The sequence below is a fragment of the Equus asinus genome, chromosome 28 (assembly GCF_041296235.1).
Source record: "Equus asinus isolate D_3611 breed Donkey chromosome 28, EquAss-T2T_v2, whole genome shotgun sequence".
NCBI lineage: Eukaryota > Metazoa > Chordata > Mammalia > Perissodactyla > Equidae > Equus > Equus asinus.
Window position 1 is genome coordinate 16,272,780 of NC_091817.1, and position 288,358 is coordinate 16,561,137.

At 42.5% G+C, this 288,358-nt stretch overlaps 3 protein-coding genes and 1 long non-coding RNA gene across 8 annotated transcripts; 2 read left to right on the top strand and 2 right to left on the bottom strand.

Annotated features, from left to right (window-relative positions):
- Positions 1-4,996: 4,996 nt before the first annotated feature.
- Positions 4,997-68,387, bottom strand: ABCC11 (ATP binding cassette subfamily C member 11). 2 transcript variants are annotated; one of them, XM_014857521.3, is made up of 28 exons: positions 68,048-68,387; positions 66,600-66,736; positions 64,704-64,862; positions 60,696-60,843; positions 59,002-59,235; positions 55,058-55,231; positions 53,834-53,981; positions 53,528-53,676; positions 52,073-52,180; positions 49,776-50,036; positions 47,712-47,783; positions 45,441-45,565; positions 43,400-43,472; positions 41,555-41,758; positions 39,952-40,261; positions 38,328-38,417; positions 36,449-36,552; positions 33,401-33,598; positions 31,737-31,963; positions 31,475-31,612; positions 30,004-30,190; positions 18,580-18,669; positions 16,958-17,147; positions 15,032-15,191; positions 7,956-8,034; positions 7,159-7,272; positions 5,593-5,757; positions 4,997-5,471 (listed from the first exon to the last, which is right to left on the bottom strand). In XM_014857521.3, exons 1-28 carry the CDS (start codon positions 68,144-68,146, stop codon positions 5,307-5,309), a joined length of 4,308 nt encoding a protein of 1,435 aa, XP_014713007.3. In that variant the 5' UTR covers positions 68,147-68,387; the 3' UTR covers positions 4,997-5,306. The 2 variants fall into 2 exon arrangements, with proteins under 2 accessions (XP_014713007.3, XP_070356721.1); XM_070500620.1 differs by lacking the exons at positions 30,004-30,190; positions 31,475-31,612; positions 31,737-31,963; ... (16 more) ...; positions 66,600-66,736; positions 68,048-68,387 and adding an exon at positions 28,003-28,135 and having other exon boundaries at positions 5,022-5,471.
- Positions 68,388-75,063: 6,676 nt separating this feature from the next.
- LONP2 (lon peptidase 2, peroxisomal) lies at positions 75,064-181,030 on the top strand. Its single transcript, XM_014857523.3, has 15 exons — positions 75,064-75,457; positions 81,695-81,929; positions 91,022-91,153; positions 92,378-92,500; positions 95,197-95,360; positions 96,679-96,773; positions 102,247-102,505; positions 111,127-111,268; positions 141,486-141,636; positions 143,376-143,502; positions 146,043-146,176; positions 165,921-166,063; positions 175,144-175,351; positions 175,774-175,964; positions 178,915-181,030. Exons 1-15 carry the CDS (start codon positions 75,225-75,227, stop codon positions 179,134-179,136), a joined length of 2,559 nt encoding a protein of 852 aa, XP_014713009.3. The 5' UTR covers positions 75,064-75,224; the 3' UTR covers positions 179,137-181,030.
- A 4,944-nt stretch (positions 181,031-185,974) lies between these two features.
- Positions 185,975-216,799, bottom strand: SIAH1 (siah E3 ubiquitin protein ligase 1). 4 transcript variants are annotated; one of them, XM_044760850.2, is made up of 2 exons: positions 216,659-216,799; positions 185,975-187,931 (listed from the first exon to the last, which is right to left on the bottom strand). In XM_044760850.2, the coding sequence occupies exon 2, from the start codon at positions 187,927-187,929 to the stop codon at positions 187,081-187,083; it is 849 nt and encodes a 282-aa protein (XP_044616785.1). In that variant the 5' UTR covers positions 187,930-187,931; positions 216,659-216,799; the 3' UTR covers positions 185,975-187,080. The 4 variants fall into 4 exon arrangements, with proteins under 4 accessions (XP_044616785.1, XP_070356722.1, XP_044616784.1 ...); XM_070500621.1 differs by lacking the exon at positions 216,659-216,799 and adding an exon at positions 216,346-216,434; XM_044760849.2 differs by lacking the exon at positions 216,659-216,799 and adding an exon at positions 191,931-192,113.
- Positions 216,800-238,394: 21,595 nt separating this feature from the next.
- On the top strand, positions 238,395-265,973 carry LOC123281626 (uncharacterized). Its single transcript, XR_011499073.1, has 3 exons — positions 238,395-238,660; positions 263,288-263,943; positions 265,164-265,973. It is a non-coding gene; the product is annotated as an uncharacterized lncRNA (long non-coding RNA).
- The last annotated feature ends 22,385 nt before the right edge of the window (positions 265,974-288,358 follow it).

The window sequence follows — 288,358 nt, forward strand, 5'->3', positions numbered from 1 at the left end:
TCTTTGAAAAGATAAACAAAATTGAAAAACCCTTAGCTAGACGCATTAAGAAAAAAAGAGAGAAGGCTCAGATAAATAAAATCAGAAATGAAAGAGAAGAAATTACAGCAGATACTAAAGAAATACAAAGGATTAAAAGAGAATACTTTAAAAAGCTATATGCCAACACATTGGATAACCTAGAAGAAGTAGACAAATTCTTAGAATCATACACTCTCCCAAAACTGAATCAAGAAGAAATACAGAATTTGAAAAGATCAATCACAAGTAAAGACATTGAAACAGTAATCAAAACCCTCCAGAAAAGAAAAGCCCAGGACCAGACAGCTTCTCTGATGGATTCTACCCAACACTCAAAAAGATTTAATACCTATCCTTCTCAAACTTTTCCAAAAAATTGAAGAAATGAGACACTTCCTAAATGATTTTACGAGGCCAACATTACCCTGATTCCAAAACCAGAATAAAAGCCATATTGCTGATGAACATAGATGCAAAAATCCACAACAAAATATTAGTAAATTGAATACAACAATATATTAGAAGGACTATACACCATGATCATCTCAATAGATGCAGAGAAAGCAATTGACAAGATCCAACGTCCGTTTATGATAAAAAAAATAACTCTCAATAAAATGGGTATAGAAGGAAAGTACCTCAACATAATAAATGCCATATATGACAAACCCACAGCCAACATTATACTCAACAGTAAAAAACTAGAAGGTATTCCTCTAACAACGGGAAGAAGATAAGGATGTCCACTCTTGCCTCTTTAACTCAACATAGTATTGGAAGTCCTACCTAGAGCAATTAGGCAAGAAAAAGAAATAAAAGTTAGCAAAATTAGAAAGGAAGAGGTAAAACCATCACTATTTGCAGACAATATAGAAAATCCTAAAGAATCCATCAGAAAACTATTAGAAATAATCAACAACTACAGCAAAGTTGCAGGGTACAAAATCAACATACAAAAATCAGTCATAGTTCTATACATTAACAACCAACCAGCAGAAAGAGAAATCAAGAATACAGTCCCATTTACCATCACAACAAAAAGAATAAAATACCTAGGAATAAATTTAACCAAGGAGGTGAAAGACCTGGACACTGAAAACTGTAAGACATTGTTGAAAGAACTGAAGAAGACATAAAGAAATGGAAAGACATTCCAGGCTCATGGATTGGAAGAATAAATTTAGTTAAAATGTCCCTATTACCTAAAGCAATCTACAGATTCAGTGCAATCCCAATCAGAATCCCACCAACATTTTTCATGGAAATAGAACAAAGAATTCTAAAATTTATATGGAACAAAAAAAGACCCCGAATAGCCAAAGAAATCCTGAGAAAAAAGAACAAAGCTGGAGGCATCACAATCTCTGATCTCGAAATATACTACAAAGCTACAGTAATCAAAACAGCATAGTACTGGCAGAAAAAAAGACACACAGATAAATGGAACTGAAATAAGAGCTAAGAATTAAAACCACACATCTACAGACAGCTAACCTTTGGGGTGAAACTTTACCTTCTGAACAGCAGAGTGTATCATATGGAGGAACCCATTTTTGTTCAGAGAACTGCCTTGATACGTCTCTTGGGGTAGACCGTGAGACCCCGCTGATTTGTTTGACCGGAAAAGGTGTCTAAAGCAAGAACTGAACTGCTCTGCATGACACACGTCCAGGAACTGGGAAGTCGGGGCAGGGAGAACCCAGAGGGTAATGGCACACAGCACAGGAGAGCCTGGAGCCCGAAGGAGGGGAAATGGAGACTCCATTTCCAAAAGAAGGTGGGTGCTTGGTATTCAATTGGAAGTTGCTGAGTTCCTAGGGTGGAAAGCCCTCCTTCGGCCCAAATCTTCACTGAAGTTGTCTACATTACAGGAAATAAGAGAAAGTGCTGGTTTCTCCTTCTCCAATGTAATGGAGAAAAGGAAAGTCTGTATGGCTTCGTGAGATGCTCAGGAGGTCTGAACGAAAAGAGGTCATAAAAGTAAAAGTGCCCTGGAAATGCCCAGAAACTTTGGGGATCACATTAGAATGAGGGTTTGAACCCTTCCTGTCTAGATCGTGTGGGATACAGCGATTTTGGCCAACCTTTGGGATCTTGGAGTGTGCTCTCAAGATCAGCAGCATCAACTCTGGGAACTTGTCAGGCAAATTCTTAAGCCCCACCCCAGACCCAGAGAAACAGAAAGTATGGGCTGGGCCTGGCAAGCTGTGCTTCAGCCCACCAGGCGATGCTGATGCTCATTCAAGCTTAAGGACCCAGGCATGATTATGTTCATAATTGCATGCCAGAGTCACACACCCCCTGGAAGTTATCCAATCCAATTTCCCACACACCAGAATCCCAGCCATCCATCAACCTTGTGGGAGCATTCTCCGAGCCCAGGGCTATCAGCCGTGCCCCTCACCCAGGGAGAGACGTCAGCGTCACAAAAGGCTCCCAGCCATGGGGCGCTCCCCGCCCCCCAAGACAGCCACTCCCTAGTGGGACCTTTCCAATGACCTGAATGTCCATGCCTGCTGGGCCTGGGGCTGCCCGCTGGAAGCCCTTCAGGAAAGTGAAGACTGAATCTGAGCCCTTCCCTTTTCCTTTCTCCTCCTTCTCACGACATGGTTTTCAAGCCCCCCACTGGTTGTCCTTTGAAGAGCCTCTATCTAGCAATGTTTCTCTTAAAATGGAGTGTCCACAGCTGGAGACAAAGGCAGGGCAGGGCCAGAGCCAGTGAGACTGTTGCCTCCTTTGCTCTGTACATCCACCTGCTGTCCCAACGGACCACTTCACACAGCTTGTGTTGAAGTCGTCCCTGCACTTGACCGGAGGAGGGCTAGGGCCTGAGGACAGATCAAGGCCTTTAGACCCCTGGGCACTAAAACGGTAAGATCTTTTCCCACCAGGATGTAATTGAAAACACAAATAATAGCAAACCATTAAATAAATATAAGAAAGTAGAACCAAGTTCTACATTCTCTCATTAAAATTGTTTTTGCATTATTTTTAAAACATCAAATATCAATTTTTTAATTTTATTAGCCAATAGTTCAGATGCCCAAAGACATATAAAGAATTATTTAAAGAAAACAAAGTCATATACTCATCACTCAGCTTAAGGAATAAAATATTACCAACACTGTTAAAAAAACAAATACTATTTTTCAAAAAGTTCTGCTTATCGCTGCTTGGAGCCAATGGTTCTCAAATTTGGCTGCACATTAGATTCGCCTAAAGCTTTAAAACTCCGAGTGCTCAGTCTCCACCCCCAAACCATTGAAGTGAGGAAGTCTAGGAGCGGACATCAGTATTTTCGATTCCTTGGGTGACTTCAGCATGCAGTCAAGGTTGAGAAGTGTTCCGGGAAGAGAAACGGTTTCGAGGAAGGTGTGATGGGGCCCTGAAGACGGTCGGAAATGGCTCGATTTCCCGCCCTCCGGCCCAAGTGCCCACGCTCTCCCGAGCGCATTCTTGGTGAAGCTACATCTGAAACTGGCCCGCCTCCGTGGCATTTTTGGGAAGAGCCTGCCATCTGCTGGCCAACTCGAGGGGCATGTGGCCGCGAAGCTGGGCCCGGGAAGGACCGCGAGTCTGGAATCGCGGGGCGGCGCTCAGCTCACGGCGCGCGGTCTCCCGGGGCACCCGGGGGACACACGCAGCCGCCCCCGCCCCCAGGCACGCCTCCAGCCCCGGGCAGACAGAGGCAGGACTGAGGCGCAGGGTCAACCAGGCGAAAGGGTTTTCCGGAGAGAGAAGACATCCACCTAGGAAACGCCCTAGAAAGAGAAGCGGGTGCTGCCCGAGAACACCCGGGAGGGAGCAGGCGGTGACCTGCACGTGCCACCCCTGGCGGCCTCGGGCTGCCGCTCTGTCTGGTCGAGGGTCGCGCCGGCCTCTGTCCGAGCTCCTGCCCGCGGGGTCTGTGTGCTCTGCTCTCCGCCTGGGACGTTCTTTCTTGCCCCAATCTGCCGTCTGAGCGAATGTTTGCTCACGTCTCAGGCTCAGTAAACCACAACCTCCCTTCCACCGGGAAGCCCGCGCTGACTCCCGCCACCTCCTGCGCCCTGTCCTCACCTCCTGTCCCTCGTTTTCGGAGCCGCGCGTTTCCTCGCTCTTGACCCTGTAAACTCACTCGGGTACAGTCACTCACTCTCGGGAGATCCCGAAATCCGCACGGCTGGGGGCCTTCACACCCCGGGACCTGCTCCACCGCGGGAAACGTTTGCTTCCGGAATTGGTTTTTCTTTTGACAAAATCAGACACCGTAATCGGAAAACAAAAAGAAAATACTTTGAAACATATTTCCCAGCAATAACGAGGTCTCCCTTTTCTATTTATATATCAACAAATGATGGTATTTCCAGTTGGCATATGTTAACGCTTTATTTCACCATCTATGCTCCTAATCAGGAAACAAACATATGGAAGACAGCTAACGTTTGGGCCTGCCCAGCATCCATTGTCCATCCCTCCTTCATGTAGTAAGACCATCCCAATATTCTTTGGAGAAATGACCCCCTCCATTCTCAGTTCGTCAGGGCAGCTGACTCATCCGCGGCCCGGATGTGGGCTTGTGACCGTGGCCTATCCAGTTGCTGGATTCCAGCTGCTTGGCGTGTGGTTGGCTCAGGGGGGAGCGCATGACCCACGTCTGCCGATGAGATTTAGGCCTGGGGCTCTGCTGGAATCGAGGAGGGTGGGAAGAAGACCGGGGATGGTGAGCCGGTAGGAGGCCAGTCCAGAGCTGCTGGCAGCCAGGCTGCCACTGTGAGGAGAGAAGGCCAGGAGTGAAGACAGACAAAGGAGGGTAGAGCTGAGAGAAGAGAGGCAGAGTCCACAAGGCAGACGTGCTGCTGATATTGGCACTCAACCCAGAACTTTTTCTGGATCTTTCTGTTGCATGAGCCTTTTTCTAGAAGCCAGGTTGAGGGAGTTTTTGTTCCCTGTGGCTGAATGAGTACCAGCTAACATCGAAACAGGGCAGAGAATGTGACTTTTTCTTACTTTTATTTCTTGACAGAATCAAACATCATTTGAACACTTTTAACACAGATCAGAAAACTACAATAAGCTTTTACATTATTGTGAAATTAGTCAGCATATCAGTTGAAAAGAGAACGCGATGATTTGACCACATGGTCTCAAACGTGCTGGGGTTCTGAGGTTTGGGGAGCTATGGAGTGGCCTATTCCAGGTTCTGCTCCCTCAGCCTCCTTCTCCACCCCATCGTCAGCACCCTCACCCATTTCAGCCCTGGTGTCAGGAGCCATCTCTGCCCAGAAGGTCACAGATTACAGGCCTTATTGTTGCACTCTGGGTGAACCTTGGGGAACTCGGCCACCAGCCTCCGCCGCTGAAGTCCCCATTTCTCCTTTGCTCGATGAAGAACTGGCTGTTCCCAGCAGGGCTGCAAACATGGACCCAGGCTGCTTCTGCAGGACCTCAGGCCTGTCAAACTCTGCAACCTGGGAGGAGGAGAAAGGACAGGAGGGGACAGGGACACAGCTGAGCTCAGTCTTAAAGATTTGAAGGCCTCCTGTGTCCTGAGCGCACGTCCTGCCACCAGCCCAGCGATGGAACTCTCACCTTCCCGTCCCTCATGACCAGGATGCGGTCGCAGTTGAGGACAGTGGGGATGCGGTGTGCGATGACCAGCACTGTGCAGCCCTGGAAGGCTTCACGGATTGTGCGCTGGATCAGGGTGTCAGTCTGCATGTCAATGGATGCTGTGGCTTCATCAATTAGGATAATCTGGTGGATACAAAACAGGGGTGAAGGCAGCCTCCTTGGGCCTCGACACCTGGGTCTGCCATTAATTCATCAAGTCCCTTAGCTGGAAAATGAGATCCAGACTGAGTTCAAAACCCACCTGGAGCTCTAGTTGTCCCTGACATTATGCAGAGAATGTGAGGTCTCAACCGATGGCTCACTATTTTTTAGAGATCAAAGAACTGACTCCTTCAAAATAAAGATGTCCCAGTGGCAACTTCTTGTTTTATGAACTGCCTTCCCGTTTGCCTGAATTAATACAGAGCAGTCTTCCCCACAGCAGGGCTTGCACAGACCCCAGGTGGCACACGAGATGGTGCAGCCAGTGTATGGATACATGGGTTTTTTTACTTTAACATTTCTGTATCTCTTTCATTAATAATATGCATTAGAAAAATATAACTACACAGAAAGTATGATTTCACAAATGTTACTGTTTAAAATGAGGCTGTTTATAAAAACAGGGGATCGTGAATGAATCATGGGATAGGTGGTATACAGATATGACCAAAATCATAAAGTCATGACTCAAATTTGGGAAACAATATACAGAAAGCAACTTCAGCACCAAGTATCTGAGTAACTGAAAAATAGAGACCTGGGAGGTTAAGAAAGTGTTACATACATATTGCAAATCGCGTCGCTCCTCTCTGTCAAAGAGGGGCAGGTTCCTCCCTCTGAAACCGTCCCCTGCTCCAGGCCCCACTGAGCTCTCCTACTCTTGTCCCAGCTCTGACAGTCCGCACCTATATTTTTTGCATTAATCACTAATTAACAATGTTGTGTGTTGCGTGTGTGCGTGAAAGTATGTAATATACATGTGAGTGTCAAGGTAGATGTACACATGCGTACGTGTGTGTATGTTGCCTCGCTTGTGAAAGGTTTGCTCCTAACTAGTGCAGGTAGTTGAATATCTGAAATTACTGGTGAAATATTTGGAAAACTTAAGAAGCACTGTCATGTGAAACTTTTTAAAAATATGTAATTTTACTCTGGAACAGCTGTCATCTGATTCCCAATTTTATTAAAGACAAGGGAGTGTCCTGCATCCAAGTTTTAAAAAGAATTACACTAGGCAATTTTAAATTAAAAGTTTCTAAGCTTTTAGCTTTTTGTGGGAAAGTGTATTGTGATTTGGTTCTAGAGGCTGAGTGTTTCAGTGCAGGAACAGCATATCAGGGCTGGAGGGAGCCCAGGCTGAGAGCCCCTCACACCACAGGAACATGGAGAATGGCAACCAGTGACAGGAGGATACCTGCGGATATTTGCGGAAAGAACATATAAACAGTGCCACTGTCCTGTGGTGATGGAGGGAGAAGCAGCCGTGTGGCTTCCCATGCCCAGCAGCACCTGTGACTTCTCGTGGCCCCTCAGTGGTCTCACCTTGGAGTTGCGGAGGAGGGCTCGAGCAATGCAGAGTAGCTGCCTCTCCCCGACAGAGAAGTTTTCACCGTTTTCCACAACTTCTGCTTGCAGCCTTTGAGGGAACTTTGAGATCTGTAATGTCGAGGAAGATGAGATGTAGGCCATGTAGGATTGTGGGCATATAGGGTGAGACCTGCCCTGACCTTGTACCACTCCTGTCGCATTTGGTAATACTCTTCACCTCTGCCTACGCTCCAACCACTGGTCTTTCTCTTCCTCACTGCGCCCGTCTCACTTCCATCTCAGGGTCTTTGCATATGCTAGTTCCTGTGCCTGGAATGTTCTCTCAAAGATCTGTGCCTGGCTGTCTCCTTAATATTTGGTCTCAGCTCAAATGTCCCCATCCTTAAAGAGGCCTTGCCAGGCCACCCCCTGTAAAGGAGCTGCTCACCCACCGGGATGTCTGCTGATCTCATTGCTATCTTTACAGCCCTTACCACTCTCTGAAAGTGTCTCGTGAGTTGGGCAGTTTGCTGTCTTTCTCTCCCATTGAATGTAAGCACCAAGAGGACAAAGACCTTCCCTGCCTTGTCTGTGCTGTGTCCCTGAGCCTAGAATGAGCCTGGCTCACTGTTAGCGTCTGAGAGCCATCAGCTTTTATGTAGGAGTCCCACGTCATCTCACCTCATCATGGATTATTTAATCCACTCCCCACAGCAGCAGCATCTAGAACACCATATGAGAGGAGTCCAGATGCTGGCACCCCTGTTGAAGAGGCAGGCTAAGACCAAGAATCAGGCCTTGGAGCTACTTACTGTCTTGCTCAGGAATGTCCTCTCCAAGACATCCCAGATCTGCTTGTCTGTGTAGCAGTCAAAGGGATCCAGGTTGAACCTGCCGTAGGAGAGGAAGAGAAGTGTTCCAGATCCATACTCAACTGTTAAGCAGTCTGCCCTATACAGGTAAATGCCGAGAATGCTTAGAACCGGATTACTGGGTTTAGTGACACCCATGGAACCACCACGAGTGGTCGTTTCTTGTGTCTCTCCAGCACCCATTCCTTCTGCAGGCAGCAGCCTCCAAGTTTTGTTTGGGGGCCACCTCCTGCCCCACCTTGAAGCCCATGTGGTCCAGGTGGGGCTCTACCACCAACTCCCAGGGTGGAGCAAGTGACTCTGGGGTCAGCACATCAGCAGTGGCAACCCCTGGTCTCAGTGGCTTGATGGGGGTGGGAGGGTGACCGATCAGAGTGTATCTCAGGACCTTTAAGTCAATCACCAGAAAAGAGGCTTGCTCTTTCTCATTAACTGGACAGGAGAGGTAGCCACCATCTCCCCTCAGGCGTGGGACACACAGAGCCCCCTAGGGCCGTCACTGGGGGCTGTGAATGAAGCCACGGCAGAGTTGGAGAGATCTGGGTCCTTGAATCAGCCTCGGCCTTCCCAGTACCATGAGCCAATAGAGGCCTTTTTAACTTAAGCCATTTGGGGAGGGGGTGTGTGTTAGAATATACATAATATAATTTATCATTTCAACCATTTGTAAGTATACAATTCAGTGGCATTAAATACATGTACAGTGTTGTATAACAATCCACTAAAATTCATCACCCCCAACAAAAACTCTATGCATTGAACAATCCCCCTCTGCCTCCCCTGCCCCCTGAAGCTGCAGGTAGCCTCTATTCTCCTTTCTGTCACTATGAATTTGCCTGTTCCAGATAACTCTTTTAAGTGAATTATACACTATTTGTCCTTTTCTGTCCGGCTTATTCACTTAGCATAAAGTCTGTGAGGCCCATCCATGTTATGGCACACAGTCGGATTTCATTCCTTTTTATGGTTGACTAATATTCCATTGTGTGTGTATATCACATTTTGTTTATCCATTGATCTGTTAATGGACACATGGGTTGTCTGTTGTGAGTAATGCTACAAACCCTGGTAAAAAATATCAGTTCAAGTCCCTGCTTTCAATGCTTTTGGGTATATACCTGGAAGTGGAATTGCTGGATCGTATAGTAATTCTATATTTAACTTTTTGAGGAACTGCCGAATTGTTTTCCATAGTGGCTGCACCATTTTACATTCCCACCAGCAGGGCACAAGGGTTCCGTTTCTCAACAACCTCGCCAACACTTATGTTTCTTTTTCTTTTCTTTTTTTTATTATAGCCATCCTAGTAGGTGTCAGTGGTATCTCTTTGTTGTGGGGTTGCTTCTTCTGTCTCTTGCAGTGAAAGAAGAAGACAACAACACGAGGCTGGGATCTATCTGGACTTCACTCCCATTCAGGTTGGCACTTGCATTTGGCATAGGCAACACTTCCTGTTATGCAACCACTCAGTCCCAGCTGAAACCTGCTCTTAGCCTCTGCTTTATCTTCCCCCACTTCTGGCAGCCACACCCATTTTGTGTGGGGGCCTAGACTGTATTTAAAAAGCAGAAGGTAGCATGCCTTATTTACATGATATTTGATAGTCTCCACAGCATTGTCATGGACGTGCTCATTGACACTCTCTCCCACATGAGATGGGTATACTCCTTTCATTGATGAGGAAATTTTGGCTTATCAGTGTTAAATGGCTTGTTCAAGGTCACACCACAAGTCAAACTAAGAGACAGGCTGGAATCGAAGACACTCGGTTAGATGGAAGCCTAAAAGGTAGAGAACCCAGATCTCCTGGACCAGTCCACAATCTTCTGCTGCAAGGGGGGACATCCCTGGTTATGGGGTTAGACTACCTGGGGTTATGGCTTATCTTTACCATTTTCTTGAGTGTCTCCTTAAACAAGTCAAGTTTCCTCTCTAAGTTCAGCCTCTTCACCTCTAAAGGGGAGATAACAACAGTGGCTACTTCATAGGGTTGTTGTGACAGTTAAATGAGACAGAATATTAACACATAGGACTACAATATATAAACGCTCAATAAATGTTAATACATATTTTTACTACTCCTATACCAACACAAAATAGATTTGGCCAAGTTCTACCTTAATACAGAACTCTATCACTAAGTGTTCTCTCATTCCCCTCAAACAACACAATCATTTTGAAATCCTTGGTTTCTGCACATATATGCACTCTCCATGGAAAGACTTTCTCCCCATTTTCTGCCAGGCAAGCTCCTGCTTATCCTCCAAGATCCTGTGAAGTCTCTCTGGATTCACCCAGGCAGAGTTATTTGTCCCACTTCAGGGCTCCCTTAGCACTTTGTTCATATCTCTGATTAAATGGCTACCTCCTTATACTATAATTTGTCAGGTCCTACATCTCAAGAAACTCCCCCCGCCCTCACTAAACTGTGAATTCCTCTGGGGAACAGGAGCAGTAATCATTCATCAAAGTGTCCCAAGTACCTAGCACAGTGTCTGGATTGACAGTTACTCAGAAAAAACAAGTTAAATGGATGAAAGGATGGAGGAATGAAAGAATGAATAGAGGTTCAGTTTATTCTCTTCCTTTTAAGAATACCCTTTAACATTCCACCAAGAAGACATAACATTTATTAATATATGTGCATGTAACATAGGAGCACGAAGTGCATAAAACAACTATTAAGAGACATAAAGGGATACATGAACAGCAACACGATAATGCTAGTGGACTTTAATACCCCACTACGTCAATGGATAGATCATCCAGACAGAATGTGAACAAGAAAACAGTGGCCTTAAACACTAGACCAGATGGAGTTAATAGATATATAGAGACATTCTATCCAAGAGCAGCAGAATGCATATTCTTCTCAAGTGCCAGGAAACATTATTAAAGATAGACCAGATAATGGGAAACAAAGCAAACCTAAATATATTTAAGAAGACTGAAATTACATGAAGCTTCTTTTCTGACCACAACAGTATAAAACTAGAAATGAACTGCAAGAAAAACCTGGAAAAGTCACAAATATGTGGAGAAAAACAACATGCTGCTGAACTTCTATTGGATCAATGAACAAGTCAAAGGAGAAATCAAAAAGACATTCTGAGACAAATGGAAACGAAAACACATCATACCCAAACCTATGGGATGCACCAAAAGTGGTACTAAGAGAGATATTTATAGTGGAACACACTTACCTCAAAAAACCAGAAAAATCTCAAACAAACAATCTAATGATACAACTAAAATGACTAGAAAAAGAAGGAATAACAAAGCCCAAAGTCAGTGGAAGGAAGAAAATAATAAGAATCAGACCAGAAATAAATGAAATAGAGACTAAGGAAAAGAGAAAGGATCAATGAACTAAGAGCTGGTCCTTTGAAAAGTTAAACAAAACCAGCAAACCTTTAGCTAGACTCTCGAAGAAAGGGAGAGAGAAAGATCAAACAAATAAAATCAGAAATTAAAGAGGAGAAATTACAATGGATATCACAGAAATACAAAGGATTATAAGAGAATACTATGAAAACCAAACACCAACAAATTGGAAAACCTAGCAGAAATGGATAAATTCTTAGAATCATACAACCTCCCAAAACTGAATCAAGAAGAAATACAGAATCTGAATAGACCCATCACAAGTAAAGACATTGAAACAGTAATCAAAAACCTCCAGAAAACAAAAATCCAGGACCAGGCAGCTTCTCTGGTGAAATCCATCAAACATTCAAATATTTAATACCTATCCTTCTCAAACTCTTCCCCAAAAACTGAAGAGGATGGGAGACTCATCTTACAAGGCCAACGTTACTCTGATACCAAAACGAGACAAGGACAAAATAAAAAACAAAAATTACAGGCCAATGGCACTGATGAACATAGATGCAAAAATCCTCAATAAAATATTAGCAAATCAAATACGACAATACGTCACATGAATCATACACCACCGTCAAGTGGGATTTATTCTGGGGATGCAGGGATGGTTCAACATCCACAAACCAATCAATTTGATACACCACGTTAACAAAATGAGGAATAAAAATCAACGATCATCTCAATAGATGCAGAGAAAGCATTTGACAACATAAACATCAATTTATGATAAACACTCCCAAGAAAATGGAGATAGAAGGAAAGTACATCACCATGATAAAGGCTGTATGTGACAAACCCACAGCCAACATCATACTCAACATTAAAAACCTGAAAGCTGTTCCTCTAAGAATAGGAGCAAGAGAAGCATGCCCACTCCTGCCACTCTTTTTCAACACAGTAGTGGAAGTCCTAGCCAGAGCAATTAGGCAAGAAAAAGAAACAAAAGTTATCCAAATTGGAAAGGAAGAAGTAAAACTGCCACTATCTGTGGATGACATGATTCTATATAGAGAAAACCCTAAAGAATCCACCAAAAAAAACCTATTTGAAATAACTAACAAATCCAGTAAGGTTGCAAGGTACAAAATCAACATAAAAAAATCAGTCACATTTCTATACACTAACTTTGAACTAGCAGAAAGAGAAATCAAGAATATAAACCCATTTACAATCAAAACAAACAGTATAGAATACCGAGAAGTAAATTTACCCAAGGAGGTGAAAGACCTGGACACTGAAAACTGTAAGACATTGTTGAAAGAATTGAAGAAGACGTAAAGAAACAGAAAGGTATTCCACATGGATTGGAAGAATTAACATAGTTAAAATAGCCATATTACCTATATCAATCTATAGATTCAATGCAATCCCAATCAGAATCCCACCAGCATTTTCCATGGACATAGAACAAAGAATCCTAAAATTTGCATGGAACAACAAAAGACCCCGAATAGCCAAAGCAATCCTGGGAAAAAAGAACAAAGCTGGAGATATCACACTCCCTGATTTCAAAATATACTACAAAGCTATAGTAACCAGAAAACATGGCACTGGCAGAAAAACAGACACACAGATCAATGGAACAGAATTGAGGGCCCAGAAATAAACCCACACATCTACGGACAGCTAATTTTCAGCAAAGGAGCCAGGACCATACAATGGAGAAAGGAAAGTCTCTCCAATAGACGGTGTTGGGAAAACTGGACAGCCACATGCAAAAGAATGAAAGTAGACCACTATCTCACACCATGCGCAGAAAGCAACTCAAAATGGATTAAAGACTTGAATGTAAGATATGAAACCCTGAAACTCCTAGAAGAAAACATAAACAGTTAACTTTTTTACATCAGTCTTAGCCATATCTTTTTGAATATCATATCTCTTCAGACAAAGGAAACAAAAGAAAAAATAAACAAATGGAACTACATCAGACTAACAAGCTTCTACAAGGCAAAGGAAACCATCAGCAAAACGAAAAGACAACCCACCAACTGGGAGAACATATTTGCAAATCATATATCCAAATGGGGGTTAATTTCCAAAATATGTAAAGAACTCATATAACTCAGCCACAAAAAAATGAACAACCTGATCAAAAATGGGCAGGGGATATGAACATTTTTTCAAAGAAGATATACAGATGGCCAACAGGCACATAAAAGATGTTTAGCACCACTAATTATCAGGGAAATGCAAATCAAAACAAGAATGAGATAGCACCTCACACCCGTCAGAATGGCTATTCTTAAAAAGACAAGCAATAACAAGTGTTGAAGAAGATGTGGAGAAAAAGGAATCCTCATAGAATGATGGTAGGAATATAAATTGGTGCAGCTGCTATGGAAAATGGCAAGGACATTTCTCAGAAAATTTAAAATAGAAATGCCATATGATCCAACTATTCCACTTCTGGGTATTTATCCAAAGAACATGAGAACACTGATTCAAAATCATATATGTACCCCTATGTTCATCGCAGCATTATTCACAATAGCCAAGACTTGGAAGCAACCCAAGCGCCCATCGACAGATGAATGGATAAAGAAGACGTGGTATATCTATCAATGGAATACTATCAAGTCATTAAAAAAGGACACAATTGTGTCATTTGTGACAATATGGATGGACTTTGAGGGTATTATGCTAAGCGAAATAAGTCAGAGAAAGACAAATACCATATGATCTCACTTACATGTGGAAGATAAACAAAGACATAGGTAAGGAGAACAGATTGGTGGTTACTAGAGGGCAAGGGGGTGGCAGAGGGGCAAAAGGGTCAAAAGGGCACATGAGTATGGCGAGAGATGGCAGGTAGACTTCTTGTGGTGAACATGATACAGTCCATACAGAAGTTGAAATGTAATGATGTACACCTGACATTTATATAATGTTATAAACCAATATGACCTCCATAAAGAAAAAAACTTAAAAAAAAAGAATGCCCCTTACATATGTCTGAAACACGGGGAGACTAGCTTTGTTTTTAATGCATCATCTTCCTCAGTCTCCATGCCTTGGTGTTCCCACACAGCTAACGTGCACTGTCAAGTAGGAGCACTAAGCTGGATGATGTTTGTCCTAAAGTTGATTTCTGAGGAAATAGAAAGTGCGGAGAAGAGGCTGAAAGACCCAGTGCTGTCTGCTTCACTGACCGGACGCCTGGCTTACTTCTCACTTCTCCACTGCCTGGAATACGTAGCCTGTGAAGAAGTGCTTCCTAACGTCCAGCCCAAAACCCCCCACGACTTTACCCAGTGGGTGCAGAGAGGAGAATAAACCACATGAAGACATGAGAGAATATAGTGGCCACAGTGCAAATGCTTAATGGTGAACTGAAATCTGACCAACCCCATCAGGATTTTAAACAATAAAAACTATGCCTTTCTTTTGTTTAGGACATGATATTTACAGAGCTCTTGTGTATATCAGGGCCTTATTCGGTTCTCAAGACACGTCAGCGAGGTGGGCCAGGTGGGCACGAGTGGCCCAGCATGCCAGGGAGTGATCAGAGGCCCAGAAATTGGGGCATTGGCCGCCAGCTACGCAGAGGTAGCCCCGCCTGGCATCCTGGTCCCGGGGTCCTCCCTGGAGCCCCTCCTCTGCACCAGGCTGGCCTCTGGCCCAGCACTCACCTGATGGTTCCTGAGAACAGGACGGGATCTTGAGGGATAATGGAGACCTTGGACCGCAGGTCCTCCAGGCCGATGCTGCAGATGTCCACACCATCGATGAGAATCCGGCCTGCCGCTGGCTCCACCAGGCGGAAGAGAGCCACCCCCAAGGACGACTTCCCTGTTGGGCAAGAAACACGCAGGGCCTCAGTGTCCTGAGTCTGCACTAGGGGCAACACAGGTCACACCTGGTGTTCACACCTGACCCGCTCTCCTCCGTGGCCCATTCTTTGTCGTGGTGAGACCTCAGAGGGCAGAGAAGGGCTGGAGTCTCTGCTCCCAGAGGTGCCCAGAGCCATGAGCAGCTTTCTTACAACCCAGATCAGAGGGCACGAATGGAGCCCCAGCATTAAAATCCAGGCCACAGAGGTGTTTTCTTTCACACACAGTGTTACTGTTATATTTTAAATTCTTTGCCAGCATTAAAAATATCCAAAGATCCTATGTACAGAAATTCAAGGGGCCAGCCTGGAGGCGTAGCAAAGTTTGCACCCTCCACTTCATCGGCCCAGGGTTCGCAGGTTCAGATCGTGGGCGTGAACCCAGCACTGCTTGTCGAGCCGCGCTCTGGCAGCATCTCACATAAAACAGAGGAAGACTGGCACAGGTGTTAGTTCAGCAACAGTCTTCCTCAGGCAAAAAGTGGGAGATTGGCAACAGATGTTAGCTCAGGGCCAATCTTCCTGGCAAAAAAATTTCAAATTGCATGCTTCTCTTGAAACTCAGTAAAACCAGCAACACTGGCCCCATGTCCTCCCATCAATAAGCAGTCAGAGCCGATGGAGCTGCTTCCTTGAGAGAGAACAGTGATCAGTTCAACACACTGCCCCCTCCACCAACCCCCCCACCCCCCCGGCTCCTTTCATCACACGCCAGACCCATTTCACTCATCTCTGTTACTTGCCAGTTCCCAGAGGCATGTGAGTTTTCAACCTCTGCTCTAAAAGATAAGGTCAATGTGGGTAGAAGCTGTGAGTCTTGTTCACCTTTATGTTCCCATTGCCTGGCAGAGAGCAGGTGCTCAGTAAATTACTACTGAATGAATACAGTCAATTAGAGCAGTATCTACTGAGAGCTGGTCTATGTCAGACCCCAGCCCTCTCAGGCCAGTTGCAGGCGAAAAATGGAAAGGGAAGAACACACTCAAGAATACAGGTGGAAGCTCCTCACCCTGCAGCAGCACAAGTCCTACAGGGGCCTAAGGAGGTGGAGACCCAGGAAGATCTAGTCATCCCGGAGGTCTACCTGGAGGTGGCTCCTCTGGGAGCACAAGGTGGGGCAAGAACCAAGTCTGAGTAGTGTTTCTGAACAGTGTCTTTGAACAAAGCAAAAAGTGAGAGGGAGTGACGCTTGGGCCAGACTCTCAAAAGTGATAGGAGAGGAAGGGAAGGAAAGAAGTCTGAAAGCAGAGGGGGAAACGAAGGAGGCTCGTAAGAGAAGTCTAGGAAGGGAGGAGCAGAGGAAGGAAAAGGGGACCCAGATTTCCCTCCTTGGCCTGCTCTCCACCCTCGCAGAGCCCCTGCACTGCCCCTGCTTAAGAGCTCCTCCTGCCACCCTGTTGGCCTCAGAGCCCAGGCTACTGGAGCCCGGAGACCCACTAACCCTGTTCCTCTGTGGAGTTCTTCCCTCTCTTCCTATTCCTTCCATGGCATTCACCACAACCTGTAATCCTCTTATTTCTTTGATGACTTATTTAACATCTGCCTCCTCCACTGGATCCGTGGCAGCAGGGACTCTGCGTTTCAGGCACCAGGTCTGGCAAAGGGCCACCACAAAGTGAGGGCCCACCAATATCTGAGGGGTCACTGAGCAAATGCCTGTGTGAAAATAGGTCCGACACCCAAAGGCCAAAGTTGAGGACATGGGGCGTTGCCCCAGGAGACTCACCAGAGCCGGTTCTGCCCACGATGCCCACCACTTCTTGGCCGTGAATCGTGAGGTTGATGCCATTGAGGACAATGGGTGTGTTGTCTCTGTATTTCATCTGATAATCCTGGAAAGTGATTTCTCCACACTGTGGCCACCCGTGGGGACAGCTCCCGCCTTCTGTGTGTAAAGGAGCCTCAGGGGCACACATCTTGTTTGGCAGAAAGAAAAAGAAATCAATACTTATCATCACTCTCTGCCCAACCCCTGCTGAGCCACTGGTCTCCAGCGTTAGGTGTGTGACCCACGCCAGCCTGCCCTGCACCTTGGTCAAGTCACAGCTGTGTGATCAGAGGAACACCCCAAGAGGAAAATCTCCACCCCCACTCACCTGAAATGTACATCATTTTATCTCCAAAGATCAAGAAACCATAGAGCAAGCTTCCTTGTATTAACATAGAGAACTTTTTCTGATTTACTGTGTGAGGCTCTAAAGAAATCGACTCCAGAAGAATGATGATTAAGAGCAGGAGAGCAGACTGACCCCATGGGGCCTGTTTTACAGCTCAGAGCCCTTGTGCAGATTTATCTTCTCTCTATCCTCATCCTGTTAGCTGGGCAATTTTAGGTGCATTTCACAGGCAAGGAAAGAGAGGCTCAAACAGGTTCAACGACTTGCTGAAGATCACACAGCTGATGAGTGGATGACTGAGGACTCCAACCCAGGGCCGCCTGACTCCAAGCCCATGACTCTGCATCAAGCACAGGTGGGTGTGTGGGGCAGGAAGGATGACGGAGAAGAAGGAAGGCTACCCAGCTCTCCACTTCCGGTACAATGTCACAACACGCTTCATCACTGGTAAAGCTGCACAATTCACAAATTCCGCTCACGTCACAGGGGCAAGAGACCTGGCTTTAGAGGGCTCTGCCAGCCCCTGGCTGTGTAATCTTAAGCAAGTTGCTCAGCCTGGACAAGCCTCAGTTTCCTCTTCCAGAAAATGGGCTAGTAAGTCAATCAACATTATAAAATTCTTTGGTGATTCCATGAGATAATATATATATACTAACATTGAGCACTTACTAGGGGCCAGGCACTGTGCTAAGTGCTACACATATTACATCATTTAATCTGGGCTAACAACCCAGTGAAGTAAGCACTGCAACCGTCCCATTCCTGAGACAGGGAACAGAGCGGCTGTCTAAGTTGCCAGTGGTTAGACAGCTGATTCAAGTGTCAAAGCTTGGACTTAAACCCAGGCAATCTGGCTTCAAAACCTGTGCTCTTAACTATGACATAAATAGAAGCAATAATAACAACAATCATTACTGTCATTGTTATTATCACTATTGTTACACTTGGACAAACCTCTCATTTCCAAAGAGGCCATATTATTCCCTCTCCATCCGGGAAGAGTGTGCAGGATCTGGTCAAAATGAGCCGATGGGTATGGAAAGGCTTCCAAGAGATGATGTACATGGGCATGGGGAAGGTGGGGAGGAAGGGTCCGGGACCCTGGTGGTCTCCTGGGAAAGTCTCAGGGCCTGCAGGTGCTGGAATTTGCAGGGGCCACAGAAGCTGAGCCCCACACTTGGACATGGAGCCTTCCAGAGGTCCCCACACCAAATCCAGACCCACACCCCACCTTCATGTACTGCAGCGACTTCTCCACAGCTGTGAAGCACGACTCTGTCTCTGAACCAACCCGGGTGATGGCCTGGAAGTTGACCGTCAGCTGGAACAAAGCAGAAGTGTAGATCAAGAGGCTCCTGGGGGTGTGCTCAGGTTCTCAATGGTCCTGAAAACCACCAGTTGCCATTCTCCCTGAACGACTCCTCAAACCAAGACAATTTCCCTAGAAGAATGGAGCAGATGCCTCTGGTGCCCCCTGAGCCCACTTCTGAGGCTAGCTGCAGCTGTGGTGGGCAGTTGTGAGTGAGAACCCCACCTATACCATTCCACCTCAAGTGCTTTCTGCGCAAAACCTTCATCCACGCCACAGGAGCCCACTCAGCCCACGAAGGGTGCAGTCCAGAAACACGGGGGAGGTAATGCCCATGGGAGCAACCCTTGACTAATGGAGAAAGGAGCCAGTCAATAAAGGATCCTGTCCCTCGGCCTTTGGGGGACAATCTTAGGAGTGTCCTACATGCTTCTCAGGAGATCTCAGTAAAGTTGAGTGCTGGTGGCCTACAACAGTGACCTCAGTGACACACTCTCAGGATGGTGTTCCTCTTTCTTGTCTCACTCTCCTGCTCCCTCAGTCCTTTTCCTAGGAGCATCTTTCAAATAATCTGCCTACACCCAAGTCCATGACTCATGCTCTGCCTTCAGGGAAACCCCGGCTAGGAGGAGTCTCAGGGACTCTGGGAATGGAAGCACCACAGATGAGGAAACTGAGGCCCAAAAAGAGGAAATGGCATACATAGAATCACCTGGAAGCTGGAGGCAGAGCTGGAACTGAGACCCCACTCTTTACCCTCTCCAGCTCCTGGCCCAAGATGTGGGCAAACAGGTGATGCCGACAGTGCTGGGCAACAACTCATTGTACATTCATTCAACAAATGCTGATGGAGGACTATATGCCAGGGGCTGAGCCAGGCTCCATGTCCCAAAGTGCAACAGACACAGGCCCTGCCCTCAAGGAGCTCCTAGTCAGATGGGGAGACAGACAGGTCAACAGAGAATGGCAGCACAGAGGGATGCACTGCACGATGGAGTCAACGTGGAGTGCCATCGGGGCTCACAGGGCTGTCACCCAGATGAGAGCCCCAGGCAAGGGTTCCTGGAGGAGTTGGCACTGCAGCTACATTTCTAAGGAGAAGTGGGACTTAGCAGGCTAAAAATCGGTGGGTAAGATTGTTCCACATGAAGATGACAAAGTCCTAAAAGTATAAAATAGCAGGGTACACTCAGGGCCCTGCACGCCAATGGGCTATAGCTGAAGTGAAGGGTACCAGAAGGGGAGAGAAAGCCCTATATGAGTCGGAGAAGGTGAACACCATCCTGACATGACACCAAGTTGGGAAAGGATGCCAGGGAGACCCCAATCAGGGTACCAGACACAGCTGGCTGCCTGATCAGTAGCTGGCTCCTGTTTCACCCTTGCCAGCACACCCTCCATCACGCTCAGGGACCTGGCAGCCTGGTGTTCCAGGGAGGCTTTGTTAGTTCAAACTGATCACATTAGTTCCACTCCTCTTGCCAATGATTGGTTTAGGTGTGAGGCATGACACAATTCTGACCAATAAAGCATGAAGACGCGTCAAACAGGAGCATTCTGGGAAACTGCTCCTTGTTCTTAAAAAGAGACACATGAGAAAAGTTATCTTCCCTCTAGCCTTTGGTGGTCTTGGTTGAGGATGCATTGCTTGGTGCTGTAGCAGCCATTTTGTGACCTTGAGTAGACAATCCTGAGGACAAAGCCAGGCTGTAGACGCCAGAACAGAAAAATGAAATGATCATGGGTTCCTGCTAGGCCACTAAATGAGCCAACAGAGAACATACTTACCATAGACTTCCAGTTACATCAGATAATAAGTCCCCACACTGTCAAGGCTCTTTAGAAATGTTTTATGGCTTTCAGCCAGAAGCACCTCTAGTATTTACATCTCTTAGGGCTGCAACGTGACATGGTGTGATTCCTGCCTCCCAAAGCTTGAACATAATTTCCTCAAGAGTGCATGCAGAAGTCAGTGAGATACCAGGTTGACCAGAGGAGAGAGCACATACTGGGGTCAAGGGGCCAGAATTGAGGGACCTGAAAGTAAGTTTCACAGCTTAGGTTTGGTGCATAAGGAGACGGGGAGTCTCTGAAGGTTCTGAACAAGGCAGTGACATGAGGAAACTGAGTTAAAATTCACTCTGCAGTGATGTCGGCATCATGGCAGAGGGAGTCATTCCCTTTGTCTCTCTCCTCTAAGTTACAACCAATCGGACATCCATTGACCAACAAAGGACTCTCTGCACAGCACACCAGGACACCTAAGAGATCCACGCACCCATGCAGCTGAAGGTGGGTGGACCAGACCTCCAGGAGGCAGTGGAACTAGGGGCGCAGCCTCTTCCCCTCCCCCAGCAGCAGCGATCCAACACACAGATCCTCTCATCAGCAAGTACACCTGCTAAGAGAGGCAGGGGCAGACACAACACATGTGGCTTAGGTCTTGCCCCTCCTCAAGCACTGGCAGGTGATGCACATGCTCTGAGAATTCAGGACACAGGGTGGAGTTGGTGACCCAGCCTCCTCTCCCTCCCCCAGCAGTGGTCCAGTCTCTCCAACAGTGGGGACAGTATACAAAACTTGGATTTTCCCAGCTGGGGCAGGATGCCCTGACCAGAGTTTTCAAAACACACTGGCTCACACCAGAGACCAGAGGCTGGATGAGCGAGCAGCAATGACAATCTCTCCCTGCTTAGCACCTGACGCCCCCTTGCCAGCAGAGGCAAGTGGAACCTGTGACAAGAGGCTCCAAGAATCACAGCAGAACTGGTGACACAGCCAACAGTGGTGGCACACCCAACACCATCTCTACCAGCATTGAGGGCTACACACAAGTCCCTGGGTCCACAGGCCCCTGACAGCAACAGTGACACTCATGAACCCAGCACCCCTGGCAGTCGTGCAGCCACCAACCCAAACAACCCAGGAGCAGCAAGGTGTGTACTGGGCAGCAGCAGCTTAGCTCCTGGAGAGCCTGCAGAGAGCCAGTGGGGGAGCATGAGACCCAGGCAACCTGGGAAGCAGCAAAAGTGTTCACAGCTTGGTGACCCTGGTAGCAACACCTCAGCTGCAGTGACATCATAAGAAGCAAGGCATCAGCAACCTCAAAGGCACAAGTGGCACAAGGAGGGCACTGATGACACCTCCAGCAGAGGCAGTGGAGGGTGGAAAGTGCAGGCTCTCAAACACAACCAGAAGCAGCTCAGAACCAAAGTAACCAAAGCCGCGCCCAAATAAGAATGGTGGTTGCCATCACAAAGGCACCAGCAGATGAGCAGCTCTTCAGGTACCACGAAGACACACAGCAGCACTGCAGGACAGAAAGAAAATGACAACTTCCCAGAAAATAAACTTGAAGTCACAGAAGATTACAAGCTAACAGACAGAGAATTCAAAATAGCTGCCATGAAGAAACTCAATGAGTTACAAGAAAACTCAGAAAGACAGTTCAGTGACCTCAGGAGTAAAATTAAGAACACAAGGAGTACTTCACCAAAGAGACTGAAACTCTTAAGAAAAACAACAACAACAGAAATTCTAGAGCAGAAGAACATAATTAATGAGATAAAAAATAAAATAGAAAGCATTAAAGATAGAGCAGACCATGTGGAAGAGAGAACTAGTGCGTTCAAAGATAGAAATCTAGAAATGATTCAGGTGGAAGAGGAGAGAGAACTAAGATTCTTTAAAAATGAAGAAATTCTATGAGAAATATCCAACTCAATTAGGAAAAGTAACATAAGGATAATAGGTATCCTAGTAGGAGAAGAGAGGGAGAAAGGAGCCGACAGCTTATTCAAAGAAATAATAGTGGACAATTTCCCAAACCTAGGGAAGGAACTGGATGGATAAGTACATGAAACCAATAGAATTCATAATTATCTCAATGCAAAAAGACCTTCTCTAAGGCATATATTAAAATTGTCAAAAGTCAATGACAGGAGCCAGTCCCGTGACAAGAGGTTAAGTTCACACGCTCTGCTTTGGCAGCCCAGGATTCGCCAGTTCAGATCCTGGGCATGGACGGATGCTCATCACACCATGCTGAGGTGGCGTCCCACAGAGAGGAACTAGGATCACTTACAACTAGGATACACAACTATGTACTGTGGCTTTGGGGAGAAGAAAAAGAGGAAGATTAGCAACAAATGTTAGCTCAGGGCCAATCGTCCGTACCAAAACAAAAAAAAGTAAATGACAAAGAAAGACTATTAAGGGCAGCCAGAGAGAAGAAAATAACTTACAAAGGAACCGCCACCAGGCTTTCAGCAAATTTCTCAGGAGAAACCCTATAGGCTGGGAGAAAGTGGAATGATGTATTCAAAATACTGAAGACAGAAACTATGAGTCCAAAATACTCTATGCAACAAAAATATCCTTCATATATGAAGGCAAAAGAAATGCTTTCCCAGACAAATAAAAGCTGAGGGAGTTCATCCCCATAGACAGGCCTTACGAGAAAGGTTGAAAGGAGTCCTCCTACCGGAAACAAAAAAGCAAAGGTTTACAAAGCTTAGCACAAGGAGATAAATAGACAGAAAGAATCAGAAAATTGCAGCTCTAAGTCAGAATAGGTTAGTAAACACTTAATTATAAAATACAGGATAAAGGGAAAGAAAGTATCAAAAATGGCTGTAACCACTTAATTTGGTCATATACTCACATCACAAAAAAGAATAATTAGTGACAACAAAAACATAGAAGAGGGGGCTTGCCCTGTGGCCAAGTGGTTAAGTTCACATGCTCTGCCTCAGAGGCCCAGGGTTTTGCCAGTTCAGATCCTGGGCACAGACACGGCACCACTCATCAGGCCACACTGAGGCAGCGTCCCACATAGCACAACCAGAGGCACTCACAACTAGAACATACAACTATGTACTGGGGTGCTTTGGGGAGAAGAATTAAAAAAAAAGAAGATTGGCAACAGTTGTTAGCTCAGGTGCCAATTAAAAAAAACAAACATAGAAGGGGAAGAGGAAAGGATGGAACCTGCATGGGCTAATGGAGATAAGAGGCTGTCAGCAAAAGGACTATCTCATCTGTGAGATATTTTATACAAACCTCATGGTAACCACAAAAGAAAAAAATCAGAGCAGAGTCACAAATCATAAATAAAGAGAAAACTGGGAAAACCATCACAGAAAACCACCAAACTGAAATGGCAAACAAAAACACGAGGAAAGAGAAACAGTGGACATATAGAACAAAGAGAACACAAAAGATAAAATGCCAGTATTAAACCCCCATACACCTATTGTTATACACTCTAAATGTAAATGGATTGAATTCACCAATGAAAAGACACAGAGTGGCTGAATGGATTAAAAAACAGGATCCAACAATATGCTGTCTCCAGAAGACAGATCTCAGCTCTAAAGACAAACACAGGCTCAGAGTGAAGGAATGGAAGATAATAAGCAAATGACAACCAAAAGAAAGTAGATGTAGCCATATTTATATCAGACAAAACAGACTTCAACACAAAAAAGATAAGAGACAAAGAAGGACATTATATCATAATAAAATGGACATTCCACTACAAAGAAAAAATACTTATTAATATATATGCACCTAACACAAGAGCACCAAAGCATGTAAAGCAACAATTAATAGACATAAAGGGAGAAACTGATGGCAACACAATAATACTAGGGGACGTTAACACCCCACCTACATCAATGGATATCATCCAGACAGAAAGTCAACAAGGAAACAGAGGTCTTAATTAAAACACTAGTCTAGACAGACTTAATAGATATATATAGAACATTTGGTCCAAAAGCAGCAGAATACATATTCTTCTCAAGTGCATATGGAAGACTCTCAGAGATAGACCAGATGTTTGGAAACAAAGCAAACCTAAATATATTTAAGAAGACTGAAATCATATGAATCTTCTTTTCTGACCACAACAGTATAAAACTAGAAATGAACTGCAAGAAAAACCTGGAAAAGTCACAAATATGTGGAGAAAAACAACATGCTGCTGAACAACAATTGGATCAATGAACAAGTCAAAGGAGAAATCAAAAAAACATTCTGAGACAAATGGAAACGAAAACACATCATACCCAAACCTATAGGATGCACCAAAAGTGGTACTAAGAGAGATATTTATAGTGGAACACACTTACCTCAAAAAACCAGAAAAATCTCAAACAAACAATCTAACGATACAACTAAAATGACTAGAAAAAGAAGGAATAACAAAGCCCAAAGTCAGTGGAAGGAAGAAAATAATAAGAATCAGACCAGAAATAAATGAAATAGAGACTAAGGAAAAGAGAAAGGATCAATGAACTAAGAGCTGGTCCTTTGAAAAGTTAAACAAAATCAGCAAACCTTTAGCTAGACTCTTGAAGAAAGGGAGAGAGAAAGATCAAACAAATAAAATCAGAAATCAAAGAGGAGAAATTACAATGGATATCACAGAAATACAAAGGATTATAAGAGAATACTATGAAAACCAAACACCAACAAATTGGAAAACCTAGCAGAAATGGATAAATTCTTAGAATCATACAACCTCCCAAAACTGAATCAAGAAGAAATACAGAATCTGAATAGACCCATCACAAGTAAAGACATTGAAATAGTAATCAAAAACCTTCAGAAAACAAAAATCCAGGACCAGGCAGCTTCTCTGGTGAACTCCATCAGACATTCAAATATTTAATACCTATCCTTCTCAAACTCTTCCCCAAAAACTGAAGAGGATGGGAGACTCATCTTACAAGGCCAACGTTACTCTGATACCAAAACGAGACAAGGACAAAATAAAAAACAAAAATTACAGGCCAATGGCACTGATGAACATAGATGCAAAAATCCTCAATAAAATATTAGCAAATCAAATACGACAATACGTCACATGAATCATACACCACCGTCAAGTGGGATTTATTCTGGGGATGCAGGGATGGTTCAACATCCACAAACCAATCAATTTGATACACCACGTTAACAAAATGAGGAATAAAAATCAACGATCATCTCAATAGATGCAGAGAAAGCATTTGACAACATAAACATCAATTTATGATAAACACTCCCAAGAAAATGGAGATAGAAGGAAAGTACATCACCATGATAAAGGCTGTATGTGACAAACCCACAGCCAACATCATACTCAACATTAAAAACCTGAAAGCTGTTCCTCTAAGAATAGGAGCAAGAGAAGCATGCCCACTCCTGCCACTCTTTTTCAACACAGTAGTGGAAGTCCTAGCCAGAGCAATTAGGCAAGAAAAAGAAACAAAAGTTATCCAAATTGGAAAGGAAGAAGTAAAACTGCCACTATCTGTGGATGACATGATTCTATATAGAGAAAACCCTAAAGAATCCACCAAAAAAAACCTATTTGAAATAACTAACAAATCCAGTAAGGTTGCAAGGTACAAAATCAACATAAAAAAATCAGTCACATTTCTATACACTAACTTTGAACTAGCAGAAAGAGAAATCAAGAATATAAACCCATTTACAATCAAAACAAACAGTATAGAATACCGAGAAGTAAATTTACCCAAGGAGGTGAAAGACCTGGACACTGAAAACTGTAAGACATTGTTGAAAGAATTGAAGAAGACGTAAAGAAACAGAAAGGTATTCCACATGGATTGGAAGAATTAACATAGTTAAAATAGCCATATTACCTATATCAATCTATAGATTCAATGCAATCCCAATCAGAATCCCACCAGCATTTTCCATGGACATAGAACAAAGAATCCTAAAATTTGCATGGAACAACAAAAGACCCCGAATAGCCAAAGCAATCCTGGGAAAAAAGAACAAAGCTGGAGATATCACACTCCCTGATTTCAAAATATACTACAAAGCTATAGTAACCAGAAAACATGGCACTGGCAGAAAAACAGACACACAGATCAATGGAACAGAATTGAGGGCCCAGAAATAAACCCACACATCTACGGACAGCTAATTTTCAACAAAGGAGCCAGGACCATACAATGGAGAAAGGAAAGTCTCTCCAATAAACGGTGTTGGGAAAACTGGACAGCCACATGCAAAAGAATGAAAGTAGACCATTATCTTACACCATGCGCAGAAAGCAACTCAAAATGGATTAAAGACTTGAATGTAAGACATGAAACCCTGAAACTCCTAGAAGAAAACATAAGCAGTACACTTTTTGACATCGGTCTTAGCAGCATCCTTTTGAATATCATTTCTCCTCAGGCAAGGAAAACAAAAGAAAAAGTAAACAAATGGAACTACATCAAACTAACAAGCTTCTTCATGGCAAGTGAAACCATCAGCAAAACGAAAAGACAACCCACCAACTGGGAGAACATATTTGCAAATCATATATCCAAACGGGGGTTAATTTCCAAAATATATAAAGAACCCATACAACTCAAGAACAAAAAAACAAACAACCTGATCCAAAATTGGGCAGAGGTAATGAACAGACTTTTCTTCAAAGAAGATATACAGATGGCCAACAGACACATGAGAAGATATCAACATCATTAATTGCTAGGGAAATGAAAATCAAAACTACAGTGAGATATCACCTCACACCAGTGAGAATGGCTCTTATTAAAAAGACAAGAAATAATGTGTTGGAGAGGATGTGGAGAAAAGGGAACGCTTACACACTGCTGGTGTGAATGCCAGCTGGGGCAGCCGCTGTGGAAAACAGTATGGAGATTTCTCAAAAAATTAAAAAGAAATACCATATGATCCAGCTACTCCACTTCTGGGTATTTATCCAAACAACACGAAAACACTAATTCAAAAACATACATGCGCCCTATGTTCATTGCAGCATTATTCACAATAGCCAAGACTTGGAAGCAACCTAGGTGCCCATCGACAGATGAATAGATAAAGAAGATGAGGTATATATATTTATTGGAATACTACTTGGCCATAAAAAAGACAAAATCGTGCCATTTGCGACAACATGGATGGACCTTGAAGGTAGTATGCTAAGCGACATAAGTCAAAGGGAGAAAGACAATTACCATATAACTTCACTCATATGTGGAAGATAAACAAATAAATACACAGATAAGTAGAACAGATTAGTGGTTACCAGAGGGGAAGGGGGTGGAGGGCAGGCGAAAGGGGTAAAGGGGCACATATGTATGGTGACAGATAAAAACTAGACTATTGGTGGCAAACAAGATGTAGTCCATATAGAAGCTGAAATATAATAGTGTACACCTGAAATTTACACAATGTTATAAACCAATGTGACCTTAATAAAATAATTTTTTAAATGAAAAGCAAAATTCACTCTGGTGAGAGTGCAGAAGGTGGATTGGAAGGGGTTCAGGGCTTGGGGGGCAGATGGGGAGGCTGGGAGGTTATTACCCAAAACAGAGATGAGAAGAGGGCAGCAGATGTTGAGAATAAAGAACGGACCCAGGGCCATTTTGAAGCAAAGTCAGGCCTCAGGGCGGAGCTTCTCATGAGTTTCCTTGTGGGGAACAAGCTGGGGAGACCTTTGAACGGGTGCCTGTGGTCCACAGTGCACCCTGGGAGAGATGAGCCTCTGCCTGCACCAGCTCTGGAAGACCTTGACCCACACTTTGCCCGCCCAGCCCACGTGCTGCAACAGCCAGGCGGATTTCCAGCCTGAGTGACTCCAAGTCCCCTGTGACACCAGTTTGGCATCTCTCCCCAGAGTTCTGGAAGGCTTGGAACAACTCTGCCCTGGTGCATGTGTGCATGTGCTCATTCATGTGTGTGTGTGTCCATGGATGGTGCGCGTCAGAGAGAGGGACAAAGAGACAGAGTGAGTGTGGTCCCTGTGGACAAACCTGTCTCGTCCTCGCTGTGGGAATGTGAGCAGTTACTTAACTCCAAAGCCTTGGTTTCCTATCTGTAAGCCAGAAACCACAATAGCTCACAGTGATCCAGCCTTTATCTCAGGCCAAGCACTACTCCAGGGGTTTAATGTGTACTAACCCTCACGTTTACACACATTCCTCACAAGTCCGTGATTTTGGAACCTTCATTATCTCCCTTTTACAGATGAGGAATCCCAGGCACGAGAAGGGCCACAGACCTCCCCAAAGCCCCACGGCTGACAGCAGGCAGAGCCTGCTGTGAAGCTGCACGCCCACACCACACGTTCTCAAGCACTTTGTGGGACCTCGCGGAGCGCAGCGAGCATTCAAGGGAAGAAAGCCCCGCCAGTGCCCAGCACAGTGCCGGCCCAGCACGAGCTCCCAGTGAATCCCACTGTTCCCACACTGGTCAGCTGCTGCCAGCGTGAGCTCTGCCAGCTGTCCGCAAGGCCTGTGCGCCAGTGGAAGTTTCTGCACACACTGGCATGGATCTGCAAGCACAGGACTGTATGTATGTGCAAATGTGTGTGTGCTGCAGGGCTGAACAAGGAGCAAGCTGGAGCCCCTGCACACCCAGAGAACACCTCAGCACTGGGGCACATGAGATCTAAGGCCAGTTAGAGAGAGCCACACAGCCACAGCCGGACAGTTAACAAACACCCCTAGGGGGTGCCCTGGAACTGAGCCCCCAGGGTTCCCTGAGGCGGCTGCTGAGCCAGCCTCTGGCCTCACAGGCCTTCACAGATGGCCCCTGCACAGGACTCTGTGGACAGAGACGTTGACCAGCCAGTCTCTCTCCATTCCCCCAGCATGCCAGGTGTAGAGGAACCCAGGCCATGAGGTACACAGACTGCTACATCAGAGTCCCCTAGAGAACAGGTTTTTAAGATTAGGTTCCAAGCTCCTGCCTGACTAGGACCTGACACTGGACCCTATGGCTGTGATCTGGCGTGTGGGCCTCCCGCGGGCCCAGAGGGGCCCAGGCTGAGTAAGCCTGCGAGGCTGGGAACAAGTGCTCTGTTTCAAGTCTTAGGCACTTTCAAGTCTGAGAAGCCATGCTCCAGGGGAGGGCCTGGAACATCACCTTTGAACACCCTCCCCAGACAACTCAGAAGTGCAACAAGAGAGTCAGGCTATGAACAGTGAAGTGAAGACACCAGCCAGGAAGCCGAGAGGCCAGTGTTCTTGCTCTGGCTCTGCTTCTAACACTGTCTGTTCAGACAACTCCCTCCCCTCTCTGGCCTTCAGTTTCCCCATCTGCACAATAAGATGGTGGGACTCTGTTGCCTGCAGGCTCCTCTTCAATCCCAAGATTCTATGATTCCACTAAACACCTTTAAAGACAGACCTCGGGTTCAGAGGTGACATGGAAACAGAGCAAAGCAGCAGATTCAGGAGGCCAAACACACTGTTCATAAGATCACAAACAGCCAAAAAGCCAGGGAGTAAAGACCCACGGACCCCCTGAGTCTGCCCACAGGCCACAGGCCAAGCCCCAGCTGTCCGAGAGTGCCTGCCTCACCTGCAGGACGAGGCTGAGAGCCATGGCTTTAGAGGAATAGGGGGCAGAGGAAATGCCAAAGGCCACAAACAAGGCCACAGCCAGGGTCATCAGGTTGGTAATGAGCTCCAGCCTCAATGCCGCCCATCGGATGGAAGACAGAAACATCAGCAGGTAGTTGTTGTGCGTATCAGTCAGCCTTTTAAACCTGAGAAAGAAAGAACACCTGAACACCACTTGTGCTTGTCTAGCCCAGGGTTTCCCAAGGGTGGACACTGTTGCTTCCCCCAACATCCAGCTCCCACTCCCACCAACAGAAGCTGACTTCTCTTTGGGGGGTTCCTCCCTACCCCTTTCTCAGCCATGGAGTTGACCCTACCCAGATCTAGGAGAAGACTCTGACCGATGCAGGCCCATCAGGGCATCTTCCCCTGCCCTTGTCGATGGATTCAGAGATGGGTACGTTACCTAACTGGGCCAATGAGAGTGAAGAAATGCCAGGACTTGTGAGTGAGAGAAGGAAGTGATCCCTTCCTGGTCCCCATCCACCTCAGAGTGGAGCTGTATCTGTCCTGCATACTGCTGTATCCCCAGTGGGCTCCAAGCACCTAATAGGCTCTCAGTGTTGACTCAAGGAAGGCATGCTCCAGGATCCCTCAGTCCTGGTGTCCACACAGTCCTTGGGTGCTCTCCAACGCCACTGGAGAGCTGGTGCCCTGGTTCTTCCCATATTCCAGTTAACTGAACACACACCACCTTCCTTGCTCAAACCTTACCAGGCTCCGAGGCCAGCTCAGATGCCTCCTCCTCCCGAAAGCCTTCCCTGATACCCTGAGCTGCAAGGCATCTCTTTCCCCTCTGGACTCATATGGCATTTTATCTGCTACTCTCCGGTGCTGCCTGTCACCTCCAACCCTGTATCATTACAAAAAGGTGTCTGTGCCGCCTGTCTTCCACCCCACTGTGAGCTTCCTGTAGTTCAGTGCTGACCATGTTGGATTCATCTTTACAGGGAGATAAGTTCATATTACACAATTCAGCCTCAGCAACAATCATAGGATTTTTCTTATTTGTTTCAACAAACATTTACAAGGCAAATCTATGAATAGTGAAGGAAATTCTGTTATTCAGAAAGCTATTACTCCTTATTATTTTATCAAAATTAGATACCTGTTTGGAAGCAAAAGAAAAGCAGTGCAAGAAGTGCTGACACAGTAATACTTCTTACTATTCATTGTACTAATATATATATGCAATATCCACGGGTCTCTAAGGTTTACAAACATTTTCCACATCACTTACATTTTTTATTCTTATAAGGATCATCTTACAGATGAGGTTCTGGAGGCTCAGAAAAATAAGCAGGATAAAACAATGCTCTCTCCGATTCTTCCAAAGATGACACTATTCCCAGATACTCTATTTCCTACCTTCCTGCTTTTCCTCTCCCCAACCATCCCCATCATCCTCACATGGCAGCAGAAGGACTCACTCGTTGATGAAGTCTTCAGTTTTTCCATAGACATGGATGGAGCTCAGGCCATGCAGAGAGGTGAGAATGTGGGATAATAAAGGGGAGCGGCTGTAGGTCTCCAGTCTCTTGAACACAGTGATGGCCCTCTTGAACATCCTGCATCGAGAATGAGAGTGAGTGACCTGGGCCATCCGCCTTAGGGACCACCCAATCCTAAGTTGGTCCCAGCCTCTCCCCTCAAGTCACAAACCCCATTCACAAGCAAAAAGAACCCACTCACATACAATAAACGAAGCCAACGATGGCTATTATGGCTCCTAACAGCAGGACATATGGAGACAGCACACTGACAATCAGCAGGGTGGAGATTATCAGCAAAATCAGAAGCAGGAAGTGTTCAGCAACAGAAGGAAAGAATTGGTCCAGCATATCCAAATCCCCAACAAAGCAGTTTAGGAGTCGGCCTCTTGGGGTCGTGTCAAAGAAACTCATGGGATAGCGGGAAACCTGCAGGAACAGAAGCGACCCAGATCATGAGAGTAGCTGCAGGCCTTGCTTGGGACTTGAAGATGTCAGTTACCCTTAGGCTCTGAAGAGGTGCAGGATGCAGATAAGCAGTCTCCAGGGGAGAGAAGGTGGAGCAGGTTGAAGGCATGGGCTCCAGAGGCAATCTGCCTGAGTTGCCGTGCTATGGACTCCTTCACTTCCTGCTGTGTTACCTTGGGCATGTTACTTAACCCCTCTGAGTCTCAATGTTCTTATTTGTAAAACGGGGATGATAATGATGCTTCATAGAGTTGTGGTAAGGATTGTACAACTCTGCAAATATGCTAAAAACCTCTCAGTTGGCCAATTTAAAAGGGTGAATTTTATGGTCAGGTGAATTATATCTCTAGCTATTATTTAAGAGAGGGAGAGAGAGGGAAGGGGGAAGGGGGGAAGAAACAAACAATACAATGAAAGTGCTTACAACAGTGCCTGCCCCTGACAAGCATCCCATTAATATCACCTCTTATTATTTTCTAGAGATAAGACCATTTTCACTCAAAATCACAAAAAATTGGCAGCAGCAGTTCCACTGTGGTTGCATATGACTCGGCAACTTGGGTGACTGGAAACACAACTGCCCTTCCTAAAGGTGGTGTCCTGACTGGACCTCTGAAAGCAGTGGACGTGAGACCCTCTGGAGATCGAAGGACGTTTCACACTAGAAGGGCCCTAACAAAACCATCGAGGTTAGCATCCTCATTTTACAGATGAGGAAACTGAGGCCCAGGGAAGGCAAAGCGGCTTAGCGATCTGCTCAAGGCCGCCCAAGTAGTTAATGGCAAAACCAGGACAGGACCAGGCCTCCCAAGGCTTCCCCAACCCCCAGCACAGCCACGCTCTTTACAGACGGCATTTTATTTTTTTTAAAGATTGGCACCTGAGCTAACAACTGTTACCAATCTTCTTGTTTTTTCCTCTCTGCTTTTTCTCCCCAAATCCCCCCAGTACATAGTTGTATATTTTAGTTGTGGGTCCTTCTAGTGGTGGCATGTGGGACGCCGCCTCAGCATGGCCTTAGGGCAGCAAAGCTATTCTGTATGATACTTAATGATGGATACGTCAGTAGACATTTGTCAAAACCCATAGAATATACAACACAAAGAGTGAACAGTTAACATAAACTATGGACTTTAACAGTTAATGTAAACTATAGCCTTTAGTTAATAGTAACACTATTGTATAAATATTGGCTCATCAGTTGTAACAAATGTCCCACACTAATGCAAGAGGTTCATAATAGGAGAAACTGCAGGAGTGGTAAGGGGAATATGAGAACTCTTCGTACTTTCCACTCAATTTTTCTTAAACCAAAATCTGCTCAAAAAATAAACACTAAAAAAAATGGGGCAAAGTCAGGGTTTCCCCTGTGGCCACATGCAGTGTCTGGGCCCGTACCTTGTGGAAAAGCTGGTTGTGCAGGGCTGTGGATGCCTTTCTTGTGACCTTGGTGAAAGCCTTCGAGCAACCAATCCCAACGCAGATTACAGCCAGGATGCTGAGGCCGTACACCAGTTGGTAAAAGGGCAGCTGAGGGTTCTCCAGGATGTCACCCGGGTCTGCAGGGGTCCTGTTGCTCTCTTGGCTGCTATTGGCCTTCAAGAAAGAACAAGGGGTGTTATATGATGAGAAATATATGTGGTCTTTGTCCCCAGTTCTGGCACAGAGCTCCTAAAACCGTTGTAATTGCCTAAGTGATAGGGGTGCTAGGAGCATCTTTTGTTCTAATATTTGACTTGACTCTGGTTCCTGACACCGAGCTTCTAGACCCTTGGAGTCTCTGGAGCAATAGGAGTGTCCTTCTGTAGCTAATGAGATGACGGGTGGCCAGGGGCCCTACCATTCAGGATAGAGGCTGGTCTCCAAAAAGACCAAGCCATGAGGAGAAGCTAGGGACTTTTCAGCCCCACCTCCCATCCTCCGGGGAGGGGAGAAGGGCTGCGGATTGAGTTCATAATCAATCATGCCTACAAGAGGAAGCTGCCAAGCACAGGGTTCAGAGAGCTTCCAGGTTGCTGACTACATCCATGCGCCAAGAAGCTGGTGTACCCCAACTCCACAGGGACAGATGCTCCTGCACCTGGACCCTTCTGGAACTCATTCTGTGAACCTCTTCATCTGGCTGCTTCTCTATTATATCCCTTATATTAACCAAAAAATGTGTTTCCCTGAGTTCTATGAGCCATTCTAACAAATTATCAAACCCAAGGAGGGGGTCATGGGAATCCCCGATTTATAGTTGGTCCGTTAAAAGTACAGGAAGTCCAGACTTATGATAGGCATCTGAAATGGGGCTGTCTTGTGGGACCGAGCCCTTAACCTGTGGGGTCTGTGCTAACTCCAGGTATTTGGTGACAGAACTGAGTTGAATTGTAGTATACTGAGCGTATGTCCACAGAGATGGAGAATTGGTTAATGGGGGAAAACATGCACCTTGGATATCAGAAGCATCGTGTGGGAATAGAGCAAACCAGTGAGTTTTCTTTTGAGGGAGTCAGACCACCTGAGTCCAGGGTGAAATTCAGCAGGGAGAAAAATCCTTCTCCCTGAAGCCACGTAAGACTCAGCAGCTGGGACAAGGTGAAACTATATGTTAAAGCCTTGGGCTGGGCTCTTTTGCTCTCCCTTCCTCTCCCTCCCCGCTGCCCTGCGCTGGATTCGGCCCCATGGTCTGTCCTCTGAACCACGACAACAGCTGGCTAACTGGCCTGTCTCCCTGACTCTGGCTCTTTCCTCCACCCCATCACCCACTTCACCCACTTCACCCTGATTGTTCTACTCAGCGGCCTCCTTTCTTCTGTCAGGGTAGAAAACAGTTTCATAACATCCTTCACTCTATGGTGTTAGGAATTGGGGCTTGATTATCACCCGGCATCGTCCCCGCCCCTTCTACATCCTTCACTGTGATGCAGGGGAGAGCTTGGGAGCTCAGTTTCCCAGACTCCTTGCCAGCATGGTCTCAGGTTAGATTCAGACAAGGAAACCCACTCATGGGAGGAGAAGCCCTCACATGCTGGTGACGACTGTGGCAGGTGCGTGGGATGTGGAGTTTGGCCAGTAGCTTCTAGGCATCCATCTGAGAACCTACCACTTCAGTGCTGCCTGCTGCTGAGATCACTGGAGCCCGTGTCCCCTCTCTCCTCCAGCCCCTCCAATGTTTGTGTGGCCTCGAATTCCTATGTTAAATCCTTGGAAGCTCTGAAGACTTCAAGTGGCTTCTGTGTTCCTGACCAAACCCTGCCTGACACATGACTCAAAAGTTAGCCAAGTGAAGCATTGGAAAGACATGGCTTGGATTCAGAGGACCAAGCTCCAGTCCTGGCACCCTCATGTCCCAGGGCAGCTTCTTTATTCTTTCTCGGCACAGTTTCCTCATAATTAAAATGGGGATGGTGATGCTCAGAACATGGGAAGATGAATGAATTAACCAGGCACATAATGACTGAGAGCTGCAGAGCTCTCAATGCAGAACAACGCCCTCCAAACGCCGGCACTAAGAGACTCGAGCAGACTCTAGCATGTATTCTCCTGGTGGCTTAAGGCCTGTCCCTAGGATGACCCCAGACCCCCTGCACCCCATTAAAATGCTACCTGAGGAAGCTCAAATGCTGCCAGGAAGATCTGCTCTTGCCTCTCGCCACCACCTGATGGCATGCCCCCCACCTGCCTTCCTCAGAGAGCCTACAAGAAAAGGCTCACAGTGGTGAATCTGTATCTCTTGCAAGCCAGAAGCATCTCTCTCCAGGACCTGAGAGCCACTGTTTGAAATGTGATCATCAGGAAGGACAGGGCCTCTGCCTTCCAGCCTCCGTGGGAAGACAGACTCCTAACTTGGGTGACTGCCAGCTCACAAACACGGGTGCCCCACCCCACCACTCACCAACCCTTGCAGTCTGCACTTCCTGACTCCCCTGAGCCCTGCTCTCCCTCCCCCATTCTCCCTTTAAAATGCTCAGATTGCCTTTGCCCAAATCAGAATGGGGCCCAGCTCTTTCCCCTGCTGTGGGTAGTGACTGACTCAAGTCTGTTTTCCCCGCTTTAACTGAAGGCAGTCATGTCCATCTTTGGTGTGGCCTCCCAGCCCCCAACAAGGAGTGCAGAGACCAATTTTAAATAAAGCAGAGCAAGAAGGCAAAACTGTTGCCAAAGGAAGAAGTCACTAAGGTGCACTGTAAAGCATTCTTGGGAGCTGTTTGGGGACAGAAACCTCTTGGTTTCATCCCAACAAGACTGCATAGGTGACTGCTCATTCTGTGAACACAGGAGGCCAGAGCCAGGAGGGAGCCCAGAATTCTGGCTCCCAGAGGTTCTCTCTAGAGCTCCATTTGTCCGCTCGGCAACAGCAGGTTCTGGGCTTGTCATTGGAGGTCCCTAGCCCTTGCTCTGGCCCTTATGGGGCCTCAGGGAGGAAGAAGCCCCGTACCCCACACCTGCCATGGCACTCACCCCTGAGCCCTGCTCCAACCAATGGTTCAGCCACCACATGTTGAATGTCGTGAGGAAGATGAACACCAACATGAGAAGGAAAACCATGACAGAGACCAAGTAACCTGAGAGGGAGAGGGAGGAGTCACACAGGTGACATAAGCAGGTACAAGGCAACTGCTGACAGAGTTGCTGGTCCACCCCAGCCCTTGGATCTCCCTGACCCCCATCCACCTGGGACACCTTGGAGGACTGGAAAAAGCTGGGGTCCAAGGTTAGAAAGCCTTGGGTTGGAATTCTGCCTCTATTACTTACAAGCTATGTGACCCTGGGCAAGGTACCAAATGTCCATGACATTCCACTTCCTCATCTAGGACATGGTGACAGTCAGACCAGCCTTGTGGGGCCACTCTGAAGATGACACTATACTCTACAGGGATGCCATGGTGGAAGGGGAGCCCTCCTCTCCCTGCCTCCTCTCCCCCACCGGCAGGCAGAGAGAAGACACACCTGACCCAGGGCAGGCTCCAAAGTGAAGGAAGAGTAAGATGTTGGCATGGAGTCAAAAGCACTCACAAAAATCTCTTCAATTACTCGAAAAATACAGTATCATATACCTGGTTTTGTGCTTACAACATTGTACACATATGAGTGTGAATTTGGTAATGTACACCATTTAATAAAGCAATAGCTTTGAAAATTCTAATTGCCATCTGCCTTCAGAAATACATTTTAGTGCCACCAAAATAAAAGATTCACCAATGTTACAATATTGAACATGTGCTGATATTTTCTATTCTTTTCTATCCCATTTCTTCAGCGCTGCCTTCAATCCACTCAATTGATTTCATAACCCACTAGTTTGAAAAACACTGAAAGAAAGAGTACTCTATTGACTATGTTTTCTTATTTTTTGTATTCTTTTTTTTTTTAAGTTTTTCCTTTTTCTCCCCAAAGCCCCCCGGCACATAGTTGTACATTTTTAGTTGTGGGTCCTTCTAGTTGTGGCATGTGGGACGCCACCTCAGCATGGCCTGGTGAGCAGTGCCATGTCCACGCCCAGGATCTGAACCTGTGAAACCCTGGCCGTGGAAGTGGAGCGCATGAACTTAACCACTCGGCCACAGGGCTGGCCCTTATTTTTTGTATTCTTGATGCTCTAATATTGGGGCCTTCATCCTGGAGAGACTGCCCTTCCCAGGGCCAGCTAATTCCTAGAGCCAGCAAACAACTCCCTGTGAGCACACCTTTGATATGCAAACCAAATCATCCACAGCCAACACTCCCAACCATCTCGTTTATCAAACTCTCACACACCAAGCCAACATTCTCCCTGCCCTAACCCACCCTAGGGCCAGGCACCAGACAACCAGACGACGCTTACAGCCCAGAGCCCCTGAAATTATCCAAATCCCTGAATCCTAAGTTTACTCAGTGTACCTACCCTGCCTCTCCCAATCCTTCCCATAAACACCCCAATAATGGCTCTTGGCCATGCTCTCCCTTGTGCCTCCAGCTCTGACCGGCTGCTGCTTCCCCACGTGCCCTGCATGGTGTAGCACGTCTGCTGCCCCCAGGGATCTGTGAGGGTAAACTTCTCCCTTCGTGACAAGAATTTCCATGTCTGCATGTCTTACCATACTTGATTAAACAAATTGCAGGTACATTTTAACTCAAGTACGCATGGAAACACAACTTCCAGCGTTGAGTAGGGTGGCAGAGTTACTATAATCAAGTCAGGTAGGACTGGGGTGTGGAAGTTAAACCCAGGAATGGCATGACTCCCTTGTGTCTCTCGACCTCACATGACCTCACACGTTCCAGTCTGTCCCGGCTCCAGGGACAGGGCCGGCCTGAGAGAGAGCCCCAGTCCTGGCATGAGGCAGCTGACAGACTGTACCTCCAGCTGCCTGGATGTAGTGGTGGTAGACACTCCATCTCAGGGACCCTTCTTCCATCTTCTCCTTCTTTGTGAGCTGATTTTCCAGCACTGGTTCAGGGTAAGAGAAGAAGGAAATGGTACACCTCCCAATCTCCTGCATCTCCTTCCGGGGTCAAGAGGAGTCCTTGCAAAGCCCTCTGCCCCGGCTTCTACCCTTTTCCATTTCCTCACCTTCCAGCTGCAGTGCCCCACCTAAGTCTGACTCTAATTAGCCAATTTCCCATGGAAGACTCTGCTGAAGACAAATCTTTGACCTGGAGTCCAGAGTCTGGAAAAGGGGTCCAACAGCCATTCAATAAATCCTGGATGACTTGGGGTTCTCAAGATCTTGATGAGTTGAGAGAGTCAGCAGGAGAGAATGAAGAAAGCAATGACCTGGGACCAGAAACTTGTTCCAGAATTGTGATCACGATACTGTGTAACCTCAGGCAAATCACTTAACCTCTCTGTTTCCTCATCTGACAATCGGCAGGCCTATAGTAGATGGTTGCTAAGATGCTTTGCACAATATGCTTCTGAGACAACTCCTCAAAAACAACTGTGATGCCAGCTCAGGCCGACTCTTGGCCTGGGGCAGGGCAAGGAGATGCTGCCGATGACAATGACGACAACAGGAAGCAGGATGTCAACATGTTGTTTCTGCCTGACACTCTCCCTTATAATAACAAGACCCCAATTTTTCCTGGGGAAGAGGTCTGTCTTCCTATATTTGAATCTTGAGGGAAATTACACTAGGATGGAAAACGTATGGAGTAGGTTTTCTTCAAAGATTCTGTACCTGTTCCTGTTACTTAGCCCCCAGAGTTGCTGAGGCCTGCTTCTTCAACTTTTCCTTTCATTCTGTGATCGACACACTTTCCTCCAATTATTTTTCTGACCAAACCGGTTTCTGACTTTCACAGCTGAAGATGCTATTGGTGACAGGAGCCCACAACGTGCCAGGCACTGTGGTGGGGCTTCCCCACACCTGAGCTCATCGGATCTCCACTATGACACTGCAGAGTAAGCACCATTGCCTTCACTTTTGCCAGTGAGGGTTCAGAGAAGTTAAATTGCTTGGCCAAGGTCACATAGCTTTGAAGCAGCAGCATTGGAATTCAAACCCAGAACTTGTCTTATTTTAAAAATAAAGACGTTTCTGTTCTGCTGCCCTGTCTCAAAAAGCAACAGGACCACGAGCGCCTCTATATCCAGGCTGGGGCCCAATTCATTTCTCATTTCTAATGACTTTGTTTTCAAAATTTGTTCTCAACAAACATGTAAAAATGAATATCAAAATGTCTTGCAAACCTTTAAATTTATGCCACTCCAGGCCAAAGATACTTACTCCCCCTCCTGCCTCTGCCTCTGCACACCCTCAGCTGTGCCCTCTGTGACATGCTTCCTGGATCCTTCAGGCCTCCTCACGAGCACAGTCCACACCCCATGCTCTTCCACTACTTGGATCTGTAACCCTTATGGTGATGTCTAGGATCCCAGACACTGAGGGCCATGGCCTGGTCTGGGTCCAGGAGGAAGGGCCAGGACCTCTGGCGGACACAGGCAGGCATGCAATGTTCTTGCCCTGACCCAGCACCATTACCAGCATCGTCCGGGAGAGGCTCTTCCTGAAAGGTGGTCCGGGCCTGACCTTCCACCTGAGGCTCTTGTACCCTCCTTGCTGGGTCCTGTAGCACGTCCTGGGAGGAAGCACACGCCCCAGGTGCAGGGAGTGCTCCTCCCTGTGGGGAATGCGGGTGGGGTTGGGTAGAAATCACCTGTGTGGCTTCCCTGGGCATCTTCTGGATGAGTTGGGCATATCGCCCCTTTTTCTGTATTAACTCACTGTGAATTCCTTTTTCACAGATTTTCCCATCTTCTAGCAAAATGATCTCGTCACAAAACTCTAAATACTGAACAGTAAGAAGAAATAAAGTCTTCAGTAAGCATATGAAAAGATGTTCAACCTAACTCTTCAAAAGGAAAATGCAAATTTAAATCATGTTCAAATATTATTGATACCACCCGGTTAGAAAAGTTTAAACATTGGGCAACCCCAAGTGTCGGTGATGATGGAGGTGAAGAGAATTTTCACAAAATGGGGGCGGATGGGGGAGGGGGGTGTAGATTGGTACAACTACTTGGAAAACAATTTGACAGTATCTAGCAAAATTAAAGATTTTGAAGAATTATGAACCAACAATTCAACTCCTAAAATTTCACCCTGAAAAAGCTTTCGAACAAGTGCAAGAAGACACATGTAGAAGGATGCACACTGGAGAATTTTTTGTAAAAGTGAAAAATGGTAAAAAAAAAAAACCTAAATGTCCATCCTAGAGAAATAAATTCTGGTATCTTCAGATATGGGGGTACCATACCAGTCAGGGTTAGAGTTACACGTATCAACAAAGAAGTTCTCAGAAATACAATGTCGAGTGAACAAAGCAAATTACTGAAGGACACAGAGAGTAAAATATCAATTACATAAAAGTTTTAAAATATGCAAAAGGACACTTAGTCATGGCCAGAGATTCCCATGTGTCTTGTCAAAGGATGAAGGCATGCAGGGAACACTGGACAAGAAAGTGAGGAGAGCAAGAGGGAAGAACGGAATGCAACCTGAGACGGGATCCTGTGTGGTTATGGCTCTGGGCGGGAGATACGGGGGTTTTCATCAGATTATCTTCTCAACCATTTCTATGTCTTAAATATTTTGTACGAAAAAAATGGTAAGGCCAAAATAAGGAGGCAAAAAGAAACAGAAAAAGAGGGAGAAATAATAGCAACGTCTTGAGGCCAAAACCAAGCCTGCAAATATCCAGGAAAAAAAATGTGTGAGAGGTGGTGACAGGCACAGCCACCACACCAGGGAAGAAGGTAAGACACGGGCAATTCTTCCCTGAGGGATTTTCTTCTCTCTTTTTTTTCTTCAAAAGCAGGGGCCTGATCGTAAAATTTTGAAGATAAAAGGAAATGTTAAAATTTGGTTTCATTTTTGCCAGCCACAGAAATCTTTTACCAGCCTATCCTCTCCACGTGGAAAGCAAAGGAAATCCAAGTTCTCTACAACACTCCCCAATTTGGGGGTCAAGTCTGAGATGAAGGGGCAGCTGCTGTGTGGTTGTCACTGAATCACCCTGAAAGAGCACAGCCTCGAGGGTCTCCAGGATCCGTCAGGCATAGCCAGGCCCTGGCAGGGGGGTCACCTGCATTTGGTGGGTCACCAGGACCACAGACTTTCCCCTGAGCATCTTCTGAATGCACTCTTCAAAGACGTGCTTCGCCACGTGGTTATCCAAGGCTGACATGGGGTCATCCAGCAGGTAGACATCGCGATCTGCATAGACAGCACGGGCCAGGCTGATCCTCTGCTTCTGTCCCCCGGAGAGGTTGAGGCCCCGCTCCCCAATCTGCGGACAGGCAGCGAAAGGCAGCATGTCTCAAGGGTGAGCACGGCCAGGTGTGCCCTAACCAGCCAGCGGGCGCATGTGACAGATGGAGCCCCTTAGTGAACACTGCTGGACGCCTAAGGATTTGGCACCACTGGCATTTGAAAAATAGTTTCCAAAATCTGCTTAGTAGGGGATGGACAAACCAATTTTCAGTTAATTAAAATTTTATAATTCATCATTAGAATTTTTCTAATCTGCCAACTTCTTAGGTGACATATTAAACTTTCGACAACTTAGATAATAAAATAAATCATTCGTTCCCAAGAAACAGCACCTTCTTCCCTATTTTTTGGGCTTTCTATCTCCATTGACTGCAACTGTCAACTTGCAGGACCACCAGCCTGGGTCAGGGGAGTGGTCGAAGGCCACGGCCCCACACACAGCTACTCAGCAGAACACAGGCCAGGACTCTATGCTGCCGTCATGGGAGGGGCCACCTTGCACGGCACCTCTGTCTGGAGGAACACCCAGTCAGAGGCACTCATTACTGGGCAGCATGTTTGGGGCCCTTGCAGACTGCGCTCCAGGCCACTGCCGGCTGGCCCACCCCTCAGTCAGGCTCTGAGGATGAGGGAGCCGGGGTGTAAGTCCCGGCCCCCGCTCTGCCAAGAACTCTTGAGGTCTCTGTTGACAAGAAGCAGGGTTGAAAGAGCAGCTGGGTGACCTCTTATCACCGCTGTGCCTCCAGTTCACCAACGTGCCAATGTGTGCCTTGGATGAGCTGCTTGGCCCGGCCAGGGCCCGGTTCCCCATTCAGTCACTCACTCAGCAAACACTTAGGAAATGCCTTCTGTGCTCTTCTAATGACAAGCGAACACTTGCTCTGTGCTGGGCACTACTCAAAGCCCTGTGTGTGTCTCCACTTGTCCGAACCTCAAACAACCTGATGAGGCCAGTGCTCTTCTTGACGCATTGTACAGACCAGACCTGTTCTTCCTACTGAAGAGGCAACTGTCAACAAGACAACCAGGCTCTCTGCCCTCGAGGGTTTATAGTCCCACTTTAGAAGAAGGACATTAAGTACGACCTCCCAGGGCTCTCTGATGCTCATCTAAGACAGTGCATTCAAGCTACTAGAACAGAACTTTGCACATAGTTAGCGCTCAGCAGACTGAGCTGTTACTAGATAGTAAAATCAAGACAAGAACACTGCATTTATCTTACAGGGATCTCATGGGATTAAAGGAGGCTGCTCATGTGAAAGACAGTGAATCACCAGGAAAGTGCAACAGTCAGAAATCCAGTCGCTGCTGTGGGGCTCTGGCTGATGCTTCCACCGGCAAAGGAAGTGCTGCCCAGAGAGGGGCGGGGGGTGAGGGGTTGGGCTGGATGGGAGGTTTCTTGTCCTCACAGGGTATCTGCTCCTGCTCCCGGAGGAGGAGTTTGAGGTCAGCACCCCATCCTTGGGGGTAAGGTAGCCTCTTTGCCAGCTCCCACTGTAAGGTGAGCCCCAACTTCCCTCCTTCGGTGAGGGAGGCTCTGAGGCAGGAGCTGCAGGGCCAGCTCAGTACTTACCTAGGGAGGCAGCCCGAAGACTCCAGAAGACCATTACAAAGGCCCCGTCACCAGAGAGCTTGGGGAGGCTCACCTCCCACTCACCTCCGTCATGTCTCCAAAGGGCAGAATTTCCAGGTCCCGGTTCAGGGAGCAGCAGTGGAGCACCTGGAGGTACCTGTGATGGACAGAGAGCTGAAGGGACAGGTGGCCGGGCTGCGGGACCTCCTGCCTTGCCCAGTTTGGAAGGGAGAGGTCTTGCACCCCATGCTAAGAAATTTGGACTCAATCCTGCATCTAACGGTAAATCACAGGAGGCTTTCCTCATTGCCTTCCTCCTTTCATTTCTTTTAATCAGATACACACACTTAGTGAATATTTGAACAGAACAAAAAGAAGATACAGTGAAAAGCAAGTCTCCTTCCCATCTTTGACCCTCAGTTGCTTTCCTTGGAAGCAGCCACCATTACAGTTTCTTATGTATTTGTCCAGAAATAATCTAGTCATATATGTCTGTGTGCTGCATAATTAGCCCTATATTGTTTCAATGGCACCATAGTATTCCATTATATGGCTGCACCAAAATTATTTAACCAGTGTCCCCTTTGATGGACATTTGGGTTGTTTCTAGTCTTTTTTTTTTTTTTTTTGCTTGAGGAAGACTGTCACTGAGCTAACTGTGTCAATCCTCCTCTATTTTATGTGAGATGCCTCCACAGCATGGCTTGATGAATGGTACTAGGTCCATGCCCAGGGCCTGAACCTGAGAAACCCGGGCCACTCACAAGCCACCCAAGCAGAGCACACAAACTTCATCAGTATGCCACGGGGCCGGCCCCAAGGTTGTTTCTAGTCTTTTGCTACTGTGAACAACGCAGTGTGAACATTCTTGTCTATGGGTCTTTGTGTTCATGGGTGAAATTATCTATGCATTAAATACTTAGCAGTGGGCTTGCTGAGTCAAAGAACTGGTGCCTTTTTATTTTTGGCAGATATTTCAAAACTGCCCTGTGAGTCATATCAGTCTGAAAGCAGAGCCATGGCAAAATGAGAGCTGTGGGTTAGGACGGCTGCCTGGAGGTGGAACACAGGGTGGAACAGAGCAGGAGAAGACTGGAGGCAGGAAGCCAAGGGCAGGGGCAGTGGGAACAGTTCAAGCAAAAGATCACAGACCAGAACTGGCAGGGAGATGGAGAAAAAGAACGAACTACGAGAGATATTGAAGAGAGTTGTCCAGGGTTGGTGACCAGTTAGATGTAGGTGACAGAGGAGGGGGTGTCAGGCTCGCTGGGGTGCGCAGTTCAGTGACGACCTTAAATGGAATCGGGCAATCTGGGAAGAGAGCAGATGGGCTGGGGATCGGGCACACAGGGTGCTCATGAATTGGGATTGGAGCTGATGATGAGGAGCCCAGAGGACAACCAGCCGGAGACGGCCAGTGTATACGCCTACATCTCTCTTCACTCAGTGTTGTTACCAGGGGCAGATCGCAAAATCTAGCAAATAGTCAAAGGACACCAGAGTGTACCATCGTTGGAAGGACAGCTGTAGCATTCAGGGAAGTTTTCATGGGTCCCTCACTGAACAGACCTCACTGGGGATTTCCAAGTGCACGTCTCAAGCAGGTCAGCCCAGGACCCCAGGAGGGAGAGGCACGAAGGGCAAGGAGGGATACGGATGGAAGGTGGGTGGCCCACAAGGCCGTGAATCCAAACTCATTTCCTCTACGTGGCACAACCTCATCACCCCATTTGTTTCACCTTTTGACTGAGGGGTCAGGAATTAATTAATACTAACGAAGTTTTAAAGTAACGTTTTTGGAGGGGAGGGTTATTTGGAGCTATATAGCATAACAGTTATGCGTGAAGTGTCTGAAAGCCACTGGGTTCATATCCTGGCTTTATCATATTCTCCCAGCTGTGTGACTTTTGGCAAATCATTTAACTTCTTGGGGCCTCAGCTGACTTGTCTGGAAAATGGGTATGACAATAATTTTTCTTTCGCAGTGAGGAGGAACGATGGTGATGCATATAAGCGAGCACACTGCCAGTGTTAGCAGTTGCCAACTTACTATTAGCAGCTGGGGGTCCCTCCCCAAACCAGCCACACACACCCACGTCCTTCTGTGCCCCTCCCAGAAGCTTACCGGGCCTTGTCGTACTGGACTCCCATGAGGATGTTCTCCCTGATGCTGGCCCCGATCATCCAGGGCTGCTGGGGGACATAGGCCAGGCTTCCATGCACCCCCACCAAGCCCTCCTGCAAGTGCATCTGCAGCAGAGTGAGGCCAACCTCAGGACCGGGCTGGGACAGGGACAGACCCCACCAGGCTCGGCAGCCACAGCGCCCAGGGCCCCACTGCCCTCTGGGACCCTAGGGGCTCTCCTGTATCAATGGGACTTTGAACTTGGTCCTGCCAGGCCCACCCGGGAGATGAGGAAGGACCTGAGAACACAGAAGCAGTGGGAGCTAAGCAGGCCAGTTGGTGCTGTGGCTGAAACCACGGTTTGCAATGAAGACACCATGCAGTTTTTCTCTTCTTTCCCCAGCCCATGCCCTAGCAAGCAGTGCCTCCATGCTCTTCATGGTGAGATGGAAAGTTCCAGGCCACCTCTGACCATCCCTGGATATCACAGAATTATTAGTAATGCCGTAAGGTTTGATAACGCCATTGTGGTTAGATGGAAAAATGTCCTTATTTTTTGGACATCACGATGAAGTATTTAGTGGAAAAGGGTCATAATCTCTGTCATAAAATAGTTCTACAAAATACGTTTCTGCATAGATGTGGCAAATATGCAAATGGTATCAAATGTTGATCAAGGTGGTGAGTGTACGGGCCTTTAATGTAGTGTTCTTCCTGCTTTTCTGTATAAGTTTAGAAACACACTTTAAAAAAAATAAAGGCCATAACCCCCATCCCCGTCATCTCAGCATAGGATCTTCTCATCCTGTGCTCCTTTCACTTTCTCATTCTGTGCTTTTTACTTCTGATCTGGAGTCAAGCTTTAATAAGAACAAAACTTTAAAATGACATCTTTTTGTTTTCCTTTATTGGAAGCAAAGTGATAGTTCATTTGAAGAGGAAACTGACAAACGGCTGGTCCCGTAGAAAGGTGGCCTTGAACGGAAGTCACCAGGAGACGGTGCTGCGAGGAAAAGCAACGCTCCTCCATTGGGTGGACCTGAGTTTCAGCCCTGGCTCCAGCCCTTATCTGCTGGATGGCCTTGGGCACATCACCTCAGTGAGCCTTAGTTCCTCATCTGTAAACTGGCCATAATGACTGCGCTTTCCTCAGAGGGTTGTTTTCAGGGTTGAAAGAAAAAATGGGATTCTCTTCGCACAGGGCCTGGCATGTAAGTACTATTCAAACTATTTTTACTATTTAAAAGAAGAAAAAGTAGTCTTTCTTCTCCCCAGTTGCAAAGAAGTTGGGGAAAGCCCACAACACGTGGAGCACAAAGAAACGAGCTGTTAGACTGATGTATGAGGGGAGAAGTCTACTGACACCATGATCACATCCCAAGGAGCAGATGAGTCTGGTATGTACATTTGGGAGAAGGAGCTGAGGGTGAGCTAAATAAAAGAAGGACCTGCTGGTTCTCCCAACAATGTGGGAATGAGGGATGACAGGCAAGAAAGGAGAATGAAGAGAAAGAAGCCCCCGGATGGCGTGAGGCTGGGGCTGAGTAGGGAAGAGCTGGTGAGAAGCCCCCGTGGGGAGGTGGCCATAATCGCACACCAGGTGTTGTGGCCTTGGTAGGGCACTGTTTGCTGAGAGGTGTGCAATGTGACCTTAAATGTTTTGGGGGAATGGGAGGGGGTTTTTTGGAAACCGGAGAAGGCATGGGCTGAGCCATACATCTGCATGGCTGTGGACTAAGCAGACCTCAAAAACATCCACAGCAATGGAATTAGAGGGTTCAGGTCTCAAGGGCAGGGGAACCCAACAGGCATGTGAATTCTACTGCTGGGGTACCAGTAAGACGGCCCATCCCATCCAGAGGGCCACCTCTGTCCACCCCCTTCTCCCTTCCTCCTCCTCCGTTCTCCCTTCACATGTCACTCCTGATGCTGTCTCACAAGGGACACATGTCTCACTCTGAGTTCGGCTTCATGAAATGATTTTATCATTTTTGAGACACCTGTATCACCACCCTGATAGCTGGTTGATTACATACAGGGTGGGGAAAGCAGAGAGAAGAGGTGAGGCTGGATCTGCAGATGGCCTCTCAGGGTGAAGAGGAGAAACAGTTACGACCCGCCTCCCGCTCAGTGCACGCTCACGCATTTTCCATTGACAAAAATCATATTGGCTCTGACCCCCTTGAGGAAGATAGTGATGGCGTGACTTCCTGGGGGAACTCGAGCTTGGACTGCCTGTGGGTGGACATGCATGGGACACAAGTCACTTACCTCCCCCAAGATGGCTGACAACAGGCTGCTCTTGCCACTCCCACTGTTGCCACAGATTCCTAACATGGTCCCCTGCAAAGCCAAGGAGGACAGACAGGCGTTGGGACAGCACAATCCTCCCACTTGCTCAGGGCTGGTCTATTGTTTGAACACAAAATGACAAATGGAAAACAAAATAGCCACATCCACTCCAGGGCCCCTCAGATAAGCAAAGCTCAAGAGGACCTCTGAGGTCAGTCTATAGAGGTGGGAAGGGGCAACCTCAAGGGAAGGAAGTCGCATGGAAGTGGCAGAGAGGAATTCATGGATAGGTGGCTTTGTAGGGTAAGAAACCCAATTCCAGATCAGCATCTATTCCACTCTGTGATCCTGGGCAAGTCACTTAGGCTCTCTGTGCCTCAGTTTATCTGTAAAATGGGGATAATAAAGCCAGACTCACAGAATTCACTCATGCGCTCATTCACTTATTCATTCATTCAACAATCAAATAGTCATTTGTGTTTCTTTTATGTACAAAGTAATGAAGAAAAGAGCTCTCATGAGCTTACATTCTAGCCGGGGGAGACAAACCATGAAACAAATAAGCAAACAAACAAACAATCAGATGGTGATAAGCGATATAAGTAAAATGAAATTGGCTGCAATGACAGAGAGTTGGGGGTTAAAGCAATTTTAGACAGGTTGGCCAGGGGAGTCTACTTAAAGCAGGTGTCATAGCTGCTGAGAGCTGAATGACAAGAAGGAGCCAGACACAGGAAGATCTGGAGGTTCCAGGCTGCGGGAACAGCAGGTGCCAAGGTCCTGAGACAGGAACAAGGTTGGCTGCCAAAGAGCTATGAGAAGGCTGGTACAGCTGGTGTGGAGGGAACGAATGGGAGGAAAGGTCAGAGAGGTGGGCAGGGTGCTCGGGAAACCTGGGCTGTACCCTAAGGGCAGTGGGAAGTCACTGAAGAGTTTAAGCACAAGAGTGACTTGAAGTGGTTTGTAGTTTAGAAAGATCTCTCTGTCCACTGCATGGTAGTGGATCGTAAGAGGACAAAAGCGGAAACAGAGAGGCTGGTAAGGAGGCTCTTAGAGGAGCTGGGAAGGCATGCTGGTGGCTGGGGCTAGGGCAGTGGAGAGGACTATGGTGAGAGGGGACTGGGTTTGGGAGAGATGTTAAAGCAGAGCTGACAGCCCTCCCTGATGGATTGGATTGGAGGGAGGGAAGGAAAGAATCAAGTCCTGGACCACTGGAAGGAGGATGGTGCCATCTGCTGAGGTGGGGAAGACTTGGGGAGTGGGTTGGAGAGGATGACTATCAAGAGTTCTTTTTCGGTCTTTTCTTTGAAATGATTGGTAGGCATTGAAGAGGAGATAATTAAACAGACAGCTGAGTCAGGAGCCCAGAGGAGACTTCAGAGCTAGAGATAAAGCACAGCTGTGAAAATTAAAGCCACAGGACGCCAAGGGAGAAAGTGTAAATAGATGATGGATATTAACATCTATTACTATTGGATATCAGTGTCGATTACTATTAGATATTAGTATCTTTTATCTATCATTAGATATAGATGTTGATATCTATTACTATTCGATGTCAGTATCTATCGAGAGGTTTTCATAGATAATAGAGAAGAAAGGTGCAGAAGTGAGACTCGGATGGAGCAGGAGAGCTGGCTTCTGCAGACTCTAGTCAGAAAACAAGGGAGATAAGGTGACTTCACAGAATAACCAAATTGAAACAGGTAGGATAGTGCCCGGGACATACTAGCAACTTCACAAAATGATAGTTTAATCTCCTCCTTCTCCTCCCCACGTCCTTGGTCCCTCCAGAGATCAGCACACACAGAGCATACTGTGCTGGGTCTTGCTATTACAAAACAATTTTAGATGATCCATTGATTCGCACTAAAGTATGAAAGACTTTCTGTATTTGCCCTCCATGAAAAATTTGTATTTTAAAGGGAGATTTGTAGGGGGCAGTTTTTAGCCAAGGAAATGGCCGGGTACCCAGCCAACCTCCTAGCTTCAGGCCCCAAAAGTCTGGCGGCCATCCTGCCCACATAGCCTGGATGAGGCTACCTTTGACAGCACCAGGTTTATCTTGTACAACTCTGGGGCCGGGCTGTCCCCTTTGTCCTGTGGCCTGAGGGCACCTAGAGGTGGCTGAGCTCCTATCGTCCCCTTGGGAGTACGTCTGTTCCTCTCCAGCTCCAAGGCTCCACGGACAATCCTGGGGCAGGTCTGTTGCCAGGACAGGGTGGCCTCCTCCAAAACCAATGGTTTGCTGGGGTCTTTCAATGCCTGGACATATAAAACAGGGCTCTCCTGGAGGAAAAACTTCTGTTCAGACAAAAAGAAAGGGGGGAGCAGGAACTCAGTTCTTTAGTCCAGCAGGAACATGTGCCCGGTTTGCTGGCCTGCCCATTGGTCTGGTTTATGAACTTCTAATAAACAGTAAAAGTTTGAAGAACCATCGCCAATTAGGAGGCGGCCAGTTTCAGCTGGTGAAAATTCTAAATCAAGGTTTTCCAAACTTCAGATGGCTAGGCCACTCTTTCATATTTCCATCTTACCTGCACTATGAGTTCTATTCAGTTCTATTCTGCATTGGCTAACAGCCTAACCCACCTTAGCCTCATCTTAAGTGATAACAGCTATTGACTCATAGTGTTGACGTGTAGCTTTTCTACTTAGATTTCACTTATAACTATTAAAAGTGAAAAGGTCTGCCCATGTACCACACTGTGTTGTTTTGGGTCACGTATTTCAAAACGTGACCGTGGACAGCTCACTTCTGTCTGTGTCTGTCTCCATCTCCATGTGTGTAAAAGACAAGAGTTGAACTATGTGAGAATTCAAGCATAAAAAAGGTGGGTGAGAAGTCTGAGCTCAAGGAATCAAACCGTATTCACAAGTCTCTACCCGAAGAGATGCTTAGAAAGAGATCTAGAAGGGGACTTCCTGACATCTCGGGTGATTGTTTTCTCTCTGGGTAGTGGATGCAGAGCAATTTTTATTCTCTGTACCTTTTTGCATTGTCTCAACTTTTTAAAATGAGCACATAGCATTACAAAAACAAAGCAAAAAGCCATTTTCAAAAGAAAAAAGTGCTCTGTTTCTTTTTTTAAATTGGTTCTCAGGCATTTTGAGTTGGACCAGTTGTAACATTTGGGTCAAGGCACACAGTCGTCACTGGGAAGTGCATGGCCCCTCTTTTATTTAGTTAGGTAGGCACTTACTTGTTTAGTTTTTTTAAGAACATAATGCATATCCGTGAGCCTGCCTCTGAACCCAAGCGCTATAACTCTGACCCATCTGTGGGGGCCTTCCCATCTCACCCCACTGCTGGGTGTGGATGAAGTCCTCTACACCCTCCCAGCTCTCCCCCAGAGTAACCACTGTCCCAAATTTTATTGCTTTCCTTCCAGCCATCCGAAGAACCCCAGCGCTCCCCACACACTCTCTAGAACATCACAGTCTTTATTGGCATCATCGCTCTTCGTCTGATCTGATGTTATCTTCTTTGTCTGTTAATTTACTTGCTAATTGTCTTTGTCCAATCCCAGGCTCATAACTCCCTAACAGCAGGGCCCTGTCAGTCACGCTCAGATGGTACTCTCAGAGCCTGGCAGGTGGTAGGTGTTCAGTAAACATTTTTTTGAATCAATGAATGACTGAGTGAATGAATAAAACAGGTTGGGGACTGAATGCATTTAAGTGAGATGACCATAGAAATGTCTTTTAAAATTGGTTTAAATTAGGGTTTTTAAACTCAGATGCTTGTAGGGGCAAGACCAGCTCTGCAAAGAAGTAGCCCATTGCTACAAAGATAAATTGTAAGAAAAGCACAGCCCGTGTTGGAGGTGTGATAGGGCATGGCAGAGGCTGCAGCAAACCACCTCTAAACGTTGCATCTACACAGGGCAGCTATCACCTCTGCTCCAGCTGCCTGTGGCCAGGGGAGACCATAGGTTCAGTTGCCACATCTTCTGATGATTCAAGAGAATCCAGAAATCTGAGCTTTTATATACAATGTCCAGGTTTCTAAATGCAAGCAATAGATATGATTTTTTTAAAAGCAAAACCATCAGAGTAACCCGACACAAACCTGGACCGAGCTTGCAGACTGCCTGTCTGAGACCTGGTTGGATACACTATCCTAAGACCTCCCTGGGGCCCCAGAGCCGGCCTGATTCACCGGTCCTCCCAGCCCCAACACCAGCCTGGGCACAGGAGGTCACTGAGTTAGCCAACCCCTCTCCACCTAGGCTGGACTCTGAGTTGGCCAGGGCTCATGTTCAGGAGGAACACGATGGGGGCTGAGGCAAACGAGCACCCAAGCAGAGGGCCGACCAGCCAGTCCTCTGCCCACTTACCTTGAACCTCTCTCCTGCAGACTTGGAATTGGTGAGGCCTTTGATTGCGAAGGGCACAAACAACACTGACAGCCGCAAGGGAGACAAGGTGGCCACCGTGGTGAAGGCCTGATGAGGCAGGAAGGAGGCAGTGAGGGTCATAGCTCTGTCCTGCTGCCTCACTCCCTGAGGCCCCCATCCCTGAGCCTCAAGCCAGAGCGCCAGACCCTGCAGCTTCCGACAAGCAGGTCCTTCATTTGACAAGAGGCCAAGCTGGCATCGGGGAGACTGGAAAAAGTGGAGAGAAGGGATCCATCTCAAAGTCCTGGTGTCTGAGTGCCTGGTTCCTGTTGCAGCTTAGCCACCGGGAATTTTGTAACTTTGGGCAGGTCACCCACCGCAGGCTCAGTTTCCCCACTGGCATAGTACCCAAAATCATAACGTTGGTACAGGAAGAAAGTTGGGAAGCACAGAAAACACACGTGAGAGAGCTCTGTCTACTATCAGTGGAGCCTGGTCCTCTCACTGCTGCTAAGACCATATTTACTCTTCTTTGCCTTAGATGCTCTTTTCTTTTCTAATCTTCAAAATCTCCCTATGCTTCAAGTCTAATCATGCCTCCCTCCCACCCGGAGTCCTTCCCGGACCATGGAAAACCACCTTCAGCCCTCAGGGTTCCAGAATGGGACCTGCCAATCCACGCCCCATCTCCACCCCTTTCTTCTTCCAGCTTAATCTAAAGATAGACTCTGCCAATGGAGCAGGAATATTCAGTCTAATCCTGCATCCTCGAGTGCAGTGTGACCAGCGTGTCCTGCTGAAGGTGTCTCTTCACAGCCCGCGCTGCCAGCCTCACACTCAGGGGCAGTTCTCTGGTGTGTGCGGGGCCAAGCACAGGTGACTGCCGTCTGGAGCACAAACGAGCCATGGCTGCAGACTCTCACCCGCTCCCCCTCTTGCTCCAGGTGCCGCCTCCTGCCCTCCCAGGCTGGGTTCCAACCTCCCCAAGAGCAGCATCCTGACCTAGTCTCCTCCAACGACTGGGATCCCTGACCCTGAGATCAGCTGCAGCTTCTCAGGGCCAGGGTCAGAGCTCAAAGGGAAAGACAGAGACGCTCACCCTTTATTTAAAGTGCATTTTCAGGGCCCTATTTCAGGATCAGAGAAATGCCTCAATTTAGGATTCTCAATCTCAGGAGTCTATCCGAATCTTGGGGTTTTAAGTACACAGCCCCCTCCCCAGCGCCTCTGGTGCCTCTACTGGCCCTCATCTCCACAGCCGAAATCCAAGGGATGTCAGTGTCTCAGATGGGGTGAGATGGAAGAAAGCTTGAGCACCCTAAGAGTCGGGAGAACCACACCAATTTGTATTATGCACTTGCAAAACCTTCAGATCTTTGAGGGGCATGTGGTAGGAAAGGACACATGAGAAAGCTCCCTATCAATACGGGGAACCAGAGCACCCCAAACACTTACTACCGGAGCTGTGAGTTTCAGCTGTAAGCACGTGTGGATGAGAAACATCAACGTCATGGCCACTGTGCAGGCCATGAAAAAGGTGGCCATGGTGAGGCTCTGGAGGAAACCACTCTCCTCCAATAGTTTTCTTTCCTTCCTTCTCAGGTCTGGGAGATAAAAAAGAAATGCGCTGAAATTAACCACAAGAACATTCTCCAAAGAGCAAGAGCAACCCCCAGAGCATGAAAGAAGTCCCCAGAAGGTGAGAAGCTTGGCCCACCATGACATCCCCAGGCTCTGAGCAGAAAGCAAGATTTTCTGCACCTTTAATGATTTTGGCAAATGGTTTCTCCCACGTGTACATTTTAATCAGCTTAATGTAGGTGAGGACTTCACTGGTTACACGAATGCGCTGGTTGCTGACATCAGCTGTGTCATTCTGTATCTTCACAATCCTTCTGATGAAGAACACCTGCAGTCACGATGCAGCAAGAGCTCCTTTTGACAAGGGCAGAAGAGTGCAGCCTGGCCTGAGCAGGACAACTGGGAGTATTTCCAAAGGTAAACCCTAGATGGGACTGAGCACCTGGTTTTAATCCTGCTCTGAGTCCCCCGTGACACGAAGTTTCAGGGCCCCCTGAAGGTTTCCCAGTGGAGGCCTCTCCAGGCCCTCGGGGTAGGACCCCTGACTCCCACATCCAGGGGCTTTTCTCTCCTGGGTCCCGAGCCAGGCTGCGGCCATGACTCCTCCTCCTTCGGGAACCCTGAACCCTCTGACTATCACAATCGCCCTTGATCACAAAACCTGCGCTGAGGGAGGAAAGTACTCGGTAATTCAGAGCACGCTTAACCCAAGACTCCCTTCCTGTTTTGCCCAGTTTATTTCACCTGAATCTTTGGCAGCCACTTTGCTTCCCTTACCCATCATACTGTGCTCAGCCAAATGTTAAATAGTGTCTGCATTATTACGTCAGCCTGTTATGGGGAGAAGAGAAGCAACAAACACCCTATACAGAGCATACCCACTGAGGAAGATCTGTGAAGCAGATAATCCCTCACAGAAGCCCACGAGGTGAAGCTCGCACATCAGTCAGAGTCACCTCTTACTTATTAGGCCAACATTGTGGCCAGAGAACCCTTTGCTGTAGGAACTGAAGCTGAATCTTAACCATGGTGGAACGAACAGTCAACAAGAGTCACCATTCCCACGCAGAAGTACCCAGATTCCAGAGCCCTGGGAGTTGTGGGGAACATCCAGCATCAAACAGGTAGCAAAGAATGATGTTACCGGGGCCGGCCCGGTGGTGCAGCGGTTAAGTGCGTACATTCCGCTTTGGCGGCCCAGGGTTTGCCGGTCCGGATCCCGGGTGCGGACATGGCACCGCGTGGCAAGCCACGCTGTGGCAGGCGTCCCACATATAAAGTGGAGGAAGATGGGCTCGGATGTTAGCTCAGGGCCAGTCTTCCTCAGCAAAAAGAGGATTGGCAGCAGATGTTAGCTCAGGGCTGATCTTCCCCCCACCCCCCCCAAAAAAAGAATGATGTTACCTCCAATGGTAAAATCAGGAGAAAGCAAACAGTGGCAATGAGTGCAGTGGGTCCAAGAACGAGGCAGGAGGTGATGTTGCAGGCAATCAGGAACAAACCAGAGAACAAGGTCAGAGGGCCATAGTACATCCCTTCAAATAGATATTTTGTGTCGCGGGTGAAGAAGTTGATGGCCTGTAAGAGAGCAAGTCCTTGGGCATAGGTATCACCTCTCCAGGTTCCCAAGAGGAGCCACACATGCACGCAGCAGGTGGCCTCACCATGCCTTCTCCTTGCAGGAAGCCTTGAAAGGCAGGGTGATAGAGCAGAGGCAGACACACCAGATTCACAGCTCTCCTCCTACTAGCTGTGTGACCTTGGACAGTGTACTTTGCCACTCTGAGCCTCAGCTTCTCCACTTGAAAATCTGGAATCATTATACCTACGTTGTACGGTTGTGAGAATGGCAATGCGATATACAGTGTCTGCACACATAGACTGTGATCAATACAAGTTCTATTTTACTATATTATTGCTGCTCCTACTAATCTCCAGATTCTGGAGAGTTGCTTCTAGTCTTCTATTCTCTTGTATGTCATTTAATTCTATTCTCTTCTATCCATCCTACTGCTAATAGTAATAACTGAATTTTTTAGGCAGGAGCTGAGTCTTCTTTCCTTCTCCTTTTCCTTTCTCTCTTTTGCTGTTGACTGTTTGGCCCACTTCCCTGCTCCCAACACAAACGGCCCAGTTCAGTGTTACATGAAAGCTGACATTCCCAGTCAGGAAGTATTTTAGGAACTAATTCATTAGCGTCTTTTAGGATGACCAATCTGAATCCCTTAGGAAGTGATTTCCTTTTAAGCTGATCTCCTTCCAGTTCCCAGGATGCGCCTGGGCCGAGCCTTTAACAAATTCTAAAGTGTATCAGGGAGCTTAACTTGTTACAGCCACTTTGGAAGGCTATTTAGCAGAATCTCTGAAAATTAATAACTGCACGAACCCCAGGACCTGGCAATTTCATTTCTCGATGGAGAAACATTCAGCTGTGCCGGAGGAGGCACATGCAAGGATGTCTGCTGCAGCCCTGTTCACCGCAGCAAAACCCGCAAACGTCCTCACTGCCCACTGGTGGGGAAGGGTGCAGCAGCCACGCATGAAATATTAGGTAGCATTAGTTCCTGGAGCAAACTGTCAAGTTCGTGTCCCAGACCTGTCATTTACTAACTGTGGAACCACAGACACATCGGTCAGTTTCTCTGTACCTTGGTTGCCTCCTCAGTAAAATGAAAATAACAAAACAACCTACTTCATAGTGTTGCTGTGACCACTGAATGAGAGAACGCGCATAAAACGCTTCATTTTGGCACAGTGAAAGTGCTAAACGGGGCTGGGGGGAAAGGTAAGAACTGCTAGTTATAAATATGCATGAAGACCATAGTTACCAATACCTTATTGTCTATCTAAAAGTTGGTAAGAGAGCAGATCTTAAAAGTTCTCATCACAAGAAAATAAGTTGTAACTATGAGGTGATGAATGTTAACTTACTGTGGTGATCATTTTGCAATATGTACATATATCAAATCATTATGTGTATTCCTTGGACTAATGCAATCTTACATGTCAATTATATTTCAATACAAATGGGGGAAAAAAGAAAGTGCTGTAATGATGAGGAAGCATCACTGAGAAGGCAGGAGGACGATCTCTATGTCCTAACATGGAAGCTGAGACAGAATGAGGATGGAGAAAAAGCTACAAAGCAACATAAACGATGCAGCACCATTAACGTAAGAAATCACCCAAAAAACCTATGCCACACAGTTTCTATGGGTAATTGCAGAACACTATGCAAACGTAGTATCATTTATGCAAAAACTTGCATGTGCGCTAAATACACTTTAAAAAGTCCGTAAGGACACATGCCAAACTGATAATGGTGGTTCCCTCCGGGCATGAGGAAAGTCATAAGAAGAGGTCAAGGGAGTCATCTACACTATTTTATTTTGTTTCCAAGGAGAATGTATTCAGTTATTTTTGAAATTATCTTTAAAACAAAATCTATGGAAGCAACACCCTAGAAACCCTCTTGTGAGCAACTACTTCCATCTCCACTTCCAAACGGGCCATCTTGTCTTCTGCTTCTATGAAGATATTTGGGTAAATTGGGCTTTGCATACAGCAGGTGCTCAGAACAGAGGCGTACAGAAATGGCACCGAGGCAGGCCTCAGTACAAAAGGTCTACTTCGGGAGGGAGGTGAGCCTACTGGTTCAGAGCCTGGACTCTGCAGCCAGGCTCTCTGCTTACCAGTCACGTGACCTTGTACAAGATTCCTTCTCTTTCCTTGACTCAGTTTCCACCTCTGTGACAACGGGAACAATAACATAAACTACTGCCTGAGAGGGTTGTCAGAGGACTGACTGAGCTAAGTAAGTAGAGCCCTTGGGGCGATGTCTGGCTTATGGAAAGTCTACAATCACTACGATGACTTTCCCGGGATCAACACGAAGCTGGCTGCCATGGATCCTTTCCCTTCAGCCAGGTGCATCCTCCATATTTGAGGCCTAACAGAAATTAATGAGACAACTGAACACATGAATCATGCCACCTTTCCACGTGCTGCATATGTACTAACTCGTTTAACCCCATGAGACAACAATCCCACAGCTTCAGGGGAGCTGAACAAGTTGTCTAAGGTCACAGGACTAATAAAATCATGAAGAATAACAGTAATGATGATAACAATAAATATCTTATGTGTGTTAGCACTCGAGTTTAGAAAAAACATCCACTTGGTGGCAATGGTTAATTCGGCAGGCACGTTTTGGACGTCTGTCCTGTGTAAGTCAGATGCTGGGCCTTTCGAAGGATAGAGTGGTGAATCTAACATGGATCTTGTCTTTGAAGGGGGCTCATATGAGTCAGCAGCCAGATCTGTGCTTGGTGGGTAGTGGGAGTGTAGGGTGGGGTTTAGAGGTACTATCAGTAAGGAGAGGACGTCTCAACTGGGCCTTGAAGGATGAATGGGATTTCCAAAGGGCAGGGGGTAGGGGTTACATGAGCAACGTTGCCAGGAAATGGACATGGCTGGAGTATTTGAGGACTGGAGGTTAGCCCAGCCTGGCGGGAAGGGAGGAAGCTAACCTTGGGCTGGAGGAGGGGATATGGGAGGAGATGAGGTGGAAAGTTGCTGCTGTCAGATCACAAGGGGCTTTGGCCTGAGGGCGAGGAGCCGAAGCAGCACTGCCTCTTCCAAAACAAAAATGTTCCAGCGCCAAAGTGATCCATGCTCCTCAAGGCAACTGGTAGTCAACAGAAAAACAGGGCAATGGAAGTTAAATATATAAAATTCCAGTGCCCCCATGACTAGGGGTCCTGAGTTGGAATATCTTCCTCCAATCTCTGTCAGCGTTTGTTTGTGTTACGCTGCGGGGAGAGTGAGGGCAGGAACTGACGCATCAATGCAATCACCAGGCAGCTCTCAGTACTCCTCTTCTGCAGAGAGGAAAATTCACAGCACAGGGCTTATCTGTGATTGCTTTCCCTGGAAGATTTCCCTGAGCCATCCAGTCCTCATACGCTCCTCCCCAGACTGACTGGGGATGCACTTTCCAATGTGCTTCTACTCAAATTCGTGTCTGTTTGTTCACTGCCATATCCCAGGGCCTAGAACAGGGCCTGGCCCAGAGTACGCTCAGTAACTATTTGTTGAATGAATAGATAAAAGCTCTCCAGGTCCATCTATTCAAGTGGCATCTCCCTGGGTTATTGTTGACCTGCTTTTATAACCCCAGAGGCAATTCTTGATGGTCATCAACACTCACCCTAGGAATTACTGCCTTTCTCTTTCTTCCTTCCGTCCCTCTCCTAACTCCCTTTTCTCCCCCCCCTTGGCCTCAGGACAGCGATGTCTGGAGGAGAAGTAGGGAAGCACGGGCTCCGCATGCAGTCCCAGCCACTTACCTCTACCGTGGTGATGTGTGTTAGAGACTTAAATTGCATTAGTTTCTCAAAGGCAAAGGAGGAAACGGCTGTATGAAATCTGATGGCTGTGCGCTGGTTTATGACCCAACAGGAGCACAGACTCAGAGACTTCAGACACTCGCTGAGAAACAGGGTAAAGCAGAGTCCCACTCCATAGACGATGTTCTCTGGCTGCTCTTCGGAATATTCTAGGATCTTTGGTATGATCAGCACCTAAAAGGAAACAGGAGTTTGGATCATTCAGACCTCCCAATCCTTCCATCAGGCAACAAATATCAGAGGTAGGCTGTGTGAGGTCCTCGGGTCAATGTTGGGGGCTTGTTGAACGGTCAAAACTGACTCAAGCACAATCCTGCTTTCAGGAAGGACCTAGTCCAGTCGGAGGAGACTCAGGAGTTCAGCTGACTCAGATCTGAATCCCAGCTCCATTACTTTGTAGCAGGTCCTGACGGGAACCAGAAGACACATGTTAATGGCGTATTTCAGAAGTTAATAAAGTGACTATTTACAAGGTGTGGGCAGAATTTAGGAAATCCAACCAGGGATGGTAGCATACCATGGAGCCAGTGACATCAGGGAACTGTTACCTCCCCAGACCTAAGGGGAGGGGGAGGAGGAGGTTGCTGGAACCCAGAAGGAGAGAGTCACACAGAAAGGGCTCCTCACAGGAGCCTGGTCGCTGACCTCCAGTGCCAGGGAGGGAGGCAGTGAGAGGAATAAATATCCTGCCCTCACTTTCTCCTTCCCTCTGGTCTCCTGTTGGCATCTCCCACAGGTCAAACCCAACCAGAAGCCAGAGTGCAGGGGGACCCCATTAATGTGATCCATACAGGTCATGCACTAGGGGCACAGGGCAGGGTGGACAGCGGCAGAGAGTGGATCTGGAGGGACAAATGGAGACCATCCAGCACACTAACCGTTACCTAGGGAGCATATCTCTGTGGTGTCATCAGTTGTTGTCTCTTCCTGACCTGCATCCATTCTTCCTTAGCTGGTAAGAGCGCCGCAGTTTTCTCCTGGGGAGACTGTCACCTGCCCCATTGCATGCAGACTAGCCTGGATTGTCAATCAAAGTGCCCTACCCTCTTCTGTCCAACTGGTGAGCATGTGACACCAGCTGGGATAATCAGATTCACTCTCTGCAACCAGAATCTTGGGCTGAGGAACTGGAAGGCAGGAAATAGAGCCGAGTCCTCCCATCCTTGGTCCATGGAGGAGATCATTAGTTCCTGCCCCAACATCCCCAGAGCTGCTCAGCCATTTCTCGAAGCAGCTGGCATGCACTGAGCCAGACCACACTCTAAGTGCTTTATATACTGATCTCATGTAATGTCACCCTATGAGGCAGGTGACGTTGTGCTGTCCATTATACACATGATGGTTTCTATGAGGTCCACTGCTCAGAGTGTCATGGGGTTCCTTGAAGAAACTAAGGCACAGGGAAGGTAAGCAAATTGTCCAAAGCCACTCAGCATTTAAGTGGCAGGGCCAAGGTTTGAACCCAAGCAGTGGCTGCAGAACTCACACTGCTATTACTAGCTCTAATTCCCAAAAAAGGTGTTCATTTTTTGAGCAGCAGCTGAGAGGCAAATACCCCCAATTCCTGGCACAGACTTGAACATGCTAATCCCGAAAGCCTGGAGTGCTCCAACCTCAGCACATCCGCCACTTACTGGCCCCAGCAGGCTCCAGAGACAGAGGCAGCAGCCCAGAAGCGTAGCGAAAAGAACTCTTGTTCTCTGGAAGCTCAGCATCATGTGAAGCACCGAGGCTTTCTCAGGCCCACGCCGGGAGACTTCTTCTTCCCAAAGGAGGCGAAGTCTTGAAAAGAGGAACATCGAGCCAAGCGAAATGTCTTTGCATGTGTCACTCAAATGTCCTAGGGCTCACTAGCCTAGAAGCTTCATTACAGAAAGTTTCAAACATAACAAATGAAGAGAGAACAGAATAGGGAGTCTCCCCAGATACCCATTCCTCAGCTTCAAGAATAATCAACATTTGACATTTCTGTTTCGTCTCTCCTCTCCTCCTCTTTTTCTCTGTTTTTGCTGGAGTATTTCAAGGAAATCCCAGACACATCATTTCATCCATAAATGCTTCAGAATGTGTCTCTTCCCACATAGGGCTTTTGGGAAAAAAACCCATAGTAACCATAATAACAATATATATTAATAACTACTAATTGTTATTAATAAGAAGTAATAGTTACATATTGATAACATGGTGACAATGATTCCTTAATGGCATTTAATATCCAGCCTGTATTCAAATTTATTTAATTATTTTTAAAATATATTTTTACAGTTAGTTTACCCTAAATCAAGATCCAAACAAGGTCCATACATCACGTTAAAAGACAAATCTGATAGGCCTCTCGCGTCATTTTAATCTGTAACAGTTTCCCCTCCTCTGCATTTTCTGCCATTTACTTCTTGAAGAAACTGAGTTATTTATCCTGTAGAATTTACCACATTCTGGATTTGACTGACTGTGTCCCTGTGGTGTCATCTAACATAATCTTCTATCCTCTGTATTTCCTATTAGACTGCTAGTTAGACCTAGAGGCTGAATGAAATTCAGAATTCGTGTCGGTTTGCAAGAATATTCAACAGGTGCTGTGGTGTCCTTCCTTGTGCATCACATCTCAAGACGCACAATGCCTGGTCCCACTTTTAGTAACGCTAAGGTGGATCAGCAGGTTAAGGCCTGTCAGCCTGACTCATTCATTGCCAAATTCCCCATCATTGACAACCATTGCCTAGATCCACTTCCATTAGGGCTGGCAAAATGGTAATTTTTCTAATTCTATCACTCCTTCCGTATTTAGTAGCTTGAGTTTTTCTATAAAAAATAAATTTCTCTCATCAACTGTTTTGTTATCCTGAAATACAGTTAGCTGAGGAAGTAGCCTAGGACTTTGAATAATGTCACTCTTCCTTTTTATACACAAATTACAATTTATAACACCCAGAACACTGGCCTTCATAAAGCACTCTCATTTGTTTCAAAGTCCCCAAAAGGTGCCCAGTGCTGGATCATGCAGCTGAGAGCATGTCCTTATTTTGACATTCCAAGCTAATGATGCCTAGGATGATTGTGTTACACCAGCAAGACAGGAACACCAAAAACACTTCTTTTGGAAAAAAATTTGATATATGATATTTCAGAAAAGTATCAAAGAAGTCATGAAAAAATTAAAATTTTTCTGGCTTTCTTATTCTTTATTAGAATTATATTTGAGGCAGGAGCAGGTGACAGCGACAATAGTCTCTGTGGTGCTTGGGGCTTCCAGAGTCTAATGCGGCCTTTGGATGCTGTCCACATATCCACAGCCCAGTCTCCCAGCAGCAGGCCCCATGTTGGCATCTGCTCTTTGACTTCCTGGCTCCTGCTGCCACACATCTGGTCCCACTGTCTGGAAAGCAGTTACCACTGCCCTTGATGAGAACACTAAGGACAATGCCAAGGGACTCCAGGTGCTCCCTGAAGCTTCTACTCCTTACAGAGCAAGAGCATGGTGGACAGAATGGCCTCCCTTGTTGGGTCACCCTTTGTCCCCAGGGCCCAACAGCAGCACAGCCTATGCATGTTCTTAAACAGCTCTATCAGCTTCTGGGTCCCATCCTCTGCCCAGAATCTCACCAAGTCTCTAACAGAAAGCAGTTGTAGCCCTTTCTACCCTTTACTCCTCCAGAAATGGACACTTGTGCCCAGTCTAAAACCAGAAGGGAACAATCAACAAGAGAATCTTTCTGTCATATTTTCTGTCACCTGCAATCAAAACTCCAGGCTTCTTCTTCCTTCCTGGGTTACAAAACAGCTGGCCCATCCAGTGCCTATCAGTATGGCCCAGATAACTGGGGGTCTCGGCCCCAGCTCAGCAAAGCACAAATGTCCCCATGATACCTGTATGTGTCAGAGGCCAAACCGTGGGGCCACCTCTCCTCTTTCCAGTCCTACTGCCACACATGACACAATCCACAGAGACAACAAGCTCCAGACTTGGCTCTCCTTTGACTAAACAAATCCAAGTTTCCATACCTGCCCACAGCTGTCCTATCAATTTCTGGCCATGATTACCAGACTCAGATTCAAAAGACTTGGTTTCAAATTTTACCTCCTCCACTCATTAGCTACGTGACTCAGGAAACAACATTTCACTTCTCCTGTCCTTGGTTTCTTCATTTGTAAAATGAGGAAATAATATCTGCCCTGTTGATTTCATAACCCTATTGTGATGGTCATAGGAGATAATGGATGGGGAAATGCTCTGTAAGTGTAGAATCAGAAAAAATGTGAGGAATTATGAGGGAAATGATGATGAAGATAACGGTGGGCATGACGGTGATGCTGCTGCTGTGGTGACAGTGGGGGTGACAGTGATGGTTGGCAGTTTGTCAGCAAATCCTTCCAGAAGCCAAAGCAGCCGTTCTGAAGGATTAGGGACAATGCATCCCAGAATTCTGCCTGTTAAATGGTGAACATACAGAAAGAAACCCCTTTAAAGGTGTGAATGCATGGATAATTATTTTTTCAAATAAACATCTGAAAATGGAGTGACTGCAGAGGTGTTGGTAGACAGACATGGTGAGTTACGGAATGGAAAAGGGAGCATGGGTGACCCGGGAGAGTGGAAGTAGGTCAGGAGAGCTTGTGCTCATAATGGTTAGGAAGAGCCAACCCAACTAACAGTTAACTGGTTGCCTATCATGCATCGGGCATTTTTCCAAGTGCTTTAAACTGAATGTATCACCTTTGCAATTCTCGCAACAATCGTATGAAGGACCATGAGATAAATTTTATGATCCCCTACTTTATACATAAAGACACAAGGCCCTGAAAGGGTAAGTAACTTTTCTGACATCGTAGCTGGTAAGAGGTGAGCTCTGACCAACATTTGGCATTATCCAAGAGGTGTTCCCTGGAAACTTTATTTTACTGAACAAATCTGAGAAGCAATGGGTCAAAGGTTAAACAGTTTCTGTTTTCTCAGTGCCTTCAACACACTACTTTAGTGTGTAAATCTTTGCGACTGGCTCTCATTCGCGCCACTTCACAGACTCCCCGACCACTGAGCGCTCTTCTCAGGGAGGCGCTCACGAGTCACCACTTCCTGGAAAACATTTGGGAAAGGCCACTGCACACCTGGTGCCTATGGATTAGCCAGAGGTAGGAACATTTCAAGTCACTTACCATTGTTTTCCCCATTTGATCCTCATATTGCCTTGTGGGGTAGGTGTCACAAGAAATGTAACCAAACAACTAGTTAGTGGTGGCTCAAAGATTAAGTGACTGGACCACTAACCCAAAATTTAATGATCAGTGACACAGATAAATACCTGATCCAGAAGAAAAAGCAAAAGGGACTAGAAGCAGTAATTTCTAACTTTCTTGGAGGAGGTCCTGGGCCCTAATGCAAATCTGATAAAAGAGGTGAATTCTTGCTCTAGAAAAAGATCTCCAGCCCATATGTATGAAATATGTAAACCATTTCAGGAGATTCATGAACCCCAGGTTAAGAAGCTTCAGACTAGAGTGAGGGGTCTTGCTACAAAGGAAGAAACGATATTCTCTAGTTGTTAGACGACGGACCCCACCTGCTAGTGTTAAGCATCTTGGGTCACCATCCCCCTGAGACATGGTCTCTAACCAATCCCGTGGCTTGCTCAATGTGACTTTACCTTTCGGCATTTTTGGCTGAGGCATCATGTACTGACAGCTGGGGGATGCTGTTCTCATCTAAGTGTTTCTGTAAACCTCGGATCATGAGTGGGGTCAACCATGACAACAAGAGGTAGGAGAACAGGCCAGCATCATCCATGGGCTGCGGGGCAGGAAACCTAGGAGAGAAGTCCCAGGCAACGTGGTCACCCTGTGACACAGGCTCTCGAGACGAAAAATAAGTCAAGCGCAAGATTTTGAAGGGATGAATTATAACAATGTAAGAGCCACAGTGCAGTCATCAGGGTGTACAGAGAAGTATTTTTTTTCATGACTGTATTATTTGTGATAGTTAAAAACCAGAAACAACAAAAACACTCATCAATAGGGGAATGCTTTGCAAAGAAAGAAAAAAACCAAAGTAAATCCATATTGTAGAAAACAAAGCAGAAGTGTCTAAAATTCGAGCTGATCTATTTGCAGAACGTGGAAGAAGCTCTAACAAGATTAAGCAAGGAAAAAATCATTTGCAGATTAAGAAATTCAGTGTATTTTTATTTACATGAAAAGGAAGAAATAAGGGAAGGCAGACAAAATGATATATATGTAATATATATCAAATTGTTATATCAAGTTATGTAACAATTTATCTCAAATTGTTAACAGTGGTTGACTTTGAAGAAGGAATTAGAATTGGCAAAGGAACAGGAAAAGACATTCTCATTGGTTTAATTTTTCTATGTTTTGCTTCTGTAACTTTCACCAAAAAATAAAAATGAAATAAAAAGTAAATAAGAATGATCAGGTCATATCTCTGGGAATGATTCACAAATGCAGAAATAATGATTGCATTCATGTTGGAACTGTGCACTCCGGGCAGGGCTGGCCACGCCTCTGCCAGGTGTGTTGGAGAGAGAAGAGACTGAAGGGAGGGTGGGACACTGCGGCAGGTACGTGGGGCCATCTGCACTCACAGAGGAGGGGGCGAGAGTCTATGAGCTGGTGCCAGGATTCCAAAGGCCCAGCAGAGACATGCATTTCTGAGATGAGGTTGCCCAGGTGAACTAAGGTACCAAGGTACTCTGATCCTGGTGGAGATAAGATCAATTCAGTGGGAACCATCTAGCTAGTATTGATAAGAGCTCAGACATAAAAACAGGACAACAACTACAGTTTGTTGATAGATCACAGGGCATTTAGCCATCAGGGCTTCCCACTTCTCCTAGAATGAAGACCATCATCCTTAATGCGGCCCATGGGGACGTGCATGATCCCCCAGCATTTGCCTCCCTCTGTGGCTCAACTCGTGCCAGACCCATCATTGCACATGACTATCCAGTGACACTGGCCTCCTTCTTAGTTCCTGGACACATCACGCTGTGTTCCTTCCATCCCAAGGCCAGGCATTTGCACATGCTCTTCCCTCTGCCAGATCATTCTTCCCTTTCTCTTTCCTAGTAAAATCTTGTTCGTCCTCTGGGTCTGAGCTAAAGCACAAGCTGTCACTGTTCCACTGTCCCTCTGCACCCCCATGGTTCTCCACAGCACCATCCTCAAACAGCTTGCAGTCACATGTGTATTTATGAGTTTACTTGACTGTTGTCTTTCTCCCCCATGTGAGGTCCACGGTGGACAAGGATCTCGTCTGTCTTGCTCACTGCTATTCCCCCATGCTCTAGCATAGTGCCTGGCACATGTAAGGGCTCAGTGAATCCTTGTTGAATGAATGAATGAATGAACGAAGGGCTGGCTGTGCCTCCCTGGTGTGCCTCAGGCTGCTCTGCAGGTGTTGGGCTGTGGTGGGCGACATGAGTGTGTCGGCATGGTTATGTAACTTTAGGAGGGGTCTGGGTGTGAAGGTCTGAGGGTCACTGCCCTGGGGGGTAGAGCCCCTCGTCCTCCCCCTCAAGACTCACTTTGGTTTGGGACGGAAGGGAATCATGTTTCTCCAGGCAGCAGAGTACTTCCCCCAAGGGAGGCCCTCCGCCTTCTCCGGTGCTGCAGGATTCCCTGCCTGCTGGGTCCAGGGGCCACCTTCCAGAGTGTAAGGTTTCTTGGGGAAGAAAAAGCAAGAACACATCAGTTTCAGACCTCATAAACGCTGCCTGAGGGAGTGTTGGGCTGGCCACCCAAGGCAGACGGATCTTTCCACATCCAGCTTCCTAAAGAAAGGCAGCCAGAGTCAGACAGAGACAGGCAAACACTGTATGATCTCACTTGCATGTGGAATCTGAAAAAAGAGAGTTCATACATAAGAGAACAGAGACTGGGTGGTTGCCAGAGGAGAGGGGGTGGCGGCTTGGTGAAATGGGTGAAGTGGATCAAATGTACCAAACTTCCAATTATAAAATGTCATGGGATGTAATGTACAGAATGGTGACTATAGCTAATAATACTGTATTGTATATTTGAGAGTTGCTAAGAGAGTAGATCTTAAAATTTCTCACCACAAGAAAAAAAGTTTGTAACTATGTGAGGTGATGGATGCTAACTAGACTTATTCTGGGGATCCTTTCATAATATATACAAATACTGAATTATTGTTTTGTACACTTGAAACTAATATAATGTTATATGTCAATTACATCTCAATAAAAATAAGTAAATAAAAGAAAAGCTGCAGGGCAGGGAGTGAGCACTGAGCCAAGAGTCAGGACAACTGGGTCTCAGCCCTGGTCCTGCCCCCCATTTGCCGGGTGACAGTGGGCAGGTCACTCTACCTTCCTGGGTTTTTACCTATTAATAAACACTGTAGACAAGAATAAAGGGTGCTATAGTTAGTCACCCACAGAATGTGAGACCCAGTCACCCTCTGAGGTAAACCTACCACAAAGAAATCAAGAGGCAAAAAAATTAAATCCCAAAACATTCCATGTTATGCTTTTGATAAGATGGGAAAAAACTAAAACAAAAAGATATATCACTTCTAGGACTTCACGTAGAATAAATACTATCTTAAAAGCATAGCAAGGGATCACTGGGAAAAGATTTGAGATGATGGTTACTTCAGGGGGTGAGGGTTAGAGAACGAGATGGAGGAAGACCAATGGCTGGATGTGATTGTTAAGGTCCGAGCTTGTGAATTGATGGGTTTACAGTTGCTGATTATGTTATTAAAAGTAAATACATAGAAAAATAGTTAATAGACGAGACAGAGAGAGAGGGATAGAAAGATAGAGGCACGAACCATGAAGGTGTATCATGACAAAGGATTATGATCCATCTAATTGTGGAAACCTGAGGACCATTAAAAAAATCAAGGTGAAATAATTATAGGACAAAACCATTGATCTAATTTATGACCATTGTGAAGACCCTGTCAACTCAGTTTCCTAGTGTTGTGATGAAAAGGAGATCTACTTACGTAGCTAAGTCCTGAAGCCATGTCATCACCTACATCCAAGCCGAGATTTATGAGGCCACCGGAAGAGCTGGGGACCCAGTATATCCTCCTCCTGGTCATTTTCAGTTGTCCTGCCAATTCTTTGTTTCCAAGAATCAGAGAATCTGAAAAGGCAGCAGGTAGGAGCAGCTTAGATCCAGCCCTGAGCAGCCAGGAGAGGGGGATATCACCCTGCAGGAAGTGTGCCAGGGCCGTGCAGAGGGTTGGGCCATTGTCACAGGCCTGCTTTTCCCTCCGGCTGGAATGGGCTTGGCTCCCTCTTTTTAAACACCTGCTCCAGCCTCAGCCCAATATCACTGAGGGAGACCTTCTCTAACCACCCACTCCCAGCCCCAAAACCTTGGGTCAGGTCAATCAATCTCCTTTGATATCTCCAAGGCCTGCTCATAAACCACGCTTCTTCCCTTATCCCAGTTTGTAATTGCGTGTTTCTGTGAATCATTATTTGTTTAGAGTTCAGTTTCTGCACTAAACAAAGATCCTCATGAGGACAGGGCCATGTCTGCTTTGCTCACTACTGAATCCTTGGGGCCTGGGACGGTGCTGGGAAGACAGCAGGTGCTCAGTAAATAAATGATGGATGGATGGATAAATGAGTGAAAGAAATGCGATTTTGCCATTCTCCGGCTCTTGGTTTTCACACATTCAGAGGAGGAGACCTGGGCACACTTTAGGAACCTTAAATAACCAAGGCATTTTAAAAAATGTTAATATACTTTTCATTTTCGCCTTTCTGAGTACGTGACTCACTCCCAGAACGTCCATGTGCCTTGGGAAGGTTGGGGTGCGGGGGAGGGATGGTCACTAGGAATATTTTGAAAAAGAAAGAAAGTATACATCAGGGCCAGTGTCATGGGGTATGACCAGCACCACACAGGGGCCCATACCCAGAAGGGCCCCAGGCTTCCTTGAATGCTCTGCTGTCAACATCTTGAAATTCTTAATAATTTTGAACAAGGAGCCCCACAAACAAGTCCTGAGGTTTAGATACAGCTTTTGACATTCAAATATAGGATTGTACTTCAAGTAAAAAGATTTGCAGGCTAGCCTATTGTCTTGGGAGAAGATTCTCTAAATTCCTTTATCCCACTCCCTCCATTCATCTTTCTTTTAGCAAATCACAACAAAATCTGGTAGACCCAGTTTCTGGAGTTCTCCTACACAGCGTACGAGATAGACCCCCAGCCATGGCACCAGGCCATGAGGTATACTTGCCATGCAATGGCAGAAATGGACCTTTCAGCAATGATGGAAAAGAAAAAAAGAGAGAGAAGGAGGTGTATTAGATAAAAGAGGATGTCACATACTTCTTGTTTAAGACTCTGGGAAAAGGCCAGTTTTCTGGCTGCCACAATCCAGCCTAGGACACAGACACATTAAAGTAAAATCGGCATGAGTCAATAGAAGGAGGCCTGGGAGTAGGAACACGGTGTACTGCTGTCCAGTTTATTCACTACACAAACGTTCCCAGGGGAGGGAATGGAACACGGGGGAGGGAGCTAGAGACAGCGAGTTCTAGATTGCAAGTCATGCACCCTGGCAAGGAGCCGTATCAGCCGTGCTGATAGATGTTTGTATCTGGAACTAACCTAGGGCTGCAATGGCTGAATGAATGCAGTTCCGACATGAACGCTGCTTGACATTTTACTTTATGTTAACAAGTAAGAGGAAAATGAAACATCAAAGATGAGTGATGGTTGAATATTCACTCATTTGCCAATGACCCTGAGTAACTTTGCTGAACTTTTTTCAAGTACTGAAAGAAAGTTTCCTCCTTTCTTGGTCTTCTTCACAATGTCATGGCTACAGGGAGCACACGCTTGATTTAATCTGCAATAGTAACATTTCTTGCATTTATTTCTCAAGGCTAGATAATCAACAAAATAATAAAACAAGTAAGACATTATTGATAGTATTTCCACCAGTCAGATACAATAGATATAAATAACCTAAAAAAAAGCAATAGCAAAATGTAGTAAAATAATTAGGAGGTGATAAATTTTGAGTTTGACTTTTGTCTTTGATAAAATGTATTTAGTCATAAGTTTATATAATTTAGACTTAATAATGTTTGTCTTTAACAACTAGGCTCTCAAAATTCCAGAAAATTTGACAGTTGGTTCTCATGAATAAGTATGAACAGGCTCTACTCTTGCATCCCTCTGGAAAAAGTGGCCGCTTTTTCTAAATCCTCCTCCCATCAGGGACATCTTTTTCCAGTTCACTCCAAGTGCTCCACGGGCTAGTGCTGCTGCCCCTGGGGGTAGCTTTCCTGGTTCCCCTGTGGTGCAGATGGGAACAAGAAGTAGCCAAAAGTCTAGGGGAGGGCCTTGCCAGAGGGGGCCTTGGGACTACCTGGGCTGCAAATCAGTGAGAAGCAGGGGAGGGTCTTAGAGGAGAGTATGGTGCCAGCAGAGGCCCAGCAACCCTGGGAATACCACCAGGCAATGAGCAAGGCACAAAGCATCTCTTGAAGGCCTACACCAGATCCTCCAATGACAGCAGAGCCGGCAGTGACCAGGTAGATAAATGACATCACTTGGGAAGCAGAGGAGTAGAGGACACTGTTCCCAGGACCCTGACTCTTCCTCAGCCAGGCGACAACTCTGAGACTGAGCATTACTTAAAGGAACTATTTAAATGACTGGATTAAACAAGGTCTTAAAATCGTAAGCCTAAACATTTATTTTCTCCTCAGTTACCAGCAAGCAGGGGCTCATGAGGAAGACCAGATTCTTAGAGGTCAAATAACGAAATGAGATTTTCCTCTCATCTTTCAGCTATAGTATGATGTGCCAATCTGGTTTTTCTATACAGACCTGCAAACAGATGCAACGAGGGTTTCAAAGGTGTGACTCTTTTCTATATGGAATTTGTCCAGGAAACCGGTGACAGGGAAAAGTAAACCAAATGAAAATTAAGGAAATGCAAATGTGTATAAGGGGGTATGTTTGCAGAACACGAATTGCTCATCTCAACATAGCTGGAGGTCACATTAGCTTGGGCCGCTTTCCTGTTCTACGAGGCCCACCTCCACCTCCTTGACTGGCCCGGGAATTCCCTCCAGAACTTCCTTTGGCAGTCCTTGAAAAGTTCCCTGGCCTCCCAGCTCCCCCTCAGGAAGAAGCTGGAGCTGAAGTTTATTCACACAAATTAGTGGCAGGACCATCAGTGCAGTCAGGGGTGGACAGGACATGGCTGGGAATAAAACAGAGAAAACAGATGCTTCCTGCCCTGTGTTCTCCCCACCCAGGGGCAAAAGTCATGATTATAAACCTGGTTTAGACATGGGCCACCTGCATATGAAGAAACAGCCTGTGAACAGGAGGGGACCGCTGGAGCAAGGTAACCCGTGGCAAGGGCTTTCTGGAACAGCTGTTTATTTCCTCATTTTTCCTATCACTTACCCAGTAGGGTCTAGGGTTGAAGGCCAGAAGGTGCACCAGAGGGTAAGGAAGGTGCCCAGTACAAGGGGACAGAAGCCCCGAAAACGTTTAGAGGATTCGACTTTCCTCCCCATACCTCTCCCTTCCAGGCCATTGGTTCCCTGTGCTAGTTAACTTTCCTTGCTCTTGGGTTTATTTCCTTCTGCTCGTTCCAATAGCTTCTGGAGGCCAGCACCGGCCATCTTGTTGACTGCTGAATCCCTGCCTCCCAGTGCTTGGTCTTCTCTTCTCTTCCGGAAACTGGAGAGCTCCTCCCCACCTTGATCTTTGCACTAGTCCTGATATCTTGCCAAGAACCTCCTCCCAGCTCCCTGCAGAGCCGGTCCCTTCTTGTTCTTTGGTCCCAGTTCAAACTCCACCTCTGTGGAGGAACCTTCTCAGACCCCCTAGCTAATGTTGTACTCCTCTCCCCACCACCTTCTCCATATTTTCCTATTATATTTTCTTTACATATCACTTTCTGAAACTGCCACTTAGTTATTTGTTGGCTTGTTTGTTTTCTGCTACGTCACTGGAATGTAAGCTCTTTAAAACCAGGGACGTTGTCTGTCTTATTCACCGGTGTATCCATGAATCTAGAATAGTGCCCAGCACATAGTAGATACTTAATAAATTTTTGATGTATAAATGAGGGAAGTAGATGCAGAGCCTGTCAAAGAAGGAGCCAGGAGGGCCAAATGATCGCTGAAGATTCCACACTGAGACTCCTGACGCTTTTCCAAGTGGGCTGACATATCCCACCACAGAGATATACCAAGAGGATCGAAAGGACATGTTCATCAAGCAAGCAACTTAACTGTGGGCCCATTCCCACACCACATCTTCTATAGGGCACTGTGAATTTATATTTTCAAAAAACAAATCCAGCCCTTCTTATGTGAGTAGAATACTTATGTTGTCTGTTGTTGTTAGGTGTCTGTGTGTGTATGTTAAAAGCATTAAACATAAGTGTTTAAAAAATATACTGGAAAGTTTATAAGACGGTTTTTGAAGTTCCTCGTTAAAATAGCCTCAGAAAATGGAGCCCATCCCTCCTTGGCCTTGGAGAGGTCCTGATGCAAAGGTAAGCTCCTCTGGAGCTGTGCCTTGCATATTTATCTCTGGATCACCCCCAGAGTCTACCACAGGGTAGTGTACACAGTATACACCCAGAGAAGTGATCAGAGCTTGCTGATTGTATCCGGGATATTCAGCTATCAGCTGAACTTCTCTCTAGGCCCCAGAGGCTCTGGTCCCAACCTAGGAGATATCCTTGACAACTGTTTTTCCTTCACTCGATATGTCCAATCCAGCAGCCTATTCTGTTGAAGCTACATTCAAACATAGCTTGACTCCTCTGCTTCTAGTCTAAATTATCATCACCTCTTGCCTGGGCATCCTCACCACCTCCTAACTGGCTGCCCTGCTTCTGACCTTAAACCCTCACATTCCATTCTCTACCAGTTGCTGAAATGATCTTCTGAAAACATAAGCCAGAAAACTTATTCCACAACTTGAAATCACCAATGGCTTGCATCAGGCCCAGAATAAGACCCCAGCTCCTTACCAGGGCCTCGTACCCTCTCTAACCTGACCCTGCCTACTTCTCTTCCTCCTCAGTGCCACTGGGCCCAAGCTCAGCAAATTCCAAGAACAGGTTCCTCAAACATCCTAAATTCATTCAAGCCACAAAGTCTTTGCAATTGTTGCTTCTTCTGCCTGGAATACTGTCCCCTCCGCCCCACCCCTGATCTTTGCATTGCTGCCTCCTCATAGTGCAGGGCTCAGTTCAGTGGTCATCTCTTCAGCAAGGCCACCTCTGACCATCTAAAGAACTGATCACTATCCAAAATTATTTTCCTTCCTCATTGTTTGTTTTGCGCACTAGAATGTCAGCTCCATGAAAGCAGGAACCTCGTCTGTCTTGTTCACTGACGCATCCCCAGCACCTAAAGTAAGATTCAGTACCTAGTAGGTATTCAAAAAGTATTTGTCTAGAGAATAAATGAAAGAAGGTACAGTCATGTCAGAGAAAGAGCTTTGGGCGAACGTTTCCAAGTCCCTGTCCCTCCACCGCAGCAGCTAGGACACCCGCCTTCTCCATTCCCTTATCTGCTGCACACACACAAACACGGCTCCATCTGTCCTGTATCAGACTCAGCCATCTCCGAGACTGTCCCCTGGCCCGGAGACGTCGAGGGTGGGATGCTGCCTTATGTAATGCTCTCTCTTCCCCTCCACAGCTAGCCCAAGACCTTGCACCTAGCAGTCCTTCAATGCATGCTTGTTGACTTGAATGGATTTTCAGTTCCCTCCTGGATTCTGAGAGCATTGCTGGACTTCACATTTGGGAAAAATTTTCCCTCTGCCAGCTACCGCCAAACCCAAGCCAAATTCCAATGTGACAGGACCCCCAATGGCCAAATGTGAAACTTCAGGCAGCAAAATACATGATATTATTGGGTTACAATCCATAAAAAAAAAAATGTCCATGAATCCATACTAACATAAAAAAAATTTAATAAGTAAATAAATGAGAGAGATGGGACAGCTTCTTCTTACAGAATTCCAAATTAATTAATGTAGAATTAGCTCCCCACAAAATACTTATTACTTATATAGATGGAAGTAGTAATTTACAGTGGAGAAATCTGGCAGCTACCACCTTTACCAAGTACTCAAGGTCAAAATGGCCATCACTAAGTCATTCAACTATCACGTGTCACTAAGAAGGCCACACCATCTCTGTGGTCTTCCTGCCAAAAATGTATAGGTTAAGCTTGAGAAAACATCACATGAACCCAAACTGAGGGACATTCTACAAAATAATGGACCATTACTCCTTGAAATACCAAGGTTAGAAAAGAACAAAACAATTATTGACGGGCCAGCCCTGTGGCCCAGTGGTTAAGTTTGTGCGCTCCGCTTCGGGGGCCCAGGGTTTCACCGGTTCGGATACCGGGCGAGATCATGGCACCGCTCATCAGGCCATGCTGAGGCGGCGTCCCACATGCCACAACCAGAAGGACCCACAACTAAAAATGTACGACTGTGTACCGGGGGGCTTTGGGGAAAAAAAAAAAAAAAAGAAGATTGGCAACAGTTGTTAGCTCAGGTGCTAATCTTTAAACAAACAAACAAAAACTATTACTGAGAAGACAGCACAACTATATGTAAAGTGGGATCCCGGACCAGAAAAAACGACATTAATGAGAAAACTGGCATCTAGGTGTGCTCTATAGACTAGACAACAGTGTTAATTTCCTGGTTGTTACAATTATAAGTGATTATGTAAGACGATGGGCAGCTGAGAAGGCTATTATATTTTTGCAACATTTTTGAAAATCTAAAATCGATTCGAATGAAAAGTTAAAAGCATTTCACGTGGATATAATTCAAATATGATCATCCTTGTGAACACAAACTAGGGGACTGCTCTGTGAGTGAACCTCAGGAGAAAGCAGAGGAGCAGGCCTGGAGAAGAGAAGGTCCCAGCGGGCAGCAGGGCGCCTCTTTTCGCATATGTACGACGGCGTCTTCCCAGGCAGCTCCGGGAGGGGCGGCGCGAAGCGGCGGCGCGTGAGCCCGGGGTCGGCCCGTAGCGCGGGGCCGGAAGCGGTGGCGCGTGAGCCCGGAAGCGGCGGCGCGCCGTCAGCTGGGAGCTTGGTTGCGGCCGCCGCGGCGCTGTGGCCCCGGCTCCCGCGGCTGCGGCCATGTCGTCGGTGAGCCCCATCCAGATCCCCAGCCGCCTCCCGCTGCTGCTCACTCACGAGGGCGTGCTGCTGCCCGGCTCCACCATGCGCACCAGCGTGGACTCGGCCCGCAACCTGCAGCTGGTGCGGAGCCGCCTGCTCCAGGGCACGTCGCTGCAGAGCACCATCCTGGGCGTCATCCCCAACACGCCCGACCCGGCCAGCGACGCGCAGGACCTGCCGCCGCTGCACAGGTGGGCCGCGGCCCCTGCCGGCCGGGCCTGGCTGCCGCGCCTGCCTCTGCGGCCCCGGGGAGCGGGGCGCGGTTTCTCTGAAGTGCCCTCGCCGCCCCGGCCTCCGCACCCCAGGCCGGCGCCCTCCGCACCGGCCCTCCTGCTCGCGTCCCTTGCCCTCCTGCCTGCGCCGCCTTTCCTGCGCTCGCTGAGACCCGAGCTGCCCGCGCGTTCCTCTTCCCCGTCCCGTCGCGTCCCGCCACCGCTGCGTTAACTTCGGGCGCCTTTCTGCGCGCCCCTTGCGCGCCCTTCTCTTCCCCTCGGTCCTGCTGTTTCCTTCTAGAGGGCTTTCCTGCCCACATGTTCCCTTGTCTCCCTCCCTGTCGCTGCTCCTTCTGTCCTATTTAGCGTGTCTTAGGCCCCAAGCTCACACTAGGTTGCACAACACCGTGGCCCTAGTTGTGTGACTTTGGGTGACAGACTTCACCCGTGCCTGTTTTCTTTCTTCATCGTAATTTGGACGCTGACAGCATCCGTCGCTTAGGTGTGTTACAGGATTAAATGAACTAGTGTGTGTAATCGGCTTGGCGCCCGCTCTATCCGTAGTAGTGCTGTCCAGTACTGCAACCGCGAGCCACATGTGCTAGAGAGCTCTTGAAATGTGGCTCGTCCAGGTCGAGAGACTGGAGTGACCACTTTTGTCCCTGTTTGTCGGAAACTGTCCTGGTTTGGGCAAAGTCCCATGTCCCAGGAAACCTCTCAGTCCCAGACAAACAGGGTGGTCACCCTAAATGTGCTATAGGAGTACAGTACCGATTGGATTTTGACAGGTTAGTGTGAAGAATGTTTTGTTGATGAATACATTTTGTATAGAGCACATTTTGTACGAAGTATAGAATACATTTTGTATAGAGTAAATGCTGGAATGGAATATTTTGGCTCTTTGGGTTTAAATAAAATATTAGCGTTTCCTCTGTTTGTTTTCACTTTATGCTGCGGCTACTAGAATTAGGTATGTGGCTCACGTATTTCTGTTGGACGATGCTAGTATATAGTCGGCTCTCAACAAATGCTGTTATTATCTCCACACGCACCTCCCAAGCCCCTGCCTCCTGTCCTTAACTCCTGAGAGGTTTTCAGTTTAGAGCCCCTCATTCACCTACAGTTATCCTTTTATAAAGGTAGGGCTTCCTCACTGAATGGATTTCGAGAAGATTAGGAATGCCTAATTTTTATCTAAAATTTTGTGATTATGTACATTGTTTTAAGGAGACTCTCTAGCTTTCCTCAAGTTCTCAAATGAGAGTGAGACCTCTCCCCTCCCTCCTAAAACAAAATAAAGTAAAAAGATCCCTAACAGTCCATTATTGGTCTGCATAGTAAAAGCCTTGCTTTTCTCAAGCTTGGAAAACATTGAGGCTCCCATCTGATCTGCTTTGCTGATGGCTTGGGTGGAATTGGATGCTTTCCAAGTTTGAGGACACTCTGGCGAATTGTGTTGGATTCTGATTTCCCTTCATATGACCCCTCTCCTTAAGCCTCTGTTTATTTTTCCCATAATTTTTTGCTTTCTGTGCCCAGGCACTTAGTTGCCTCTTGAGGCAAGAGTGCTCATGATAGATTTTTTTGTTTTGTTTCTATTGTGCATATGTATGGTGCTTCCCCAGGGGTACACTGTGAACTTCAAAAATAGATTTAGTTGTATTTTTGAGTAGTCATTTGATGTGTTTTGTTGGTGTTACTCTGGCCAGATTTTGGAGGATTTTTAATTTCTTTTATGTAAATCCCTCCAAAACAACAATAAATACATTCTGCTGCATGGAAATAATCACTAATATTCAGATGATGTGTAATCTGATCCTTGATGTTCATATTGCTGCCTTTCTTTTACTTGAATAGCACTGTTAACATTTAATCATGTAAGGTTGGAAATGTACACTGAAAATTCTTCATAGAATTCCAGCATTGTAAGGACCCTCCAGATCATCTACTTGTCCTAGAAATACTGTTTGCTGCTTGAAAAGTCTATATAGAAAGGTTGTATTGCATTCCTTCGTATTAGGTTCCAATGTCCCTTTTCTCTAATATGACGTTTAAACGCTCTTTACCTTAAAAAGTAAAAAGGAAAGCTTTACTAATACAAATATTGAGTTATCCATAATGTTATTCTCTTTCAATTCAGATATCTGTCCTTACCCGGCTGGTTACCTGCTTTCCGGATGGTAGTAGTGCCCTAGAGGGAAGGCCAGGCCTCTGCTCCTGTCTCCTTTAGACCATCCGGGTGAAGATGGCTTCGTCTTCAAGGAGCAGCAGAAATGCTTTGCCACACAAAGTAGCAGGGCCAGATGTTGACTTACCTGAACCACCTCGTTTCCCGTTTTGCACAGCACAGTCCCTTTCTGCATGTTAGTGTTCGGGTGTGTTGCCTGACACAGGAACCTTTTTATAGGAGGAGCTTTGGATTGTCCCTGCAGGACGGAACTTGGCTCCCATGCCACCTCAGGACACCCTGCCTAACTGCACTGTATTTCTAGTGGCTCCTGGGTGACCCATTGTTTTCTTAGTGAAATGGGGAACCATTTAGTGCTTCCTGTACCCCGTCCTTTCATGCGTTTCAAGATGGTCATCCAGTCTTCCTCCAACCTGTGCTTTGGGGTACATGGCCTCAATTTCTCATAGTCCTGGTTTCTCAGTGCCTCTTCTTGGCTTTTTCTTCATCTCTGAGACCTCAAATTAGTTTCATTGGCATTTGTCTAACAAGAAATGAATGCTTTATATGTAGCAGATACACAGTTTCATAATTTGGATCAACCCCTTGTCCATGCATTACTCCTGTTTGTGCTGTTAGTCTTCCCAGGGCTTCAAAAATGTTACCTGGTAGAACTAAGATTTTCAAGTTTAATCTTAGCACATGCGTAATGGGTAACTCTACTTAGATTTTCCTAAATCTGCATTTACTCTTTTTAAGGAAGATCTGTTTATAACTGGCCTTTCTTAGATTCAGAAATGAAGTTTTAAGAAAGGAGTGAAAATCAATCCTGTAGCACCCATGCCTCACCTATTGTGGAACTTGGGGCTGTCCTAACAGTCCTTCCTTCTTTCTCAATCATTATTAATCATAAACTTTGCCAAAAATTATCAAATAGTCAAGAAGATAAGTAGAGTGACACCAAGAAGAAACTCAAAAGACCTTTTGGTGGTTCTTTCCCAGCAACATCTAGCTTTTGTTTCCAGAGCTTCATTAAGTGTCGTTAGGATGTAAACGTTGGATATTAAATAATAGGTGTGCTTTCCAGGATCTCAGCTATTTAGAAGCTATAGTAATAAGTGTTTGTTTTTCTACTTCTTGTAGGTACAAATTCATATTTTCTGTTGTGGTGAGAAAAGAGTGAATTTTGTCATAAAACCTAGTTCAGGTCCCCTATGGCTATTTACTATCCTTGTAACCATGGCTAACTAACCTGTTTACCCTTCTTGAAGGGTTACTCATTTATGCTCATTCTGTTACTCATTTATAATAAGGAGATAGAGCTGCCTTGCTCACAGGGGTGAAGGGCAGCGTAGAATGAAATAATACTTAGGAAAGCCTTTTGTAAACTGCAAAGCAATAACCCTATATGTTAGTGGTGTTATTCCCCAAGTTGGTTGTTTTAAATGTAGATTTCACAATTGGAGCCTGGGAGGAGGAGTGGGGGACCCCACATTCTTTCAATATGGGCAGAATGAATTAGCGTCATTACAAAAAGGACTTGGAAGATGGAGGGTTACAAGAAAAGTGGAGAGCTTTAAAGTAAAAATATATAGCAAATGCTTGGCGTTTAGACTAGAGATTACATATTTACATAATATCCTCTCAGAAAACTGCTATTTGCAGTGGTGCTGCTGTAGATTTTCCCATTGTTCTCAAATACTTCTGGAACTCTTAGACCATCTAAGTCAGTTTCCAAATTACACAAATGGTACACATTGTAGTTAGACTTTGGATTAAAATAATATTTTACAGCTCCAAAAGTAGATCTCAGGAGTTTGAAAAATTCTTTGAACTGTAAAATATCACAGTTACTACAGTGTAGATTTTCAGAGCTACTACCAAAAAGGAAAGAACACCACTCATTTGCATGAATAAATTTGGACCCGTTGCAAAATCAAAATGTTTGCTTTTGGTCATGCCTAATAAGACACATATTAATAGAAGTAGAATGTTTAGAAAGGTGACTAACTTGATATTAAAGCCTGTTATGTATCAACGTTAGAGAGAGAGTATTAGATTGATTGAATATTTTGCTTACTTAAATACCTGTTTTTATATATAAAACCTAGAGCCCAAAATACAATAGAAATTGTCTAAAATAATGTTAAACATGGTCCTTTTTCACAGAGCTTTTCACCCAAAATGTGTTTCACCCGGTACTCTTGTTTCTGGCCTTCTATTGTTTCACAAATTGTGAGGTTTTCTTTTAGAAAGGGTTCATTCTAGTCAACTATGAGTAGTTTAAAGTAAGAACTAATTGGCATATTTAAAACCTTTATTTTTCTAATTAGGATTGTCATAGTATTAATCTCTTTTCAGTTTGGAACATCTTCCTTTCAGTTAACAAAAGTATTTTATTTGCTTTGTAAAAAAACCTCATTTTTAGTCTCATCTTTGATCAGTTATGTAGCCTGAATCATTAAATTTGTCTCCTAACCTGGTGGTTTGGATTTGTCTCATCTCTGTCTCTGGTTTCTCCTTGCTTTCTGGTTTGTAAACCCCTTCGGGCAGGGATCCGGTTTCTTGTCTGTTGGTGTTTCTTGTAGACACGGCTGTGAATTCTTTCTGCATTGTATAAGCTTAGGCAGTGGATTATAGTCTTAGTTGGTCTCTGATCAATTTAGGTATTGCTGACTCTTTCAGGCCATCAGAGTTGGTTTTCAGGAAACGGGAGGTAGAACCTACTACTCTTAATGACTGAAGAAAAGTACCCAAAACACAAATAACTCAAAAGAGTAGATAATTGCCAAATGGCTTCAAGTTTTTAAAGTATCTGTTGGTTTTTCTCCCCACCCAATTATCTTCCTAATTTTTTGGCTTCAGTTGTGGTTTAAATCCATTTTTGCCCCCTGTACACGTGATAGAACTAGAAAGGTGGGGAGGAGAGATGGACATAGCTCAGAATAAACTGAGTGGCAGAGGGCAGCCGAAGGCTACACGTAGTCTGCAGAATGAGTAGTTTATAAGGAAGTAATCAAGAATCAACTGCATATAGAAGTAAGCAAATTCGCTAAAACGTTCACCTGCTGTATTTGTATGTCACCCAGGACGTTGGAGATGGGCAAGTGCAGTACTGTACTATTTCCGTTCCCGGGCTGTTGAGAGCCATAGGCATTTTAATTCTAGTTTCTGCTCTGAAATTACAGCCCTTCCTCTGGCTGAGGGGAGAACATGTTTACTTTGGGATCTGGAAGTGTCCTCTGAATGTCGATCTTTCTGTTTGGTGTAACTTTGGCTTAGTTTGGATGAGACTTCCTTAGTGTGAATGAAATTTATATGTGACTTGGTCAGAACTGTATGTTCTGATAAGGAGCCAAGGCTCAAATAAAGCATGACTTGCCCAGCTCCTATCAGCTGAGGTGATTACAGCTTAGAACAGAGCGAGCTTTAACTTCTGGAGATGCAGGTCTTTCTCCTCAGTCCATGCCAGTGTGTGGCCTCGAATCTTTAGCCCCACACTTAGAACTTCAGTATTCAAGGGCGTCTGTGCTAATTCCCGGAATGGACGGCAGTTTGTGATAAGGTGGATGTGTAGAAGTTTTATAGATTGTGTCGAGATCCCCTCTTGATGTTAGTAGCAGAACTGGTAGTGGAACAGAGATGTCTTAGATTGGGTTACATCATGCTGTTTATATTTAAATGTTTAAAATGCCAATATTTGTTCTGCTGTAAGATTGCCTCATTCCTAGTTGGCAGAATTAATTTAAGCTTTCTAATTGTCGACTACTTTTACTTTTTTATGCTTAAATAATCCAAATGTTTAGGAATTTCTGCCTAATTCTTAAAGGTGGTGCTGATTAGAATGAGATGACCTGCTTTGCCCCACAGCTGATGGTAGTGACTTGATAGACCATGTACTGGGGGCTAAATTAGAGAAATAATTCATTTGCAGTTTAGATGTTCTTTGTTTTTAAATGAATTTCTCAGAAATGGCAACACGTTTTGAGGCAGGTTTCCTTGCTAGTGTATTGAACGTTTGTAACACTCATGTTTTGTGTGTGTTTCAGGATTGGGACGGCTGCCCTGGCAGTTCAGGTTGTGGGCAGTAACTGGCCTAAGCCCCACTATACTCTGCTGATTACAGGCCTGTGCCGGTTCCAGATTGTACAGGTCTTAAAAGAGAAGCCGTATCCTGTCGCTGAAGTGGAGCAGTTGGACCGGCTTGAAGAATTTCCCAACACCTGTAAGACTAGGGAGGAGCTGGGAGAACTCTCAGAGCAGTTTTACAAATATGCAGTACAAGTGAGTCGCTTTTATTTTTTCCTTAAAACCCCATTTTCTTTGCTTCCTTTGCTGCCCTAAGATATGATGGATTTGTCGATTGGTGAAATTTTAGGGCAGTGTATGTTTAAATGACTTAGTAATATGTTCTAATATATTAATTTCAGTGTGCTTTTCCCTAAGATTGTACCTAAATCATTCTAAGACATTAGCCAACACTTTCTAAAATTTTTCCAAAGAGTGTTTCTACACCTTTCATTATAACTTCTGGTGTCTCCAAACCATATAATTATTAAACTTAAGTAATGTTAAAAGTTAAAATACTGCACAGAAGCTATTTGTCACTAGAATATCTAGGCACCAAATTATGTAAGTTATGTTGGTTCAGAAGTCAAGGTCACACTGTGACTGGCAGTAACTAAGGAAGGTCAAGCACGTGGTAAACTGATTTCAAGTTTGGTTGAAGCCTTGGTCAACTGGAGTGAGGGGAGGGAAGCACACGTTGGGCATGCGTTAAATATTTGACTGCTTAATTCTGGGTTTGACTTTTTTGTTAACTCTAGATTGAACAGAAAGCGCCTCTCCTTACTGACGGTTTCAAACCTTATTGAAATACATTATAAAACATAGTCTTCTGTTTTCTATTGCTGTAGTCTAGAACTAGATCTGTGAGGATCCGGCAGTGTCTAAAGGTCTTGTTTTTTTTTTTAATTTAATTTTTATTGAGTTAATGATAGATTACAATCTGGTGAAATTTCAGTTGTACATTATTGTCTGTCAGTCGTGTTGTAGGTGCACCCCTTGACCCTTTGTGCCCACCCCTCAGCCCACCTTTCCCCTGGTAGCCACTAATCTGTTCTCTGTCTACATTTTTAAATTCCTCATATAAGTGGAGTCATACAGAGATCATCCTTCTCTATCTGGCTTATTTCACTTAACATAATTCCCTCAAGGTCCACCCATGCTGTTGCAAATGGGACAATTTTGTTCTTTTTTTATGGCTGGATAGTATTCCATTGTATATATATACCACATCTTCTTTATCCAATCATCTGTTGATGGGCACTTAGGTTGCTTCCATGTCTTGGCTATTATAAATAATGCTGCAATGAACATTGGGGTGCATGGGACTTTTGGGATTGCTGACTTCAAGCTCTTTGGATAGATACCCAGTAGTGGGATGGCTGCATCGTATGGTATTTCTATTTTTAATTTTTTGAGGAATCTCCACACTGTTTTCCATAGTGGCTGCACCAGTTTGCATTCCCACCAGCAGTGTCTGAGGGTTCCTTTTTCTCCACAACCTCTCCAACATTTGTTACTATTTGTTTTAGTTATTTTTGTCATTCTAATGGGTGTAAAGTGATATCTTAGTGTAGTTTTGATTTGCATTTCCCTGATGCACAGTGATGATGAACATCTTTTCATGTGCCTGTTGGCCGTCTGTATATCTTCTTTGGAAAAATGTCTGTTCATGTCTGCTGCCCATTTTTTTATCAGGTTGTTTGATTTTTTGTTGTTGAGTTGTGTGAGTTCTTTATATATTATGGATATTAAGCCTTTGTCGGATGTATGACTTGCAAATATTTTTTCTCAGTTAGTGGGTTGTTTTTTTGTTTCAATCCTGTTTTCCTTTGCCTTGAAGAAACTCTTTAGTCTGATGAAGTCCCATTTGTTTATTCTTTCCATTGTCTCCCTTGTCTGAGAAGACATGGTGTCCGAAAAGGTCCTTTTAATACTGATGTCAAAGAGTGTACTGCCTACATTTTCTTCCAGAAGCCTTATGGTTTCAGGTCTCAGCTTTAGGTCTTTGATCCATTTTGAGTTTGTTTTGGTGAATGGTGAAAAAGAATGGTCAATTTTCATTCTTTTCCATGTGGCTTTCCAGTTTTCCCAGCACCATTTGTTAAAAGACTTTCTTTTCTCCATTGTATGCCCTTACCTCCTTGTCGAAGATTAGCTGTCCGTAGATGTGTGGTTTTATTTCTGGGCTTTCAGTTCTGTTCCATTGATCTGTGCACCTGTTTTTGTACCAGTACCATGCTGTTTTGATTACTGTAGCTTTGTAGTATGTTTTGAAGTCAGGGATTGTGATGCCTGCAGCTTTGTTCTTTTTTCTCAGGATTGCTGTAGCAGTTCGGGGTCTTTTGTTGCCCCATATGAATTTTAGGATTCTTTGTTCTATTTCTGTAAAGAATGTCATTGGGTTCTCATTGGGATGGCGTTGAATCTGTAGATTGCTTTAGGTAGAATGGACATTTTTACTATGTTTATTCTTCCAATCCATCTACATGGAATGTCTTTCCATCTCTTTATGTCGTCATCCATTTCTTTCAGAAAAGCCTTGTAATTTTCGTTGTATAGGTCTTTCACTTCCTTAGGTAAATTCACCCCAAGGTATTTTATTCTTTTGGTTGCAATTGTGAATAGTATTGTGTTCTTGAGTTCTTTTTCTGTTAGTTCGTCATTAGAGTATAGAAATGCTACTGATTTATGTAAATTGATTTTATACCCTGCAACTTTGCTGTAGTTGTTGATTACTTGTAAAAGTTTTCCAATGAATTCTTTGGGGTTTTCTATATATAAGATCATGTCATCTGCAAACAGCGAGAGTTTCACTTCTTCCCCCCATTTGGATTCCTTTTATTCCTTTTTCTTGCCTGATTGCTCTGGCCAGGACCTCCAGAACTATGTTAAATAAGAGTGGTGATAGTGGGCATCCTTGTCTCGTTCCTGTTCTCAGGGGGATGACGCTCAGTTTTTGCCCATTGAGTGTGCTGTTGGCTGTGGGTTTGTCATATATGGCCTTTATTATGTTGAGGTAGTTCCCTTCTATCCCCATTTTGTTCAGAGTTTTTATCATAAATGGCTCTTGGATCTTGTCAAATGCTTTCTCTGCATCTATTGAGATGATCATGTGGTTTTTATTCATCAGTTTGTTGATGTGGTGTATCACCTTGATTGATTTGCAGATGTTGAACCATCCCTGTGTCCCTGGTATGAATCCCACTTGGTTGTGATGTATGATCCTTTTGATGAATTGCTGTATTCGTGTTGCCAAAATTTTGTTGAGAATTTTTGCATCTATGTTCATCAGCGATATTGGCCTATAGTTCTCCTTTTTCGTGCTGTCCTTGTCAGGGTTTGGTATCAGCATGATGTTGGCCTCATAGAATGTGTTAGGAAGTGTTCCATCCTCCCTAATTTTTTGGAATAGCTTGAAAAGGATAGGTATTAAATCCTCTCTGAAAGTTTGGTAGAATTCCCCAGGAAAGCCATCTGGTCCTGGGGTTTTATTCTTTGGGATGCTTTTGATTGCTGTTTCCATCTCTTTCCTTGTGATTGGTCTGTTCAAAGTGACTGCTGCTTTTTGACTAAGCTTTGGGAGATCATAGGAGTCCAAGAATTTATCCATTTCCTCTAGGTTATCCATTTTGTTGGCATAGAGTTTTTCATAGTATTCTCTTATAATCCGTTGTATTTCTGCGGAGTCTGTTGTTTCTCTTTCATTTCTTGTTTTGTTTATTTGAGCTTTCTCTCTTTTTTTCTTTGTAAGTCTGGCTAGGGGTTCGTCAATTTTATTTATCTTCTCAAAGAACCAGTTCTTTGTTTCATTGATCCTTTCTACTGCCTTTTTTGTTTCAATAGCATTTATTTCTGTTCTGATTTTTATTATTTCTCTCCTTCTGCTGACTTTGGACTTTGTTCTTCTTTCTCTAATTCAGTTAGGTGTAGTTTAAGATTGCTTATTTGGGATTTTTCTTGTTTGTTAAGAGATGTCTGTATTGTGCTGAATTTTCCTCTTAATACAGCTTTTGCTGTATCCCATATGAGTTGGTATGGCATATTATCATTTTCATTTGTCTCCAGGTATTTTTTGATTTCTTTAATTTCTTCAATGATCCATTGCTTGTTCAATAGCATATTGTTTAGTCTCCGCATCTTTGTGCCTTTCTCAGCTTTTTTCTTGTAATTAATTTCTAGCTTTATAGCATTATGATTGGAGAAGATGCTTGTTATTATTTCAATTTTTTTTAATTTGTAGAGGCTTGCCTTGTTTCCCAACATATGGTCTATCCTTGAGAATGTTCCATGCGTGCTTGAGAAGAATGTGTATTCTGCTGTTTTGGCATGAGGTGTTCTATATATGTCTATGAAGTCCATCTGGTTTAGCTTTTCATTTAATTCCACTGTTTTTTTGTTGATTTTCTGTCTGGATGATCTGTCCATTGATGTGAGTGGGGTGTTGAGGTCCCCTAGTATCATTGTGTTATTTTTGATATCTTCTTTTAGGTTTGTTAATAGTTGTGTTATGAACTTTGGTGCTCCTGTGTTGGGTGCATAGATATTTATAAGCGTTATTTCTTTCTGGTGAAGTGTCCCTTTGATCATTATATATTGTCCCTCTGTGTCTGTCTTTACCTGCTGTATCTTGAAGTCTGTTTTGTCTGATATGAGTATTGCGACACCTGCTTTCTTTTGTTTGCTCTTAGCTTGGAATATTGTCTTCCACCTCTTCACTCTGAGCTTGCATTTGTCCTGGGAGCTGAGGTGTGTTTACTGGAGGCAACAAATTGGTGGATCTTGTTCTTTATTCCATTTTGCCATTCTGTGTCTTTTTATTGGAGAGTTCAATCCGTTTACATTGAGGGTGATTATTGATGCATGTGGACTTAATGCTGTCATTCTGTCGCTTGTTTTCCGGTTTTCCTGTGTGTCCTTTGTTTCTCGTCCTGTGTGTTTTAGACTACCCATCGACTTCTGCAATTTCTTATGCTGGGTTTCGTAGGTTTTTCCTTATTTATGTTTTGTGTCTCTGTTCTGTTTTTTAGTTTAGTGGCTACCCTGAAGTTTGTGTTCAGAAACTCGTGCATAACATAGTCCATTTTCTGGTAGTCTCTTACTACCTTAGCCTAAACTGATTCAGTCCCTTTCTTCCTCCCCTCCTAAATATTTATTTTCATCTCTTATTCCAACATGTGTTGTGAGTTTGTGGTTAGAGTGATAAGATTGACTTTACTTTGGTGATTTCCTTCCCTTTATCCTAATGCTATAGTTGAATATTTGCTGTCCTATTCTGATTCTATCTATTTGTCTCCCTACTCTGTATTTTGTGACCCCTTTCTCCCTTTTTTTCTTTTTCAGGTATGAGTCCCTTCTTGAGGATTTCTTGTAGTAGAGCTCTTGTGGCTACGAAGTCCCTTAGCCTTTGTTTGTCTGGAAAAGATTTAATTTCTCCCTAATATCTGAAGGATATTTTTGCTGGATAGAGTACTCTTGGCTGAAGATTTTTATCCTCTACAGTGTTGAATATGTCATTCCAGTGTCTCCTACCTTGTAAGGTTTCTGTAGAGAAATCCGCTGGAAGTCTGATAGGGGTTCCTTTGTAGGTTATTTTCTTCTGTCTTGCTGCCCTGAGTATTCTTTCTTTGTCCTTCATTTTTGCCAGTTTTACTCCTATATGCCTTGCAGTAGGTCTTTTTACATTGACACATCTAGGAGATCTGAAAGCTTCCTCCACACACACTTCTCGCTCAATCCCTAGATTTGGGAAGTTCTCTGCTATTATGTTGTTGAGCACACTTTCTGCTCCCTCTTCCTTTTCCACGCCCTCAGAAATTCTGATTATTCTTAAGTTGCATTTTTCTCATTGAGTCCACTATTTCTCAGAGATTTTTTTCAGTTTTTTAATTCTTACTTCTCTTTCTTCCTCTGTCTGGAGCCATTCAGCCTGTCTGTCTTCGATTATGCTGATTTGCTCCTCTATGGTGTCTACACGGGCATTCAGGGAATCCATATTCTGTTTTATCTGATCCATTGTATTTTCTATCTCTAGTATTTCTGATTAATTCTTCTTTATAGTTTCTATCTCTTTTGTGAAATAACTCCAGGACTCGTTGATTTGTTTCTCTGTTTCCCTTTACCTCATTGAGTTTTTTGATGTTAGCTATTCTGAATTCATTGTCACTTAGTTTACCCATTTCCAAGTCTTCAGGACTTAATTGTGTGTTTTTATTGTTTTCCTTCTGATCTGGAGCTTTTATAAATTGCTGGATGGTAGAGGAGCGGTTTTTGCGCAAGATGCTCTTATTCGGTTGCAGTTACAGCCTGTCGCCACTAGATGGAGGTCGAGAGCCTTGTGTTCTGAGCCCTCCACCTTCAGCCACTATGGTAGCGCACAGTGCAGGTTGGGGGAGGAGGGGCACTTTCTCTCACATGCAGACCTGGATTCCGATCAGCTCTCACTCTCTGGTCTCCCAGAGCCCTGGCTTGATGGGGTTCCCCCATGCAAAAGCTTTCCCTCGTTAGAGAGTTTCTGCTGCATGGGTGGTGGGAGTCCAGGACGATCCTGCAGTCACGTGGCCCCTCCCCCACTCCTTCCTTCACCGGTGGCAGCCATCCCAGTCTCTAGGGGAGGGAGTGAAGTTCTCTCTTACCCTGTTCCAGCTCCTCTGAGTGCCGCTCCAGCCTCTCCGCCCAAACAAATGGCTGCTGTGGGTCTCTGATGATTTCTGTGTTATTAGGATTTTTTTTGGTTGGAAAGCAGTTGCTCATTTTGGTTGTAATTTGGAAGGGAGGGAGTCCCGGGTGAGCTAACTCTGCCATGTTGCTGATGTCACTCCTAAAGGTCTTGATTTTAAACACCATTGATCATTAAAAAGTGTGTAGAGTAAGTGTTCACAACGTCTGGTATTTGTCCCCCGTGACATTTGAAGTGACATACTTCTAGAGTGGTGAACAACAGTAGAAAAATAGAAAATTTGGAGCTATAGCTTCTGTGGGACTAAAAGGAGGAACTTAGTCTGAAGAAAGAAACTTCTGTTTCAGAGTGGAATAGGTGATTATACTATTTAGGAATGCAGAAGGAGATATAGAATTTCTCTTCCTTATCCTGGGTTATGCTCCCTGGGTCTTGTTCTTCTATTGGACACAGCTTCATAGCTTCTTTCACTCTGCTCTTTACTTCTCCCTACTTTGAATCAACAGAAAAATTTTAAACATGTAAAGATTTTGTCATGACATTAAAGGAATTTTTAGAGAGAAACATCACCATAATTTTACTTCCATTATGCATCTAATTTAATTTTTGCTGGTCTTCTGGACTTGGTCCATATTCAGTCTTAGGTTTTGTCTTCATGTCCATGTCTAATTTTCCTAGTGCTTTTATAAATTTCCTTGAGTTGGGATATTATAATTTTATCCTTCCTCTTTTTAGACGTTAGGATTATGTCCAATTGATGCTTTGCTTTCATCCCCTTCTACATTTCCTTCTAGAGCCCTCATCAATAGACTTCTTCAGTAGCTTCCTAACTGATCTCCTTCTTGTTTCCTTTCTCTCTGAGCTATCCTGTTCACTAGTGTTTCTAAATAAGTTTTGGGCATGCCCCTTGCCTAAGTAGAAGACTTTAATGGCTGTAGGATAAAGTTCAAATTTCTCAGTATATCATTCGAGCTCTTCACAACTCTGTTTACTCCCATTTATACCCATAGTTCTAGCCATGCTGTACGGCAAAGAGCCTCACATCTTCTTATTTCCTGTTGCTATAATTTTGCCTTTTCTTCTCTCTGCTGGGAGGGTTATTCCTTCTCTGAATTTTCACATTTGATTTATGCTTTCTCAACTCTCATAGGCTCTTAGTGGTCCTTTGCCTGTGTCTCCAGGATCCCTTATACGTCCCTTTTAATATAATGCTTATCACCTAGTATTGAAATTTATCTTGTAGGGCTGTTTCCCCTACCAAACTTGAATTCATCCCTGCTTTAGCCATCTTGTTCTGAGCAGCATCTTGTGTCCTACAAATAGTTCATATTAATAAGTGCTTGGAGAATGAGTTTCAACTGTTTTATTTTCTTAGGTTGAATTCCTAGGAGAAAGACGCTTCAGATTTTATTGTCTATTTCTCCCTCCTGAAAAGCTTCCTCATAATTATGCTTTAATCCCCTTGACTCTAGGCAGGTAATGGATAGGTTCTTAAATTACGGTGCTTTTGAGAGGTTTGATTATTACTGGCATATGAAATCTTATTAGAGTGACTAAATGAGGGATTCGCTCATCATTTGTGAATTAGTGTAGGTTGAGTTTTGCTGCGTTAAGTACTGCATAGCATGATAAAGATGTATTTCTTATTTATGGTTCATGCCTAAAACTAGTGGGTGTGGTGATCTACCTGTTAGAGTGCCCTTAGGGACCCTGGAGGATTAGATTCGTCTCAGAACTTGCTTCCATATTGCTGAGGCAGGAAAAACAAATGTAGCAAATCTCTTAATGGCTTTTAATGCTTTTGCCCAGAATGAACCGTCATATCTCCTCACGTTTCATGAATCAAGGCAAGGCAAGACTCATGGTCACATGTGTATTCAGAGGAGGTGAGAAAGAGTGGTTTTACCATGTGCCCAAAAGAAGAGGGGAGTCTTTGTCAACAGCCCCAGTGTCTATTACAGTTCCTGAAAGCTTGCCTTGAGCTTAATCTATTTGTAGTCCAGGATATACCCTGGAAGTTGTTTTTATAAAAGTCATTCACAGTCGATACTCAGATTCTAGATAATCCAAATGTTCTACTGAAAAACAGTATTTCAACTATTTATTGATTAACATAATAGCATCAACTGTGCTAAATTTCCAGAATTTGCTAATTACACTGGTTATGTAAGAGAATTCCCTTGTTCTTAAGAACAAGAAGCATGATGTCTGCAACTTAACCTAAAATGTTCGACAATAATAGTATGTATGTGGGGAGGGGTGTGTGTGTGTAGAGACAGAAAAAGAAAGCAAATGTGGCAAAATGTTAACAGTTGGTGAATTTAGGGAAAAGATATATTTTACGGTTCTCTTTAGAATAACATTGAAAAATATATAAAATCACATTTTACAAAAGCCTTTTTTTATAAACATTAGTGTTATTCACGTTTGAGCCATTTTTGCTTTTCATTCTGAGTGATATTTTGAAAGTACTTATGTTTTCCTGTGAGGCCCATAGAATGCCTGGAGTATAATAATCAGTGATCTTTCGAAAACAAAGACTCTGAAGCCCAGACATTAAACTATAAGGCAATAGGAGTTTTAATTCATGAATGATGCCAGATTTTATTAAAAGCACTTTTTTCCCTCGTAGTTGGTGGAAATGTTGGATATGTCTGTCCCTGCAGTTGCTAAGTTGAGACGTCTTTTAGATAGTCTTCCAAGGGAAGCTCTGCCGGACATTCTGACATCAATCATCCGAACCAGCAACAAAGAGAAGCTGCAGGTACAGTGTTCCCTTCCTGAATGCCGTGTCGCTTTGTCACTTTTTATTTGGACTGAGATACTAAATTTTAACCTTCAGGTAAGAGACACTGGAGACTCACAAATGTAGTTAAAATGCTTTTACACTTAAGTTGACTTTTAGTGGTGATCACTTTAAATATTTGTATACTCAAGCAGCTTTTTATTTACATATTCAGTATTAGTAGTTTGTCAATTTGTGGAAAAAGGTAAAGTAGAGAATGACAAAAATGGTAAATATTTAACATAATATAAATACACTTTGTCTCACTATTTTTCAAACATGTGGAGCCGTGACCTTTCCCTTGTGTATGAGCCTGCTTCATTAGAATTCTTCATGACTTTTCTTACATAAACCACAGCTACGATGCATTTATCTACGATTTTCACTTTCTATTTTTTTAAAGTGAAATGAGTTTCTAAGACACTTGAAAAATAATCCAGGAGCAGAATCTTAGATTTGCATGTCTTTCCTCAAACTCTGAAAGTTTTCTTGCACAATTATTTTTATAATATTTTTAAACAATCTGCTTTATTGAATCTTCCTAGAACATGCAAGTTAGTTTTCATTGAAACAAACTCCCTTATTGTCAGTTTGTTTAATACCTAAATCCAACAATTGTAATAGCAGGTGCAACGAATACAAGCAGGTTGGGTATAAACACTAGAATTCAGTTCAATTGTTAGGAGCAGAAGAGTGCAGGAGTACCAGAGAGTATCCTGGCTGTGGGCATTAGTATGTTTTACTGAGGGAATGGAGAGATTAGTTACTCAGACACATCAGTAGTGGAGGTTAGTTAAAAGTGCTCCTATTCTCTTATATGTGTAAAAGTTTAATATTTTGAACCTAGAATGTGTTTCAACCTAATATGTCGACACATTCTGGACTTTACAAGAATAATGCCCAGGAAGAGTTGACGTAAAACATGTATTTTGTTCCTGTTCTTAGAACAATGCACGCAGCTGCATTTTGAAATGAAAACTCAAGTTACTTTATTCTTGTCTTTTTTAGGATTCTGGTATTCGTGTCAAACGACCTTGCTGATGTAATATAGTTAATTTGGTTGTGTTAGCCATTGTGTAGCTGTGAATACTGATAAGGGTTGTCTTTTATTTAACGATTTAAGTTGTGACTCTGGCTGCCTTGTTTTTGGAGCATGTGTTTCTGAGAGAGCGTGGCTCTGCTAATGGACTCTCATTTCCTTAGATTTTAGATGCTGTGAGTCTGGAGGAGCGCTTCAAGATGACCATACCACTGCTTGTCAGACAAATTGAAGGCCTGAAATTGCTTCAGAAAACCAGAAAACACAAGCAAGATGATGATAAGAGGGTAAATATTTCTTTTAATCCATTTCTTCAGGTTCCCAGTTGGGTTTATGTGATGTGAGATTCAATTTTTTGAAGAAAAAAAAATTGAGAGATTAAAGAAAGGAACAAAGAAGAAAAAATTTCATTGTTTGTTACCACTCATGTTACTGATAAAATTTTGAATTTCTGTATGTTTCCTTCTAGTCCTTTCCATGCCTGGATCTTTTATTATTATTATTTTTTAATCCATGGAAACATTTTTCATTGTTTTTGTTTTGGTAATCATCGAAAGGGATAATTTGCTAAGCCACTTCTCTTTTTGCCGAACGTTGTCTCTTGTTTTCAGTGTTTTAAAATTAGCAAACAACTGCTATAAGTGTCTTTGAGTATAACTTTTTTTTTACTGTATGTAGTATTAAGAACATACTACAAAATTGTTTCCTAAAAGGACTGTGTCAGTATGTTTTACTGTGATTTGGCTGGTTTTTATTTTTTTATTTTTTTTAGATTTTTTATTTTTTCCTTTTTCTCCCCAAAGCCCCCCAGTACATAGTTGTATATTCTTCGTTGTGGGTCCTTCTAGTTGTAGCATGTGGGACGCTGCCTCAGCGTGGTTTGATGAGCAGTGCCATGTCCGTGCCCAGGATTCGAACCAACGAAACACTGGGCCGCCTGCAGCGGAGCGCACAGACTTAACCACTCGGCCACGGGGCCAGCCCCTGGTTTTTATTTTTAACTTATAGAAATTCCTATTTTCTTTTTAGTCAAACTGTCAGTCTTTTCCTGTCTTCTAAGCTTAGAGTCCTTTACCTTCAGTGATTTGATAAATACCCACTTTCCTTTTAGTTTTCCTTTAGTTGACTTTTTAAAAAGTATGTACTGTTTACCCCATATGTAATTTGTTTTGCCTTATTAATGAGGTTAAGATAGCAGTTGAATTTCCATTGTTCAGTAACCCCCTCTGTTCCCCGGTGATTTGTGATACCTTCATTCTCATGCTTTCCATCCATGCAGGTGAGGGGCCTGTCTGAAGTCTACCTTGAGCTGTTGATGTTCCTCTTGTTCCGTATGGGCAGAGTGAACATCAGGAAGTTGTGTTTGATGTGGGCAAGAGTGAAACTGGCAGTTCTGAGGGCTCTTGGAGATCCAGAGGCTATGGGAGATGAAGTGAAAGGTTGAGAATAATTGTAAAGAGTTGATGGTCCTCAGCACAGCAGTGTTCCTTTAACAAAGGACATGTTCTAGAGAAAGAAGAGCAGAAATGAAGGCTTCTTCCCTGGTGGGACAAAAGAGGGAGCAGTAAAGCAGGCTGAGGAGAATGATGCGAGAGAGGAGTAGCCTGTCTGGGTTCCCTATTCCAGGACATCGTTCTCTTTCAAGGATGCCAGAAATTTGAATTATTTCTGGCTTGAGATGAGATCATTAATTCGGGTATTCATTTGGTGCCTACAGACAAACCCATGCATCCTGTGCATTGGGAGATGCAGAAAACTGCAGCTGCTTAAAAAGAAAATTGTTCACAGTTGCTCCAGAAAATTCTCAAACTATTATTTGGAAATGCAGGAATCAGAGGATAATATTTGGAGTTAGCCTAAAACTGTCACTTTGCCTGTTTCCCTAAGAGTTGAAAAGCGCTCTTGTAGCTGCTAGAGAAAATTGCATGAAACAGTACTTTTGTCTCAACAATGAAATCATTGATATGTCCTTTTAAATCTCACTTAAAAAAAAATTTCAGTTTCAGTTTTTCATACTTCAAAGTGTTTGATTAATTTTGTCTGCTAATGACTGATGTAAGAATAAAAGTTTATATTTAATAGTTGTTTTTATAAAATTACATTTTTATATACTGCTTTATGTTTTTACTTTTTATATTTGAATGTACTAAGTAGGTAACTACGTAGGTTAAAAAAATAAAATCTGAGGCCTTTAAATTAAGTACCAGTATATCGTTTTGCTCCAGTAATGGCTGGAGTTGACTCATGATTGAGAATTTCAAAAGAGCACTTAGGTAGTTTTAAAATTTGATAGATCGTGGAGAAAGAGAACAGAAACAAGACCATTGACTTGGCACAGGAGACAGTTGTTGGATTTCAAAGAAAACTTCAAGATGGAGACAAAAGCCAAAGTACAAAGCACAAATTCCTGAAGTAATTGCTGAGGAAGGGGAAGTGGTAGTTAAAGCCACTTGTTGGAAGCACGGAACATGTCAAGAAGGGAGGTAAATAGTGTGTAGTTGATTGGAAGCGGCCATGGGTAAGATAAAATATTTTGAAAGGAAGAAGACTTTTCTGCATGTTGAAGACAAAGGGAGTAGAGAAATTTTTAATGTAGGAGGAAAAATGGAATTTATTCACTTGCCAAATGATAAGTAGTAATATATATCAAGAAAATATTGGCTGCAGTAGCAACTTAAAGGAAGATAATTCCTAGATGTTTCGTTATTTCTAGTAGCCAGTTTCTTGGATTTTTTTTCTCAAATAGTAGTGTGAGCATATACCAGAGAGTCATGTGCGCCTTATGTTGGTCTGCTTTTTTAGTTCTTCTGTGTCCGTGTGTACATGTGTTTCTTAGCTATCATTCTGAACTTCAGTTTCTAAAGATTTAGACTCTGGCCATGAAAGTATTTATTCAACACCAATTATAACCTTAGGTGTAGCTAGGCACTTCATTTTCAATTTAGTTTGACATACTGTTTTACTCTTCTGCTTTCCACTTCAGGTTATAGCAATACGCCCTGTTCGGAGGATTACACACATTCCAGGTACTTTAGAAGATGAGGATGAGGATGAAGATAATGATGACATTGTCATGCTAGAGAAAAAAATACGAACATCCAGTATGCCAGAGCAGGCCCATAAAGTCTGTGTCAAAGAGATAAAAAGGTAAATTGTAGAAGCTATTCATACATTAGTGTTTTCATTTTGCTCATTAATGTTAAATATTATTGGTCATGGACACTTGGATCTGCTACTTTGGATCACAAACTGAAACCTGAGCCATTTGTTTTATATTCTTTGATCGCTCTCCTTTTCTTATATTTAATATAGTCCTGGACCACTCTATTCATCTTGTCTTTCCATTGTCAACTCTTATCTTTCTTGGCTTTCCAAATTTTCAGGTTAGGGCTGTGATCTGTGGAATGCTTTTCCCTCTTCATTCTTCAAGCAGAATCTGATTCTTCAAACATTCGTAGTACTCCTGGTTTCATACCACTTTCACTCATCTTTTTCTCAAGTGCTCAGTAGAACTGGTACAACTCTCCCACCTACAATGTACTGTCCAGCGTGATCACTGTTGTAACTGCCTTTTCGTTGTCTTAAAGAATGGACCATACTTTGTTTAGGCAGAATGTTTGTTCAGTTTTACTGTGTTCTTCACATCTACTGTTTGCTTCTTTAGATTGTAACTCTAGAGGTCGGGGCCTATCTTTTCTCTTTGTACAGGGTAAAGTACAGGGAACCCTTGATAACAGGATATGATATATGGGTTGATTACATTTTTTGGATAATCTCAGGGTTAAACAGAAAACCATTTTTTCCTTTATATACTTGTAACATTATAACTCTCTTGCATTTTCTTTTATTAGTGAACTTATAAAGAACCTAATTGAATTCTCAGTCACTAAAGATTTGACTTTCTGTGGTTCAGTTAGGAACATTAGTAGATATAGTTGAGGCATATTTTAATATTGACTCTGACATCAGTTAATAAACGTAGAACATCTCTTATATAGAGAACACTTTGTTAAGCAGTGTGTATCTTGTGGAAGATGCGTTTTTTATTAAATATCTGATGTTAGCTTGCTTCTATGCGTTGACTTCGTCTCTAATACAAAAAATATATAATTATAATTACTGTGTTTTGCGTGGTCAGACAGTTAGATCTTGTTGCAATAAGTGAATCAATGGGTGATTGTGACTTGAGACTCTCCCTGTGAGATGCTGTACTGACACTGCTCAGGCCATATTTCAAGGGTGAAAGCAGGTAGTGTCCCCACTCCTCCTCCCAATTTGCAGGCATCTGTACTGACAAAACAAAACAGAACAAACATTCACTGAATTTTTTAAAATGTTTTTAGGTTTGTTTTACCACTATGCATGATATATCTGACCAAGAAAGGGAGATATACTTGATTTTTTTGTTTTTATGGAATTCTTCTGGGTTTTTTTAACATGTTTGCTATGTATTCTTTTCCCACAGACTCAAGAAAATGCCTCAATCAATGCCAGAATATGCTCTGACTAGAAATTATTTAGAACTTATGGTGGAACTTCCTTGGAACAAAAGTACAACTGGTGAGCCAACAAAATAACACCTTTTTTGCAATCTGATTGCCATTGCCATTCAGAAAGCTCATGCAAATTCTACTGAAATACTCCCCTTTGATTATCTTACTGTTACATCTGTTCTTGATGTAAATTTTTTAGAGACTAAGCTTATATTTCGTAGGTCGTGGTATCAAACTAGAAAAGAAGGTGCTACATCAGAGTGGCTTTTGCTTGATTTTGGAGAAAGTGGAATTTCCTATAAGTGGTGTAATAGGTGTTTCTCAATACCCATAGTTAATCAGACAATAAGCTTTTATGTTTATGTACTATTTGTTAGGAACATAAGAAAACTAACACTTTGGGGTAGTTGGCAATAAGCGCCAAATCAGTACTATAGCCAGTAAATCTCATGTTGTCTGAAAGAAATAATTACGTGTCACGAGAGGATAACAGCAGAACAATTTGACCATTTGGAAGTTTGTTTTTTTCCTATTAGAAAGTGTTTAGAGTTTAAATTATTTTTATCCCTCTATCCTTCAGTAGAATTTTTCTATCAACAGCATTTATACCAGTTTTCCTGTATATTTGCTGTGCATTTTATGTTGGGATAAGAAATATTCAACTGTCTTGCATAATTTTCAGAAGCATCTTATTTGCATTTGTTTCTGTTAGTACACACTCTTGTTAAGTTTACATACTAGGTCTATTGCGTTCAACAGAGGATTGTATGTCTAAACTATTATTGGCATTAGAGTGGCTATCTGTTTGACTTTGAAAATTGAACAGATATATTATCCTGGCTAATAAAACACCTACATTTAAAAAAATGCTAGAGATTTTGAAAAATGTTAGCCCTAAAACACACATGCTTGCCTATTAACCTGCAGAGGACCATCCTTTCTGGTATTGAGAATTAAAAAAATTTTTGTTTTGTCTCAAAGAGAGCCTAGAATTAAGCTCTGCTGGGGCAATGTTAAGGTTAAATAGCCCCTTTTCCATTAGTTGTTTTCTGTGGGATCATTTAAAACATTTATTAATGTGTATGGCTAGGTACTAAGATGAAATTGACTTAGTCATCTCCCTTTTGTTTTCACAACCTTTAGATTTTATTCCTATTACAATTCTTGGGTTCTTGTTTTGGGAAGCAAGTACATTCTAAGTTATGCTAATTTTTCCTTCATGAATGCTTTTAAATTTGCATTCATTCCATTCTCTAGATTTTGGTTTGTTTTTAAGTTTCTCTTTCTGTTTGAATGTTCATATTTTGTTTGCTCTTAAATTCTCAGAATCCATAAATTTTCATCAGTTTAAATAATATTACAGTGGTGAACTATAGAAGGAAATTGTTGAGAAGCAATACCGGTAAATTTTTAAATGTATTTTCCGCCTTTATTGTGGTATAATGGACATATGGTAAACTGTGCATATGTAATGTGTACGTTTGATGAATTTTAACGTAGTGTATGTCTGGGGTACCATCACCATAATTGAGACAATGAACCTATCCATCACCTCCACAAGTTTCCGCGTGCTCTCTGTAATCCCTCCCGCTCTCCCTTTCCTCCTTGCTTCTCCATCCCCAAGCAACCATTGTAGATTAGTTCATATTTTCTAATATTTTGTATAAATGGAATGATATAGTATGTACTGTTTTTTCTGGTTCTTTCATTCTGTATAATTTTGAGGTCCATCCATATTGCTGCATGTATCAATAATTTGTTTCTCCATTTTCCTGTTGGTGGGCATTAGGGTTGTTTCCACATTTTTGGGTACTGTGTATAAGCTACTATGAACTCTGCTGTAAATTTATTTCTTAATTTATTTCTTGTTTACATGTCATGACAACATACTGCCTTATAGTTGAAGGTATTTTACCAAATGAACTGAACCTGAATTTCTTGATTTAGTTCTTGATACAAAATTTTCTGGAAACTCTATGGTGAGATGAATGCAAGGGAGCATGTATTCCTGTTGAATTAGCCCTTTATTGTCACCTGATGCATTTGAGTTCAGATCTGGGTCTGGACCTAGCTGGGCTGTTGGGAAATCCACTTTGGTTCAGATAGTCTTCTGTTAGCTCAGAACTCTCCAAAGCCCCCTTTTTAAAAAGTAAAGTTGTTCTAATCTGTGAGATTTGGAGAAGGCCTTTCTCCCTGTAAGTTTAGACCTGGGAAAGAAAGTTAAATTTCAACTTTATATGTGTTCAGCTGCTCTGCTTTCATTTCATCTGCCAAGCTTCCATGTTGGTATATGTTTGGTAGGTATTTGCACCATTGATGGAGACGTGATAGTCTTCAAACCCTGTTATTTTCTCTTTTGATGATAGGGCTATTGCACAGTATGAGGGACATCTAGATAATTTGGTAACACCAAGAGTCTTATTTTGAAATTTTGGTATTCTCTTGGTAATGTTTTTCTGTGCTCCAGGATTTACTTTAACTATGACTTAGGAGACATGTGGGATGCATATAATATAATGGCCTGAGAATATTAAAATTGCAGATTTGATTATTTGTTATTAGTAGGCCTAGTAAGTTACTCTCAGCTTCCCCCCTCCCCCAACACTTGTCATATTTATAAAGTGAAATTAATTACGAACCAGGAATTTTTACCAGGCTTATACAGTGTAATTGTAGAGATTTGGGGGCAAAATATTTCTTTGAACACAGAGTGCTGACTCCCATTTTACTGAAATAACCAAGAAAATATAAAAATAGGGCAGAGCTGTTATTTTCACAACTAGGGAAGGAGGCCACTCACATCCCAGAAACAGTTTCTGCTGGATGTCTGTTAGCACTAGAGATGCATAGTGCTTATCTACCTATTGTGAAAATACTTCTCATTGTTGAGTATTTCAGTGGATAGCTGAAGATGGGTAAATTGTGGTATGAGAGGAGTCATATTGAGCTTCCAAACCATTACTGTGTAGAATAAGGTCTAATTGTTGTGAGTATGGTTATAAAACCATAAAAATGTCTTTCCTAATTCTTAAAGGAGAAGCTTACCTCAGTAGCAGAAAGGAAGACAGAGAGCAAAGAGTTGGAGGAAATGGTTGCTAATTTCCCATCTTGAATAGAAGGAGCCAGTAGATTCATTTCAGTCTTCCAATTATAAATAGAGAAATATATGTTTAAGTTTTAAATTTTTCGCATGTAACCACAACTATTTTTCAAAATAGGAAGCATGCATTCTAAATCATTAAAAAGAATAACCAGAGGGGCTGTTCCCGTGGCCGAGTGGTTAAGTTCGCGCGCCGCTGCATGTGGCCCAGTGTTTCGTTGGTTCGAATCCTGGGCGTGGACATGGCACTGCTCATCAAACCACGCTGAGGCAGCGTCCCACATGCCACAACTAGAAGGACCCATAACTAAGAATATACAGCTATGTACCGGGGGGCTTTGGGGAGAAAAAGAAAAAATAAAATCTTTAAAAAAAAAAAAAAGAATAACCAGAAAAAATAAATCCTGTATAGAAAAGATACCAAACAATAATTTATGTAGCATGGAAATTATCTTTGCTTAAAAGTTTGAAAGAACTTACTTTTTAAATTGTCTTTACTTGACATATTTCTTGGAAGAAATCCTTCAGTGTTTTCAGTTTTTTCTTTATGTAGAATTCTATTCTTAGTTTACTAAATGCTAATCAGGAATGGATGTCGCATTATAACAAGTTCCGTTTTAGGCACAAAACGACATTTTGATTGAAGGTTTTTCCCCTTGGACATGATGATGTAATAAATATGTCGATAACCTAATATTGAACTATCTTTGCACAACTGAAATAAGTCCCACTGGGCCTTAGTGGATTACTCTTTTAAAAGATGGGATTTACCGGTATTTTAATATGTAGAGCTATACAATATGGGATTGCTCTGAAGTGTTTTTTGTGTTTACTGTGGTAGATTTTAGTGTTAGGGTTGGCATTGTGAAACAGTTGGAAAACTTTCTATCTTTCCTGTGTTCTTATCCTCATTGTTTGGGTTCAGACGCCAGGAAATGGGGAAGAAATTGTATTTCTCTCTTTCCAGGTCACTCAGTCAGGACTGACTAAAATCCATAGCACTGAACTTAAATTACGTATATTACTGCCGAGCTGGGTTTTTGTAGACGAGCTTGGGAACCAGACTATCAGTTAAGGCCATCTTTTTGTTCCTTTAGGGAAAAGCGCATAGCAAGTTCCAAAGAAGTCATTGCAGGAGTGGACACGTGCATGTTTTTCTCTCTCCCGTCCTCTTTCCCTGTCAGCATGATCATGTGTCTGTGTATTGTCCCCTGATTGCCACCCAGCTGATGAATTTATTTTGGCTTCCATGACCTAGTCTTTATTCAGTGGGTATTTTACATACTAAAGCACATCAGTAAACCTGATGAAACCTTGATTCTAGAAAGAAAGCCTAATTCATACTTTTCTGGTGAGACTTTAATTGATAGAACTTAGGCAATTCTTTACTCATAAATTTTTTTTTTAATTTTCTTTTTTTTTAAAGATTTGATTTTTCCTTTTTCTCCCAAAGCCCCCCAATACATAGTTGTCTATCTTTAGTTGTAGGTCCCTCTAGTTGTGGCATGTGGGATGCCGCCTCAGATGTGCCCAAGATTCGAACCAGCAAAACCCTGGGCCACCGAAGTGGAGTGCGAGAACTTAATCACTCGGCCACGGGGCTGGCCCCTGCATCTTAATTTTTTTTGTTTGACCCAGCACTTCTGTTTATAGAAGATCAGCTCAAGGAAATAATTAGCAATACATGTGGAGATTTAGTTACAAGAATGCACAGTGAAGCATACTTTATAACTGTTAAGATTTGTAGATAATCTAAATGCTCAGCAATAGGAAATTAGTTAAATCAGTAAGGATAATTCAATAATGGAATATTAAATATTAATGGAACTAAAATGTTACTGAAAAGTACATCTGACACTGAAAGATGTCTGTAATATATTAAGTGAAAAACATTTTATAAAACTTAAAGTCCTCATATAATCCCATTTTGAAAAATAGGTATATAAGCACACACACACACACACAGAACCTGAAATAATACATACCAAAGTGAAGGCAGTGATGCTTTCTTGGGCATGAGATTATGGATGAGTATTTCCTTCTTTTTTGTTAGTGTCATCAGATTTTCTGGAATGAGCTTATAAACCTCTGTAATAAAAAAAACACTTTTAAAAAAAGAAAGGAACAAATGCCAGTCCAAATAGAATATGTAAAAATTGTGTGTCCATAGAAATAATGTGTATCTAGAAAATCATTCGAAATGAAATGAGTAATAACTGCTTGAGTTTTTAATTGTGTAGGCCTACTATTTCTGGAGATTCTGATTCTTAAGCAGAAAAACCAAGTCTGGGTCTCCCTGAAAACCTGTTTAGACGGATCCAAGTCTGTTCTTGTCACATCTTTTTTCTAAAAAATATTTTAGCTCTTGCAAATCTTGAAAGGCGTTCTTCCACTTAAAAATTCCATTGGCTCAGATGATTTCTGTTGGATTATTTGACAGACCGTCTGGACATTCGAGCAGCCCGGATTCTTCTGGATAATGACCATTATGCCATGGAAAAATTGAAGAAACGAGTGCTGGAATACTTGGCTGTCAGACAGCTGAAAAACACCCTGAAGGGCCCCATTCTTTGCTTTGTTGGCCCTCCTGGAGTCGGTAAGACAAGCGTGGGAAGATCGGTGGCTAAGACTCTGGGTCGAGAGTTCCACAGGATTGCACTTGGAGGAGTGTGCGATCAGTCTGACATCCGAGGACACAGGTAGACTACTTCTCTCACTTTCATCTCTGGTTCTCCTTTCTCAATGAACTAAAGCCCCCCAGAAGCCAAGACATAATCTTTCTCTCTTTCTTAAAGGGCTGTTTGTTGTGCCTTGAATGGAAAGGACATTTACAGTACTTATCAGCTAGCCCAGAGCCTCTGCCATAACGGCAAACCCAAAGTAACCTTGATCTATGTTTAACAGTAGATAGCAAGACTGTGCCTCTGCTTTCCTGGACTCTCATTTGAATGCCATTATAAATTAGTTGTGGTTGGATATTATAATGTCTTTACATTCATTTTTGCCTCATAGCGTTTCATAAATAATGACTGATGACTCTTAGAGTTTAAAAATAAGTGCAATAGGGCCAGCCTGGTGGCACAGCGGTTAAGTTCCCACGTTCTGCTTCGGTGGCCTGGGGTTCACTAGTTCGGATCCTGGGTGTGGACATGGCACCGCTTGGCAAGCCATGCTGTGGTAGGCATCTCACATATAAAGAAGAGGAAGATGGGCATAGATGTTAGCTCAGAGCCAGTCTTCCTCAGAAGAAGGAGGAGGATTGGTAGATGTTAGCTCAGGGCTAATCTTCCTTGGGAAAAAACAAATAAATAAATGCAATAGTGAGGGCAGGTAGGAGGAGGTAGGAAATCTTCAATAACAAATTTGTTTTGTTTGCAGTTTAATCTTCCTTTTAAGAAGGGTGTTTTGCATAATGGGTATGAGTAATGAGGAGAAAGGTTAGGCTAATTAAGGCTTATTCTTGCATCTTTCTATAAAAATACATTGAACTATAAGAATGGTACCTCTGCTTAATCTGACATTATTAGAATCAGATTTTCATGTTGGGTTCGTTGTTTTCTTCTTTGTGGTCTCTGTTGCTCAGACTGGAAGAGGCCTTGGGAAAGCATGAACCTCTCTCGTGCTTTACGTGTTTCATAGAAGTTGGAAGTTGTGAGTCACTATAACACCTGTGGTGTATGTGTTAAAGAACATTAAAAAATGTAGAAATCATGAACTGCTTATAGAAGAAAGACGTCCACATAACTAATATACTGTCATGTGTCAGTTATATCTCAATTTTTAAAAACTTTTTAAAAAAGAAGCTCCTTAAATTCCAGTACAGCGTAATTAAACTGAAGATAAAACTTCTATTTCTATCATACCCTCAATCTTGAAGTTGTTAAAGCAAACCAAATTAAAAGTGGAGGCTTTGAGAAGCATGCCAGTAATTTAAATGCATATTTATAGTTGGTGAATATGGATTAAACTCGGGTTGTGGAAAAAAATAATACGATGCTTCTGTATCATCTGATTTTCCCTTTGCCTTATTCAAACAAGGTCACTGACGTTAGGCAGGAATGGGAACCTGTTTCAGAAACTTTTCCGTGAAAAATGGTTCTTTTTATTCTATTTGCTTATTTACATTTTTTATGCATTAAAGTCAAGTCATTCCAAGATTTTAATAAACAATGAGGGCTACATATTCAGTTCAGGGAATTTATTTGAGTCATTCTTTCTGACAATTTCAATATTTTTGCCTAGGTTTTCCTATTCTCACATGTGCCACTAGAGGCTGTAATTTGCTTTTGTAAAGAAATCGGCACCATTACTCTTGGACCAATCTTGGAGAAGCTGAATCTAGGGTCTAAATCTTCTAATTTTAGCTATAGAGCTGTTGGGAGGTGTTCCCCATTCGGATGACTTGATGTGCGCACTCAGGGCTGTTTTAGTTTGTTTCTGCCTTTTGTTACCTGCAGCATCGTATCGTGTGAGTATATGTTTGTGGACTTAATGTCATGGGCACATGCCATGTAGGTAATTTGTCCTTATTCTTTCCACCTCAGTACTGATTTTTCAGTAAAGCTTGGGAAGCACTTAAGCAGTGAGTGCTTACGCTTATAAAAATAAGCTTTAAATGTTTGTTTAATTCTCAGTTCTCAGGAGGACAAGTTTAGATTTATAAGCTTCAATATGATTTTTTATAAAAGTTAATCTGATTTTTAAATTTTACCTAAAACATCCTTTTCTCGACATTATTATTTAATTTATGTGGCAGAATTGTGGAAAAATGTATTCTTATGATGCCTATTTGTGGGCAGTATTTAATGTCACAGTTCTCACCACTTATGAACATGACTGAGTTTAAACAGATCTGTACAGATCTTTAAATCTGTACTGATACTGACAGATACTAAATTTGTTCACTTTTTTCAAGTGAGTATGTTTACATGTGTATGACTGTCGTTAAGAGAATTGAATCCGGGGGCTGGCCTGGCAGCGCAATGGTTAAGTTCACATGTTTTGCTTCTCAGCGGCCCAGAGTTCACCAGTTCAGATCCCAGGTGCAGACATGGCACCGCTTGGCAAAAGCCATTCTGTGGTAGGCATCCCACGTATAAAGTAGAGGAAGATGGGCATGGATGTTAGCTCAGGGCCAATCTTCCTCAGGAAAAAGAGGAGGATTGGCAGTAGCTAGCTCGGGGCTAATATTCCTCAAAAAAGAAAAGAATTGAATCCAAAGAAAAGAAGAATTTTTTTTATGAGTTTTGTAAAAGATTGTGTGTTTGCCTAAAATTTCTGTAAACATGAACTTTTGAGAAATCTATGGTATGTATAGAAGTTGATCATTGCCAAGTAAAGGTATGTGGATTTGTTTGTGAAACCTTCTATTAAGGCTGATTTTTGGTTCACCTTGCTGGTAAGTCCTTCCTAGCCATCACTGTGGCAGATGTTTCCCTAACCACTACAGCAGGCTGCCCTTGTGCTCTTGGGGACCACCTACATCCTGAGTTACTAAAGCCTGGAAAAATTTTTATTTGAAAACCCGTTTGGAGGCGGGGGTGGGGGGGGCTTGTTAAGGAGATGAGAGGTTGGGAGCAGTGTGTGCGCTTATGTCAGATTTATGGATTGGAGATGAATGGAAGGGGAGAAAGAACAGTAGAGGATTATAGCACAACCAAGGGGTGGAGTTTGTGGGAACAAGTGATTCCCTGTGACAGTCGAGGCATTTTGGAAACACCCAAGTCTTGGCATTTAAGTACTGGTCATATGATCACAATTAGAGTTCATGCAAAGTTTTATTTTTCCTCCGCCCCTGAGCAGGCACTGCTGTTCTGCAGTCTTAAAACAGCCAGTGGAAGCCGGAGCTGCTTTATGTTATCTTCCTTGCTGATTCTCTTTTGTCCCTCACTTTTTCTATTCTCCCACACACACGCACGCAGCTCTAGCCTTTTGCTAGGAGTATTTGTTTACGTGAAGGAAGGTGCTAATGAGTTAGGAATTGATTTTAAAAACAACTAAAGATATTTTTTTTTAGAGTTAAATGATAATGAGATGTGAGATGGGAAAGGAAGAGAAAGACTTGGTTTACATTTAAATCTGAAGTAAGGAAAATAATAGTGATCTGACTAAACATTGGCCCATTGTTTTTGTTCATATCGTGTTGAGTGGCTTAAAGGAAGAATAGTCCTGTTTATGCTCCAGATTAACTGCAGGTTTTCAGTCTTCTCAACATTTCTCATTTGGGATTACCTCCATTGGGATTTTTCTGTCCACTTCTTTTCTTTTTCCTGAGGGAGATTCACCCTGAGCTAACGTCTGTGCCAGTCTTCCTCTGTTTTGTATGTGGGTCGCCACCACAGCATGGCCAGCGACGAGTGGTATAGGTCTGCGCCTGGGAACCCAACCTGAGCCACTGAAGCAGAGTGCACCAAACTTAACCGTTAGGCCATGGGGCTGGCCCCTTTCTGTCTTCTTTTATAAGCCCCAGAGTCTCTGTTCCCATTTATTGGATCTTACAACTTAGATTTTTATATTTACTATTACATTAAATAATTTTGAATCAGTTCATAGAAGTTAAATATAAAATAACTTCTTTTTATGAGATCATTTGCATAAAAATCTGTTTTTCCTTAGTCATTCCTTGGTCAAATATACTTATTGGTATGGTATATCTCAAGTTAGTAATATTAACTCTTTGGAAGTAGTTGACCAGCTGTTTGTTCAGATAATAAAATCATATCATTACAAGGAATCCTGGGCTCAATTTTCAAACAAGATGAGAAGAAAAATGAACTTTTGCTTTCCATGTTGATGAATTTTTGCATGGAACCTGCAATGTGATTTTTAAATACTTGAGCTGTTTCGTTATTAGTCTCTACAAGGGAAAAGAAAATGAAGTAGCAAGCTTTTAATGTTTTCTTAGCATAGAATGCCAGAGATATTATGGTTTGCTTACTGTCCTTCTTATAACCTGTATTTGCATAGCTCTTCTTTACCTGTCTAAAACTTAGCTTCGTTTTAAGGCCCCAACCCAAGGCTTCCTCCATTAATATAAGTGTAGTCAGTAATGATCTTACTCTCCTCTAAACTGACCAATTATCATCTACTGTGCTCTTTTACTGATTAAATAATGTAGGCCTCTGGTATTTCTAATGCATAACTGTAGAGGTAAAACATAAAGAAGTTGAAGCTCTATAGAGCAGGGGTTCTACTGCATCTCATCCTCTGTTTCACTCCACGGTGCTTAGCACATTGCTACACTGGTAGTGTGTTCTGAGTGCTTTGTGAATTCAAGTAATGCAGTTCTTTAGATGAGAGCATCCATCCAAATGAGTGTATAAAAAGATTTAAGAATGACTGTTAGAAGAATAACAATTAGATTTGTTTAGACATGCTATATTTAAGACTATCTTGGGGCTTGCCCAGTGGCGCAGTGGTTAAGTTCGCACGTTCCGTTACCGCAGCCCAGGGTTTGCTGGTTCGGATCCCGGGTGCGGACATGGCACTGCTTGGCACACCATGCTGTGGTAAGCATTCCACATATAAAGTAGAGGAAGATGGGCACGATGTTAGCTCCGGGCCGGTCTTCCTCAGAAAAAGAGGAGGATTGGCAGCAGTTGTTAGCTCAGGGCTAATCTTCCTCAAAAAAAAAAAAAAAAGACTATCTTTAGTTCCTTAAAGACTGTTTTTTGTTTTGAAATGATTAGGATCTCCTTTAAGCCTTCTTACTTTTTCCAATTTTAGCGATATGTATACACTCTTGGTAGAAAATTTATAAAATAGGAGGAAAAATCCTCATGGGTGGTCATTTTTAACATTTTATTTCCTGCCAGACTTTTCACTGGGCAGCTTTTGCCTTTCTTTTTTTAAGCAATAGAATTCTAATTTTACCCTTTTCACTTAACATTACAACATAAACTTTTATATTATAAATTCTTTGTAAATATCACTTGAATAGTTTGCATTATAGCCCATAAGAGCTACTTAATTAAATAGGCATGAAAATTTGATGGCAAAATGCCTGTTTTTCTCCCTTGTCTACATACTGGAAAAGAGGTGAGCAAAGGTTCATCTTATTCCTGGTATTAAGATGTCGTTGGCAGTGTCAAGCTGTCTAGCATTTTGGATTACATTAGATTTGAAGATATCTAGGGATGAGGCCGAATAGTAAAATACTTGATTAGCATGGAGCTGTAAATAGATGATATTGCAATTCTCTGTAGTTGTTTCTTGGAGTATAAATTGGACTATTTTTTTGGAAAATGAAAAATGCTCTTGTACCTTAAAAGTTTGAACTATGTAGACACTTTTGTTTTTATGTATCTGCTACACTAGTTGAATAGTCCTGATAAACCTATCAACTGCCTACAGCAATTATAAGAAAAGCAGGAATTCATATATTTTTTTAATTAACTTGTATACTTCAATTTTAAGAAAAACTTCTAGGTAATCGTGTATTGAGGCTAAATAATAAGTAATTGATTTGAGCTCTTCTTTGCAGGCTTTCCTCTATTGTGCTCTGTAGCTTTGTAGATGTTGTATCGTGAGGCAGAATATAGGAAAGACTACTATTTTGCCCTCAAAGAAGTTATACTTTGTAAAAGAATACTAGTTATATTTATTTCCAACCTATGTAGTTTCTCAGGAAGAAATTTTGGTATGCTAATTTGTTAAAATAAAATGGTTATATTTGGTAATATTGAAAGAAAATGTTTTTATTTTGTTTTGCTACATTTTCCACCATCATATTCCAAAAATTTATTCAAAGTATGTTTTGTATCTTTAGTCAGTGAATTGCATGCTACCATATCTTCTGGCAAAAGAGACATTATAGATATTTTCTGTAGCTTATGGGCTCTGTGATAATAGTTGTCTTCTTGGCTTGACCTCTAGAATAGTGGGTCACATTTGGGGGATGTCACCTGTGATTGATGAACACTAAAGGCATTGAGTGTGGTTGGTGCTATGAAAAGACATTTATGAGAGTTGCTTCCATGAGACAGAGATTGAAATGGGACTTAAATTTTGGTGTACTGATTTCTGCTTTTGTACTTTTTCTGGGAAACCAAAGGTGGACTTTTAAGTAGCTGTTACTAATAACAATTACAGTTGACGTCTTTTGAAAGCTTACTATGTGCCAGGCACTAAGCTGTGTGCTTTACCTATTATGTTTTCTCATAATCCTCATATAATGCATGAGATTGGCACTGTTATCATCCCCATTTTACAGATGAGGAAATAGGCTTAGGTCAGGTAATTTGTCCAAGCAGTAATCAAAGACTTGTATGACCTTGACAGTATAACCGTGGTGATAATAAGATACTTTGTGTGCTGGCATGGTTGATCTGCTGTCCTTAAGTAAATAGGAGAAACAAGCGTCTGTGTGAGGAGAACCTTACAGCTCTATATCCTGCATCTGTCTACTCTGTAACAATACTCACTCCCTGTCATCAAAGTGCTCCCTGGCTCTTTAGAGGAGGCTGTGTGCTTGGTACCCATGAATAAAAACAGGGTCATAAGTATGCATCAGTGGAATTGTAGGGCCAGTAAGTGCTAGACATTGTATTGCTGGAAAGATCACTTTGTGAGAAGTGGTCAGGAAGAGTTTGGTAGAATTGCTGGGATTTCCACAGGCATGGAGAGTGTTAAGGGCAGGAAGGCACCATATTAACAAAGGTACAAAAGCATAAGAGGTCTAAAAGGATCTTGATTGTGGATGAAGCAAGAGGGTAATGGCAGCAAGTTAGGAAGGCTGGTGGGGCCAGATTGTGAAGAGCCTGGGATTCCAGACAAAGGAGTTTGGACCTTACTCTAGGTTCTGGGAAGCAGTGGAAAGTTTAGGAGGAATTGTGGCTGTATACAGTGACTAGTATCTAGATTTCCACTTCTTTAGAAAGGACACCTGCTTAGAATATTATTTTCTCTCCATGACTTTATCTAGAATTGTCAGTACCTGTTTTTGAAATCTACCTATCAAAAACAGTGAGGAAAGGAAAAGAAATTAATGCAACAAGAAGTGACTTTTAGAGACATTGAGGTTTTTAGAAAAAATTTTCCTTCCCTATTTATTCTCAGAATAGTGGCGAATCTGAAAGTTCTCTACAGAGAGAACTGATTAATTTTGAGTCTTGTCCTTCCTGTATCCTATTCTGAAATCTTGAATGTGCTAACTCCTTATCGTAACAGGACAGTGTTTATTGTCTGGTTCCAGTGCCTTGGTCACCCTCCCCTCCCTGGATGAACGGCATTCCCAAGATATTTTTAAGACTTTCTTGTCTTTTCAAAGGTCTCTCTACCCTCTCCTACTTTATGCCAGTCCTGTGGCAGAACTGAGGCCTGCTCTGTGAATCAGCTTTGTATAGATCATGAGATAACTGCTACTGTTCCCCTTATCATTGATCAACTTCTTCTAGGCAATCACCCTTTTATGCCTTTTCACAAACAGCGTTTACGTTGTACCTGGTTTAGGCAGCAAGGTTGTAATTAAAAATGGTAAATTGCTGCTTAAAATAAACTTTTGCTGGCTTTGTGAAAAAGACACTTTTTTCAGTTTGTCAAACATTTTTTATTTCATGCCACACTCTACATCTGTCATAATTATGTCAGTGATTCTTGTTCAAATATGATAAAGCACTGTCTAACGTTTTAATGCACAACAAAATATCTGCCCAAACTTACTTATTCCAATTAGTGTATATAGATTGAGCACAGTTTTATTCAAAAGGCCAGGATTAATAGAATTTTGATATACTATTGACCCCAGATCCTCTTACTACGGTTAGTAGCAAAGTATTGCCTCTGAATATAAAGGAGTTTGTATTTTTTTTTTCCTCTTTTTTGGTCAGTGTTTTGAATGTCTCTTTGAACCAGTTCTGATTTCCTTCATGAAGGAGATGATGATGTTGTAAGCAGCCCTGGGCAGCCATTTCAGCATGTAAAAAGGTGCTTGTATGAGCGGTGGAGGGTGAGGAGTGTGCTCTAAAAAACCGTGGAAAGCAGGAGAATTAAATTCACAGGGTCCTTTGGACATTTTGGAATCTTGAAGAGTAAGAATCATAACTATATGACTTAAGTGTAATGTTCAGTTTCACTAAATGGCAAAAGTTAGATACAGCTCTTCCAGGATCATGGGTAACTTAAGTCAGAATTAAATAGAAAATAAGACTCGAATCAAATAACTCTGATGTATCGTAGGGCTTTTAAAATATATGGTAGCTCTTTGCTGTATTACTCTGATAACTAAATGACTTTTCTCCAGTCCTGAGTTTTGATTTCTAAATGACATTGCTTTTGTCTCGCGATGTGTCATCGATGTTAATTTGCTGCTTGCTTCCTGTAGGCGCACCTATGTTGGCAGTATGCCTGGTCGTATAATCAATGGTTTGAAGACTGTCGGGGTTAACAATCCGGTGTTCCTATTAGATGAGGTTGACAAACTAGGAAAAAGTCTACAGGGTGATCCTGCAGCAGCTCTGCTTGAGGTAAGATTTAGAAATGCCCTGTCTGTACTCATGCTTGGAGAGTATGAATGAGAGCAGATCATATTCAAGTGATGTATACATTGGTGTGGCTTTAGTCATGGGAAAAAGTTTGATACAGACTAATATCTGAAACAATTTGATATTTAAATTACAATGTCTTAGAGAATTCTTTTTCTGATAATTTCCCTCATTTCGTTCTTTTTCGTTTTTATCAAATGGTTTAACAAAATTTTATGCATGCTTATTGTTTAGAGACCAGTAATTCTAAGAGGTTACTACAGAAAACAGCAGGCAGGCCTCCTTCCCCTGGGCTCCCCCGTTTCCTCTTCTGCACTGTGACCTCTTTAGCTTTGAGTTGATTAGTCCATCCTCAAACAGCACGGCTGCACAGCCGCTCTTGATTTTACAGTTTGGGGCATGATGTGTCGACCCCCTCTGTAGGAGATGAGGATTTTGCTTGCTTTCTTCCCTCTGCCCCTACTGTGTCACTTTTACGTCCCCAATCTCCCAGTATAAATTTCATCCTGATTTTGTTAAGTCCTTGTTGTGTATTTACATTATTATAATTATATAACTGCTTTTCACAGCTGAGCCACGTGATAAACTATGGTTGCTTTTCTTTTCCTGTCTTCCTTTTAGTTTTTCTGTTCATGTTTCTAAAAATCTTTTTAGAGTTAATAATTGTGTTATTTCTTTTGTTTGCTTTCACCAATTGTCTCATTCCCCTTTCAGGACTTTCAGACCCTTTAGGTGTCGTGTCAGTTTTACCTTCTTTAAGCCTTCAGTCTGAACAGGTTATTTTCCACATCTGGGACACAGCTGTCTAACTAGGATCTCCCTTTACCTCACACCTGCTGGATTTCCTGTTTGCTGTATTCCATGTCTTCCTCTTCTTGGTTTCTTCTCTCATCTTTGCAGTGTTAATCCTCCAATAGCTTCCTGAGAAAGCTTGCATGGGTGGTCAGTGTTTTTTGACTTTGCATATCTGAAAACGTCTTTGTGATTTCCTCATACTTGATTGTAATTTGGTATAGTTGGAAATAATTTCCTGCAAATTTTTTTTTTTTTTTTTTAAAGATTGGCACCTGGGCTAACAACTGTTGCCAATCTTCTTTTTTTTTTCCTGCTTTATCTCCACAAACCGCCCCTGTACACAGTATCTTAGTTGGAGGTCCTTCTAGTTGTGGGATGTGGGACGCCGCCTCAACGTGGCCTGACGAGTGGTGCCACGTCCGCGCCCAGGATCCGAACCCTGGGCCACCGCAGCGGAGCACGTGAACTTAACCACGTGGCCACGGAGCTGGCCCTGCAAAATTTTGAAGACATTTCTCCACTGTTTTCTCGTTATTAGTGTTGCTATCGATAACACTGAAGCCATTCTGATCCTGTCTTTTGTGACTTTTACGTTCTGAAAACTTTTAGGATCTTTCCTTTTATCCCAGTGTTCCGAAATTTTACAATAATCTGCCTTGGCATCAGTCTCTTTTTTTCCATTTTTCCTGATGTTATGCAGATTCTTTCAGTTGAACAGTCCTGCCCTTTATTTCTATAACATTTTCTTGAATTCTTTTGTTGATTACTTTTTCTGTTTTTATGGAGTTCCTCTTAATTGGAGGTTAGAGCTTTAATTTTCTTTTCTCTCCTGTTACTCATCTTTTTTATTTTTCGCTCTGCTTTCTGTGAAGACTTCCTGAGCTGTATGTTTTAATTTCTCTATGAGGTTATCATTTCCAAGGACTTTTTTTAACTTCTCTGTATGTTCTTTTTATAGTTTCTTGCTCTCGTTATGTAATTATAATGTCCTCTTATCTCTCTGCGAATGGGACTAATTTTTGTTGTTTAATTTTCTTTCTCTTAACTCTAAGCTACTTTTGTCTGTTATATATTTTTTTCTGATGTCTGTCTTTTATAATAGAATCTTTCATTACACGTGTGGTAACATTTGTTTGTGTGTTCATATATGATAGTGAGGAGCAAAAAGCTGATTCAGAGCTATGAGCATATGAGGGGGGCTTATTGACTATGAGTTTCGCAATAGGGTCATCTGACTGGGCCGTTTGGTTGGAGAACCTTCCATGTTGATAACTTTAGGTCTTTCTTTTGAGGCTGGTCAGATTTCTCAGAGATTCCTCAAGTCTCTTGCCTTGAGAATGAAGGCTTGGCTGCCAGCATTCTGGGAATGAAGTAGGGAAGAAGGATGGTGGTGGGGAGTTTCACTGCATTCAGCATCCCAGCTGTATGCATTCACCTGAACTGTGGTTTTTGGTACAGTACATGCTTCTGCTCAGCTGTGCCCAGTCTCACTGTGCAGGGAACTGGTTTTATGTTAGAAAATAAACCTACAGTATTTTGCTGGGTTGTTGGGGAAGGGATCTGGGACCTGACTGCTTCATAAATTCACTTTAACCAGTCCTCCTTGCCCCCCTCTTTATCCTGGTTTAAGTAAATTACTATTAATATTCAGATTGTTTTGTAAAATGGCGGGAAAACTTGCTATATGAAAGTTTATTTTTATCTTGCTTATTTCCTTGCTTTGAGTTCCCTCAGTCTTCGTGTTTCTTTTCTGTTTGTAATCTCAGGTCAGGATGGCCAGGGACATGTGTCTTATAAGCAGATAGACTGCACGTTCTGATTTGCCTCAGCCAGTCCCAGTTTATGCCTAATGATTAATTGCACTCTCTTTTGGTCTCAGAAGTGGGTCCTGTTTGGACAATAAAAAGTACAGTTACCCTACTTCAAAGCCCCAGAGCTTGGAGATAAGAGTTTGATTTAGTTTGGTTTGGTTTGTTTTGTTTTTATTGTAAGACAATTGTCTTCTGGCTTGGTAACTAATTTACTCATCAGTACTGTGAACAATAAAATAGGGAACATCATTTAAGATTTTAGTGGTTTCTTAGAGGATAACTTTAGACTTTCAGTTTAATTTACATTGGGGCATTTTCCAGATAATCTGACAGATTCTCCCATCAGACACTTATAGTTCCCCTTTTGAAAAGAATTTAAGAGTAATTCCCTCACACTTAGGGCTCTCAGCAGCCTGTTTATGGGAGTCCTGAAACAAGTCCACCAAAGACAGCTTTATAAGTAGTGGGAGATAGGTAAGCGCCTGTCTGCTTGTTTATTAGACAGTATATTTTAGGTCTTCACCTAGTGCTTTGCAGTGATTCAGTAATATTGGTTGAATTGAATTGATCTTTAATAGCAAGCAGCTTGGCATAATATTTTCTTGTCTGATGTGGATCTTGGTATTTACTTTTTTGGCAATTTATTAATATTCCAAAATAAAAGTATGAAAGCCTCAAATGATACCTCAAAGTAAATGCCACCTGGGGCCACATACTTACCACTGTAGTTTTGCTACGAATAGTATCAGTTCCTTATAGACTGTGGTGCTGTAGAATGAAGCAAGCTATAGATACGGAGGAACTGAGTGTCTTGGCACCTGACATCCTCCTCCCTCCACCTGCCCAAGTCCTGGGAAAAACCTCTTACATCTCACAGGTTGTTGAAACAATTAAATGAGAATACATGTAACAGTGCTCTGTAAACTGTAAACTACTCTACAGATGTTATTTTAATATCTAGTGACATTTCTTGGGTGTCCATTTTGAAAGCTGCTTGCTGTTTGCATCACTGGTATAGCCACCTGAATGACAGAAAGAACAAATTCAATTCCTTACCACCCTTTATTTAAAGTTAAATATTATTGAGAGTCTGGATTATACAAGAGTATGACTTTTTATCTTTCCTTATAAAGGAAGCGTACTTTTAAAAAAAATGTCATCTGGATATCATTTATAAAATACGCTTGTACAAGATTATCTTACTACTTATTTACATTAAGGGAATATATACCAGATATAAGGAACATAATAGTAGATATAGAATGAATACTCTAAATAAGTTAAAGCATAAACTTGTTCTGCCTCTAAATTCTTCTTTCCTTCATATTTACTCGTGGAATTTAATTCACAAATGGAGATGGGCATTCAGAGTGAGCTGTAAGCTGATTGCCACTAATTAAACCAAAGCAGCTCACTCTTTTTAAAAATTATCATTTAAATATATTTTGTTGATTTTTTTGCACAGCTTTAGTGACATATAATTGACATATAGTAAAGCGAGCATATTTACAGTGTACAATTTGGAGAATTTTGAGATGTGTATAGATCAGTAAGCCATAAGCATAATAAAGATAATGAACATAGAAGTTCCACTTCTTAAATGTCAAATTCACCAGAGGGGATCAGCAATAAATTTAACCTGGTGGAAGAAAGAATCAATGAATTTTAAGATAGATTGATAGAGATTATGCAGTCTGAAGAACAGATAAAAAAGTGTAAATAAATGAACAGAGCATCAGAGAAATGTGGGATGCCATTAAGCATACCAATATGTGCATAATAGGACAGGAAAGGCAGATGGGAGCAGAAAACAGTTCTGAAGAAATAATGGATGAAAACTTTCCATATTTGATGAAAAACATAAATCTACACATCCAAGATGTTCAGTGAATTCCATGTGGGATAAATAAAGAAATCCTTAGATACTAGTGTAGTAAAAATGCTGAAAGACAGAAAACTTTGAAAGCAGCAAGAAAAAAACAATTGGTGTTCCATTCACATTTTGGTGGATATTTGGATTTTTCAAGTTTTTGGCTGTTACAAATAAAGCTGCTATGAGTACTCATGTACAAGTCTTAGTGTGGAGATGCACTCATATTTCTCTTTGATAAATACCAAGGAGTGGAATGGCCTGTTCAGATGGTAGGTGTATATTTAACTTTTTAAGAAACTGCCAAATTGTTTTCCAGAATGGTTGTACTGTTTTACATTTCTCCTAGTAGTGTATAGGAGTTCATTTGCTCCACGTCTTTACCAATATTTGATATGTGGTAAGTTTTTGTAGTTTTAGCTATTTGAGTGAGTTAATTGTATCATCTCATTGTGGTTTTAATTTGCATTTCCTTAATTATTAATAATGGGTTGAGCATCTTTGCATGTGGTTATTTGCCATTCTGTATCTCTTTTGATGAAATGTCTGTTAAAGTTAAACTCTTTCTCCTTTTAATGGAATTACCTTTTTATTATTGACTTGTAAGAATTCCTTATATATTCTAAACAGATTTTCTTTGTCAGATACATATTTTTCAAATTTTTCCTCCAAATATTTTAGTAACAGCTTCTGTTAAGAGCAGAAGTTTTTTTGCTTGTTTGGTTTTTTTACGAAGTGCAGTTCTTCTTTTTTAATGGTTTCTTTTGTGTTACAATTAAGAAATTTTTACTAAACCAAGGTTGCCCAGTTTTTCTCCTATGTTTTCTTCTACAAGTTTTATATTTTTAGTTCTAACGTTTGGGTCTATCATCCATACTGAGTGAATTTTTGGATATAATGTGTGGTGAGGATCAAGCTTCCTTTTCTTTTCACATCTGGGAATTGGTCTAGTACTATTTGGTGAAAAAAGTATTTTTTTCCCATTGCATTGCCCTAGACACCTTTGTCAAATGTTAGTTGATAGATTGTGTTGGATGTGTTTTATATTTCTGAGTTCACTATACTGTTCAAATGATCTATGTTTATGCCAGTACCATACCACATTGATTACTGTTGCTGTATAATAGGTCTTGAAATTATGTAGTGTTAGTTTCCAACTTTGCTTTTCTGTTCTATAATTTTTTTTTTACTATTCTAGGGTCTTTGCATTTCCATAAAAATTTTAGAATCTTTTTGTCAATTGCTGCAAAAAAGTCTGTTGGGATTCTTGCTGGGATTTTAGTTGGCATTTTATTTGAGTCTTTAGATGTTTTGGGGAAAATTGTCATATTAAAAATATTATGTCTTCTCATCCAAGAACATGATGTATATCTCCATTTTATTATGTCTTCCTTACTTTCTCAGCAATGTTTTACCACTTTCAGCATACAGGTCTTGCACTTTGTCAGATTTATCCAAAATTATTTCTTATATCTTGATGCTATTTTTTATTTCAATTTCTAACTTTTGCTAGTATAAAGAAAAAGTACAATTTATATTTTGTATATTGACCTTGTATCATACAACTTTGCTAAACTCTTATATTAATTCTAGCTGCTTTCTCTCTCTACCTTTTTATTTTTTGTTTGGTCCCTGTCTTTTATGTTACAGCCTTTCTCCAATCTTTGATGACTCTTGATTGTCCTTTATTAGACAGATGATTTACAAATATTTTCACCAGTTTTGTGGACTTTCTTTTCACTTTTTAAAAATCTGTTTGTCTAATTTTGCTCAATTCCACACTGTCTTAATTAGTATAGTTTTTAAAAAAGTTTTTATTTATTTTACTTTCTTCTATTTAAAAATTTTTTTATTGAGTTCATAATAGTTTACATCGATGTGAGATTTCAGTTGTACCTTATCTCTTGACTGTCACCACATAAGTGCTCCCCTTCACCCCTTGTGCCCACCCCCTACCCCCCTTGCCCTGGTAACCACTGAACTGTGTTCTTTGTCCCAGTACCGGTTTATGTTCCACATATGAGTGAAATCATCTGGTATTTGTGTTTCTCAGACTGGCTTATTTTGCTTAGCATAATTCCCTCTAGATCTTTCCATGTTATTGCAAATGGGATAAATTTGTCTTTTTTCTGGCTGAGTAGTATTCCATTGTGTATATATATAATCTATATATATATATAGATATATATATACCACATCTTCTTTATCCAGTCGTTGGTCAACGGGCTCTTGGATTGTTTCCAAGTCTTTTCTATTGTGAATAGTGCTGCAATGAACATAGGGGTGCATATGTTACTTTGGATTGTTGATTTCAGATTGTTTGGGTAGATACCCAGTAGTGGGATAGCTGGGTATGGTAGTTCTACTTTTAGTTTTTTGAGAAATCTCCTTACTGTTTTCCATAGTGTATGCACCAGTTTGCATTCCCACCAGCAGTGTATGAGGGTTCCCTTTTCTCCACATCCCCTCTAACATTTGTTATTTTTAGTCCTAGTGATTATAGTCATTTTAACAGGCATGAGGTGGTATCTTAGTGTAGTTTTGATTTACATTTACCTGATGGTTAGTGATGTTGAACATCTTTTCATGTGTTTATTGGCCATCTGTGTGTCTTCTTTGGAAAAATGTCTCTTCATCTCCTCTGCCCATTTTTTGATCGGGCTGTTTGTTTTTTTATTGTTCAGTTGTGTGAGTTCCTTATATATTATGGAGATTAACCCCTTGTCAGATATCTGATTTGCAAATATTTTCTCCCAGTTGGTGGGTTGTCTCTTTGTTCTGATTCTAGTTTCTTTAGCCTTGCAGAAGCTCTTTATGTGATGAATTCCCACTTGTTTATTTTTTCTTTTGTTTCCTTTGTCTGAGAGGATGTGGTATGTGAAAAGATCCTTTTTAGTTTGATGTTGATGTCAGAGAGTGTACTACCTATATTATCTTCCAGGAGTTTTATAGTTTCAGGATGTATCTTCAAGTCTTTGATCCATTTTGAGTTTATTTTTGTGTATGGCATGAGATAGTGGTCTACCTTCATTCTTTTGCATGTGGCTGTCCAGTTTTCCCAACACCATTTATTGAAGTGACTGTCTTTTCTTCATTGTATGTGCTTGGCACATTTGTTGAAGATTGACTGTCCATAGGTGTGTGGTTTTATTTCTGGGCTTTCAGTTCTGTTCCGTTGATCTGTGTGCCTGTTTTTGTACCAGTACCATGCTGTTTTGGTCACCATGGCTTTGTAGTACATTTTGAAGTCAGAGATTGTGATGCCTCCAGCTTTGTTCTTTTTTCTCAGGATTGCCTTAGCAATTTCGGGTCTTTGATTGCCCCATACGAATTTTAGGATTCTTTGCTCTGTTTCTGTGAAGAATGTCATTGGGATTCTGATAGGGATTGCGTTGAATCTGTAGATTGCTTTGGGTAGTATGGACATTTTAACTATGTTTATTCTTCCAATCCATGAGCAAGGAATCTCTCCATCTCTTTATGCCATTTTCAGTTTCTCTCAGTAACGTCTTATAGTTTTCATTGTATAAGTACTTCACCTCCTTGGTTAAATTTATTGCTAGGTACTTTATTCTGTTAGTTGCGATTGCAAATGGAATTGTATTCTTGAGTTCTCTTTCTGTAAGTTCATTAATGGAGTATAGAAAAGCAGCAGATTTTTGTAAGTTGATTTTGTACCCGCAACTTTACTGTAGTTGTTAATTATTTCTGTTAGTTTTCTGATGGATTTTTTGGGGTTTTCTATATATAAGATCATGTTGTCTGCAAACAGCGAGAGTTTCACCTCTTCCCTTGCTATTTAGATTCCTTTTATTCCTTTTTCTTGCCTAATTGCTCTGGCCAGGACCTCCAGTACAATGTTGAATAAGAGTGGTGATAGTGGGCATCCTTGTCTTGTTCCTGTTCTCAGTGGGATGGTGCTCCGTTTTGGCCCATTGAGTATGATGCTGGCTGTGGGTTTGTCATATATGGCCTTTATTATGTTGAGGTAATTTCCTTCTATCCCCCTTTTGTTAAGAGATTTTATCATAAATGGCTGTTGGATCTTGTCAAATGCTTTTTCTGCATCTATCGAAATGATCATGTGGTTTTTATTCCTCAATTTGTTGATGCGGTGTATCACCTTGATTGGTTTGTGGATGTTCAACCATCCCTGTTTCCCTGGTATGAATCCCACTTGACTGTGATGTATGAGCCTTTTGATGTATAGCTGAAATTGGGTTGCCAAAATTTTGTTGAGAATTTTTGCATCTATGTTCATCAGTGATATTGGCCTGTAATTCTCCTTTGTCGTGCTGTCCTTGTCAAACTTTGATATCAGCATGAGGTTGGCCTTATAGAATGTGTTAGGAAGTGTTCCATCTTCCCCAATTTTTTGAAATAGCTTGAGAAAGATAGGTATTAAATCCTCTCTGAAAGTTTGGTAAAATTCCCCAGGAAAGCTGTCTGGTCCTGGGATTTTATTCTTTGGGATGCTTTTGATTGCTCCTTCAATCTCTTTCCTTGTGATTGGTCTGTTCAGATTGTCTGTTTCTTCTTGACTCAGCTTTAGGAGGTTGTAAGAATCTAAGAATTTATCCATTTCCTATAGGTTATCCATTCTGTTGACATACAGTTTTTCATAGTATTCTCTTATAATCCATTGTATTTCTGTGGATTCTGTTGTTATTTCTCCTCTTTCATTTCTGATTTTGTTTATCTGAGCTTTCTCTCTTTTTTTCTTTGTAAGTCTGGCTAGGGGTTTGTCAATTTTATTTATCTTCTCAAAGAACCAGCTCTTTGATTCATTGATCCTTTCTACTGCCTTTTTTGTTTCAATGGCATTTATTTCTGCTCTGATTTTTATGATTTCTCTCCTTCTGCTGACTTTGGGCTTTATCTGTTCTTTTTCTAATTCAGTTAAGTGTAATTTGAGATTGCTTATTTGGGATTTTTCTTGTTTGCTGAGGCGTGCCTGTATTGTAATGAATTTCCGTCTTAATACGGCATTTGCTACATCCCTTATGAGTTGGTATGGCATGTTATCATTTTCATTTGTCTCCAGATATTTTTTGATTTCTCCTTTAATTTCTTCAATGATCCATTGCTTGTTCAATAGCATGTTGTTTAGTCTCCACATCTTTGTCCATTTCTCAGCTTTTTTCTTGTAATTAATTTCTAGCTTTATGGCATTATGATCAGAAAAGATGCTTGTTATTATTTCAATTTTTTATAATTTGTACAGGCTTGCCTTGTTTCCTAACATATGGTCTATTCTTGAGACTGTTCCATGCGCACTTGAGAAAAATGTGTATTCTGCTGTTTTTGGATGGAGTGTTCTATATATGTCTATTAAGTCCATCTGGTTTAGCTTTTCATTTAATTCCACTGTTTCCTTGCTGATTTTCTCTCTGGATAATCTGTGCATTGATGTGAGTGGGGTGTTGAGGTCCCTTAGTATCATTGTGTTATTTCTAATATCTTCTTTTAGATTTGCTTATAGTTGCTTTATGAACTTTGGTGCTCCTGTGTTGGGTACATAGATATTTATAAGTGTTATTTCTTCTTGGTGGGGTGTCCCTTTGATCATTATATACTGCGGCTCTTTGTCTCTCTATACTTGTCATATCTTAAAGTCTACTTTGTCTCATGTAAGTATTGCAACACCTACTTTCCTTTGCTGTTAGCTTGGAGTATGGTCTTCCACCCCTTCACTCCAAGCCTGTGTTTGTCATTGGATCTGAGGTGCGTTTCCTGGAGGCAGCAAATGGTTGGATCTTGTTCTTTAATCCATCTTGCCGCTCTCTGTCTTTTTATTGGAGAATTCAATCCATTTACATTGAGGATGATTATTGATGTATAAGGGCTTAATGCTGTAATTATATCATTCATTTTCCAATTTTCCTGCATTTCGTTTGTTTCCTAGTTTAGTGGCTACCCTGAAGTTTTTATTCAGAATCTCTTGCATAAGATAGTCCATTTTCTGATGGCCTCTTATTTCCTTACTCTAAACCGAGTCACTCCCTCTCCTCCTCCTCTTCTAAGTTATTTTTCTCATATCTTATTCCAACTTGTGTTGTGAGTTTGTGGTTAAAGTGACAAGATTGTCTTTGATTTTGGTGTTTTCCTTCCCTTTGGCCTAATGCTGTAGTTGAATATTTGCTGTCCTATTCTGATTCTGTCTATCAATTGGTCTTCTTACTCTGTGTTTTGTGACCCCTTTCTCCCTTTTTTTCTTTTTTCAGGTATGAGGGCCTTCTTGAGAATTTCTTCTGGGGGAGTCTTGTGCCTGTGAAGTCCCTTAGCTTTTGTTTGTCTGGGAAAGATTTAATTTCTCCCTCATATCTGAAGGATATTTTTGTTGGATAGAGTATTCTTAGCTGAAGATTCTTGTCTTTTAAAGTTTTGAATATGTCGTTCCATTCTCTCCTAGCTTCTAAGGTTTCTGCAGAGAAATCTGCTGAAAGCCTGATAGGAGTTCCTTTGTAGGTTATTTTCTTTTGCCTTGCTGCCCTTAGTATTCTTTCTTTGTCATTCATTTTTGCCAATTTTGCTACTATATGCCTTGCAGTTGGTCTTTTTCCATTGACAAATCTCAGAGATCTGGAAGCTTCCCCCACACATATTTCCCTCTCTTTCCTAGATTTGGGTAGTTCTTTGCTTTTATTTGTTTGAGCACGCTTTCTGCTCCATTCTCCTTCTCTTCACCTTCTTTAATACCTATAATTCTTATGTTGCATTTCCTCATTGAGTGGGATATTTCTCCAAAGCTTTCTTCATTTCTTTTTAGTCTTAGTTCACTCTCCTCCTCTGTCTGGAGCATTTCAACGTGTCTATCTTCGATTATGCTGATTCGCTCCTCTATGATGTCCACTCGAGCATTCAGGGAATCTGTATTTTGTTTTGTCTGTTCCATTGTGTCTTTCATCTGTAACATTTCTGATTGCTTCTTCTTTGTAGTTTCAGTCTGTTTTGTGAAGTAGCTCCTGAACTCATTGAATTGTTTCTCTAAATTCTCTTTTACCTCATTGAGTTTTTTGATGATAGCTATTTTGAATGCATTGTCATTTAGCTTACATTTTTCTGTGTCCTCAGGACTGAGTTCTGGGTACTTGTCGTTTTCTCTCTGCTCTGGAGATTTGATGTAGCGTCTGATGTTGGAAGGTGGGCTCTTCCTCATTCTGATATTATTCGGTTGCAGTTACGGCCTATTGCCACTGGGTAGGGGTCGAGAGCCCTGTATGCTTAGCTCTCTGCCTTCAGCTGAGATGGTGTGGCACCCGTCGGGGGGTGGGGCGCTGTCTCCTGTGTGCAGTCCCAGGTTTCCTGATCAGCTCTCACGCTCTGCTCTCCTGGGGTCTTGGCTTGATGAGGTCATCCTGCGGGAAAGCTTTCACCCAGTTAGAGGGCTTCCCTCTAGGCTGCAGGGACTCTAGGTCATCCTTTGTGATCCAGCAAATGAGCGACCCCTGCCCAGCTCCTTGCCTCTTGGAGCCTCCCACGGCAGCTACTGCAGTCTTTAGAGGAGGGAGTGAAGCTCTGTCTCACCCTGTTCCAGCTCCTCTGAGGGGGGCTGCAGCCTCTCCGCCCTCCCTCATGTGGCTGCGTGTCTCTCGGAGGTTTTTGTGTTGTTAGGATGTCTTCTGTTGGAGTATGGCTTCCCCTTTTTGTTGTGTGTTGGACGGGAGAGAGTCCTGGGCAAGTTCACTCTGCCATGATGCTGACATCACTCCTCTTTTCACTTTTTTGATGGTCTTTTTGAAGTACAAAAATTTTTAATTTTTATAAAGTCTAATTTATCTGCTTGGTTTTTTTTTTTTTAATCATTTGTGGTTTTGGTGTCATATCTAAAAAGCCATTGCCTAATCCACAGTCATGAGGATTTACTTGTGAAAGTTTTACAGTTTTAATTCTTGTTTTTAGATCTGTAATCCGTTTTGAGTTAATATTTGTATATGGTGTGAGGTGTAAGGATCCAACTTCATTCCTTTGCCTGTGAATATCTAGTTGTCCTAAGCACCATTTTTCAAAGACTTCTTTTTCCATGGCATGGTGGTGTCACCCTTGTCAAAAATCAATTGACTGTAAATGTAAGGGTTTATTTTTGGACTCCAACTCTATTCCGTTGATCTATATTTCTTTCCTTATGCCAGTACCATATAACCTTGATTACTGTAATTTTCTAGAAATGTTTGAAATCAGGAAGTGTGAATCCTCCACATTTTTTTTTTTTTCAAGATTTTTTAGCCATTCTGAGTCCTTGGTGTATCCATGAGTTTTAGGATGATCTTGTAACTTTCTACAAAAAAGGCAGTTGGGGGGCCAGCCTGATAGCATAGAAGTTAAGTTTGCATGTTCTGCTTTGGCGGGCCCGGGGGTCACCAGTTCAGATCCTGGGCACTGGCCTATGCTCCACTTATCAAGTCATGCTGTGGCAGCCGTCCAACATATAAAGTAGAGGAAGATGGGCACAGATATTAGCTCAGGGCCAGTCTTCCTCAGCAAAAAGAGGATTAGTGGCAGATGTTAGCTCAGGCCTAATCTCAAAAAAAAACAAAGGGGAAGTCGGGCTTTTGACAGGGATTCCATTGAATCTGTAGAACACTTTGGAGAGTGTTGCCGTATTTATAATATTATCAATTTTTCCACTCCATGGACATGGGACTCTTTCTGTTTATTTAGGTCTTGTTTAATTTCTTTCAACTATGTTTTATGGGTTTTGAGTATATAAGTCTTGTAATTTGTTTTGTTAAACTTGAAAGTTTTATTCTTTTTTTTTTTCTTGAGGAAGATTAGCCCTCAGCTAACATCCCCTGCCAATCCTCCTCTTTTTGCTGAGGTAGACTGGCCCTGAGCTAACATCCGTGTGCATCCTCCTCTACTTTATATGTGGGACACCTGCGACAGTATGGCTTGCCAAGTGGTGCCATGCCTGGGCCGTGGAAGCAGAACCTGCCCACTTAACAGGTGCACCACCGGGCTGGCCCCTGTTTTACTCTTTTTGGTACTATTGGAAATGGAATTGTTTTCTTCATTTCTTTTTTGAATCCTTCATTGCTTCCAAAAAGAAATACAATTCATTTTTGTATATTACTTATTTATCCTGCAACTTTTCAGAACTTGTTTATTGGTTCTAATAGTCTTTTCAGTGGATGCCTTAGGATTTTCCATGCACAAAATCATGTCGTATGCAAATACAGGTAGTTTTACTTTGTTGTTTCCATTCTGGATGCCTTTTATTGCTCTGGCTAGAATCTCCAGTACAATCTTGAACAGAAATGGTGAGACTTATTTGGAGTTTTAATTACTTTTTGATACAAAGTACTTTCAGTAGTTTGTATCTTTCTAGGAAGTTTAGGTTATCAAATTATTGGCATACAGTTCTTCATAGTATACTCATCGTTTTTTATGTTCGTAAGGTTAATAGTAATGTAGCCTGTGTCATTCCTGATTTTAGTAATTTGAGTGTTCTCCCTGCTTCCCTTAGTCAGTATGGCTCAATGTTTGTCAATTTTCTTCAACTGTGAAAAGAATCAACCTTTGGTTGATTTTTCTCTTGTGTTTTTGGCTTTACTGTTTAATTCATTTACTCTAAATTTTAATACATCCTTCCCTGTGCTTGCTTTTTCTACTTTCTTAAGGTGGAAGATTACGTTGTTGATTTGAAATTTTTTTTAACATATGCACTTTCAGCTTGAATATTCTTATAAGCACTGCTTTAGCTGCATCTTATAAGTTTTAGTAAGTTATGTTTTTGTCGTTATTCATCTCAAAATAGTTTCCAACTTCCCTTGTGATTTCTTTTTGACTCTTTTGTTATTTAGGGTTTCATTTCAAGTTTTTGTGAATTTCCAAATTTTCTTTTTGCTATTTATTTCTAATTTCATCACATTGTGCTTGGAAATTGTATGATTTCAGTCTTTTGAAATGTAAGTGTTAATATCCTTGCTTATGGTTTATCCTGGAGAATGCTCCGTGTGCACTTGAGAAGAATCTGTGTACTGCTGCTGGAAGCACTGTTCTCCAGATGTTTGTCATGTCTGACTGGTTTAGAGCAGTGTGTGAGTCTTCTATGTCCTTGTTGATCTTTTCTTCGTTTTACTTGTTATTGAATATATAGGTATAGGTGTATATTTATAGACAATATATAGATTATATCCATATGTACTTATAGGCATATATTATATATAGGTATCTAGCTATATACATGTGAAGAGATTTATTTTAATTAATAGGATCATGCAATTATGGAGGCTGGGAAGTCCAAAATCTGCAGTGTGGGCTGACAGGCTTGTGTCCCAGGAGAGTTTATGGTGCAGAGGAAGTCCGAAGGCAGTTTGCTGGAGATTTCCTCTTGGTCAGGGAGGCAAGTCTTTTTCTTCTATTTAGACCTTTAACTGATTAGAAGAGGCCCACCCACATTATGGAAGGCAATCTGCTTAGCCAGGGTTCACCAATTTAAATGTTAATCTCATCCAAAAACACTCTCCAAGTTGATACATAAAATTAACCATCACAAATAGTATATAAAAACTCACTGTCAGGGCCAGCCTGGTGGTGTAGTGGTTGAGTTTGTGTGCTCTTCTCTAGCACCCTGGGGTTTGTGGGTTCGGATCCCAAGCATCAGCTTAGCACCACTCATTAAACCATGCTGTGGCAGCATCGCACATGAAATAGAGAAAGATTGGCAACAGATGTTAGTTAGCTCAGGGCCAGTCTTCCTCACACACACACACACACAAAACCCTTAGTGTCAATAAGTTCCCTTTCTCTCTGCCTTCATTTGTGTAGTATTTTTCACACAAAATACATCTGTATGCTCTGTAAACCTAACAACACAGTAATATACAGTTGATTCTGATTATTTGCAATGGTTATGTTCTGTAATTTGCAGCACTGAATTATTGCTCCTAATAGAAACACTGGGTTAGCTTTCTACAAACCAATTCATCAGCTGATTGATACGTAACCTTTTTTTGTTTGTGTTTGTGTTTAAAGTTGCCTTATTTAATACATGTTGTTGCTTCATTAACATTGAGCTCATGACCGTCAGTGCTAACTCATGCCTGAAGGAAGCTTGTCTCGCCCACATTTTCTTCGTAAGGCATGTCACAGACTTGCACTTAGGAACGCCAGACATCACTTCAGCATGCCTTGGGGGCCATTTAAAAGCAAAATCACTAACAAAAAGCACAGAAATGCAGAGAGCATGACACTCAATAGGCTGAAAGAAACATTCTTGTTACAAGTACGAGAACTGAGAGGAGGCAGAGTGTTGCTTTGACCTCAGCTGGGGACATGTGCCCTGGGCGCTGTGCTCTCCCATGCCTGCACATGGCACAGGAGTGCTGCAGGTATTAATTTTGGAGTTGTAAATAAATTCTAGCAAGTAGGTTAATTTGCAAACACGGATCCACAAATAATGAGGATCCCTGTAATACTGCTTCATGAAGTCTTTTGAATCGTATATGAGAAGGTAGTAAGGAAAAAGATATCAATACTGTCTGATATTTAACAAGGAAATTACTTATTTTTTTTGTGGATACAAGTTTAGTGTCCTTTCACTTCATCCTTTAGTGTTTCTTTTCTTTCATTTTATTTTTTTGGTTAATCTTTGGGGCCTGCGTACACTTAACAGTTCGGTTTTTGGAGGCTGTCAGAAGAGCCCAAGGTGGTGGCTGTTGCTTTGGGTTGCATGGTTTTCTTTTTAATTAGTTTTTTTATTGAGGTAATGATTGTTTATAACATTATGTAAACTTAATGTATACATCCTTATATTTCAACTTCTGTATGGACTACATCATCTTCCCCACCAAAAGTCTAGTTGCCATCTCTCACTGTACACGTGCCATTTTACCTTTTTCACCCTCCCTTCTTCCCCCTTCCTCTCTGGTAACCACCAATCTATTCTCTGAATCTTTGTGTTTGTTGTTGTTTTTTTCCCTTCCACATATGAGTGAAATCATATGGTATTTGGCTTTCTCTAACTTATTTTGCTTAGCATAATGTCCTTAAGGTGCATCTGTGTTGTCACACATGGCAAGATTTCATCTCTTTTTATGGCTGAGTAATATTCCATTGTGTATATATACACATCATATCTTCTTTATCCATTCATCTGTTGATGGACACTTAGATTGTTTCCAAGATTGGCTATTGTGGATAATGCTGCGGTGAACATAGTGGTACATATATCTTTTCACGTTAGTATTTTGTGTTCTTTGGATAATTACTGAGAAGTGGAATTGCTAGATCATATTGTATTTCTATTTTTAATATTTTGAGGAGTCTCCACACTGTTTTCCATAGTGGCTGCACCAGTTTACAGAATCACCAGCAGTGTATGAGGGTTCTCTTTTCTCTACATCCTCTCCAACACTTATTGTTTCTTGTCTTTTTAACAGTAGCCATTCTGATGGGTGGGAGGTGATATCATTGTGGTTTTGATTTGCCTTTCCCTAAAAATTAGTGATGTTGAACTTCTTTTCATATGCCTGTTGGCCATCTGTATATCTTCTTTGGAAAAATGTTCAGATCTTCTGCCAATTTTTTATCAGGTTGTTTGTTTATTTGTATATATGAGTTCTTTATGTATCTTGGATATGAACTCCATATTGGATATATGATTGCAAATATATTCTCCCAATTGGTAGGTTGTCTTTTCATTTTGTTAGTGGTTTCCTTTGCTGTGCAGAAACTTTTTAATTTGATGTAGTTCCATGTTTAGTTTTTCTTTTGTTTCCCTTGCTTAAGGAGACATGATATCCAAAAAGATATTGCTAAGACTGGTATCAGAGAGCATAGTGCCTATGTTTTCTTCTAGGAGTTTTATGGTTTCAGGACTTGCGTTCAAGTCTTTAATCCATTTTGAGTTAATTTTTTGCGTATGGTGTAAGGTAATGGTCTACTTTCATTCTTTTGCGTGTGGCTGTCCAATTTTCCCAACACCATTTATTGAAGAGATTTTCCTTTCTCCATTGTATCCTCCTGGCTCTTTTGTTGAAAATTAGTTGTCCATAGATGTGTGGGTTTATTTCTGTGCTCTCGATTCTGTTCCATTGATCTGTGTGTCTGTTTTTATACCAGTACCCTGCTGTTTTGATTGCTATAGTTTTTTGAAATCAGGGATTGCGATACCTTTAGCTTTGTTCTTTTTCCTCAGGATTGCTTTGGCTGTTCAGGGTCTTTTGTTAGTCCATATAAATTTTAAGATTCTTTGTTCTATTTCCGTGAAAAATCTCATCGGGACTTTCATAGGGATTGCATTAAATCTGTAGATTGCTTTAGGTAGTATGAACATTTTAACTGTGTTAATGCTTCCTATCCGTGAACATGGAATTTCATGTTTTCTTTTGTTTTCTTTGATATCTTTCAACATTGTTTTCTAGTTTTCATTGTACAAGTCTTTTACCTTTTAGGTTAAATTTATTTATTTCTAGGTATTTTATTTTTTTGTTGTGATTGTAAATGGAATTGTGTTATTGATTTCTCTTTCTGCTATTTTATTATTGGAGTATAGATACAGAACTGATTTTTGTGTGTTGATTTTGTATCCTTTACTGTATTTGTTTATTCTTTCTTATAGTTTTTTAGGGGATTATTTAGGATTTTCTCTATGTAAAAATCATGTCATCTGCAAATATTTTCAGTTTTACTACTTCTTTTCCAGTTTGAATCCCTTTTGTTTCTTTTTCTTGCCTAATTGGTCTGCCTAGGACTTCTAATACCATGTTGAACCAGAGTGGCAAAAGCGGGCATCCTTGTCTTGTTCCTGTCCTTAGAGGGATAGCTTTCAGCTTTTCACGATTGAGTATGAGGTTAGCTGTGGGTTTGTCATATATGGCCTTTATTGTGTTGAGGTACTTTCCTTCTATGCCCATTTTATTGAGAGTTTTTATCATAAATGGATGCTGTTTTGTCAAATGCTTTCTCTCCATCTTTTAAGATGATTATGTGATTTTAATTCTTCATTTTGTTAATGTTCTTTGTCACATTGATTGATTTTCTAATGGTGAACCATTCTTCCATCCCTGGTGTAAATTTCACTTGATTATGGGGTATGATCCTTCTAATGTATTGTTGTATTCAATTTGCTAATAATTTGCTGAGGACTTTTTCATCTGTGTTCATCAGTGATATTTGCCTGTAATTTTCCTTTTTTGTGTTGCCCTTGTCTGGTTTTTGTATCAGGGCCTCGGAGAATGTTGGCTTTCTAGGGTGAGTTAGGGAGCATCCCATCCTCTTCAGTGTTTTGGAAGAATTTTAGAAGGATGAGTGTTAAATCTTCTTTGAATGTTTGGTAGAATTCACCAGAGAAGCCATCTAGTCCTGGACTCTTATTTTTTGTGAGGATTTTGATTACTGTTTCAATCTCTTTACTAGTGATTGGTTTATTCAAATTCTCTCTTCTTGATTCAGTTTTGGGAGATTGTATATATCTGAGAATTTATCGATTTCTCTTAGATTATCCAATTTGTTGGCATATAGCTTTTCATAGTATTCTCTTATAATCCTTTATATTTCTTTGATACTCATTTTAATTTCTCCTCTTTCATTTTGATTTATTTGAACCTTGTCTCTTTTTTCTTAGTCTAGCTAAAGGTTTGTTAATTTTGTCTTTTCAAAGAACCAGCTCTTAGTTTCACTGGTATTTTCTGTTGTCTTTTTAGTCTCTTTTTCTTTTATTTCCACTCTGATTTTTATTATTTCCTTCCTTCTACTGATTTTGGGCTTCCTTTGTTCTTCTTTTTCTACTTCCATTAGATTGTTTATTTGAGATTTTGTTTTGTTTTGTTTTGTTTTATGAAGTAGGCCTGTATTTCATAAACCTCCCTCTTAGTACCTATTTTGTTGTGTCATAAGGATTTTTGTATATTGCATTTTCATTTTCACTTGTTTTCAGTTATTTTTTGATTTCTCCTTTCATTTCTTCATTGACCCAGTAGTTGGTCAGTAGCATTTTGTAGCATATTTGTGACTTTTCCAGCTTTCTTCTTGTAGTTGATTTCTAGTTTCTTACCACTGTGGTTGGAAAAGATGCCTGATATTATTCCAGTCTTTTTAAATTTATTGACATTTGTTTTGTGGCCCGATATGTGATCTGTCTGAGAATTTTCCATGTGCATTTTAAAAGAATGTGCATTCTGCATTTTTTGGGTGAATTGATTAAGTCCATCTGGTCTAATTTGTCATTTAAGGTCAGTGTTTCCTTATTGATCTTCTGTCTGGGTCATCTATCCATTGATGTGTTAAAGTCCACTACTGTTAGTGTGTTACTGTAGACTTCTCCTTTTGTGTATGTTAATATTTGCTTTGTGTATTTAGGTGCCCTTATGTTGCAGAGAAGAACAAAGGAAACCCAAAATCATAGACACTTAGAAGTGTTATGTCTTCTTGTTGGTTTGTTCTCTTTATCATTGTGTAATGACCTTCTTGGTCTCTTATTACAGTTTTTCTTTAAAGTGTTTGTCTTCTGTAACTATTGCTACCCTAGCTTGCTTTTGATTTCCATTTACACTGAATATCTTTTTACATCCCTTCTCTTTTAGTTTGTGAGTATTCCTTAGGTCTCAAGTGTGTCTCTTGTATGCAGCGTATATATGGGTCTTGTTTTCTTAGCTGTTCAGCCACCGTATGTCTTTTGATTGGGACATTGAGTGCATTGATGTTTTAAAGAGGCTATGAGAAATATGTACTTATTGCCATTTTGTTACTTGTTTTTTGGGTGTTTTAAGTAGTTTTTCTCTTGCTCTCTTCCCTTGTGATTTGATGGCTTTCTGTACTGTTATTTGGGTTCTTTTCTCTTTATTTTTGTATGTTTGTTTATATGTTTCTGGTTTGTGGTTACCATGAGGTTCATACATACGAACCTGTGTAAATAGCAATCTGTGTTAAATTGATGCTCTCTTAAGTTGGACCTCTTAGTAAAAGCCCTAGATTTTTACTCTTCTCCCCACGACGTCTTATGTTGTTTTTGTTTTTGTTTTTGAGGAAGATTAGCCGTGAGCTCACATATGCTGCCAATCCTCCTATTTTTGCTGGGGAAGACTGGCCCTGAGCTAACATCCATGCCCATCTTCCTCTACTTTATCTGTGGGTCACCTGCCACAGCATGGCTTGCTGAGTGGTGCCGTGTCCACACCCATGATCCCAACCGGCGAATGTCGGGCTGCCAAAGCAGAATGTGCGAACTTAACTCCTGCGCCACCAGGCCAGCCCCACATTTTAGGTTTTTGACATCATATTTTACCTCTCTTAATTTTGTGTATACGTTAACCTTTTATCATAGGTATAATTTCAATACTTTTGTCTTTTGACCTTGATATTAGCAATAGCTAGTTGATCCACTACCTTTACTGTATATTTGCCTTCACCGCTGATTTTTTCTTTGATAATTTTCTTATTCCTATTTGTGACTTTTTCTTTTCCACTGAAATAAGCCCCTTTAACATTTCTTGTAAGTCTTGTTTAGTGGTGATGAACTCCTCTAGCTTTTGCTTGTCTGGAAAACCCTTTCTCCTTCCTGCCTTCCTGAATGATAACCTTGCCAGGTAGAGTATTCTTGGCTATAGATTCTTTTCCTTTTAGTACCTTGAATATCTCATGCCACTCCCTTCTAGTGTGTAAAGTTTCTGCTGAGAAGTCAGTTGATAGCCTTATGGGGTTTTCTTTGTGTATAACTTGTTGCTTATCTCTTGCTGCAGCTTTCAGGATTCTCTATCTTTAATTTTTGACATTTTAATTATAATGTGTCTTGGTGTGGGCCTCTTTGTGTTCACCTTGTTTCTTTCTCTGTGCTTCCTATACCTGAGTGTCTGTTTTCTTCCTCAGTTTAGGGAAGTTTTTAGCTATTATTTTTTCAAATAAGTTCTCTGCACCCTTGTCTTTCTCTTTTCCTTTTAGGACACCTATAATGCAAAAGTTAGTATGCTTGCTTTTGTCCCATAAGTCCCTCAGACTGTCCTCATTCTTTTAGTTCTTTTTTCTGTTGATCTTGGGTGATATCCTCTATTCTGTCATCCAGATCATTGATCTGGTCTTCTGTGTCATCTACTCTGCTCTCAATTCCTTCTAGTTAGTTTTTCATTTCTGTTATTGTATTCTTTGCCTCTGATTGGTTCCCTTTTATATTTCCTAATTCTTTCTGTGGTTCTCACTGTGTTCATCTTTTCTTCCCAGTTGAGTGAGCATCCTTCTGACCAATAGTTTGTACTCTTTTATCAGGTAGATTGTTTATCTCTGTTTTGTTCAGTTCTTTTTCTGGGGATTTGTTGTGTTCTTTTATTGGGAACGTATTCCTTTGCCTGCTTATTCATTTTACCTATTTCTCTGTGCTTATTTCTGTGTATTGGGTAAATCAGGTATATCTCCTTGTCTTGACAATGTAGCTTTATGTAGGAGATATCTTATTGGGTCGAGCAGCATGCTTCCCTCTTGTCACCTGTCACAAATCTTCCAGGGTTCTCCCCAGTGTGGACTCCATGTGCCCTTCTGTTGTGGTGGGGCTGCTGTTGCTGCAGGTATGTGAATAGTCTGGGCTGGCCCCCAGCTCGCCAGCTGCTTGTGAGGCCTGGTCACGTATAGCTGCTATAGGCACATTATTGGGTGTGGCAAGCCTTGTGCAGCTGGCTGCAAGGTCTGGTAGTTTACAACTACTGCAGTTTTACTGGAGAGAGACTCAGGCACCCAGTGTGGCTGGCTGTGTGGCAGTGGTCAGTGGGACAGGCTTCCAGTGAGACTAGCTGCCTGCCACACATCTGTTGCCAGCTTGCTCTTGAGGGGCAATCAGACCTCCAGTGTGAGCTGGCTATTTGGCCCTGCGGTGCACAGCTGTCTCAGTTGCCCTGATGGGTGCCGCAGGCCCCAGTGCAGTAGAATGTAACCATTTTAGGCGTTGAAATGGTTGGTGTGCGAGGCAGATCCCCTGAGTGGCTGTTTGCAAGGGCCAGCAGTGCAAGTCAGCTACTGGCTCACTGACGGGCTCAGCCAGTCCCTGGGGCAGGCTGCCTGGCTGTTCTCAGTTGCCTCAGGTGCTCTAGTGGGCAGGGCAGGCCCCTAACCAACAGGCTAGAGGAAGGATTTCAGTAGCACCTGCCAGCGTTTGTGTCAGCATGGCTGAACTAGGTAACAGTAATGGCTGCCACCATTGTCTCATTCCCTGGGGCATGGGCCCAGCCATCTCCAGCCTCTCTGGGATGCGCTCCCAGCTTTGTAAATGAGGGGCTTACCAATGGACTATGCACTTTTTTGTGTAATGTTTTTGTGCTGATTTTTCAGTCAAGTGAGTCTGTGCATGGGCCTTTTGAGAGCAGGTTTTCCTTTTCCTGGAGTTCTGTAGTTTTCCTGGGCATATTCCCCATTGGTTTTCAAAGCCAGGTATTTTGGAGTCTCATCTGTCTTCTTCTGGATGTTAGGGCTCGGGTGCCTCATGTGGAGCTTAAATCCCGTGCCCTTCCAGGAGATGCTCTGTCCTTTTGAGATTGCTCCCAACCATCAAGTGCTGCAACTAAAGTGTTTTTCCCTCGGTAGGGCTGCATCTCTGCCTCTTCCACTCCTCTCTCTGCTGTCCCATGTTTTGGAGGTTCTTTTCACCCAGTTTCAAGATCTCTCTCAGAGGAAGGTGCTCCACAGGTAATTGTAGACTTGTTGTGTCCATAGGAGAAGGCGAGTTCAGGATCCTCGTACACCATCTTCCAAACTCCTCCTCAGCCTTTAGTATTTCTTTTACTCTGGTCTGTTAGCTACAAATTGTTTACAGTGTTTTTTAATCGGTGAATGTCTTAGTTTGCCTCTCATTTTTGAAGGATAGTTTTGTTGGATATAGAATTCTTGGTTGACAGTCTTTTTTTCTTTTAGCACTTTGAGTATATCCTTTTACTGCTTTTCATCCTCCATGGTTTGTAATGTAAGGTCAGCTGTTAATCTTATGGAGAGTCCCTGGTACTTAATGAAAGCAATATTTTTTCTTGTCACTTTCAATATTCTCTCATCATTGACTTTTGACAGTTTGCTTATGATATGTGTAGGTACGAATGAATATCTTAGTTTACTTAGTGTTTATGTAGCTTCTTAGATGCGTAGATAAATATTTTTCATCAAATTTATAAGTTAAAGGCCATTATTTTTTCAGATGTTCTTTATGCCTTTGTCTCTTTCTCCTCTCTTGCTCTCTCATTATTATTAGGTTGGTGATCTTTATGATGTTCAATAGATCTCTGAGGCACTATTTGTTTCTTTGCATTTCTTTTTCTTTCTGTTCCTCAAACTGGATAATCTCAATTGAAATATCTTTAAGTTCATTGACTCTTCTGCCAGCTGAAATTGCTGTTTGGCCCCTTTTGAGAATTTTTCACTTAAATTACTGTATTTTTCAACTCATAAGATTTCTGTTTGCATCATTTTTTATAATTCCTGTTTATTAATATTCTCTATTTGTTAGGACATCATTCTCATAGTTCCCTATAATTCTTTAGACATGGTTTCCTTTACTTTTTGCTTTTTAATTGTGGTAAAATACGCATATAACATAAAATTTGCCATCTTAACTATTTTTAAGTGTTCAGTAGTGTTAGGTATATTTACATTATTGTGCAACCAATCTCCAGAACTTTTTCATCTTGCAAAACTGAAACTCTGTATTTATTAAACAGCAACTCCCCATTTCTTCTTCTGTCAGCCCCTGGCAACTACTGTTCTCCTTGTTGCTATAAGTTTGGCCTGTGTATATACCTCACAAAAATGCAGTCAGACAGTATTTGTCTTTTATAACTGCTTGTTTCACTTTACGTAATGTCTTCAAGGTTTATCCATGTTTTAACATTATATGTTGAACATATTTATAATAGCTGATTTAAATCTTTTTCTAAGAAGTCTAACTTCTGGGCTTTCTCAGTGACAATTCTATTCAGTGCTCTATTTTTTAAAATTTTACTGTTTTTAGACCATACTTTTGTGTTTCTTCATGTCATATAATTTTTTGTTGAAATTCAACATATAAAGTATCATAATTATATTTAAATAATACAATTAGATCCCTCCCCAAGGATTTGTTGTTTTTGTTGTTGCTATCTGTTTGTTCATTGATCTTCTTGCTCTCATTCCTTAAAGTTGATGCATTTTGTCATGCATGGCTACTGAAGTTGCTCAGTTTGTTTAGTGCTCAGCTAATGACTAGACAGAGATTTTCTTAAGCGCTTGACCCAATAGGTCTCCCACTTTTTGCCAGGGGCTCTTCGTGTGTGTGTTGAGGCATGCCTTTGATGCTCAGGTAGATAGTTGACAACTCTGCCTCAGCATTCTCTTCTTGCTTTTGCACAGCCTCAGTGTCTACCAGAAGTGAGTTTTCAGGGCTTTCTCAGATCTTTGCTGGTCATGCTTATAGAGCTATACATTCACGTGACCTTCTAGATTCTCAGGAACACTGCAGAGCTTTTTAAAGACCCCCATGAATATCTCTTTCCTGTTTTTTCTTTTAAGTTTTTTGATGAGCCTCTTGTTAGTCCCAGCTGTTATTGTTGCCTCTGGCAGCTACAGTGTTAAACAGTTCTACTGATTGTTTTTGACAAATGCTCTGGGTATAGGGCTGTTCACACAGAGTGTTCTCTGAGTCAGGTCAAATAAAAATAGATCCTGAGAATGGAGCTTTTCCAAAAAACTGCCAGACAGGTCAAATAGTGCTCATTCTCTGAGGATGGGACTTGTGGGGAGCTCTAATCCTGTTCTGCCTCCTACAATGGGTGTGAGGTTGGTTGGTTCTCAAGGCTACCGTGAACTTGGGAGAAGGGGCAAGAGTAAAGCAAGTTAAAACACCACAAAGCTTGCTATATTTCCTGAGATTCAGCTATTATTTTTGAATAAACATTCCTCATATTGTTACCACTTAATGTCTACAATTCTGAAAAAGTTGATTTTGATAGTTTTTGCTAGTGTTCTCATTGCTTTTTGTAGGAGCAGATTTTCAGAATTCCTTACTCTGCCGTTTTAGAAAGTATTTCCTTCTACATTTAGTTTTAATCGTGTACTTACTAAATTCATTCTCACTTCTGATTCTCTTGATTTGTCTGCTGTTCCGATGGAGTCTATCTTCAGGCTACCTTTTTCAGGGATTTGTTTGCAGGTTACAGTTTGCAGCTTTTTATGTTTGCTGAGGTCTGTTTATTGTCTGCATCAGTAATCTCCATCTAGTTTGTTCATGTATCCCATCACGAAAAACTTTTGAAAGCACATCCCTATGGATATAAATATATACATAATAAGGCTGTATTAGTCTGCGAAGCTGCCATAACAAAATGCCCCAGACTGGGTGGCTTAACAAAAACAGAAATTTATTTATTATCTCTAAGTTCTGGAGGCTGGAAGTCCAAGATCAAGGTTGGCACTCTGATTGCTCCTGCAGTCTCCCTCCTTGGCTTGCAGTCTTTTGTGCCCTCACATGGCTTTTTCTCTGTGCTCACGCCTTCCCCTTCTCTCTCCCCCTCCTTATATGTTTTTGTTTTTTCTTGAATGCTGCAGTGGGTATTGCTATTGGTTTGCTAGAGGAGACTCACGTTCTTTTTTTGGTGAGGAAGATGGGTCCTGAGCTACCATCTGTTGCCAGTCTTCCTCTTTTCTGTTCTTTTCTCCTCAGAGCCCCAGTGCATAGTCATGCATCCTAGTTGTAGGTCATGTCAGTTCTTCTACGTGGATGCTGCCACAGCACGACCTGACAAGCGGTGTGAGTTCTGCACCCAGGATCTGAACTGGCAAACTCCGGGCCGCCAAAGTAGAGCACATGAACTTAATCACTTGGCCATGGGGCTGGCCTCTCTCTCCCTCTTCTTAGAAGGACACCAGTCATATTGGTTTAGGGCTTCACCCTTATGACCTTATTTAAACTTAATTTCCTCCTTTAAGGCCCTATTTCCAAATAGGCACATTAAAGGGACACATTTCAATCCATAAGAAAGAACATATATATAATATAAACATATATGTGCCACAGTACTAATATTATGTTCTTACATATTTAATACACTCAGAACAAATTTTAAAAGCTAAGATAGTTATATTTTTAGTGAAAACAATGTATTCCAGTTAGATAATTGTTTTTATTTCATAAAGTGGCTTTCAAAGCTTTTCAGAAATAAAAGTATCAGCTATCAGTTTCTTGTTGTTCATATTGTTGCCTTTATTATCTTTAATGATATTAAGTGAAAAACACTTAATCACACATGCATGGGCTGCAGTGTGCTGTAATTACAAGTGAAAGCAGATAAGTGAGGACCCCACCGTCAGCCATCTCTCATTATGGAATCTCCGCTCTCTGAGATGTGTTCCAACAAGGGCATTTCTTCTATTTTGTATATGAAATATTTGTAAAAACTAATTTCTTTCTGGTGTTCATAGATAAAGGTGAATATATATACTAATATTTTCTGCATGCACTTCGGTGGGCCATCTTAAACATTCCACTTTTGTAACCACTGTTCTAAACACAAAATACAAGTGTAGTCACCATTGGGTAGTGGGTTTACAGATGTTCATTTTGTTATGTTTCATGTTTTATGTATGTCATACATATTCTTTATATTAAAGATTTATAACTATTTTAAACTAGTCATAATATTGCTTGAAAATTCCGTAGGCTAATATTATTCTAATAACGTTCTTTCATTTATTGCGCAAGAGGAGTCTAAGCCTTTTCAGTCTATCGTATTGGCTCTTCTAGGATATTTCCTTGGTTATTTCTTTAATGTAACCTATTTTACATTTGGGGGGACCTCTCCTTTAGTTATACTGATTGGCTGTGTATTAGATATTTTTATTTTGTCCATATCTCTCCCCTACATAGTTTTAGTGCCTTTTTTTCTCATTTGTCATTATCACTGATTTAAATTTCTGTAGTATTAATCAACATTCAGAGTTGATTTTGGTTTTTTTATTTTACTTTATTTATTTATTTTTACTTTTTGTTGTGGAAAATTTCAACCGTAACAAAAGTAGAGAAAAGTATACAGTCATGTGCCGCCTGACAGCCTTTCTGATCAACGACAGAACGGATATTCGATGGTGGTCACGTAAGATTAGTACCATCCGGCTTAGGTGTACAGTAGGCTGTACCATCTAGGTTTGCATAAGGACACTCTGTAACGTTCAGACAACCATACAATTGCCTAATGGCACGTTTTTTCAGAACATAGCCCCTTCATTCATTGATGCGTGACCGTGTAATGCACTGCACAAACTCGTTGCCAAGTGTTAACCGTTATCATCTCATGGACAATTTTGTTTCATCTATTCCTACCCATTCTCCCCAACCCAACTCCTTTTTATTTTGAACCAAATTCCAGACGTATCTTTTCATAAATATTTTAGTATCTGTAAAAGATAGAGACTTTTAAAAATATATAACCATAATATTATACCTAAAAATGATAGTTATCTAGTCATCTGTAATGAGTGGAGTATATTCCTGGATTGCCTACAAACATCTCTAGTTCTTGTCCTGCCAGAAATTATAATTGAAGAACAATTCTCAATATGTACCCCTCCCCATAGTTTATCCCGCCCTGACTTCACGTTCCTGAGAATAATGTGTCCCATCACAGCTGTTCCCATTCCCGGTCGTGCTCTGTAGTAGGAGTGACAGCCCCAGGATTGATGCAGAAAGAGCTTTTAACGAGGAAAAGAGGAAAACAGTGCTAGTCATTCTTGAAACAGCTTCTGTATGTGGATAATTGGGCCGTGGAAGCCCTGGCTCTAAAGTTTGGGGGGGAAAGTAAAAGTTTGATGGCTAAAAAATTCTTACTGTAATTTTGTCCCTCCATGGACTCACCAGTTTACCTTAAGATTTCATCTGAGTCGTGTTTACTAGACGTTATTCTTGTCTGGCAGGCAATTGACCGTATTTCTGATGCTATGCAAACTCTATGTATCTTTTGTGTTTTTCAAAATAAAAGATGGAGGCAGGCAAATTGGGCATCACTGGTCTTCTCTCTTCATAACCTAGATGTCCTGTGATGCATTTTAAGAGACCTCATTCATAGTTCAGAAACATTGCTTTATTAATTTCCCTTCTTTTTTTAAACCCTAGTGTCTTAAAATTTTAAGGGAAAAACATTATTTTACTTGGACAGGTCTGACAGCCATTTCTAAAACATATCCAACATGTATGTATTAAATTTAGTTAGAGCCACTAAAGGATAGATTTTTATTTAAAGTAGATAATGGGTTTACCTAAGATCGCCTTATTTTCCGTAGATGGATCAACAGTTTTCAGATAATTCATAGACAGTAAGATTAGTCTTAACCAGTTCTTTACTGAAACTAATTGGAATTGTCTTTGATAACTTGAAAGTTCCTTATTTTTATAACATGAAGCATTATTAAGTCTTGTGAAAATATGAATAGTAGAATTTCTGGGCATTGTATTCTAGATAAACACTGAGTTTCTGATAATAATGCATGTTGAACAAAGTTCAGGGTTCTCTGTCAAGGGCTTTGAATTAAGGCTAACTTGTGAACGTATTTAAATTAAGTCAAACTTTGGAAAGGGAGTCAGAAGCAAGGAAACGCTGATTATGTAATAAAATTGTGATTGGTAAGTATTTTAGTCATTTTACTTTTCTTTGGAAGTATGTCAACCCTATTTATATCTGTAGTAATCTAATGTAAGTGAAAGTGGTAATATGGTAAAGGGTTAGAACATGTGGAAGGCTCTTGGTGACTTGTTTAAAGTCCTGTGTAGGCCTCTCCTCAGTGAAGCCTGCAACTCACAGCATTTGAACAGTAACCTAAAGAAGATATAGTCTCCTTAATGTACAGTTGTACAGCATTTTAGGAGCCTAATCAGTAAATTATCTAATTTATCCAATTAAAATCCTCTAAGTGATACTGATATTTTGTTCATTATAAACAGAAAGGTTTTGCTTTAAGGCTTTTTTTTTTTTTCTGAGGAAGATTAGCCCTGAGCTAACTACTGCCAGTCCTTCCCTTTTTGCCGAGGAAGACTGGCCCTGAGCTAACATCCATGCCCATCTTCCTCTACTTTATACGTGGGACACCTACCACAGCATGGCTTTTGCCAAGCGGTGCCATGTCCTCACCTGGGATCCGAACCAGCAAACCCTCGGCCACCAAGAAGTGGAACGTGCGCACTTAACTGCTGCGCCACCGGGCCAACCCCTAGGGCATTTTTTAAAAGTGACTGTTTCTTTGTGCTGTATCAGAATATGGTAGCATAGTAATTTTTACTAGTTTACTCTTGTTTGGAATTCCGCTTTCATTAAAGTCTTTCTGGCCTTTCTGATAATGTTTGAAGAGGAATATACTAATTACTATTTTACCTCTTACTAAGAATTTCAGAATACTCTGCACATTTATTTTATATTCCTATAGCAATTAAGAGAAGGTGTGTCACCAAGAGGGAAACTGATTCTGCAGGATTGGTAACTTCTTTATGGACACACAAGGAGTCATTAATAAATAGATTTAAGAACAGAGCTTGAAAGGGTAATTTTTGCTTCTCTATGCTTTTATATATTTTCAAAAATTTTGGCATTGAATATGTTTCTGTTTTTCAAAAAAAGTATTCAGATTGTGGGGAATGTAAAAGCGATGCTCAGGTTTTAGTGTTATCCCCATGTTTCCCAAACTAACTATATCAAGCAGAAATATCAACCTTGCTAGAATGTCTTGTGTGTTTTAGTTTATACAGCTTTCTATTGGAACTACTTAATTTGTTTAAATGTTTATTGTTCTCCCACAGGTGTTGGATCCCGAACAAAACCATAACTTCACAGATCATTATCTAAATGTGGCCTTTGACCTTTCCCAAGTTCTTTTTATAGCTACTGCCAACACCACTGCCACTATTCCACCTGCCTTGTTGGACAGAATGGAGATTATTCAGGTGCCAGGTACTTGATTCATAAATAAAGTCATTATTTCATTTTTCTTGCCTTTCTGAGCATAACCCTAAATATTGGTCAAGCTGTGGAGTTTTGAGTAAAAAGTGGATTCGTCAGTGTATGATCTTCACAAGTTCTGACTGGTGTATGAACCAGCTTTTATGTAGATTCAAAGTCTGGAACAACAAAATTTTGTTTTTGTGTGTGTTTATTTTAACCGTGACCAGACAGACGTATGTTCATGTTCTGATTTTTATGGAAATCCAAACGTTCTTCTTGGAAGCACTTTGTAAAATTACAGATAAACATTACTTATTTATTTAAAGTGAGTCTCTGAAAAGCGAAAATAGATCTTTACGTGGTCAGTTTAGCTTCCTGTCTATCAGATTTTGAAGTTTTTAACATCTCTTGGAAAGTCTGATCGTTTATTCTTATTAAGAGGCTGTTCCTAAAGAGTAGCTGAACTGGCTTTTGCTGACAGCTGGCCTCACTTTTACGTAGACGTGCAGAGCACAAAGTTCCTCTTCTTTTTTGTTTGATCTGTCAGGTAGTTACATATATTTTTTCCACCATGCCTTCTCTTTCACTGGAGTGTGGAAAATGAAGTTCTTTAGTTACTAATAGTGAATAAATCCCAGTGTTTTCACCTTATTTTAATTGCTCAGAATTATTTTTTGCTAGAAGAGATCAAATAACAGTGGGTATTTGTTAAAATGAAAATAGAGTAGAACCTAAATATATTTAGATATTGGTAATATTTAGAAATAGATAATATATATTTCATATTTCTCTGAAATATATTTTTATTACCAAGTGAGTGATAGTTGGATTTCTTAGTTAGATGTGAGCCCTACAGTTTCCTGTATTTAGTTTTAAAATATGGTGGAGTAAAAAGATTGCTTTGTGGATATTTATAAGGCTAAAATAAATAAAGTAATGAGACCCAATTGCTTGGAGACTTCAAATTAAGGGAGAAAATCCATAAAGTACACCAATGTGAAGTGAAGTAAGCAGGACAGCTGCTCCAGAGGCGGACATGTGTTGCCACCTTCTTCCTTCCTGGGGAGTGTGCGCATGCTTTCTTCTAAGACTCTGCTTCTTAAATGGAAAGGAGGCAATTATTTCAGAGAGAATTTTCTCTCTCTCTCTCTCTAAATATATACGTGTGTGTGTGTAGAATATATAATATATATAAATTATATGTATAATTGCAACATGTAGAAGGAAAAAACTTTTATAGGGACATCCGTGTTTTTGTTTGTTTTGCTGCTGAAATTATCGTCAGAGTTCTGGAAATAGCTCCTTTGCAGCTCTTCCTTTGGAACTCACTGCTTATTTAATTGAAGTGTTTGTTGTCCTTCTTGTAAGTTTTTTCAGTTATGTATCAAATTATGCTAGAGAAAAGGGATGTATTGTTTTCCTATTAAATAAAAAGTCACATTTGAGTCAAGGAGATAGTTATTTCTAAGGTCTGACTGAGATTTTTTTTCTCTTTGAGAGATATATCATTTAATCAAAAGACTTCCAAACACTGTTTAGTAAATGCTAGTGTTGTTTGTGAAAAAATTGGAATTTTAGCAATTATTGACTGGAGATGAAATTTCTTTATTCTGATTATAATCTTAGTTGAAGTAATACTTAAGTTCATTCTAAATCCAAGATCCATTGAGTCTGCAGACTACCGTTGCATAAGCCTGGTACTGTGGATGCCATGTGCTGATTACACAAGAAGAACCCTTCTTTTCCAGGGTACACACAAGAGGAGAAGATAGAGATCGCCCATAGGCACTTGATCCCAAAGCAGCTGGAGCAACACGGGCTGACTCCTCAACAGATTCAGATCCCTCAGCTGACCACTCTTGACATCATCACCAGGTTGGTCAGCCATCCTGAGGCTTCATTAACGTTTAAGTCTGAAAAGGAGATTAATTTACTGGCAACCCCTAGCATCCATTTCTGTCTCTCCAACAGATTCCCAGCAAGCATTTACCTAACTGTTGACTGACACAGGGCTCTGGATTAGGCAGAAATTCACAGGGAAAGCATTTAGAGTATCTTCATCTCTAAGGACTTTAGTTGAGCCAGAATTTCAGCTTTTGCATAATAGCAATATAAGGGATTAATTTGATAAATTAGGAACCAAAAACATGGAAAATATTGAGACACCTTTAATGCCCCAGGGTCTTAAAAGTCGAATTCTCTTACGAAGTAGATGCTACTTTGAGACATCTGTTTTAAGTAACTCAGATTTTCTTTTCTTCTCTTTGAGAGATTTAAAAAATCCTTCGAGTTTTCATCTTCGAAATGAACACTGGAACGATAGAGAAGGCACTTTCCCAAGTTACCTCCCAAGTGCTTAAGCCTGTGACAAGGAGTATATAAATTATCCAAGTAGAGTGTTGCTTAGTCTAATTTATGGATTGCATGTTTGAATGGAAAATATGCCCTGTTGAGAATTCGTGTCTACAGTAGCCTCTTAGAGTTTTCCTGGCTCAGCATTGCAGATCCGTTGCATCATCTGGCAGATTGGGTCAGACTGCCAAGCGCTCCTCATGCAGCCCTTCCCCAGGAACGGCTGTTTGCAAGAGAAGTGAAGGGTCTGTCCGTTTTGAACTTTGACATGCAGTTTGCCCAGGCAGACTGCTGTTTGATTGAAGCCACCTTCTTGTGGAAGTCTTTTATTTAAATTTATCTACAAAATAGTAAGACTAAATTTTACCTGGGAGTTCCTTTTCTTAACTTGTGATTTACTGTGTGGATAATGCCAGGAAAAATAAATTCAGTGATTTATATGTCAAAGTCTTCCAACAATATCCTTATTCTAGATAACACCCCTGATGCTTTTGGGTAACTTTCAACAAGTCACTTAATCTTTCTAATAGCTTCCCTATGTGTAAAATATGAGTGATAAAGAAAAATATCCATAGCTTTGAATCTAAATAATAATGACTCGGAAGGGTTGTCATTATTTGTATTTCCCAGTTGTTGCCTGGAGAACTATTGTTTTTATATACTTATTAGCTCAGAACATCGGATATTAAAAGCTGTGGATATCAGGAAATTTCTCTAAGAAGTTTTAATATTTTTAAAAACAGCACATGATTTGCTCCTCCAGGCAAGTTTTAGATATTTAGTGAGTTACCAAACTTAGGACATAGTTTTTCCTCTTTTGATGTGTTTTCATCTTTTTGTGCGTCACTGTCATAGACCCATAATGTTCGGGGGGCGGGGAATCTTAGAAGTCATCCATTCCTACGTACCTCCCAGTGTAACTAGCCTACTTGAATTCTTCCAGTCCTAGAGTGCTTACTGCTGACTACTTCTTGGTGAGTAAATAAAATTGTTATAAAGATAATCTTTGGGGCTGGCCCCATGGCCAAGTGGTTAAGTTCACACACTGAACTTTGGTGGCCCAGGGTTCGCCAGTTTGGATCCTGGGCTCTGACCTACACAGTAAACCCAGGCTACTGAAGCAGAGTGTGCCAAACTTAACCACTAGGCCAGAGGGGCTGTCCCCACATAGAAGTTTTTTAAGACAGCTCTGCCTAACCACATTTAGAGTATTTTTCACAAAAGCACAATGCTTGCATCCCTTAGCATTCTTACTTTCTTTAGAAGTCTATAATGGAAAGATGCTGAATGGAGGTGATTAGCATATTTCCTAGTAAAAAGTAGATTTCTGCCTCAGATTCTTCTTTGATTTAGTTGGAAAAATTTTTTTTCTGATTTTTTTTCCAGCAATATTTCAAGTATAATAAATTATCTAGAATTTTCTTAAATTGACCAATTTTGTTTAAGAAAGCTTTACACATGTCATCAAGGAGTAAATGATGTTTGATGTGCTGCCACATTTATATTGGCAATATAAATGAGGAACCAAGAATTCATTTCTAAGTATAGTGTAATAGTTCAAGATAATCTGTATAAAGGGAGAAGTTGTAGCTGAAAATACATCTGAGTATTTAAGAAATAACGCTACTTCAATGAAAAAACTTGAAAAGTAATGAACTTTTAATGTACACTGTTTCTTTAGTATAAATGTGAATCACATTACTTATGTCTATTTTTACAGGTGGTGTTTTGCCAAAAGTAATGTATTTTTCTTTTTCTTTCTTTCTTTGTGGGTTTTTTTGGGTTTTTTTTGTTTTTGCTGGGGAAGTTTAGCCCTGGGCTAATATCTGTTGCCAATCTTCCTCTTTTTTTTTTTCTGCTTGAGGAAGATTGTCCCTGAGCTAACATCTGTGCCAGTCTTCCTCCACTTTACATGTGGGTCAGTGCCACAGCATGGCTGACAAGTGGTGTAGGTCCATGCCTGGGATCTGAACCCATGAACCCGGGCTGCCAAAGCAGAACATGCTGAACTTAACCGCTACACCATGCGGCCAGCCCCAGTAAAGTGTTTTTCTTTATGACAGGTATACCAGAGAGGCAGGGGTTCGCTCTCTGGATAGGAAGTTTGGGGCCATTTGCCGAGCTGTTGCTGTGAAGGTGGCAGAAGGACAACATAAAGAAGCCAAGTTGGAGCGTTCTGATGTGACTGAGGGAGAAGGTTTGTGACCTTGATCTGGTGCTCCCAGGCTTCGTGGTGAGGAGTGAATGGCAAAAAAAGTTGGATATGGAGGGATGGTGTTGGGTGGTCCTTGGAAGAGTGGCACATACTCCACTAGTAAATGCACCCAATGAGTAAGTAGTAACTTAAGGTTTTATGTATTTTATCACGAAGATTCTCTTTTACAAACACTACAGAGTTTTAGCTGGAATAATACTCAGTATTAATGCTTTCAGGATATAGTAAACTTTTTCAGATTTCTAATGATGATACATTTTATGTATGGGTTCTAGTTTTCTTTTTTCCTTCTGATCCAGATTGTTAAGCTTTCAGTATTTATAGCATAGAAGGTTATTATAACAGTAAAAAAAAACAAGCTGTCCAATTACTGCAAGGGCAAATCTTTGTACTTTTGAGTAGCTTCATATGTAATAATTTGGTTTTCTCACACATTTTCTTTGATAAGTACACAATTCAAATGTAATTTAAATTATTCTTAAAAGAAGAATTGTGGAGGTGGTGACTGGGAAAGAAAGGGGAGGATTTTATTACTAGAATTAATCAAATGTGGATATTTCCTTTGGTACCCGGTTAAAATGTTTGAAGTTGTTGCCTCACGCCTGTGTGGGGTCTCAGTTCATCACCCCATGCTGCTACGTGGGTCACCAAAACTTGCCTTAACAAACATGACTTGAGGAGTAGGGAATTGAAGCTTGGATATGGATGACCCTCCTGCCCCCGTAGACAGTAAGGTTTCCATTCTCTCTGGCCTCTAAGAGTTTATTACTTCTTGTCCATCCACTTTATCTTCCACAATGTCATGAGCATCTCTTATCAGCTGTTTTCTTCTAGGTTATTCTTTTTGTTTTTGTAGGTTTATGCTTTTTGTATTTCTTTATTTTTTTTGAGGAAGATTAGCGCTGAACTAGCATCTGCTGCCAGTCTTCCTCTTTTTGCTGAGGAAGACTGGCCCTGAGCTAACATCCATGCCTATCTTCCTCTACTTTATATGTGGGACGCCTGCCACTGCATGGCTTGATAAGCAGTGCCTAGGTCCACAACCAGGATCCGAACCAGCAAACCCAGGGCTGCCGAAGCGGAATGGACAAACTTAACTGCTGTGCCACCTGGCTGGCCCCTATTTTTTTTATTTCTTGCTTGTCATTTTAATAGGATTTGGAGAGGAAATTTGAACACATGTTCAGACCACCATTCTCAGGAATCTGAATGTTTAAAAAGTGTCTAGGTGAGTGATAGCCAATCAAGAATGGAATCACTCTAAAGGGGCACATATGTATGGTGACGGATAGAAACTAGACTATTGGTGGTGTAGATGATGCAGTCTGTACAGATGCTGAAATGTAGTAATGTACACTGGACATTTACACAATGTTATATGCCAATATGACCTCAATAAAATAATAACAAACAAACACATAGGTAATAGATTGGAGGTTTCCAGAGGGTAAGGTGAGAGTGGAGAGGGCAAAGGGGGTAAAAGGGCACGTGTGTATGGTGATGGATGGCAGTTCGTCTTTGGGTTGTGCACACGTGTACCTACACAGAAATCCACATGTAATGATGCACACCTGAAATTAATATTATAAACGAATGTTACCTCAATTAAAAAAACTAAGAAAAAAAAGGAATGGAATCATTGGTGTATGGAGAACTGAGCTGTCTTTGCCTTTTTTCCCTTTCTAAATGTAAGGGCTAGCTCCTCTTGAATTTCCCCGTTTCTTTTCTTAGAACCCTCCTTGTACTGTGCCCTCAAGCAACTGAGCCTGTGTCTTTTTGTTCTTGTTTGTGATATATTAGAAAGGCAGAGCCGGCCTGGTGGTGCAGCAGTTAGGTGCGCACGTTCCGCTTTGGCAGCCCCGGGTTCTCTGGTTTGGATCCCGGGTGTGGACACGGCACCACTTGGCACGCCATGCTGTGGTAGGCGTCCCACATATAAAGTAGAGGAAGATGGGCATGGATGTGAGCTCAGGGCCAGTCTTCCTCAGCAAAAAGAGGAGGATTGGCAGATGTTAGCTCAAGGCTGATCTTCGTCAAAAAAAAAAGGCAGAGAGTGAGATGTTTATCTAGTTAACACATTTTGAAAATTGTGTTTAGGATTAGATGGTGTGTTTTGGAATTTATAATAGTCCCTTGAGGGATTTGATGTGACAGGAGACTTTCAGAGTTGTGCAGTGCTTAATGTTTATACATTCATCCGTTAGCATTTTTCTAATAATGTCTGTGATCCTGTTAGCTATTTAAAGGTAACCCAGAAATATTCAAGAACTTGTTCAAACAGCTTGTGAACTGTGAGAACATGCGGTTCTTCATGATAACATTTATTTGGTTGTTTTTTTTAAACCATAATTCATAGAACAAATCGTAAATGATAACATAGTTAAGGAGATTTGGGTAGTTAAGATACTACCTAGGAGATACAGATGAATAAATAATTAGGGTAAATACTTGTGTCTTGATGATTTTGGTTGTAGTTCTGATTAGAAGCTCATGGCCTCCAGGCCGGTTCTAATATTATAAGATAGCCTTGAGTCACTATAAATGACTCTTCTCGAGATTTTAGTACGATAAATGCTGAATTGGTGTGTATGACCTCAGCCAAGCCAAAAGAAAACTGTACCAAAAAGTCTATAATAGGTTTTCATGCCGCACAGTTCAAATGGAGCTAACTTAGTAATGAAAGCTTCTCATTAACAAATGAATTACTTAAAATTAGAGTATAAAATAAAACAGTCGTTTTAGGATTTTTTTTTCTTTTTAGGAATTTTAAGTAACGCGGTGAGGGAGTTATTTTTAATGTTAAAAATATTACTGGACTTAAACTTGCTGCCAGGAAGAAAAGTCATTTCAGGCCACAAGCTTCAAAACAGGCAGAAACTTCCAGCGTGTCGAACAAACTTTCTGGAGTAGGCCCAGAAACGCTGGTCTGTGAACACTTCTCTTTGTATTTGTGGGGTCTTAACTGGCAACTCAACAGAACAAATAATACCAGAGTTTAAAAGGCAGGTGAGATTTATAGTGATCCATGTTAGAGGAAGAATGTTTATGGTTTCGGTCACTTACCTGTAAAAGTGTGGGAATTATTTCATGAAAGCAGTGCTGCCTGTGTTTTCTGTATGTTGTTGGTGTATTCTGATTTGCCCTTTTTCTTGCTGGGATATTAGTTGGGTTGAGAGATATAAATGTGTGGCTAAAGTTTTATTCTGTTTTTTGCCTGCCTTTGGCCAAGGACACAAATGTTCATATATTCCAGTTTGCATGCATACTTGGATGTTTCTCTCTAAGGAGTTAGGGAAATGGCCATTTGTTCAAGTACCGTATATGTCCATTTAATATATAGGAAGATTTTTTTCTCAAACGTTATTTTCAGCAAAGAAGGATTTGTATTGTAATCAATTTTTATGATGTCTCTTAGCCTATTATTTTTCAAAAATACAGTATTTATTAGAGAAGCCACATTAAACTTAACGAATCTCAAGATATTACTTTCCTACTATTCTCGCAGAAGTCACTTGAAAAATTGGTTAGAAAAAAAGAGAGACAAAATTAACACAGATTTAACAGTTATTCATGAACTGTGTTAGATGTCATTATAAATAAGCTTTTCAAATATCACTTAAAGCAATACTGGTAAGTGGTTATGTTATGGAGATCTCAGAAAAACACTTATAGAAAAAATGAGTTAAACTAGCCAACTTATGGTAAATGAGTGGGTACTTTGGGCTTGGGGTGAAATTTCTACTGGCAGCATCACGGAATTTGAAGAATGGCTGTATCTCAGGTAGTCTTAGTATCTGGCAGCGTACGTCTTCCAGTTTTGTTCTTCAAGATCGCCTTAGCTATTGTAGGTCCTTCAGATACCCGTATAAATTTCAGAGTCAGCTTGTCAGTTTCTACCAATAAGTAAGTAAGTAAATAAAACCTTCTGGTATTTTGATTGTGATTGCATTGAATTTGTGGATCAGTTTGGGTTGAATCTGTTAATCAGTTCGGGGAGAATTGACGGTTGGCTCTCATCAGGTCTTCCAATTCATGACTGGCTTCGTTTTTTTGTCTTAAATGTTTTTAAGTGTTTCAGTAGTTTTCAGTGGTGAGCTTTTATATATATATTTTTAGATAAATTTCTGATTATTTTATCTTTGTATGTGTGTGTATTATTGTAGATGGTATTTTTAATTTTTTATATTCTAATTTTTGTTGTTGTAGTTTATGGGAATACTCTTTTGACCTGTATCCAGCAAACTTGCGAAATTGACTTACTAGTTCTAACTGTAGAGCCTTGTGGAGTTTCTGCAGATACCATCAGTCATCACAAATGCAAATAATGTCAGTTTTTACTGCTTCCTTTCCTATCATTATACCTTTTATTTCATTTTTTTCCCTAATGTGCTTGCTGCGACCTCCAGGAAAACGTTGAATAGAAATAGTGGTAATAGACAAAGGAGATAGGGAAAAAGCCTATGAAGAAATTGTCAGCCTTTGTAGCCTTTGTTTTGTACTTTTGGGCAACCACTCATCACCTAATTGGCTATTATAAAATTGTAGTTGAGTGAGATTCTCATAGCTGTCTAGTTTGACTTTGATTTGATTCGTAAATCCCTTAGCAGCATTTCCCCAATAAACACTGTGCTTTACCTGTCTGATTCTGTTAGCAGACGCATCTTTATAAACTCGGCTGTTTCCCAGTCCATTGGAAAACAGAAAAAGGGCTAAGTAGTTGGGTGGTGTGAGTCATAAGCAACAGGGTTTGGTGTCCATGAAAACATGCCTACCCTCTCGTAGATTCCCTGGGGCCCCTGCTGACCACAGAACATTGGGCTGGCTGGACCACAAGTCTAACTCGATGACAGCTCCTGTAGTTCAGGCTGGATCTCAGTTTGAGTTGCATTTTGACATGTATTGTTTCTCTGATTGGTTTGCCTTCTGTAGGGGTGAAGTCAACCTAATATAGTGGAAGAAGGCAGATGTAATAGCCTTAATTTTTTTTGGTATGGCCTTTCCAGACAACTTCACAGTTAAAAATGCATCAAAATAAAGTATGTGAAGTTTACAGCACTGCCTCTCCTCATTCATTAATTTTAATTCTCCCGGTTCACCACGCTCTTGACTGTCGACAGGAGTGCGCTGGGTGGAGGAAGAGTACCCTGCTGCTTCAGCAAATCTACTTAGTGACAAGGTGTCAAATGCTGTAGGAGGGAGCCGTGTGCTATTGGGTTTTTGTGTCTGCTCCTCACTTTACGTCCCACTCACTTTCTAGGTTAGCTGTTCTCTTAGTTTTTCTCGCATCCACTTCATTGGGAGGAATCCTCTTCTGTCGGGCTGCTTTCAGGGCTCTTTGTTGTGGCTTCCTTCCATTGACTGAAGCCCTAAGCACGCTTTCTGATGGTTATTTTAAGTGTGGCTTCTTTGTAACCAAAACAGGAAGCTGCTCCTGCAAGAGAATTAAGTGCTTTTTATCCTTTCAGCTTTTTTTTAACTCATCTTCTCCAAATCTGAATCATATCCCTTCTCTGTCTACTGTCATGAATGCATTTCTTATATTAATGGAAAATACTATGTATAATGCTTTTAGGAAGTAACCTCTAAGCTTGGTGTAACCTTTTGCTAAATTCTGTCGTCTTTGACTTCTTGGTGCAGTTTTCTACTTGTGGGATCTGTCTCTTTATCTTTTGGATTTTACGTTAGTTGTCTAGGGCTGTGTAACAAACTACCCCAAAACTTAGTAGGTGAAACCATTTATCATCTCACAGTATCTCTGGCTCCGGAATCCAGGAGCAGCTTAGCTGGGTAGTTCTGACTCAAGACGTCTCAACGAGGTGACAGTCCAGCCGTTGGCCGGCTGAAGGTTCAGCAAAGGGAGGGTCTGCTTCCAGGCTCCCTTCGTGCTTGTTGGCAGAGCTCAGTGCCTTGCGCCCTGTTGGCCAGCCTTCAGTTTCTCACCACATGGCCACTGCCTAGGCTTACCGCACGGCTACTGGCTTTTTCCAGAGAAAGTGGTATGTGAAAGGGAGAAACAGAGCACCCAAGACAGAAGCTGCAAGTTTTTAGAATCGTCACTTCTGCCACGTTCGGCTGGTCACGCAGACCAACCCTGGTACAGTGAGAGATGGCGCTACACAGGGGTAGGGACACCAGGAGGTGGGCATCCCTGGGGACCGTCTGAAAGACTGGCTCTCGCAGATTTTTATTTTATGTTTTGCTTACTTTAAAGAAGGTTTTCATACATTTCGTTTCTGTTAATACAACCCGTAATTCCAAGAGTTGAAATAGTTTGTTTAGAGTTCTAAAGAAAACCTGTGCATTGGGTTGTTAATAGCGAGTGGAAATTTCTGTGCTGCAGAAACAGTTAAGAAGAGCTGTATTACTGTGTTCGGCGGGCCTTCAGGGGAGAAGAGCTTAATGAGACCCACAAGCGGATGAACGCTTCTTTAGCAACAAGTGAAACAGCCTTCGTTCGTCAGCTTTTAATGTGGATTTTGTTGATGTTCTTGGTGGTTTTGGTTTTGGACGTAAAAACTTTAACTGTTTTTAGTGAAGGCAGGATAATTGAATAGTTTGCTATTACCTCGTTCCAGTTACATATAGAAGTCCTCAAACATTTTAACCTAAATCCGATATCTTCCTTTCTGGGTAAAGTTAGAACAAAAAGGACACTGTAATGTGCGTGTCCGCCTCTGAACCCAAGAACCACAGAGCAGATGCTTTAGCTGTTTGTTTTAGATTGTTGTAACACTCAGAAGTCAGATTTTTAGTTTCTGAAGAAGTGTCTGCAACTGATGGTAAGAGGTCTTTAAACAGTGTGACAAGTCACAGTTTTAATATTATGGGGACTGGATTTAAATTGGCCTGCGTTTTTCTAATCTTTAAGCAGCATAACTTTGAAAACGTCTGCTTATTATAGAATTTACTAATTTAAAAGGCTGTAGCAGTTCAACATCATCACAATCTAAGACACTTTATTGTCAGAAAGATTTTTTGAAGCCAACATTGAAATGTGTGCTGTTGAATATCCATCCATCAAACTGGAGCTTATTTCTTATTAAAGACCCAGCTTGCACAGATAGGGCATAGAAGTTTGAATTCAGTTTTTCGTTTTCGCTATTTAAAATCTTGGTTCATGTGTTCATGATAATCTTTCCTTTGATTGTATTTGTGGCTCAGGACAAATAAAATTTTCTGATAGTCAAAGGAACTAAGGTTTGAGGAATATGGACTTTAAAGAGAAAGTTTTAGTCCCAAGGCACCTGGCTTGCTTGTTCTAAAGCTTTGAGGGTTTGTAGGGTACTCTAATAGCTAATTGGGTTTTGCAAACCAAGATTATAAAATAAATCTAGAGATTAAGACTTTCTATGCTAAATCCTTTGCGTTTGTAGGGATACTAGGCAGCATGTGTGTCCAAACATCTAAAATCAAGTGCCGTTTTAATGTTGAGATGAAAGTAACATGTTATTGTATACTGCCAATATCATGAAGATTTACTAAGTTTTCTTTTATGACATTTACACTAATTTACTGATTGTTCCCTCATGAATATTGACCTGGTTTAAGAGAGATTTGTTTGCCTACGTAGACTGGAAGGAAGCTGTGATGAAGGAAAACTCCTTATATATGATAAGAGCCAAATGTGTGTTATTTTAAATTCTATTTTGGGACAAGAAAATCAAATATGGTCAAAAATTAAAAAGTTATTGTTCCATTTAATGTATCATATAGGAAGATGTAGTGGCCTTTGGGTGTCATTGTCATATATTATCAAAACCAGCCTTTTGGGCCGGCTCCGTGGCCGAGTGGTTAAGTTCGCACGCTCCGCTGTGGCGGCCCAGGGTTCAGATCCTGGGCGCGGACATGACACTGCTCATCAGGCCACGCTGAGGCGGCGTCCCACATCCCACAACTAGAAGGACCTGCAACTAAGACATACAACTATGTACTGGGGGATTTGGGGAGATAAAGCAGAAAAAAAAAAAAAGATTGGTGACGGTTGTTAGCTCAGGTGCCAATCTTTAAAAAAAAAAAAACAGCCTTTTAAGTTACAAGACATTAAAGCAATACTAATGTTATTTTTAACATTACACATGGCCTCTGCATTTTAACTGCTAATCCAAATAATTCTCCAAGACTACTTTCTGAATCTCTAATACAAGAAATGAGATTTATTAATGCAAAAACCCCACAGGGAGACAAGGGTGCAAGCCCCCTTGTCTGGTACAAAGTAAGGATCCCATGTCTTGGACCCTTGTGTGATATTGACTCATCCAATCAGTGAGTCAGCCAACATTTGCTGAATCTTACTGTATGCCAGGCTTTAGATTGGATCCTGGGAAGCAGATGAAAGAGAACTCCTAACAAATGTGTATTCCATTGATGGAAGTAGATATATAAACCAAAATCTGTAGATGTGGGATAATTGCTAGTTTTTAAAGTGCTGTGGAGGCACTGAATTGATCATTGAAAGCTTTGTTTTACTTACTATAGATATTGTAGCTTTTTAAAATTGCTTTTAGTAAATTGAGACAAAATGGTCAATTGCTTACATCTCAAAATTAATTTGAATGGATAAATAGATGGAAAAAAATGTTTTCCAGATACTCTGTTTGATGTGCTTTATTCTCATGAATAAATAATTACGACTAAAATTGAGAAATGGTTCACAATCATAATTTCCATCTGCATCTCAATAGTTATTTTGTAGAAATGTTTAGTGGATAAACTTGAAAGAAAATGTATTTGGTAGTGTTAAGGTTGTATTATCCTCAAAATAATGAAGAAAATATTGACAGAAGAGACATAAAAGATTTTATTGCTAGCATGAAGGTTTTTCAGGGCATTCAGTGCACAGATTTCTCCATGACAGCTAGTTCCTTTAAAAAAGCAGATGGAAAATATGCAGACACAAATGCTTTGGCAGCCCTGGTTGGTCACTTGAATCTCGGTTGCATTTAGCACAATTCCTCTGGATGGGAACAGGGTTTTCTGGAGAAGATTGACCAGAAACTGACAGCACAAATTACACAGTTGGAAATACCAGGCTTCTCTGATCTGTGTTTACGGTGACTTTGTTTTCCCTCTCCTGCCTTCCCAGGAGAAGGCTCTCAGATGCGTCATATCCATGGTCAGTTTAGCTTCGAGGCACATACTTCTGCTATCTTGTAGGAAATAACAAAGCCACTTATAATCTCCTTTTTTAAAGTAGATTTTTTAAAAACTTTTGTTTTTATAACTGTAGCCATACAGGTCTTTCTCTTCATGGCTAAATGGGGTCTGGATCCGTGTATACATACTCATGTATGCTAAAGAGTTGAGGTGTAAACAGTTTTCCCCTTCATTGGTTCATGCATGACCACTCTGCCAACTAGCTATTAATACACCTAGTTACACACCTCCTACACCGTGGACACAAATGCTGTTCAGCAAACCAATCTGCACATTTCGTTTTGCTCTTCATTCAAAATTCAGGGTCCCAGAGTGGTTGGATTCAACTTTCAAGAAAAATTTTTAATCGTTCAGTGATAATTTCTTACATAATTAATTTTCACTGATTAAAAATGTTTATGTTTGGGGCCAGCCCCGTGGTGTAGTGGTTAAGTCTGGCACACGCCGCTGCAGCAGCCCAGGGGTGTACATTCAGATCCCAGATGCCGATGTACACCTCTCATCAAGCCATGCTTTGTATGTACCCACAGAAAAAATAGAGGAAGATTGGCACAAATGTTAGCTCAGAGTGAATCTTCCTCACCAAAAAAAAGTTTATTTGACAAAATCAGCCTTAAAAACTTAGTAATTTTTTGGCAAATCAAAGTAACGAATAACTCTCTTGGTGATTTTTTATTTGTCCACAGATGTTATTAAGATTTAAGAATAAAATAGTTCAAATTCAGTTATTTCAGCAGACCATAATTGAATACGTATATCATATAAGGCATAATGATGAATTGATATGGCAAGATTAGAGTTTGTCTAGTCTGACTTTCATTTTACAGATAAGGAATCTAGGGCCCAGTTTCTTACCCGAGATTGTGTTCCATAAATGTTAGTTGAGTTATGGTCTGGGTGGTGGTTACTCCTTCAGCCTAAAAGTCATTTCAGAATAGTGGCAGCTATGATTCAAAAGGTAATTTGGCACTATATTGTGTTAGATTTTGAATGCAACTCTTAGAAGTTAGGAATTTGCTTAATTTGTGATGAAAACCTAGTAAAGATGTTTAAGTCTGGAAATGATGTAATTAGAGCAGTGATTTAGACAGATTCATTTTCAAGCAGTGAATAAAATAGTAGGAAGACTAGGTAGAGAAACCAAATTTGTAGGCTATTGTGATAATTCAGGCAGGAAGGGTAATTGTCATTTATAAAGTTCCTGCTATATGCTAAACTCTATTCTAAGCGTTTTACATGAGTTTACTCATTTAATCCTTTAATGACCCCATAAGATAGGTATGTTTTTAGGCCCATTTTACAGATGAGAAAACTGAGGCACAGAAGATTAAGTAATGTTCCCAGTGTTCACAGCTAGTAAATGTCAGAGTTAAGATTCTAACCTAGGCAGACCGGCTCCAAGTCTAAAGTCAGTGACTACACTATGCTTTCATTATTCCTATATATCCTATATCCATTACTGCTATAACAGCTATTTGAAGTGTAGGTATTATTTCTCTCATTTCAGGTGAGGAAGTGGAAGTTTAAAGACATTAGGGAAATGAACAATCCAAAAAGGAATTTAAGAAAGCAGTTTTGTTTACAATGGCATCTAAAAGGGTTAAATCTTTAAGAATAAATCTCACCAAGGAGGTGAAAGACTTGTATGCTGAAAACTACAAAACATTGCTGGAAAGTTTAAAAAGACCTAAGTAAATAGAAAGATATCCCATGTTCATGGATAGGGAGACTTAACATTGTTAAAGATTACAAATTCTGTGCAATCTATAGATTCAATGCAATCTCTTCTTAAACTTCAATAGCTTTTTTCAGAGAAATGGAAAAGCCAATCTTCAAATTCATGTGGAATTGCAGTGGGCCCCAAATAACCAAAACAGTCTTCATAAAGAAGAACAAAATGGAGGACTCACACTTCCCAACTTTGAACTTTCTACAAAGCAACAGTAATTAAAACAGTATGGTACTGGCATAAGGACAGACATAGAGACCCATGGAATAGAACAGAAAGCACAGAAATAAAGGCTCACTTATATGGTTAGTTGGTTTTTAGCAGAGATGCCAAGATCATTCGGTGGGGAAAGGAATATCTTTTTAATAAATGGTGCTGGGAAAACTGGATATCCACATGCAAAAGAATGAAGTTGGACCCTTACCTTATACTTTATACAAAAATTAACTAAAAATTGATCAATTTTAAGAGGTAAAATTATAAAACTCAGAATAAAACATTGGATGAAATCTTCATGACATTCGATTTGGCAATGATTTTTATGGATATGACACCAGAAGCACGGGCAACAAAAGAAAAAATAGATAAATTGAACTTAGCAAAATTAAAAACTTCTGTGCATCAAAAGACACTATCAGGAAAGTTAGAAAAAAACAAAAACCCTACAGAATGGGAGAAAATATTTGCAAATCCTATGTCTGATAAGGGATTGATATCCAGAATGTAAAAAGAACACCTACAGCTCACCCAGCAAAAACTAATCCAATTCAAGAATGAACAAAGGGCTTGAATAGACATTTCTCCAAAGAAGATAGACAAATGGCCAATAAGCACTCAGAAAGATGCCTAACATCACTACTCATTAGATAAATGTAAGTGAAACCACAATGAGATATTACTTCACACCTAGTACAATGGTGTGATCAAAGAAATGGAAAATAAAAAGCATTGGTGAGGATGTAGAGAAATTGGAACCCTCGTGCATTGCTGATGGGAGTGTAAAATGGTGCAGCCACTATGGAGAACAGTTTGTCAGTTCTTCACAAAGTTAAACATTAAACATGGAACTACATAGAACCCAGCAATTCCACCCCTAGGTATATATCCGAAAGAGTTGAAAGCAGGGACTCAAACAGATACCAGCGTTCACAGCAGCATTATTCACAGTAGCCAAAAGATTGAAACAACCCAAGTGTTGATCAGCAGATGAATGGATAGACAAAATGTGGTATATACATACAATGGAATATAATTGAGCCATAAAAAGAAATTAAATTTTGGTATATATGCCACAGCTTGGCTGGCCCTAGAAAGCATTATTCTAAGTGAAATAAGTCAGACACAGAAGGACAAATATTGTATAATTCCACTTAATATGAAGCACCTAGAGTAGGCAAAGTCATAGGGACAGAAAGGAGAATAGAGGTTACTGGGGGTGGGGTGGGGAATGGGGAGTTAGTTTTTAAGGGGTCCTGAGTTTATACTGAGATTTTGAAGAAGTTTTGAGTATAGATAGTGGTGATGGTTACAACATTGTGAGTGTATTTAATCCCACTGAATTGTACATTTGCAAATGGTTAAAATGATCAATCTTATGTTATATATATTTTACCATAATAAAAGCAGTTAAAAAAAAAGTTACGGAAACTTCCCAAAGTCACAAAGTTTGTAAGTGGAAAGAACTGGACCACAAATCCAAGCTGTCTGACTCCAAGATCTCTTAGAGGTAAGGGGATCAATTGTACCTCTGTTGGATGTTTCTGGGGCTCTACCCAAAAGCCAGGGATAGTGAAAATGGGAAGGTTGATGTTTTTGTATCTAAAGCAATTTGATATATCTGTCTGGAGTCCTAAGATTTTTTAATCTAAACATACCAGCTACTCTTAGTGGTTAAGAGTCGGCTACTGGGAAAGTCTTTCACTCTTTGAAACAAGTGATTTTATACAGTATTAAAGGATGATAATTTTTTAATGGCAAAATCATCACTGTCATACAAAAATAAAATGAGTGTGTGTCAAAGATTTTAATTAACTAATTACTTACTGAGAGAACCAGTACAGTGTTACAACTGGTTCAAGGGAGAGTCCAGAAAGTAGATACAGGCAGTCAGGATTGCTGAAATTAATTTGCAAAACCAGCTTCTTGGGAAAGGGAGAGGATCAGTTGTACCACTACTGGACACAACTTGTTTTCATTTCTATGGACAAGAATCATTTGTATTACAGTAGGGGATACGTTCCAAGACCGCCAGTGGATGCGGAAAACTGTGGATAGTATGTACTATGTTTTTTTCTGATACGTACATACCTATGATAAAGCATCATTAAAAATTAAGCACAATAAGAGATTAGCAATGATAATAAAATAGAAGAATTTAAGCAATCTCCTGTAACAGAAGGCACCCTTTGCTGGCTTCTCTTCCTCTGCCGGTCCGTCAGTGCCCGTATCCCTCAGGGCTCTCTTCAGGGCCTGGCTCCCACTCTGCACTTTCCCTGAACGCTCTCAGCCCTCCCAGGGTTGAGAATGTGGCCTCTCTCAGATAGTGTATCGTCCTTACTCACCCTTCTTAGGATGTGAGATGATACAGTGCCTTTGTGATCAGATGAAGTGAGGTGAATGACATAGTCACTGTGACGTAGCGTTAGGCCGCTATTGACCTTCTGACGACACATCAGAAGGAGGATCATTGAGCCGTTGTTGATCGTTGGGGATCCAGCAAAGGGGTGATTCACAAACAGGATGGTGCAGGATTTCATCACACTACTCAGAACGGCACACAGGTTTAAACTTATGAATTGTTTACTTCTGGAATTTTCCATTTCACATTTTCGGATCACAGTTGATGGCAGGTAACTGAAGCCACAGAAAGTGAAACTGTGAATAAGGAGGGACTACTGTACTATCATTTTCTACAACTCACAGAATTGAAAAATAGCTGAAAGGCGGTAACTAACACAGACAACCTGGAAGGATTTACTGGACAGAACGCCTGGTAATCTATTTTTTGCTCATTTCCAAGTCTTTCACAGTTTTTTCTGACAACAGTCATAGAAGGGAATCTGTGTATGTAGTAACGATTATGTTGATTCTTTTTAGACAGGAAGAGAATAATCTAATCTCTAGATTTAGCACCGTGCTGCCTTGTCTTGTCAAGGAGCTCCTGAGCGACAGGAAGCTTTCCTAGACTGGAGTTTAGGTTGCGACAAAAGGTGTCCTTGACAGGAGTCAGGAGTGCTGATACCGTCTGTGATGTGCTGCGGACTTCAGGAAGTTGGTTTAGCCTCCTGGGTGTCAGTTTCTTTTAGTATAGGCCAGAGGCTTGAGCAGATCTTTGACTTTGGCCCAGTTTTTAAAATTGTATATATCATGGTTCCATCCTATGCTTCTGGAGTTCCTGACGCTCCCTGAATTATGTTAAGCCTTAGAATGAGATCTAGACATTCTCGGGAAACTATTTCCCGAGAATGTCCTACAAGTATGACAGGAAGAGGCAGTATCTGTGGGGAATTAAGCCCGTTTCTGGCCCTGTTTGATTGCTGGCCACAACTTGTACACCCCATCCTTCATCGCTACTCCGCAGGCATTAAAACACCACTGTGTGAAAATGAACACTCCTTTCATAATCTCTAAGGAGGAGTTCCTCTTGTCGCTGTACCACAAAATGTGGCTTTGGGACTCGTGAGACTGGGCTTGAGAATGGAGCGTATGCTTCAAGTTAAGCAGAATACAGAGAATAAGAAGTGATAACTGAAATTTTCTGTCTTGAGTAAAGATGGTTATCGATAACCGAGGGCTGCCTAGGTTAGGTAAATTTCATTTCCGCCCCGTTCCGGGGAATTGCGGCCTTTTTGTGTTCCTGGCCTCTGCTGCTTTTCATTGGTTGGATCACCCACCAAGAGACGCCATTTGCTGCAAGATTTATTCAGAAGGCAAGAAACTTTGTTTTTTGTTTTAACAGAAAGCTCCTGAAGTTTCCTAAGGTATTAACCCTCTTCTTCCTCCTTACCTCTCGTCTTAATATCTTCCTTTCCCCCTCCTTCCCACAGTGATTCTTTAGCTTTGGGGCATGTTTTTATTTAAATCATGTTCCTCTGGCAGGGGAAAAGTGGGTGGAAAAGAACACTTGATCATGTGCTGGTGACAGCTGCTTTGGAAAAGCCTAATCATTCCTGGTGAGGAGTTTGTGGCCGTAGACCATCCTTTCATAATAGCTGTGGTGGCATCAACTCTGGAGTCTGGCTTAGCTCACTGGGGGAGTGCACCCACAGTGCCCTCTTGCTTTGCCCGGAGCCATCGCCACAGGCCACGTTTGTCATGCTGCAGGGTGGCCACTGTAGAGTGTGAGTGCATGGCAGGTGCCGTCCTGGTGCTGGTCGCTTGTCTGCTGCCTTCATGCTGTTAAACTCCTCGGTGATGCCCTCCCTGCACATCCTGGCTACGACCTGAATTTGGGTCAGAACAGGCTAATAATAGTGGTGAAAGAAGAGCTTGGAAATATCTCTGAGCAGAGTAAATCAACTAAAAAACTTAACTCCCTCTCACTTTCAGAACAATTTTATTTAAGTGAAGAAAAAGTTGAAGTGGAGTGGGGTTGAGCTAGCTTATTCCACTCGTTTTATTTTTCCACGTCCCCTCTTTTCAGCCTCTGTTTAACAGCACTTTACTTTTTGTTTTGTTTTTGGGTTTTTTTTTTTTTTGAGGAAGATTAGCCCTGAGCTAACTGCTGACAATCCGCCTCTTTTTTCTGAGGAAGACTGGCCCTGAGCTAACATTCGTGCCCATCTTCCTCTACTTTATATGTGGGATACCTACCATAGCATAGCTTGCCAAGCGGTGCCATGTCCGCATCCGGGATCCAAGCCTGCGAACCCTGGGCCAGGGAAGCGGAACGTGCGTGCGCACTTAACCTCTGCGCCACTGGGCCAGCCCCAGTAGCACTTTACTTTTAAGAATATGCTTCAAAATTATTTGTAAAGAGAATTTTAGTATATGAAATATAGTAGTACTATATATTAATAGCCTAGGGCAGAGTCTTGGAATCTGTTTTTCCACTTTCTTATATATATTTAACTTACATGATTCCAAACAGTCATGTGATTGTGATCAAAGGCCTGTCTGTGGGCCCTGGGTGGAATTAGGTTGTGGGGAGCATTTTGTTTTCTTCCAAGGAAATGGCCTATGGAGTAAGACGTGAGTCTTAGAAGTCTATATTCAATATTACTCTAAATATACAATTCACTTCCTCTCATTTATACATATTAAGGCTTTAAGCATTATTAAATTTTCCCAGCAACTCTCTGAGGGTGCTTATAATTATTATGGTTTTACTGATTAGAAAACCAGATACAAAAAGGTAAAGTAACTTTTTTCAAGGCTAACTAGGAATCCAGAGCCAGGATTGGAAACTATTATCTATTAACTATTTCATCATGTAATCTTAATCTCAACTGAAGGAATAATTTCTAACATTTTGGACTATATCATTTCATTCATTCTCATATATTTATGTTATGTTACATTAGTAAAAAATCATGCCGTGTGAAATTTTATACCCTCCTCTTTCCTCACTTTGACGTTGTTTCAAAAAAAGTTTCTCATATTACTTAAAAACACTTGAGAAACAATTTTAGTGACTGTAGTGTTTTATTAGATGCATGTACCGCAGTTTACTCAACCATGTTCCCGATGTTGAGTATTCAGATTGGATCGAACTTTCGCTGTTACAGATAGTGCTGCAGTCAGTAGCTTTGTTTCTAAACTGTGGTCTGCACAACAACTGTCCACACTTTTGCTTATGTCCTTAAGGATAGGTTTCTGCAGAACAGAATCAATCCGTCTGAGATTATGAATATTTGAGAGGCTTTCAATGTATTGACAAAGGCTTTCCTGAAAGATTGAACCAATTTCTGTTTCCATAAGCAACAGTGCTTGGGAAGATCTCTTCACTTTAACACTGATCTTTGTCATTTCTTAAACTACTTTACTCGTTACTTTATTTTGGTAACCAGAAAATGGTATCTTGCTTTTATAACTTTAACTTCTTTCCTCCTTGGTGAAATAATCATTTTTTCATGTAACTATTAATCATTTGTTAAGAACCACTGTTTTAGCTCAAGAGAATAGCGTGGAAGAAGACAACTGCACAATTCCAGTAGGATGGGTTTGTGGACAGGCTCTGTGTTATGTTGGGAGGTTGAGCTTTTTTTATTGTTTTTGTTTGCCTTGCCTTCAAAAGTCTATCTTGCTTGAATGTTACAATCTAGGGCAAGGCCAGCAGTGAATGCTAGGGGTTCTGCCGCTGTCGCTCTTGGTGCTGGTGATCGCTTCTGATGAGAGGCACATGGCACTAGAGCTGAGGACTTGAAAGCTTGTGCATAGCACTCAGAAGGTTCAGCTATAACGTGGGCCTCATTCCTTGAATGGCATCTTTGTGAGGCGATGTTTTACTTGTTTGTTTGTTTTAATGAGAAATCAAAGTCTGCATTCTGTGAAACTCTAGTATTTTCTTACTCTCACTTTGCATTACACAAGGTCCAGTAGATGAAAATCCAGTGCTACCCTGTCTTTCCTGATTAGCTGGCACCATTTTCTTGACTTGAGCTTTAGTTCTCGAGGTTTGTGTTCTAATGATGGAACATTTAGAAGCACAGAATGGTTCTAATTTTATTGAATTTTTCGTATCACAGCTGCTGTGCCTAAAGCCTAGAGTAAATTGTCTTTTATATGATACGGTCTAGTTGCATTAGAAATAGTCTCCCCACCCCCGCTCCCTCAGTGCTCAAAGCACTGAACTCCTCCACTTGGAAAGGGATTGGATGTTCTGAAGCATTGCTTATGTCATCGTGGATTGGCTTTCGCCCATCCAGCTTACTTCTTCCTCTGATAGAGAATTCCAGGCTGGCAGCAGTATTTAGATCTCAGAAAAGCCTGTCACAAAAAGTACAACAGGCTAAAGCACCTCACAGCCTCTTCTGTGTACGAGCTGAGGTTTCAGAGACCTTTCTGTGCGTTAATTTGAATTAAGCAGTGACACCTGATTTCCGTTCTGCTCTGAAATCTGCATGTAGCTGAACTGATCTCTTGAGTGCTTCTCACCCTTGGTCGTTGATATTGCTTAGCTATGCTACAGTCAGAGCAGCAGGGAGAAAATCCCCCATTTCCACAAGCTACTGGGTAACCCAATAATTGCTAGATTTTGTGAAACAGATAAGTACTATAAGAAGTTGGAAAGATGAGGGAAGACTTTCTAGAATCAGGTTGAGCCGAACTTTGAAAGATCAAGTGACGTTACAGAGGTATGGCTATGAGAATATATGTACCTCAAGACATACACTTACAATGTAGTACGTGCATTGCACTTTGCAGTCCACAAAGGATTTTCTCTTTCTCACAAGAATCCTGCAGAGATAGGTAGTGAGAGGTCTAATGCTTTGCACAGGGTCATCAGCCAGCAAGTGGCAGAAAATCTGAGCTGCTGTCTGTTTTCTCTCCTATATTGCTTGTGATTCAGGCTTGAAGAGGAGTCCCATAGGGCCCACAGGAGAGTGGACTAAGAGAACCCTTCACCCTGAAGCTCACAGCAAAGCTGTAATACACAGGGGTCATTTAGGGACACCCCAGGATGTCTCCAGTTATCTTTAGAGTTTAAAATTAGGGTCTAATATTATTTAACATATTCAGGAATAGCTTTTGGAAGGAAAGGAGTTAGAGAAAAAATTCTTTTAACTTCGTGAGATATCAGAATGGAAGAATCATAGCAAAACCAAAATAAATATATAGAGATAGACAGTTTTAGGTGACATTATAATTATTATATGTTGTGTATTAATATATACAGTAATCATTTCCAGAAGGAAAGGTATATCTAAAAAAGGTAATAAAGATATTGTGAAACACTTTTTGAGATAGTACAGGAACTAGAAGAATTATGGCAAAACTAAAAGAAAAGCAAAGCTAGGAATGAGGATGAATGGAGCCAAATATTTCCTACATTTTTTTAAACCACTACTTATTTTAGATTTCTGACTACAGACTTATGTAATATTTTTTTTTACAAACTGGAATTAGGCCAATAGAAAAGGTGGTCTGATAGATCAGTTGGCACCTGCTCCCTGTCTGTGTCTAGGCTCAAACCAAAACAAGTCAATACTTGGACAAGACATCAGCAACCAGGGCTTGTAGGCAGGTAAAGGAAATAGTCCATTATTGCAGGGATTTCAAACCAGGCTTCATATTCTTTTACCATGGCATTGCCAGTTATATTAGTTTATTGGAAAATGATATCCTTGGAGTTGAGTTTATATGTTTACAAAAGAGGCATTGCTTATATGGGTTCTATCATTTCCAAGTTCACACTGCCTCTCAGGAAATGGGACGCCGGATGGAACTCCTCTGAAGAGGAAATTGAAAAGTTTGAATTCTGTTGATCTAACAGAGTCTTGTACAAGGTGATCTATTGCATGTGACCCTTCAGTGTCTGGCCTCTAAAGGCCATTAGTTGACTAATGCTGGGCATTGTTCTTGGCTTGAGAATATAATGGTTAGCAAGAAGACCGGCCAGGCTGCCGCCCTCCTGGAGCTTAGACTTTAGTGGGGGGAGATGGATGATGAACAAGCGAAAGTCAGTGAGCAAGGCAGTGCATGCTGTCAGTGTACCCTCGGGCTCCGGAAATACGGGTTCATCTGCCTGAGTTCCGCAGATGCCCGACATGAATTTTGTGCTTTAATAAATGCACAAAGGCGACTAACTGTTGAAGTCCACTGTACTGCTGTTTAATTTTACTGCTAATGAATTTTCAAGCCTGCAAATCTCTGAGAATTTCTAAATAAGTTTTTCTCTCTTAGGTTGCAAAGAACACATCCTGGAAGATGTGAAACCTGGATCTATCAGTGACACCACTGATTTGGCCCTACCACCTGAAATGCCGATTTTGATTGATTTCCATGCTTTGAAAGACATCCTTGGGCCCCCGATGTATGAAATGGAGGTGATCATCCTAATTTCTTTGTTGATAGCTACCAGTTTATTGTGGTTGTTGCTTAATAGATTGGGAGAAAAGTAGAATTGGGTGTTTTGGGGGGCTGAATTTTGCCTTAAGATTGGGAGCTTTTTGTTTATGATATTGAATTTTAGTGCTTACGGTGGTAATATGGCTTTTGCAGAGATCCAGAGGTCCTGGCCATATCCTCTTTTAGAAACCCAGGCTGATCTTGTTCTCTGCCATCCGCGTCTCTGACTCTCCTCCTTAGAAATTCTATATTCCTGTTGTTTGTGCTTTAATTAAGGATTTCTTTGTAGTATCAAAGGCTTTGGGGGAGGATGTGGGGAAACAACCTAGTACAGAATGTCTGAAAACATGAGCCTCACGCTAGCTTCGGACTGCTCTGATGCAGACCCAGATGGCCTCTTTCAGGAATCTGTCATTTCATTGTTAATAGTTTTTTGGGGGATTAAACCCACAAACAGGTCTAGCCCTATTTCCGTCTTTCTCCCTTAACCATCCCTCACACCAGAACACACAGCCAAAGAAACCTGGGACCCAGGACTGAGTTGAGGCAACTGGTTGGAAATAGGTGTTTGAATCTCTAACTGCTGAGCATTGTGATATATTTTCTAGGATGCTTATATGAGCTTTTATAGGTCAGTTACTGGAAAAAAATTGTATTACACTATTAAACTTAGCAGCTTTCTTCAGAAGCTTTTACCAAGTTTAAGGGAAAAAGATTTTCAGAAGATAAATCTGACAAATTATGCAGAAGATAATCTGTACATCTAACATTTGAAATCAGTACCAGCAGATACGGTGTTCCTCAACTCTTAAAACTGAGGAGAGGGGAAATAGTCCCCACTCCCGTTTCGTTTATCTGTTGAAACTCTGAGCTGGTCGTCAGAGCTCAGGAGCCTCTGCAGAGCTCTCAGGTCCAGGGTGGAGGCTCTTCGCTCTTGACAGTGCATGTGTCTTGAACAAGAGATTCAGAGGCATTAGTTTGGTTACTCGAATTCTTAAAAATCATGGATTTAAATTTTGAAGTGTTGAAAGAAATGGAACAAAACTTTTCTTGGTTGGGAAAAGTGAGGAGAGCCTGCCTTTCTGTTCTGAGGGAGTCCCGTGATTTGGTGAGTGATGCTGTAAACAGGTTCTGACTCCTGCATGGCTGATGGGCTTTTTTCTCTGGGCTTTCCAGAGCAGTACGTTCCGGCAGTTCTTTGGGAATTTAAACTAGAGTAACAATAAAAACAAAAGATAGATGCGTGTTTGTTTGCACGCCCTCCTACCCCAGCATTGCTGCTGCTGCTGCTGCGAGGTGTGCAAGCGTTGCTGGCGTTCTTGGAGCTTTGGCAGAGAGAGCCAAAAGAACAGAAGTGAGAAATTTCATAGAAACGGCCTAACAGCCTTGTTTGATGTCACTGGGGAAACTCTTTTATTTTCCTTGTAGTATCTGAGCTATTACCTGTGAACACTTTGACCATCATCAGTCTGAAAGGTATAAACAGCATCTTAGAATAGAAGATCTGGTGTCTGGGAGTTTGAAACATTTTGCTCATCTTTTCCACACTTGAGAGAATTCACTGTAGCCTGGGATTTCTGTCTCTGGGCTTCAGCCCCAAATTACTTAACCACCCTATGCCTCAACTTTTGCCTCTGTGAAATTAAGATTTATGGAACATTTCTTTATTGTCATGAGGGCCGTCCCAATGCTAGGAGTCTTCCATTTTACACACAGAGACTAAATGAATCATGCAAATTCATATAAGCTGCAATTAGTAAAGCCTGTATTCAGACTCAGATCAGCCAACTGCAAGTCCGGTGTTCTTTCCACTCTGCCACAGTATCCTGTCAGACCAAGCTAACTCCTGACCTTTCCTGCTGAAGGAGAATGGCTCGAAGTACAGCAGGTTTTTTAAAACAAAAGGCATCTGCTGTACATCAGATTTTCATTTCTGTTCTTACCAACTCTAGTGCTCTGTTTTGGAATGGGAGAAGGTGGGCTGGGCTTCTGGCCCCTCCCCGTGTGTATGTATTAAGTATCAGCCACTATGAAGACCTCTAACAAATGATACATCATTTGCTCCTCACTCCGGTCTTTCCAGTAACAGAAGATGAAACAGGCTTAGAGTGTTTCAGTAACTTGCGAGAAAATGCACTATGCCAGAATTGAGATTTGGTCCCAGGCCTGATGGGCTCCAGGGCTTGTGCTATTTATTACATTAGAGAAATGGAGCATAGGCACACCTGAGCAGCTCCTCTGTTCTCTGCCAAGAGTCACAGTGGCCAGGCTTGTCTCTCTTCTTTGTACTCTCCCAGGTAAAGAATCTAGAGGGAGAGATGATACTAGGAATATTGAAATAGATGTTGACGTGATCCCAAGACGTTGTAAGGTACCTTTTTGACTTAAACGCCTGTATTCTCCATGAAGGTAAAAGTGTAAGGTCTGTCATTTCTTCTAGAAAGAGTTTCCTAGTATGTGCTGCTGGTAATACAATAGTAAACCAGAAAGGTGTGATCTTTGCCTTTATGGAGCTTACTTTAGTAAAGGAAGTAAACAAGTTAAGAAATAATTATAAATTGAGAGTGATGCTGTAAAGAAGACAAACAGACTGGTATGAGCTAGGGAGGAACTGCTCCCGCTATCCCTGAGATATATTCTAGAGGCAGACCTGCTAGCCTTGCTGGTGGGCCACACACGGCGACAAAGGAGACAGTAATCCAAGGGATTTCCAGGCTCTGGCCAGAGCAACAGGGTATCTGTGTGGCCATTTACTGAGAAGGGCAAGACTCGGGGTGGGGGAGTAGTGCAAAGAAAAGGGAAAGCTCTGATTTGAACTGTCTGTGAGGCATCAGAGTGGAGACACTTGGGCACGCAGATCCATTGCTCAGAGGAGAGATCCAAAATGGAGATATAAGTTGCAGAGTTGTCAGAAAAGAGAGAATATTTAAAGTCCCAGAAATGTTGAGATTACCAAAGGAAAAAGTATATGCAGAAAAGAGCAGGTGGCTTAGGAGCAGGCCCTGAAGAATGCAACAGTTAGGGTCATGGACAGGAGGAAGAGCCCTCAAAGAGACTGAGAAGGAACAAGCAGTCAAGTAAGAGGAAACAAGGATAATATGCTGCCATGAAAACGGGAGGAAACTTTCTCGAAGGACGGAACATCCAGATGTGTTTGCTATTTGTCCATTCGATTTGACACTGTGGAGGTTGTCGGGGACCTTGAAAGAGTGGGTTCGCAAGGAGTGGTGTGGATGGTAGATTTGGGAGTGTGCTGAGGATAGAATGGGAGGGGAGGAAACAGAGTTTGTGTGTAGGCAACTCTTCTCAGAAGTTTGGCTGTGAATGAATGATTGCAGAGATTTAAATGAGGTGGCTAGAAGGGAGTATGGATGTCAGAGAGACAGTGTTTTCAAATAGAATCATGTTTGCTGATCTGAAGAATCCAGTGGAAAGAGTGGGACTAATGTTGCTGGAGGAGGTGGGACAACAGCAACAAAGTCTGGGGAAGTGAGATGGGCTGGGATCCATAGTGTGAGTAGAGGAAATGTAATGAGGATACCCCTTTGCAAGGTATAATGAAGAACGGGGAAGAATATTGACTTATTTACGAGGAAAAGATTATAATGATGGAACAAAGATATGTTAGTTGCACAAAGAGAGAAGTGAAGCTAGGACAGAGCTGGTATGTAATGTTCAGGTGGTAGAGTTAATGGTCTTGAGTACAAGTGAGGATAAGAAGGTGATGGTCAGGGAGGGAGATGTTTAAAATTCAGATTTCAGAGGATATCTGCTTCCTCTTTGATGTGATGAGGACCTGTCAGTGAGTGAGTGAGTTAAGGTGAGGAAGCTGTTCTTGGAGTTAAGGAGGTGTTTAGAGAACAGAGGAGTCGGGTTGCAGATGAGCACCCGGTGTTTGCTGGACACCCAGCAGGATAGCAGGGCTCAGGTGGTCAGGAAGGAAAAGGGTGTTCTGAATGTAGAAGATAGTGAGGAGAGAATGAAGATGGGAAAAGCGGCTGCCACAAGCAGGGGCTTAGTAGAAGAGAGGAGGAGTAAGGTGTGAAAGCAGCAAGGAGGCCTCTTACTCTCTAAGTGATAAACCTTAGTGATAAGCCTGCTTGAGTGTGATGTCTTCATCTGACATATAGGGGCAATTATATGTATGTTTTTAGACAGCATTTAGAATTTGGTGAGTTAATTTCTATAAAGCACCCACCATAGTGCCTGGTACATGCTAAAAAAATGAACAAATGCAAGTTCCTGCACCATACTCCTTTAAAAACAAACAGACCTATCCCCAGTCACCCAAAAAAATCCCTGTTGTGTTTATAATCCTAATTTTATACTTCATTTAATAATCCTTTACTACCTCTTACTGTTCTTTACTTTCATTGAAGATGAGTCTGCAAAAAAATATTAGTACCAAAAATGTTACTGACGTAGCAAACTAGCAGTGAGGAAGAAAGGTGAGAAGACACACTTTAATAAGTTATCCCTTTAGAATTCTCTAAACAGGTTAAAAAGTGAGTTCTAGGAACTTAGTCTAGATTTCAAATTTAGGAATAATATCATAAGTCACCTTTTCAAATAGAATAAAGTTTCCTAAAGAAACACGATCACTTAAACCCACTTTTAAAAAACAAATCTCTTCCTTCACTGCAAGAGGAAGAGCGGCAAAGACGGGAGGAGGCGCAAGTGTTGAGCACAGAGACTTCATCCCACGGCGCATGCGGGCACAGCACAGCTCACTCAGAACACCTTCCGGGGCCAGATCAGACCTGGAGGAACTGAGAAGGGTGCAGGATTCCAGTCCCAGCTCTCCGATCTGATCGTTTATGACACTGCCGTTAACAGTGGTAAACTCAGTTGCAGTTAACTTTCATTGATTACATGAACATCTTTGGGAGGGGAAATGAGAATCTTACAATTTTCACTTTCAGCCTAGTGAAGCCAGGAGAAACCTCCACATTGTTAGATGCATATCCTATCTGGCAAAAAAAAAAGCCAACAGAAAAGAGTTCCTGTTTATTTCTGGGGGTAACAGTCTTAGACTCATGATTGTAAATTTAGTGACACAGTCAGAACAAGTGAGCTCTGTTCTTTCCAGGATAGCTTTCATCCTCAGCCTCAGAAAACCAGTCATCCAAGCCACAAATATTTCTGTGTAGCCAGTAAATCCCAAGAGTGCGCATCTGCACATTCCTGCCTCCATTCGCATCTTGCATTAAAGCCTCAGTGCTGGCTTCTGACAGCAGTGTATGAAAAGTCCTTTTCCAAAGGCCACTGCCCTTAAAAACATAAAAAGCGAAGAAGAGGAAAAACATGGCAGAATTTAAGAAGTGTCCTGAATAGAACCATCCAAAGGTGAATCCCGGAGATTCTGTCAGTACGCTTGTCCTTCACACAGACAGAATCAGGTGCCAGAAATGGGCAGGGTGTAGACACTGACACAGTGCCCAAGAGAATTGTGGCAGTAAACTACCTCTCCATTCCACGCCATTTAAACATGCTGTGCCACACGCCGCTGTGTAAGACAGCACCAGTGCTGCACACTCAGTCTGGCCCAGTGGCCCCCCATGAGTTCCTTGTGCCAGGAAAAGTCCCCGGCAGAAGGCTCTGAAAGCAGCTGGCTCTCAACAGTGGAGGGTCAGCCAGCCTGGGGCTGGCTAGCACCGCTGTGAGAGATGGCTCCGGGAGACCCCGGCGCCTCTCCAAGGGAAGGGCAATCTGACCTTCCCTTTTCTGAACGCTACTGAAATAAATTTACAGCTAGAACAATCAAATATTCATGAATTCAGGCTTGGGATCTTAGTACAAAGACTGTAAAGAAGTTGACAGATGGATAGCTGCTGTGGTGACAACCCTGGCGGGAGCATAAAAAGTCCTAGATGAGCTATAAAAGAAACCAATTGTGGTGTAAACATCACTGCAGAAGGAACCTGCACCCATCCCACAGCCATCTGACAGCTCAGGTTGCATTTGGCAGGGAACCGTGCTTGTCTCTGGAAAGAAAGTAGCCACAATATAATTCGTATCTCCAGGCCTTGGCATTGGCTGGCCTCTCTGTTATGATGGTTTCCTGGCCTTTCTCTGCCCCACACACTCCTACCCACATTTTAAGACTACTTGGCGTGTCTGACACCTGTCCCAGCTCCTCAGACAGGGGCCTGGCCTCTTTAGGGCTCTGTGTAGATGGAAGCGCTCGGTAGACACTGGTTGCGCTCCCTGTGCTGGAGTATAACGGCCCCTTTGTCTGATGTCCTTAAGTACTCCGTCAGTTCTCAGAGGCGTTCGCTTGTAGACCCCTCTGATCTGTAATGGAGCCTGGCTCAGGATGCTTGGTAAAGCGCTGTGAATAACTGTAAAACTCCTGACTCTGACGGCGCTGCAGGAGGAAATACAAGTGGAAGTGTTGCCCTGGGCCTAGAAGGATCACAGAGTTGTACATATTTACTGTTTCAATCAAATAGCACTATTTGTAGTTAATCAAGAGGGAAGAACAGTGTGAAATTGGCAGTGATTACTTAAATGCTGCTTAAATACTGCTATCATTGAAGTATTAACAATGCAGCCATACTTTATAAGACATATTCTATTATTAATTAGGTTTTTCATTAAATTTTTAAATACTTCCTCAGTTTGCATATTTACATGATTGATGGAATTACTACAGAAGAAACTGACCATTTCTTTGAACAAGATTGAGTTAACAGATGAGGAAGCTGAAGTGCAAGGATGTACCAGTGGGAAAGTGAACAACAAAAATGAACTTGAGGTACTCATGTTCCACTGTGACATCTAGTGGGAAAAACATTCTAAGCCCTGTCTTGGCTGATGTAACTGATGATTCCACAAACCAGTAAAGAATTACAAACTGATAGGCAAGTACTGCTAGATAAATATAGTTTTAAAATTCTTGTGTTGAATCACTTACAAGGAATGCTAGAAGATACAGACTGTTTTGTATAAAGGGGTTAAGATGGAAAACTGCATTCAAGAGCAAGAAAGGAGCACGTATGTTACCCTTTAAACTCACGTGTACGTGCACTCTCCTCATTTCTGAGGGAAAAATACACAGAAGCTGGGCGCTTGAGTGTTACAATTTCAGAACACATGTCCTCGAAGCCTCTGACTTCAGGTCTGAGGATTAAAGATTCTTTACTTCTTAGATGACTGCTGTGAGCCTCGGGCACAGGGACTCTAGGTGCGATGGGGACTCACGCCCTTAAGGCCCCCCACCTATGTGTGTTGCTGTTGCGTTACACAGATTTGTCCTTAGCCCCATCTTCTGGTTGATGTTAGAATTCTTAAACTGTCAGGTTAGAATAAAGTGGGTGTGAGCCTGGATGTTTTGGGTTTGGCTGTGCATCTGCCGCCCTCTCCGTTCATTGAACAGTGTTACTTCTACCCAGTGTACCAGGACTCTCCAGCATATGGAGAGTGTTGGAAGACTGGTTTGGTTTCTTGAAGCAACATGGTAATCAACAAGAATCTTACTCCTGATCCTTTGGGGACATTTTTGGTATTATTCTGACATGAGTTTTGAGGATTTAGCTGTAACAAAGGAATTGTTTTTGTTATAGTAAACAAAATTGTGCCAAATGGCTTTTTCTATTAAATTAACACATGATTCATTATATTGAGGATAATTATTTAGGATGAGTTCACTCAGCCCTAGGAAAGAGCCATGTAGTAAAACAGGAACCCTTGGCAAATTTCTAGCCAAAGTAGGTGTTCATTACGGTGTAGAGAATTGGGTTTATATTAGAAAAAACAAGTGTTGTGAACACTTTTATAAATAATTGTTTCTGTTTTTTCCATAAATAGTAGTGATCTTTTGCCTGTTGATCTTTTGTGTCTTTCTCCTCAAGTAAATGTAGATCAGGGCACATACAAAAGCCAGGGGAAGTGAACTCCGCTGCCCGGCATCAGTCAGCTTACGCTGCAGCGTGGCCTTCAAGTCTCACTTATCGTATGAAGTTCATTAGAAGTAAATTTTTTAATTATAAAACCAACTTTAAAAATAGGCTTTTATTTTACTGCTAAAAATAAATGTCCAATAGCTTCAGTGAATGTCACACATGATTGTGGAGTAAGTTTTAAAATCAGGATTGTCACCATCTAAGCCTCTTGAGAAAGGAATCAGCGTCAGCGACCCAGCCCTGCAACCAGAGACTCAGAAACCCGCTGTTCCTCAAGGAGAAGTCCCTCTCGGGGGAGAGAGCTTGCATTTGGTTTAGTGCTGGCTTGACATACTGTGCTCAGTTCCTCTGACACACACAAATTCTATAGGATAAGAAATTTGGAAGCTCAAAGGGTGCAATAAAAGTTACCAGGACTGTTTTTCAACTGTTACTTTTTATGTGTTTCCGTAACGTGGACGTGATGTGTTAACCTCTTTGGCGCATCACCTCGGCTCGTAATGTCAGGTGACTGATGCGTTCAGTTCAAAATGGCAGCGAGGCAGCATGCTGGGCCTCTGAGCACACGGGACAGGATCTCGGCCGTCACGAAGCAACATTGTATGTCTATGCAGCAGTAACGGAGAAAGTAAGAAGTGGCAGAGAAGTAAAAGCAAAAGGTTTGAATCTACACTTTCACACGTGGCCTCTGCAGCTAACACATCTTAAATGTGTGTTAGAAAGAGGGTCTTTACTCTAAAACAAATTCATGGTTACTTAAAATGAAGTCAGGTTTTGGAGTGTGTATAAATGTGCAGCCTAATAAAAATATTTAAGTAGATAAAACAATTGGGTTTGTTCCTTGAAAATTAGGGCATGTGTAACCTGATATGGCTCTTAAGAATCAAAGTTATTCACACGTATTTTAAGGTAAAATTGCTTCTGATAGATGCCACAGAGGAAGTTCAGCTTTCCTTCTGGCAGAAAGCCGCATAGTATAGTAAGTGGTGGGTGTGACTCCAAATCATGTGGGTAAGAAGTCCTGTGACGTGTGGCTAGCACCGAGGCCCTCCGTGGAAGGAGCAGCCTCCTGCAGCGCATGGTGATTAGGTTAGCCAGCCTGAAAATACTTTGGCTCTTGCTGACGTAACCGATCATTCCTTCTTTCTCTCAAGGTGTCTGAGCGTCTGAGTCAGCCAGGAGTGGCAATAGGTTTGGCTTGGACTCCCTTAGGTGGGGAAATCATGTTCGTGGAGGCAAGTCGAATGGATGGTGAAGGTCAGTTAACCCTGACTGGCCAGCTTGGGGACGTCATGAAGGAGTCTGCCCATCTCGCCATCAGCTGGCTCCGCAGCAACGCCAAGAAGTACCATCTAACTAATGGTGAGTGACCTAGCCATGGCTGGGATGCAGCTGTGAGCAAAGACGCGCCTTTGGATCACGATCCAGGAGGCATCTCACAGTCCTGTGACAAAGATTAAGAGGAGCTTTAAATTATTAGTTATACCTTCAGTAAAGTACAAACTTCTGATTTGGAACCCCTGTGAAAATTCTAGTTCCCATTTTTGGACTGTCTGGCTAATGCCTTAACAAGAAACTAATTCCGAGAGTCTGTCTTGTTTTTAATCATACTTGGAATAGACTGAAACTGTGCTTTCAGACCCTCACTCTAATTGTAGCACCCATTAACATTTTGAAGGATTCATTTACCCAAAACATTGATTTTTTATCCCTTTGATTTTCTTTTTTAGGAGAAAAAGCAGGCTTATTTTTTCTACATTAAAATCACTTTTTCCTTTTTAAAGCTTCTGGAAGTTTTGATCTTCTTGACAACACAGACATCCATCTGCACTTTCCAGCTGGAGCTGTCACAAAAGATGGACCATCTGCTGGAGTTACCATAGTAACCTGTCTCGCCTCCCTTTTCAGTGGGCGGCTGGTCCGTTCAGATGTAGCCATGACTGGAGAAATTACACTGAGAGGTCTTGTTCTTCCAGTAAGTGTGACGAAACCTATTTATATGATTTTTAAATTTTAATTAATATTTTTAATTTAAATTAATAGTGCTTTGCCTTCTTCCTATGAATACCTTATTTTAAACACATATAAATTATTATTTTGTGTGGGTGAGGAAGACTGGCTCTGAGCTAACATCCATTGTCACTCTTCCTTTTTTTGCTGGAGGAAGATTGTCACTGAGCTAACATCTGTGCCAGTCTTCCTCTGTTTTGTATGTGGGATGCTGCCACAGCATGGCTTCATAAGCAGTGCGTAGGTCCACGTCCAGGATCCAGACCCTCAAATCCCAGGCTGCTGAAGCAGAGCTTAACCACTACATCCCCGGGCCAGCCCTCCATATTAAATTTTTATACCTGTAACTAATTCATATTTTTAAATTGTGATAAAAGAAAAACTGACGATTTTTCCCATGTTTTCCTTTCTACTTAGGAAGACATGCTGGGGGAAAAAAATCAGTCTGATCATGAGAAATATCAGCTGTTCAGGTGAAGATTTGAGGCTTTGTTGTAGTTAGCAAACTGTGTTAGTAGCTGTTTTTAAACTTTAAGCCCAATTCTTACCTTTTTAAGTTCCTGTGGGACCTTGTATCCTCCTATCAGATAGATTTATGGACAAATAAGTAGTGTCAAATGGAAACTGTAACAAAGACTAACCACATCTAATTGCTAAATTTTGAAAAAGTCTGTCCATATGGGGCTTTGGGGCTCCAGTCCATATCCTAAACTACTGATAAAACACTGAGAAAATGTATGGAACTTGAGGGATCATTTAGGGCTTTAAGTGGTTAGTTACCAGTGCCAGTCCATGACAAAATTTTGGCAGGTTCATAACAAAATGAGGGGGAAAAAAGGAATGTTCTTTATTCTGAGAAGGCCTTTGTTTTATGAGGTAATGGTGAAAGTAGATTGTAGAAGCACCGAGATCACTGAAAATGCTCTCAGTTCCCCAGTTTTTTTAATTTAATTAAACCAGAAAGTCATATTCCAAACCCTATTTATTATATTTGTAGATCTCTACTTAAAAGGAATGGCTGATCTCTTTTCTTCCCCTTACACGGAGGCACTGCATTTCAAGTGGCAGTAGCGATTAACACAAGGTGCTGCTGAAGGGAAACGAGCAAGGGCTTTACTGACCATAAACTCTTCAGTCTCCTGGTTAAAGATAGGAGACTAAGCAAGGAATAATGAGAACACATTCTAACGCTCAAAAATGAGTTGGGAGTCATCGGCTGATAGGTCAGCCAACTTCTGGAAGATGGAAGTGTCCTGCTGATCACAGAGTTAGAGGTACAGAGAGCCTTCCCAGCGTGAGTCTGGGAAAAGCACCGGCTCCGAGCCAGAAGGCAGAGACCAGGAGAGCAGGAAGGAGATGGATGGGAACCAAAAGCTAGAGGGGATTCATTGAATCTCCACAGAACACATGGCTCCTCCACTTTCGGTGCCTGCTCTCAGGGCAGATGAGCACCCACGGAAAGGCTGCCCACCCCCGGGGAAGCCACGGCAGCTCTGAGGAAGCCTTCAGTTTGAAACGCTTCCACGAGACGTGAAGAAAAGCGGCGGCATTTAAGAGAAAGGCTAAGGCTAGAGAAAACGTAATTCAACAACAGAGGATAAGACAGAGCTCTTGGATTTAGAACTGAGAAAACAGAGTAGAACAAATTGTCAAAGAAATAATGGAATATTTCCTAGAATTTAAGGTTATCTTCAGAATGAAAAGAAGATTTCATCCTCTTAACTTTTCAGATCACCAAGGAAAAAATCTTTCTCATCAGTGACACCAAATGTGCAGTACCTTCAAAAGTCTAAGGGAAAAATGATTTTATATCTAGTCTTATAACAGCCTTACTATCAAGTGTGAAAGCAAAGTAAACAGATTCCTTGAATGTATGAAAATGCCTGTCTTACACCTTCTGAAGAAGGTACTTTGAAAGTGCACTTGAGCAGCATCAAGAACCCTTGAATGGACGGCAGTGGGGCAGGATGTAGCCGTGCAGGAGGGCCTCGCCAGCTGCCAGTCTGACGCAGCACATGGTCAGAGGGCTGTCTCCAAGCCTTGCAGGTTCTAGATGGCATGATTGAGAACTGTATTTATTGCTGCATAACTCACCCCCAAAACAATATTGATTCTTATAGTTTCTGTGGGTCAGGAATTCAGGAGGCTTAGCTGGGCTCTTCTGGCTCAGGGTCTCTTGTCGCCCAGCCAGGACACGGGCCAGGTCAGTCATCGCCCGGTTACCTGGGCCTGGGGGATCCTCTTCCCACGTGGCTGGCAGATTGCTTCTGGTCGGCAGGAGGCCCCATTCCTCACCTGAGCACTTCTCCTTAGGCTGCTTGGGTCACCCAAGCATGGCGGCTGGCTACCTCCAGGGCAAGAGATCCAAGAAAGACAGATCCAGGCACAAGCTCTCCTTTTTTTATGACTTAATCTCGGAAGTCATATAACATCACTTCCACCACATGTTCTTATGAGTCACTAAGCCCAGCCCCGTTCAAGGGGAAGGGAATTAGACTCTGCCTTTTGAAGGGAGACCATTGCAGGCGTATTTTAAAACCACCACGAGAGCGTAGATTATTTGTCAAAATAACGTAATGCTTTATCAGAATCAAACTATACATAAGAGGGTTGTGATTACAGAGTGGATAAAAGTGTTAACCTTGACAGTGTAAAAAGGAATGAATCATGGACAGAAGTGCTCACACCCATCAAAAATTGAGTTTTCCCCCATTAAAAGGATTTAATGTAACATTAATTGAAATGTAAAGAATTTACTATTTATTAACCTTTTTAGTGGCTTTCCTAGCTCATGCTATAACAAAATGGAAGATGATTTGAATGTTTTAAAATAGCAGTGAAAGAAAGGTGGTCAGGGTTTCTTTCAGAGCCTGAGGAGGATCATCACCCTTAGTGACTTTCCTCTCTCCTGACAGGTGGGTGGAATCAAAGACAAAGTGCTGGCAGCGCACAGAGCAGGACTGAAGCGGATCATCATTCCTCAGAGGAACGAAAAAGACCTGGAAGAAATCCCAGGCAACGTGCGACAGGATTTAAGTTTTGTCACACCAAGCTGCCTGGATGAAGTTCTTAATGCAGCTTTTGATGGTGGCTTTACTGTCAAGGCCAGACCTGGTCTCTTAAATAGCAAACTGTAGGTCCAAATCTCAACTTTGCTGAATTTTAAATTAGGAAGTGCCAAAAGGTACTGACAGGGTTGATTTTATTCATACTGGGAAGGGTAAGCAAATTGTCCCTAATTTGGGAATATAATCACAACAGTAACAAACCTGAGTCATTACAGAAATGTTAATTCAATAAACTGATAGAAATTGAGTTCTTGTCTAAGTGGGATCATCACTGTCCCTGGAAAGGTATATAGCAGTGGCTCTCATTGTGGTCCCCAGAAGCAGCTGTGTTACCTGAGAACTTGCTAGAAACATAAATCCTCAAGACCCGTCAGCAGACCTTCTGAATCAAACTTTGGGGATGGGGCCCAGAAATCTGCTTTAATAAGCCCTTCAGGTGATTCTGATGCGTAGTCAAGGTCAAGAACCATTGGTATAGACCTTATCTTAGCAGCTGCACCTGCAGACTTTACTGGATCCTGAAAACAATCATTAGACGGGGAACTGGGCAAAGATGAAATAGTTAACGATTAGTCTTTGTGGAAAATAAAGTATTCGAGTGAACTCGATGATGAGGTCTCCACATCCCAATACTTATGCTGAGGGAAGGGAGCACTCAGAACAGCGTTTATATTGGGCAGAATGGCATGTGTTAGCACACATCACAGAAACACACTGGTTGTGAATGCCTGTCATCTTAGAAAAAAAGTCCAGCCCCCAGAGGGAGGCAGCCATCCATCCTGGGATGATCCCACACTTGATATACTGACTGCTGCCACCTCCCCTTCTATTCTTCGTTGCCTGTGCCAGTTCCCAGATCTGGTAAACTTTTCCGTGCCTGTCTTCTCCTGTGACTCAATCCACGGTCTGGATAACTAGGATGTAAGGCTTTTCTTTCCTTACCTGTAAAATGCAAATAACAGTACCTAAGTCAGTGTTACTGTGAAGAAGAAGTTAGACTACAGTGTAAAATAACATTGAGCAATTTCTAATTATCATTCCAGCCAGTAATGGACTTAGAATCTTCTATTACAAAATCTAAGAACAAATATATAAAAATACTTTGGAAATTCTTGGATGAGAATTGGGTCTGTGAGTTAGCCACATACTGTGCTCAGACCTGCTAGTAAAATCTGAAAGTGTTTGGGAAGACAAGTCCAGATCCGGGGCTTATGGCTGGTGGGAGCGTGCACACATCAGGAATTACGAGAACATTTCACTGACCATCTTACCACTATTGTAATTTTGTCATTTTTGTTCAGTCATCTTACATGGAAGGAAAAGAAAGAAACTATGATGTTATTTCGTTTAAAGCAACCAGAGGGAGCTAATCCACATCCAAACTGCTCTGCCTTGTGCCATCTAGCAGTGGCAACAGGCATGCTTTAAAAAGTGGGAAGTTATCGGGGCTGGCCCCGTGGCCGAGTGGTTAAGTTCGCGCGCTCCGCTGCAGGCGGCCCAGTGTTTCGTCGGTTCGAATCCTGGGCGTGGACATGGCACTGCTCATCAGACCACGCTGAGGCAGCGTCCCACATGCCACAACTGGAAGAACCCACAACGAAGAAGAATACACAACTATGTACCGGGGGGCTTTGGGGAGAAAAAGGAAAAAATAAAATCTTTAAAAAAAATAAAAAAAAAAAAAACAAACAAACAAAAAAAAAAAGTGGGAAGTTATCTGTATTCTTCAGGAGTCCTGAACATGCACTTTGTACTTGTCTGGCAACAGCAGCAGGGCATCTTCTGTGCCCTCTGGCTTTATTAAGCATGCCTTTCCTTTCCAGAGGAGCTGAGAAAACCCTGATGTGTATGACATTTAACAGTATGACCTTTCTCTAGCATGGTTTTTGGTTTTTTAATTCTAAGTTTTTATTCACTTGTTTGTTACTGTGGCATGGCAAAATAAATTTTATCATTAATTACATGCACAGTGTTGTGCAACCGTCACCACCATCTATATCCAAAACTTCCTCATCTTAAACAAACTCTGTGTCCATTCAACTGTAAGTCCCCGTTCCTCTATTCCCCCACACCCCGGTAACCACTATTTTGTTTCTATGAATTTGCTTATTCTAAGTACCTTGTGTAAGTAGACTCATGTAATATTTGTCCTTTTGTGTCTGGCCTATTTCACTTAGCACGTTGTCAGGGTTCATCCATGTTGTAGCATGTGTCAGTTTCATTTCTTTCTAATATTCCACTGTGTGCACAGGTCACGTTATCCGTTCCTCTGCTGATGGACATTTGGGTTGTTCCCACCTCTTGGCTCTTGTGAATCGTCCTGCCATGAACATGGCTGTACGGCTCTCTCTGCAAGTCCCAAGCTCTAGTTCTTCTGGGTGTAGACCCAGAGTGGAACTGCCAGATCACATCCATGATTCTATGCTTAACTTTTTGAGGAAGCACCAAACTCTTTTCCACCGTGGCTGCACCATTAGACATTCCCAGCAATATACAAAGGTTTCAATTTCTCCACATCCTTGCCAGCACTTTTCCTTTTTTCATAGCCATCCTAATGGGTGCGAAGTAGCACCTCCTGGTTTTGATTTACATTTCCCTACTAGTGATGTGGACTTTTTCTAGCACTGTTTTTAGTGTTAGCCAGAGATCCCTTCTGTCACAGTCAGCTGGGTTTTTTAATTGAAAATGCTGATGAACTCAGAAATTCCAATTCGGTACACCTACAAGTCAGTCTTCGGATCTGAGTATTTAACCAGTACTCCACGTGCTTTTTATGTGCAGGCTTTTTAACGCTCTTTCAGTATTAAAACTAAAAACTTTCAGTGCCTTGGTAATCAAGAAATCTATACTGTCTGCTGGAGGCACACATTTGCCACGTGTCCCTTCTGTTTGAACCTTACTGCAAACCATGAAAGAGGCAGAGTTCTTTAGTGTTTTTGACTACCTATTTGCAAATAGAGTGAAAAACACCATGTAAGTGGTTGATCCTAAAATATTTAACATCAGTCTATAAATTTATGACCATAGTTAAGGTCTCCTGATCATGAGAGTGGTATTTAAAGGATACTAAACGTACCTGAATTTTTTTTTAAACAAGAGGCAGCAATAAGTGTATGTCCTAAGTGAAACACAAAGATTTCCTTCTTTCCTTTTCTTCCCTTGACATCAGTCAACATTTGCATTCTGGTCCTAGCACAGATTCTCTTCCTAAGAGTGGGGATGCAAATGAGTGCCACCTGTGATTGGTAGTGGCTGCTTGCCATCCAGAAGATGCTGCTTCTCCTCTTGTGGAGGTGGTGACTAGTGACGTCCACCCCCAGGAACTCCTGTAATAGGTGACGGGTCCACATTTAAGCCTTACCAAAGTCAGCCATGACGTGAGGTAATCAACTGCTGAGGGGAGAGTGGGCTGACTTCGTATTTTCCTATTTTAGGAACCACTGAAATGATAAACCTTCCACAATGTTAAGTTTGTCACTTCTCTTTCCAGATCTAAAGTTTATTTCAGCTGGAATTATTAGATGTAAACATCAAGTTTGTTTTTTTTTTTTTTGATTAAGTAACATGTTCAAGCTCACATTATTTTGGCAAAAATGAATTGTGTTTGAGCACCCAGCCTCATGAAAATTTTATCCAGCAGCTTAAAAAAAAATCCAGACTATAGAAGTATAGTCATTATCCAGTTTCATGGTTTATGAGCCGGTGCTATGCTCTTTTGTTTCACTAACATTTAGTGGATGCTACAGTGAAAATCGCACTAAAAAATTAAAAGAAAAACGCTACAACAGGAAGGAAATGGTAAAAGGATCTGAATAGACACATAGGTAATCCTGTGAGTGACCACTGAAATGTTCTAAAACAGCTTTATCAAAAGTTTTTGTTTTTTTTAATTCTAGGAAAAGCTTTATTTGCTATGAAAATTCACTTATTTAGAACATATTAGGTATGGTTTGTACTTACCAGTGATGTAAAGAATGTGTTTAACAGTTTTGGACCTAAGAGAAAATCTTTCCTATTAAAAAGTTTTAAGTAAGTTCAGCTGTAACTTACTGTCAGTACATTTCTAGGCAATAGGAATTGAAACCCTTTAGCCTAACCCTAATCTTAACAGGACAGCGCAAGCTTGTCAAATGTGACTTTATAAAACCAAGTATTCCTCCATACCATTGTTTATGCTTTTCAGAATTCAGAAAGGCCTAATTATATCTGTAATAATAAGATTTTGTCTGATTCAGCAAGGCACTGGGAATATGGTGCCAGGCATAAAGAGGAGCACATTATAGCACACTTAGCCATCTTCATTCCTGTATGAGGTATACACCATTACAACTTTTTACAGAGGAGGAACCAGGCAGAGCAAAATTAAATAAAAGTTGGTAGGTAGAGGGTCAGGATTCAAACTCGGGCAGTTAGAACCTGCAGCCCACACTGTTCACCAAATATTAGTAGCTGCTTGATAGTATTAAACTAATTTTTGGGATGATGCTGTTTTTAGATAAATGTAAATGATCAAACCAGCTTCAGATGATAAGAGTAAACCAGCAAATAATCCTTTATGTTTGGAACATGCAGAGTGGGTAGGTGGGGAGGGCAATGACCAAGATTCTACCAGTACATTCACTCTATACGTTTCCATAATACTCTGTCTCTATCTGTACCTTTCTTGTAAAACCTACATAAATGACTATGGTACTAGTTGGTAGGTCATACACTAAATTCACCCTATTATGTTCTGTTCTTACTCAAATTCTAATACAGCAGACTGACCCCCAGATATGTTTAGTTTGATGCAGTGTTTTTTTAATTTGGGTTACTTACCAATTCTTCCTCTCAGGAAACTGAATGAAATAAAATTCCACCCTTAGTAGAATCATTGCAGATGTCCCTGGATATAAAGAGCTCTTGAGCTCTGGTGGCGGAGGGGGGCCACTAAGATTTATGGTAACCCAAAATAATCGAGAGCCACTGACATTAATTTTAAAGTTTACAGACATCTGAGCCTTAAAAAAAAGGTCACACATGTAATAAAAATCACTCAGAGCAAAAGAAAAAATTGTTCTCCAAAGATCATTAACACATTAAACTGGCCCATCATTCAATTTAACAGGATAAATTCAAGTTTAAGAATACAAAAGCAAAAGAACAAAGTTCAAGAGCGTCACCGACCCTCCACCCCATACAGTCCCAAGAGAAAACACCAAGACACCCAAAGAAGGAGCAGGCGCGTGATTTGGAGAAAGTAGATTATTGATTATAATAGAGATGATTTAAGAACCAGAGACCTCATAAATCCAATCAAACAGACCCAGAAACATGGCTGTAGGTCTCATTATCCCTGTATACCAAGAATAATGGAGATGACTTCAAAAAAATATAGTTACATATCACAAGGTCAACCTTACTAGCTGTCCAACACACAGAATTTACTCAATTTGCATCAATTAGCAAAACATGAGGTTACGATGAAATGGGAAATCCTCACTGCTACCATCCACTGAAGCCTCTCCAGAAAACCATAATGCCAGTATCAAGACCTTAGAAAATAAAAAAGAATCTCAAGAATAGAATCAGAAAACACACAGAAATAGCCAAAAAGATTTACCTGGACAAATTGGACAAAGCAGATACCCAATATCAGGAGACTGGCTAGAATTATAGTCATGCCTCACAAAAGTTATCCAAAATGGTGCTTTTCTAAGACTGCTTATGTGGTGAAATGCTTAGATGATCATGCTGTGTATGGAAGTGTGAGGCAGTTACATAATTACATGATCAAAATTACATGATTTCAAAATGTGTGTAAGCACATGTAAATATAAAGGACTAGAAAAGAAAAATGTTTGCAGTCATCTCTGATGGGCTAACATTATCATCTCTGTTGTGTGCCATTTTCTAACTTCCACAGTTTATCTACTGAGCACATAATACTTTTATAATCAAAAAAACTTTTAAAAAAAGTATTTTTAAAACACAAAATAATATACCTCCACAAAAATATTCAAACTATTAAATGAGGGAGGAAAACTGCTTTTCTAAACACACGTTAAGAGGAACAGACCTGGATATACATTTGTGGTTGACTTATTCTCTTTCGCCACAAAGACTGCCGCACAAGCACTTGTTTCAACCAATTCAAAAAATAACGCTTATGTAGAGAAAAGACTACACAGTCTTCTTTCCTGAAAATGGTTAATAGGAGTAAATTCTGTTATCCAGAATTGGTGATGATCGGATAAGGGGAAAGTTCAAATTAATTTTAACTGACTGTCTACGTTTTTAGGGTACCCATAAAATAAAATGATGTTGGGCCATTCAGAAGGCAACTTCAGAATCTTGCCACGTTCCTCAGAATAACTAGCAAGCAGTTAACCACACGGTGCTAAAGGCATAATAGCAGCAGCCAACATCTGTTAGGTGCCTGTTATGTGCAAACACCGTTCTAGGGTAACTTACTTGTACCCCATTTAACCCTTTGAGGCAGCTACCATAATTAACCCTATTTCACATGCTAGGAAACTAGGACCCAGGGTCTCACAGCTCATAAGTGGGTTGGAGCTAGGAGTGCCGTGGAGGTCCCTTGGAAGTCTGGCTACAGAGCCCAAGCTCATAACCACTAGGGTATAAAATATTAACTCATTTTTATTTTTTTAAGAGGGAAAAAAGTGATCAGTATTTTCACTAATGAGTCTCCCAACAGAGTTGTGAGAATCAAAATGATAAGGGAAGAAAAAACAAGACTCTGTAATCCAAACAGAGGCCATATAACCCATTCTTTTGCTGTAGAATAAAACTCATCTAGCACACTTCAAATACAGCACACAATGCTTTTGGCTAGAAGGTACAGAACTGAGTAGGCGAGCAACTTTGGATTTTAATCAAACTTAGAGCTAAAGCAGACACATAAGAGTTTTTAATTTGCCAGATCTTCTTTTAATGAGAATTATAAAAGACCAAAAACATTTTTTTGCAAACTGCCTTTTTTTAAACAAATGATTTGCTTTTAATTACAAATACTGTGTAAGATGATGCCTTCTTTTGCAAAACCAATAAATACAAGAGCAAATTTTAAACATGTGATTTGTCCACTATATTTGGGGAGGGGGGGAAAGGCTGATTTTTTTTTTCCCCAGTATTTAAAAAAAATCAGTACTCCCTAACCTTTCAAAGAATGAGTTTGAAGGGATGACTCAACAGGAGGGAAAAAGAGAGCTCATCTTATAGCTGCTTTAAATAGCTTTTGATAATTCTTCTGATGTTACCTTTCCTTTCTTGGAACTCATATCTTCACAAAATAGCTGAATTTAAAATATTTCTAATGAACTGATTAATGGGGGAAAGAAAATATGTATTGAACACATATGTATAAACTTTACCATAAACAATTATACATATCAAAAAGACACTAACTTTAAAAAGGTACCAAAAAAAAGGTGAGGAAGAACCTGAATTACAGAAAAGAAAGTCAAATTTATTTAATGAAAAACTAGAATTAATAAAAATTAGCAAATACACACAAAAAAATATACACACACAGCAGCACTATGTATTGACTCACGTAAGGGGAAAGCAGTGGTCCAAGACCACTCAACATGGCTTGTCAGTTAAAGGAAAAAAAAACCAAACACGCACACACACAAACGCGCACACATACAAAGGCTCACGCACGCAAAAACAAAACAAAAACCCCAATATTTTTCAACAGTACACTCAACCTACAACAAACACAAATTCAGAATTATTTTACAATGCTTCCTTTCTTAATACAAAAGATTCCCATCTTGGGTGTATATATATATATTTTTCAGTGGTTTACTGTTGACTTATTTTTAAATATATTAGTGTTATTACATGCAACTGTTTCCTGTACTTAACAGCCTTTCCTTTTATTTACCTTCACGTGTCTAGCCTCCACCTACCGAAAGTTTCAGGTTAGCAGGCAGATGGGTGCCTTATTCTCTGTGAAATTAAATGCAATAGTTTTAAACACTGGCCAGAAAATGTTTGATTGCCATTTCAACACATGGAAATAGTTACATTGATGCCTAAATTGCCATTTTCTGCAAAAAGTTGTGCAATGCTGGTGTCAAAGACTAGGCAGTCACTATTCATAATGGCTGTTGCAATTCCCTCATGAATAGATCGAGGAGTCGCTTCCCAAGTCAATCGCCGCCTATGACCATTTAACTCAAGTCGATAAGCAAAATTTTCAGCTTGTTTGCGTGTTCCTATCAGCTGTACAATTGCAAAGAACTGCTGGTGACCATCGTATTTTTCCTGTTTCTCCAAGACTAACATAAAGTGAAAGCCAAAACAGGACTGCATCATCACCCAGTCAACAGCACCAGGAAGATTAATGTCTGTAGCAAGGAACACTATATCCTCGCCCTGCAGGGTCGTAATGGATTTATGCTGATGCATCAGATGGGGCATCACAGCATCCAAAGAGCCTTGCCATTTACAGGAAGCACCAGGGCACGGGCAGGAATAAGGCCTAAACTCACAGAGCTCTTCGTGGTCTGCTTTTTCTGTGTGTGGCAGAGTTATTTCACATCCAGAAGAGGCATATTTACAAGGGAAAAGTACTGAATTGGCCACTTTCTCCATAGCCAAGTTGCGAATGGATCCCAATGGGCCCCGGCAAGTCGGACAACATGTGAGCTTTGGGCGACAGTTGCTACAAACAAGATGGCCACTCTGACATTGAAGAATGGGTGGTAACACATAGTCAAAGCAGACCGGACACTCAAAAAGACTCGCCAAGTCATTGTTGGACGCAGTTGTGCCAGTCAGGGCAGGCACCCTCTGGGACGGTGTACACTTTGAGGTTCCAGTAGGTAATGCTGTTGCAGTCTGACGGCTCATTTCTGTAATAAAAAACATAAATAAAAATAAAAGGAGGCAGGAGAAAAATAATTACAACTATAACTTATTCTATAATAATGTTTACATGCTAGAAATACTTAAGCACCGTGCAAAATTTACTGTGAGCAACAGAATAAAGGAAAACAGGGTTAAAAAAACATAAATGACATGAAATATACCTTTTAATTATTAGGAGTTGTACACTGGATAAAATCTCTTTTCAAAATATTCCAGAACACATTTACAATCCACTTTCTTTAAAAAATGTTAGAAATTGTCCCTGGATGGACTACATGGAATAAATGCTGAAAGAGAAATTGGACTATAAACAACTAAGAAACTCTGTACAAGTAGCTGAAGTTCAATCAAATCTATTTTGATTGCACTTTCTCCGCTATCTCTGTGTTCAATTCCCCTAACTGAGTCTATTCCTTTCTCATTCTGTGTCAGCTGCTGAAAGCTACAGGGAATTATAAGTGATCCAAAGGATCACCAGGGTGTTGACTTTGATGAATTCCTCCTAATAGTGAACAGTTATCTGCTCTAGAGGCATATTTGGGCAATGGAGAGTGTCACAAGGGGAAGGGCCTGCTGCCATCCCCTCATCCATCTTCATCCTCTAGAACGTTAACATCAGCTAGGTATTCATCTTGTTTCCTACTGATCAGTGCCTCCCTCAAAAGAGGGATAGAGGAGAAATGCAGGGCCATCCTCAAATAAAAGGTTTTAGTCTGGTATTTACAGAAAGTAAATCATTCTATTCTACTTCCATAATAAAAATCAGAAATAATTTGCAAAGGAGAAGGAGAGTCAGGAAAAGAAGGTAAGTAAAGATAAAAGCACCAGAGAGAGACACACAACATTGGGGCTTGGGGATTAGAGTCAACTGGTAAAGAATTCCTTATACCCTCGAGTTCACCAGTGTTGCTGGAGCATTTATCAGCACAGTAATAAACAGTGTTTAAGAGAGAGAGAGGTCATCTGGAAGAAATGATCCACAATGTGACTGACTAACTTGTCAGACTGAATGAAAGATGAAAGAAGCACTTTTTCCCAAGAATCTGCCTTTGCTGGGATGTGGCAGGCCACTATTTGTCTTGGGCACGACAAAAGAGCAGTCGACGTGCTAAGAATGCACTCCCAGTGACTTTATAAGCGACAGTTCTACAAAATTAAAACTGAATGCCTCAAATTTAATGTTTGCTCAATTATAATTATTTTGTTGCAAAGAATTTAACTTTCAAAAAAACAATGCTGGGTACCAATGTGACCATGTAAATGCAATTTGGGTTCTAGATTACTCAAGGATAGACAACCTTAGATGGGGGCTGAGGATACAAAGAGAAAAAAAAGGTTAATTCCACTGTCTCTAAAGTTCAAAGGGAAACAAAAGTACAGCAGAATTCCATCACAATGTGGCTCAACACGTGGACCACATGAATCAGTTTCCACCATCTGAAGCCCTGTATACAGCAGGTGTCCTAGCCCAACAAAGGGACTATAAAGGTACTCTCTTGTAATCCAGTTTCCCGCTGAGGAGATGCTATGTGCATATGAAGATCCATCATTTTAGGTCACTTGTAAAACAGTGGGCTCAGCATTGCCCAAATGCCCTATATGTATGCTGTATGCCTAGTTCATGATCCATGTTATGCTGCTCACTTGAGTGAGCAACGTAATAACTGCAAGGCAGCTGCCTGAGTCTAAGACACCAATGCCTTTCAAGTCACTAAACCAAAACAGCTAATCACATGCAGGGGCAGTAAACTCAGTGTGTGATCAAATCAACATAAGATAACTTACTTAAGCAAGAAAACAATTCAATTTCTTGACCTAGCAAAGCAGTTATACGTTTACCATCAATAGTTCGGGCTCACCTTACAATATATCTTTATTATTTTTCCAAACATTGTAGAAAAAGCACAATTTAAATTCCCATTCAAAGTGTGAAAACAAGTGAATGTGCTGGTATTTCTGGTCAATGGAGGGATTACAAGATAGCAGCTGCTAAAACCTCCCAATGCTCCAAAGTTGGGAACCTAGCTCCATCTTCAAAGAGAAAAAGAATCCCAACCACACAGCAGTCCTGCAAAGTCACAACATAATGTGAAGTGTGATTTAACCTAAGAAAAGTACAGATCAAAAGAAACATCACTGTGAGCTCAATTATGCTGCAGCCATTCCACGATCCAGTCAGATTCCACTGGCTTACAACTTTCTCGTTTCAGTTTAAGCAACGCGGTCTCTTAATGTTAATACCTTTTCTCTTCCTTGTCCCAGCTGCTGGTAAACATGTGAGAAAGATGCTCCTCCAGGAGCACAGAAAAGGCAAGGCAGACTTCCCAGTCACGAGAAGTCGGGCAGCTCACAGCCTTGCCCCCAGAAGCAAAGACAATGTAACAGAGGCCCCTCCTGGACACATTCTGTTCCTAAGCATGCCCGGGGTAGGCTGTCAAGAAGCGAAGGTCAGCACCCTGCTCCGGACACTCCATTCACTTCTCAGGAGGAGGAGGAGACAGAAAGCCTCTCCCGCCCTGAGGGGTTGACCACACCTCCCGGGGAGCTCAAATGTGCCTGAGACTCCAAAAATGGGAGCCATCACTGAGCTGTCCTCTGCTGGGCCCTAAACCTCCATCTGTCTTGGAAGTCTGTCTTCCCCAGATTCATCAGCTAGGCTCCGGCCAGTTCGGGTGAAGGACGTGGCTGCAGTGTGTGGTCGCAGAGCCGGTCAGCTGGGAAGGCCACCTGAAGCCAGGGCTGGGGCCCAGCCCCAACTAGGAAGGCCCACTGCAACCCAGAGCGCCTCCCGGTCTCAGGCCCCGCTGCCCGCCCTTGCGCGGGCAGCAGAGAGGGTGGGGGGCATCAAGCTCCACCCTACGGGGCCCAGGGCAACTCCAGGGCACCGCAGCACCCACCTCCCACCCAGCGGGGCAAAACTACTACCCCCAGCGACACTGTGCCTCAGCATTTCCACCAGCATACATTTAGGTCGAAACACGCTGTTTATGTAGTCCAAAATAGTCGGATATTGGCAATTTTGTATGGTTTCAACCCAAGAGCTACAAAGAGTATGGGGGAAATATGCCGCCACACAAGCCCTCTCCTGATCAACTGTGCAAACTCTTAAGTTTTTATAGAGTAAAAGCATTCTCCCCACTACATTCAATAACTATTTACTAGGGGTCAACTACATTTCCTCAATTCTAACTCACGTCTACATTTCTACCCCTATCGGCACCATATTTTAAATTTTCCCTCTCCCTTTGACAAGACTTTGCAGTGAGAGTAGTAAACACACATAACCATATTAACTCCTACTTTAACCTCCAAATTGAGATTATATTCTCTTCCCACTCTGGGAAGGCCAATTTAAACGGCCTCATTAAACAGAGCAGCTTGTTTTGCATTTAAACAAGCATTACCCTTGCCCCAATAAAGTCCTGGGTCTCAGATGCGCAGTGTGTCAGCTAGTGCATTCAGAGGTTTAACCTGTAATGACATCCTGCTTAGGGCAGCCTTTAAACACAGCACAAGCTGGTGTGGGGAGTAAACCCAGTGCAGAAAATTGCAGATGACCCACTTTCAGTATCAAATCTTAACTCTAATCACTTCCCCATCCTATTAATAGTTTCTTCAATCACCTCAACCTCATCTTAGTATCAGGCTACACAAAATATCATTAGGAACAGAAATATAATTGAAATTAGTCTGTCCATTGACAAATATAAACTACTATCACCTACGTTTTTATTTTCTAACACACAGTCATCCTAGATAGGTCTCCGGTTTCTAGCACAGGAGACTTCAAATATTTTAGGCAGAGAAACTCTTTCCAAACAGAATTAAGACAGAATCCAAATGCATAAAACAAGTAAAGGGGATAACTGATTTCTCAAGCAAAAAAAAAAATTTCATTTTTCTCCAAACTTCCAAAGGACCTGCAGACAGCCTTGTAGCACCGTCTGAAAACTATTAACCTATGGACAAACCTTTAAACTTACCAAGTGAGTCAGGACAGTAAAAGTGGAAGTGTTCTGGGGTCATCTACACTTGGATTAAAACCCAGTCTTCACCACCTGCTCAGCTTTAAAACTGGGACAATATTTCCAGCCTCCCATGGCTTTTGTCTGGATTAAAGGAGACAGATAATTTATGTATACCATGGGTGGTACATATGCCAAAATATGTAAGTATTCACCTGAGACCTCTGAAAGTTTCTTGCTCTGCCTGAGGTCATCATCTAGTTAGAGAGCTAGAGCTTGTGGGTTCCAGATATACACTTCAAAAGATGCCTTTAGCTTGTAAAGATGACCAAACATGCCCGCCAAAGATCAACTGCCATTTAACTAATTTTTAGCATAATGAACCTTAACAGAATTTCTAGACTAGACAGAATAGTTAAAAATCTCACAAAAACTACATTACACTAAGATAAGCCCACATATCCCAAAGTTAGCAAAAATTCAAATTTTAGCACGAGTGCACTATTATCTACACTTTCTAAAGCCTACATCTCAAGCCCAGTTTGGTATAAGGTTTAAAGAGATTTTAATCTAAATCAAAACACTTTTAGAATCAGCCTTTAATGTTGTCTTAGTAATTTCAGAGCATTTAACCACTGCTTTGCCACATGTTAATAACATACTTACAGCAGTAGTATTCTCAATTTCATGTGAGAACATTTGTTTCCTTTTATAAATGACTGATGAAGAATTTCTCTGATTAATCATAAGCTCATGCCCGGCTACTCTAATTAATAAACAATGTTGTGCTTACCATTTTCTTGTAGTTTACAAATGCTACTACAGCAGGCAAATAATGACCCCTCAAAGACATCCACATCCTAACGCCACTGAACCTGTGAAAATGTTAGTTACGGCAGCAACAGGAAGTTAACACAGTTAAGTACAAAAGTTTAAACTGGAGAAAGCGAAAAGGATGGCAATGTACTGTAAAGCAAGTTACAGAAAGAACATACCTGGGAGGTATTTGGGGCGGGGGGGGGGGGGAGGGGGGTGATGCATGAGAAATCAGAAAGACTGCCTCCTGCAAAATGACCAATGAGTGAGTTATCTGAGTAGTAGGATACTGGTGATTTTTAGCTATATTTCCTTCAAAGGGAACAATAAAGAATGTGCTTTGTAGAGATTAGTCTGATTGAGAATTGTGAAAACAATTAGTCAAAATAAGATTCCCATTCTTAATTTAGTAAAAAAAGATAGGATGCAAATACCACTACCCCTCTTACTTGTCCAAAAATTATTCCTAGAAATGACATAATATTTATTGTAAAATAAAAGTAGAGGTTCAGATTAGGAATTTGCTCTCTATTACGAAGAATCGATGGGTTAAGTAAAACTTCTCCATTCAACATTTCAAGGCTTTCCTCCTTTCCTCAACTCCTTTTTGCAAAAAAAGGAACCTTCTAAATTTGACATTGTGATGGGTATTATGCAGAAAATGTTTGTTAAATTAGTGTTAAAAGTCGCTTCTATTTTAAGATTTACTTCTCACAAACTGACAAAAATTTAAGGCAAGTCTCCTTAAAAATTCAACAGCTTAAAATGCCAGAAGTTAAAAATCAAACTTCATTATAAAACAATGCTAAGAAGAAAAATTAACCTATTTTTTAGTTTCCAGAACTGTAGCGAAGTAATAAGAGAAAATTTTTCAAATTGTATATATTTTCCAAAAAGCTTTATTTTCCTGAAGATAATTCTGAAAGTTTTGTAGCTATAGAAGAAGAGTTATGTGTCTGGTAAGACTGATAATCTTAAGTGAAGAAAGCCCAGGACACAGGACCTGAAAGAAAGCTGCCGTAAAAACAGAAGTCTGAACAAAGGTGACGACACAGTAAAGGGAGAGGAAAATGCAAACCCTAACTCAAATGTGAAAAGCAAAGTACCACTGTATTTTAAGGCTTCCATCCCTGGTTACAAACAGCATATACTTATAATCAGAACCTATTAGGCACTAGGCTAGATATTGAGATATGATGATAGAGGAAACACAAAGTAGGAGTGAGATGCTTGTGAGATGTCTAATCAAAAAAGCAGTGGATACACAAAAGAGTTAAGACCAGAGATGAGGAGCTGTTAACACACAGATGCTATGTGAAGTCACAGAGAAGAGGAGCTTGCCTAAAATAAAAGAAATCCCAACATTAAGATTTAAGAGTTCATTAAAGCAAAAGGTAGTGGGCCATAGACTGCAACAGCTCTCAAACTTTACTGTGCTTCCTTATCATCTCGGGATCTTGTTAAAATGCAGATTCTGATGTAGAATGAGAATGACTCTACAGCTAGGCCTGAGATTCTGCATTTTTTAACCAGCTCCCAGGTGTGGCCAATGCTGTTGGCAGAGGCCCACAGGAGCTGCAAAAGCCTAAAGAACTGAGAAGGAAAGCAATGGTGAGAGAAAACCAGGAGAGGGCAGTATCTCAGAAGTCAAGAGAAGATAGGGATTTAAGAAGATATATAAAAACTCATGTGCACATAAAAGAATGAAAATTGACCATTCTTTTTCACCATTCACCAAAATAAACTCAAAATGGATCAAAGACCTAAAGCAGAGACCTGAAACCATAGGGTTTCTAGAAGAAAATGCAGGCAGTACACTCTTTGACATCAGTATTAAAAGGATCTTTTCGGACACCATGTCTTCTCAGACAAGGGAAACAACAGAAAGAATAAACAAACGGGACCTCATCAGACTAAAGAGCTTCTTCAAGGCAAAGGAAAACAGGATTGAAACAAAAAAACAACCCACTAACTGAGAAAAAATATTTGCAAGTCATACATCTGACAAAGGCTTAATATCCATAATATATAAAGAACTCACACAACTCAACAACAAAAATATCAAACAACCCGATCAAAAAATGGGCAGGAGACATGAACAGACATTTCTCCAAAGAAGATATACGGATGGCCAACAGGCACATGAAAAGATGTCCATCATCACTGATCATCAGGGAAATGCAAATCAAAACTACACTAAGATATCACTTTACACCCATTAGAATGACAAAAATAACTAAAACAAATAGTAACAAATGTTGGAGAGGTTGTGGAGAAAAAGGAACCCTCATACACTGCTGGTGGGAATGCAAACTGGTGCAGTTACTATGGAAAACAGTATAGAGAGTCCTCAAAAAATTAAAAATAGAACTACCATACGATCCAGCTATCCCACTACTGGGTATTTATCCAAAGAGCTTGAAGTCAGCAATTCCAAAAGTCCTGTGCACCCCAATGTTCATTGCAGCATTATTTACAATAGTCAAGACGTGGAAGCAACCTAAGTGCCCATCAACAGATGATTGGATAAAGAAGATGTGGTGTGTGTGTGTGTGTATATATACACACACACATATACACACACAATGGAATACTACTCAGCCGTAAAAAAGAACAAAATCGTCCCATTTGCAACAACATGGATGGACCTTGAGGGAATTATGTTAAGTGAAATAAGCCAGATAGAGAAGGACAATCTCTGTATGACTCCACTCATATGTAGAATTTAAACATGGACAAAGAGAACAGATTAGTGGCTACCAGGGGAAAGGTGGGGTGGGGGGTGGGCAGAAAGGGTGAAGGGGTGTACCTACAACACGACTGACAGACAATAATGTACAAGTGAAATTTCACAAGATTGTAACCTATTGTTAACTCAAAAAAAAAACTCATATGCAACAATATTAGAATACATTATGCTTTATTATATTCTTATAAGAAACTTGTATTATTTCTATAATCTGGGGAACAAAATTAAAAAAGGCAACCAGCAGACATGCTTAAACATGCAAGAACTCAAGGAATATAGTACCCATGAACCCTTAAGAAAATTACTTGATTAAAAAAAAAAATCAGGTGATGAGTCAATAATTAATTTAGAAATAGTGATCCTGTTGTAAAAGGATTAAAGTTAGTCAAAAATTACGCCATTTAAATACAGAACTAAGACTGAAACTATAAGGCATTACAATTACAAATTAGAATCTAAATATTATAAACCTCAGCAGGGTGTAAATAATTACATTAAAAAAATATGGTAAGGAAATAGCAAAAATAATAACACAAGTCAACCATGTGGCATCTGCTGAGAGATCAAGTAAAGATTAGGCCTAAAAGGTGTTCATGGATTGGCAATATAGAAGTTCCTGGTGACCTGTGCAAAAGCAACCTTGGAGATGCGGCTGGTGTGGAAGTCAGACTAAAGAAAGCAGAACAGGATGCTCTGTTAACTTGAGAAGTAGGACTGTGGAGAGGAGAGGCAAGTTAGATGGTAGCTGGAAGGCCTCTGGGAGTTTTTTACTTGGTTCCTTTTTTCATTTATATTTTAAACGGGAAAGACCTGAATACAGTGAAAGCTGACAGAGTCCAGAAAAGAGGGTAATCCAAAGAAATGGAGCAATGTGATAAAATAAAAGTCCTTGGTAAGATGAGGGGGGATTCAAAACTCAAGACAGAGTGACTAGACTTTGTCGGAAGAGATACTTCTCCATGGTAAGAACAGAGAGGACATAAGCTGCCTCGCTCAGGGTGTAAGAGGTGCAGAAGGGTTCTGAGAGTTTCCATGTTCTCTGCAAAGCAGGCAGTTATCCGTTTTTTGGGTTTTTTTTGGCGGGGGGCAGGGTTTGAGGGGATAAGGAGGAAATGATGTCAGAGATTTAAAGGGACCCCTCTCCTAAGCATCAGGCCACGGCAGAGTGTTTTTTATGAACTGGCTAGGTCTTGTTGGTAGGACAATGAAGACAGTCAAATATATGTGGGTAAATCATAATCTTGGCTCCCAAAAAATCCCTACTGCTTTTCTTAAACCAAAGGAGAAATAATTTGCCATTAATCTAATATGTTCTCCAAATTTTAGGATTAGTAACCTAAAACTAACTAGAATGGCTAACCTTAACAGTGAATACCAAGCACTGGTGAAGACATGGAGCACTGAAACTCTCATACTTTGCTGATGGGAAAGAAAAATAGTACAAGTACATCTTCATAACTGCAGAAAGTTCTATTGGACAGCACGGTTCTCTATCCTAATTCTATTTTACTACCTGTTATCCTTATATTTTTATTTCACATTGAATCTACAACTTTTTATTAACATCAAAAATGAAAGTATTAACATCTCCCCAAACAAGGCAAGCCTATTAACACGCTGACAGTAAAACGTTCCCTTTCCCACCTGCCAGGATAAAGATTGTACTAAACTTCAAAACTCTGTCAAAACAATCCTTCAAACCCAATTGCAACCATTCTGGTTTCACTTCTCACAACTATATCACAAGGCAAATAGCCATCTCTTTCTCCCCTTGAATCCTTAATTATGATTCATTTTTTGGTATGGGCAGAGTACCTCAAGAAAGTTTTTAGAAACAGCATATAAGTGATTAAGTCCCAATCGTAGCAGTCTGAAGCTTTGGCACAGACTGCACAAGCTCAGAATTCTAGTCAGACCCCTTTCCCCTAAGAACTACGCAAATTCTGCTCACTGTTTTCTGACATGTAATGGTGCAGATGAAAAACCTAATGTCATTTTATTCTTACTCCTTTACAGGTAACCTTTCCCCCCGATAGATGGCTTGTTGGACTCTTTTCTTTATCTCTGGAAGAAATCTTCACCAGAACATCTAGGTGTATGCCATTAGCACTTGCCAAACACTAGGTGAGTCTTTTTAATACGAAGGCTCAAGTCTTTTACCTTTGTGGATTTCTCTTGTAAATGTTCTTTGATTTTTTGCATCTGCACAGTTCTTTTCTTCAGAGAATTCTAATACTGACTCTCCTGGATCTATCTTCTGGTCACTTATATTTTATTCTCATAATTACAATCTTTGTTTTGCACTGCATTCCAAGAGAACTCACCAAGTTCTAATTCATGAATTTGGTTTCGCTAAAATTACCTTATGTCTTGATATGCTAAAGCACTTTTTACTCAGGTAGATACCCTCAATGTCCAACAAGGGAAGAGAGGTTTTGATGGCAGGAGTAGCTGCTTCCCTTTCCTTTCTCTGAAGTTGGAATGACCACATAAATTTGGATTGCATTGCCCTTGTACTTCCTTAACCCTTCTATTTAAGTTCTCCTGCGTAATTGTCATGTCTCTCATTGGAGCTTGACTGTTGTTGGTTTTGCTCTTGCTGCTATAGTCTCAATGAGTTCCAGGGTCAGTAAGCTAAACACCGAGACAAAGCAGACTTTCCTCCACTCTCATTAAAACAGCTGCCCCAAACATTTATTAAGCACCTAGAATGTACCAGGTAATGTCCTCAGTGGTTTACACATACTATAATTTAACCACCTGCATGCGCTTCCAAGATAGGCATTTATTCCCCATCTTATAGATAAGAAAATAGATTTCACAATAAATGTTTCAGATCACAGAACTAGTAAAAAACAAAAGGAAGAGATCTTAAGCAACCCTCTCATGATTTCAGAAGAGAAAAATGATACAGAGAAGTAACTTGCTAAATGTCATATAACTTAGATCAGTGTGCTAATCTGGGCTGTATGCTACTATTTCCCAGATCCTTTTAAAGCAGATATGCTTTGAATACTTTCTATTCAACTTGAAAAATTAATCCTTTCTGAATTTGAGTCTAGCAAGATTCAAAATAACAATGAAAATTTAATTAAACTATACTTTGTCTTCCCTCCTAATACAAGAGAGATCCCTAATGTAGCCAGGGGAGATCAAAAAAGAAGGGAGATGATACCTCGTTAAGTACTGACCGAGTAAAAGTGAACTAAAGTCAGCTCCTTACAGAGGCCTTTGCTGATCACTTTTTAAAGGCCAGACCACCCTTTCTTACTGTTCATGTAATCTCTTACCATTTGAGGTTCTCTTGCTGACTATGTACTTACTATTTTTTCTGCTTCTCCCTCCTCAGTACAAGATCAGCTTTTCAGTAACAGCAGTTCTTAAACTTTTTTGGTATCAGGAACCCTTTACACCAAAGGTTGGCAAACTACAGCTGCAAGCCAGTTGCCTCTTTTTGTAAATAGTTTTATTGGAACATAGTTATGCTCGTTCATTTACATATTGCCTATGACTGCTTTCAAGGGCAGAGTTGAATAGCTGACCCTATGATTCCTAAGTCATTTAAACCTATCTGGCTGTTTAAGAAAAAGTTTGCCTTCACTCTTTATACTTTAAAAAAATGAGTGAGGACCCCAAAAGAGCTTTTTTTATGTAGTTTATATGTCTTGATATCTGCTCTATTAGAAATTCAAGCCAAGAATTTTTTTTAAATATTTATTCTAAAATTACCATTACTTTTACATAACATGTAAAAATCCATGACATGTTAAATGTTTACGAAAAATAACTATTTTCCATAATAAAGAGAAGAGTGTCTATGTTGTATATTTTTACAAATCTCTTTAATGTCCGATGCAATAAAATACAGTTGGGTATTAATTATCTGCTTCTGCATTTAATCTGTTAAGAAACCACATATCATGTAGCCTCTGGAAAACTCCACTGTACTCTCACGTCTCCTTATTGTGAAATAAAGTTTTGACCTTCAAAGGGTCTTGAGAACTCCCAGGATCCCTGAACCACTAACTTTTGGTTCAGAACCTCGGCAATACAAGATAAACTTCATGAGAGCAGACTGCCGTTTTGCTCATTCTTGTATCTCCAGCACCTGGGACAGTAACCGGCCTAGACCAGGTACTCAAAATATTTCTGAAAAGAATGAATAAATCAAGTAAAATGGTATAAGAATTCCAAGTAGAAGGAACAGCATGTATACAACCAGAATTCACTCATCTCTGATGCCCCTGCAAGTAGAATGTATCTGCCTCATGATATAACCTCAAAGGGAATTCACAACTGAGATTTAAAATTCACTTTAAAATAAACACTATGGTGATCTTTGACAGGGGAGCAAAGGCAAAAACAATGGAGAAAAGACAGTCTTTTCTACAAACGGTTCTGGAACAACTGGATATCCACGTGCAAAAAATGAATCTAGACACAGATCTTACACCCTTCAGAAAAATTAACTCAAAATCAATCACAGACCTAAATGTAAAATGTTAAAACCATAGAAATACTAGAACATAGGAGAAAATCCAAATAACTTGGGTTTGGCAATGACTTTCCAAAACACCACCAAAGACATGAACCAGGAAAGAAACAACTGATAAGTTGGACTTGATTAAACTTAAAAACTTCTGCTCTGCAAAAGACATTGTGTCAAGGGAATGAGAAGACAAACCACAGGATGGGAGAAAATATCTGCAAAAGACATATCTGACAAAGTACTGTTATCCAAAATATACAAAGGACTCTTAAAACTCAGTGAGAAAACAAACATGCTGATCAAAAAATGCGCCAAAGACCTGATCAGACACCTCACCAAAGACATACTGTACAGATGGCAAATGAGCATGTGAAAAGATGCTCCATATGTCATCAGGAAAATGCAAATTAAAACAAGATGCCACCCCACACCTATTAGATGGCCAAAATCCAGAACACTACCACCACCAAATGCTGGTGGGCATGTGGAGCAACAGAACGCTCATTCGTTGCTGGTGGGAATGCAAAATGGTACAGCCACTTTGGAAGGCAGTTTGGCGGTTTCTCACAAAACTAACATACTCTTAACATCCGATCCAGCAATCATGCTCCTCATTACTTACCCAAAGGAGATGAAAACTTACGTCCACACAAAAACCTGCAAACAGATGTTTACAGCAGCTTTATTCATAATTGCTTGGAAGCCAAAACATGGAAGCAACCAAGATGTCCTTTGGTAGGTGAGTGGATAAATAAACTGGTACATCCAGACAACGGGTTATTATTCAGGAGCTAAAAAGAACTGAGCTATCAAGCCATGAAGAGACATGGAGGGACCTTAAATGCGTATCACTAGTTGAAAGAAGCCAATCTGAAAAGGCTACATACTGTATGATTCCAATTTTATGGCATTCTGGAAAAGACAAAACTATGAGAGAGTACAAAGATCAGTGCTTGCCAGAGGTTAGGGAGGAGGTGGGGATGAACAGGAGGATCACCGAGGATTTTTAGGGCAATGAAACTATTATGTGGGATATTATAATGGTGGATGTGTATCATCATACATTTGTCAAAACTCATAAAATACAACACTAAGAGTGAACCATTAATGTAACTCATAGACTTTGAGTGATAATGATCTGTCAATGTAGGTGCATCAACTGCAAAATATCTAACACTCCGCTGGTGGGACACATTAATAATGGGGAAAGCTACAAATGGGGCAAGGTGAATATGGGAAATTTCTCTGTCTTCTGTTCAATTTTGAACCTAAAACCGCTCTAAAAAAATAAAGCTGGGGCCGGCCTGGTGGCGCAGCAGTTATGTGCACATGTTCCACTTCTGCGACCCGGGGTTCGCTGGTTCAGATCCCAGGTGCGGACATGGCACCGCTTGGCAAGTCATGCTGTGGCAGGTGTCCCACATATAAAATAGAGGAAGAGGGGCGTGGATGTGAGCTCAGGGCCAGTCTTCCTCAGCAAAAAGAGGTGGTTTGGCAGCAGATGGAAGCTCAAGGCTAATTTTCCTCAAAAAAATAAAATAAAAATAAGAATAAAGTCTATTTTAAAAATAACAACACTATGTGGTGAAGTAAATCATTTTATCACCATAAACGTAATCTACAACAATTGGATGTAGTTCCATATCAATTCTCTAAGTTCTTAAAATATTTACATTTATGACATCAGAGTTCCATAAATCCATCAATTCCTAGAAAGTAATTTCATCTTTTAGCATTGCACTACTAATAACATACCTCGAGAATGTACCTACGTATAGTGAAAAGAACACTGAATTTGGTTGGAATCAGAAGCTCAAACCTGAATTCCTACTTTGGCTCCTACTAATTATTTTTATCTTTGGCAAAACTACAATAGCCTGGGTCTCAAGATCCCTATTTGTGAAACAATAAAACCACTAATAACAGATTTTTGGACATTAACTGGGATCAAATATATCAGAATGTTCGGCATATTACTAACACCCACTTAGTGATGTATACAGAGACATACTAGGAACGCTGTAATGAATCACTACATAAAAAAGATCCTGAATATACAGGATTTTACCGAAAATTGTTGTTTCAACCTCCTGTGTTCATTTTCACAACCTCAATGTGGGATTGAGTCTGAAATCTGATAAAGATTACAGAGTTTGCTGTGAAAGAAGCTCATAAACTGGACACCTACCAATCTGTAAGGCACTGTGTCAGCAGCTTCATAAACACTATGTAAGCCTCATAAAGTAGGTTGTATCTCCATTTTGAAGATGAGAAAATTGAAGATCAGAATAATTAAGAAATAATAAGAGTGGAGCCAGACTGTCTGCTGTGTCCCTAAACCTCATTTTATTTCAAATAACCCTAAAAAACACTATGCATAATCTCTTTCTCACTATGGTACAGAATATTTAACTTAACATTCAACACATCTTTTCAATGTTTATAAAAACTGACCCCAAAATTCAAAATTTCCCTAAATTCGTTAAATTAAACCTTTAGTCCTAGCAAGCAATTACTTTTAGAAATTGGAATTTTTGGTAACACATTTGAAATTATTGAAACTATGTCAGTTATGATTACAACACAATCACTACTGCAACATAACCAAGTCTCACAGTGTCTAGATAAAAGCATCCAAATACTATTCACTTAGTTATTTGTATCCAAGTTTGAATACAACTGTTACTACACTGATTATGTTTTATATTCTCTCAGGATATAAAATTGTCACATAATCCAGTAGACGTTTGCTCTTTTGCTCCATCTTGGCATTAAGCTATGCTTTTTAAATCTTACTTATAAAACATATTGTACCCAGTTCTATACTGTAACATAGAACACATTCAACTGCCCATTCCATTTGACAACTATGGTAAGTGAATACATACATACACACACACTCAGAACAAAAATTTCAAAGGAGATCAAAATTGGAGTAACCTACGAAGAGTTGGTGATACTAAGCTAAACAGAAAACAGCACATTGCTTGGGAGACAGAAGAAATTAAAGAAACGAGGTAAAAAGTCACACCAGAGAGTCTCAATACATTACATGATTGATGGCTCTTTACTAGTAAAATAGAAAAATAATGGAATTTATGGGAAAGAAATCTCTTCCTATCACATCTGAAACTCTAAGCAAATCATTTTAGTTATTTCAAATAGACTATAACACGTGAATTAACCCATACTTTAATTTTCCTCAAACTAAGACTCTATTCTGGGGGGGGGGGTCCATATTTCTCTACAAAAATGTAATGTTTTATTTTCCTGTGTTTAATAATAAACAGTATAGCACATTAGAATCATCTGAATCCATCTGTTAGCCACGTAATTGAAAGCTCTTACTCGCATTTTATGGTCACACTGGCTCCAAGTTGGGACTACATTGCTCTAATTATGCCAAGTTAAAGAAGAAAGCAGAGGGGAACCTAATATAAAATGATGCATTTGTGTGAAGCAAAGCCCAAATGACATCATGGTTTTCACTGAAGTACTTAAATGCTGGTAAGAAAATGCATCACATGGTGACCACTCCATACAGGGCAATTTTGGTACATTCAACTCCAAAAGAACCTACAGCGTAACAGTTAATTCCATAACCCATGTTACTTCAAGACTTCAATTTAACAGACAGTATCCAATACTTTAGTAAATCAGCGTAACTTGAATTTCATTGGTTTTGTAGTTTTGTTTGTATTTAATTTGCAAGTTTTGAACTGTCTCCAACATCTGACAGAGGTGATTGATCACTGGGGCTCCTGCCTGATAAACTTTGTTCACTGACTCCACATACTCTTGGTTTTCCTATCTCACCGGTTACTCCCCAGCTTCCTTTACTGATTCTTGCTCTTCTCCTCAAACTCTTGAAACTGGAAACTGTCCAACAGTCCATACTTTTCTTCCCTTTGGTGATCCCATTCAGTATTCTCGTTTTTAAACTCCACCAATATTGCCACGGACTTCAAAATTATCTCCAGCCCAGATTAAAAAACAAACCAAAAACACCCTCCAGATTTGTCTTAAACCCCAGATTTGTACATCCAACTGCCTCCTGGATACACCTACAGGGGGTGGCCATCTTCTCCCAGACTACTCTATCCATAGCCTTCCCCTCACTTGATGGCAACGCCATCCTTCCAGTTACTCAGTTCAAAAGCCTTGAAGTCATCCTGGATTCTTCTTTCCACATCACGTATCTAAAACCACCAGGAAATCTTATGGTACCTCCTTTAAAAATATATCCAGAATCCAACCACTCCTCACCACCTCTAACACTACCATAGTCCAAGCCACCATTCTCTATCACCTGGATTACTGTAATATCCTTCTAACCAATCTCCCTGCTTCCAACCTTGTCTCCAACCTCCACACCCCAATATGTTCTGAGAACAGCAATCAGAAAAATCCAGTTAAAATTTATATCAGATCATGTCACTCCTCTGCTCAACACCCTCCCCAGTGGCAACCTACATCTGGGTAATCAATAAAATCCTAAAACAGCCTATAAGGCCCTACACAATATGGTGATGTGTTCCTACTACTCTTTGATTTCATGTCCCACTTCTTTCCCCTTCACTCACTGCACTAGCCTTCTTGTTCCACAAAGCTGGGTTGCTCCTTTGGGCCTCCGCCTTAAAATACTTTTCTCTCGGATATCTACATGACTAACTCTCTTCACCTCTTTCCAATCTTTGCTTGTATGTTACCTTCTCAGGGAGGCCTACCCTGTCCCCTCCATTTAAAACAGTGATCAGTAGTCTGCCCACTGTATGCACTCCTAATCCTTGCCCATTCCACCCCTCTTCCTCTTCCCTTCCTTCCTCTCCCTCATTTTCACTCTTATCTTCTATCAGGCTATACAATTTACTTATGAATTATGGTTTTTATTATAGCCACCCCTGTTCCCCCACCACCACGCCCCGCCACAGAAGGTAAGAATTTTTGTCTGGTTCACTGATGTATCCTAAACACTTAAAACAGTGCCTAGCACATAGTACAGACTCAATAAATATTTTTTGCATGAATAAATAAATCAGGAAGCAAAACAGCTTTGGACTTTTGAGCAGTAACATCCAAAGCAAGATGCAAAAGAGCAATGCTTTTTAACATCCTCAAAGAAAAGGATTACCATTTTAGAATCTATGCCAAGAAAAATGTTGAGGGCAGAATAATGATACAAGGTTTCAATACATTACTTCCCCTGGATATATTCTTGGGAGGCTCCTAGAGGACACGCTCTTTAAATACAAGGGAATGAACCAAGAGAGAGGACATGACCTACAGTAAACAGAATCCTTAACCCAGGAGAAAGCTGAAGGAAATGTTGAGAATAATGACAACTTTACACTAGAGGAAGAAGGCAATGTGAGGGACATGCAAGCTACTTGAAGATTAGACAAGAGGTGATGAATGTGAGGGAGCATTAGTGTAAACACAGAGAATATAAAGCAAAAATGAAAAAAGAGAAGTATTAACTACAGGGAAAGTTATACAAATACAAATTAAATAGTGCAGGGAAAAAAGTAACCAGTTTAGTACATGGCTCAAATTGTGAATAACTTTCACAGTCATAATAATGCAAACTCAAAATTATGATGTTACTAAATTAGGAGAGTGTAGGAATAGGAAGGGTATGTACATGTGACCAGGGCAGGAAGAGTTAAATCCACAATCAAGAGGTAAGGCCTGAAAGCGCAATCAGGAAGTAACAATAGAAGCATGTTATTTAGAGACAAAGAAGGTAAATACAAAAATAATCAGGTCACAGAGGTAAAAGTGGTTGCCTTTGGCAAAGGACATCTGGAGAGGAGTAGGGGCAAGGACTCTTATGTATTAAACAAAACAAAAAGAAAACACAGTGGAGTATTTTATTTTAAATTATATGTGCATGTAAAACTCTTTAGAAAAAAAGGAAAAAGAAGTTCAAAAAGTTAGTAACTTAGTGTAAGAGCCATCCCTCTGACAACAGGAACAAGACAAGGATGCCCACTCTCACCACTCTTATTCAACATAATACTACTGCAGGTTTTGGCCACAGCAATTAGGCAGGAGAAAGGAATAAAAGGAATCCAAATAGGGAGGGAAGAAGTGAAACTCTTGCTGTTTGCAGATGACATGCTCTTATATATAGAAAACCCTAAAGAATCCATCGGAAAACTATTACAAATAATTAACAAATACAGTAAAGTTGCAGGGTACAAAATCAACTTACAAAAATCAGTTGCATTTCTATAATAATGAACTTACAGAAAGAGAACTCAAGAATACAATTCCACTTACAATCACAACTAAAAGAATAAAATATCTTGGAATAAATTTAACCAAAGAGGTGAAGGATTTATACAATGAAAACTATAAGACACTATTGAAAGAAACAGATGATGACATAAAGAGATGGAAAGAGACTCCATGCACATGGATTGCAAGAATAAACATAGCTAAAATATACCCAAAGCAATCTACAGATTCAATGCAAGCCCAATCAGAATCCCAGACAACATTCCTCATGGAAATCGAACAAAGAAAACTAAAATTCACATGGGGCAACCAAAGACCCCGAATTGCTAAGGCAATCCTGAGAAAAAAGAACAAAGCTGGAGGCATCACAATCTCTGACTTCAAAATGCACTACAAAGCCATGGGTGACCAAAACAGCATGGTACTGGTACAAAAACAGGCACACAGATCAATGGAACAGAACTGAAAAGCCCAGAAATAAAACCGCACATCTATGGACAGCCAATCTTCAACAAAAGAGCCAAGAACATACAATGGAGAAAAGACTGTCTCTTCAATAAATGGTGTTGGGAAAACTGGACAGCCACACGCAAAAGAATGAAAGTAGACCATTATCTCACACCATGCACAAAAATAAACTCAAAATGGATCAAAGACTTGAAGATAAGTCCTGAAACCATAAAACTCCTGGAAGATAATACAGGTGGTACACTCTTTGACATCGAACTTAAAAGGATCTTTTTGAATACCATGTCTTCTCAGACAAGGGAAACAAAAGACAAAAAAAAACAAGTGGGACTTAATCAGACTGAAGAGCTTTTGCAAGGCAAAAGAAACTAGGATCAAAACAAAAAGATGACCCACAAACTGGGAGAAAATCTTTGCAAATCATATATCTGACAAGGCGTTAATCTCCATAATACATAAGGAACTCACACAACTGAAAACAAAAAAACAAACAGCCCAATCAAAAAATGGGCAGAGGATATGAACATTTTTCTGAAGAAGATATACAAATGTCCAATAAACAAATGAAAAGATGTTCAACATCACTAATCAGGGAAATGCAAATCAAAACTATACTAAGATACCACCTTACACCTGTTAAAATGGCTATAATCACTAAGACTAAAAATAACAAACGTCAGAGAGGGTGTGGAGAAAAGGGAACCCTCATACACTGCTGGTGGGAATGCAAACTGGTGCAGCCACTATGGGAAACAGTATGGAGATTTCTCAAAAAACTAAAAATAGAAATACCATATGACCCAGCTATCCCACTACTGGGTATCTACCCAAACAACTTGAAATCAACAATCCAAACTAGCACATGCACCCCTATGTTCACTGCAGCACTATCACAATAGCCAAGACATGGAAACAGTCCAAATGCCCATCCACCAAAATCAGATAAAGAAGATGTGGTATATATATACAACGGAATACTACTCAGCCATAAAAAAAGACAAAACCATCCCATTTGCAACAACATGGATGGACCTGGAGGGTATTATGCTAAGTGAAATAAGCCAGACTGAGAAAGATAAACACCATATGATTTCACTCGTGGAATATAAACAAACATATAGACAAAGAAAACAGTTCAGTAGTTACCAGGGTAAGGGGGGTGGTAGGTGGGCACAGGGGATGAAGGGGAGCTCTTACGTGGTAACAGACAAGGAATAATGTACAACTGAAATTTCACAATGATGTAAACTATTATGAACTCAATAAAAAAAATTACCAAAAAAAACAAAACTTGGTATGAGAAACATCACAAATTGTATACATTACTTAAGAAATGACAGATACAAATTTGCTTTCAAAGATTTGATTCCAAGTATTGGCAAAGATGTAGGGAAACACTGCTGGGAATGTCCACTCTGAAGGCTTCTAATAAGATTTGGCAGTTTGTTTCAAAATTTAAAGTGGTAAACTCTTTGACCCAGCAGTTTTTCTTCCAAGAGTCTATCCTCTAATTTACACATTGGCAAAGGTGTATGTATAGGGACACCTACAGCAACCCTATTTGTAATTGCAAACAAACTGAAAACAGCCTTATCTTAAGAGAGTGATTAAATTATGGTCCATACAACAGAATACTATGCCGCCTTTTTTTCCCCAATAAGATGGCCTCATATCTACTAACATGTAAGAATCAAACTGTTTAAATGGGTGGAGGAAAAAACAAGCCACAGAATATATTACAAGCACATTTATGTTAAAAGAAAAAAATAGTTAAGTAAACACGCACACTGATACAGCTGTCTATCTTTATGTATGTATGTACCATATATGGGACAGAAAAGAAACCAGAAGGGCATCCGAACTGCAGAATGTGGTTCAAAGGCTTAAGGTGAGGGATTAGAAAAGGAGAGAGGGAGGTCAAGTTTAGAACCAGAAACCACAGAGAACAGAGATGGGAAGACTGAACTACAGGCACACAAAATATCAAGAACTGCCAGGATATAGAGTCTTTAAGCACAAACTTCATCATTTGGAATTACACAGTTCAAACATGTATAGTTACTAACAAGTAGTAATCATTTAATGGGAAAATAAATCCTTATCTATAAGGATTTAAGTCAGATCCAAGAAATTAACTTTAAAATATCTATGGCTGATTCAAAAAAATGTGGAACACATACACAGGCTAGAAACGACACCAAAACGTCTACAATGGTTACTTTCCAAATCAGATTATTAACGATCATGGGGGAGGTGGGGGTTGCATTTCTGTAAGTGTTTCTCAAAAGTCCCACAAAACACATATGTATTTATTTCTCTTTTGGTTATTTAAAAAAGGATTAAATTTTAAAATTTTACTGCATATTTTATGTCCCCACACTTTCCTGCTAATTAATTGCTGGTAACTTAATACACTGAGAAATCAAGAATTGATTTTGTTTACTGCCTTCTTTTTTTCTTAGATTTCTTTTTTTCTTAAAATGCCTCAAATAGATGGATACTTAAAGGGGGAAAAAATCTTAAAAAAAGCCTACTCAAATTAAAAAACCCCACATATTTCATACATATTTCCTATGTGTACTTTCATATACATATACACACATTAGTTAATACTTACAAAAAAAAACATGCCTGAACTTTAGCCCAATTCAAAGGAGCAAAAGGTAAAACAAAGGTGGGGGTGGGGGCAAGAAGTTTCTAACAATTAGATTACTTCATTTAGTTAAACTAATTATTGAAGTAATCTTTCCAAGGTAGAGTCTTTGCAAAGAAGCCAGTGTACATTTAATTCTACTGTATCAACCATCACTAACTAAGCTTGTCGACATGACAATAAATAACTGTAACAAGTACAGTATAATCCTTCCTGTAAAATTCAAGACTGGCATTAAAGTCTTCTAATTTTTTAAGAAAATATTTCTCACTGGCAACATCTGCTTCATAAATATATACATTAATTAGTTCTCCAAAGGTTTTTCCTCCAACCTTCTCTTTTTAGTTCCTTCCATGTACCGCCAAGTCCCTTGCTGTGCAAAACAAAGCAAACAAAAACCACAAATAAGTTCAACATGACTAGGCAACCTCTTCAAACCTAATAAAAGGCCTTTGCCAACATCATTCTGGTCACTGTGGTTCAAGCCTAGAGAATAAACTGACCCCAAATGGACTATTTTATCTATATCGTTCAGCCTGGAGTTCCTGAAGAGTTATATTTAAGAAAAGAAAAATCAAAGTAAAAGCAATGGAACACGGGAGAGCTGGTAACAATAGTGCGTTCTCTTTGTGAAAATTCATCAAGCTGTAGACTTATAAACTGAGCACTTTTCTGCATGCATTTATGACACACATCAACAAAAAAGTTCACATTTAGGAAAAAAATTAACATTCTTGCTCTAGGTATTCTCCTAGAATCTCCTGTGAACAGTAAGCATCAGGTGGCATCACTGGCTAACACATCGCAGAATCTCTCCTGGCTTCCCCTCTGCTCAGTTTCTCAATGTATCTCTCTCTACTACATCTTTAACCTGCCATAGTATAGTACTCACTAACTATAAACACTCTCTACTGATGGCTTCACCCATGCTTACTTCAGAAAATACAAGAGAAGCCATCAAATGCTGACTTACCACCTCCTCCTCTCCCAGTAGAATGGAAGAAGTGACCCTGCACTTGGACACTGTCCTCTCACGTCTCAGACTTCACACTCTTTCTATTATCCCTTCTCTCTGGCACCAGTCTCTCCCTCTTTTTCTTTCTTTTTTTTTTTTTAAAGATTTTTATTTTTTTTCCTCAAAGCCCCCCAGTACATAGATGTATATTCTTTGTTGTGGGTCCTTCTAGTTGTGGCATGTGGGACGCTGCCTCAGCGTGGCTTGATGAGCAGTGCCATGTCCACGCCCAGGATTCGAACCAACGAAACATTGGGCCGCCTGCAGCGGAGTGCGCGAACTTAACCACTCGGCCACGGGGCCAGCCCCTCTCCCTCTTTTTCTACCAGATCATTCCCTCTAACACCCAAACATGCTCTAGTATATCTTCCCATCTGGCTTCTGTGACAACACATACCCCTGATTTTCCTCCTCTCTCACTGGATCATTTTGAATGTCTCATAGATCCCTCAAATCCAACATATCAGAACTTTGAATTTTATTGCCATTCTTCTGTCCCAGCCCCCCTCTAGTGTTTCCCATCTTGGTAAACAGTACCCTGATCCACAGAGTTGCTCAAGCCAGAAACACCTAATTCCTTCCTTCCCTCACCTCTCATATCTAATCCATCAGCAAGTCCTGTTAATTCTGTCCCCAAAGTACATCTCAAATCCATCCACTTCTCCTCATCTTCACTGCCACCACCTTAATCCAGGTCATAGTCAACTACTGCTTGATCAAAGAACCAGCCTTCTAACCAATCAATTCTCCAAACAACAGCTGTAGGCATCTTAAAAGTGGATTATGTTACTCCTTTAATTAAAACCTTTTGATGGCTTCTCAGTACCCTTAAAATAAAATTCACATTCCTTACTTCGACTCTGCAGGATCTGATCTCTACCCATCTCTCCCCCTCATCCATGTGCTCCACAACACTCTTTTCTCTCAGCTCCTAGAACAGTCCATGTTCAGTCCTGCCCCAGCGCCTTTATCTCTGCTGCTCCTTCAATCTGAGATGTTCTCCCTTCCCTCCTTCAAAGGGCCAGCTCATCCTTTTATCATTGCTTAAATGTCACCACTTATGACAGCAGGTCTCCCTCCCACCCCCATTATTCTTTCCTTCAGCACTTCTGACTCCTTTATACTACATATCACAATTTGTAATTCTGTTTACTTCCCTCACTAGAATGTAAGTGGTAAAATTTATAGAAATTAAGTGACTCAACAACTAATTTTTTTAAAATTATTTAAGCACCTTCTATGTGTCAGGCAATGTGCTTTTTAGATGCGCAAGTAAGCAGTGTCCCTGCTCTCATGGAGCTTAAAGTCACAAACACAAACTAGTAAGTGATAGAGCCATGAGACACATCCAGGTCTGACTCTTAAGAGCCTGTCCTCTTAACCACTCAACTACACTGCCATTCCAGTATGAGGACATGGGAGGTGGGGCGGCAATATGCCTAATAGCTGTTCATGTGCTAATGGAAACTAAGGCTTGAAGAGGTTAAGCAATCTGCCCAAAGTAGCACAGACAGATATTTGAGAGATTAAGTACAATCAAGAGCAAAGGCACAGAGATGTTGAAGTACAGAGAGTGTTCAAGAAACAAAAAGAATCCAGTTTGACCAGGTAGGGCAAAGAGGAAATGCTGGAGGATAAGACTGGAAAAGCATATTAAGGGCAGTGTGAAGGTATTAGTCAACTATTCAACAAATATTTACTGAGCACCAACTACATGCCAGAAACAGGGCTAAACTCTAGACAAACAAGGGTGATCAAGACAAAGTCCTCATGGAGATTGCAGTCTATTTGGAGAGGCAAAGTAGTACAGAAAAATTACAGTTCGGGGGCTAAAAATTACTGAAAAATTACAGTTACGTGTTACATGGGGCTAAGCAGAGAGTGCCATGAGAACAGAGAGATGACACCCAACTCAAAGTGGGGAGTACAAGAAGAGTGTCTCAGCTAAGTGATGTCTAGGCTGAGATCATAGAGCTTAGTAGGCAGAGAAAAAATATGGTGCATGTAGGCACGTGCAAGTATGTAGTTGAAAATGGCAGGGAAGTAACAAGAGGAGCCAGCACAGAAAGTCTGTGTACTTACACTCCATACCAAGGAACTTGGAACTTTACACTGAAGGCCTTGTAAGTCACCTATATTAGAAAGCTCCCTTAAATTACAGCAGGAAGAACCAAAGGGAGGAGGCAGAGACCAAAAGCAGACAGACCACTGAGAAGGCAGAAGAGAAGGACTGAATGTAAATGTGAAAATGAGTGACTGAGAGAGAAGCAATGCCAGAGTTGTGATAACCAGACAGTAGAAATATCAGGGGTTGACAACTAACTGAACATAAACGGTAAGAGCCTTGGATGGTTGGGAAGAATAAAAGTTTTAGTCTGAGACAAGTAGATTTAAAGTACCGTGGTACATAAAAACGAAAAAAGAACTGCAGGGAAAGACACTGTCAAGAGAATGAGAAGACAAACCACAGACTGGGAGAAAATATCGGCAAAACACATATCTGATAAAGGACTGTTAGAAAACAAACAACCCGACTAAAAAATGGGCCAAAGACCTTAACAGACTCTTACCAGAGACATACTGTACAGATGGCAAATGAGCATGTGAAAAGATGCTCCACATCATTATGTCATCAAGAAAATGCAAGTTAAAACAACAACATGCCACCCCACACCTATTAGATGGCCAAAATCCAGAACACTACCACCACCAAATGCTGGTGGGCATGTGGAGCAACAGAACGCTCATTCGTTGCTGGTGGGAATGCAAAATGGTACAGCCACTTTGGAAGGCAGTTTGGCGGTTTCTCACAAAACTAACATACTCTTAACATCCGATCCAGCAATCATGCTCCTCATTACTTACCCAAAGGAGATGAAAACTTACGTCCACACAAAAACCTGCAAACAGATGTTTACAGCAGCTTTATTCATAATTGCTTGGAAGCCAAAACATGGAAGCAACCAAGATGTCCTTTGGTAGGTGAGTGGATAAATAAACTGGTACATCCAGACAACGGGTTATTATTCAGGAGCTAAAAAGAACTGAGCTATCAAGCCATGAAGAGACATGGAGGGACCTTAAATGCGTATCACTAGTTGAAAGAAGCCAATCTGAAAAGGCTACATACTGTATGATTCCAATTTTATGGCATTCTGGAAAAGACAAAACTATGAGAGAGTACAAAGATCAGTGCTTGCCAGAGGTTAGGGAGGAGGTGGGGATGAACAGGAGGATCACCGAGGATTTTTAGGGCAATGAAACTATTATGTGGGATATTATAATGGTGGATGTGTATCATCATACATTTGTCAAAACTCATAATACACAACCCCAACAGGGAACCATAAAGTAAACCATGGACTTTGGGTAGTAATGATGTCAGTGTTGATGTATCAACTGTAACAAATATATCACTGTGGTGGAGAATGTTGATCATGGGGGAGGCTATGTATGAGTGGGGGCAGGGAAATCTCTGTACCGTCTGTTCAGTTTTGCTGTGAAACTAAAACTGCTCTAAAAAATAAAGTCATTTTAAAAAACAATGACCTGCAGGCAAGAGGATACATGGATCTGGAGTTCAGCAAGCTGGGAGATCTGAGTTTCACCAGCATATAGAGTAGTAGGTCAGGAAACAAATATGTATTTAGTATCAGGCACTAAGGATATAGGAATAAAAAAGCACAATTCCTGCCATTATGCAGCAAATGCTCCACTAACTAGAGCCATGGAAAAACAAATAATTTAAAGTCCATTAGAAAAATTCCTACTTAAAAGAAACCATTAAGAATACTCACGATAAAGAAGAAAAACTTACCCTCAGTTGTTTTTTGAGGGGGAAAGAAGGGAGAGTAGGGAGTCTCAGGTTTTCATATATTTGTTTGTAGGGAGTTTTATACCAAAAATATCCAGAATTTAAACATTTTACAGGTGTGTATGGAAATTCCATAATTATAACCACAAGTCTGTAACAGATCTCTTCAAGGAAAGAAAGAAAAACCTCCAATCTTTACAAATTGAGTAAATAAACTGTTTTAAAACACAATTGAACTGGTCACTTTGTAAAGTTACTTTGTCACCCTCATTATAAGACTTGTTTTCTGCGCGGTCCAGTACCCAGGTGGTTAAGTTCGCGCACCCAGGGTTTCTCCGGTTCGGATCCTGGGCGCGGACATGGCACCGCACATCAAGCCATGCTGAGGGGGCATCCCACACAGCACAACTAGAAGGACCCACAACTAAAAATATCCAACTATGTACTGGGGTGATTTGGGGAGAAGAATGAAAAAAAAAAAGATTGGCAACAGTTGTTAGCTCAGGTGCCAATCTTTAAAAAAAACACTTGTTTTCAAAACACCCTAAACACTGAAAATGAAGTCTTCCATCCTCTTCTTCTTATGTCATTATTGCCAAAGCTAGATATTTCCTTTGTAGCTCCAATTAATTTTAGCCTACTTATAATCTTCTTTTTAATTAGAGATATTGAAGAATTTTGCTCTACATCAATTTTATAAGAATTTCCCAAAGCTTAGAGGGAACAGATATTAAGCTAAACTGAACTGAATTTGTAGTTTTTGGAACACTTAACCTGAAAAGTTCCATATCTATTAATTATACTGTACTTCAGTTTAAAATATTATTAAATGTTACTAAACTATGTTAGAAAGGTGCCAAAAGGGGTCATTTACACCAATTCTATATTATATCTAAAGAAAATATTTTGGCAAAGCAAACTTTACGGTTGTAACTAACCGTTCCATATCACAAAATTCTCTATCTTTAATTTCATTAAATTACACGACTTGTATAATCCACTTTAAGTCCCAAAATCTACTTGTCACAAAGTTTCCTAACAGCTAACCAAAACCCCCTCCTCCACAATTCGCGCCAGTATCTCCGTGACAAAATTACCAGACCATTCTATTTATCGTCATGCTGCACTTTGCTCTCCAGTAATGTCTAGAAGGGATGGTGACACCACAGACACCTAACACTCAAAGGGACTCGCTGTTCCCCTTCTCCAAGTTCGTTAACTCACGTCCTTGGAAACGAACTGATCCATAAATGTAAGTGCTAAAAGGAAACTTCATTTTAACTAATCCGATTTTTTAAATTCCAGACCACATAAGACCTACCCAAATCCTTTACCAGAGAAATTTCCAAATGCCATCATCTCAGAAAGCCTGTCAGTTTATCACTTAAACGTCTTATTTGCATTTCTAACAACAAAATGCAGTGAAAGAAACACTCAAGCACCAGCAATTTACAATGTGATTTCACATCTTTCTGGCCTATGTACTTTCAACACAGCCATCGTGCCGAGACACCCCCTAAGTTTTAACTGTAAAGTGACAAGCGCGGCCTTCCAGCACACATTTCCGAGCGCTCGCCCCGGGCGAAGCCCTCCACCTCTCGCCTCTCCTCAGCTCCCCCAACAGTCCTTTGGGGCAGGCACTAGCCTTGCACCCATTTTGCAGATAGGAAAACGAAGAACAGCGAGGTTAAGCATCTTGCCCAAGGGCAGAAGCCGGCGGGCGGCCCGCCTTCAGCGTCCGCGCTCGCAGCATTCGCTGCGGCGGGGAGTTAAGTCCACCCTTGACGGGCGCTCCTCAGGACACGGTGACGCTTCAGCTGCTAACAGCGGGCGGCGGCCCCCGTCCTACATCCGCGCTCAGGCCTCCGCGACTGACCAGCCAGCTACACAGTCTCATTTCCGCACATACGAGCTGGACTTCTCCGGAAGCCAGACGCGCAGGTTCCGAATCCTTCCACCACCGGGAAGGAAAACCTACGCAGCGCTGCGGCCCAGGTCACCGCATTCCTAAGCTGCGCGGTGGCGGCCGAGAGGCCCGACCTCGCGACACGCGAGCCGAGGGGCCGAGGCCCGGGTGCCGCCCGGCGGCGTTCGCGCGCCCGCGACGTAAACAAGGGCAGGCTGCCCCCGCCGCCGACGCGGGCCGGCGGGCCGGAGGGCGGGGACGGCCCGGCCCGCACCCAGCTGACCTCCGCCATGTTGGCCGCACACCGCGGGACCCTCCACAACAAAGGCCGGCGCCGGGGCCGGGGCGCCTCCCCCGGCCGGGCCCGCCTCCGGGGCGCGCGGGGGCCGGGCCGCGGCGAGGAGGCCCTTCCCCGCCCCGCCGGCGCGAGGCCGACCCCCGCGGGCCGGGCCGGGGGCGGCGGGCCGGGCCGAGACAAAGGCGCCGGGGCCGGGGGCTCCCGCGCCCGCCCTGCCCGCCGCCGCCGCCCGGGCCGGCCCGGCGTCCTCCGCCCGGGAGCCCCCGCGGCCGGCTCCTCCCTCGGCGGGCCCACTTACCTGTGGGCGGAGAGCGCGCCGCGGACCCCGGCCCGGCTCACACGCGCTGCGGCGCCGCCGCCAACCCCCGCCGCCGCGGGCCGCGCCCCGCCTCTTCCCCGGGCAGACACCGACGGGACACCCGGCCGCCGCCGCCGCTCGAGAGCGCGCCCCGCAACGGCCGCTCCGGCTCCCCCCTGGCCGCCGCCGCCGCCGCCGCTTCGCGCGTCCTCGCGCCCGCCGCGCGCTCCCGCTAAATACCACACACTGCGGCGGCCGCCATGAGGAGGCGCGGCCCCGCGCGCCGGCGCCCGGGGGTGGGCGGAGCTTCCCGAGGGCGCGCAGGCGCAGAGGCGAGCGCGGCCGGCGGCGGCCCGCGCAGGCGTCGCGATGCGGGTCGCTGAGGGCGGCGGTCGGCGTGCCGGCTGCTCGCTGCCGTGGCCGCGACCGAACGCCTCGCGCTGCGCACACCCCGGCGCGACGCGTTCCTTGCGGCAGCCGTCCGCTCGCGGGCACCAGCGGGCGCCGGCCCCTGCGTCAGGAGTCGCCGCGTCCCCCGTGGAAAGCCCCTCCGGCTTTGTGTGCTGGCTAGCACAGCGCCTCCACCGGCTCTTCCCGGCTCCGCGTCCCCGCGGAGAAAGACACCCGCTCGCTGGCCGCCCGCCCTGCAGGGGAAGGTCTGGCCGCCGCTCGGCGGGAGCAGGCCGGGCGCCCGGGCTCCTTGGAGCTGAGAAGCGGGCGGCGCCCCTCCCGGGCGTCGTCCTCGTCTGGAAGCTGAGTGGGACTGCGTTTCGTTTTCGTTAAATAAAAAATGAAAGGAAAGCGTCACAATTCTTTGATGGGTGCAGTGTGTCTGTCTGAACAAACGCCAGTGTCTGAGACATTCACAAACTGATTGGATTTCCATGTAAGACCCTCCCGGAAAATAGTGTTCTATGTGAAAAAACACGGATACTTTCTACACCAAGTTTTGGAAACCGTCCGGGGAACGGGAGGTGTTGGGGGGCTTCCCGCTCGCGCTGCGCCCCGCACCGACGGTCCCCGCGCGCCTCGGCTGCGGGGTGCGGGCTGCGGGCGCGGCCCTGGCTCGGCGGGCGCTCCGCCCGGGCCCGTTAGCACGTCCAGCGTTCCCCGGGGCTGGGAGGAAAAGCCGCGCGTCCTCAGCCGCCAGCTCCGCTGCTGGGGTGCGGGTCCCCGAAGCCCGAGTGTCGGTGAGAGCCCTGGGTGAGCCGTGTCTGCGTACGCAGCTGTGGATGGTGCGGGCAGCTGCTTCTTCAACAATAGGCGTTCCAGAGGGAGTCTAACGTCTCCTAACTGTCGCACGCTGCGCTCCCTCCGGCGTGGAGCTTCCCTCGTGAGGGAGATACGCATTCGCTCCTTCTTCCTTCATTCGTTCTTTTGACCAATGCCGGGCACCGTGCTCGGTTCCGGGAATAGAGAGCCAGTAGTCCCGCACTTGTGGGGTTTATACAGTGTAGTGGGGGACACAGACATTGATCAGCCTCACAAATATATGTATCACCGGGGAAAATGTTAGAAAAGGAAAAAAAAAAATGTGCCTGATGCTAAAAAAGTGTAAAGCAGGCTAGGTGTATAATAGGACCGGTGACTGAGGAAAGAACCAGAGGATTAGAAGGAACTGACCAGGCTGGGGGCAGTGGAAAGTGGAGGACTTGATTAAGGAGGAAAGCATGGCAGAGGAAAGCCTTGCGTGGTAAGAAGCCTGCCCAGTTCCAGGAAGGGAAAAAATCTCCACCGTGGGGCTTTCCCCTTGGGGAAAAGGGGAAAGGGATGGGAGGGCACAAGGCTCGGGGATGTGGCGTAGACATGATGCTGAAGACTTGGTGGGGTTCAGAGAGTGCTGGGCTTTGTGGGCCAAGTCACCACAGTACGTAATGAACATACTTCTCAGGCTGGTGGACCGGGGAAGGACTCGCTGAGGACTAAAGTTGGAGCTGGGCATAGGGGCTGTCCGAGGACGATGGAAAGGCTGCAAGGTTAGGTTTGTGAAGGGACCACCACAAAAAGGAGCGGTTGTGTCCAAGCCTGAATGTGACAGGGAGGTTGGGCTTGGCTGAGGGGATTGGCCAAAGTGAGCAAAGGCCGACCAGGGGAACACGTCCATCTAGGCGAGAAATGAAGGCCTGAACCAAAGAGGTGGCAAAGGACGTGTTGTGGAGGGTCTTGGAGAGACTTGGAGAGACAGTTGGATCTGGAGTGGATTCAACTGGATTCAGTGAGGGTAGGGAGGAGAGCAAGAGGTGAGGCTGGCGATAATGACAAAGATATAGTAGAAATAGTATTAGCTGCCATTTTTAAAGCAGCTACTCTGTCCCAGGCTCATGCAATACCTCGTTAGTCACCACAAAAACTCCATGAAGTGATACCGTTATTATCCCCACTTGAATATATAAGGCAACTGAGGCAGAGAGAGGTCAAATAACTTGCCTAAGGTCACATAGTTGCTAAGTGGCAGAGCCAGGGTTCAAACCCAGGCCCATCTTTGTTGCTCTGCTCTAAGATCTATTCAGAGATTCCTAGCTTGGCAAATGGTGATGGAGGGGGAGCAGCTGAGGAGGAAAGATAAATTCTTGTTTTGGAGGCATTGGGTGTGAAGTACCTGGGGCAACTGCAGGAAGTGGAAAGCAGCTGGAAAGAGGGGCCCAGGACTCCAGAAGGAGGTTGCAGGGCACTCTCCCCACTTCCCCAGGTGGTGGGGGCAGAAGGTGGGGTGTGTTCCATGCAGTCACAGAGAAAACGGGCCTCGTAGGTGAAATAATGAGGAAAACCAAGAAGGGTTCCTTTTTTTTTTGGTGAGGAAGATTGTCCCTGAGCTAACGTCTGTGTCAATCTTCCTCTATTTTGTATGTGGGATGCCACCACAGCATGGCCTGATGAGGGGTGTGGGTCCACGCCCAGGATCAAAACCTGCGAACCCTGGGCCATCAAACTGGAGAGTGCAAACTTAACCACCACGCCACCCAGCTCACCCCAAGAAGGGTTCTTTGTGGAGTAGCCATTTTGATATTTGTCAATTTCAGTTCAATTAAGGCAAAACTAAACATTACAAGATGAAGTACAGAACATATTTTTAAGATATAAGATCTCAACAAACTAAATAAAAAAAGCAGACATGCAAACACATGGTACATACAAACCTGCAGGTAAACGTGACATATAGCGGCGGCTCATCCCACCAGGGTCAGTTCTAAACTCCGCCCATGAAGGAAAAAAAAGTGTCACCAAAATTACCGTTGAAAAGCCTTTGAAGTGCCCATAAATTACAGCATATGTTGTTTTGTTTATGCAATCCCATGTCGGTTTGTATGTGTAAATGCCCAGCATATGATAAAGTTTACATTTGCAAAATATGATTTTACAGTATTCCTAATTATACTATTTAAACTACAACTTTCCTCTCACATTTTTTGGGGGGAAGTTATAACTCCTCTGCGTATGGGAAGGTCAATAGAACTCGGTTTCACTTCGGTTTGGAGGTAAATTCTCCATTTTCACAGGCCATGTGCCGGGAATAGCCATGTGGCTTTGTACTGGGTTGTAATGGATACACGTGTCACTTTCTGGCCCTAAAGGGGAGGAGTGGCATTGGGGTGAGATGTTGCCTGCTCCCCAGAATCTCTTGGCCCCTCTGCAAACGGTGTAATGGACATTGAAGAGAACTTGCCAATGTGGCAATCAAAGTTCCAAACACCTTGCTTTGCCAAAATCAAGTTTTAGCCCCCTCACATTCCCCTCCCTTCTATCCAAAAGCATTTTGTCCATCTGAAAACGACTACCTCATTTGACCCACTGCTGACAGTCGGGGAGTTACCTTATCAATTGGTGCCGTCTTTTAAGCCGCAGGGGTGCCCGGGACAGAGTGTTCCCTGGAGACGCTGCTCACTGGGCTCCAAGTGTTTTGCGTCAGCCACTCAGAAACAACTTCTGCCTCTGGAATTCTTGCACTTGCTTTTCTTGGCTTGGTTTGTGCCTGCTCTCCTCCAGAGGAGTCAGAATTACTTCTCCTTCCTTCTCAGCTTCCTTTTTATACAAAACTAATCTCACTAGATTAATTTCATCTCCACCAATCTTAATTAGATTTAGGAGGGGCTCAATCTGATTTGGTTCATTCCTACTGAAGGTAGCAATGGCTGGAAGGTGTGGGTGGGACACGAGCAACACTACTATAAATTTTAAACATTTGAAAGAAAATAGCCCCACTGTGAAGTAACGAGACATCCTCTTCTGAACAAGGAGGCAACTCTGCTTCCATGACAGTTGATCTATAGGAAAGTATTTTGTCAACTGTGAAGCCAACCCAAATAGTGCTCTACATGATGGCGTCTCAGGATAGGTGCCAAATATTTTCAGGCCACTGGGGAAAATATTTCAGGGTAGGGAGGCTTCCTGATCCCTTCAAATCACATCAAATGGTAATTCCATCTACTCCAATGGAACATAAAGTCCTAGTCCTGTAGCTGGACCCAGGGTAAATGCTCCAGAGATAGTGAGGGACTTTACTTCTCTCATTCCTACTTATGAATAAAGCAGGCACTGATGATAGAATCTATATTTGGGGATCTTACATGAATTCATAGTCAGTTGATATTTAATATAAGTCAGATACCAAAACTCATTGGTATCTTCTCAAAAACAACTATTCTTTCCATGATGACTGGTGAGATTTTACCAGGAGATGAAGTAGGGGCAAGTGGAATAAGTAGCAAGTGTTTTGACATCCTAAACTGGTCCATGATTTTTAGCAATTGAACCATGTTCAAAATTAGATATCGTTATTTCTTTCACATGGGAATTCCCTAAAAATACACGCATACACATGCATTCCTCTTCTCTCCCACATTCTCTTATATGACTATTTTTAAACTGTTCCATAAATTAAGAGCACTCAGACACACCTATCTAGCCAGATCTTTGGGCACATGAGTGTACTTAATTTAAGAAACATGAATTCATATTATCTATGTATATATATATATAGTATATATATATAATATATGTATCTCAGGTATGTAACATTCTAAACACCATAGCATCCCACCAATACAACCACACAATGCTGTAGTAACTTTCCAAATGTTCCCCAAGCTCAAAGCTTTAGCTTCACTTAGCATGGGCCCCCTTCCTCCCAGCCGCCAGAGCCCTTTTCCCAAAGCACGAATCCTGCCTTTGTTAAGTCCTTGTCCTGCTGCTGCTCTAATTAGTAGCTTTACGTACGGGTCTCTGCAATCCCTGAATTTTTGGAAGTCCCATTTCTCAAATTTCTCTTCAATTAAGCCTCTGCTAGACTGTGTTAGTGCCGTTCCAGGCACACTGCATGTCCTCTATATAGTCAAAGTAAATTGTCCTTTGCATGGATTATACACAATCCCAGATAGTGCTCTCAAAGTTGGCAAAACCAGTTAAGACAGTACAGATGATTTCCAAGTGTCTAATTGTTTTACAACAGACCAGTTCACAAGACCAAGCCCATCACTCCTGGGTCACTGATGGGCTGTGTTTGTTTCCAGGCAATCTTAGATATCCTTTGTCCAGGAAACTACTGCTATCTCCTCTTATGTTAGACCGTTAACACCCATTTATCATTTAGCTTAGGTAGATAGCTCTGAAGACATATTAGCATTCCCTTCCAAGCTTAGCTCTGCTGCTGACCAAACCAAGAGCCTTACTTGGGCTGAAACTGGGAGGCACGCCTCCCTCTGAAATAGATTCCTATCAGCTTTGCAAAAGAAAGCAGGTCCCAAACATGTCAAACATGTCTGAAGCAGAGCAGAAACAATGTTTTCTTTATCAGACACACCTGTTGCTGGTCATTCCCTGTCTGGGGTTGGTGAACGTATTAAACACCATCCAAAACAAATTCTGCCAAACATCGTGGAGAAGAAATTGGAGATCAGCATGAGCATCCAAAAATGCAACTGGGATTAACTGCAGAAAGTTCCTGAAAGCCGAATGATCAGAAAATGCATTAACACAACTGTTTTCCCTTGAACTTAATCTATTTCTTCAGGAAAAAGGTTATATGTTAGGCACTGAATTTTGCAAGAAGCTATAAAATCATTTAGGTTTTTATGCACCTAACAGTCTCTGGGGGTAGGTAATATTAACAATTACTTTCCAAATGTCAGTCTAAGTCAACTGAAACACAGTTAGTATCTGCCTATTGTTTTTGATACAATCTCTGGCCCCCAACACACACATACTCATTTCCATGGATCCAGATCTTTTCTTTATAGTCATCAAAATTTAGCCTTTTAATGCGGCCGGCCCGTGGCCGAGTGATTAAGTTCAGGCACTCCACTTCAGCAGCCCAGGGTTTCGCTTGTTCAGATCCTAGGTGCGGACATGTCACCCCTCATCAAGCCATGCTGAGGCGGCGTCCCACATAGCACAACCATAGGGACCTATAGGTAGAATATACAACTATGTACTGGGGAGAAGAATTTAAAAAGAAAAGAATATTGGCAACAGTTGTTAGCTCAGGTATCAACCTTTAAAAAAAAAAAGAGTTTAGCCTTTTAAAAGATTAGACATTGAGATACTGTTATGCACGAAGGAGTACTCTAAGCCCTTTGAAGGCAGGGGCATGACACAGTCACCACTGTGTCCCAGCCCAACACAGTGCCTGGCACATAGAGAGCCCCCAAAATTTTTGCCGAGCAAATGAGGAAATACTAGACAAAGCCCATGTCCTTAAAACTCTGGCTGTCTATGGAATCTGTTTATGGTTTTTCTTTTACATGTTTTCATTCATTGTTGGCAGATATTTGTTCCTTCTCTCTTGGAAGAACTAGCAGTTATTGAACTCCTGACATGTGCTTGAGTTCACAAGTTATTTAATTTAAAACTAACAATATGCTCGAAGGGAGCATTTTACGGATTAGGAAACTCAAAGAGGACAAGTAACTTTTCCAAGGGCCCATACTAATAAGTGATGGAATGAAAGTTAGCATCTGGATCTGCCTGACTCCACAGCCTTCGCTCTTTGACGTGGGCCTGTGTGGACACTGATCTGTAAAGGTTTACCCATGAATTCTTCTCCAGAGCCCTCAAGTCTTTTAGGAGAATTTCAAAATTCAGGATTTTCATTTTAATAATTTTAGAAGAATTAATTAAAATATGTTATATTACCTGGACAACTACCTACACGTATCTATGTTAATTAAAAAATTACGGTGTATGTATAACATGTAGGGTATAGTGGTGACTGCCAGGAGCACTAAAGTTGCAAAGGGCTTCTGGGGGGGGGATCCAGATGAAGATGGGGTGGAAGAGAGGGGACTGATTTTCATTTGAATTATTTTTAATTACATATAATTGTGTTGCTTTTAGACAATCTTTAAGTCTTTAAAGACAAAGTCTGTGAGTTCCAGGCTTGGGTACTAAATTAGTGACCCCAGGCAAGTAGTTTAACCTTTTTGCCTCAGATTCCTCATTTATAATAGCAGACCTCTCTTCTAGGGTGATTGTGAAGTTTAAATGAGTTAATCCATGTTAAACATTTAGAACGGCCTGGCTTGTTCTAAATGAAAAAGATAGAGAGGGGTTTAGAGATTGAAACTGTGATAGACAGTATAATGGCCCCCAAAACATCCACACCCTAATCTTCAGAACCTGTGAATGTGTAACCTCATGTGGCCAAAGGGACTGCAGATGTGACTGAGTTAAGGATCTTGAGGTGAGAGTATCCTGGGTTCTCCCAGTGAGTCCAGTGTAATCACAGGGTCTTTATAAGGGAAAGAGGGAGCAGGAGAGTCAGGGAGGAGATGCGAGGACAAAGCAGAGGTGGGGGTGATGCCAGGGAAAAGCCGTGATCCAGGGGATGTGGCGGCCTCCAGAAAGTTGAAAGGCAAGCAAACGGACTCTGCCCTGGAACCGACAGAAGGAACCAGCCCTGCCGACACCCTGCCATTAGCCTAGTGAGACTGACTTCAGACTTCTGAGCTCCAAAACTGTAAGAGAATACATTTGTGTGGCTTTAAGACATTAAGTTTCCAGTAATTTGTTACAGCAGCCATAGGAAACTAGTATGACACCAAAGGAGGCGTATGTCGCCCATCAATGTAGATTGAAAGAGAAGTGAGAGTCCACTGAGGATGGAAACAAAGCAAAAACGTCCCTGGGCAAATCTGCCAACAAAGTGAAAGCAGAAAGATGTCGGCCTCGTTCAGTTGCATCAGGAGGAAGAGGCCACAGAGCTCCTTGAAGTCCACGTTTACGCGCCTGCTCTCTCACAGCCTCTCAGCTCCTCAATCCTATGGAACGAAAGCAAATGCCCATCTGTTCGCATTTTAGTGGAACTGCCCCTGCATATTGGAACAATTGAGTCTTCGTAACTGTCTCTTTGGTAGTCAATAAGAAAGGGCTTCTCACAGTTCATGTCTTAATCAACAGAAACATTGATTAACCCAGCTGCCTTTCAAGCATGTGTATATGTCTATTCATAGCCACATTTCTTTTCTTTCTCGTTCTTTCTTCCTTTTAATAAAAATGTAGCTCTCAAAGATATCCTAAAAAAAGTATTCCGGCTTACAACATTACAGCTTTAATGAGCCAAGAATTCTATTTTTTCCCTATTACACAGAACAATAATTCTTAACAGCTTAAATTTTCAAAGCACTTCACAAGCATTTAATTAATCCTCTCCACTGCCAGAGAGAAGGAAACTGATATTCATAGCATCTCATCCTGACATCCTTTAATTTGGCAGGACTTCCGCTGGCTTTGAAAAAGTGTCTGTACTAGTGAAGTTATTTGGGCCACCGTTGCTTAATCGGTCCTCCTTACCTAGTGAAACCTGGTAATTGGAGCGGTTTGAATTGCTGTCTCATCAGGGCTAGAAGGGGCAGAGGGGGCTGCTTTGAGCCTGGAAGAGAAATGGCAGCGATTCCCTCAGAGAAATGACAAAGCTCGTCTGTACTGGACCTGCGAGATGGGGCTCGTGATTAAGGCCTAATGCCAATTGCATCAGAGCCTGATTCACTCGGTGGAACTGGGGCACAATGAGTGTCCTGAGGTCTTCTCAGACCTCGGCTCTCCTGAGGCCCGGAGAGAATCAGCAGTTGGATTTCACTGCGCTCTCTGCTCAGCCTCTCAGATGCATGGGAAGTCGAGAAAGCCTACTTTTCCCTCTATTCAGATCCACTTCCTGCCAAAGGTTTCACTAAGAGACCAGCCATGCAACCTCGCAGACCAAACCGGACTCTCTGCCAGTCGTGACCCACGAGGGTGGGCTTTTCCTCCTCAGCCTCCCACCAGACCCACTCTATTCACTCTAACTTTGACCAGCTAATCTCTTCACTCTGTCATGTCAGTTACACAGTGGCCAGGATAATGTCAAATCCCATTTTCATTTCAAGGAAACAAAATTCAAGACATGCTTTCTGAGTGCCTGCTGTGTGCCAGGCACTGCAGGATCCTAGCTAGATAAGGTCCCAAACTTCAGGAACCTTGGTTTTAAGGAAGATAAATAGCCAAATAACTATAATACAACTACAATAATGGAGGTGCCAAGAAGCTCTTATTGAGAGAAGAGGGCTTGTAGAGAAGAGACAGAGGAGGGAAAGACCGTTTGTAGGGGGCAGGGAGGAATTGTTGGAGAGCTTTTAACAGAGGTGGTACTTGATGTGGCCCTTAAAAGATATGATTTTTTTTCTTTGCTGAGAGAGATTCACCCTGAGCTAACATACGCTGCCAATCTTGCTATTTTTGTACATGAGCTGCCACCACAGCATGGCCACTGACAGACAAGGGATGTGGGTCTGCGCCCGGGAACCAAACTTGGGCCACCAGAGCGGAGCGCACCAAACTTAACTACTTGGCCACTGGGGGCTGGCCCTAAAGGATACGGTTTTAAAGAGCATAATAGGAAGGGGGAATATCTTGATATAATAAGAAATACATATTTAGTCTTTGTCCCTGACAGGAGTTCCTGTATTCCAGACCCTTCCCTTTCTGTTCTTTACCCTACGTACCTCTCCATCTAGCTGCTCTTTTGTGTCTTTCATAATATCCTGTATAATAACCTGGTGATGGCAAGTAAAACACTTTCCTAAGTTCTGTGAGCCACGCTAGCAAATTAGGAACCCTGAAAGGAATGGGTTGTGGGAACCCCTAGCTTTGCAGCCAAGTCGGACAGAAGCCTGGGCACCTTGGGCACCCAATGCTTACAAGTGGCATCTGAGGTGAGGGCATTCTTGTGAGGCTGGGCCTTACGCCTATGGAGCCTGCTGCTGGCTCCAGGTAGTTAGTGCCAGAACTGAATTGAATTGTAGGGCACCCAGTTTGCGTCTGGAGAGTTGAACTGGTTGTTGGTGTGGAAAAATCCCATACATTTGGTGTCAGAAGTATTGTGAGTAAAAATAACTCAGGGGGGTATTCTAGACCAAGGGCCTGGGGAACATGCAGAATATACGTGGGGAAACAGAAGCCCAGTTTGGCTGGGCCCTGGAGGAGATACAGCTGGACAGCCAGGTTGAATCAGATTCTAGAGCCTTATGGGCAATAAATATCTATTGATGTGTTGCCCCAACTTAGATCATTCTTGCACTGCTGTCAGAATATTCTCCAGATCCACATATCATCTGTACTCTTCTTTACTTCATATTATTATTTAATCAATTCACTGTTTTGTGCTTAAATTTAATGAACACTCTGTATCAGAGGTCAGCAAATGGACCTACAGACCAAATCTAGCTCACCATCTGTTTTCGTATGGCCCACCGGCCAAGACTAGTTTTTACATTTTAAAATGGATGGGAAAAATCAAAAGAATAATAATATTTCGTGACATGAAAATTATATGAAATCCAAATTTTAGTGTCCATTAATAAAGTCTTATGGGATACAGCCTTACTCATTCATTTACATATGGTCTATGGCTACAGTTATGCTATAATGGAAGAGTTGAATAGTTGCGACATGCTTCGCCCGCCTAGCCTAAAATATTTACTATCTTGCCCTTTACAGCAAAGTGTGCCAACCTCTGACATAAAGCAAATGTATTAACATATGCATTTGGAAATCATGCCTTCATAAAAGAAAAGCAAGGGGGACAAATAATTTAAAAATAAAAGTAACACCAGAGGTACACATTCAAGTAACACCTTAGGAAAGCACTGATTTGTTGAGCACCTGCTTTGTGGTGGGCACTTTTCGCCAAGCACCTTTATATGGGATGATAATGATAGCAGCTACAATGTAGCTCATGGTTTCACGTGAGCAAGGATAAGTCGTTTATATACATTATCTCATTTCATCCTCAAAACACTTGATTAGAAATGCTGCTATTCCCCTTTTGGAGATGAGAAAACACAGGCTCAGAGAGGTGAAGCAACTTGCCCAGGGTCACATCAGTAGTAAGTGACACATCCAGGATTTCATCTCAGGTCTTGGGAGTTCAAGCCTATTGCAGGTTAAACATTAAAGCACCATAATCTCTCTTACTGTGAGACCTGGGACGCCAGGCTGAAAAGTTCACCCCTAAGTCTGTAACCAGGAGGGGTCCTTGAAAGTTTTTGCACAGGGAGAGTAACATGCTCAGAGCCCTGCTGTGCTAGCATCAGTCTGGGCATGCTGAGCAGGAAGGACTGGACCAGGTACCCTGAGGACAGAGAGATCAATCTATAGGCTCTCATAGTAGATTAGTGAGACTGTGGTGATGGAAAAATCCAAAGGGCTTAGTGGCAAAAGAGAGGTATGAGGTGGAGGAGAGGGAAGGGCCAGAGTTCCCAAGGTTCTGAATCTCAGTGGTTGGGGGGTGACGAGCAGGCGGGGACAGAGGAACTAAATGTGGACATGGTAGGCTGAGTGGCTTCAGAGGTATCCAGATGGAGAGGTGCAGAGGACAGGATGAAATGTGGGAATGGAACTTGAGAGAATAGTCTGCTTTGGGGTATCCTCTACCTAGAGGGGATGGTTAAAATCATGGACGCCAATGAGCTTTACAAGGGGAAGAGCGTACAGAGAAACAAAGGGCACTGGGGGATGTCTATGTTCAGAGAGAGGATGGAGGAAGAGGAGTGACATAAAGAGAGCAGATGGGAGGAGGGGGTACTAGTGGGGAGCCAGACCAAGATGGGTAACAACCATGAGTAAGAGGACTTTTAAGAAGGCTGAAGATCTGTGTGCTTTGGTGGCCAGAGGAAATAGGAGAAACAAGGTAGAGAGAAAATGGTGAAAGACTCGAAGACCCAAGAGAAGGAAGTGTGCCGGTAAAAAGAGCGGGAAGAGAGATTAGCCCTTGCAAGGAAGTGACACCTGTCTTGGTCAGTGCGATGGTTTAAAAATATATCCACAAATATACCTTCTTTTAAAAAGTGGAGCTTAGGGGCCGGCCCCGTGGCCAAGTGGTGAAGTTCACGCTCTCCGCTTTGGCAGCCCAGGGTTTTGCTGATTTGGATCCCGGGCACGGACATGGCACTGCTCATCAGGCCATGCTAAGGCAGCGTCCCACATAGCACAGCCAGAAGGACGTACAACTAGAATATACAACTATGTACTGGGAGACTTTGGGGAGAAGGAGAAGAAGAAGAAGGAGGAGGAGGAGGAGGAGGAGGAGGGGGAGGAGAAGAAGAAGAAGAAGAAGAAAAAATTGGCAACAGATGTCAGCTCAGGTGCAAGTCTTAAAAAAAAAAAAAGTGGAGCTTAATCCCCTAAACCTTCAGTGTGGGTTGGACTTGGTGACTCATTTCTAACAAATAAAATAATACAAAATGGGGCTGCCCTGGTGGCCTAGGGGTTAAGTTTGGTGTGCTCTGCTTAGGCAGCCTGGGTCCAGTTCATGGGCGTGGACCTACACCACTCATCTGTTAGTGGCCATGCTGTGGTGGTGGCTCATATAAAAGGAAAAAAAGAGGAAGACTGGTAATGGATGTTAGCTCAGGGCAGATCTTCCTCAGCAAAAAAGAAAAAGTAAGACAAAAGTGATGGTGCGTCCTGTCCAAGACAGGTCAGAGTAAGAAGGCATTTTGTCTTCCTTCTTGTTCTCTCTCTTTTGGATCATTCACTCTAAAGGATGCATCCACTTTGTCATGAGAACACTGTGGAGAAGTCCGTGTAGTAAGCAGCCCAGTCCTGTTACCAACAGCCAGCAAGGAATTGAGGCTTCCAGCCAACGGTTGTGTGAGCGAGTTTTCTCGGAAGTGGATCCTCCAGCCCCAGTCAAGCCTTTAGATGATGGCAGCTCTAGCCAACAGCTTGACTGCAGCCTCATAAGAGACATGGGATCAGAAGCACCCAGCTGAGTCACTCCCAGATTCCTGATACACAGAAAGTGTGTAATAATCTGTGTCTGTTGTTTTAAGCTGCTGAGTTTGTAGTAATTTTATATATATCAATAGATAACCAGCAAAGTCAGCAATAGGAGCCTCCTGACCAGGGACCACTAGGGTTTCCCCCTTTCCTAGCATATCCTAGAAATTTAAAACCTAAAGGGATCTCAGGGACTCCTATTCCAATTGTTGGAAGTGTGGAAGTGTTGGTGGCAAAGCTTACACAAAGACCCATCTTTCCAAATTCTCCATGCAAAGTGAAACGCCTCTGCCCAGCTGCAAGGCCCTTCCTCCTCGACGCACCTGCCCACCCACTCATCCAGGCGCCGGCGAGCAAGACAGACCTGTTCTCTGGAGTTAATATTTTAACGGAGAAAGGCAGTGATGATACAAGCGTGATGCAAAATAAGTAATTTCGGACAGCATTATGTGTTCTGGAGAAAATAAAACAAGATGACAGGGAGATGGACTGGATGGAGGAGTGTGACTGTAGGGAGTGAGCAACGGGCCTGCCTCTGTCATTGCAGGGGCCAGACTAAGAGCACCAAGGGGGCCCTGGACATATGTCTGTGGAGTTAAAAAATGTAAGTCAGACTAACAGACTATTGATGAAAATATGTTTTGTTCTCCTATGTGGACAGATAAACCTTCACAAAGACCTGGAATGCCAGGTTTGAATTTAAAATCTGCAGAGTTCCCAGAGTCCCACACGGGATCATGGCAGCACAGAGAGGGCCAGCTCGACCCTTAGCCCTTCTCCTGACTTTCTTCTCTCTGCCACCTCCCCCACCCCTGGCGCCCACCCTGGTCTATCACACCTCAAGGGGCCTCACGTGTACCTATGTGGACTGTGTAGCCCAGTGTCCAGTTCTGGCCTCACCCCCCCCCCCCAAACCTATGCCTGAGTGGCTGTTCTTGACTCTCCATCCACTCTCTGGAGTGCACGATGAGGGAGGGGTGCACATGGTCTCAGAAGCAGCCCCTGGGGCCACTGAACAGGGATTCCAAGGTCCTGGTAGCTGAAATGTGGTCCAGAAGAGGGGCTCCGGGTGGGCACCTCTCCCTGGCTTCTCAGACTCCTCACACCAGAGGAAGGTCAGAGCGGGTCTGTTGCAGGTCGTTGATCAGTTTCCTATCACTACTGAAATTACCACAAACTGAGTGGCTTAAAACAAACTCCCTGCCTCACAATCTGTATGTCAGAAATCTGGGGGCTCTCGAAGGACTGAGGTCAGGGTGTGAGCAGGCTACGCTCCTTTCTGCAGGCTCCAGGGGAGAATCCGTTTCCTCGCTCATTCAGGTTGTTGGCAGAATTCAGTTCCTGGCAGTTGTAGGACTGAGATCCCCATTTTCTCTCTGGCTGTCAGGTGAGGGCTGTTCCTACCTTCTGGAGGCCACCCACATCCTTTGTTTTGTGGCACCCTTCCTCCATCTCTAACGCCAGCAGTGGTGGGTTGATTCCCTCTCACACTTCCAATCTTTCCTCCTTCTCATCCATCTCATTTCTCCAGCCCATACTGCTTCTCTGCCCACTTCTACTTTTAAGGACTCATATGCTTAAATTGGGCCCACCCAGAAAATGCAGGATGACCTTCTCATTTCATGATCAGCTAATTAGCCACTTTATTTCATCTGCAACCTTAATCCTCCTTTGCCATGTAATGTAACATACTCACAGGTCCTGGGGATTAAGATGTGGACATCTTCGGGAGGCCATTCTTCCACCTACCAAAGGTGGCAATCCTAACAAATAGCTTCTCTAAGAAAGTGATTGAGAGCTGAGATCTGAACATTGCAAAGGAGCAGCCAGCCACGAGAAAATCGAGGGCCCTGCTGTCCAATATGGGGGCCACATGTGGCTATTTAAATTAAAATTAAGTAAAATAAAAAACTTATTCCTCAGTCACACTAGCCGCATTTCAAATATGCAATACTCACATTTTGCTAGTGGCTGCTATATTGGACAACGAGGGTCAACAGAACATTTCCATCCTCCCAGAAAGTTCTATTGAATAGAGCTGATCTAGAGGAAATGAGTTCCAGGCAGAGGGAAGGGTCCATGCAAACATGCTGGGAAGGACACAATCCCATTGGGCTACAGAAGGATGTAGCACACATTGGGAACAGAAGCCTGACATCTCTCTATGTCTGGCCCTTCACAGAATCATAAAGTTGTCATAGATGATTACCATCCGAAAATGGCTTTGAAGACCCTGGGCCACTGCACCACCCCCCCGAACGCAGATCCAACTTGAAGATAGCCTGGATGCCTCCACGTTCTCCCGACTCTCAGCTGATTATTCTTTCCCTTACACCTTGCTGCCTTCCCTACCAGGAAGGCCACCTCTTTACCCATCTGTTTCTCACTTCTTTCAAGAGCCAATTCGAAGAGTGCCCTTTGGAAAATCTTCCCAGCTTTGTTGTGAATGACCTTTAGAATTTCCCCTTTAGATAGGTGCTAGGGACACAATTTGGCCAGCATCTCCTCATTTTTGTTCTCTGTTAAATGTGTATATGTTTTGTCCCTATAACTAAATTGCACAGGGGCTGTGGCTTCTCTGCGTTTGGTTTCCCTACAGCAGATAGCAAAGGTGATTGAAAAATTTTCAGTGAAGGAAAGAAGGAAGGTAGGTATGACGGAGACTAGAAGGATATAGAACTTAACTCCAGAGTCCTAACGGTAATTTCAGAGTGATTGGTGATGTGCAAAATGTCTCTGTTTAATCTGTGATGTTGCTGAGATTAAAGCAGGTTGTTAGGAGGTCATCTAGGTGACCAGCGCTGTGCCAGGACATCTAGCTCTCTAGCTCCTGCCCATATACCTTTAAAGAACACTTCCTTCAGCTCTGTTTTGTCTTGGGCAACTCCCTTAGAATATGTGTCCACTCTTGTTCCTCTTGAGTTCGCACTTTCTAGACCCCTTGAAGGAAAGTTATAGTATGAAAATAGGCTAGAAATGGAAAACCAGACATCATTGTGTTAGGGATATCTTTATGAGATTCTAGAATTTAAAAGGCTCCAATTTGTAGATAATTCCTTGATCCTCTCTTTCTTGCTGGCTGAATGTGCCCAAATGATTTTCTAAACACAGAGAGAAAAAAATACTGGGTTCTTCTACCCGATTTAAATCCTTCCTTCTTTAATTAATAATGCAAATTTCTCTGGCCCACCCTCACCTGGTAGAGTACGATTTAGTGGAAAAGCACAGGATATTTAGTGAAAATGGAAGTTGCTAAGTTTTTGGCCCAGGAAAGTGAGATATTCATATAGTGAAGAACTGAATCCTTGCCAGCAAAACTGGAAACTTGGTACTGGGAGGGACGGGGTGCTCGTCAGATTTCTAGACCTTCTTTGCCAGCTTGGTAAGTATCGCGAGACTTGAAGGCCATGAGCGAGCATCCAGGGCTGAGGCGTAAAGCAAAAGCCCAGGCAGATAGGCATCTTGTTCAGCATGTCATTCAGTAGTTTCCAAAGAGCTTTTTTGTGTGATTCTTTAAACTATGTTAACTATAGTGTTGTTGTTTTTTCCTTGGAAAGAGTATAAGATCTGAGTGGTCGTATTTTTTTTCTGAATATTAAGGAACAAGGCAGGACATTATGCATCTGGCACCCTTCAGGACCCTGTTATGGCAACGGGGATGGGCAAGCATAGATTTCCCAACACTGAGGGCCTCAAAGTCAATTTAAGGATTCGCGTCTGTGAAACCCAGGTAGTGAAAGGAAAAAGCAAATAAACACTGTCCCCTTCTGCTCCCTAGCTGGCCCGCACAAAAGAGCCATTAAACTAACTGACACAGGTCCTGCTGGGGAGCTGACCAAAGTCTCAGCAGGATTAGGTTTCTCCAACTCACCCCAGCCAGGGATGTCAGATATCCTCCCACCATCTCAGCCCTGTCACAGGGGCCCCATGGAGATGGGGCAAAGCAATGGCCAGGGAGCTGGAAAGAGCCCTGAGCCCCGTCCCATGGAGAGCTCAGGCCACTCAGTGCCTTCTTTCTGTTTCCCCTGTGGGGTGAAGGTATCGGCCTGGAAACTCTTTTCCAGCTTCAATTCTGTGCGCAGAGGCAGATCTTTACCAAAGAAAAGCCTCTGCTAAGACTGTTCGTGTTTACTGGACGCCTACCACGTGTCAGCCACTTTATGATAACTCACTTAATCCTCGCGACTCTAGCAGGTCTCCCCATTTTATCAATTGTTTCTCCCATTTTATAAATGAGGAAATCAGGTTCAGGAAATGCAACTTGCCCAACTGCGGTCATTACAGGTAAGCAGTCGTGTAGCCGGCCTTCACGCTGAGGTCTGCCGGCTCCCAGGTCCATTTCTTTACTCCAGTCTGCCTCCCTATCACCGTCCATTTGTTTACTACATTCTGTTACCGGTGACCCACCCTGGCAACCCCGCTGGAATGACAGAGGAAGCCATCCTGCCCTCCGGTGAGGCCTTCAGAGTCTGCGCTTTGTGGTTACATTTCACAGTCTTTATTCTCCAACAGCCCTGTTCTCTGGGCCACTCCACCTCTCTACATGACTGCAAACATGAGTTGAACCCTGTTGCAGGCCAGGCCCTGTGATGAGCTCTTCACGTGCTCCCATGACCCTCAAGACAACCCTATGAAATAGGCACCATTGTTATCCCCACTTTACAGAGGACAGAACAGAGCTGGAGAGGTTAAGTAACTCATCAGGGGCTACACAGCTAGGTTGAGACAGCAACCCAGCCTTATCTATTAGGTTACAGTGCTGCCCTTTGAGGAGACAAAGGGTCCTTCCCCTGGCACGGTGCCTGCTCCATAACCCAGACAAGATCAGCTCTTGAAAAGCCCATAATCAAGGAGCTGAGAATTTGACGTCAGTTCAACCTATTCTGTTCCACAGAAGTTTTCCAAGTGCCCATTCTGCAAGTGTAGAGGGTGCTTTCAGCAGAGGCCACAGCTTTTTGCTTCTCCAAGAGGACTCATTGGAAACTAGGTTTTTAACTGACTTGAGCTGAACGTTCTCATTACTCACATGGATGATCCAAAGCCTTGGACACTAGGACAGGAGGTCACTGTGAGCAGCTGTAGTTCTGTTTTTGTCATGGAACCCAGAACCTTGCTTCCAACCTCCCAATGGCTTCTCACCACCCTAGAGTAAAATCCAGAGTCCTGCCCTTGTCTGCCTGTCTTACCCCTGATCTCACATGGCTGAATAAGTCTGACCTCAGCTTGTTTGTCGACTCTTCAAAGAGCCCTTTTAGTTTATTTATTAATTTATTTTCTGACACCCCACCCTCCCCTACCAAGGAGCACAGAGTAAATATTTAATTTATTTTATTTTTCTACCATTTGTGGATTCTGATCCTTGCTGATTAGCCCAAAGCATCAGCACAAGTCAAACCTTGCCCTTGGGAGACAATTTTCCATGGTCTCCTAAATAGAACAGAGGCATGACTGCCTTTATTCTGGACTCTTTTCAAGGATATTTGTGAAGTGAACAGCCTTTGAGGATAGAGAGAGTGCCTCCTTCCAGAGAAAAGAGCAGGTTTGCTGACAGCCTTGGAAGATAGAGATAATGCTCACTCTGCAGCAAATGGGCTTACTGCCCATTATCAAAGATGTGGACTCCCAAATACATGCAGGGGGCCTCTCCTGTAACACAACTCGCTAGGAGGGCTTGGGTCACCCAGCTTTCTTCACATCATCCTGCGGGAATTGGGGCCTGGGGAACTGACACAAGAGAATGCGGACACTCTGCTGGTGCTACTCCTGTGAGTAATAGAGTCCTTTGCCTCTCACCCAGGAGTCTCATGTCTTCTGCTGACATCCATGAAACTGTGACAGGATAACCAGTTAGCTTGCAAGTAGGGTAAATCTCAAGCCTTTCACAGTTCTTGACACCCACAACCAAGCTGGCTTCAGGTGACACAGGTTCGCTTCACTTCAATCATGCTTCTAGCTTCCAGTGACAGCACAGAATTACAGCAGGCCTGAAGTCTATGCCATTTCTAGGGTATAAAATTGCCAGGGCGTTTATTTAGAAGCTGTCATATAAGGGAATTCCATCAGCACTGCAATGTTTATAAGCCCTGTGTACAAAGATATCGCCAATTTTGCATCATCCTCAGAGAAAAAGAAGAAAAAGTTGAGGCTTGTTTGTGTTGGCCGACGTCACTGCCCCTGCACTGCACTGGACAGCACCAGGAGCTTCCCCCATCACCCTGACGGAGCGACCTGGGTGGGGGGACTTCTGTTCCCACATGACATGCTCATATATGGTTATAATTTTCCACAATTAGCTGTATGACTTTATAATTTAAAAGATTTTAAATACTAAAAATAAAATACAATTCATTATAATGGCAAAAATAAGTTCCAATATAAAAAAAAAGAAAGAAAAATTTCAGAGCCTGTTAAACATTTTGGATATTCGTCCCTTCTCCTCCCCTGTTTTATAAGGAGATTAGTTTCTTTGTTTTATGTGTGGGTGGGGGAGTGAGGGGAGATGAATAATTGAATTGAAATAGTTCTTTAAAAATTAATTCACTCATTTAAATAAAATGTTGTTTTCCTACCTGTACTACGCTCAACGCGGAATAGAAACATGTACAAGCCCTCATCCCCTGCCCTTAAGGAATTTACCGTCTCAGGAGGGAGGTGCCTCGTGTACAAATAACTTGAAGAAAAGCAGAGGCGAGGCATGCCAGGGAAGGGGCAGGAATTCAATGTGGGGGGGGCACATCTCAAGGGACAAGGCAGCATTTAACACTGACCAAAGAGCTGGGAGAAGGTGGGAGTAGAGAACAACAGCGCCCTCGGGGCCCATGCATGTTGGAGGGGCACAGAGGCATGGGTGCTGGGCAGTGAGTCCCTGCGGGCAGGAGGGGAGCTACCTCTGGACATGTAAATTGCAGTCAGATTGGGTTTGAATACCCAAGAAATTTGGACTATATGAATTACTGGTGTGCATTTGTGAGTGTGTGGGTCAACTTGCTAAATAGAGAAGGAAGGTCATACAAGGGGGACAAACAGAAGAATGGGGAAACATTGGAGGGCAGAAAGTCATGATGAAGGAAAAAGCAAATATAGAAAGGGAACAGGGCAGATTGGAGGCCAGAGTCTCTATGAAATGACTCCACCTCAGAAAACCTGCTCCCCTTTCCCTCGTTATGGAGAGACAGTTGTGAGATGTGAGTTTTTACGGAAGCAAGGATTAACAGAGTCCTTTACGCGTCTTCCTGTTTCAGAGCATCAATCTGATGAAGAGATAGATTCAGTCTTTTCATTTTAGTGAATTCTTAAGTCCTGCTTCTTGTGTGTTGGCTTCGCTCTGCTTTCTGAACATGTCGGAGGGACACGCATCTCCAAGATTCGTGGAATTTTAAAATGGTACAGCTGGAGAAACTTTTATGGTTATCAATCTAATCTCCACAAATGCTTACTTAATTGATAACTTTTAAAAATTGAATTTGAGATCCTTTAAGTTTGGGCAACAAGTTTCATAATCCTAGAAGGCAAAAATAAGAGCTTTTCTTCTTTTTTCTTTTTTTACAAAAATAAATAGACAAACCTGTTTATTAGGTGGAACTTGTGAGAACCTTATCAGGAGAGACATTCCATATGGCTTGAAATACTCTAAATTGACCTCACATGCCATTCTTCCCAATGTGAACTCAAACCTGGACTTTAATGCAAAGACAGAGGGCTTATCAGTCAGTATCATGAGTCAACTGGGCTGTTCCACGTACTAATTACCTAACATGCAACAACAAATCAGAAGTAGGCCAGAGGCCACGGTGCACATTGAGTAATGCTGGAAAGAGGCTGCAGAGTAGCTGAGTGCGTTCTTCTCCTCAGCCCCATCCCATCTCAGTGATCCTGTGTCGTGGAGGCTGAAGAGTCAGTGAGGTGGTTTCTTTGGGGTCTTTCAGAGCTCAAGGATGGGCAAACATCCAGGCAAACATCCAGTGGGTTCTGCCCTTTGAGCTCACAGGGTGGGCCAGAAGTCTCCTCTCTCTAGTCCTGCCCCTTCTTGGCACTGGCACAAGAATTTTGTGACATCCCTCTCTACCTCCTAAATGCTAATTACAGACCTGTGTCTACAGACATGGCTGCCTCTGCAAGGCGCATGGCAGCCTCTGCTGACAGAAATACCTTTGCTTAAAAGGTAGGTAGTCGGGGCAAGGACACAATTGCACAACCCTCAACTCACCCAGTTTTTCCACTAGAAACGAATTGTTACCTAATGACCAAAGCAATCTGGCCTAGCTCAGAAAATTAGCTACCCCAAACAGTACACTAAACTATCTATGACCCCAGTCTTGTCCACCAGTCTTCAATTGTGGCTTCATTAGAAGGGGGTGATGCAGGTGTTTGTTGAAAACAATTTATGCAAAGTTGAGTTAGGAAATAAACAGCTCAAAAATATATTTGTGGCCAAGGAAGTTAGCTGGTCAGAGAAGATGAGTGGCAGATGTGATGCTTTGAGGGTTAGTTAACTAGCGTTATTATTTGCAGCCCTGCACACTTCCAATCATGAGGGCTCTAGACCAAAGGAGTGGCTGACTTGGGAAATGCCTCTCACATTGCTCAACAGGGGCTCTCACCATAGTGGTTGTGTGGCCATGATGTCAGATAGTGGATGTCAGGCTGGAACTGCCTTCCTAAGCTGTGCTTCAAGGCTTCACCAAGGCTCCCCACACCACATGGCACTGTTTCCTGGATCCTTCTAAGAGTTGTCAAATGATATCCTCCAATTTGGTGAGTTCTGAACTTCATTTGTTGACTTAATTTTTTTAAGAAATCAGGTTTGGGTGGACCTGATCAATTGCTCAGTGAGTAGAGGAGCTTTGACGAGGACCTGAAATTTTGGTTTTTCTACTACTAAGTGTAGATAGGGTCAAGTGGACATAATTTTGGGAGAAAGTAGGGGAGGGGAAAGGATCTGATTCCTGCAAAGAAATCCAGATCCCAGGGGAACAAGCATGTGCAAAGACATGAAATTGCATGAAAAACCATGAGATTGCCAATAATGTCCATGTGGAGAGTGGAATGCATGTGGGAGCCAGTAGGTGGTGAGTCTGGGGATGATGCCGGGGACAATCCTGCAGGTCGGATGGAGAAGTTTCTATTTCATCTTGTGTGTGTTGGAGGGTCATCAGAGTTTAAGCAAGTGAGTAAGTAGATTTGTGTTTGAGCAAGAACATTCTGACAGCTAAGTGCAGGGGGGATGGGAGAGGGGCAAGAGTGACCTCAGGGGGCCATTGAGGGGCTGTCGCAGTGACCCAGGAGAGGGTGGGCTGGGCTTTGGTTGTAGCCCGAGTGTAGAGAGCAGAGGGTGCGCTGGAGGCTGATTCTGGAGGAGAAACCCATAGGACTGGCTATTGGGAGGAGAGAGAAAAGGAAGGATAAATACGCTTAAGTGTCTTGCTTGAATACCAGTGGATTTATTTATTTATTGAGATGGTAAAGATTAGGAAGGTAGGAGGTGGAGTGCTCAGATGGAATGGGAAAAATCAAAAGTTTGGAACACTCATAAGAAGTTCACGAGAGGCTTACCATATGCCTGGGGAGAGCCTTGAGAGCAATGCAAGAACACAAGTGCTCATGGTAGACCAGACGCTGTACTCCTCCCCAACTTAAAACCCTCTGTGGCTCTCCCTTGCCTAAAGCACGCTTTTAAACCTAGCTGTGCTTCTGAATCATGTGTGAGCCCTCCGGATGCAGGCGGCCTCCTCCTTATCTTAAGGACTGAGGCCTCTCCCCGAGGACACAGAGTCAGCCGTCAGCTGGCTGGTGGCACCTGAGAGTTTATGAGGCACGCTTGTAACTTTACATTTTCCTGTTTGCAAAAGTAATGTATACACATTGTAAAAATTCAAATAATACCAAAGTTAAAAAAAAAAAAGAGAGAGAGAGAGAAATCTTCTAGAAAGTGAGAGTCCCTCCTAATCCCCACATGCGCATATTTGCTCTCACCAGCGTGGTTACCGTGTTACAGAGGGAGACAAGGGAGGAATTCATGGTTGACTTTGACTGAAAGAGTTTATGCAAACTACAGGTTTTAATAGAATTGTAAGCATGGCCACAACAATTATTTTAGGACATTTGTTATAGATATCATTGAACAGTTTTAATACTGGCCGGACTACACGTGAAAGCCGTGCATCTTTCCCTAAGAGCGCCTGGCGTTGCCAGCAGACAGCAGGGCACTGGGAACGCCCGCCCTGCCCTCCGTGTCCCTCGGGGCACGGGGCTGACATGGGCTTCGTTCCAAGAAGTGGTAGGAACCGCAGGGGCAGGAGGGGGAAGGCTACAGGCCTGTGCTCTCCAATTAGCCAATCCCCAAAGGGCCTCCAGCCAGGGCCACCTCCTCAGAGGCCCTGAGGACGGAAGCCCTGAGCGAGTTAGGAAGTCTGCAAACTTTCTGACTGCTTACTTTCATTTTTAAAAATCAACATTTCAATTATTTTTAAGTAGGCAATACATGCCCATAGTAAAATAAAATTCTAACATTTCAAATGGTCTACAGGAAAAAGGAATTCTCCCTGTGCTCCCTGTCCTGCAGTCTCCTAGGGCAACCACTGTTACCTGATGTCCTGTTTCTTCCAGGAACCCAGCTGAGTGGAGGTCCCTGGCCCCCTCCTTTTTACACTACTGGTACCCTATCGCTCCCCTGTCCTCAGCTCCTCACTCGTCTCCTGCATTCGAGTCAACAGCCCGTGCTCCGTCTACTGCACAGTGGCATGACCATAAATGAGCACCTGGGTTGCTTTGTGGCTCCGACCACAGCAGTGTTGACTGAGAGCCTGGATAGAAAGGTCCTTGGAACTGTTGGGTTGTTGGTGAGGGCCAGTGGATTAGATCAGTGCTAAAAAAAGTACAAATTCGATACAACTAATTCTTGGTGACTTATGGAATGGAGGAAAGAGAAGGTATGTGAGCAATATACACCTACAGTATCCTGACTCCTGCTCTCTCCCTCTGTCTCTCTCTTTCTCCTCCCTCCTGTCCTACCCCCCTACATAGATCTTACAAGTTTGCAAACCTGACTTGAGTTTCCTCTTCAGGCTGATCCATAGTAAAGGTTTTGCCAAGAAGTTCACCGCCCAATTCATTGATTCTACAAATATGTATTAAGAGCGTAGTTTGGGTCAGGCCAAGTATCAGAGTGGGGACACCATTCACACGAGCCTGACAAGCATACTCCTGGCTTCACAGAGCCTCCAGTCTAGCGGGGGAGGTGGGCTTGCCTACAGCTGTGTCAGCAAAGATAAGTGCCATGGAGGAGAAAGACAGGATGCCATGGGAGTGATAGCTGAGCAGCAAACAGACCAGGGAACGAGGCAAGGCTTCTCAGGGGAGGTGATTTTCCAGCTGAGATCTGAAGAATGAGTAGAGTGTCTGAGGAAGAAGGAACTGCAAGTGCAGAGATTAGAAGGCAGATAGAGCATGGCCCATTGAAAAAGCTAAAAGAAATGACATTTGTAAGAGATGAAGAACAGATTGATTAAGCCTTCCGCTTTCTCAAGTTAAACTGCCTGAGTTCAAATGCCAACTCTACCACTTACTGGCTGTGAGACCCTAGGCAAGTTATTTAACCCCTCTGTGCTCAGTTCCCTCACCTATAAAATAGGACTGATAATGGCACCCACTTCATGGGATATAAATGGGACAGTATGGGTGAAATTGCTTAGAACAGTATGTGGTAAACACTGAGTGTCTTTGCTATTATTAGTAAGTTTTATTTGGCTGACCCAGAGACTCGAGTGAGGGAGGTGAGAGGAGACTGAAGGAAGTTGTAGATGGTTGGGGGAGACACCAAACAGTTCTTGAAAGGCCTTTTAATTCGTGTTAAGAGGTTAGGACTTTTCTCCTGCAGGGAATAAATAAGTTTCAGGGCACTGAAGAGAAACCCAGAGCAATGCGAGGCCGGCGAGAGGCTGCTGAGAGCACGCCCTAGTGAGGGCTGCCCAGTGCCCACCGGAGGCCTGGACTGAGTGCATGCCCTACAGGGCAAGTACAGACAAGTGGCGTCCCCTCTCTGAGTCCATGCCCGCAACTGGAATAATTTCTTTCAGGGACTAAATGGGCCGAGGGAGGCCAGGTGCCTCCTTTTCATGATACCCAGTGCCAGTATGGGTTCAGTATTGGCTGGCACCTTTTCTTTGCATTCCGCAAATATTTCTTGAGGTCAACAGCACAGAGTTCTTATTCGCCGCCTTCTGCAAACTGAGCCCAGTCTTCCTTGTCACCAAGATCTCTGTGATTCGCCAGATGAACCTTTCGGCATTAATCTACCCTAGTCAGAACCACGTCCCTGAGGCTTGACTCTGAACTCTGTGCAGCCTGGTCTGTGCCAGCCAGGTAAGGGGTACTATAGCATCTCCAACAGCCTGCACCAACCACAGTGGTTTTAATGTGATTCAATGAAATAGGCCAATTAGCACTTCTCTGAGAGAGAACAAATCACACAAGTTATGCTGGAGTGTGGAATGTTTCTCAAGTCAGAAACAAGGGATCTAGAAATTTGCCAGTAGTGCTACTGTCATTTTTATGTGTTACATTAATCCTGAAATATTTAGTGCTTTATTACTTCATCTTCAGTATGCAGGAAATATCTCATTCAACCAGTGACACAGACATTTACTGGGTCCTTCTCCTGGTCAGACCCTGTGCTACCCTCCGAGGCTGCAAAGATGAAAAAGCCTCAGAGCCAGTCTCAGATTTTGGAGCACAAGGTCTGTGGGGGAAGAAGACAGTGTTACAGTCTGTGATGGGTATTAGAGCAGAGGTATGAAGAGAGTTCCGGGGGAGTCTGGAGGCAGTGCTGTGGGAGCACATCCACAGAGGGTGTACGCTCACAACTCCAGGGCGCCATTCACATAGACCAGAGTTTGGAGAACTTTTTGTGTGAAGGACCAGATAGTAAATATTTTATGCTTTGTGGGCCATACCACTCTGTTGCAATTACTCAACTCTGTTGTTGTAGCCCAAATGCAGCAAGAGACATATGTACACCAATGAGCCTGGCTAAATTCCAATTAAACTTTATTTGTAGGCACTGAAATTGTGCTAGGAAATATCCTGCTTTTTAATTATTTTCAACCATTGAAAAATGTAAAAATTGTTCTTATTTTGTGCACTTATTTTGTGCAAAAACAGGTGGCGGGCTGGATTTGGCCTGTGGGTTGTGCTTTGCTGATATAGATTATGATGAGAATGGCAGCCCCTGGCATTGTGCCGTGTGAGGGCCCTGTCTGGCTTCACTCAGAAGTTTCTATTTGAAGGCCAGTAAGTGCTGACTAGGTGGGCACTGCAGGGGAGGGATGACAAACAGAGAGAACAGCACGGGCAAAGGGCTAGCACAGCTGCACAGGAAGGCACAGAGAGAGATGGGACATAGAGAGGTAGGCTGGAGATAGACCGTGAAGGGTCTTGTATACCACACCCAGCAGTTCAGGGTCTGTCCTGTGGGCAATTGGGAGTCATTCAAGGTTTTAGGCAGAAAGTGACATGGTCTGAGATTGCATTTTAGGGAGTGGAATGGAAGATGGAAAGAACAGGTAGGAGGCATGAAAGTTAGAAAAGAGAGAGAGGAGAGAGAAAAGAGAGAATTCAAAGGTAAACTGGACTCATGAAAAGATGTTCAACATCATTAGCCAACAGGGAAACGTACATCCAAACCACAGTGAGATCCCGCTTCACACCCAGTGGGATGGCTATCATAAAAAAAGACGACAAGTACTGGCAAGGATGTGGAGAAATGGAAACCCTCATGAGCTGCTGGTGGGAATGTGAAATGGTACAGCCACTTTGGAAAACAGTCTGGCAGTTCCTCAAAAGGAAGCTTCCACATGGTCCAGCAGTTCTACTCCTGAGTATGTACTAAGAAAATTTAAAATGTAGGTCCACACAGAAACTGCGCACTAATGTTCAGAGAAGCATTATCCAGAACAGCCCCAAAGTGTAAACAACCCGAATGTCATCAACGGATTCATGGACGAAGAAAATGTGGTGTGTCCGTACAATGGAATGTTATTCATCAACAGAAAGGAATGAAATACTTATGCATAACGTGATGAACCTTGAAAAGATCATTAAGGAAAGCAGCCAATTACAGAAGACCACATATTATGTGATTCCATTCATGTGAAATGTCCAGAATTGGCAAATCCATACACACAGAAAGGTTAGTGACTGCCCAACCCTGAGGGGATGGGAGGGGAGAATGAAGGGAGGTAGCTAAAGGGGATGGGGGGTTTTGGGGGATAAATAAAATGTTTTAAATTGGTTGTGGTGATGGTTGCACAACTGCGAATATACTAAAAATTACTGAATTGTACATTTTAAATGGCTGAAATGTATAATAATGAATTATATCTCAATAAAGTTGTTAAAAAGATTATATTATCATAACTTAAGAAGGGTAATTTTCTCTCTAAATTATCTGTCAAATACAATTTAAACCACTCATCATTGATTTTAAAACACACACGGGTTTTTGTGTTTTGTTTAATTCGATGCATATGTTTTCATCTTAGTAATGATATTCTAATAACCACTTTTTAAGGACTAAAACATTGTAACCCATAGGGGATTATACATGTAGCAGAAGAGAGTCAGAAATACCCTTGGATCTCTGACTTTTCCTTAGCCCTCACGACCAGTCAGCCAGGAGTTCTCTTCAGTTTATTTTTTTGGGGGGTAACAGTTTTATTGAGATATAATTCACATACCCATTTAAAGGGTGCAATTCAATGGTTTTTAGCATATTCACGGAATTGTGCAATGATCATAACAATCTATTTTTAAAACATTTTCATCTCTCCAAAAAGAAACCCCGTACCCAATAGCAATCACCCTTCATCCTCCCATCTGCCCAGCTCTAGGCAACCACTAATCTACTTTCCGTTTGAATAGATTTGCCTATTCTGGACATTTCACGTAATGGAATCATACAATATGCAGTCTTTCGTGTCTGGCTTCTTTGTCTCAGAATCATGATTTCAAGGTTCATGAAGCCCAGCAGCGTCAGTGCTTCCCTCCTTTTCCTTGACAAAAACGACACGCTGTCTGGCTATACTACATTTTATTTATCCATTTGTTAGTTGTTGGGTATTTGATTGTTTGCACTTTTTGGTTATTATGAATAAAGCTGCTATGAGTGTTTTTTGGTCAGTGAAATAGCTGTACATTGTCCTTTCTCTTGGGTGCAGACCAAGGATTGGAATTGCTGGGTCAAACCTAGTCGATAAGATCATAGTAACGATATTAGTTCAGACGCTCAGCAGAAATAGATCTTGTTGTCTACTGATGCCAGTTGTCACAGGGGAACTTCCCTCTCTCGAGGGAACTCAAACACCCAAATAACCACATCCTCAGATGGGGATGCGCATGTGACAAAAGACTGCTTCACTAATATTACAGGGTGCAGCTGCCACTTCCAACCAGAGGCAAACACTCAGCAGTATTAATAAAAAATTAAAGGGGAACTTTGCCACTCAGTCACCCCCACAAACCTTTTAATTCCATTTCACGATAATTATAGTATGCTATTTCCCCTCCCAAACAAGAGGAGAGAACGTCTAGAGAGCCATGTCCTTTCTGCTTTCTCCTCGCAGGCTTGTTTGGGGTTTTTTTCCCCACAAAGGAGGTGAAGAGTGCTAATGATACAGTCATTTCAGCAGAACTGCCTCCCATGTTTGGGAGTTCAGCACAGCTCTGTGCCAATAGTACTGAGAATTCTTATCCAATATCCTCATGACCCCCCCTTTTTTTTATCATGGTAAAAAATATATAATGTAAAATATGTCATTTTAACCGTTTTTAAGTGCACAATTCAGTGGCATTAATTACATTCACAATGTTGTGCAAACAACACCACTACCTCTTTCCAAAAATTTTTACATTACTCCAAAAAACACCCTTTACCCCTTAAGAAAAACCCCCATTCTCCTCACACTCAGATACTAGAAATCTCTGTCTCTACGAATTTGAGTATTCTAGATATTTCATATGAGTGGAGTCATATGATATTTGTCCTTTTGTGTCTGGCTTATTTCATTTACAGCAATGTTTTCAAGGTTTGTCCATGTTGTAGCTTGAATCAGAATTTTGGACACATTCCTTTTTATGGCCAAATAATATTCCACTGTGTGGCTATACCATATTTTGTGTATCCATCCATCTGTTGATGGACACTTGGGTTGTCTCCACCTTTTGTTTATTGAGAATGATGCTATAGTAAACATGAGTTTTTATAAACATTATTTATTTATACCAGCATAAAGTATCTGTTTGAGTCTTTAAAATTTTTTTTGAGTACATATCTAGGAGTGGGATTACTGGGTCATATGGTAATTCTATGTTTAACTTTTTGAGGAAACACCAAATTGTTTTCCACAGCGGCTGCACCATCTTACATTCCCACCAGCAATGCACAAGGCTGCAGTTTCTCCATATCCTCACCAACACTTATTTTCAGGTTTTTGAAAATAATTATAGCCAATCTAGTAAGTGTGAAGTGGTATCTCATTGTGGTTTTGATTTGCAGTTCACTAACGACTAAGGATGTTGAGCATCTTTTCATGTGCCTACTGGCCATTTGTATATCTTCTTTGGAGAAATGTCTATTTAGGTCCTTCGCTCATCTTTCAGTTGGGTGGTTTGTCCCTTTGTTGTTGAGTTTGAGAAGTTTTCTACATATTCTGAATATTAAACCCTTATCAGACGTATGATTTGAAAATATTTTCTCCTATTCTGTAGGTTGTCTTTTCACTTTCTTGGCAGTATCCTTTGATGCACAATAGTTTTTTATTTTAATGATGTCCAGTTTATCTATTTTCCTTCTGCTGCTTGTGGTTTTGGTGTTATATCTAAGAATCCATTGCTACCTCGTGACTCTTATACAAGAGAGGCAGGACATATAAACGTTCCACAAAAGAATTAACACAGCAGAAGTGTTATGTCAATGGACCATCTTTCTATAAAAAAATATTTGGGAAACCACAAATTTACCCTGAATATTGGCTAAAAACACTATTTATTTTTTCCTTGACACTTCTGTTTTTTAATGACATATGTTTACATTGCTCTGAGAACCTCTGAGTTCATTTTCATCAGTTGTTTGGGTCTCCATCAGAGTGAACACTTTGCTACGCATCCTCCTCGCCCATAAACCACTGTCCCTTCTACAACAGCTGGCCCCACAGCGTGCTCTCCTATGTAAGGCCCCCCAGAAGCCATGTTTGTACCTTGGGATCCCATGCCCCTGGGCAAGGCCCAAACTGAACAGTCAGTTTCTCTCTTGAGAATCTGAATCTGAGACTGAGAAATGTTGGGTTCCTTACCATAAGGGATTGTGAGGCAGCTATATCCTGCCATTTCTGCTTCATCCCTGCCTTTGGGTCTGTGTGAAATTCTTGTATCTTTATAATAAATATTTCTTCTTTGCAAGTTCATTTGAGTATACCTTGTACCAGTATGATATTTTGAAACGATATGAATATTTCCATATTGGTGGGCTGGTTTCTCTCCCTGCAGAGACCCTGGGTGCAATTAGAGTTAAGCTATGAAAGTGGAGTTGGGAAGGAGCATATGCCCTGGTGGGAGTTCTAGTCAGACGGGGGGAAACATGAAAATCCTGTTCTTTCCTCCTCAAAGGATTGTGAGAAGAAGGGATCTTGAGGTAGGGTGAGAAGGTTGGGTCCTTCACATTCCCTGCCTTTCGGGGCTATCCCTCGAGTGAGGAAGTAGGGGCTTGAGGCTCATCCAGCTGGGGATGGCAGAGCCTCAGAACACTGGGGCTCATGATCTGCTTCCCTTCTTCCTCTTGGACAGAGTCTAAGTGGATACCAGCCCTGAGGAAAACCATATCCTCTAGTTTGGCACCACTCTTAACCTGACATGGGAGAGATGGCAAGGATGTGCTACCAGAGGTAACTACCACAACTAGTCCACGGCAGAACATCATGGCTCTCCAAAGCACGGCATTCAGGAGCCCAAGTCCCAGGGAGGAGACGCAGAGCGCCTGTGGACTGTCAGAGGCCTGTGTCTGATGAAGAGGCCATCACGGCCAGGACCATGGGCGTTAGCAGTGGAGACCAGATAGACAGTTACACTTCAGGGTCACGAGTCCCAAAGGGCAGGGCTAAGGGGGTACTCATCTCCAGAGACCAGTGAGCACTCACAAGCCACCGCCTGGATCATAATGACCCTTCTGTCGTCTGCAGGACTCAGTGACCCACCATATTGGGGAGGTGAAGGAGGTGTGCCTCAAAGGAGCTGTGAGGTTCTTGCTCTGAACTCCCATTGACTGGACTAGACTAGACTCAGCTCTTCTTCCTCACTTTCACCTCTGCGAGACACAGCTCATCAGACACTGAAAAACTAGAGCAGACATTTGTCCTCGCTTATCTGAGTGCTCTATGGGGTTCACTTCAGATCATGTTATACCAAAAACTCCAGAACCCCAAATCTACAGATGTTACCAGAAGCCAGAAGAATAATCCAAAGAACCGATTACTGCCTTGCTTCCCTCTCCCTTTTCCCATTCCTCCTTCTTTTTTCCCCTCCTCTCTCCCTTCATTCATCAATATGTAGCAAAAGCCCTACTCTGGGTCAGGCTCTTTGCAGGTCTGGGCATCCCAAGATGACCAAGGCACACTTCCTCCTGCATGGAGCTCACAGTCCTGAGGGAAGACAGGGACTAAGAAGTTTCCAAACCAGGGAAAGAACGCCAACATCAAAGTGTCCATGGGGCCCATGGGAGCAGAGAGGAGAACCTCTCCGTTCTGTTCAGGCAAGTGAATGGGCAGTTAGGGGGGCAAGTGTATGGGGTTCGGAGTAGGCATGTGTGCGTCTCTGGCACAGATGTTGATGTCTGTGGGAGATATATTTAGTTATCTACCCCCAAACTATTCTCCTCCTCCTCCTTTCCTCACAGAACCCCAGTTTGTCTGGGGCTGCCTGTGTGTCCATCCTAAGCACTGATGCATGACTGCTTGTGTTTCTAGACACCCAATTTCCCAGTCCCCCTTTCCTCGTAGCTGTGGCTTCTGACCCAGATGTGGTCAAAGAGAAACGCTGATAGAGAGCTTCTGCAAAGCTCTGCTTCCCTAATAAATTGGACACATCTGGCTGGTGCCAGCCCTCCCCCCTCTTCCTGCCCTGATGTGTGCGTGATGCCTGGAGGTGTGGACCCGTCTTGCAAGCATGGTGATGAAAAGTTGAAATGCTAAGATAGCAGAGAGCAAAGATGGAAAACTGTGGCTTCTCAAAGACCGTCTAAGCTCTGGCAGCAGTGCTAGACTATCTAGCTCCAGATTTCTTAGGTGGAAAAATGAAAGAAACCTCTGCTAATGGAATGGTTTTAAAAGCATTATTAAAAAATTCCTAACTGACACAATGTCTCAGAGGAAAGATCTGCTCATTCAACATTTGGGATGCAACTGCGTTAGAGCTGGTTTTCTTCCTGTTCACCCTGAAGCAAATCTGCCAGTGTGCAGCAGGAAGGACACCCAACTGTTATGGACTGAATCGTGTCTGCCCAAAACTCATAGGGTGAAGCCGTAACCTCTAATGTGACTGTGTTTGAAGACAGGGCCTTTAAGGAGGTGATTAAGGTTAAATGAGTTCATAGGGGGCACCTACTAGGACTGGTGTCCTTAGAAGAAGAGGAAGAGACGCTAGGAGTGCACACACACAGAGGAAGGACTGTGGGAGGACCCAGAGAGAAGGCGGCCGTCTGCAAGCCAAGGAGAGGGATCTTTGGAGAAAGCAACCTTGCCGATGCCTTGATCTCGGACTTCCAGCCTCCAGAACTGTGCGAAAGTAAATGTCTGCTGTTTAAACTTCCCAGTCTGTGGTATTTTGTTACGGCAGCCCCAGGAAACTAGCACACCCACCCACTTCACAAAGAGGTCCTCTCTGGAGAAGATAGAGGGAAACAGTCTACCCCTCGCAACAGGAAAGAAATCCACCCTCACTGTCCTGTCTTCTTAAATATGAATAGAAAGTCATGGATCACTAGGCGTCTGAGGCAGGCAGCAGCAGCAAAGGGAACAGCCACAAGTTAAAAACCAAAACGGAAAAGAAAATTGAAGGAACAGTAAGAAACCAATTTTAAAAGCCACTAATGAATATACTCAGAGAAATTCAAGACAACATTACACCAATCAAGCAAGAAGAGCATGCTGGGAAGAGGGAGCAATTGGAGAATAAGAAAAGAGATTTAAGGACTAAAAAATTACTGCCAAAAGAAAATAAATTATTAAAGGATGGAAAGCAAAGCCAATAAAATATATTATTAAAGGATGGAAAGTAAAGTTTGGTAAAGAGTCAAGCTGTGAAAGGAAAGATAGGAATTCAAGAGAAAGGAGAAAACAGAAAAAAATGGAGAGAAAGAAATAATGAAGAAGAAGAGAATGTCTCAGAGTTGAATAAGGACCCAAAGTTTTAGTTTGAAAGGCCCACAATGAACGAAAAAAGACATCCTAGCAAAATGTCAAAATATCAAGGAAACAAAAAGTTCCATAAGTTTCCAAAGAGACAAAATAAGTCAGCCAAAAAGGAGCAGGGGTCGGTCAGCCAGGTTTCAGAATCCTAGCAGCGGCTCTGCCCACGACAGAGAAGCACTTGCACAGGTCGGAGAAAAAAATATTTCGAACCTGAAATTCTACACCCAGCCAAACGTCTTTCAGGTAAGAGAACAAAATAAAAAACTTTTTCCAAACAGGTAAGTTCCCAGAAAATTTAACTCCCATACACCCTATCATAGGAAGCTACTTGAGGATGTTAAAATCAATAAATAGGAAAAAATGGGATCCTGGAAAACAGTAGATGAAACTTGGGAGAGCAGTGAAAAGAAGACACAATATTGCCAAGAAGGAAATAGCTCAGCTGAGAGCATAAAGATAGAGGAGACTTGGACAAAGGCATCTGGAAAAATGGAGGATGTTAGTTGAAATGTGGGGTTTTTTTGTTTTTTTGTTTTTGCTGAGGAAGATTTGCCCTGAGCTCACATCCACTACCATCCTTCGTCTTTCACAGTACGGCCACTGACAGACGAGGGGTGTAGGTCCACGCCGGGGAGCCAAACCCTGAGCCAAGCAAGCAAAGCATGCTGAACTGAACTACTGGCCACCTTGGCTGGCCCTGAAATGTTTTTTAAAAAAATGTAAGAATGTGATAAAGACATATAATGCAAGGGTTACAAAAACTGTTAGAGACTCAAGGAAAAAAGAATGATGGTACAAGAAAATTATGGTCCAAACTGGAAGTAAACAAAAATGCATTGAAGGTGACTATGTTCAATTCCATGGCAAAGCCCAAAAGCTTTTTCTTCCAGGACTGTATTATTGAATTTTATGCTCGTTCTCTTAACTCCTCCATATTCCCACTCCTCATAGTTCCTACAAGTGCTGGTGGATATAAACCGGTTTTTAAAGCATGTATTAAAATTAGTTTTGTTTTGGGCACCTAGTACCGCGGGGGCATTTCTAGGGGGCTGAGACATTGTTTTTTGATCTGGATGCTGGTTAGATGATGTGCTTGGTTTATGAAAAGTCATCAAGCTGTACTCTTACGATATGAGTAATTTTCTTTATGTCGTGCTGAAAGAAAAGGTTTTTCGTCTTTTTCTTTTGAGTGCAGAAAAAAGATGAAGTATGAAAGCGAGGGGAAAAGAGAACGGAGAAAATGGTAAAGAGTTCTGAATCTTTATCTTACCAAGTGAGGAGTTAAACAAATACGTCAGGTTGATGGAAAAGACGTTTAAGTTCTGAATATTTAAATTTACAGAGGTAACAAATGGAGTAAAACTAATACTCGAACTATTGACCATCGAAAGGACTAGTGGAAGCCAGGGAGAGAGGCGGTGAGAACCGCATGTTTCACTGCTGAGTCAATGGACGTCCCCTAAGATGGAATCAGCCACTGGAGAACCCAAATCACTGGTGGGTAACGAGGTTGCTTCTGAGGCGGGGAGGAATGGGCTGGAAGACTGTTGTCATCTATTATTTTAATAATATAAAACTTAAAAACAATACAAAAATAAGTGCTAAATTGCGTAATACAATCCAGGAGGGCTGCAGTGGAACTGAGAAGGGAATTCTGAGGTTTCACGGCCTGATAACGCTGCACTTGCTGACAAACAGTCATCGAGGCCCACTGTAGGTCTAGAGGGCCCTTTGGCTTTGAGAAGCTCCTAGGACACAGGCTATAAAAGGCATTTTCCCTGCCCTTCTTTATTTCCTGGATTGGGGATGCTATTTTTAAGTCCTGGCTTTTCAATACCTTGGGGGAAGTACCAACAACTTTTAAGGCTGCTAGGAGAGTCTCAAAGATGCCCCAAATAAAATTAACTTTAATATATTTTGTTTCAAAAAGCAGTTTATAGCCATCAGCATTTGCAGGAACTCTGGGTATGGGGAATACGCAGGAGTACCAGAACTTGCATAAAAGTTGATAAACAACAGGATGCTGTAATCCCCAAATTACTGGGGTTTGCCGTGGAATTGAACATGGTCACCTGAAATTCAGATCTGCTACGTATTTTGAACAAAACACACCCCTGGGGGATGATATCAACGCGCCGATGATCGTGAGTTTCACTCCATGGACATCCACCCTGTGCTGGGCACTGGAGCCTCTGTCCGAACCCCCAGGACCCTTTAGGATAGGACTCTGATTTCAGGAATTAAAACAACAATTAATACAGACTTTCTTCCCAGGAAATGTGCTTTCACAGTATTTTGCACCCAATTTAGGAGGCTCCTGGGTCCCCCTGAGGCACGTCCATGGAAGCATCCATGAACTTCTGCTCTAAGTCTTAGAGTCTGAGAACCGAGGACCAGCACATTTCCATCACGTCCATGGGCCCAGGGCAAGGGAGTTTCTTGGGAAGCCGGTAGCAAGGAGACTCCTCTTGTAGAAAGCGCTGGTTACTCGATGTTTCCAGTAGAAGGAGAACTAGTTGCGCACCTTTGTCGATAGAAAAAGGAACTAGAGGGCCAGAGAGGGAAAGCGTCTTACCTCCTCCCCTGTTCGAGGCCACAACAACCCTTGCCACAATAGCTGCTGTCAGTGAGGCGCTGGGGAGTGGGAGCTGCTGTGCAGATGCAGCCTCAATAATCCTTCCAATAAGACTCTTTCTCAATAATCCTGCATGGCCTGGGTGGGATCATCCCTAGTCTCACGAGTCAGAGAGGGTGAGTGACTTGTCAAAGTCACACAGCAGGAAGTAGCTCCACCGGGAGTGGAACCCATTCTGGATAACTTCAAAGCAGGGACCCAACGGTTGAGGGGACTATAAAGATGGCAAAGATATTGTCTTTACTCTCATAAAGCTGTCAATCTTATTCGGGGGGGGCAGGGCACATTGAAAACAGTTAAGACATGTATCGAATGAGCCAGGCATTTACTACGTGCCTGGCCTGGAGAAGTGTGCCCTGGAAGAGGGCTCTGAGTCCTGGATCCATGCTGCCCAAACTTCCATTCTCTTTGGCTAAGATAATGGTTTAATGCTGCATGTGCTCAGGCTGCTGCTTGCCTGGATCCTCTCATCTCCTTAACCCTGCGTCCACTGAGGCCCTCTGGGATGCCACCCGGAGGAAACCCTGTTTTCCACCCTGGGCTCCCAAGTAGGGAAGCAGTCTGTGGTAAACCACTTCTGCCTGTCACCCATGGGGAGGTGAGGCCTGCACAGGAGGGCCGGAGACTGTTTAGGGAACCACAGGGGGCAGGGATCCACTTTGTGCTCCAGTCGGCCTGCGTCAATCAGACCGGGGCTCGTCGGGAAGCCCTGGGCATGCCCCTGGGACAGTGCCTCTCTCCTGCCCCGAGGCCTGCTGACCTCTGGGGCCCCATGGCTCTCTCCTGGCCCCCCTCACCCTACCCCCGCTCCACTTTTGTGCTTACCTGAATGCCACGTGCATCGCCTCCTTCCTTGCTGTTGTGCACACAGCTCCTTCTGCCTGGAAGGCCCTTGCTGTCCTGTCCCCCTGGCAGCACACACCCATCCTTGTGTCACATGGCTGCTCAAGCTTCAGTTCTTCTGTGAGGCCCTCCTTGACCCCCTCAAGCCTAACTTTGAGCCCTGCTGTTTCCAGGGCTGACAATTGCCAGGTGTTCTCAACACCTCTGTCCCTTTCATTTCTCTTGTTTTTCTCCTTCACTGGATGTCAGGGACCTGAACTTATTCATTGCTGTATCTTTGTCCTTGACATAAGACACAGTGTCCAGTAGATACTCAAAAAGATGCCTCAAAATGCATGCAGGCTCCTTCCACGCACTCCCTCTGCGTAGCTGGGCCCTATTTCACTACTCAGACTCTAGGAGTCAGTGGATTTCTAGTCAGTTCCTCACTTTAGAGATGAGGAAACCAAGACCCAGAGGGGGAAAGTGACTCGCCCAAGGTCACACAGTTGATGACAGAGTCCAGTCTAGAACTCAGGTCTCCTATTTCCCAATCCAGTGGCCTGTCCAATTCACCATGCTTCCCAGAGAAGCATTTCCCTTGGGGAAATGGCAATTTTCTGTCTAGCCACAAGGACCTTGTGGGTGAACTATGTGGTCCTAAGGGAACATGGGGGCCTCCAAGGAAGGCGTCTTGCTAATGGTGGAGGAGGAAGGAAGTATGGAGTAAGAATCTACAATTCCTGGTTTCCACATGTGAAAAACGGGGAGGCTAAACCCCGCCCCTAGCCATGCTCTGAGGGTCAGAGGAGTGACGTGGTGGAGCAGTCATAACCTAGCCAGCACGACCTTCCCAGCTCCTCTCGCCTGCGCCAGCCCAGCTGCTCAGACTCCCGCCACATCGGGCTCCGTGCCCGTCCTGGCCACTTCCTTCCCGTTTCTCCCCTGCACCTTTGTGTCTAGGCTGTTTCCTCAGCCTGCACTACCCTTTGCTCTCAATCCAACAGCTGCAAGCCCAGCCCATCTTCCGGGTCCACCTCAGAGACGTTTCCTCCGAGAAGCCCTCCCTGCTCCCAGCCGTGTCTCCGTCATCTCTGTCTGGGTACATGTCCCTCTTCTCCCGACCCTGTGGACTGCTCGAGAGCAGAGATCCAATCTTGCCGACAGCTGTGTCCCCACAGCGCTCAGTAAGTACCAGTGCACAGTACTTCCTCACGTCTGTGGGAAACAAGAAGGAAGGCTTCCTGGCACACGCGCCAGACGCAGAGCCACTCCAGGCAGTGCCCTCAGCTCGAAGGTCTGGATGGAAGGGGCACTGCTCCTGCTTCCAAACGCACCGATCCTCAGTTTTGAACTCACCCCCCATCGGTTCCGTCCTTTCACCGCTCCTCATTTGGCTACTTTGGTCTAACTTTCAGGTCAGCCCTTTCACCATCCCCAAGCTGGGACCGGCCCCCTTACCCCGTCCAGCAGTTGACCCTTGCCTCCCAGAAGGTGATTTTGCCTCCTTGGTTGAGAAGTCTAAACAGTGGTCTTGCAACACGAGGCGCAGGCAGCTGTGTGACCTTGGTGTGTTACTTCACCTCTCTGAGCCTTGGTCTTCTTCACCAGTAAAACAGCACCTGACTCCTGGGGCTGCATTGAAGAGCAGATGTGCTAAGCCTAGCCCGATGCCTGACGCACAGTGACTATTCAACGAAAGCTCACAGTGACAGAAAGAGGAAATAGACCCAGCCTTAGTCTCATGTTTCTCTCTGTTGCCGAAACCTGCTCCTGGACCCTTTCTCCCCATTTTGCTGTTTGGTAAGTCCCACTCGGAGCAATACTGCAGCTGCCCCAGCCAGGGGAGCCTCTGCCGTCATTCATCTGACCAGCCATGCCCTTCAGAAGACCAGACCCAGGAAGCTGGCCCTGCGGGATTCGGAATCCATGGTTGTCAGGAGGTCTTTGCCAAGACTGTGGGGAAGATCCATAGACAGCGACAACTTACGCAGTGCTACTTTGTCACAAATGGGAAGCCTCTGGGGGCGTGGAGAGGGTTCTGCTTTCTGGAGGCCTTTGTATGTTCCTGACTTGAGGGGGCCCCTTCCAGCAGGGGAGACCCGTGAGGTCCTGGGACACCCGCAGCAAGGAGTGCTCCTAGGCACTCGTGGCTGCTTCAGGGCCAGGCTGCTCTGCTCCCTGGCTCCTTCATTCCCTCCCCGGAGCTCCTTTCTGGCTCTCTCTCTAATCAGGGACCGTTTCGAAAGAGAAAATGACAACAGAGTCTGGGCAAAGCATTGGAGTCTGGCCTTGGCCTTACCCTCGTTGGGCAGATGGACTCCCTCGCTGACGCTTCCCGTGGAGTGCAATTCCTGCCCGCAAGCAGAGTCGGAGTGTGCAAGGCTTCCGCTGCCCGGCACCATCCAGAGATAACAGAGGGAGTTAGGTCCATTACGCCATCTTTTTAAGGGGTGGTAAATTAAGTCCCATTGTGTGATCTCTCTCCCTCAGTTTCTTTACATCCTGGTTGTTAATGAGAAGCCCCACTGGAGGATGAGAGAGAATTTTTTTGAAGATCCAGCAGAAAGGAGTTAGTCCTCCTCCCAAGGCAGAAAATGGAAGAGACGAGAAGCCTAACAGGCTTAGTGAAGGGCCCAGGGTAGCAACAGCAGGAAGCCTCTCCCTCCAAGGCTGAGGAGCGAGAGCTGGAGCCAGCGCTGACTGGCAGGGGCAGGACTAGGGCAACAGCTGCCCGTGGGAGCTAGCCACGTGGAGATAAAGGCTATCCTGCGGGAGCTGGAGGAGCTGGAGCCACGCAAGGGCTGTCCTCTGGGAGGTGGGACCGGAGAGGAGACACGGCCGTGGCTAAAGGAGCCCCCTAAGGCAGAGCAAGAGGGAGAAATGCCCCTGCTTCTCCCTCCTCCTGTGCTCCCGTCTTCCACCAGTTTCTCCCATTTGGCAAAGCTATCTAGAAGCCACTTGCAAGGGAGCCTGGGAAATGTGGCTTCCTGAATACAGGGAATAATGGAAAGGCAGGGAATAGATCCGGGAGTGACCAAGCAGCAGCGTCGCCCACAAGCCAAGGCTGCTAGATGAAATAGCTAGGAGGTAGGGAAGCATGGAGAGAGAAGGGGGCTGGGAAGGCAGCCTGGAACTGGACCCCCTTTAATGCTTTGCAATCGTGTGTCCCAAAGTGTGTGACACACCACTGAGATACTGGAGCTGAGGAAGGCAAACAGACAGGCTAGGCGTCAGGGCACAGGCTATGAGTGAGTGAGAATGCTAGTCTCTCTCACCAGCTCTCTTTCCAGTCATCTGCTGGCACTAAGAAGAAGGTCTCTATTTGGTGAGAACAGGTCTCTCATCTCTCTAACACTAGTTCATCTCTCTTTTCAACTTTGAGAGACAGCGACCTCAAGTCTAAGCCTTGGCTGGTGTAGTAGATGCTGTCGGCCTCCCAAGATCCCATTTACTCAGGTGAGACACTCACCTCCAAGCTGCTGTGGGTGCTGGCTGCTAACAGTTTCCACCCTTCTCTGGGGTACTGCCTCACCTGGAAATAGTGGGAGACTATGCCCTCACTACAGGGGCGGGCTGCAGGCAATGACTGACTGATGCAGGAGACAAAAGCCCCGAGTCCATGGTCGTGGTGGTTCAAGTCTGTGGCACCATCCTGTTCTGAGCTCCTGCGGGACCAGGCTGAGGCCAGACTTCAGCTGAACCCACACGCTTCTTAGCCTCCTTGTTTCCCGCCTCCTTCACTCAGAGTCCTCCCTTGGTAAATCACTGCACAAAAGTCCTCGTTTTTGACTTTACTTATAGGCAATCTTAGATCCTCTAAGATAATAGGCAGCAAGATCCAGCCGGAATTTTATTATCCTTTCTAATATTTTTACACGGCCATTTGTGGTACACTATAAAGGCTTTCCATTTATGGTAGTGATAGAAAGTTTTACTTTAAAATAATTTTAATTTAAAAATTTAACTTAATTTAATGAAAAAAGTTGAATAAAATATAGTACAGGTTGTACCCAAAAGTTCAGAACAGCTGCATTCATAGTATTGCAAAGCTAGACACTGTCCTTCGACCAGTGAGGCACCAGCAAGTTAAGGCAAATCCACGCTCAGCAGTAAAACAGAATGAGCTATTAATACATGTAATGACTCGGATGAATCTCGAAAGCATCATGTTAAGAAACTATCACAGAAAGCTGATCTGTGTGATTTTCCTCACATGAAACTTATAGAGAAGGTGGAGTGCCAGGGGCCGGAGCGCCTCAGTGGTCCCCAGGGGTCTGCGGGGGGCAGAGGCAGTGACTCAAAGGGGTAGGAAGGGAACTTTTTAGGGGATGCAAATGTTCTATATATCATGATCGTAGTGGTGGTTACATACTGTACAATCTATCAAGACTTAGCAAGCTATACACTTAAAATGAGTGAATTTTAATGTAAATTATACCTTAATAAAGCTGATTTTTAAAAAATAGTACCAGTTGCATGTGGACATAGGAGAAACTGTGATGACGGTAGAAGAGCTAAAGTGGGATGAGGATGGCAATATTTTAGAGGGAGTATTCCAAGTCTTGACCAAGTCACTCTCCAGGAAGAGGACAAGCTTGGGAGGTTCTGTTGGGTTGGGGTAGAGTGGAGGAAGTGGGTAGAAGCCACTCCGTCGCTCCCTCAGAAGCTGAGTGATACCCAGACCCACGGCCTCAGGCTGGCTGGTGTGAGGGATGCAGACAGCTGCGGAGAGTGGTGGGCAGGAGCAGTCGAGCCCTCTCTCCTTCCCCGACGAACAGGCAGAGTAGAAAGCAAGGACCCCTGCCTCTGCATATCCACACCTCTCCTGACCTTTGAGTTGCTTTTTTTTGTTTTGTTTTTTAAAGCAAGTATCCTTAGCAAGAGAGGGAGGAGGGAGAGAGGGGTCCCTGAGGAGGGCAGTGAAGAAAGGTCTGCCCCACTCAGCCTTTGAGATGAGGTAGAGAGCAAGGAGAGGAGTTAGTGCTTGGCGATGGAGGTGAGCTCTGAGTGACCGCCTTGGAGAATCAGATGGATGATGGGAGAGCCCCCAAGTCTTACTCAGCCATCAGTCTCTGATCTCAGCCTTGGTCTTTCAACCTGCGTGTTTCTTCAGGATGGGTCCTTTTCTGTCTCCATTTCTGTCTCCGACTCTCTTTGATGAATGATCAAGCTGAGCAGAGGTGGGATAGCTTTGTTTAACAAAGAAGCTTGCTTTGAGAATCCCATAAATGTTGACTTTGTACGAAGTTGGCTTGTCCAAACATCGTCCATCACTGTGAACCATATTTCATCAGGTTAAATGGCTTCTTTTTGCAAAGAAGTACTTGACTAATATTTACCTTGCATCTTGTAAAATCATAAGGAAATCGGATAATGATATTGAAAATAGAAAATGTGAACCCCCAGAGAGAATAGGGCTGAGACAGCTGTACTTTCCCAAGAAGCCCGGCTGCCCACCAGAGCTCCCCTTTGCCTGGTCCCCATCCTCGCACTCTGTGGCAGCCCCTGCCCCAGCAGGGGGCAACTGGCAGACTCCAGAGTCTACTTGGATGTTCACATGGAGAATTTTCTAGATTTACACTCAGCCCACATTTCCCCCAGTGGTTTTTAAATTTTTTTAACTAGCTAAGAAATTCCAGAAAAGGGAGTAAACAGTTGTGTGGTTATAGAAAACGTTATGAGTAAATATTAATGAAAGATGATGGGAAAAATTATTTTGGTCATTTTCTAAGTGGTATACATATTGTTAGTAATTTCATTCATTTAATTTACTTACGAGCATTTACAGAGCACATAGGATCACTGTCCTCTACACTATGATAGACACCAGAATTGTGCTTATTCAGGTGTGCATCCCTCTCTTCATTCAGCAAGTGTTGAGCATTTCCTATGAGCTAAGCACTGAGGTAGGCATTGGACAGGGAAGAATGGGAAATAGCTCAAGTCTCCTACAATTTTGCCTTATCGCAGGCAGTGATGACGGCTTCATCTGTTTGAGCGTTCCTTCCTGTGTTAATTCACCCCACATTTATTCCTTTTTTTTATGGTCTTTTTTTTTCTGAGGTATAATTGACATATAAGATTATGTTAGTTTCAGGTATACAACATGATGATTTATTTGCATGTATTGTGAAATTACCACCAAGGTAAGTCTACTTGACGGTTATTGCCAAACATTGTTACAAAATGTTTTTCTTGCAATGAGAACTTTTAAGATCACTCTCTTAGTAACTTTCAAATATGCAATACAGTATTATTAACTATAGTCACCATGCTGTACATTACATCCCAATAACGTTATTCATTTTATAGCTGGAAGTTTGTACATTTTGTCTCCCTTCACCCCTTTCACCCGCCCCTCACCCTCACCTCTGGCAGCCACCCAATCTCTGTTCTGTGCATCTGTGTGCTTGTTTTTGTTCTTAGGTTCCACGTATAAGTGAGATCTTACGATATTTGTCTTTTCCTTGTCTGAGTTATTTCACTTAATATAATGCCCTCAAGGTCCATCCACATTGTCTCAAATGGCAAGATTTCCTTCTTTTTTATGCCTAAATTATACTCCATTGTATATACATCACATTTTCTTTATCCTTTCATCTATTGATGGCCACCGAGCTTGTTTCCATACCTTGGCTATTGTAAATAATGCTGCAGTGAACATGGGGGTATGTATATCTTTTCAAGGTAGTGTTTTTCCTTTCTTTGGATGAACACCCAGAAGTAGAATAGCTGAATCATATGGTAGATCTATTTTTAATTTTTTGAGGAATCTCCACACTGGTCTCCACAGTGGCTGCACCAATTTGCATTCCCATCAACATTACACAAGGGTTCCCTTTCTCCACATCCTCTTCAACACTGGTTATTTCCTGTCCTTTTTTTTTTTTTTTTTTTTGAGGAAGATTAGCCCTGAGCTAACATCTGCTGCCAATCCTCCTCTTTTTGCTGAGGAAGACTGGCCCTGAGCTAACATCCATGCCCATCTTCCTCTACTTCATATGTGAGATGCCTACCACAGCATGGCCTGACAAGTGGTGCCATGTCCACACCCGGGATCTGAACCAGCGAACCCCAGGCTGCCAAAGCCGAATGTGCAAACTTAACCGCTCCGCCACCGGGCCGGCCCGTATTTCCTGTGTTTTTGATGACAGCCATTCTAACAGGTGTGAGGTGATATCTCACTGTGGCTGTGATTTGCATTTCCCTGGTGATTAGTGATGTTGAGCAGTTTTTCATGGACCTGTTGGGCATCTGAACATCTTCTTTGGAGAGATGTCTGTTCAGATCTTCCGCCTGTTTTTAAATTAGATAGTTTGTTTTTCTGCTATTGAGTTGTATGAGTTCTTTAAATATTTTAGATATTAACCCCTTATGAGATATACGATTTGCAAATATTTTCTTTCATTCGGTAGTTCGTCTTTTCGTTTGTTGATGATTTCCTTCGCTGTGCCACAGTTCTTCCTCGGTGTCCACTGCTGGGCACCAAGATGCAGGTATGAGGAATTTCCCTGTGGTCGAGGACCTTGCAGCCTGGACACCGCCTGGAACTCCTTCCCAACTCTGTCACCATGAAGTCTCTCAACCATCCATCCACCAGAGGGAACGGGGGGTGCAAGTGGCAGCGTGGAATAGCGGCCAAGAATTCGGAGCAATTGGCCAGTGAGGTGCTCAGTGACAGGCCTGGGCTCTGGCCCTGGGGACCTTGGAAGAGGTCGACTGTCCGTGATGGCTACTCCCCAGGGGCACCGTGTACTTCCCCTTGGCTCACCTTCATCACATTTGTAGTTAGCTGTTTAATGGCAGCCACGTGACCATGTGTCTTCTTCAGTACGGTGTCTGATACAGAGTAGGTGCTCAATAGATATTTGCAGCCCAACCTCCGCTTCCAGCTTCACAGAGTGATGGAGGCGTCCTGGAGGAGGTCACCTTTGGGGAGGGTTTTAGAGGCAGCTGAGCGGCCTTGCTGTGCTGGTATGAGGAAGCACTAGTATTTAGAAAAGTGCCAGGTTTGTAATAAACGCTCAAAGGAAACATTAGTGATGATGGCAGTAATGGTGATAATGCTGCTACTGCTGCTGATGTCGATGGTGATGGTGATTAGTCATAAGTGGCTAAGAGGCTGGGCCGTCTGAGAAGGCAGAGGCTGGAGCCAGTGGGTTCCAGATGATGTGTCCAGCTCTGGAATCCTAAGGGATGCTTCTGAAATCCATGGACAAAGATGTGTGTCTGCTTCTCCCTTGTCCAAGAACCCCATCTGGAAGTCCACACCACAGCATCATCCAGGAGCCTGCCAAGCTGGGACTTCACCTGGAACCTTGTGGTGGGAGCTTCCAGTCTCCAGGTTGCTGAGGGAGGCTGGAGGGCAATGGCAACCACAGATGGAGCAGACCTGTGGGGCTGGCACCCACCAGGGCCCTCCTGGTTCTCTCTCTGTTGGAGCACATAGTTCTCAAGTTACTTCCTTGTGCTTGTGTTGGGAGAGGGGATGGAGCTTTTTTTATCCTTCAAGTGACATAAAGGCTCCTTGTTTTGCAGGATGAAGGCGACTGCTGCTATTTATAGTTGAAATGATATCATTTTGCTTTGTTCCTAAGGCCTGAAATCTCTAGCATTTCCCTTTCGCACTTCCTTCCTGTGCGTAGTCTTCCTTTAGTTTAAATCTTGGATCCCTGATGCCAGTTTCCCCATAAGTTCCCAAGGGCCACAGGGAAGTAACAGTTTGGTCACATAATAATTCAAGCCAACACCTGTTGAGGGCTGACTGTGTGACAGACACGGTCTGAGCACTTTCCCTGTACTGGCTAATGCTGACAACAGTTCTTTGAGATAGGTACTGCAGGCATCCCCACGTTAGAGATGAGCAAACTGAGGCTCCGTATCTGGAAATCAGCTCTTGAAAGTTACCAGGTAGGAAGTGGCAGAAACAGAACATGGTCCCTCAGCCACAAACACTTCAGCCTCCAGGAGAGGCAGCTCCTGCTTCTGGAACGTGGATTGGAAGAAAAGCAAAGACAGAAAACGCTCTTACTTTGCAGGTGACAGGTAATTAGAGGATAACATGTTTGTTGGTTACGTTTTTAGTGTGAAAAAATGGACCTGAAACATTGCTTTATGTTTGGCAATTACTACAAGCAAGACAGCTTTTCTCTGTTTGTAATGCTCCATCATCCCAGGGCACAGAGACCAGACAGTAGATGAGGAAATGAAACCTCTGAGCACTGGCAGGAGAGAGCCAGAGGGCCCGGGGACCAGCCTGCAAGTGCCCCATTTCCCAGTTGCCCCAACAGCTGGGCTGCGCCCACGCCCAGGACTCTCGCCCGGGCCCACGGCAGTGCTGCTTGGGTGCAGCAAGGCCCCCTGCAGACAGCCTGATGACCTGCCAGAGCTGGCGCTGGGCATGGGCTGCAGCAAAGAGTTGGAGGGGTTTTTGTTTACTCGTTTGTTTTGTTTTGTTTTAATAATTAGGGAGGGAACCAAATGAAGAAGGAAGTATCTGGCACAGAACAGTACGAAGAGGATCCCAGAGCCTCAAGAGAGAAGAATCCAGACCCACCCGTGGCTCCTGTTGCCCCATTCAGGCAGCTAAGCCCAGACTTGCTGCATGCCTCAGGGAAAGGATGTGATGAAAGTGGAGGGGAAAACGTTCTTTCCCTGGCTTGCGAGTTTCAAAAGCCTCTGCCCTTAGACAAATAGAGAGGATAAATCTAATGTTTCAAGATGGAGGGGGTACATGATGAGTAAGACCAACGCCCCTACCCCAGGGCGGGTGGGGTTCCATGGGTTGGGGGAGGGAAGAGAGGCCGAGGGAAGCCCTGTGGTAGACGTTGATGTCCCAAGAGGGGCCTTGACCCTTATCTAAGCCTCAGGTGGAGGCAAAACTCCCAGCCAGACAGTGGAGCCCACGACCGGAGCACTCAGCGCCACTCTGAGGGAAGCATTCCGGGGAGGCAGCAAGACACAAAGAAAGGACTGGGACCACAGCTGGCTTCCGAGGGTGGGGAGCAGAGAAACGATGCTGGCATCCCACCACTGAGAGGGGCATCTTCAGCCCTGAGGAGGAGGTGTCCCCACAGCAAGCTTGAGGACAGATGAGACTGTGGGCCCTTGCTAACAAGCCCTTGGTAAGTCCCCCAGAAATCAGAGGTGACTCTGAGGAAAGGGATGGGCACAAGTGGCCTGAGACGACATTTCTGCCACCTAGCAAAACAGAGGCTCAGAACAAAATTAAATTGAGCTATAAAAAAAAAATATAAGTCCCATTTTACTCCAATAGGGAATCCCCTAAAACCCCCCGAGTTTGCAGACAAAGAGCCTGGCCAGCTACACTGTGTGTAGAGGGCATATTGTTCTCCTCACAGAGTGTGGGCACCATCTTTCTCAGCAAAACTTGCTGTTTTTATATCTTTGGGAAGGTCTCTGTGGAATGGTCTACACAACAGGTCTCTAGTCACTTTGGGAAGCCCAGCGGCTCAGAATCCCCCTGTGGTCTGGGGGGGCCTGCTTACAGCTGCACAAGGCGCTTCCCAGGGGAGACTCCCCGTTCCTCTGGAACGGTGCCTGCCCCATCCACAGGTTGCCTCCTGACTCAACCTCCTGCCTATGTTCCATTTGGAATTTCAGATTCTAGACACTAAACATTTGATGCTGAGGACATCAATTCAGAGGCTGGAGTCCACAGGTCCTAGCTTGCCCCCTGAGGCCTGTTGTTACCTGACCTCCACCGATTGCTCCAGCTTCGTGGCCTGACATGGCCCCTCTCGGACTAGACACTCGGCAACATCTCAAACAAGTGGCTCCCCGGAAGTCCGCCCCTTGTGTCTCCGCCCCTGTCCCTCAGCACCTACCCCAGCCCCATCCATCTATCCCTGACAAGCAGCCCCTGATATCTCAAGACTTAACTCAAACATCACCTCCTTTGTGAAGTTTCCCCAGATAGAGCTAACCCCGCCCTTTTTTTGTGACCTCACTGTGCCAGGTACGGATGGCTACCGTGGGAGGCTCCTGCACCATTTTAGTGAACTTGTCGGTTTTCATGTTGCTTCCTTCCATTCCAACACTTTGGGGTTTTAGGATGAGCGAGAAGACAGGAGGGGGAAGGAGAGATTGATAAATGGAGAGGCCATCAAAGAGGACAGCTATTTGCCATGCAAAAGGGTGTTCATGAAAATACTCCAGCTCCTCTACCATCGCCATTATTTCATAAGAGTAAGGTAATATTAATACAAAAAGTAATAGGAAGATCATGACCTGAGAATTAAGGACGGTGCTTCAAAGAAAGGCACCTTGACAACTTCTACATTTGTATACACACATTGGCCTTCTATTTCTCATTTGTCCTTAGGCCACATGGTGGGGACAACTTTTGAGACCTGTCCTAGAGTGTGAGCTCTAGTAGGGTGCCTGGCAGCCTGTGAGAACACAGCTCTAGCTGCTGCGGTTTCCCTGGAACCAGAACCCTACGGATGCCGTTGAGATGCTGGCTGAGCCGTTCTTCCACCGCCTGCCTCGGTTCCACGTCGCTGAGTCCCACCTCCTGGGAGCCGTGGATGCTGAGAATATCATCAGGAGACCCTCAGCATTGTGCTGAGTTTAGATTCACCAGGGACCTTCTCAGCTGGTAAATCCCACTTGGATTGGGAGCCTCAGATTGAGAGCGCCCCAGGGCAGGGCCCGTTGGGTCTGACTCGGCTCCCCCAGCCCCGATGCTGGTCTGTTTTGGAGGAGGGCTCTGAACTCCACTTGACAACCAGGGGGCAGGGAAGGAGTCGCCTGGAGTCTGTGATGAGGTTCTCAGCTGAGGCTCTCAACCCACGGTCCCAACACTTCCCCCCGCCCCCCAGCCTCTTCCTACAATTTGACACAGTTGTCAACATCCCTTTTTTATAAGGAATATTTTGTAAACACCCCTTTACTCTTCTGAAATGAAATGTATACATAACAGAACTGACCTGTGTTACCTATATAAAAGAAAAGTTACTTATAACAAAGTAAGTTAAAATAATAGGCTTTTAAATATATAAATACACTGTCCAACCACACTAGCAGAATCAATGAAATAGATGCTGGCACTTATGTGTGGAATCGTCGTAAATGTATGTGTGGTTTTGTGATGTGATGTTTTGCTGAGTCAAATACCATAAGCTGTGCTGCCTTTGGGGTTCAATTTTCTGAAATCTCATAAAGTATTGCACAAAACAGTACATCTTTCCTTGATTTACATAGAGTTGCAATCCCAGTAAACACAGTATAGGTTAAAACCGCAAAAATACTTGGTGCTTAAATGTAAACATATAAAGCGCATGTAAAACAGATTGTTAAACCGATACTTAGTAACAGCTGTTTCATCTACAAGGCTGTGTGAAGAGGCAGCTGAAAGTCTGGCCAGAGGACAACAGTCATCTTGACAAACCAAAACACGTCCCTCCCCGCCAACACAAGTTTGCCCACCTCCCACTGGGAGCCACTCATGTATGGTTTGCAGATGAAACCTGGGCAGACAGACACAAAGCCATCCCCGAGCTTGTAGCAGCCCAGCCTGGCCCCCGGCATGCGACCTCCGGATCCCAGCTGAGTGTTCCTACCAGAGGGTTCCAGACTCTGCTCCCTGGAGCCCAGGCTTCCCTGGAGGTCCCTTCAGGGCCACTGCAGAGGATCAGAAGCTCCACACCCCTTTAACCAGAGCGGCTCCTCCTTTTTTTGCTTAAAAACTTTGTTTAAGAATTGCTAACAAATTTGGGGCATTTACTGTGTGCAGGGCTCTGCTTACAAAGAGATTCCACGGAATGCTCACAGCCACCCTGCCAGCAACTATTAGGATCCCATTTTACAGGTAAAGAGCTGGAGGCTGGAGGCTGTCTAAGTCCACACAGCCCCAAGCCCCTCTGATTTCTGTGTCTGAGCCCCTTCCACTTTTGCAGTGGCCTTCTGTGTGAGATTTCTTTGAAAAAAGGGCTTTACTATGAAGCAGCAGCCCCGGGAGGCCGCGTCAGCAGGGCTTCAGCCACTCCGTGTGGGCAGTTTGGATGAGCTGGGTCTGCCAGCGGGAAGCAGCCCCTTCTACAGAGCTGTGCCAGGACCCACTTCGTTTGCTTATAAAAAGCACTCACGCCGTCAATCTTTGCAGAAAAGATAGAAAATACCGATAAGAATAAGATAAAAACCAGCCATAATGCCCTCCTGAGGAGGTCGTTATTAATAGATTATGAATAACCTCCCAAACTAAATATGAGACAATACATTATACATTAATAAAATGTATAATTTAAAATATTGTTTTATAATTTTTGTATATAATTTGATAACACATACACTTATATATTTATGACAGAATGGGATAAGAACTCACCCTAGACATAATTTGGTAAACCTTGTTTGGCCAAGTGGAGGATGGGCACGTCTCTTCCACAGGGCGCCGTAGCCCAGTTCTCTATTTATGACGTTGACTGGCACTGAACTCCAGCTTACAACTCCCCGAGCCCTCTCCAGACGTTTTCTCTCTTAATTCTAACAATCCTTCTGGGAGGTCAGTTGATGTTGTCTAATTACCCTCATTTTATTGAGAAGGAAACTCAAGTTCAAAGAGGTTATGTGATTTGCCAGCTGGGGAGCCACCAAGATCACACAGAGCTTAGTGTCCAGACCCTGTGTCCTCCCTGTCACCCTTGCCTCCTCTCTGAGGATTGCTGGGTGCAGCCTGCAGGCTTCGAGCCAGTGATTTCTCACCAAAGCCACTGGCTCTTGGCTGCAACTTCTGGCCCCTGCAGAGGGCCGAGGATGTGGGCAGAGCCACAGGCAGCTCCAGGGGCCAGGCATTGCACAGAGCTCTGGGGAACCCCTCCTGCCAGCACCTGTGATGCCTGCTGTCTCTTAGCAACCATTAGTGGCATCGACAATCAGGGGCTGTGAAAGTGAGGCTGGATCCTGTTTCAGAGCCTCTGAGGTCTTCAGGAGGGATCTGCCCTTTCTCCTGCCAATTGGGTGCCCGCAGCCCAAGGGCAGCCTTGCAGCGCTCAGGCAGGGGCTCGGCGACCTTGGCGGACCCTGCCCCTGCAGCAAGACTGGAGCTCTGGGCAGTGGAGGGTGGTCTGCTCCTTTCAGGCCTCTTTGCCAGGCACCAGGGTGTGAGCGGCAGAGCTGGGGCACGCTTGGCATTCTGACCCACCAAGGATTCTGGCAGATGCCAAGTCTCTGGTATCAGGGGAAATGACCTCAGAGCTTTGGCTGAAGCTGGCAGGCCACTGCCCAGACTTAAAGGTCCCTGGCAGGCACCTGTCACCCAAGTTGGATCGTCTCTTGTCCTCCCCCTGCCTCAGACCTTCCAGAAGGGAGCAGAAGATTCTGGGAAAGAAGCCTGGCTTCTAGGACAGGGTGAGACCTCAGAATTTCAAAGCCCCTTTTGTGATTGTTTGGCTCCCAGAAGTCTGAAAACAGTTTTCCTCTTGGACCAGTGGAGGAAAAGGAGACCTGTTGGGTGGGCATGGGCAGCTTGCGGTGGAGAGGCCTGAGCAAGAGCTCTCGCCATCAGAGGGCCATCACCGCCGCCCCGAGGGAGAGACACCGAAGTCACCGAAGTCAGGGTTGCTGTTGGCGCTGGCACACCTTCCAGGACCCTCACCTCCTGCCTTTCCCTCCCCTGAGAGCAGCGTGGAACAGGTCTGTCACGCCCTCATTTTACAGCTGAGGAAACTCAGGGTCAGAAAGGTGGTTTGTGACCCATCCAGAACCAGAACCAAAGCTGGCCGGGGCAGAGCTTGGCCTCAGATGCGTGTTTTCCAATTTTTCCACCATAACCCTGAGCCCTGAGACAGCCATCAGCCAGTTCCTTTAAAAGAAGTCACACTGTGGGTGTGCTCACTTGGAAATTCTTTCACAGGGCCATTTATGTATTCATTCATTCATCACCAACATTTACTAAGCACTTTCTATGAGCCCAGCTCTTGGCTAAGGCCGAGGAGGACCCAAAGGTGGAGAAGGCCTAGTTTCCACCTCAGGAGGAGAAGAATTTGGGGATTAGGGAAAAAGAGGAATGGGTCCTGAACACACAGCGGAGGCTGATGACGCTGGGATGCAAGTAGGGATAGCCAACCTGTGCCTGGGGAGCTGCCGGGGTCGGGGGGTGTCCAGATGGGCTTCCTGGGGGAAGAAAGGGCTCTGTTTGGGAGCTGAGAAGACCCCTCTTCTTGAGGGACGAATTAGGCAACAGGCCTCAGCTCCCAGTTGGCACCATGCAGGCTGACGCTGGGGCTCTGAGCAGCGCTGCTGGCGCCCAGAGGCGTGTGAAGAGGAAGCCGTGGGCGCTGCTGCAGTGCACACGCACCCTGCTTGGCTTGAGTGGAATCTGTTCCAGTCAGCCCAGGATCGGCTCTGGGAGCAAAGCATGGTGGGTCCCTGGTCAGGGCCCCGGGTCAGGCCCCTGGCCGGGGGGCAGTCCAGAAGCCTTTTCTTTCCCTGCAGCCATGTGTGGGTTCTCTGCCCGAGGCTGAGGGGAAGCTGGCTGGTTGCTCCAAATGCCTGCCCTGCTGGACCGTCTTTAATGCCCCAGTTTCTTCCTAAATAACATTACTTTGTGAAGGAGGCCAGGAAGCAGTGCATGTACGTGTGTGTGTGTGTGCACCAAGAAGAGCAGGAGCAGACCCCCTCTCCCTTCGAAGATAGTCCTTCCAATGACTGCCTCTAACTCAGCAGACCCTCAGGAGGGACCATGCGGCCAAACGCAGAGAACGCCGTGGAGGTCAGGCCACCTCTGGGCAAGGCTGGCCCTGCTGCTTACCACCTTTGGGGATTTGGGGAACGTCACATCTCTCTGAACTTCATTTTCCTCCTCTGTAAAATGGGGATACAGTCATGTCTGCCTCATGGGAAGAGGTGTGAGTTTTTCATGAGATAATGTCCATTAAGTGACTGGCACACAGTAGGTCCTCACAAATGGCAGCAATTACCTGGCCAGGTAGATCACACATTTGAGCACTCAGGAAACGTCTGAAGAATGAACCAAACATTTTTCCTTTTTCTTTGCTTTCTCCGAATATTTGTTCTTTTCCTAAAAAGCTAATTGGGATCAGGAAGCTCTGATGCTTGGAAACAAGCAAGGAGGCCAGACTGGGGGCAGGGAGCATGGCTGCTGTGTCCTCAGGGGGCTTGATCTGCCCAAGCTAAGCGCAAGGCCTGAGTGGGCAGCTGGGCCTGGAATCCCAGGACAGCTCTCCAGGGGGCCTGGGCTAGTGGGCTTTTCAGTTACTTGCCCTTTCTGATAGCAGCATATCTCATTTAAAAAACAACTTTATTTTGTTTTTATTATAAAAGTAGTTAGGTTCATTAAAATGAAAGCTTATATTGGGCTCATGGTATAACAGGCACTGTTCTAACACATCTTAATTTATTGAATCTGCACAATAATTTTACAAGGTACCATGATTTTCCCTATTTTGTGGATAAATAAATCGTGACACAGAGAGGGGAAGTAACTTTCTCAGAGCCACACAGCTAAGAAGGAACAGAGCTAGCTGGCTCCAGAGTCCCCGCTCTTATCCACGATGCTATCATGCCTTACTGTGCACGTGTGTGAAAATGCAGGTAAGTAAAAGTAAGTTAAAAATAACTAATATTCTTAATATCCAGGCATTCTTTCTGTTATTGCTAACAGTATAGTGAGGAGTTACACAATGGGTGAAGCCAGGCAAACACATTCAAATGCTGGCTTCACTGTTTATGGGCAGCACGACGTTAGCTTAGAAAGCAGGGAAAAATACTTTCATAACCTTTGGGATGGGGAAGATGTTTCTTAGCATTGATCCAAAGACAGAAAACAAAGGAAAAGATGGACAGATGTTACATATGACAGTTAAGAATGTCTGTGTGACATGGAGCACAAAACAACATGTAAAATCAAATGTCAAACAGAAATAATAGTTGCTTCATATTTGATAGAAACACAGTTACTGTCTTTACTGTATATGCACAACTCTTTGAAAATTAGTAAGAAGTTGACCTCACTAAGAATGGGAGATTCTACGAAAGAGCTACAGATGACCAGTAAATGTATGTTCAACCTTACTATGGTCAAAGAAATGATCATTAAAATGATGAAAAGTTATTTTCATACATCAGATTCAGCAAGGATTCAAAAGACGGACAAGAGGTGGTGTTGGCGAGGGTTGGGGGGAGAAGATGCTCGCCTAGATTGCGGCGGGATAAAGGCCCACAGCCTGTCTGCAGACAAGTTGATCACATGTATCCAAATCCTTATCCACATGTGCAGCTTTTGACTTAATATTTTAATGCTAAATAATTTATTCTAAAGGAAAAATGTCAAATGGAAAAGATGTATGTGCTAGAATATGCGCTGGGACATTTTTTATAAAAGCAAAAGTTGAAAACAACTTAAATGCCCTTTAAAAGGTGATTTATTATGAAAAATACTGTAAAGCTACGGAGCAGATTATTATACAACTGCTGAAGAGGATAAGGTGGAGCTATATATGCTGATAAGGGAAAACGTCTAGGATAAACTGGAAACGCAAATTGCAGTATGTGGTCTTCTTTCGGAGTAAGAGGGTCTCCCAGCTGAGCCCTGCCTGGATTTTGATTTTGACTCTTCATTCAGCTGGTTTTCTGGTATTCGCAGAAGTTGAAGTGACTGGCATGCCATCTGGTAAATACGAGAGAGAGGTCCCTTTGGAAACGCCGAGAAAGAGTCGGGGAGGCAGAGGCTTTGAGACAAGGCTCACGTCCCAGCCTGTGTAAGTAAAGGGCAGCAGCAAAGATTTGGGGTGTTTTTGTGCATCTATAACTGTATTTATAGGCTTATTGAAGATTGGTATGTAGAAGCTACATTCATTAAAAAGTAAATACATTGAACATAAACATAGAAAACGTACAACTTGACGAATTTCCACAAAGTGAGCACACTCATGTAACAGCCATTCAGATAAATTACTAGAAGAGGCGCCGAAGCCCCTCTCACGCCCCCCTCAGCTACTCTGCTCTCCTCTGAGAGGACCACTCCTCTGACTTCTAATATCAGAAATAAATTTGACCTGTGTTTGAACTGTACATCAACGGAACCGTAAAGTATGCACCCTTCTATGTTTAGTTTCTTTCACTCAACATTATGAGATCCATCTGGGTGAACTAGTGGTTTCTTCGTGCTCGTTTCTGTATAGCATTCTTTTTCGTCTTCTCTCTCCTCTCCTTGATAACTGTTGCGCTGGCTAAGACTTCTACTACAAGGTTAAACAGGAGTGGTGAGAATGGGCATCTTTGTTCTGATCTCTGTAGACTGCTTTTAATATTTCACCATTAAGTACAATATTTGCTGTAGAATTTTTAAATTTGAGGTGAAATTCACGTAACATAAAATTAACTACTTTCAAGTGAACAATTTAGTGACATTTTGTAATTCACCACCACCTCTATGTAGCTCCAAAACATTTCTATTACTCCAAAATAAAACCCGGTACCCACTAAGCAATTACTCCCCGTTCCCCCAAAACCCCCACCTCTGGCAACCACCACTCTACATTCTGTCTCTAAATCTATGGGTTTATCTGTCCTGAATATTTCATATAAATGACATCACAAAATATGTTATCTTTTGTGTTTGACTTCTTTCACTTAGCAAGACATTTTCAAGATTGACCCATGCTGTAGCGTCTATTGGTACTTCATTCCTTTTTATGCTGGAATAATATTCCATTATGTGCTATACCACAATTAATTTTTCCAGTCCTCTGTTGATGGACGTTTGAGTTGTTTTCATCTTTTTGGCCACTGTGAATAGTGCTGCAATGAGCGTTCAGGTATGAGGATGTGTTTGGGTACTATTTTCGAGTTTTTGGGGTATGTACACAGCAGTGGAGTTACTGGGCCATCGGGCAATTCTATGTTTAACCACCAAACAGTCTTTTCATATTTTTTGAGGAATCATCAACCTGTTTTCTGCAGCAGTTGAAACATTTTACATTCCCCCCAGCAGTGTATTCCAGTTTCTCCACATCCTCATCAACACTTGTTATTTTCCACATTTTTGGTTATAGGCATACTCTTGGGTGTGAAGTGTGCTGTAGATTTTTTTAACATATTCTTTATCAGATTAAGAGTTCCCCTCTGTCATGACATCACTTCGTAACATTCTTGACAAAACTGTATAACCTCAATCTAATCACGGGAAAATATCAGACAAACGCACGTTGAGGGACGTTTTACAAAATGAACTACTCTTCGAAAGTGTAAAGGTCATGGAAGACAGAGACAGGCTGAGGCACGGTCTCAGAGTGGAGAAGAGTAAGCAGACAGGACAAGTAAATGCAGGGCGGGTCCTGGCTTGGATCCTGGATCAGAAGAGGACATGAATGAGAAAACTAGCAAGATTTGAATAATGTCTATAAACCAGTTAATCATACATGTCAATGTTAATATCCTGGTTTCGATAATTACACTATGGGGATGTAAGATGGTAAGATTGGGGGAAGTTGTGTTCAGAGAATACAGGAACTTCCTGCACTCTTTTTGCAACTTTTCTGTAAGTCTAAAATAATTTTTTTAAGAAAAAAGAAAAAATGTTTCCTTCTATTCCTAATCTGCTATGTGTTTATTGTGAATGGGACTGAATTCTAGCAAGTGCTTTTTCTATATATATCTATGTTTTGTGTGATTTCCTCCTTTGTTTTACTAATACACTGAGTGATAGTGACAGATTTTTAACTGTTGGCCTGACCCTTTGCTCCTGGAATAACCTCACTTGGTCTTGGTCTGTTACCCTTTTTATATGTTGCTAGATTAGATTTGCTATTTTCTTGTCTTAGATTTTTTTTGCCCATCTATGTTTCTGAGAAAGATTGGTGGATAATTTTCCTTTGTTGTAACGTCCCTGTCAGATTTTGGGATTAATTTTATGTGATCTCATAACACACGTTGGGCAATGTTCCTTCACTTATTTTCCAAAAGAGTTTTTGCATGCCTGGTGTTATTTCTTCTTTACATGCTTGGTATATCACCGAGGAAGCCATGTGGGTCTGGAATTGTCACTGTAGGAAGGGTTTTAACTACAGATTTGAATTCTTTGCCCTTTTTTGGTGAGGAACATTGTCCCTGAGCTAACATCTGTGCCCATCTTCCTCCACTTTGTATGTGGGATGCCACCACAACATGGCTTGATGAGCGATGAGTATGTCCGTGCCCAGGATCTGAACCCATGGACCCAGGGCAGCTGAAGCAGAGTGTGCAAACTTAACCACTACACCACCAGGTCAGCCCCCAGATTTGAATTCTTCAGTAAATATGGTTAAGATATTTTCCTTTCTTCCTTTCTTTTCTGTGTGTGAGGAAGATTGTCGCTGAGCTAACATCTGTGCCAATCTTCCTCTATTTTATGTGGGATGCTGCCACAGCATGGCTTGACAATCGGTGCTAGGTCTGTGCCCGGGATCCAAATCTGTGAACCCTGGGCTGCTGAAGTGGCATCTGCCAACTTAACCACCATGCCACCAAGGCAGCCCAAGATATTTATATTTTCTTTTTTTTTTATTAACCTTGTGTCATTTTTGTAAATTGTGTTTTTCTAGGAATTTATCTATTTCATTTAAATGTTAAAGTTCACTGTTGTATTGTTTATAATATTCTTCTGCTATCTTTTTAATATACGGAATCTGTAATGATGCTCCCACTTGTTCCTAGTGTTGATATTTTGTGTATTTTGTATTCTTATTCTAGATCAGTTTTGCTAGGGGCTTATAAATTTGAATTTTAAAATGTTTATTGTATATTTGTTTTCAATTTCATTAATCTCTGTTGTTATCTTTATCATTTCCTCCCTTCTACTTTCTTTGCATTTAATTTGCTATTTTCAACTACTTGATCTGTATACTTAGATAATTGACTTTTGGTATTTCTTTTTTTCTGATACATATTTTTGAAGGTATACAATTTTCTCTAAACATGGCCCAAGCAACAGCCTAGAAGTATTGATATGTTGTTTTTATAGTATAATTCTTTTCAAAATACTTTCTGATTTCTATTGCAATTTCTTTTCTGACCCATGGGTTATTGATAAGTATACTGCTTTATTTGAACACTTTTGTAGATTTTCCTAGTTTTCTTTCTGTAATTCATATCTAGCTTATTTTCACTATAGTCAGAGACATACACCCTATATGATTTTAATTCTCTGAAATGTGTTGTGACTTGCTTTATGGCTAAGCATACCTTCACTTCTAAAATTTTTCCACATACGTTTGAAAATGTATATTATGCTGTTGTTGAGTGTAGTGTTCTATACGTGTTAATTGGGTGAAATATGTTAACCATGTTTATCTATAAATATTAATATAATAATATCAGGATATAAATATTCTTATTGACTTTTTGTGTATTTGCTTTATCAATTGAGAAGGTTGTGTTCAAATCTCCCAGTATGACGTGAATTTATTTCTCCTTTAAATTCTGTAGACTGTACTTTATATTTTTAGAGAAGATGTTATTAGGTGCTTGCAGACTTAGAATTGTTATACCTTGCTAGTGAATTGACCCTTTTACTATTACGAAATGCCTCTCTTTGTCTGATAATGCTCCTAGCTTAGAGTTGCCTGTGTCTGACATTAGAATAACCTCTCCAAGTTTCCTTTTGGTTAATGTTTCCTATTGGTTAATATTAATGTTTCTATCTTTTCTTATTCTCTTATATCCAACTTTTGTGTATCCTTATATTTAAGATTCTCTCTAAAAACAACATATAGTTTTTAAAATCCAGACTGACAATCTTTATCTTTTAATTAGCATATTTAGTCCATTTACACTTAATATTGCTATTCATATATTGAGACTTTCAATCTACCATTTTGCTCTTTACCTGACTGGTTTAATGTTCCTTTTTCTCTTCTCTTCTCTTGGATTAATCAATAATTTTCAAAATGCACTTTCCTTTCCTATTAGTTTGTCAGTTATACCTTATTTTATTCTTTAAGGGGTTACATAGGGATTACAACATGCATCTTTGACTATTGGAATCTAACATAAATTAGTACTTTTATATTTTCTGGACAGTGGAAGGTCCTTAGAACATTTTAACTTCATTTATCTTCCTCACTTCCTTAATGCTATTTTACGTATTTTCTCCTGTATTCTATGTATTTGGGGGCTCTGTTGTTAGGTGCATATGTGTTTATAATTGTTACATCTTCCTAACGGATTGACTCTTTCATCATTTTATAATAGTATTTTATAATACTTTTCTTTGTCTTCAGCAAAAATTTTTGTCTTAATGTTTATTTTGTCTGATATTAGTATAACTACTCCAGCAGGCTTTGGCTAATATTTGCCTGGTATATCTTTTTCCATCCTTTTATTCAACCTATTGCATCTTTGAATCTAAAATATATCTCGTACACAGCATAGAATTGAATCACTAAAAAAAAAAATCCATTATGCCAATCTCTGTCTCTTGATGGAGTATTTAATCCATTTATATTTAATGTAATTACTAATAAGATAGGATTTATGCCTGTCATTTTGGTATTTGTTTTCTACATATCTTATGTCTTTTTTTGTTACACTACTTTGCAATTACTGCTGCTTTTGCATTAAATAGATATTTTATTGTCTATCATCTTAATTTCCTTCTTGTTTCTGGTACTATACTTTTTTGAGTTATTTTTTAGTGGTTTCCCTGAAAATTATGATTAACATCTTCATTTAAAACAATTTAGTTTGGATTAATACCAATTTCATTTCAATCTTATACAAAAACTTTGCTTCAGTATAACTCTGTCCTCTCCCCCTCCTTTGTGTTATTATTGTCATGCAAATCACATCTTTGTACAAGACTATTAACATAGTTTTGTAATTATTGCTTTATGTGATTGTCTTTTAAATCAGATAGGAGAAGAAAAGAGTTACAAACAAAAATACTTTTATGCTGTCTTTTATATTTACCTATGTAGTTACTTTCACTGGTGATCTATATTTCTTTGTGTGTATTCATGTTATTGTCTAGTACCCTTTCATTTCAGCCTGAAAGATTCTATTTAGCATTTATTATAGGGCAGCTCTACTAGTGACGAATTCTCTAGTAATGCCTAAATTTTTGAAATATACTTTTCCTGGAAATATAGTTCTTGGTTGATAGTCTCTCTCCACACCCAGCATATTGGCTATATCATTACACTGTTTTCTGACTTCCATAGTTTCTGATGAGAAGTCAGGTGCTAATCCTATTGTGGATCCCCCTTGTTTGTAATGAGTTTTTTTTTTCTTGCTGCCTTCAAGAATTCCTATTTGTCTTTTGGAAGTTTGGCTGTGATGTGTCTTGATATGGATCTTTTTTAGTTTATTCTACTTGGAATCAGTGAGATTCTTGGAAGCATAGATTAATTTTTTAAATCAAATTTAGGAAGTTTGGGGGCCATTATTTCTTCAAATATTCTTTCTCCCCCTTTCTCTTGCCTCTCTCCTTCAGGGGGTTGCCATTATGTATATGTTGGTACACTTGATTGCATCCTTGGCTCAATGATGCTCTGTTCATTTTTCTTCATTCTTTTTTCTTTTTGTTCCTCGGACTGGATAATCTCATTGACCTATCTTCAAGTATGCTAATTTTTTCTTTTACCAACTCAGATCTATTGTTGAGCCCCTCTAGTGAATTTTTTATTTCAGTTATTATACTTTTCAACTCTAAGAATTTCATTTTTCAAAAATAACTTCTTTCTTTTTGGTGATATTTTCTATTTGGCAAGATGTCATTCTCATACTTTTCTCTAATTCTTTAGACAGGGCCCCCTTTTGTTCTTTAAACATGTTTATAACAGCATAAAGACTTTATCTAGTCAGTCCAACACCTGGACTTCTCTGGGACAGTTTCTATTGATGGTTTTTTCCCCCTATGTATAGGCTATACTTTTCTGTTTCTTTGCATGCCTCATAAATTTTTGTTGAAAACTGGACATTAAAATGATATAATGTGACAACTCCGGAAATCAGATTTCTCTTCTCTCCAGGGTTTGTTGTTGGCTTTGATTGTTTCCTTAGGAACTTTCTGCAGTAATCCTGTATTCTTTGTCATGTGTGGCTGCTGAAGTCTCTGTTCCATTAGCCTAGTGCTCAGCAAATGATTAGAGAGATTTCCTTAAATGCTTGAACCCCAAAAACCTCCCGGTCTTTGCAGAGGGGCTCAGTGTTTGTGTTGGGGCACACCTTCAACACTCAGCCAGAGCCTCAGAATCAGCCCCAGGTGAGAAACGAGGACCTTCTCAGGCCCTAATCTTCTTAGCCCTGTGCATGTACATGGCCTTCTAGATCCCTGGGAATATGTTGGAGCTTTTAAAAGCCCCTTATGGACATCTCATTCCCCAGATTTTCCTTTTACATTTTTTTTAAAGATTTTATTTTTCCTTTTTCTCCCCAAAGTCCCCTGGTACGTAGTTGTGTATTTTTAGTTGTGGGTCCTTCTAGTTGTGGCATGTGGGATGCTGCCTCAGCATGGCCCGATGAGTGGTGCCATGTCTGCACCCAGGATTTGAACCAGCAAAATCCCGGGTCACTGAAGTGGAGCGTGCAAACTTAACTGCTCGGCCACGGGGCCGGCCCCTTCCTTTTATATTTTGGAGGCCAACTTCTTATTTGCCCTTTCTGGTATGACCTCCTCAGGCAGCTGTGAGTTTAAACAATTACTATTGACTGTTTTCAGTAAACACCCTGAGGATAAGGTTTTTCTCATTGAGTGAGCTCTGAGTCAGGACGAATAAAGACAACTCCTGAGAATAGGGTTTTTCCAAGGGACTGTCAGACAAGTCAAATGGAGACAAATCTCGGAGGGGGGGCTTTGTCAGGAGCTTCGCACCTGTTCCAACTTCTCCAGTGGCTTCTGGGCTACTGGTTTTAAGAGCCACCATGGTTGCAAGGCTCCTAGTTTTCACGCCAACCATAGAGCTGAGGAGAGGGTATGGGAATAGAGCAAGTTAAAGTGCTGCAAAACTCATTCTTGTTTCTGAGATTCAACATCTTTTCTTGAATAAAAGCTCCTTCATTGTTGTAAGCTTCTGAAAAAGCTGATTTTTAAGAATTTCTCTCAGTGTCCTCATTGCTGTTATGAAGGAGTGGATTTCTGGAGATCACTACTCCACCAGAAGGGCATGCTTCCCTCTATCTTGTGTTTTAATCTCTTGTCTACTTTAAACATCAAGAAACTATTATTATTATTTTATTCAGTTTTCATTTAGATTTATCATACGCTTACCTTTCTGCTGCTCATCTTTCCTTCTTGCACTATTGTGCCTCTATCTTTAATAATTTTCCTTCTGTTAAAAAACCTTCATCAGTATTTCTTTTATTCCCATCTTCTAGAAAAGTATTCTCTTAGTTTTTGTTTCACTGAAAATATTTTCATTTTACCTGCATTTTGGAAAGATATTTTCATTGAGAATAGAATTCTAGGTTGGCATTTATTTTGTTTAAGCTCCAAACAGATTCCATTTGAGTCTCCTCAAGGCTTCCATAATTTCTGTTGAAAAATTGTCAGTCTTACTCTTGTTCTTTTGAAAGTTATGTGTCTTTTTCCTCCCGCTGTTTGTAAACGTCTTCTTTGTCTTTGATTTTCAGCAGTCTTACTACGGTGTACTTAGAGTGTTTTCCTTTGTGTTTATTCTCTTGACATTCCTAGAGCTTCTTGGATCTATGGCTTGGTGTCTTTCATTACTTGCCATGTTCTCTTCAAACAGGGCTGCTTCCCCTTCCTCTCTTTTACTCTCATTCTGAAATTCCAATTCCATGTATGTTTGGCCTTTTCATCATATTCCACATCACTTAAATTTTTCGCTGAATACCAGGCATTGTGTATAAAAAATTGTAGAGATAATTTTAGACTCTCATGATGTCACTTTCCTCCAGAGAAGACTGACTTTGGCCTCTGCAGGCAGTTCAAATACATGCAGATGACCTTAGTCTGCTTTGAGCTTGAGTTTGTTTGAAACCAAGTTTTAGTCCTTTTAAGGGTCTGACTATTTCCATTTCACCTTTATTCTTAGAGTGTAGCACTTCTGGGGTCTTTACTACTCCTTGGTAAACACTGAGCTCCAACTTCTGTCTCCTTAGTAGTGTCAGACTTCTGAGAACTCTGCTCAGCTCCCAGGCCTTTGGGTCCAACACTGCTTATGAATCAGCTAAGACCCCAAGGGGAAGGCTCGGAGTCTCAGCCCTTGGCCCTTACCAGCCTAATGGCTACTACCTCAAAGGGGAGCCAGGCATAACGAACACCAGCTCACTTCAATGCACCTCCCTTTTCTCCATCTTTTGGGAATTAAGCTCTTTAAGTCCTAGCTATCTTGAAACAACAGCAAAAATGTTAAAGTAAACTTCTTATTTTGGAATAATTTTTTAACAACAGAAAGTTGCAAATTAGTGTAGAGTTCCCATATATCTTTCATCCAGTTTCGCTTAATGTTAACATCTTACTTAACCTTGTTACATTTGCCAAAACTAATACATCAACATCAATACAACACTATTAAACAATCTACAGACTTTATTCAGATTTCATTAGGGTTTTCCTGATGTCCTTTTTCTGTTCCAATATCTAATTCAGGGCACAGCATTATGGTTAGTTGCCATGTCTGTAACACAGTCTGTAGCAGTTTTATCAGTCTTTATTTGTTTTTCGTGACCTTGGTAGCTTTGAAGAGTACTGGTCAGGTATTTTGTAGAGTGTCTCTCAGTTTGGGTTTAACTGATGTTTTCTCATAATTAGACTGGGTTATTGGTTTTGGGGAAGAATGCCGCAGATGCAAAGTACTCTTCTCATTACATCATATTGGGGGTACACGTTGTGGACTGGACGCCTGGGTCCCGCACATTTCTAGGTTGAACCACTAACCCCAGTGTGATGATGTTTGGAGGGGAGACTTTGGGAAGTAATTAGGTTTTGATGAGGTCACGAGGGTGGGACCGCCATGATGGGATTAGTGCCTGTACGATTAGATACCAGAGAGCTAGCTGCTTCTCCCTCTCTGCTGCGTGAGAATACAGCGAGAAAGCCGTCATCTGCAAGCCAGGACCACGGGTCTCACCAGGAACTATGCCTGCCATCGTCTCAACCTGGACTTCCAGCTTCCAGAGCTGCAAGAAATAAATGCCCATTGTTTAAGGCACTCAGCTTATGGTATTTTGTTATAGCAGCCTGGACTAAGATAGTACATGATGTCAACATGACTTATGACTGATGATGTTGACCTTGATCATTTAGTTAAAGGAGTCCTTAGATTTCTCCACTGAAAAGTTGCTGTTTTTCCCCTTCAGCACTATATTTTTTTGGAAGTGGGTATCTGAAAGCAGCCCACACTCACGGAGAATTAAACCCTACCCACCGAAGGGAGAAGTATCTATTTATCTAGTTTGAAATTCTCCCGTATGGAAGATTTGCCCCTCAAATAGGTTTTTACTTTTGGTTTTATTAAACCAGTGTTTCTACTTGTTCTCAGTGCAAAAGTTGGTTTAATACAAGCTAGTCTGTTGTGGTTGGAAAAGAAGTCTGCTGCATTTATTTTTAAGAAATATATACGTTTAGAGAAAATTAGTAACAGTGATTATCGCTGGCATCTGTGGTGAATGGGCGTATGCATGACCATGTGTGTGTGGGGAGTTCACTTTCTATAGTTTTATACATTTATATATTTTATAATAAGTGTGTGTTTTATTTTACAATCAGTAAAAACAATGATACTTTATGCATTTTGTAAAAATAACAGAATGAAATAGGGGCTCCATCTTCACTCGGCTGATCTACAGTGTGTCTCTCAGTGAAGGAAAAAATTGAATTCACCGTCTATTATGCTGTTACACTATTATTACCATTTAGCCCTGAATCACATCTTTTCCTGTAGACTGCACTATTTGGACGTTTCGGGCACAAAGAGCTGCTCTCTTGGGTCAGTATGCATGATGCTAAAAAGCTGGGATCTGGAGTTCAAATTCTGGACCTACCACTTACTGGCTAAGTGACCTTGACCAGTGCTTATCTCTCTGTGCCTCTATTTTCTTGTGAGAAAACAGAGGTAATCATTATATCTACCTCTGGGCTTGTTTTAAGGAACAAATGAGATAATGTATAACAAGCTGCCTGGTGCCTCACCCACAAAGTGCTCAGGTCGGGTTAACTATGGTTATTATTAGGGACCACGTGTAGGCTCAGAGTGGGGTCAGCCTTAAGCTTAGTCATTCTGGAGCCTTCTCTTTACTGCATCTCTTTTTGGAATCCTGCTTGTTGTCAAGGTCTTTCAGATCTAATTTTCTCTGTAATTTTGGTTGCTTAGCAATAGAGCAATTTTCCGTAATGACTAAGCATTATAAGATATGTAAGTGAAATAACAAGCCAGGAACAGGTCCAGGCCCAAGGGGTTTGCTTTCACTCTTGGTGCTGTAACAGTGGAGTTTATTCTTTTTTTAATCAAGTAAACAAGCCGGCCAACACTCTTCAGTTGCGCTGTGATCTCTCCCAGTGTGGAATCAGGTCTCACCCCCAAGGATCTGGAGCCGAGCCCAGTACTGGAGGGGTGTCAGGCTGCGCTGACTGAGGATGCTGGCACGTCTGAGATCAGCAGATGCTGGGACGGAGGACCCCCCACCTGCTAGGAGCGTGAGGCATCAGGGGCCCAGCCAAACACCACATTGTTGTGGAAAAGCACTGAACAGCGTCTGCAACGCGATTAGCTGGTTAGCTCCCCGGGATCCTCTTTCGTTTGTCTTACGGAGCCCAATCGTGTGGTTCGGATGTGCTGGACGCTCCGGCTCCAATAAAGACATCAGTGACTGTGAATAAATGAATGTTTGCATTTCCAAGTAGTAGATTGAAATTTGATAATTTCCTATTTCCCCAGCAGCATCTCATTATCCCGAAGCATCTCCTATCCTATTTGTTTGATTCTAAGCCCAGCACTTCATTTAAATGAACAGGTTTTAAGGCCGTAAAAGAAAAAGAAAACTGAATGTTGACTGGGAGTCAAAGAAACCTGGGTTTCTTCTCTCTGCCTGGGATGACTATGATGACAGGTTTGTCGTGTTCCAGGCATTGTGCTAGTTTTATATACGTCACCTCAATTCCTTCTCCCCCCTAAATAGGCAAGGTCACCGTTATCTTGTACCCGTCCTTGGCCTAACTGCTCAGTCATGGGATCCAGCCCGAACATTTGCCCAGTTGCTGTCCACTCCTGAAGGCACGGGTTTGCTTTTCCTCTTGGCAGTTAATAGAAAGTAAAAATGGTACCTGTCAATATCTATCCCTTACATATGAGGTTTCGAACCGTGAAGGCTGTGCTGGCCCACACGTGGGTCTTGCCTGAGACTTCCCTCCCCCTCCTCTCTTCTCCTCCTCCTTTCTCTCCTCTCCTCTCCTGGCTGCAGGCCTCAGTGGTTGGTGAGCTGTTTCCACGGACAACACTTCTCACACTAAATGCATGGTGTCTTGTCCAACACGACCTCTCCAGCTGTGCATCCTACAATTCAATTCAGTTCTGACACTGTCTACCCGGAGTTAGCATCAGATCCCACAAGTTAAGGGCTCAGTCCCACAAGACTGCCACTTGAGATGCCAGTTGCAAGTCCCAGGTTGTTATTGGTACTTCTGACCAACTGGCTATGAATTCACAGGGCTCCCACAACCCCTTCCTCGGGTTTGCTAATTCACTAGAATAACTCACAAAACTCAGGAAAGCACTTTACTTATGATTTCCAGGTTATCATAAGGGAGTCAACACAGAAACAGTCAGTTGGAAGAGACGCACAGGGCAAGGTATGGGGCAGGGGGCACCACCCTCCAAGCACTTTGATATGTTCACCAACCCGGAAGCTCTCCAAACCCCATGGTGTAGGGTTTTTATGGAGGTTCCAGTACATAGGCATGACTGATTTAATCATTGATTCTGGCTGATTAACTCAAGCTCAGCATTCCCCAGGGGTCTGAGGGTGGGACTGAAAGTTCCAACCCTCTCATCATGCCTTGGTCTTTCTGGTGACCAACCCTCATGCCCCCAGCCACTAGTTGTGTCATTAGCATGCAAAGGACACTCTTATCACACTGGAGATTCCAACCATTTTAGAAGCTGAGTGCCAGCAACAGGATCAAAGACCAAATATTATTTTTCATAGTATCACAGTTGCGCCCCTGCCCCCACCTCCCCCGCCTCCCCCGCCAGCAGAGAGGTTGTCGGAGGCTGGGGCGAGGGGGGCGTGGAGGGCGTGAAGGGCGAGGAGGGCGTGGAGGGCGAGGGGTTGAGGGGGGCGAGGGGGGCGTGGGGGGCGTGGGGGGTGAGGGGGCGAGGGGTTGAGGGGGGGCGTGGGGGGTGTGGGGGGTGCGGGGGCGAGGGGTTGAGGAGGGCAAGGGGGGCGTGGGGGGCGTGGGGGGCGTGGGGGGCGAGGGGTTGAGGAGGCTTGGTTGGGCAGCTTAGGTCCTTGTCCAAGCTGTCTTATGCTTCTTTATTTGTGTCAGTCTTCTAGTTTCTCTAGAAATACTCCCTCGCTACTTATTGGTCAGTCCAAGTGTGAGAGAAACTTCTTCACTAATTGCAGTGAGCATGAAGTGGATGGCAACGTCAATTTGGGCAGGGATCAGCGGGAAGAACCTATGACTAGAGCTTGGCTTCTGCAATTTGGGTTGAGACCAGAGCAGGTAGAGGGAGTAATCGATTAAAATGAAAGTTTCAAATAAAGGACACAAGAGGACCATGGCAACAATGCGCCTCTGCCCTTGAGTTAAAATATTCTCCAATATTTCTTCAGACGAAGAACAAGATGTACTTTCCCCATGATCAAGGCAGGTGGACATGTCATCCTGGGTATTTATACTGGCAGATGGCAAGCTTGTATGTACATTGAGTTTCAAACAGCTCTTGCAGACTATCATAACACCTTTTATGTGACGCATTGATCAACACTACATTCCAACAGACAGAAGCTTCAGAAATTCCAAGTGTCGAATCCAACAACCCAAGCAGATTGGGGGGCTGGCAGGGTGCTAGAAGCTGAAGGCATGTGTCTCTGAAGTTCATCTGCTGAAATCCAGTCCCAGTGGGATGGTATTTGGAAGTGAGGCCTTGGGGAGGTGACTACGTCATGACAGCAGAGCCCTCATGAATGGATTAGTGCCTTTAACAAAGGGACCCCAGAGAGCTCTCTCTTCCCTTCCCCCACATGAGGCCACGGCGAGGAGACTGCTGTGTGTGAGCTGGGAAGCAGTTCTCACCGGACATCGAATCTGCCGGCACCTTCATCTCAGACTCCCCCGCCTCCAGAACTGTAAGAAATTAATTTCTGTTTATAAGCCCCCTGCTCTGTGGTATTCTTGTTATAGCAACCTGAACAGACTAAGGCATAGGGGAAAATAAGCTACTTTGGCACTTTGCTTTTGAACAAAATCTTAATAGAAAACTCTCATACTTTGGTTCAATCAATACATAGCATTTTCTCTAGTAAACAGCACTGAAAACTCTCATGGGCATTACAACTACCTTCTAGAACCTACCATGTTAACATTCCCTTTTCAAGACTTGAGGGTTTTTTGCAGACTCTGCTTCTTCAAAAAGGCTGAGATTATGGATTTTCCTCCCGAGCTCCTCATTCCATGGTCACCCTTCCAAGTGTGACTCCTCTGCACGGGCTGGCCTCCTTCCGTAGCTCCACAGAACCCGCACGTCTTTGAAAGCATCCTTGCTTCCTCACTACAAGGGGTCTCAGGCCTTTGTTTCTGTTGTACCCCCAAGTCCCCTGGCCCACCCACCCCATCAGAGAAGCTTTGGTTCCTTCTGGTGAAAGATGGCAGCAGAGGCCTGAACTCTGGGGCGTGGGGGCGCACATCATGTTATGTTTACTGCTCTCATCAGGTGACCCCAGAGAGACCACTCAGTTTTATTTCATTGACAGACCAGGAGCTTCACTAAAGCGCTCTCCCATCACACTTTACACGAGAGCTTTTCAACTTTTACCTCTTCCTTCTGAGTACTGGCTTTCTTCTCTTTCAGATACAACATGCCATGGCATGTCACACCAAGTTCCATGCATGTGATCAGTTGCAAAGCTCTCCAATGATTCTGTGACATCAGCATTAAACACCAATGGCCCAGATTATCAAACCCTTCAGCTAACTTCCCTACCTTACTCAATATGTTAGAAACGGTTTCTAGGGGCCGGCCCGGTGGCATAGTGGTGGAGTCCATGTGCTCCACTTTGGCGGCCTGGGGTTCGCTGGTTCGGATCCTGGGCACAGACTGACACACTGCTCGTCAAGCCATGCTGTGGTGGCATCCCACATAGAAGAACTAGAAGGACTTACAATTAGGATGTACAACTATATACTGGGCTTTGGGGAGAAAAAAAAAGAGGAAGATTGGCAACAGATGTTAGCTCAGGGCCAATCTTCCTCGCCAAAAACTATATCTCCCCAAAAAAGAAACGGTTTCCAGCCTCATGGAACAGTATGACCTGAAACAGTGAAAATTTCTCCCAGAATTCTGAATCTTTCCTTGATAAAAATACCTTATTCTAATGTCCCATAAAGGAACGCTTCAAATATATGTGCATATCACTGCAACTATGCTGACATAAAGCCTGTTTTATAAAAGTAAATATAAACAAACAAGTAAATGTCCTTGACCTCATATTCCTTTCGCTTTCTCATTTCTTTGTTCTTCACGGAAGTATCTTCAAAAGTGATGTCTACACTCACCGTCTTGAATTCACATCCTCCACTCTCTTAAATGTATTCCAATAGGATATTTGCCTCCGCCATTGGGCTAGAACCACCCCAAGGTTACAGTGACCTTCCTGTGGCCACATCCAATGGCCACCCCTCAGTCCTCGTCTTACTTGACCCATCAGGAGCGTTAGACAGTCGACCTGCCCTTTTTCTTGCAAAGCTTTCTTCACTCAGCCTACAGAATGCCACACTCTGCAAGCTTTCCTCCCTTCTCTGGCCGCCCCTTCTCAGTCTCCTTTCTTATTCTCCTCAGATCCCTAACTCCTAAACTTTGGGGTGCCCCAGGGTTCAGTCCTCGGGGTGTTTCTCTTCTCCACCTCCACTCCCTTGGTGATATCAATCAGTTTTATGACTTTAAATACTAATTCTATGCCAATCTCCCCCAGATTTACATCTCCAACTCAGACCTGCCCTTTGACCTCCAGCCTTGAGTATCTGGGCTCCTGATCACTAATCTCCCCTTGGATGTTTAACAGACATCTCACAGCTAACACGCACCCCAAAGAAACTCCTGATCTTTTCCCCAAACCTGTTTCTCATTCACACTCCCCCGATGATAATAGCTAGCACCTACCCAGGGCTTACTCTGTGCTTTGTGCTGTTTCAAGGGCTTTATGATATGAACTCATTAAGAAAAACAAAAATTCTGATTAAAAAATAGGCAGAGGATCTAAACAGACGTTTTTCCAAAAACATGCAGATGGCCAACAGGTACACGAAAAGATGTTTCACGTCACTAATCATCAGGGAAATGCAAATCAAAACCACAGTGAGATACCACGCCACACAATAGTTAGACTGACTAAGAAATAATAAGAGTTGGCAAGGACTTGGAGAAAAGGGAAAACTTGTGCACTGTCGGTGGGAATGCAAATTGGTGCAGCCACTACAGAAAACAGTATGGAGGTTCCTTAAGAAACTAAAAATAGAACTACCATATGATCCAGCAACTCCACTGCTGAGTATTTATCCAAAGAACATGAAAACACTAATTTGAAAAGATATATGCACCTCTATGCTCATTGCAGAATCATTTACTATAGCCAAAATATGGAAATGATCTAATGGAATATTATTTGGCCAGAAAAAAAGAAGAAAATCTTGCCATTTGTGACAACATGGATGGAACTTGAGGGTATTATGCTAAGTCAAATAAATCAGACAGAGCAAGAGAAATACCACATGATCTCACTTATATGTGGAATGTGAAAAACCAAAAACACCCCCAAGCTCATAGGTAGAACAGATTGGTGGCGGCCAGAGGCAGGGGGGTGGGTGGTGGGTGAAATAGGTGAAGGGAGTGAAAAGGTAAAACATCCAGTTATAAAATAAATAGTGTCTTGGGGATGTCATGTACAGCGTGGCAGCTACGGTTAATGATACCCTATTGCTTATCTGAAAGTTGCTAAGAGAGGAGATATTGAAAGTTCTCATCACACACAAGAATTTGTAACTATGTGTGGTGACGCTTGTTAACTAGACTTACTATGATGATCATTTTGCAATATATACAAATATCAAATCATTATGTTGTACACCTGAAACTAACATAAGGTTATATGTCAAGTATACCTCAATAAAAGCAAACACACAAAAAAGTTCATGACAACTTTATGATAGTATTATTATTATCTCCATTTTATAGATTGGAAAATTGAGGCATAGAGAGGCTCGGTGACAAGAGGTCAGGAACACAGGCATTATGTGGTAAAGCCCTCCGGAATATAAGTGCCAGGCGAGCATCAGCGCTTGTCTGTCTTCTTGTTGCTGTATCCCCGGGTTCTAAAACAGCAGCTGGCACACAGTATGTG

Bases quoted from the DNA above. Each gene is read 5' to 3' on its own strand.
- ABCC11 (XM_014857521.3), bottom strand. From the start codon at position 68,146: ATGACCAGGAGGAGGATATACTGGGTCCCCAGCTCTTCCGGTGGCCTC. The intron at 60,844-64,703 runs GTAAAGTCACAT...CCTCTTTTCAAG, and splicing joins TCAGCCAAAAATGCCGAAAG to ACTTCGCCTCCTTTGGGAAG. The intron at 15,192-16,957 runs GTGAGTCTCCTG...CTTGCCCAACAG, and splicing joins CGTGGGCAGAACCGGCTCTG to GGAAGTCGTCCTTGGGGGTG.
- LONP2 (XM_014857523.3), top strand. From the start codon at position 75,225: ATGTCGTCGGTGAGCCCCATCCAGATCCCCAGCCGCCTCCCGCTGCTG. The intron at 111,269-141,485 runs GTAAGATTTAGA...GTTCTCCCACAG, and splicing joins CTGCAGCAGCTCTGCTTGAG to GTGTTGGATCCCGAACAAAA. The intron at 141,637-143,375 runs GTACTTGATTCA...CTTCTTTTCCAG, and splicing joins GGAGATTATTCAGGTGCCAG to GGTACACACAAGAGGAGAAG.
- SIAH1 (XM_044760849.2), bottom strand. From the start codon at position 191,973: ATGACCCCAGAACACTTCCACTTTTACTGTCCTGACTCACTTG. The intron at 187,932-191,930 runs GTAAGTTTAAAG...TTTTTATTACAG, and splicing joins TTACTGTCCTGACTCACTTG to AAATGAGCCGTCAGACTGCA.